General features: G+C 40.2%; 2 protein-coding genes and 1 long non-coding RNA gene across 8 annotated transcripts; all 3 read left to right on the top strand.

Moving 5' to 3' along the window:
* Positions 1-1502: 1502 nt before the first annotated feature.
* Positions 1503-2847, top strand: LOC134165495 (claudin-8-like). The gene has a single exon (XM_062622335.1). The coding sequence runs from the start codon at positions 1691-1693 to the stop codon at positions 2345-2347; it is 657 nt and encodes a 218-aa protein (XP_062478319.1). The 5' UTR covers positions 1503-1690; the 3' UTR covers positions 2348-2847.
* Positions 2848-9086: 6239 nt separating this feature from the next.
* On the top strand, positions 9087-10163 carry LOC134165494 (uncharacterized). Its single transcript, XR_009965563.1, has 3 exons — positions 9087-9300; positions 9455-9572; positions 9655-10163. It is a non-coding gene; the product is annotated as an uncharacterized LOC134165494 (long non-coding RNA).
* A 68645-nt stretch (positions 10164-78808) lies between these two features.
* On the top strand, positions 78809-247357 carry GRIK1 (glutamate ionotropic receptor kainate type subunit 1). 6 transcript variants are annotated; one of them, XM_062622169.1, is made up of 17 exons: positions 142165-142341; positions 168371-168538; positions 171465-171722; positions 178879-179060; positions 190736-190789; positions 192707-192880; positions 196150-196293; positions 211369-211476; positions 215264-215377; positions 216535-216738; positions 217328-217551; positions 222753-222871; positions 227015-227232; positions 232338-232563; positions 236885-237135; positions 239500-239665; positions 246866-246996. In XM_062622169.1, the coding sequence occupies exons 1-16, from the start codon at positions 142197-142199 to the stop codon at positions 239647-239649; spliced, it is 2739 nt and encodes a 912-aa protein (XP_062478153.1). In that variant the 5' UTR covers positions 142165-142196; the 3' UTR covers positions 239650-239665; positions 246866-246996. The 6 variants fall into 6 exon arrangements, 5 of the variants coding, with proteins under 5 accessions (XP_062478154.1, XP_062478153.1, XP_062478152.1 ...); XM_062622170.1 differs by lacking the exons at positions 142165-142341; positions 239500-239665 and adding an exon at positions 78809-79126 and having other exon boundaries at positions 246866-247357; XM_062622168.1 differs by lacking the exon at positions 239500-239665 and having other exon boundaries at positions 246866-247357.
* The last annotated feature ends 41001 nt before the right edge of the window (positions 247358-288358 follow it).

The raw sequence follows: 288358 nt of genomic DNA, 5'->3' as shown, positions 1-288358 counted from the left end.
TTATGTCTGCAGAAGAGTGATGCAATATTCATCTCCCTATGAGAACAAATCTGATAATGTATTTAGTTTCTAAAGGTTACATTTTACATCTTAGCTGAAGGCAGTTTCATTCTCCAGATTCCTGCTAGAAGACTTGAAGGCAAAAATGACTTGCCCAGATGCCTTGGGAGTGTTTTCCACATGGGCATTTAACATTATACCATATAACTTGCACTATCTGGCATGCCTTCCTTAGAGAAAGGAAGAAGGAGATTTTGTGGGCTGTGAGTGGTTTAGGTGGGCAATTCATTTTTTGTGGGCTTTAGCTTTTGCCTTGTAGTCACCTAAGGCTGTAATTAAATTAATGCCATCAAAGGCAATGTCTGATATTTCCAAACACACAAAGCCCACAACGCTACAACCCACAAGCAATTGAAGAATACGTCTTTCTTCAACAGCACTTCTACAGGTCTTTGTGGCCTTTGGGTGCCAAAGTCTTTTTATTATACTAACCTGCATCAGTTCAAAGAGCTGGAGTAACCAAAAACACATCCATTTCGACAACACCCAGGAGTTGTCATCATATAGTGATGTCTCAAAGTAGGGAGAAGGAAGTATAAAAGCCATAATGCAGCAGTTATTCCTAACTTGCCCAAGGCAAATCAGCCTTTTGCATGTATTTTTTGTCCAGGCTTGTAGCGATCTGTGCGGTCTGAGAGATATGCCTGTGGGAGGGATCATCTCTGACTTCTTTCAAGCTGCATTTTACACTGAAAGAAAAGCTCATCCTTTTCACATTAGACAATTGCCCTCAACCCTTCCTAGTGTTACCTGGCGAAGACTATTAGTATGAAACATAATGAGAACAGTATCCTTCTAATAGGGAGAGCCTCATAGAAGATTGTTTCCTAACAGAGACCTTACTTGTGGATTCAAAAGCAGAAACTGTGAAACTCTGCCAGCCATTTTCTTTGTCGTCCTTGTGAATTATGCAGCTAGTAAAGCTTTGATGTTGATTGGAATACTTGACTTTCCTGTACCTGTCTAATATCATGATTATACTTTTGTATTTGATCAAAATGAGGAATCTACATTAAAGAGGTACACCAACTACCTCCTAGCTTGATTAAAAAAAAAAATCAGATGTTTCTACAGGGCTGTAACACTTAGAAAGTAAGTCCCACTCCACGTTCAAGTTTAGCTTTTGTCATAAGAACAACTGTAATGGCCTATTTTACATAATATTGTAACAGATGGAAGTTCAGTCTTTCATCCTAAATTTCAACATAGCTCCAAACTTGCAGTTAAGAAATTACTGTCGCTACAATTAGGTACCTTTAATTGAATCTCTGACACTTACTTAATTATAGCAGCACTACAGACACACTATGAGAAGCAGTAAAATCAACTATGACACACCCCTCCTAGTTGCCCATTGGATGGAAACTTGCTAGGCTTGATGGGTAGGTACTGTAGTCAGAGGGGATTTAAAAGCAAATGAATATCAGGTCCTCCTAGCCAGTCAGAAATGGATTTCTACCTGTTTGAACCTCAGGATGGAGCAAGCTGCTTTTAAAGCACTCTAAGGACCTGCCTTATGAGGAAACTACTGGAGAAAATATTTCCTTTCATATTTCATATTTCTTCTATGAAAAAGTGATTTTGGAAGACCTCCTAGGCCACCTTGCTTGAGGTGTCTTTCAGAAGAAGCATGGCTTACTTTGTGTTACAAATTGCTGGTCTAATACTTGGAGGTATCGGCATGGTTGGGACTTTGGCAGCCACATTTATGCCACAGTGGAGAGTTTCTGCCCACATTAATGGAAATATTGTGGTGTTTGAGACCATCTGGGAAGGACTGTGGATGGCCTGCGCCAGTCAGCTGGGCATCAGGCTGCAGTGCAAATTCTATGACTCTATCCTGTCTCTTTCCCCACCCTTGGAGGCATTCAGAGCCCTCATGTGCACTGCAGTGGTCCTGTCAATCATTTCCTTTTTGTTGGCCATTGTTGGTGTGAAGTACACTCGCAGGAACAAGGGCATCAGTATCTTCATATTGGCAGCTGGACTTTCCTTCCTACTGACCGGTATCCTTGTTCTGATCTCTGTGTCCTGGAGTGCAGGTAGCATCATTCGCGACTTCTATGATCCAAATGTCCCTACGCCACTGAAACGAGAGCTAGGAGCTGCTCTATATGTGGGGTGGGTGAGCAGTGCACTTCTCATCATTGCGGGAGCAATGTACTCTATCTTCTGGTGCTGGGCTGATGCATCCTTAAAATCCAAGTATCCATCGCTTTCTTGTCACAGTTTTCGCAAACCTAACGTTTCAGGAGGGCCATCCCCAAGTGTGCATGCCTATGTGTAGTTGCTACATGTGATCTTTCTGCTTAGTATGTCAATATGTACTGGTTGACTTCAGTATCTAATTAAACTGTGAATCTGTAATGGAGGGGCAATTTAGTTCATTTGCTATTTACTATTGCCATACACATCTGCTCTCTGCCATGAATACAGGGCATATTATCACATGGGCATTACGTTAGAGCACAGTCAGAAGAAAAATCTAACCATTTTATGGGAATGAAGAACGGCATGGGAACAGCAGCAGCCAGAAGTCTCTCAGAGAAGACAAACAACATATGATTGGACTGGAAGGCAGGCAGCTGCTGTGCAGTAGCACCATTGCCCTCCCCTAAACCCATGATGTGTAAAGAGGGCAGTGCATTTTACTCTAGGGTAAAGTCTTCGTAAGGATTGCTTTAGGACAGTAGTGAGCAGAATGGAGTTGGCAGCATGGCTGAAGCAGCTGTTGAATGAATGGAGAAGCTGCCAGCGATCTAACTTCCAATATCGGCACACAAATGATCATGCTTTCCCATGAGAAGCCTCTGTGATTGACTATGGATTTCATTGATGCTTTTGGAGTTGTATCCTTGTTATTTCTTCTGCAGGGCACAGAATCTAGCTCATGAAATAATAAAATTTTTAAACACTTCGCCAGATTTTGCCATGAATGTGTTATTTTCCCGTTGCTTGTGCTGTCTCTTTTTTTTTTTATGGCTTCTCCTGTTCTATAGGTAGCATCTACTCTTCTATAAAATTCAGAATAAACCATCTGTCTTTATGCACTTTAAAGGACTGTGCTAATGTAAAGTATAATTAAACAAGCTAGGCAATGTGATTGTGTAATTCCCACTTGGCCATTGGAGGATCAAGTGTTCCTGCTTATATCTTCCATCACACCCACAAAAACCAAGCCCTGATATTGTTCTGGCTGCTTCATGTTCGCAAGACTTATTTGAACATGTAGACTGAGCAGCCTGATGCCTGTCTATTCACTGTGCAGAATTCAATAGCGTTTGCAGCCATGCATTTATTTTTCACAGCTGAAGACTTGGAACCTGCTTTTAACAGTGTGCATGTCACAACACTGATAAATGACCAAAGAAGAGCTAATTCAGAACACTTTTTTTTCTGGTTCTTTACACAGTAGTAATGGATAGTATAATTTCACTGATAGTTTCATGACATAGATACTCAGTTTGATCCTTTTTTGTGTCTGTGACTGGTATGTGTAAAAAAAGGGGTCTAATGACTTGTGGAGCAGAACCTCTTTATGTTCATTTGACTGTTAGCTTGGAAGCAGAACATGGAAAGGTGCATTTAGTTAAATAAACCTTTTATTAACTTGACTTCAGATGAACTTAAATGAAACAGTGCTGTTGAACACAGATATTCATTACATATATTAACTAATGTGCATTTCCATCTAAGACAACCAGCTTAGATCTTTTAATGGGAATTTTCTAGTCACCATAAAACAGGTTTAATGTATTCTGCTCATCACTTGAGCAGCCAAATCCGCACTTACTAATTCCAGGTAAACCTTTAAGAGAACATTTTTAGGTAGGATTTCTAGTAATAAACATGTATTTTTGAAGTCTGTCACAGCAGCTCTCCTTGGATCAGACAGCTCATTTCAGTGGAGTCCTTCTTTGACTTTGGCAATAATTTATACTTCTCTGAGGACCTCCTCCTACTATTTTATTATGTCTTATAATATATATTTTGTTTAATAAAGAACTATTTGATAAGTAAGTCAGAATTGCACTTTTTGGATTCATTTAGCTATGACACTTGTGATTAACAAAGCAGATGATGAAGATATTTGCAATGCAAATTTGATACACATTTATATGTAGGTAATGGATTTAAATGCTGACATATTCAGTGTAATGCAACTTTATGCAGATTTAAGTGCTTAAGAAGTAATTAAGTACAGTTTTCTATAAAAATAATTAAAGGATCTGGAATGCCTTTACTATCAATGGATTCATCTGGGAATCAAATTTGAACTGGGTGTGCCCTTTACACTAGTAACTTTATTTTCAAAGACTTGGAAGATAAAGCTGCTTTATTTGAACATTTAACATGAATTTCAAAGAAAACCTAAGCTTTTTATATCTAACATGAACACCTGATGGCTACGTATTGTTCCATTTCTCTTTTTAGCAGTTGATCAAAAGATGAGTTCAAACAAAATTTCTAAGACCATTCAACCTTGTGCTTGCATATGGGTTTGCAGTCTGTCTGTGATTCCAAGTGTAAAGAATCATAGAATCATAGAATGGTTTGGGTTGGAAGAGACCTTCAAAGGTTTAGTCTAACACCCCTGCAATGAGCAGGGACATCATCTAGACTAGGGTGCTCGCAACCACACCCAGCCTGGCCTTGAATGTCTCCAGCGATGGCACATCCACCACCTCTCTGGGCAACTTGTTCCAGTATTTTACCATGTTTATTGTAAAAGATTTCTTCCTCATGTCCAGCCTAAATCTCTGCTCTTTTACATTAAAACCATCACTGCTCATCCTATCATGACAAGCACTGGTGAAAAGTCTCTCCCCATCTTTCTGATACACCCTTTATAGTATTGAAATGCCTCAATAAGATCTCCCTGTATTCTTCTCTTCTCCAGGCTGAACAATCCCAATTCTCTCAGCCTTTCCTCATAGAAGAGGTATAGCTAGGCTGAGCTGCTCCTGGGATGTTTGGGATTTTATTGGCACAAACCTCAGTTTCTGGTGATGTGATTTACCACTTCAGACTCACCCGAATATGTTTGAGTCTGTGACACTAAAATTTGTGAATTAGATGCAGAAACAAATTTCTCATGAGAAAATAATCTGCAAGAGTGTGGTTAAACTTCTGCCTTTAAACAGAACAGAAGAATTATTTCTTTATTGTGGATTCTGGTGGAGAAAACCCCTTGAAGATGACTACTAGGTATTTTACCTGTGTATGTGAGGAATGCATTTGGCTAAGTAAACTGTATGGGTGCATTTGTGCCTGCTAAGGGAGACAGAGGCTTTTCTTCTTTTTCCCCTATTCAAAACCTGTGATGCTCAAAACTGACTTCTTGGTAGCTGCAGTTTGGAGATGTAAGTAAAAAAATGAAGTTTTAAGGGCTTTAATGAAAAACTGCAGTTGAACTTTGAAAATAAACTGCTGTTCATGAGGTTTTTTGTGGGTAACAGGAAGAGCTCATCTTGAGGGGAGTGATGGAGGAGCTTACACAGATATCTACTGCCCAAGGCTGCATCTTATACCCCCAGTATGCTGCTGCAGCAGTGTCCCTGTCCCATTTGGATTATATGCACATAGACCTGTCTCAGGTTACCCCAACTGTCTAAGGTGACTCTTGGAACTTATTTAGATGGTTTGACATGACCTTCCTGAGTGAGATGGGTGAGGAGAGGATGCTAACAAACATGTAATGCAGCAAAGACACTTGAGGAAAGGAAACCTCTACACACACTGTGTGATGGATGACCAAGAGGAAGCAAGGTGTACATAATTGCTACTGACTGTACTTTTCTCTCAGAAGAAAAGGCCTGATGTGGGTGTCACCTGATGTGGGTGGGCCAGGGATTACTAAAACACTGTGTTGGGTCTTCATGTGCTGAAGCTCTGTTTTTATTGGGGAGTGGAGGCTGTGAACTTGCTTTAGTGATGTTATGTTCACATTCCTTGAGGTACAACTGCCAGGAAATTCAGTCCTGCTGTGTTTGTTAACAACAACTGATTAAATATTGTGGTTAAATATCTAGTTTAATATCCTGATGCTATCATATATAAACTTAGCTAGAGGTATTAAAGATAACAGGAAGGGATTCTACAGGTACATAGCAAATAAAAAACAGACTAGGGAGAATGTAGGCCCCCTCAGAAAGCCCTCAGGAGAACTGGCTACACAGGATTTGGAGAAGGCTGAGGTTCTGAATGACTTCTCTGCTTCGGTCTTCACTGGCAAAGGCTCACCGCACCACCCAAGTCTTGGAAGGCAGATGCAGGGACTGTGAGAATGAAGATGCTAGGTCCACTGTAGGAGATGAACTGATTTGAGACCATCTTAAAAATCTGAACGTGCACAAGTCCATGGGTCCTGATGAAATCCATCTGTGGGTCCTGAAGGAGCTGGCGAATGAAGTTGCGAAGCCGCTGGCCACCATATTTGAGAAATCATGGCAGTCAGGTGAAGTTCCCGATGACTGGAAAAGGGGAAATATAACCCCCATTTTCAAGAAGGGGAAAATGGATGACCTGGGGAGTTACAGCCCAGTCAGTCTCACCTCTGCGCCTGGCAAAATCTTGGAGCAGATTCTCCTGGAAGGCATGCTAAGGCACATGAAAATCAACAAGGTGCTTGGTGACAGCCAGCATGGCTTCACTAAGGGGAAATCCTGCCTGACCAATTTGGTGGCCTTCTATGATGGGGCTACAGAACTGATGGACAGGGGTAGAGCAGCTGATGTCATCTACCTGGACTTGTGCAAAGAGTTCGACACTGTCCCACACGACATCCTTGTCTCTAAATTGGAGCAACATCAATTGATGGTTGGACCACTCGGTGGATAAAGAACTGGCTGGATGGCTGCACGCAAAGATTTGTGGTCAATGGCTCAGTGTCCAGCTGGAGACCAGTAACGAGTGGCGTCCCTCAGGGATTGGTGTTGGGACCGGTCTTGTTCAACATCTTCATCGCTGACATGGACAGTGGGATTGAGTGCACCCTCAGCAGGTTTGTCGATGACACCAAGCTGTGTGGTTCGGTTGATACGCTGGAGGGAAGGAATGCCATCCAGAGGGACCTTGACACGCTTGTGAGGTGGGCTGATGCCAACCTCATGAAGTTTAACCATGCCAAGTGCAAGGTCCTACACCTGGGTGGGAGCAATCCCAGGCACAGCTACAGGTTGGGCAGAGAAGAGATTCAGAGCAGCCCTGTGGAGAAGGACTTGGGGGTGTTGGTTGATGAGAAAATGAACATGAGCCGGCTTCAGTGTGCGCTTGCAGCCCAGAAAGCCAACCGTATCCTGGGCTGCATCAAAAGGAGCGTGACCAGCAGGTCGAAGGAGGTGATCCTGCCCCTCTACTCTGCTCTTGTGAGACATCACTTGGAGTATTGTGTGCAGTTCTGGTGTCCTCAACATAAAAAGGACATGGAACTGTTGGAACAAGTCCAGAGAAGGGCCACGAGGATGATCAGGGGACTGGAGCACCTCCTGTATGAAGACAGGCTGAGGAAGTTGGGGCTGTTCAGCCTGGAGAAGAGAAGGCTGCGTGGAGACCTCATAGCAGCCTTCCAGTATCTGAAGGGGGCCTATAGGGATGCTGGGGAGGGACTCTTCATTAGGGACTGTAGTGATAGGACAAGGGGTAATGGGTTAAAACTTAAACAGGGGAAGTTTAGGTTGGATATAAGAAGGAAATTCTTTCCTGTGAGGGTGGTGAGGCACTGGAATGGGTTGCCCAGGGAGGTTGTGAATGCTCCATCCCTGGCAGTGTTCAAGGCCAGGTTGGACGAGGCCTTGGGTAATATGACTTAGCGTTAGGTGCCCTGCCCAGGGGGGTTGGAACTAGATGATCTTAAGGTCCTTTCCAACCCTAACGATTCTATGATTCTATGATTCTATATACTTTAATATTTTGTGCTTGCAGGACAAAATGACTTTGGAAATAAGTGTGAATAGCTGAGAATTTGCTATGGATGTGAAATAAATGTTCAAACCCTTCAGTTTGTTTTGTTTTTTTTTTAATGATTGCATCACTGTTTCTTTTTCATATTAAAGTGAATGAATGCATTTCCCTATTGCCTGGGAAAACCAGCTTCAGTATTTTTATAATGTTCTTTTCTGATTCAGTCTTTGTTTTTACATTATGCTTTGGGCTTTGCTAGATAATAAACAAAGTAGGTCTGATTCCTTGGGAAATAAAATACACAAAACTGACTCAGTGCTGACTTCCAAGATTTGCGTATAAGAAGTTTCCTGAAGCAAATCAATATTTCAAAAGCTGTTCCCAAAATGTATATTCATCTCTGAGATGAAAAGATCCCATAGCAAATGATCCACCACTAAGATACAGCCATGGGAATATATTTATGGCAAAAATGATAGCTTAGCAAAACATTTCATTATAACAGAAAGAGGAATCAGACAGATTTTGAGCCAAAAAAAAATGCATTCGGTCATCAGTCTTGATATGCAGACACAAAGGTCTGTGTAAGGGACATTAAGGCTGAATGAATTTATGGTAAAAATGTTACAGGTTTTCTGCAAATCAATGTGAGGACTCATGAAGTCAGAAATGGGAGCTTGATTGTGTCCTTCTGACTGTAACCATCCTTTTGCAAAAGGCACAAGAGGTCTTTTCAGGGGAGTTCTACATTATCTTTGAAAACTGGGGCAGAGCCGACCCACCAAATAAACTATTCCTTTCCTTTGTGTGTGGTATGGAAATGCTCTCTGACTTACACGATTTGCTTTCCCAGTTGAGTCTCAGAGTCTGAGACTAACTTGACATTTTTTGATTACTTTAGGAAACAAAGAGCAAAAGAAAACAAGAAATGCCCTGATAAGGGTAGGGCATTTTCAGCTGAAAAGGCCTGTCAGTGCTCCTTACGTTCAGTTGCCACTCATAGAAAATGTTCCAGCTGTCAGTGAGGACAAACAAAAAATATTCAAAAGCACAAAGATTCCGTTTTTAGCAACAAGGAACAGAACTGGCTAGGGAAAGGGTTGTGATGGCAGTATTAACAGAGTCTGCAACAGAGTTTGTTCAATTCCAGAGATCAGAATGGACTGAAACCACTGTGTCCTCAGTGACAATATAGCCAAGTGCATTATTTTTAAAACATTTAAAGGAAAAAGAGAAAACACTACATGGAACTCCGCTGTCTGTTCCAGAAGAAAAGTGGAAAATAAAAAGTTACTTGAGATTCTCATCCCTGCATTTCCAGCCCTTTAAAATGACTGAGTTAATTTTACCATTAAGCTTTTTATCCTTTTATCTAGTCATTTGTTTGTGCCTCCGAAAAGGCTTTTTGCTTTAATGTGTCATCACCTCAGTAGTGTGAAATTCTGAGGCATTATAGAGCTTTACCGTGCTTTTACATTCTGTTACCAGCCAGTTCAAGTAGTGAGCCCAGCAGTGTGTGTGTGCTGGTGCAGAGACTCTGTATCAAAGTGATGCTGCTCTTCAAAGACCCTCCTTCATGTGAGCCCTGCATAGCAGGACAAATCTTGCTGGTAAGATGAATTTTAAGAAGAAGTGTAATTTTAATCAAGGGTTCTGTATCTGTGTGTTATCTAGGAATGCTCTCTGCTTGAGTTTTAGTGATTGCTGCAGTGACAAAAGAAGCAAAGCTAGAGAATCTGGATACAGCTCTCTGCTCTGAAGAGGGAACTGGCACAATTACCCCAAGATGTTTGAACTAGTTATTGTTCATCCTAATGCATGTACATTTCCCTTACCTCAGTAATTTCCAGGCAAATACTACCTGTGTATCAATCACTAGAGATGAATTTTGCACACAAGTCCCTTCAGCATTCCTTTTTTTAATTTATTTTATTTTAACAGCTCTTCATTTAAACACCACCAGAAAGAGCTCAAAGCAGTGTAACTGACAAACCCGACACCTTTGTGTAAAAAAGCACTGCAAAAATAGAAACCACAAACCCAACAAGTTCTGTTCCCTGCACCAGCGTCAGTCAAACTGAGTAATACATTAGGCTTGCTAAGTCTCTGCTGCCCATTTCTGCTATGGACCTTAATCTGTGGTCTTTGTCTCAGTTACCAAGAAGTAGTCCCTGATTGCCAAATAACAAAGATGATGAGTACATTAGTGTTTCAGCGTCGGTATGATGGATGGGTAACTGACAGAATGATAAGCAATGTCTATTCATTCAGAGTTTCCACTGTAATGCCAGATGGTGCTGGGAGATAGAAAATAATCTCTAGACCCCAACAAACATTGCCTTGAATACAGTCACATTCATTCTGAATTTAGCAAAAATTGGTGACATAATCTCCACATATTGAATAAAAATGTACTCTCAACTAAGTACTTTCGGCGAGGCCAAGTTTCACAGGTTAGCCTGAGACCTGGTCTCTGACTGGCCCATCGAGGACACCAAGTGCAAGCTCTTCTTACACCAACCTGCTGGCTTCTGCAGCCACTCAAGGGAAAATGTGGGGAAGACCAATGCTGGTGCTAGTGCTCCTGCCTGCAGCCTCAGAGCTGAGGACACACAATTGCAGGATGCCTTTGCCAGGTTCTGAAGGAGGAGCATGCTCCTTCCCTCATCTGAACATGTCCTCGAGGACTTGGTTGATCTTGGTTGCCTGACAGATGGCTCCCCCTCCTTATACTCTCCCTCCTCACACTCTCCCCATGCTCCAGCATGGTCTCTCCAGAGGCTGCAGGGGATCCGTACTGGGATGTCTAAAGCACCTTCTCTCCTTCTCTTCCCTTGCTGCTCCTCAGGCTCTTTCTCACACATTTCCCCTCATCTCTCACTGCCAGGTAGAATTTTGCCCTCACTTACAGTGATTTTCCCCAGGTGCCACAATCGTGTCTGTGAGGCTCAGCCATGCCCTGTGGTAGGTCTGTTGGGGACAAAGCTGCAGCTGGGTTATGTGGCAGCACCAAGTCAGATCCAGCCTTGGGCACCGGCAGCCAGACCCTATGGGGAGTGGAAGAGGTTGCAGAGCCTCTTAGTGCACTGCCCTGACATTTCCTGTCCATAACAGTCTAACCCAGGTGCCTTGTGTTTGGGCCTGAAGATCTCTTGGTGTCCTCCTGCACTCTGGCTCAGCCACAGCCGGCCACAATGGGACCATTGAGGGGTGCTGCAACTGGTGGAAGGCTCTGATGAGATGACCAGCTTACACTGTGTATGCACGCATCCACTTTTCACACTCTGTCCCCTCTGCCTGCTAGCAGAGGGACTGGGTGGGTTTCCAGACGTCTGTGCTGCTGTGCTGGGACATGCCTCCATTCCAACAGAGTTTTCCTCCACTTTCCAAGTCTGCTTTTGTCCAAGCTTCTTCAAGCAGGAAAATGCAGTGGTTATTAAAGTAATTATCAAGAAACGGGGTTTGTGAAGTAAGCAGCTCTATTTGTCAACGGATATATACCAGGCAATGAAGGTTAACACAGGCAATAAAAAAGCACTGACCTGTCTTGGAGCAGAGCAGCAGTGACTTCCTCTCCCTGGGCTCACCTCACCCATTACCTGGTTTGTGTGCCACCCAAAGAACTGTTTGACACCCTACAGTTTGGGAACAGTCCCCTGTCAAGAGCTAATTACATGCTAATCTTTCTTTGAGTGGGGCCTGTGACAAATTATCTTTCAAGAGAGATTGAGCATTCCTGTGTAACACACTGTTTGTAAACCCGTGGCTCACCAGGCCTTATGGCGCCAGCATATCATTTCATGCCAATACCATTTTACATGGAGAGCCAAAACACTCTTAAAACCTTTCAGGGTGAAGTAAATATATACGGATGCGAGACTTCAGAGCTAAATGTTCAAGCTGTTTTAGTAGACTCATGAGTTAGGAGTAAAGAGGGTAGTGTTCAAAGTTTGTTGAAACCAATGGAAAGCTTCCTGTTATGACCAATAAATCTTTTAACCATCAGACATGTCAGCATCAGTTATTCAGGATCAGCTGTCAGTGGTCCTGGAGATGCTTGTTCAGTTGCTCAGAGTTTCAAGTAGGGATGGGTAACACCCTGCAACTACCTGCTGAAATTCAGTGTGGGTTGCTCTTTCTCCTTTGGCATTTCTGGAACAACCCTCCCAACTCCTCATGCATGCACATGTGCTTGCGTAGAGTAGTAAAGCCAGGATGGCCATGTACACTGAAACTATTTCCCATAATTTAAAAAGTGCTTCCAGGTTACACAATCTGCTTTATCATTGGCAGGCAGAACAGTGCTAAACATGCAGATTTTCTGAAGATTAGATGGACATAATCAAGCACAGTTTACTCACTCTGTATCTACGGCCCTAATTAGCAGCTGAAAATCCACCCTCCCTTTAAGATACATTGGGGGATCTTTTTTTAAACTAAGTTGTCCTATCAGCAGGGGAGTTAATAAATCCAAGGTTCATCCAGGTTGGCTTACTGTTCCCCTTCTGGCACCTTGCACTGCGGGGCAGCTGGACATAGGCAGTTCAAGCTGCCAGACATCCTCTCCAGTGGGTAGGAGATACGGATGCAGGGCTGGGAACAGCCATCCCCCAGCAGAGATCTGCTGCACGTGCCTCTTCCTCCAGAGCAACTTTTTTCTTTTTTTTTTTTTTGACTGTTTTTAAGCATTTCCCCTGGAATCTGTAGTAAATGATTTATCTTTGAGGCTTTGACCCTGTGTCAAATGGGATGAAAATTGGCTGACAGGTACTGGAGTTACTGAGGGAGCTGGACAGACAGACAGAATAACTGCAGAAGATTAATTTTCATGAGAAGGAGAGATGAAAAGGTTTTCTAAATGAGGTTTGACACTACCATATTTTCCTATGTTATATTTATGTGGTAAAATACACAGCTCCTCGCACTTCTATAAGAATAGTCTTAGTTAATTTAAACCTCCAGACCAGAAAACAACAAAAAATAATGTTTTTCACAGGATCTAGATTAGTTATTGGTGTGTTTTTTTTCCTTTTTTAAATGATTTAACAAGAATAGATCCTTTTTTAATGCCAGAGTATTGTGGAAATCTTTCCCACAGCATGAGGTGAAACTCTCACATATAGAGTGAGATTTATCTTCCCATCACATTTTAAATAATATGTCAGTATATTTATTATTAAACTTTCATTTTACATTGTATGTCTGTGAGTGTATGCAGTGGGTTGCATAAAAAATCAGTTGGCAGCAGCAGAACAAAATAGTGGTAACCACATGCTGGAATGTTGGAATAATGTCATGGTTTTGATTATGCAGCTTGCTTTACCAGCAGAGCATTGCTGCTCCAGGAAATCAATAATAGCACTTTAAAATGTAATTACTAATATTCTATGTGAAGAGAAGCATATACAGAAATAGAAATGGACAGGCTGTTGTTTTATTTGGCATGATCTCTTCAGGAAAAGAAAGAATAAAAAATCATGCCTTTATGAAAGCCATGAGGCTGATGATTTATGTTAGACTTGATGACCTAGTACCATCAAAGAAGGAAGAAAATAGAAAGATCGAATTATTAGCTGTGTTAATAACTAAAAATTCAGTTGGGCTAAAGACTTTATTAAAGTGATTCTACAAGAGCTAAAATACTGGGTTGATGCTTCTCTAGAATGTTTACTTTTTTCCTCAATTCTGTACAAAATTATTAACAGATCTTTAATTAAAGAGGAAAGTTAGCTGACCTTGGGGAAGGGCAGAAAAGCCAATCTCTTTTAAATGTTCATAACATTCTACATAATAGTTTACCTATGAAAAGCTCTTTTATAACAGACAAATATTAAATTTTACTAAGACATAATTGGTTTATTTTTCCAGCTAATTACAAGAACGGGGAATCTGTGTGTAGTTGTATGTATTCAAATTTCTTTTTTTTTGTCCAGAAGCCTGCTTAGCATTAGCAGTAATGCAATAATGCAATTTCTAGCTACTAGAAGTTTATTGAGGTCTAAATCAATCAATCTTAACAATGACTGAAAACCAACTTTCAGCATTCAACTTGAGTTCTTGCTAAGAAAAGATTAGTTTCCTGATACTTTTCTAGCTAACAGCCCACACCATTTTTATTTAAACATTTAAATATTATTTTTTTATATTTACTATTTGCAATAAGGTTTAATACATCTTGTCTCCCTGTTGTCAAATCATAAATCTTAGTCCGGCAAATTCCCAGAGCAACTGTTTATTTAGGAAAACCAAGTATTCTTAGATTACTCTGCATTTTTATTTGTGACAGTCTGGGTGATCAGATTAGTTGCACAGAGCAATTTATTTCTGCACAGCATCCTCTAACAGAATATTGGAGGATGCTTTAGACTTTACTGAAATCCGTACATAAAAATAACAGAGTTTGAAGGCTGGATATGTGATACAGATAGAAGCAATCATTATGAGTGGGTAAGGACAGAGAAAGGCAAAAACCTATTCTGAAAGGATCAGAGGGAAGCTGGAAGGTTTTGAGAGCACAGAAAAACAATAGTGGTAGCATTGGAAATACTGTAATAAGAATTACAGTACTTGCACCTGAAATGTCAACACATACATGTTGTTTTCTAGCAACTAGCAGCCAGGTTCGGAAGCACTGCAAGAATCTCAACGAGAAGAGTCCGTGTTTGGAAACATGACCATCCAGTCCACATCAGAAGTAAGACTATTAGAAATTAGTGCTTAGTCATTGACTTGTGTCTTTCAGTCACTCTTAGCGTATTACGTAATTTCTGTGAGACAAAGAAGATACATGATTCCAGTTTTGTAGATGGAGGAATTTTAAGGCCCTGGTTACACAATGCATACAAGCACATGCTTGCCTTTGCTAACTTCTTGCATGCCTGACTAAACTGATGCCCTGGTGATTTTTTAGGTTTCAGCAGCTAGGAAGCATAGCAGTGTTAGCACTTCCAGGGCCAAATTTCTCACATGCACCCTATCAGGTCCATCAGACCAGTGAAGCCTGAACATTGTGTACCATGCAGAGGATGAAGCTAAGAAATATCTAATTCTCAGCTAGAATATCAGACCACTTGGCTGTGATCATAATAGCTAACTAGGAAGAATAAACAGTGTGAAAAGCAAAGGTGTGAGAAGACAACTGTTTTCAACAACGAGATAAGCTAATAGGATCCAAGAAAAGTTTTCTTGGTGGCTGGGAAGCTGCTAGGTAAAAGGAAATTGAGTGGCAGCAAAGTGGATTACAAAAGTAGGAATGATTTAAAATATGCATGTGTGCCGGGGATTTAAATACATATAGAGATCAGTGATGGTTTTAAGACTTTGTTCAAAACTCAGTGAAGCTAATGCACTCCAACAATATCTGTGGGTGCTGCACAGAGCTTTCATGTCTCTCGTGGGACTGTATGGGCTCTGTCAGTGTGGAAATGTCTTCATCAGCGTTTTGTTATTTCACATCTTGACCAGCTGCCAATTCCTGATGGAGCTACATGTGGGTATATGTGAGGGAGCAGCATAACTGCCTATGCCAGTAGCTTCCTGTCTGTGATTTTGAAAGGCAGAAACAAATCATAAATGATTGCCTTTCTTGTACATCTCTATTAGCTCAAAGAATTATAATAAACTGGGAAGGGCAGGTGTACTTTCACAGTCACATTGGTTTGTCTCTGGCAGAGGATATTCTTGTTAAATAATAAAGTGATAAATCAACACTTTAAGACTATAGATGGAGAGATAAACAGACCATTCAGGACTCTTAGCTTAATTACCTAGTCATTAAGTATATCTGATCATGCAGATATGCCAGCTGGCTTGCAATATTCTGGATGAAGGAACACAACTAATCTCCAGTGTTTGGGACTAGTAGCTCCTTTTAGTAACACATTAAGTATTTTTGTTAATATTCCTGCTCCTTCCTTCTTGCCACAGAGCACTTAGGTGAAATCTCTGCTCCTGATGACTTGTCGCAGTGTAAATGTTCACTTCTGCTTCATGTGTTTCCCAAAAGCTTTCTGGCTCTGGCAGAGTCTTAGCCATACTGCCAACCCGCAGTAGCTCTGAAGCAAGTATCTCCCCTATTTGCCCTTCAGTAAGTAATTTACCTTTTGGAAGGCTTTGGTTCTCCTTGAATCAGGGTATTTATTTGCCAGAACTGAGATCTTTTACACATTTTCAACTTCTGAGGTGGATGAAGAACTCGACATAGTGGGTTTGATGGCCTTCTGTGTATCCATTTTGTCTTGTATATCTGCTCAGGCAATGTCTCAAATGGGCGGCACATACTAAATGCCTACCAAGTTTCTCTTTCTGTAAAACGCTGTAACAGACACAAAACAATTCACTCTTCCTGTGCTATTATGCTATACACTGAAACTTGACTGACAGTAATATTCTTTCAGAATATTCAGAGCTTGCTTTGTATATTTCCTAGGATCCTTTTTCTTGCTGTAATTAATTCTCTGCATCTGGCCAAAGATTGCATTTGTTATCTTCCCGAGCATAAAAGGTCTATTAATATGTAAATTAGCAAGTTTTAGCTTTCTTGGAGCAGAACTTTTTTAACATTTTAAAGGTAAGTTCACTAAAATAGTCTTTTCCTATGCTTAAAAAGTATAAATTTTGCTTATACTTCACTACAGAATGACAAAGTAAAAATCAGATTTGGGGAAATTGGAGCAGAACTTTTTTAACATTTTAAAGGTAAGTTCACTAAAATAGTCTTTTCCTATGCTTAAAAAGTATAAATTTTGCTTATACTTCACTACAGAATGACAAAGTAAAAATCAGATTTGGGGAAATTAACATTGGACAGCCTAGTTCTCTGCCAGTGTCTGTGATGAGTTAGCAACAGAAGCAGGCATAAATGCATTGTTAATGAGTGAATTTAGGGTGTTAAACCCTGACCTCTATAAAAAAACAGCAACTTGTGTTGTAGAAGTCAGAATGATATAAGAAGACAGAGTCACCTGCCTTGGTTATATAATGTACAGAATTTGGCTTTACATATTCATTTTTATCAGTTGTGAGTATCTTGCACATGCCACCCCCTGCCCCAAATTACTGGCAGTAGGTATATAACCCACAGACTAAACCAGAAAAACACAGGCTCCATCCACACCAGGCACTTAGAAGGTGTCTAGTGTTAGCAGGGACAGAAGTCAATGTAGTTTTATGAAAGTTAGTGGAGTTTAGCATATACCAGCAAAATGTCTGGCTTTTGGAGGAAACACTTTCATGAGCTGTGAAAGGATACTTTATGGATAAAAGGAGGTCCTCTCTTTGACTTCTCCCAATATAATGGAAATTTTCAGGCTTATTCTATAAGAAAAAAAAAGCTGAAAATTCAAACAGACAGCAATGCTCAGCCTGGGGTACTCTTTCCTGGGAATCTTTATGATTTCTAAAAGCATGTATTTCACTCTACTGCATGGACATCCAAATATGTGTGTGGCTATGGGACACTGTCTTCTCTACTAGCACATGATGAATTAGGAAGTTAGGTTTCTACCCGAGTACACTTTGTGAGGTTTCTTCTCTGGTAATATTTCTATAACTATGTAAATCCCACACTAATGGCATATGGTTTGCCCTGATACCACTGTTTTAGTTATGAACTGACAACACACATAGAAGCTCTGCCCTATTAGCAGAAAGATTAAACTGGTACAAGGATGCATATGAAACACATCCATTAACTCATCAAAGGACCAAGGGCAAGGGGAGGGGCTGAAATGATGCTCCCATTACCGATGGCAATTAGAGAGGCTGTCAGTGAGACTACTTGCTAGCTAGCTCTGTTGCCACCTGTCTGGTGAGGGATGAACAAAGACTGAGAGAAATTTCTGTAAAGGCAAAGTAAGCCAATGTGATTATAATTGCAGAAGATGCATTTTTTAACCTAAATTTGATGCATGCCTGTTTAGGTAATCGTGCTACTTGCATTCTAGGAGAATCAAAGGGTAGGTGCTTTTGTGTGTAAAGCAGTTCTCAGAATCATTTTCTCATGTTTTAAAATTTAGACAAACTCATTCTCTGACTTCAGGGTCTTGTGAAGACAGAAGAATTTGGCCCACCAGGAAAGTTATAAGTTAGCAAGTTCAATCTAGGCCACAGACATACCCAGCTTTGTTCAATCTTCATCATTTACTTTGGAAGATGACTGGTGTAGACTAACATATATACTGCAGTTATTACAAACACTGTTGAGCAAAGACACAGATTGCAGTCATGGATTAATAAACATTTTTTCTGAGTATTGCAGTATGATTAAATACCCTTCTGTCTGTTTTGTACATTGCACGAAGATGTGTTCAGGACAATCTTTTCCTTAGGTTATTTTCTTCCTCAAAATAAATTTTTCTAATCATTAACAAATATTTTGTTCCACCTGTAATTGAAGCCCCACTGACACCATTGAGAATTAACTATTTCTCTGAGTCTTCCCTGCCCCTGCATGTTGAAGATTCCATGGTGGCAACACTGCTGGGAGAAATAAAATTGAACACCACAATTTGCAATTCTCCCTCATGTGGAACAGAAGTCTCTAGAAGCAGTATCTTGTCAACGAATGAAGCTTGTACTCAACAGGTCCTGTTATTCATTTTCTTCAACTTGAGATCTGCTACTAGCAGTGAATGTCATGACCCCAGGCAGACACACTAAACCAAATACTGAATAACCTTAGTAGTAAGAATGCATCCTACTATGATGAAGGAATTTCTAGGGCAAAGTTTGTGCCCTTTGGCTCTACACTAAATAGCTCTAGAAAGCAAAAGCACAAGGCTTGTGCTAGACATCTCTCATCCAAAGATTCAGAAAACCTGTGGTGTTCTGTACAATTTGATGACTGGAGTCTTGTTACTAGCATTTTCCCTAGACATCTTTCCCTCTATTTCCCTCTTGCAATCTGATTTCCTCTCCAGAATATCTCTGCTTTTAGCCCTTCCCCAAATTTTGTTGTCCCATGATCAGAGGTGGTGTGTCCCCCTACAGCTCCCCAGAGAATACTTGCTTTCTGTCTATTGTCACATAGTCTCTAAAGCCCCACCACTTAAGCATGCTCCTTTACGTCTGTGTTGCATGCCTGGCAGTTACCACTGGCTACTGAAAGATGATTCTGATTTTCCTGGACACTGTGATACCAGCTTGCTATTTGACCCCTGCAGCTCTAATAGGATGCATTCTGCTACACTTTGCATGCTCTGTAGTATACAGTGGGAAGCTATAGAAATTGATGAAGTGTCTTTTTGCCCTGTTTCCTGGGGTGAAATACATTTGGTTTTTTTTTTACTCAGTTGCCTTATAAAGAATCATAAGTCAAGTAGGGTAGAGGAAATGTAAACAAATTCATTTATGTATGACATACAGCAGACAACAGTTGCAAGTACTTGTAAAGACCAACAAAAGAAAAGACATGGTGTGTTGTGGTAACAGAAATAAATCAGTCATATGGCAAGGTGCTGTCAAAAGCTCTTGTGTGGCCCCCGGTGAGCCAGCTCAGGAAGGTGACTGAGCTGAAAGCTAATGCTGAAGTTAATCCAGAAAAAAACTCCAGAAGCGTCAGTTCAGCCAGATCAGCTGTTTAAAGTGGCTCACCCTATGGTTAAAATTAGTGAATGCTAGCACAAGAGAAGGGTGGAGGGTTGGGAGAGACTGAACAGCCCAGATTTCAACATCTGAAGCCACTGAGAACTGCACCTGTATGTGTCCATGTCACTGTGAAACACCTCTGTCATTTACACAAGTTTGTACAGGTAATGTAGTTAAATAAACATCATCATGGAGTAAAAATATGTCGTTCATCACTACATTTTTCACTAGGAGAAGATACAGAAGTCATCTATTCTGGGATGACTGCAGGTTTCAGGTGACCGAACCTCAAATTCTTTCTTTTGGGTTTTCATTATTAGGGAGGTGGAGAGCCGAATGTCAAGTAAGTGCCCCACTAAGAAAGTTCTGACATTAAATTGATTTAAAGAAACACAGATTTTGGTACCATTAGATATGGGAGTTTATGAAGTCTGTCAATCAAAGCCTGGGACCTGATACAAACTTGAGAACACCAGAATGTATAGAATTATTTACCACTGTCATGAAATTGTTGAAATTGTCATAAAATTATATTTTAAAACAAAATGTCTTAGATTTTTCTGTAGATCTTCTGGATCTCAAAACTCTTAGGTTCTTCTGCATGAACTCTGCTTTGAAATCACCAAAGGTGGAATTGTGTTTTAAGTCACGAAGAACTTCAAAAGTTGTGATTCTTCCATAACCCATTAACCCAAGGGCTTTTAAGAACATCAAACAAAACTAGACTTTCAACCAAATCCTAATAGCTGGCATAGTAAATTCATACATATATATATATATGCATATGTATTTTCCACATAAGCACATAGCTATAATAAAAAGACTTCTTCCCCTTCCTTAAAGGAATTTACAGTTCTATTCCCTGTAGGCCATGTATGTAATCTCCAGCATAAACAGTCCATGAATACTTGAAAAAAGGTCCTTTGATTATTTCTTGAATTTTTGTTTATTTTCCATTTGATTTAGTTGTTATTTTTTTTGTCTGACATTACTCCTGTCTAACCAAGAAAACAGGAACTTTAATATTGGTTAATTCTGAAGTGGCTCTGGAGCTGAACAAGACTTAATGGAAGAGGAGTTCCACAGCTGCTGTGGTGCCTGAAGAGAAATAAAATAGGAAAAGTTATTTCCCTTGTGTTTGCTTCATGGACCTGCTTAGGCCTGCCAGGAAAATTTTTCTTAATTGTTAATTCAGGTGAAATGCCATATCATTAGGCTTAACCCACCTCAGGAAAGCAGGAAAGAAACGGCTTTGTGTTGCCTGTCTAATGTGCAGCCACCTTTGTCCTTGATGAGTTTTGGGAACATAAATTCTTAGTGAAAGAGCTATTTTACTGTTATTTCTACCGGAACATAAAATTTTCAAGTTCTGACATCAAAATGCAAAATATTTGGAAAGGATTAAGCAGGTAGAAAGGCAGGTACTAAACCTCAGGAGAAATGGTAGCTGCACTTGATGTTTTTTCATGTTACAGTGCTTGTTAATAACAATAATTTTACAGATGAGGGGACAACCCGATTCTAAGGTTCTCACATTTCCTCAGCTTGCAAGTATCTTCCTGTATTCTGCGCGTGGATGGCAGAGTAGTCAGTTACTAGTTTCTAGCAGAGTTTAATTCTCCATGAAAGTGTTGGCTGAAACCTGTGGCTAGGGACATGTTAATGCAATGAAGATAAAAAACAGTTTTGCCTTCCTTAGTGACCTCCAAAAACTAGTTGCTTTCTGCAAAATAGAAGGCTCCGTTTTCTCTGTGAGCTCTTTCATATGCACAAAGAATGTGAATGGTGGTATGAAATAAATACATCTTCAATCAAATCAGATTACTTTTGCTTAGTTGGAAAGCAGAATGTCACCTATGGTTTGACGCTAAGCTTGCTTTATTAAAAAATGCTTTTCCTTTTCCGTGTGCTGACATAAAAATGCATCCTATTTGTTATGAAATAGTAATTTGTCAGTATAAGGTCTTGAGTGAAGCCTTCAGTCATATCAAAGTGACATGGGGACCTGGCCTCATTAACAAAAGTGATTTACGAAAGATTTTCAAAGGTACAAGTGACACTTGGGACCTAGGTGTCAGACAGATGAGACCTAGGACTGCCCAGGTTCTCTGCCCCTTTGGAGCCAAGTCTGCAGATGGGAATGTCTGTGCCTCTCTGGGCTACTTGAACTAATTTGGCACCTTTGCTGAAAACAGCAGAATGGAGCGACTGGGGCACTGAGGATCTCTTGTGTTATGGAGTGGTGATCTGCAGGAGAAAAGCAGCAGCGGCCATGTGTCAGGAGATAACATTTGCACTCTGCTATGAAGCCTGCTGAGGCAGTAATGAAGATCAGAGTCAGCCTCTCCCTGTATGTCAGTGGAAGGGAATTTTTCTTCTAAATGAGAATCTAAGAGTTTGAACCATCTCTGATCCTCAGCTTGTTGCTCCTAGGGCAGTGGTGATGTCAGACTGAACTAAACATCTGGCAAAGAAGCATCACTTGTAGTAGAGATGTTAAACCACAGCTAAGACTGATTTCTAGACCCAGATTGAGGCCCTGTGGGACTCAACATGCATTTGCTCCAGGAAAGATGAACTGTTGCGTTGCTTTGGTGCATCTGCTTGCATGAGTTCAGCTACCACCTTGCCCTGGCACCTAAACATTTCAATTTTGATATGATTAAATAGAAATATGATACCACCAAATGAATAATTGCTTCCCATTGTCGTCAGTCATTTCTGCAGGTAAATATAAAGGCTGAATTTAGCTAGACTGACAAAGTAATAAACAAGAAAATAAAGAAAAATCCTTATTCTAATTGACAGTTCTGCAACCAAATACAGCTGCTGGGAATGAATAGAGAAAAAGACTGCTTAGCCAGAGTTTCATTTTGAGGCTGGGTGTCAAGAGAGGGTAATTTGATACATTCTGCCAACCTGATCGTAATTTGTCAGACATGTTCCAGACCTGTACTACTGTCTTTGTTTAAGATGAGATGTCCTACATTCCTGATTAAAACAAACTCCTGGTTTGCAATGCTGAACTGAGATAACTGTTTCAGCAGCATTCCAAACTGGGCTGCAGTTCTGGAGTAGGCATGCATTAACAGTGGTAATTTAATTTGTGTGTCCATTTGTTACACAAGTAGAGTCTTTCAGGCATTGCTGTTAGTGATATTTTTGCCTCTAATACATATTGAAGGCCACATTCACAAGACACACTTTCATGAATAAAACATGAGACAACCAATTCCTCTGTCTACTGAAACAAACAAAACAAACATTGCCTTTGGGACACTGTAAGCAAACAGAGATGCATTCAGGATTGCACAGAACTGGCTTACCTAAGAAAGGGCACAGAGCTGCCAGACCAAGTATTTCATTTTTCTAGACCTGACAGAATTCTGACTGAAAGTGGTCTTGAACATCAGCTAATAAGTGCTAACCAGATCAGGAGTATATAATTAGCATCATAATGAAACCTGCAGACTAGCCTTCTACTTCCTCTTCCTCTGCTTCTTGTGCTCAAAGGAAAAAATGCCTCCAGTTATCAATGACATGTATTTTTTAAACAGGGATCTTCCAAGGTGCTGAAGGGGATTTCTTCACTTCCACAGAGAATTGCAACGATGGATGGGCATCTGTCTCCCAGAAACAAATGTAATGCCTTGTTTCCCACAGACCACAACTTCCAAAACTCTTGCTCACTTGCTTCTGAGTATTCTGGTTTAAGTCACACAGTATGCTGGAGATTGGAAGGGACCTCAAAAGATCATCTAGTCCAATCCCCCTGCCAGAGCAGGAACACCTAGATAACGTTACACAGGAATGTGTCCAGGCGGGCTTTGAATGTCTCCAGGGAAGGAGACTCCACAACCTCCCTGGGCAGCCTGTTCCAGTGTTCCGTCACCCTCACTGAGAAGAAGTTCCTTCTCAAGTTTAAGTGGAACCTCTTGTGTTCCAGTTTGCACCCATTACCCCTTGTCCTATCATTGTTTGCCACTGAGTAGAGCCTGGCTCCATCCTCGTGACACTCCCCCTTTATATATTTATAGACACTTATAAGGTCACCCCTCAGTCTCCTCTTCTCTAAACTATAAAGACCCAGCTCCCTCAGTCTTTCCTCATAAGGGAGATGCTCCACTCCCTTAATCATCTTGGTTGCCCTGCGCTGGACTCTCTCCAGCAGCTCCCTGTCCTTCTTGAACTGAGGGGCCCAGAACTGGACACAATATTCCAGATGGGGTCTCACCAGGGCAGAGTAGAGGGGAAGGAGGACCTCTCTCGACCTACTAACCACCGCCCTTCTAATACATCCCAGGATGCCATTGGCCTTCTTAGCCACAAGGGCACAGTGTTGGCTCATGGTCATCCTGTCGTCCACTAGGACCCCCAGGTCCCTCTCCCCTACACTGCTCTCTAACAGGTCGTTCCCCAACCTATACTGGAACCTGGGGTTGTTCCTGCCCAGATGCAGGACTCTACACTTTCCCTTGTTATATTTCATCCCGTTATTCCCTGCCCAACTCTCCAGCCTGTCCAGGTCTCTCTGGATGGCAGCACAGCCTTCTGGCATGTCAGCCACTCCTCCCAGCTTAGTGTCATCAGCAAACTTGCTGATAGTACACTCAATTCCCTCATCTAAATCATTGATGAATATATTAAATAATACCGGTCCCAGTACTGACCCTTGAGGCACTCCACTAGTTACAGGCCTCCAACTAGACTCAGCCCCATAGACTACAACTCTCTGGCTTCTCTCCTTCAGCCAGTTCGCAGTCCACCTCACTACCTGGTCATCCAGTCCACACTTCCTCAATTTAGCCGTGAGGATGCTGTGGGAGACTGTGTCAAAGGCTTTGCTGAAGTCAAGGTAGACCACATCCACCGCTCTGCCATCATCCATCCACCGTGTTATTTCCTCATAAAAGGCTAAGAGATTGGTCAAACATGATTTCCCCTTGGTGAAGCCATGTTGACTGCCCCTCATAACCCTCTTATCCTTGATATGCCTTAAGATGGCACCAAGGACAAGGTGTTCCATCACTTTCCCAGGGATGGAGGTGAGGCTGACCGGTCTATAGTTACCCGGGTCCTCCTTCTTGCCCTTTTTGAAGACTGGAGTGACATTTGCCTTCCTCCAGTCCTCAGGCACCTCTCCCGTTTCCCAGGACTTGGTAAAGATGATGGCGAGTGGTCTAGCAATGACTTCCGCCAGTTCCCTCAGCACCCGCGGGTGCATCCCATCTGGACCCATAGATTTATGGACGTCCAGATTGCTCAACTGATCTCTAACCCATTCCTCATCGACTAAGGCAAGTCGCTCCGTCGACCTGACTTCATCTAAGGTCTCAGGGGTATAGGGCTCTTCAGGACTGCCTGCAGCAGAGTAGACAGAGACAAAGAAGGCATTCAGTAACTCTGCCATCTCTGCATCTTCTGTCACCAGGGCACCCATCCCGTTCATCAGTGGGCCTACATTGCCTCTGGTGTTAGTTTTGTCTGCCATGTACTTGAAAAAGCTCTTTTTGCTGTCCTTGACCCTTCTTGCCAGGTTTAATTCTAAGGAAGCCTTAGTCCTCCTAGCTGCCTTCCTACATCCCCTAGCAGCAGCCTTATATTCCTCCCAAGTGGCCAGCCCCTCCTTCCATGACCTGTAAACTCTCCTCTTCCACTTGAGCATACCCAGCAATTCCCTATTTAGCCACACAGGTCTCTTGGCCCTCTTCCTTGACTTCCTACGTGTCGGGATGCTCCGATCTTGAGCATCCCGACTGGGATGTTTTATGGTTTCTAAGTTATACAGGGTTTTTTCACCCCAAAATGTATTCTGACATAGCTTTATGTGAAGTGCTCCACAGAGATTTTATAATTGCTTGTTTCAGTGGTCTCATTTCCTGCTCTTCAGCCAGCAGATGCCATCCCAAACAGGCTGTGAAATTGTCCCTCTGACCCATTGATATCAATCTGATATAATTCCCTTTAGTCTTTGCTATCTAGTTTGCTAAGGACCTAATTCAGTAGCTTCTGAATTCAGTGGCATTTTGCATAAGAGAAGATCTATCACTACATCTTCTACCTTCACTTGATTCTGATGAAGGCAACCCCTTTGGAGTCTAGGTTTTGGATGCAAACTTCAACTTAGAGGCAATAAAATAGCCAATGCGTTAATGACTGGCTAAGTTCCCCACTCAAGTGCCTGAAGCAATGAGTCATTAACCCAACCATGTAATTAACTTGGACAAGGGACACATTGCATTTAAACTGATTATGGAAAAAAAACCCAACCAACATATGCCAAGTAATAAAAAACTTTCAAGGATCTAGGCAAGGACACAATATGAAATAAAGCAGAATGCAGTACATTTTACCCTGAAGGATACCTAAGTGCTTTGCAAGTGATATACAGGCAGTACTGATGAAATAAATCCACCTTGAGGTGAGATGTGATATTCACCTGTTGAAGATCACATGCTCCACAATATGGGGAAAAGACAGAAATCATTATTTTAACTGTAGAATGCATGGAAAAATCTGCATTCTCAAAAGGATCTCCAGAGTAGATGAGGTCTCTGTTTTATATGTGTATTTCAGAACATTGCAACTGAAGTATACAATATCTCATATTAAGGGATAGGAGTAGTATTATTACAGTCAGTATGGTCAGTAAAGATGGCCATGCAGCAACACCAAATTAGAAATTAGTTGCTGCTGGTAGGACCAACACCAGCTGCCTGTGCTGCTTCTTGTCTTTGTGTCTAGCTCCACAGCTGGAATTAAGGAGACTTATAACAGTGAAGTATTTCCTCTAGTAGAATACATTTACCTTTGTCAAATTCATTCGGTTTCCAAGGAAAGTACAGGAGGCTGTCTCCCCTCAGATGGGAGGCTTAGTTATGCATTTGTGGTGAGTTTCAATCCATCATTCCCTGTCTGTCATAAAGAAACTGCCTTTCTTATTCTAATTGGCCTTTGTGGATATGTGGATGGACCTGAATTGATCATTTCCTACTTTTCTGTCATTTCTAATTTGAAGTCTCACACTGAAGAATAGCATGAACTTCAGAGGTGCATGCTGTCGGGAAGATTCTTCATTCCTCCTTGTTGGAGATGTCTGTGGATGACAGCCAGCTTAGACTCTGCAGGATGTCTTAGTCCACTCTTTGAAACAGTAGGGTAGTTCAACTAAGCTAGGCACATGTCACCCACCAAGCACAAAAATGCCTTTCTTCATGCCAGATGAGCCCACTGGCTGAGCATATGGGAACCTATGATAGCTCCTGGAGCTCTGTGGCCCACTGTGCTGCTACATGCATCTGATGGCAGCTCACCCTCTCCTGGTGCTCAGTCAGCTACCAGAGACCAGCTCTTTCCCTGTTTCCTCTGAGCACCCAGGAAAGGGATCTTCTTTCCTACCTGTGCATTATGCAAGTCTTTGAGTGAGCTATGGAGGAGAAGACAATGAATTCTGATGTGCAGAACATCTCTTTTTTTTTGGAATAGGTAGATAATGACAATTAGTACTGGATTAGACTATATAACCCTGCACTGTGCTTGAGTCATCAAAGAACAATTAAAGATACTCTGGTTTCTAAATCCTAAGAATTACAAATAGTTGCAGGCAATGATCCAATGATATCTTTACTGTGGTTGACCACTGTGTAAATTACACTTGCCTGATTGCCACAAGAGAAAAACAAAGACCGTTGCTTATGGTTATTGGCAAACTCTGATTTGGACATGCTAAGACACCAAAAAAAAACATATCTAGGAAATATTTCTTAATAAAACACCATGTCCTGGGTTCAGCAGTAGCAGTCATTTTTTTCTCCTTCTTAGTAGCTGGTGCAGTGCTATTTTTGACTTTTGGCCTGGGAACAGCGCTGATAACACCAATGTTTTTAGTTGCTGCTCTGTAATGTTTAGTCTGACCAAGGACTTTCTGAGTCTCATGCTCTGACAGGAAGGAGGGGAAGCCGGGAGGAAGCAGAGACAGGGCACCTGACCCAAATTAACCAAAGAGGTATTCCATACCACAGCATGTCATACCCACTATATAAAATGGGGGCAGTTACCCAGAAAAGTTAGATCACGGCTCGGTCTGGCTGGGTATTGATTGGTGGGCGGTGAGTGGTTGTATTCCCTTCTCTTGTTATTTCCCTTATCATTATTATTACTGGTGGTAGCAGCAGTGGTTTGTGTTATACCTTAGTTACTGGACTGTTCTTATCTCAACCCATGGGAGTTACATTCTTTTGATTCTCCTCCCCATCCCTCTTGGGGGGGGGGAGGTGGGGGGTGGGTGGAGAGAGTAAGGTGGGGGAGTGAGAGAGCAGCTGCGTGGTTCTGAGTTATGGCTGGGCTTAAACCATGACACACCATCACTTGTCTGATGCACTGATGATCCACACATCCGTCTGCAGCCTTACCTTGATTTCTCTGACTAAGATGAAATTTGCACACCCTCCTTTCATAAATATTAGGTTCATTTTCTGTGATCTGCATTGTACTGAAATTATGGTTCTAACAGAAGAGCCTTAAATAAAAGCTTAGTTTAAGGAAAGAGGAGTGCAATGGGAGAAGTATTTTATTTTCTCTCTAGAATCATCCTGAACAGAACATTCGAGCCAGAGTAGACACAGTCTCCGCAAAACTCACATAAATTCTTCAAATTGTTGAATAATATTGCCTTCCAATTTGTGACTGTGCTTTTCTCCATAGTACAGTGCTCTGGGCAGTGATATCTTAGAGTGAAATGGGATTTTTGGTGTGTTTCTTAACAGAAGGCGTGTAGCAGGATCACCTTTTGCTAGTGACTCAGTGCTACCCTCCTTCAGACCATTAGTGGGGATGCACTGATTTACAACACTTGTATATAAACCTGAGCTGTTGTGTAGCCTGAAGGTATGTCAGCTGGATCTGGAAACCGGTACCCTTCCTTTAAAAAAAATTGTACGTTTATCAAATATTGCTTAATGTGGTTTGCTCAGTACTTGTGTTTCTAGGACTAGACGAAAAGGCAGACAGTTTAATATGGAAACGCTAAAAATACTTTCTTCACTTCTCGCTTGCAAGAAAAATTCTGTTGCTTCTGCCAGGATAAGAGCCCCTTAATAATCCTGCAATTTTTCACCTCGTGGAGAGATTACTGTAGTTCATTGTATTTCAAAGATGAATGAGAAGACAATGCACATAGTTTGAGAATCTAGAGGTTAGCTGTCTCCTCCCTCCATGGTTTTGGCATGTTTTGCCCCTTGTCTGGCCTTTTGTTTGAGTGTGATACCAGTTTGCAGTCTTAATCTCCTAGTGTTGCTGGCATATATGTACCAGCAATTGAGATTCAATGCACAGTAGACTTGGCAGGAAGAAGGATTAGCACTGGTATGTGCCTCTGGAGGAAACATACAGCACTGCCCCATCTGTTTATGCCAAGGCAAGAACTAAGAATTTGCCTTTACAAGAATGGGTTCACCTTGGGATCTATTCATGCCTAGAGCTGGGAGTCACAGCTGGTAGACATCAAAACTTCTCAGCTTTGTAAGAACATACCTACCCCTATTCAGGTTTCATAAAAGCAATAATTACATTTAAAAACAAAAACAAAAAAACAACCAACCTACCAACCAAAAAAAAGTCATCTGGCAGTGGTAACGTTTTAAAGTGGTAGTGCTAAATTTGCTCCCTACAAAATGAGTGTGGATTAACAGACAAAGTGTGAGGTCCTTTAAAAAAATAGATTTTTAATACAGGACACGTGACATCGTCTGCAGATACTTGGGAAAATACAGGTCAGGAAGGCTAGGAGAAAAGTTATGGCAGATGAGATGGAGTGTTCTTACTCAACCTGATGGAAGTTCCTAAGAAAGAGAGGTTGACCATCTTTAAGCAATACTGTACATTCCTAATTCTCCAAATCTTCTAATTTTCTACTGTAGGTATAACAAACCAAGTATTATGCCCTTTTGCTCCAACAGGAAAATTACCACCAACCTAAATCAAGCACTCTTCAGAAACAAAGAACACTGAAAATTATTTGCTATATGAGAATGAAAATATGAAAAATTAACTGCCTCAGTTTAGCCAAAGTAAGCTTTCACCCCAAAGGTGAGAAATTAGAGACTTGGGCTCCCTACTTTATGACTAATTTCATTGCTACTGTTGATTTAATGTAGGGGGTGCTAGAATATAATAGTTTTGGGTGACAAAGTGGGACAAATGATGAAGGAAATGCTGTCAGTCTATATGTAAAAAAACATTAGTAGCAAATTACTGGTTATATTCAATTTGCATGAAGTACACTTGATAAAAATCTTTCCCAAATTATAGACATCTCAAATAAAACCAAAAAGAAAGAAAGATTTTAGAAATGAGAAACCCATAATCACATTGATGGATTTAAATTTTAGAATAAATTTATTTTTTTTGCCATATTCTCATCAGAAGAAAAATTCAAACTGCTATTCTGAAAGCATACATGGTAATTGAGAGCTTAACAAAGTCAATCTTGCAAGCAATAGCAGACATGTTAAAGACACTCTAAGAAGTGCAATATTTTTGAAAGGTTTGGATGCATAGCAAGCAATTATTGACTTCATTGAATGTACACTAAACAGAATACATTAGCAGTGAAAACTGGATGAATATATGCTAAGGCAAACACTATAACTTCTAAAACCAAATGTTCAATACTCAAAAGGTCATTGTAATCTACAGTGCAGGTACATATTATACTAGAATTGAGGCAAACAGTCCTAACACCTGTCATTGAAATCAATACATTTTCACTGATCCCTGTAAGAGCTGCAGTTCAGAGGCTGGTGGAAAATGTGGGATTCTGTGCAGAGCAGTAACTAGTGCTGTGTGAATTAGCTAAGCTGTTAATTCCAGCCAACGACTAGTGGCTGGGATTTGTGTGCTGGACTGCTGAAGCCTGGGAACAAATCCTGTTCTAGAATAGGCGCCCTTTAGGTGTGAAAGTTTAAGTCCTGAATTCTCCCAGACTGCATTCCTATGGCTTTCCAGAGGCACACAGCAAGACAAGAATAAATTAAATGCTCCTACAGCCTTTTTTCTAAAAAGAAAATCTTCTCTAAATTTTTGCTGAAAAACAAAAGCACTTGTTCATTTGAAATATCTGTCATTTTATCTCTACTGTTACGAGGAGAATAGAGGTGTGAAAGAAAAGGATGGACAAAACCAGCAGACTAGTTGATCAGAAGATGCTGGAAGCTGCATTATAAAGAGAATATATGAAGAATCAAATTCTCTATCTGGAGAAGCAGATGAGGTCTAGGCTGGCATAGAGGGAGACATCAGCTGTAACTAATGGTGTTAGGGCCAGCTTATGTGCTGTTATATTGCTATATTATAGCATATTATGATTTCTTAGTTGGAATGCTGAAAAAGTACTTGGTCTTTTATAGAACGATGAGCACATAATTAGAGAAACAAGGAACATTAGTAATTAGAAAAGCTTGTTTTAAAAAGATCTCAGCAGCACTTCTGTCAAACAGCTGACAACCTCTGGAAATCATTAAATAGTGCTTCTTTAGTGCTGCTCTCTAAAATCCTGCTTTGTTTCCTTCAGCCTTTTGCCTGACTGACAGTGTGGACTCAATTGACCCTGATTAGACCATAGGATAACATTAGTTTTTATCTTGGAAGGGGCTTTGAGCAACCTGGTGGTCTAGTGTCCCTGCCCATGGCAGGGGGGTTGGAAGTAGATGAGCATTAAGGTTCCTTCCAACCCAAACCAGTCTATGATTCTATGTAAAAAACCCCAACATTGTTACAGCTTTTTTTGTTTCCTAAAGTACCTCTTGAAATAACAATATATTTTCCAAGTACATTGTATGAATTTGTTTCAAAGGCCACCCGAACTGCTTAAAAAGGTACCAGTAGAAAGCAGTCATACCACAAAGCAAAAGGAAGACCAGTTTTCTTAAGCTAAAGCAAATTTTCTAGAGTAGAGCTTGGACCAAGCATTCCTCTTCTACTGTGAGCCCACACGCAACTTATGTTTGTTTAGTCATATTCTCTATCTGATCAGAGACAAAGGGACAGTTTTTAGGAAGCACATTTGCATATGCTGCATGTTCAAGCAACTTTAAGCAGCCAGAGGATGTTAAACAGGAGTGGAATTAAAAAAAAATTGAACTGAACAGAAACATGTTCTGAATTCTCTCTTGACTTTCTCTGACTGCTATTGCACAGCCAAAAACTGAAATAATATATTTATTTTTACCCCCACTGAACTCCAGAAAAGCCCTTATCAGCATTCTTTTTTGGGTAATGAAAAGCAGCACAGGTTTGTCACTTAGGAATTTACTCTCTTTGTTGCTCCATTTAACTTTTTAGAGAAGGAATATCCAGATTGTCAGTTTGTCTTTAATTCTGTCTACTTCATCTATCAGTTTACTGTATAATTGTCTTCAGCAAAGACATAGTAAATTTGACATAAAATCAGCCTCTCTGAGACCAGTTACACACTGGAAAATCCAGTGTGGTGCTATTAAGTACTTCAGCAGATGTCTTTTGCATACATAGTTAGAAAAAATAAATCTCAACAAGAGGAAGTTAGAATGACATCTCAGAAGTTGAAGAAGAAGTTGAAATGACATAGTTGTAGCCATCTTATAAATGATTTATGTCCCTGTTTTGCCACAGATTTCAGTTTTACTTACACAGAACTTATCAAACACAATGTACAAAACCAGCTTTAATGCTAGAATGATTCTCAGTGTGTTCTGGAAAGAATTTTCACAATTCCACAGAACTGATGAGCCTTCTGGTTTATTCTTTTGTGTTTTACAGCAATCTAAATGCCACTGCCCATCGCTCTGCGTATGCTGAAAATGTAACTAAGAGACAGTTTTAGCCCAAAATGTTTATAGAGTTTCAGATGAAGGACATTGAATACAACAGAAAGGGAGCACAAGGTAGCAGGAGGGGAGCAATTGAGGTAACAGAGATACTTATGTATGGTATCAAAGTCAAAGCTGTTGTGGCTCAAGGCACAACAGATGCCTAATCGTTATCTGTACCCTGTGACCTGAAGGAGAGGTTAAAGGATGGTGAATGAGGAGGAAAGGCTACTGAGATGCAATTATCTTTACACTAGTTTTAATTTGCATACTTTAATCTGCATAGGCTTTCTATCTAAGCAGTCCTGCACCACTACTTTGCAAGGCACATCAACTGCAGGCAGGCTCAGACTTACCGATTAGGTAACAACTGAATTAGAGAAAAGGACAGAGAGATTGTGCAGGAGCACAGCCAGTACCTTACCTCCACTAATTGTCTTCGAGGTATGATTTTTTGTTTTCCCTCTACTCTGGAAGTACCATGACAGGGAGCCTTTGGAGCCCCTGGGCATCTGCAAGTATGCACTTGTCTGCAAGGGCAGAGGAACATTAATAGAGGTCAGACACGAGTGAGTATTAGCCAGGGGGGTCATTGATGAGGTCAAAACCATTTCAAACAGGTCAGATGGCATGGCCACAACCAGGCACAGCCTTGTGGGTGTGAGCTAGGTCCTGCATGTGGGCTGCTCTGTAAGGCCAAGACACTTTGTCTGGGCTTGCTGGGTGCACAATGAAAATGTGACATGGAAAAAGATTTCTACCTGTTGAAAACCAATGTGCAGATACAGTTAACAGCTGCCATAGTTGCCACAGGACTCATCACTTCCTCTGTGTTCCCTCTTTGAAAGATTCTGTTTTCTGACTCCATTCTTAATAGAAATAAGAGCTATGCAGCTGTACTAAACATATAAACTTAACTCCTGAGTGTCCCTTAAAAAATACGGAATCTATTAGACAGTTTCAACCAAATCTGACACTGGATTTTTTTCTGAATTTTGTAAACCTCAGTGGTTGGGTAGGGAGAAAAGGTCTTATTAATAATTTTTCTTGGGGGAGAAAGGCAGCAGCATAAGATCAATTATATTATTACACAATGGAGAATCCATATTAAAAGAAGTGGCTTTATGAATATCCAATTGCAAGAAGCTTTTTGATGAGAGCTGGTACTTTAAGTCCTAGGAAATACAACCACTTCACAGCAGTTCATCTGGAAGCAGGCTTCATTAAGCTGGCTACTCACAGAACTACTTCCTTTCTTCACTGACCTACTGGTGCTCATAAAATGAGAAGCACTATGGTTTCAAATGTCCTAGGGCAGCAAAGAATGACTTCTGAGCTCTGGAAAGTCATGAGCTGGACATATTAGGCATTCTGCAAAATTAACATGAGCAGGACAGCTGTGGCATGTTGGATTGTGAACCTGTGACTTGATCAGAAAAATAGAAAGGGTCCTAAACTTTGTCAAGTCGCTTGTAATAATGCCATAAGGAAGGATAAAGGACATCTTGAAGGATAACTTTAAAAAAGCATAACATTGTTTTCAGACACAGAAGTGCAGGTTCAGCAAGGCCAGGGGCAGGGTCCCACACCTGGGTAAACCCCAGTACAAGTACAGGCTGGGGGATGGAAGGTATTGAGACTAGTTCTGTGGACAAGGATTTTGGGGGTATTGGTAGATGAAAAGCTGGACATGAACTGGCAGAGTGCGCTCGTGGTGTGGAAGGCCAACTGTATGCTGGGCTGCATCAAAAGAATCATGTCCAGCAGGTCGAGGGAGGTGATTCTGCCCCTCAGCTCTGCTCTCATGAGACCCCAACTGGAGCATTTTGTCTGGCTCGGGAGCCCTTAACACAGGCATGGCCCTGTTGGAGTGAGTGCAGAGGAAGGTCACAGAATTAACTAGAGGAATGGAACACCTCTCCTATGGAGGAAGACTAAGAGAGCTGGGGTTGTTCAGCCTGGAGAAGAGAAGGCTCCAGGAGACTTTATAGCCCTCCAGTACCTAAATGGGGCTTATAAGAAAACTGGGGAGAGACTTTGTGCCTAGGTCTGCAGTGACAGGATAAGGGGTAATAGCTTTAAATCGAAAGGTGGTAGATTTAGACTAGATATGAGGAAAAAGATTTTTACAATGAGAGTGGTGAAACACTGGAACATTGCTTGGAGAGGTGGAAACATTGAAGTTCAGGGTGGACAGGGCTCTCAGGAACCTGATCTATTTGAAGATGTCTCTGCTCATTGCAGAAGGGTTGGACTAGATGACCTTTAAAAATCCCTTCCAGCCCAAATTATTCTATGATTCTATGACATCTGCCAGAAGATGTGAAGACCTAATAGACAGCAAAGGCATAAAAGGAATGAATGCTTAAGTAAGATAAGGACAGAGCAGAGAAGTGAAATTATCTTTCTGCATCTGTTTATCATGGAGAAGCTGAAGGCATTTCCCACGCTGTGTGTCTTTATAGTGGATGTACTAGAGGCTCTGTCTCAAATAAGTGCATTGGACAACATCAGAAATGAAATGGATAAAAAAGAGTAGACACAAATCTCTTGGACCAGGTAGAGTTTCTATGGAACTCATGATGAAACTGTGATATGAAACTGCTTGCATGAGACCATCTCCATATCGCAGAACTACAGGGTGGTTAGCATGACCTGGTGTGAGAGAGCATAGTGATCAGAAAGCCTGACATCTCCAACAGGCAGCTTGGTCAAGCTAGACTAAGGCAAATCAGTCAAAGCTCAGCAGCACTTTGGCAAAGAGAAGCCAGGCCTTACAAATCTTTTGGATGGAGGCCTCAGAAGGAGATGGGGAGCATGTGCTGCTGAGGCTGGCACAGATTTACATCAGGAATAAGATTCCTTGCCATCAGCTCTTCAAAAAGCCAAGCAGCGGATGGGAGGAGAAGTTTGCATGTCTGGAGATCGCCTGAAAAGTATAGGAAACAAAAGGTAGGATAAGTGGCTGGTTTTACTCTCTCAGAAGGTCATCAACGGAGCTCTTCCTAAATAAGATGGGAAAGAAACTAACAGGCAGATGGAAAAAAATCAATGCCAATGTTAGTAGCTAGCTTCATCCTAATGATACACGTTTGTACCTCCTAGAAATCTGCTATGTCATATTCTCCCATAATTGCCAAGTTATAGTGGGCATCCTTAAATATCCCCAGAAACAGAAGTCAAAGCAAAGGCTTTTGAGTGCTTTGTCTTTTTTACCAAGGCACAGCACAGTCTCACTCAGAGGAGGATTATACAACAGGAGCTTTGGAAACATAATAAGTAAAGACCTAATGCTCCAGGGTCTAGGGCAGAAGAAATACTGATTTTTAGTATATGAAAATCCTTAAGGTTATAACATACTGTAAAGATGACTTTTAAATTACAGAATTCTAGGAAGCACAGGCTTGAAGAAACCTCCAGAAGCTACCTAATTCAGCTTCCTGCTCAACCCTGGATCAGGTCAGGTCGCTTTGTTTAACTGTATCTTGAAAGACGAATATTCTACAGCATCTCTGTTTCAGTACTGTGCCACTTCTGCCAGGGAGGAGGCATATATAAGTGTATAAATGAAAAGAAAGATACCTGTATCAAGTTATTTCTACTCACTTTTTGGATTGTGCTCCTTGAAAGATCTTATATTAAAGCATTTTTTGCAATGTTGAAGGCTAGAATCAGAATTCTTCTTCAGAAAGAAAACCCTTCAGCTGTTCCTACAGAGAGGTGACTTCAAACGCTGAGCCTCTGAGAAAAACACTCATGACCATGAAACTCATGAAAAGTCGCAAGACTTTGCAACCCCACTCCTATCAAACATTATTTTATTCATAGTTAACTGAAGCTACACAAGCCTGGTAGAAGCCTCTGCTGTTCTGAGACAGCTTGAGCTAGAATTTCACCTCTTCAGCTTTACCAGCCAGACAGATAACAAATGACTGACAGATATTTCATGTCACAAGTATCACAGTGTGGGCACTGTATTAAAATAGTCTTATGAATTTTAAAGAGCCTTTTCCAAGGATCAAGCGAGTGGTTTATAGCTTAAAATGTATCAATACAAATTAAATATTTGCATGACAAAGGTGACTTTAATTGAAAACCTTTGGTATAATTTAAATCACATCCATGAAAATAGTGATTGAAGAATGAAATGTCTTACAGCAATTGACTCTTCTAGTTCAACATGACTGGAAGAGAATGTCTGGGGCATCACTCACTGTGGTGATTTTATACTACCTCTGTAGAAAAGCCCAATTGCAAGATTATTTTAGTAAACAGTAAAATAGCTGAGCCAAAACTGAAATATAATTCTGAAAAATGATAAACTTATATTGTCTTAAAATTAAAATTATTTTGATATGGTACAGATGGATTTTCTGCATGTCAATTAAAAAGGCCTAAAAGTACAATAGAAGTTGCCACGTTCCCATGAGAGTTCAGGAACTCAGCTGGATGAAACTTTTGAATATGCACAAGTTCCATTCTCTTCAGTCACTCTCCCCAAGGAAAAGGAATTTAAACATCCCACATTTCCTGTCTCTTCCAGTGTTCTATTTTCTCTGCACTATTGCATTTATAGTTGATATGGTAACGCCTAGGCGTGTGCACGGACTTTTTCTTCTTAGAACTAAACAAGGTCTGTCGGACCTATTCAAGAACGTGGGCAGGGGCAATGATTCTCTATCACATTCAGAGGCTGACCTACAATTGTTTGCCATAATTCTGCCTTATGACTACCAAACATCCTCCTGGGAGATAATATATATTCTCCTTTAAATTTGGGGCCAAAGGTCTGCATTTTTAAAGCTGTTTTTCATCAATATAATCCCACACTGCCATCTGCAAAACCTCTGCAGTGAGTGTGCATGGAATTTAGTAACAGCCATGGAGCTAGTGTTGTTAAAATCATTATACGCACAATTGTAGAATGTATTAGAGGTCTGAAAAGTCCCTGCTCAAGCTCAGTGTCTTGAGAATAAATCTGATGACTATATATTCTTCAGCCAGTCATGAGGAGAATGTTACTTACCCTTTCCTCCTCTCTGACAAGGTACTGAATCCTCAGGGAGAAGTAGGCTGTGGAGACCTGGACCACGTACCACCGCTACAAAGCAGTGGTTTTTCTTGATCTTCCTTTCTCCCCTTTTGCCACAGCATTATCTCCTCATCTCTGGCCTCCAAAAGCTTTAGATTTGAGCTGTGCGTAATAGTTCAGAAGAACATACACCCTGTCACTGGTGATGACAACATAGGAAATACCGCAATACATGGAGTTAGAAAAGAAAGCAAAGCACGTTGCTGTACCCCAGGGAATAACCCAGACTGGTCAGGATGCAGATGAGGGAAGAAAAGGATGATACGTTACTGTCAGAACTCTTTCTGCAGAATATAGGACTGCCAGAGACTATAACTATTTAACATTTTGATTTCAACTTTCCTCAAGCAGTAAAGCCCTTGCTGTCTAACCAGCTGCTGTAGCTCCACAGCAGATTCACTACAACAAATTTAAATTCAGCAAAAGCTGAGAAGTCACATGGTTATCATAAATTTCATTTATCTGTTTGCAAGTCTCTGCATGAATTCAGAAATATGAGTGTATGGTTTATGTGCAGACAGTTAAAATACAAGCACATACATATCCCCATCTTCCAGTTCAGGCAGAGCACAGAGAATCTACATGCGATATTAAAAAGTGAGGAGCAGTCCTCCTTGAAATGTTGATTTCAAACACAGTCATTCAAGCCCTGGAGCACAGGTCTGTCTTGCATGGGGAACAGCAATCACTCTTTAGGACAGCTGCTTTGGACATGGGGGAAAGATTCAGAGCCCCTGACCTGCTGTTGACTCCTGGGTGATGTTAGACAGCATCCTGATGTTAGGATATAGCTGCAAAAAGGTTCAAGTCTCTAACTTCAAGACTTGAAGAGCAAGGGCAAGAAGAGAGCCTTGGTTTTGATTTTAGAAGTAGGGATGTTAATACCACGAGGGTAAAAGCACTGACAAATATGAGGTGATCAAGTGCTGGTGTCACAAGGATAGGATACTTGAAATTGTCTGCATGCTGATATTTAAAATAGTATTCAGTTATTAAGCCTAGTCTGCAAACCTCCTTGAGCAGCTGAAGGACACTGTGTCTGATACTAGATACAAATGAACACAAGCAGTCTTTTCATTTAATGAATAAAGGAAATAGCATCAGCTACCTGAAGCAATGATGCAAACAAGACAGCTTAGAAATGTTGAGAAAATCAATGACTCAGTCCTACCAGAACAACTCACAACTATACAATCCCAATTAAACACTCATTTAGGAAGTTGTTTTAGAAAGCCTTACAGCAAAAGCTGGTTGATATGACCTGTAATCTCTGCATTGGTCTACAGTACAACCCCTGGCTTTGGCTGAGCTCTCTTCAGATGCAGTAGCTGACGGGAGGGACTCACAGGATCACTAAAATCCTGTTTTCCAGAGCTGCAGGTCAAATAGCCTGTCTGCCTCCTTCAGACAGGGAAAAGTTATGTTTCCCATTTCTAAGAGAGACATCTAATCACTCAGCTGGGGCAATCCTGGAGCAGATCTCTGTCTTTCTTGGCTTAGATTTTACATTTTTTATAAATAACTGCAATTTTGATTAGGTCTAGAAGTGGGCCTTAGGTCTTCTGTCACAAATAGTTCTAGAGCCATGGTTGCATCTCTGAGAGTACATGACCTGCCAAACAGCACTTGTTGTAAGACAGTTTTTCTCAGTGGTTTTACCAGGCAAAATAATGTGACCGTGACTCTCTCTTGCCAGAGCTACTGTAACAGCTCTCGGCAGCTGAGGAGGACCCTGGCTGAACAGCATGTGTCATTACAGCTAACTCCCTTTAGCTTCTGCTAGGCAATGCAGTGGCCCTGCACTGGCAAAGAAGGTCTTCCTTCTGTTGTATCAGCAACTGCATCTAATAGTGTGTATCTGAGTCCTAAAAGGGAACCCCTGAGATCTTATAGGAGATGCCCCTAACCCTTGGACAGTCCTATGCCAACCCACATACTGCCATTCTCTTTGATCTCCTTCTCACTTGTGCTGCATCTTCCATACAATCCAAGGAAAATGGAAAAAAAAAACAAATCAGTGCCCAAAATGTGGTAGGTAATAGAAAGCTTCTTCCTAACTTGATCTTTTTTATTTCTTATTTTCCCTCCATATCTATATTTCTTATTTTCTTTTCCCTACAATTTAGCTGGGTAGGCTAGAAACAGTTAAAAAGCAGAAAAATAGTTGTACCTTTTGCACCCACAGTTAATAGCAGTATTAAAATGTCTGATGGACCAGTCTCCTGTTACTAAGCTAATCACCTGTCTCAGTACATGCATTCCTGTTGAATTATGAGCACAGTGTATTTCCAAACAGTATTTCCAGTTAGCCAATTGCTGCAGCTGCCTTTGTGCACTACCCAAGGAACAGCATTAGGCGAAGGCTGCGTGCAACAGCTTCAAGTCAACACTATTTACCACAGTGAGACAGGCTAAGGCTATAAACACAGGCAATTGCTGCATATCAGCTGATGGCTAGCAAGCAGGTAACTGCCACAACACCCGTGGGAGGTATTGCTGTACCTTTGCAATACACAGTGGATTTGGGACTGAAACCCTCCTTATAACACAATACTGGAAGTACAGGATTTTTGATGCTGCTTCAGTTCAGTTCACTAACTTGTGGGTCACCAGTGGCCCTTCTCACTGTTGCCTATGGAAACCAAGTGTTGTGAACTGTATGGTAACTGCAACTGTGTAGCAGGAGAAATATTTAATCAACCGCTGCCATGCTTTTGGCCAGTGTACCCCTTCTATGTGCTTGCACCAGAGAGTGATGTGCTTCTGAGCTGGATTTATACTGAAGGATGAGCTGTGATGCTGTTTGATGCAGTTACCTTTACACAGGCAGAAGGAAGATTTTATTTTTTCTTCAAGTACTGAATTTGTTTTTCATGGTTGATAAATGGTATGTATGTGTGATTGGGTTTTTTATTTAAATTTCTACAAGTTTCTCACATCTATTTTTAATAAAAAGGGAGGAAAACATAAAAAAAGGTATCGTCACTTCTGCATAGCTGTCAGCTCCCTTCCAGACCCCCCTACTACCCACCAACCTTCCCTTCCTGCTCTCTTGATGCTTTGACTGCCCTGATTCCTTCTGAGGAGGAATGGGTCGAAGCTGGTACACTTCACTTCAGGATGCGGCAAGGAGGAAACATAAAAGGAGCATGTACTAAAAGTATGTGCCAAAAGCACTGGCTTTGAAGATGCCAGGAAAACAAATGCTGCCAGATTTTCTTAAAAGTGAACAATGTGAATACATTTTTCAGTGAGCATTTCCTAACCCTTTTCATTAGAAGAATTTTCCTGTGATTGAAAGCAAAGGCTTATAGAATGGTTTTTACTGCTTTTTACCTTTACAGCACCAGCAGATGGGCAACCTGAGAACCATCTGGGGGCACTGAGTGTTATTGTAACAGAGTTGGTCATATCATCACCAAGGATTCTGTTGTCATGCACATAATGAAAGCATAACCAATTGAATGGTTTAAGTCCCAAAGGAAATTTTATATCCTCTAAACAGCACAAAAAGCTGAAAATCTGACTGGTACCACTTTACCATTTCTTTCCCTAAAATCAATAGTTTGTGGGTTTATAAGGTTATTGCTTTATTTCCCGTAAGTCTCCTTCCATCTCTAAATGGACACCCATAGGCACTCCTTTTCCTGGCTGCCCTTGTTGGCCTGAAGGAAGCTTCAGATGTGGCTACATTTCACGATTTGGTGATTTATTACTCATGTACCCCACACAAACCTCACAGGCTTGCTGAAGACCTGTTACTTTCAAAAGAAGGACATGTTTTTCATTTATGCTAGATATTGAGGATTGGACTTGACAAATATATCTTTTTGGAGGGAGTGGTTAGTCATTAGGAAAAATCACATTTCCTCTCAATGCTTAAAGAAAGACCAATATAAATTCATATGCAGATCATGCAGCAGTTCTGGCCAATGTTAGCTTCTGGATTTCCTGACCTTGCTGCCCACTTATTTTAAGTGACATCTAACAATTTTGCAATTTTTCCCACTTTCTTGTTATCTACTTAGATTTTTTGTGTTACATGTGATACAAGAAAAAGCACAATGCAGGAAATAAAAATGGTTTTGTTGCTTGATTAATTCTACTTTCTTCTGGCATATGTATAGAAGTGCTACAGTTCTGCAATCTTGTTTATGTGAAAAGGTAAATGCTTGCTTATTAATGGGAAAATCTTGCTAACTTTAGACTGAAAACTCTTGGTATCTCCAGGATAATCAATACCAAACTAGTCCTGCTTGTTAGAAAGAAACCATGAACATCACCATGAAGAACTGGGTGCTGTCTCGATCCAAAGACATGATGTGTGATGAGTCTACGGTGTTGGCATTCCCTGTCATTCAAATCCAAACAAATACACGCACACAAGCTGACAAATTGCTTTGCCTCCCAGGCTGAGCTTAGTGACAAACTACCTGAAACTAATGAACTGAAAGACCTGTAAGACCCAAGGGTTTCGCTGCCTGCTGGTGCGCTCGCCATTTCACCGGATTCGTGCAGCTCAACACTGACATCCGATGGCTGGTCTTAACAACCCCAGCTGCTGGTGCTCCACGGAGGCATAGTGATCTGCAGCTCCAAAATTACTAAACACCACACAGACAGCAAACATACGCATTAGTGACTTTTTCTGTATGGGTTACTATGGGGTGACTTTTCTCTTCTGGCTGCTATTTGAATAGGCCAGACTCGCTGCTGGGGCTGTAATTTCCCAAGAGTCTAAAGTTATGACATTAGAAATTCAGCCTGTTTAAACAAAGAGGACTTTTACCACTGAAGGACTGAGACCAAGAAGACATCCTCCTTTCCACATTTCCAGTGTGGTTCTGCCCAGAGGTCAACTGAGCTTGCAGCCATGCAGAAGCATGATAACAAGTTTTGCTCAGCATGGCCTAGATCTCTTGGATGACAGGTCTCAAACAGAGGTTTGGGGGTACACTTGCAGAACTGATACATTTGTGAATATTTTGACAGACATGCAGGTTGTTCCATGAAGATATTTGCTTTAAGTGCCACCTGTAGGAATCTAAACAACAGATAGAAAATTTTAAAGACAAAGTAAGGATAGAAAATTTTAAAGACAAAGTAAGCTAAGTAAAGAGTGATCAACATAAATCAGCTTTCAGAAAAAGCAATATCCTATCATGTTTTTCACCTCTGATCATAGCATATCAAAGGCTGAACTTGCTTTAAATGGAGTTGGGCACTGCCCAGATTTTTGCTTCTTCTTTATGCAATCAGTTTCTCCCCTTGCTTGGCTAAGGAATGCTGTGCAGATATAGAAGAGTAAAATGATAATGAGGTGATTTTAGAAAGATCACAGCACAGATGCAGCTGTGGAGAAAAAAAAAAAAAAAAGAATAGAATCATGGTCTAATTCAGATCTTTGGGGAAAAAAAAAGGCTCCTTTTTTTTTATTAGTATGTCACATTTGCAAAAGAATTAGGACAGCAAAAGGATCTGACAACAGACTGTACATCCGTATCAGCTATCAAGCCAGATTAACTCAGTTTTTCCAGTGGCTAACTGAATATCTACAATGTCAAGTGCTAGGACACAAATTTGACTCAAGAAATAAGGATGCAAGCTAAAGTAAACTCAATAAAATGGAGGTACAAGTTGGAAAAAAATCCATTCGCATCCTAAAGAAGTTGGAGACATTCAGATGTGGTATCTTGGGCTGATTTCAAGAAACAACTTTTCAGCATTTAACCTGATTTACTAAGGTCATATTTTAAATAGATTTATGCTAGACATGTTGAGGGCTGCTGAGCACTGAAATGTATGAGTCTTCAATTTTTATGCATATTGATAACAAGTTAAGGCAACCGTGGAGCTTCAAGCAACAAGGCAGTGCACACATTTTGGGGATTCTGGTGAGACGTAATGTAGGATATTACTTGATATCCACTAACGGAATAACTACAGTGGACCTAGATCTCTCTCAGAATTACACTCTGGTAATTGTACTATCCAAGCCAGACTGTAGCTGTCATTTTCTGTTTAAAAGTCTGAGATGCAGTTGCAAATATCATGCCTGACAAATCAGTGCAAATTTGTTATTTCAGAAAAGCAGTCATATGATTATGACTGAGCAAGCAGCCTTTTTCACCGCAATGGAGATTACTTATACACCATATCCTGAAAGCAAAAAGTATAGCTGGTCCCATTACTGGCAATCTTAGTGAACCTAGTGGGACAAACACAGAAATTTTGCATTTCCTTCTTTTCTGTATCTTTTCAGATAAGGAAAGCCAGCTATTCTGGGGCATGGAGATCCCAGAGCTGTGCTTAATTCTTTGGATTTTTTAATCTCTCAAAGTCACCTTCTGTCAAAAGACTGGGAATGCAAACCTGAAGTACCTTGTTCAGAGGTCATGTTTGATGACATGGGTCCCAAGAGGCAACATATTTTGATTACAGTACCTTTCATACTGCATTTCTTTTATGGATTAATGGAAGACTTTTGTCTTCAGGAACTTCTAGCTGACCAGTTTCAACAAGATATGGGTGTCCACTTCTCCCTTCCTTCATGAATTTCCACATTTTTGGTTTTTTATGTACATAACAGTATCTGCTATGTAACACTGGTATAGCAGATAGGATCGGGGAAAAATAAAGCATGCATCATGCAAAACAGAGCCCCAGAACTCTGATTTTTATTTTTTTTTCTTATAACAGCTGAAATAAAGGCTCTAAAAGCAACCAGAAAGGCAGTAGTTTTTTGTTTGTTTTTTTTTTTTTTTTGTTTTGTTTTGTTTTGTTTTGTTTTGTTTTTTATTTTACCTAAATAAAAAATGTGGAAAAATCTGGAGGAGATTTGCTATGCTCAGCGTAAGCGATGCTTGAAAAAACCTGAGCTGCCTAAATGACATTCAGGTCTGCCAAAAAGGAATCAATTGTGTTAACCATTTTGAACAAGTAAATTGATTCCTCTGCGGTTTTGCCTTGGACTGGTCAGGACCACAAAGGTTGCCTCCTGCAGCAAGCTCTTCCTATGGGACATGCTCAAGTAGAGCGAAGAGCAACAAATTTACCCATCTGAGCTATTTCCAGGGCTCATCCCTTGCTAACCTTGGCATTTGGACAGAGCCTCTGCATGTACCAGACCTCTCCTGGGTATAAACATTGGGAAACATGGTAAGCAGCAATGGCTCCCTTCTGAGAATGCTCAGGACTTTACAGATCAGGCTGCTCTTGCCCTTGATACGTTGATAGCTTACATGAGACCCTTGAATCTTATTACTAAGTACAAGACCAGTGAAATTAATCTTCTGGAGTGCCTTTTGTTGTTTTTTTTATTTTATTTTTTTTAGGTAATACAAACTTTTTAGGTCTATTTAGCACTGCATGCTTTATGTCAGGGAGAATTTTCTGTTCTACTTGAGTAAAAAGGAATTTAGATAGTTTAAAAGGAATGCTTAAATCAAAGTAAACACTGAATCATTAAAATGCTATAATGGTTTAAGAAATTATTTGCTTAAATATATTGAATTTTGTGGTTTACTAAATCAAAAGTTGTTGTAGTCTCCACGGAAAAACAATTTCAATTTGTTGACCTTTATGTGCAAAAGTATTAGAAAAGGACCAGAACATTCTCTGCCTGTAATTCAGACTTCTCTCATTTTAAACTTTTACAAATGAAATACATTATTTTGACACCTTTTGTGTTTATTGTCATAATGAGTCCTGCAAATTCCTTATGTGCTCATAAATTCAGGATACAATAGATAAGGGCAAATATATTTCAGACAACTAGTGCTTAGGCTCCTCAGACCTGAAACAAGCAAATATCTGTTCAAGAGAGACATGGTCAAAGATATTGTCATCAATTTACTTTGGGAGCTTCTGTTGAAGGAAGGCACATTTTTGGTGGATATTCTTAACAGACCTACCTAATGAAAGCACTGGCATCCCACAGGAACTGTAAGCATACTTTCCCTCAGGAACATGAGAGGTTTGGCAAGTTGCTCACACATGTGTGGAGGGACAACCCTGCTTTGCACTGCATAATCTGTCATATCAAAGCTGGTCTGGAGGGTCTGAGACTATTCCTTAAAAGTTTGAGTCTGAATTCTGAAATAATGTTGCCTGCATGTACATATCAGTCTGCTTACAGGTGTAGACTGTGTATTTAATGGCTTTATCCATCATAGCCCTAAAACAAGCAGTCTTCTAGACAGAAAGGCACTTAGTTCTGCTTTTCTTCCAATGTACTACACAGGGAAATATCATTTAAAAACAAAGTAAAAATGTGATCCAGATACTACTGTTTCAGGTTGTGATGTTTCTCTCTTGTTCCACAGCACTTGTTTGTTGATGGGGTTTTTTTCTTCTTCTGTTTGCTAAGAAGGCATATAGGATTCAACAGCAAGCATCAGTGGAAGAGTAACTTAAAATTGTATAATGTGCTTGCTGAGAAATTGAATGGTTGCAAAGCCAAGCATTTCTTCAATGCCAAAGCACATTTTCTTCTTATTGCTTTGCTTATGAAGGCATTTTTCTTCCTCAAAGAGGGAGATTTCTCTAACCAGTATTAGTGATTTGTTTCCTTTTAGGCTTCATAGTCAAAATAGGAAAGAGGGACAGGTGCTTATTTCCTGCTTTAAAAGTATTGAAAGATCCTTTTGTGCAGGTGATGATGGCACTGTGAGGTGCAGATAAGGCTAGCCACAGGTCAGTAGTGGAAATACAGAACTGAGAATGATTACAGTGATTTCATCTCTAACATAACACCTGCCTTTGCCTGCACATAGGTATTTGGTAACTAGCACAGAAGAGCTCTCTTTTTATAAATTATAGTGTGTATTGTATTTCTCAAATAATGTGAATTAGAAGAGAGAAAATTCTGGGTTCAAAGTTCATTAGTTTGCTTAATATTGTCAACCTAAAATGTTTCATGTTTAAATTCTGATTTAATGCAGGAGCTTTGGGGAGGGATATAGATATTCTAATTTTAAAATCAGGTGCTATAACTTCTGAAGCAGTAAAAGAAAGATGACAGTAGGAATGCTGCCTTAATTAAGTAAAGATTGTGTAGACTGCAGGTGAACAGAGAACTAGAGATTTGAAAGGCTTATAAAGTCACCTCAGCCCTTGAGATTTTCTTGGTTGTAATTCTTTTGGGCTGTTTTCAGCATCTTGTATGTTTAATGTCTCTTCCTGAAACAACCAACCAAAAAATCCCCCAAAATCCCTAATGCAAACCTCCAGACCTCCAAATACAGAATCTCTGAGAAAGCATATTGGAAGAGTTAGTCTATGGCTTTCAGAAGGCTGAAAGAAATAAAATCAGCCAGTCAGTTTAGAACTAGCTATGAGTGAAAAAAGCCATGGCAAAGCCAGAAGACTTCTTTCATGTCAATAAATAACAGTCGTTCAGCAATAATCCAAGTTAATTCAAAGTGTTGAATGCTCTATTTTCACTTTTGCCCACAACTTGCACTATAAAAATGACTAACAGCCATCATTAGGTTGTTTAGTTTGAGACTAAAATAGCACGTACTTGGGCTTGACAGAAGTTACAGGGTGGCACTCTGGGGAAAACATGTCGTTTGGCACTCTGTGACAGAAACATTAGTATTGTTTGTAGCATAATTGCAAACAAGGGCTGTACCTGGTAGAAATGGTCAGCTTACTAATAAGGAAGTTGAAAACTGTTTCAGAACACAGTCTTTGCTGCCTGATAGCCTTAAGGAATTTGGACATCATGCAAGAGAATACTTGAGTCAATGCACTGTTATTAATTGCAGCTTTTATATGGGCACTTAGAGAATGCATTAAAATAATTAATTTCAGAGAAGCAGCATTTAACATACTTCTCACTTTTGTTTTTGTGCTGGAAGAAGTCATGCAGCTCACCGACAGCAGGTAATCAGAGCTCTTCATAGCAGCATTTCCCTTAAAGCATGCAAAATAGTGGATGAAATTATTTTAAAAAGGGTAGTTAAAGGAGGAAACTGGGCCCATCTTCTGTGATTTGAGGCCCACTTCAGCAAACATTTAACCACATGCTTAACTTTAAGTACATGCTCGCATGCATTACTGAGCAGGCACAGATTGCTTTTTGAGTGTGAAATGAGCAGTTGGGCTCTCAGGTGGTGTAAATCAGTGCATCGCCACTGTCTGCAGTCAAGCTGAGAGCCCACAGCAAGGTAGTTGACAGTGCAAAACTCCACCAGTAAAACTCTGCCTGTAGCCATTTAAGAATATTATTCTCACCAGCTTCAGCAGGACAAGAGTGTTGTCTGATGGGTCTAACTCTTGAAAGTACCTTTTAGTCTCAGGGAGACCTCCTACTCAAAACAATAGTGTTTCCTAAATCAAGACTCATGGTAGTGAGATTTTCATGCTAATGAATGTATCATTAAACTATACACATGAGACCCAGACCTAGCTGCACACATGTGAAAGGAATAATTACATTTGTCATGAGGCATTCAAAGAAGTCACCAAATGACATCTGAATGGAAAAAAGAAAACAAACCAAAAAATATGTGCTCACACAAGGCTGCCAAGAAATTTGTCATCAGCTTCACCAACTGGGAATTTCAAATCTTGATTTAAAACTCCAGACTATGAAGAAACAAGCTTTAGGGTTCATATTTAATGAAACCCTAAATAGATGGTAGTTTAGTTCATTAAAAAAAAGTCAGCAGGAACAAAGCTCTGTCTGTTGCCATATGGGATCTCACAAGTGGTTTGTTTCTTCTTCCCAGGGTTATTGTTTTCAGGTTGCCTTTTTTCCTTTCTTGCACTAGGAATTAATATTGGAGTTAATTTAAGCTTCATTACCAGTGAGCGATGCAGAGCCCTAGTGCCTTTGCTGCTTTATTGACAAGAAACAAATTGTGCTGGCAGCTGCACTGCAGACTTTGGCTTGCAAATGGACACCCTGCCCATCAGAGACCACCATCTGGGCAAGGTGGGTGGAGTTAGAACACATGGCCTCTCCACAATGCCTCCCCAAAACAAGCTGCTGTCATATTTGCAGTTCTTCACTGCTCCTACTACGGTGGATTTATTAACTAACATGATTTTCAGCAACAAATGATTTAAGTCAATGGCTTTCCCTTAGGCAAAGTGAGCTCTAAGGATGTGCTTGGAGGTGCAACTGCTCACTGAAGATGTGGCATGGGCACAAGTGTAGCAGAAGAGTACTTCCCCAAAGTATTGTGGTGTGTTGACTCTGGCTGGATGCAGATGCCCACCAATGCCACTCTATCACTGCCCCTCATCAACAGGACAGCAGAAAGAAAATACAACAAATGTCTCATGGGTCAAAATAAGGACAGGGAGAGATCACTCACCAGTTACCATCATGGGCAAAACAGACTTGACATGGGGAAATAAGTTTAATTTATTACCAGTCAAATCAGAATAGGATAACGAGAAATAAATCCAAATCTTAAGATGTTCCCCCACCCATCTCTTCTTCCTAGGCTTCACTCCACTCCCAATTTCTCTACTTCCTCCCCTCCAGGGGTGCAGGAGACGGGGAATAAGGGCTGCAGTGAGTTCATCACACATTGCATCCCCCACTCCTTCCTTCTCAGCTTGAGGACTCCTCACACTCTTTGCCTGCTCCAGCGTGGGTCCCCTGTGAGGTCATCAGTCCTGCCAGCAAACCTGCTCCAGTGTGGGCTTCTCTCTCCATGGGGCATCAGGTCCTGCCAAGAGCCTGCTCCAGCATGGACTTCCCAAGGGGTCACAGCTTCTTTTGGGCATCCCACTGCTCTAGCATGGGGTTCCTTCATAGGCTACAGGTGGGTATCTGCTCCACCATGGACCTCTATGGACTGCAGGGCCACAGCTGTCTCACCATGGTCTGCACTACAGGCTGCAGGGGAATCTGCTCCAGTGCCTGGATCACCTCCTCTTCTCCTTCTGCACTGACCTTGGTGTGTGCAGAGCTGTTTCTCTCACATATCCTCACGCCTCTCTCTGGCTGCAATCACTCCTGTGCAGTAACTTCTTCTCTTCTTAACTATGTTATCTCAGAGGTGCTATGGCCATCACTGACAGGCTTGGCTTTGGCCAGCAGTGGGTCTGTATGGAGGTGGCTGGTGCTGGCTCCAATGGACACAGGGGAAGCTTCTGGCAGCTTCTCACAGAAGCGACCCCTGTAGCCCCCCTGCTACCAAAACCTTGCCACGCACACCCAACACAAATTTGCTTGTGACTAGGCCTATCTAATAGTAATAGATCCCAATAAGCACAATCTAGCATTTTATGACTAATTTAACAGGCTCTTCTAGTCTTATCCTGATGGTTCCTAATATCTCAGGTGAGGTTTCTGTCTCTCCAGCTGTGCACAGGCATTGTCTCTTCTGCTTGTGTACCTCCTTCATTTTTAACTATTACTCATTTTGTATCCCAGTTTGACTTCAGTAGTACCTTCCCGGGCAAACTAACAGCCCTAGTTGGCAACTAGGGTAATGGAAAAGCAGCGCAATGAATTTTTACAGCACAATTTTCTCATTTCCATACTGTGATACAGGTAACAGCTGAAAAACCAAAGCTGTATATATTTTTTTAAACACAGTGTAAGATTAAAGCTCATTTTCTTTCCTTTTCCATGTACAGAATGTTTAGATGGAATGTTTTATAAACTATAAAGAACCTAGCAGAGTTGATGAATGACAACCAGAAAAGCAGCATTAGTGCCAGCAATCTCACTGCAGCTGTGAATCTAAACAAGTTGCAAGAGCTTCTCAGCTCACAGGTGGCTAAAAATGTTTTACTAACCAGATTTAGTAGAAGGACTAAGGAGACTACAACTTTGTTTAGCACCTCAGGGTCTTGCATTAGAGAAGTGTTTGTGTGTCTGGATAAACTCACCTGAGTCTGTTAGTGAGGCACTTTTGAGTATCCATAGAAAACTGATGTCAGCAACATGGCTTAAGTCCCAGTTGTGTTGAATTCAAAGGGAATATTGACTCCTAAAAGGGGAAGGTCTGCTCAGTGTGTTCTTACTAGCTTGAGTACAGCTGTGATTTCTCAAAGAATTTGATTTCGGAAAAGAGCAAAATAAAGACATCTTTAACATTTCCCCTTTTCAAGGGTATCATGTTCACACCTCTTCAACTCACATTTCTCTAAAGATGGCTGTAAAGGTAGTCTTTGTTTAAGCTCTATTTTTTTTTTTCTTAATTTGTATGAAGTATTTCCTTTGGGTGTGTCATGTTCATTGTATTTCATAGACATTTTAAAGTATATTTTTAACTAGGTGCAGATACATAAAAAAATATGTTTTGAATAGATGGCAAGATAGCTCTTCATCCCTGAAATATTCAGGTGTGCTTGTTTTCTAAATGCTCACAAATGACAGAATTCTAGAATTACCAATGTGCTCTGGGGCATGCAGAAGAGGTGCTAAGGTGTGCTGTTCATACAAAGAAATAAGTAGCATCTAATATTAGCTGATGACATTTGCATTGCTGGGGAGACCTAGTAGCCTGCTCCAGCTCCAAATAGCTCCTCCACACTGATAACAACCAGAAGTTGTTGCTCTCACATTGTGCTCAACGCAAAGATAAGCACTGAGAAACCTACACCTGGGGAAAACTAGTATACTTCCTTGAGGCTGAGGGGGTTGTGCTGATTTACCAGCAAAGTATAGGTATTTTTTCTGATAGAAGCATTTATTTCTTCAACCAATGTCCAAAGACTTTGCCACCAGATATGACCACATAAAATGAAAACCTAGCAGCCACAGCTAATATGAGCAACTGTTAACAGAAGCACCCTCTGGTCAAAGCCTCCAAAATGAAGAGTTACTGTCATTGTCCTTTTGGACTCCCTACGCAGAGCAGAAAGGGAGATTGAAAGTGAAATGGTACCAACAAGTGAATGGGTACAGAGCCCAAAACACTCTTTTACTCCCAGGTGTAATTGTGAGGACAGTCACTAAAAGGAGATGTAGTGGCATGCCTAAAGAGTCTTTCATATGCCCACCACCTCCTGCTCTATGCCTATTCCTAACTGTATTTTAACTGTTTACATCACATCTTTGCTTTCATTTCTTCACTAATAGTAACTTAATATTGTAATAATAGAATCAAAGGACGGTGAGGGTTGGAAGGGACCTTAAAGATCTGAAAGCCTCTGCCTTTCTGTTCACAGCCTATGGTTTTGGTCTTAATTCCATTCTTCATGAAGCCACATGATGTTTCCATGCTGCCCCTCAATCTATGAACCCAAATCATTCTAGTGCATTTAAACCTTATTCTACTTCATCTTTGAGGATACCATGGATTACAGGATCACAGACTGGTTGAGGTTGGAAGGGGACTCTGGATGTCATCTTGTACAAACACACACTGCTGATGCTGGGAACCTAAGGCTGGCTGCCCAGACCATGTCCAGTCAGCTTTTGAACATCTCCAATGATGAAAAATTCATAGCCTCTCTGCACAACCTGTGCCAGTGCTCAGTCAGCCCCACAGTAAAAAAGTGCTTTCTGATGTTTGGATAAAGCTTTCTGTGTTTCAGTTTGTGTCCATTGCCTCTTGTCCTGGGCACTAGTGAAAAGGGCTGTCCTCTTTGCACCGTCCTTTCAGGTATTTATGTACACTGACAAGATCCTCCTGAGCCTTCTCCAGATGGAACAGTCCCAGCTCTCTCAGCCCTTCATCACAAAAGAGATGCTCCAGTCCCTTCATCATCTTTGTGGCTTTTCACTGGACTTTCGCCAGCATGTCCAGGTCTCTCTTGTGCTGGAGAGCCCAAGACTGGACGCAACAATCCAGGTGTGGTGGCCTCACCAGAACTGAGCAGAGGGGAAAGATCACATCCCTCCGCCTGCTGGCAACGTGTTGTCTAATGAAACCCAGGATACTGGTAGCCTTCTTAGTCAGAAAGGCATATAGCTGGCTCATGTTTGATTTTGTGGCCATCAGGACCGCCTAGGTCCTTTTCTGAAAGGCTGAAATGCTCCTGAGCTATTGAACTTCAGAATCCCCTTTCTGTATTGTCAAACTACAATGCATCCTAATTCTTCCCTGTTAAACCTAGGAATCCCTTGCTCTACTTTTGAAATATATAAGATTCTGTAATATATTTTCAGTGTGCAAGATAACTGGTCCTTTGCATGTGGCTTCTCAGAATTCTCTCCACATTCACATGTACAATAGAAATATAGGCTGTTTGCGTGACTGCAACAAGAAATTAATCATGAATATATAAACTCAATTTCAGGTCAATGCTGAACCATTCCAGGAATACACTTTTGCTCTGTTATTACAAACAACTCCACAAAATACTGTACAGTCATTCATGCATCTTGTTATGACTTTTTTGTTATTTACAGTTAGAAGTGGGTAGAACACATCATGTTCCTCTTTGTCTCAATTGCAGGTCTGATGATAAATACATTTGGTAGTTGATTGCAAGTACGGTATAATCTTAAATCACTCAGTTCAATCATATAAAATTATGTCTGTGGCAGTGGCATTGATAAGGAAAATATTTACACAGGATACTTCTACATAGAGTATTAGGTCATTTCGAGACGGAAAATACTTTTTTTTTCATAAAAGCTATAATCCATACAAAGAGTTAGAAGCTTGTTTACTACTTGTGTTTTCATAGAATAATACTGTAGTGTATAGAAAGCAGTAAAACAGTATAACCCTAGTGAGTGCATTTGGACAGCAGTGTAATGGAGAGATGCCAGGAGCTGAATCCTCATTTTCAACATTCACTATTCTTAATAGCTTTACAATATTTCTGACTAGAAATCCTACTGTAAGATCTTGCTTTAAAATATTTCTGAATAGAAATCCTACTGTAGGACCTTATAGAACTAACTGGTTCGCATCAGATCAAGAATCTCCCTGCTCCTCCTACTTCTTCTGATGTGACCAGAAGTACACACTTAAGGAAAGAATATCATAGCAAGTGTAAATAATACATCCTGCAGTTTGACCTTCCAATTTTCCATAATTTTCATTTCAGGGATATTTTTTTAGCCAGAGGTTGTAACTGGAGCCTCATGTTTGCTCCTCAGGGAGGATCTGCTGCCTCCTCTGTGCATTTGCCTAGTCACAACCTGTGAATGAGCTCCACAGTTCAGTGTTTTGTGGAAAGTGCTTCTTTTTGTTTGTCTTAATATGCCACCTAATGATTTCCTTTCCAAGTGCTAGTTTTTGTATTTGCAGAAGTAGGAAATGATTATCCCTTATTTACCTTCTCCCTGCTGTTGGTGGTTTCTGATCTCTTTTCTATTGTCTCTTTTCCAAACTGTCTCCCTCCATTCAGCCTCTCCTTCCTCAGAAGTCCTTCCCAGCTCCACCTCATTTCTCTTCATCTGAAATTGTCTAGCCTTGTTACATACTCCTGAGGAGATGGGGTTGACAGGACTGGCACACGATATTGGAGGCATCAGGTGAGCTCCTTGTTTTCTCAATGACATAATGATGTCATGTATTTTCTTTCCTCCACTTCTCTCACTTTTTACAATAGTTCCTAAAGAACCTGAGCAGTAGATTGACTTTTTCAGTACATTTAATGCAGGGATTCCAAGAGGATTTCCTAGTGCCTTCAGAAGTGATAACTCTGCGTACTTTTTTGTGCAGCCACATAGGCATAGGAAAACAGATGTAAAAGAAAGATGTCTGTTAAAGTTGCTTTTACCTTGCATTTTCCTTGTTACTGTCATATACCTTTTCAGTATTTGGTCAATAACATGAAGGGTTGCAATTATCTGATATATAAATATCTAGTCTTGTGATTGCCATAATGGCATTTAGGTGAAAAGAAGACTTGCTCTGGCCTATCAAGTGTAAAAGTGGCAGACCACATGAAGCACATAAATAATCTCTACAAAAATGAGGAGGATGAACGTCAACAACGTTGTGATGCATGCTGTGGAGATGAATTCTGTGCGTAGGCAGAAGAGAGGCTCAGGCTTACCAGACCTCCACATGGCAGCAGATGGAGAGGCAGGGACTCTATTTCACTGCAAATACAGTTCAGGGAAGGGCAGTTGAGATTTATTACTGTCTGAGGAAGACAGGGTCTGTATTATACAAATTTGAACCTGGCAGCTGACGAATAAAATTAAAAAGTTATTGGAGACTTTTTAAGCTAAGACTGGAAGAAAGTCAAAACATGTGAATGAGCGCTTACTACTGGATAGTACATTCCATAGGGATAAAGAACAAACCCACTATATCCTCAAATAAAAGATAGGGTGTAAGCATAAAATATAGCAAAGCAACAGCAAAGCACAACTAAACAAGTAAATCCTTATTTCAGCACATACATAAAAAGTTGCAGGCAGAGTAAGACCTATTTGTACTAGTGCTAGAAACCTGAACCATGCTAAGGACAGAGAAAATGGAATGTCTGGCTTAAAATTGAGATAAGGAGTAAGTTAATATCTCAGAAATGTGGTAGAAGGAACATAACAGACCAGTTAAATTTTCAGGAAGTAAATTAATAATTTAAGGAGCAGCTGGAATCAAATAAAGTAAATATTCTGTGTGTACTGGTCTTGGTTGGGATACAGTTAATTTTCGTCATAGTATCTGGTATGGGGCCATGCTTTGGATTTGTGCTGGAAACAGTGTTGATGACACAAGGATGTTTTAGTTACTGAGCAGTGCTTACACAGCGCCAAGGACTTTTCTGCCTTTTACAGCACCCACCAGTGAGAAGGCTGGGGCTGCACTAGGAGCTGGGAGGGGACACAGCCCAGACAGCTGACCCCAGCTGACCCAAGGGATATTCCATACCATATGGCACCATGCTCAGCATATAAAGCTGGAGAAGAAGAAAGGAGTGGGGAGACATGTTTGGGGTGTCGGTGTTTGTCTTACCAAGTATCTGTTACATGTGGTGGAGCCCTGCTTTTCTGGAGGTGACTGAGCACCTGCCTGCCACAGGTAACAAAGGTAACCACAATAGTAATAGGAGACTTCATGTCTTCCAGGTAGACTCAATACCTGCCATGACCAGGCATGTTGCAGACAGTACTATTTTAAACATTGTAAGGGGTTGTTTTTTCAATTAATTGGTCAGAAAATCCACAAAGTAAAAGCCATTCTTGATTTAGTGTCAAGCAGAGCATGTGACCTGTTTCAAGACGCAGCCATTGAAGTACTGCTTGGTAAAAGAGGTCATAAAGTATTAAAATTTTACCCTTTTGTAGGATGAAAAGCCAAAACAAAAATCCACAGTAAGAACATTAAATTTAAGAACTAGAACTATAATAAAGTCAAGAATTTAATTTAATTTAATTTAATTTAATTTAATTAATAGAAACCACTACAAGGTGAAATATTTTCAGGTAACTGAAAGGCTACTTCAGGATATTAACATATTCCAGGCTGAGAATAAAATTTTAAAATGGTTTTCAGGGGGAAAGAGAAAAAAAACAAAAGCCCAACAAACAAACAAACCGAATATCCCAAGCAAGAATAATTAACAATTCAGTGAAAGACAAAAAAAAATGTTTTCAGAAGTGGCAGTTGTATCAAGATTTGGGAAATAGACCAATTCATTCTTGGCATCCAGCTTTACATATTCTGAAGAAGCTTTCAGAGTTTTGTAACTTTCCCATGAGGGCCACTGTGTGAGCATTCTGAGGCACTAAAAGGCTTCAGGTATGAGAAAAAGATGCTAAAGGGATTCAAATATGCGGCTGCTAATCTGCTAGCTGTGCTGGTAACCTGTTCCTTAAAGTAACCTTGAGGATAGTGGAAGAGGCAGTGACACATGTAAAGAAAATTGTTTAAAAAAAATCATGGACAGGAGAAATTCAGGAATTACAAAATGGTAACTCCAATTTCTGCATGGGTAAATTAGTCACAACAACCGTAAAATCCAAGTTAGCATGCGCATAACTAGATAATGGGTATGTATCCCCATGACTTCTGTGGAGAGAAGAAACAGCTTGTGAATGTTAGATTCTTTTCAAATGAGAAATGACACTAATACCCAATCATAAAAGATGATTTTTTGTCTTTTTTTTTTTAATTAGCTTTCAGAGAAGCTGAATATCTGTCTATCTCTGATTTAATTTGGAACTCTCTCTAAAACAGCTCAGCATTTTAGAACTGCCCCAGAGTACATCAAGTTGGCAACAAAAACCTGACACATCACAAGCGAACATATGTCTTCTCTGAAAAACTGCATCTGAATGTCTAGATACAGCCTACATCTCCTAAAGTGCAGCACTGAAGTGATGCTAATGTCTATTGGGAAACACAAAGAACAAAAAATACACTTCAGTACTTTCAATTTTTGAAGATATTTTAGTAATAAACTTAGAATTCATCACCAATTTTAACTTCTTTGTTTCTTGGATATTTTTTCATCAGCTACACTTGCACTGTTTTCTATTGTAGACTTTGATTTTATTTTCTTTTTATGCCTGAAGCTATCTTCTGGCCTTTGTTTAGACCAAGACTTGGAAAAATCCCCATCGTTGAACTTTCCTGATTATTTTTTATTTCCCCAAGAAGACTACAGATTGTTACTCATTGTTTTAATTTGCAGTTCCTGTAGTTTCAAATCAAACCTAACTAGGCTATTTCATCAAGGAAAAACAAGAACATTACTCAAAAAGTAAAAAGAATAATGGCAAAACCATCAAATTGTTTCATAAGGGGCTTTAAATGTTTATTCCAATGTATGCTGATTGTGCCTAAGGGCAGCGAAATGTAAATTAAATTAGTACTCAATCTTATCATTAGGAAGCAAGCTTTTTTTAAAACAAAATAAGAAAGTCTCACAAATTAAGCCCAATGTGGGTTAGGCCCACCCGTTACATAAACCACTAATCCACACTGAAACCCTTTTAGTAACATATGGGCTATAATAATTTCCGGTGCTCTTTACTTCTTAAGTATAACAAGCTGATAACTGAGAGGGATTTACATTTGCATTGGTAGTTACTAAAGAGATCAAAACTGGAATTTTCCCATGAGGATCATTAGAGCCCATTAAAAAGTCTGAGATTCATGGTTAATGATATTATTTAGGAAAGACTAGTATTAGGCACCAGAAAAGCAATCAAAATCATCCTCCCTGATGGAAATGCAATGGCAGAGGTACAGTTTCTGCACAGGATGTTCTGGGAGCTCTTGAAAAGTACATACAGGTTGTCTGCATTAACATCTTCCTAAGAAGTGCAGTGGTGTACTTTCTTCTTTTTGTTTTTAAATGGAGACCACATTACTTAAGAGTATTTTTGTAGCATCTAGGAGCAAGTTTAGATTTATTTTCTTTAGAATACAACCTTAGAATACAATTACAAACAATGCCTGATGATAGAGTATCCAATTAATTGCTAGCTTTGTATGCATGCAGCATATAATGAAGTTACATGAGTGTAGAAAAACAAAGTGATATTCATCCTCTGTAATCCCACTAATTATGGATGCATGCTTCAGTTTTCACCTGTTCCATTATTCAGAGCACCCATTTCCCTTCCATTCATTCTTTTGCATCTCTCAAACCTTCTTCCACGGCTATGCTAACCCCATACAAAAAGCCTGTCATTAAGACATAACTAACCTTGCAAGTCAGATGAATGAAGTAACCACTATTCTTCATGAATGCTTAGAATGTACTTTAAATTGTGAGATATTTGCAAGTACAGTTTGAACAAGTCACTTTTTTTCTCAAGCTGTTCAGGAAACTACAGGGACATCACTGAAACATACATCTCTGCAAGAAAGATGTACGTGTACAGTACGTCTTTGCTCTGCAATGTATAATACTGGTCTGGAAATACAGAATTGGAGCTTTAAACTTAAATGGTAAGCCCTGCAGAGAAGAAGATGGTCTTTTTATTTGGCTACAAAGGGCCATGCCTACCTATAAGGCTGCAGAAACCAGAATGATAGTCATGATTTAAAATCATCATAGAAGGCATTAACTAAACTCTAGTAGCTGCTGCATTGACTGCAATCCAGACAAAAGAGATGAAAACTTATTACCCTAGCGATAAAGGGGAGAGGACTTTCAAGTACAAAGCTGATTTTTTTTTGCCCTTTATTGGTATTTAGCTCATTTAAGGGTAAGCTGAAAATTCAAAAGTCATTTTTTAAAACTGAAAATTATTCCCCCCCCCCCCCCCATGTTCTACTCTTGTTCACTATACTGAAGAACATGGTGACAAATCAGGAGGATCTATGTGGCAAATACTTTCCTGATTGGAAAGGAAATGTCAAACAGGATTGCTCTGTGCAAGTACGCCACAGAGAGGTGGTGGATCAGCCTCTCTGCCCTCCCCATCAGGAGGAGCAAAAAACTCCCAGGTGATAGCCTTGGCCACATTTTCCCTGGGCCTGCTGGGTTCCTTTAGCATCACCTTGATCAGGGAGCTTGTCTTTTTCCTTTTCAGAGTATAAACAAGCCCCAGCTTCAGCTGATTTATAATTCTGGCTACAGGGTCTTCTTTATTTATCAGATAGAAATTGCACACAGAAAAAGGTCCTTTTTTGCTTTATATTTCACCTCTAATTTGGAGCACCTAGTATCTGTCCTAGCCTCCTTCGTCACCTCAGCACTCCCCTGTGAGAACCACAGCAGTGTCTAAATAAAAAACAACACAGTACAGTGTGGAAGTTCAGAAAGAAAAAGAGGTTATGTGCAGTCAGAAAGCACACCCATTTTAAAACTCTGAAACTTTAGTTCAGCCAGGTGTTGTCAGTAACATTTATTTCCTAGGAATTCCTTCATGGCTCCTGTCCTTTCTTCCAAGGCAGCACTCATTCTTAAGGAAAACAAATCAAGCATTAAAGACTCTTCTTGGTGTCATTTCTCAGAACAGGCAGCATCCTTCTCCAGTCAGAAAGTGTGAAGATTAATGCCTGGACTGAACTAGTTCCTGTGGTGCTGATGAGTAGGATCTCCACAGTCCTTTAACTGATTCTGTCACTGGCATGAGCCAATGCATATTTTATGCAAAAGATGAAGTGTGTGATGGATGGAGAAAAAAAAAGCTTGGTCTGCAGAAACTAAATCAATAGTGGTGAAACTCAATGTTTTAGTGTACAGGACATTGCCCAGTAACTAAACTACAGTTTCACAGAATGAGCTCTCTACATTAGGAATATGATCTTTCCTTTCCAGGAGTAAAATCACTTAAATGCAACAATACACTAAAACTGAGCAGAACGAACACTTTGCTGACAGAAAATGAGCCGGTGTCTGCTGATGAAAGGGCAGGGAATTGGTACAAGGTTACTGAAGCTGTTATTTTGAAAATTAGGAAGGGCATTCTCCAGTTTTTACACAAAACTAAGAGAAGCTTGCCTTATAGAGACAGATCTAACAGAGGTGCTGCCAATCTTACTGTGATTTTCTAGGCCTCAGGGGCCACTGAGCAGTTGCATACTCTGTCAAATGCCTATTTTGCTTTTCCCTCCACCTCTGCTGGTCTCTGAAAGAAACTGAGAAAACTAAACAGAAGGGAAAGTTTTGCTTCCACATGGCCAAGTGATGAGCAGATGCTACAGAAATACGATATCTGAATACAAGGATAAATAGTCATATACAGTCTTAGGCATGAAAAGTCTTTGATGGGGATAAAAGAAGTGTTATCTTTGCTCTGAAGTGTTTTGTGAGAGCTGCCTTTAGACCAGTAAGCTATGAAACAAATGCCTAGGAAATACTTAATTCTGAAGAAAACTAACAAAATTCAAGCTCTCTGACAAATGTATTCTCCCAGGAGAAGGCCATCCCAAGCAGCCAGTTATTCTCCATTTTTGAAGCTATTTATTGAGCACATGTTAAGTCTTCCCCTCATGTATGTTCTCTTGACATATGAAGAAAAGAAACCAGATAAAGCAAAGCAAATATTCTCTGTTCCCTGAATACACACAGTCAGGGAATCAAGATTCCTAGCCTTGTGTACTTTACTGGTCAGCTCAGGACTGTAGAAGTGCGTAAGGCTTTTGGGCCTGAAAGATTCACAGGAAGATATGAATGAGTCAAGAACTGTGTTCTTATTTCAATTATAGAATATTTTACAGTCTTGGTCCAAACAGATGCTTTATCACCATTTGGGGAATAATGCTGCTTTCTGCAATGTGTCTTAACAAATTAACACTTGCCAAGTTCTTTGAAAAGAGCTCTCCCCCAAGGACTGCCTTGTTTCTTGCTGCTAACACACACCTTATGTTCAATCTCAGGCAAAAAAATTGGGGAGGAGCATTGTCACATTGCCCTTGTGACTTTTGTTCTTAGCTCTGCGGCACCATTTTTGCCATCCAGGAGCGCTGCAGGACAAAAGGTTGGATGGCACAGGTCCAGCTCTTTCAGGAGCTCTCTGCCAGTGGCAGTGGTACTGTGATGGTCAGATGGTTAACCTTCTCTCTCTGCAATGTACATTTCCAAACCACTTGGCCTCAGCTACCAACATATTATCTTGGCCTATATACCCTCTTTTCAAATGCCTTTGGAGTGAATGAATGAAACAATAGTCTGTAAGTGCCCATGGTCTACTGGGAGCCAGACATACAGATAAGGGCTTTTTCTCTTTTATGTGCTTAAACTGCTGCATACATTGGCTTATGATCCTGCCCTAAAAATATCTATAACTATTAAACCAAACTGACTTCATTTGCTATAGACTTCTACATAATTCAAAGAATGACTGGCCTATTAAGAAAAAGGTTTTAATTTCTTCCAGCTAGCTAAAGATTATATATTGATACTATCTAGGTATATTGATGATATCTTCTTCATTTGGAAGGGTGACTGCATCAGCAAACAGTTAACACAACTTAATCACTCATCCTAAAATTATTCAGTCAGAGGGTACACAGTCATGTATCCCAGCAGATATATATAATGGAGCACCATCCAGCCCTACAAAAAGTCAACAAGACCGGTTTCATTACAAGCTCGTTTGGGTTTCAAAGTCAGAAGCCTAATATTGCACAGGGCACAGCTGCCATTTTAATAGATCAGAAGAACATAATTGAAATGAAAGCAAGTAATTATGACACACAGATAAAATGTATTTTAATGAATGCAAATCTACTGAAGTTCAATTTCAATGTATGCCATTGACTGAAACAAATTCCTAATACCTATCTTTAACACTATTCCATTCTGCCCTTTCTCCTGTCTACCACTCCCTCCTTCCCTTGTACACTTCAAACAGAGATAACTGTAATGAGTAAAATGCACCAAATCAGTATGGTAACATGGGTCAGCAGGAATAGGATATTTCATTGATTTTTCTGCTTGTACTGTAAGAACCACTGTGTTCAAGAATTCAGAGGAGCAGAAAACCTAAGGACATATAAAGGAAAATTCCATGTGCTTCAGATACTTAGTTAATTTTCATCTTCATAATAAATTTAAAAGTCCCCTTTTACCCCACTTTCATTTCTCAGAACAGCATTTAACATTTTTCGTCATTTTAAAAATGTCTGGTTTCTTTCTTAACAGTAAAGATGTCAAAGTTGCAATAGTGATGCTGTTCATCACCTTATAGCTGGAAAGCTTTAAATGTTTTTGAAATTTGTTTTAAGGATGGACTTTGAAAAGGCAATTAATGTAAATCATATTTTGAGAATAGAGACATATGGTATGACAATAAAGAGTGCTGAGGCCAAGGATATTTGCCTCCCCACATTAAAAAAGACTATGCAGTGTTTAAAAAGTGTCATTGACCTGATGCCAGCTAGTCAGGCATAAGAGAAAGAGCTAAATCACCAATATGAACTCACAAAATTTTTGGTTTGGATTTTGGCTTTGCTGTTGGTCTTTCAATTTGATGCTGGGCATATATACTTAATCCGTGTATGCTTTATATCCTGCTATATAAAACTAAAATAATATCACTTTCTGCCATGATAGGTCTTTCTTATCCTGCTTTGTAAGTTTTTTTGGACAGGTAAAGTCTCTTACTATATATCTGTATGGTGCCTAAATGTGGGGGTCTGAATGGGACTGATACATCTTAATAATAATAAAATAACGCTTTCTATCAATGCTTCTATGTAGAGGGTGCTCCTGGAAATGAGATCTGAGGATTTAGTCCAGTCATCCTAATTTATGTAATTCTCTGAGGTATTAGCATAACAATATGCAGTGGATGGCTTTAAACAAACATGTTCAGAGGTATTACAATGCATGTACATCTTCTCGAACACTGACTCCCGCAAGGACAGAAGAACATCATGTACGCACGCTGAAGAGGAATAGGTAAGTTTAATTTGCAACTCTGACTTATTAATGTAAAACACAGCTTAAGGCTGACGAAGATCTACTGGATCAAGAGTGTGTGGCTGTGCCTTGAGCAGCTGTTGTTTCCTCTGAACGTCATTTTGATGATGAACTGAAGTAAAATTAAAAGCTTAGCTTAAATTGGTGGGCATGCTTGTGACTGCTTGTGACTAACTTTAGGTGCCTAATTACTTGGCTTATTTCTAGGCTCCTTCTATAGTCAATGCAGAAATAATTTATTGTGAAAGCCTGCCTCAAAAGCATAGTGTTGCTTTTTGTTGTTGTTGTTCTGCTGTGTATCAGTGCAGAAATTCATTCTCAGACAAAAATCTTCATAATGGTAAATCAAATTCTCATTAATTTCAGTATGAAATATGGTGATATTTATTAAAAGACTTAAATACCAGGAAGCTTAATTAGGGTAACTTTTATTTTTTAATTAAATTTATAAAAATAAAATTTTATTTTAAAATTAAATTAAAGATGTCACACAATTAAGGTGTGTCATCAGCCTTTCTGGTGTGCTACAGCTATTCTGTGCCAAACACATGATGTTAAATTGCAGGTATTCCCTGCACAGCCAGCTGGTTGTATCAGGAAAGTGGCACAGAGCACAGCTGGCATCCTGAAGCACATGTTGGTGACCTGCAGCCATCCCTGTCCTCCCTTTTGCCATGGCCCTTCAGCCACAGTCAATGTTGACAGGTATCACTTATGAGACTTGAGTTCTTAAGTTTTCATAAATATGTAGTTTCTGATGTGACTGCTGCTCTCTCATTACTTTTGCTTTCTTGGTAGGACTGTTTTGATACCATCATTCTGTAGAGTACTACCTACAGCCAGGGTGGTTATTCTGGCTTTCAGCAAGGCTGTTTTTGTGAGTAACCTGTTCTATGGCACAGGCAAGACTGTTGACATGTGCACCTCTTTGTCTAACAGTCTTATTATATTTTATATTTTTCAAGATTATTATTAATTTCACTAAATGTCAATATAGATCCAGTTTCATTTTGGAAGCACTGTTAGAAGGGCCTAATGCTATTTGAACATAATTCATTATTACAAATGGCCAAGGTCTTCCAATTAAAAAAGTGCAGAATAAATTGCAGAATACAACATTTTACTGAGGTTATATAGTAAATGGCAAAGTTTCTTCATTATCTTCATTTCTTGCAATGCCAGCTGTCACTGACCTCTACATAGCCTAAAATAAATACTTTAACATAGTACTTTGAACTTTTGCTCCCTACAATGGGAATTTCACTTGGCTGACAATGCATGAATTAATCCTTGTCTCTAGTACTTCTATGATGTATAGATAGTGAGCACTTTTGAGAAAGAAAAAAATTCTTTTGACATTTGGTTTAAGCCCAGCTGGTAACTCAGCACCACACAGCTGCTCACTTATCCCTTCCTTCCCCTCACCCTCCCCCTCCAGGCAGGATGGGGAGGAGAATCAAAAGGATGTAAACCCCATACGCTCAGATAAGAACAGTTCAATAACTAAAGTACAATATACTGCTAGTACTACTACTGATAAGGGAAATAACAATGGGAGTGAATATAAAACTAAAAAGGGAAAGGGAAGAAATAATAAACACAAGCAATGCACAATAAAATTGCTTGGCACCCACTGACCAATAATACCCAGCTTATCCAGAGCAGTGATTAGTCTCTTTAGGGTGACTCCCCCCCATTTATATACTGGACATGATGTGCTGTGGTGTGGAATACTCCTTTGGCTAGTTTGGGTCAGGTGTCCTGTCTCTGCTCTCTCCCGGTTTTTTGTGACACTCCTCACTGGCAGAGCATGGGACACTGATGGGTCCTTTGTCAGGGTAAGCACCACTTAGCAATAACTAAAACATCAGTGTGTTATCAGTGTTGTCCTCAGACTCAAGCCAAAACACAGCACTGCATCAGCTACTAGGAAGGAGAAATGTTACAGCAGAAACCAGGACAACATTTTAGGTTAAAGTAATGCAGTCTGTTTTGTTCTACAGGTATTTCGCATAAGCGCAAAATACCTTTATATTCACAAAGACAGAGTTCAATGGGTGTTCAAAAGTACCTTTTATATCTGAGAAGACAACTACTTTATTGGAATAGCATCCAGATTCAAAGAGAACAGTCTTACTGCCATAAGCAAGACTTAGTTTATTTTTCAGTCAGCAGAAAGCTTTACTTTCTTACATGGCTTGGGATTAAAATAGGCTTATTTATTTAAACAAGTCACAAGCTATTTTTGTTGTCAGGTTATTCAGGTAAAACCACTAAGTACCCTGTAGTATTTTCATTGGAAAAGGGAAAGGGCTAGTTTTTGAGACAAGACAACAGTTACCACTCTAAATTTCCCTTAAGATGGACCAAGAAAGTGACAAATGGGGTTTACAGATGTTTGAAGGAGGACCTTCTAACTCTGGTGCCAATAAAAGTAGCTCTCAGGGTGCTATGCATGAATATAATCAGCTTGACACAAGCTAAACTAAAACTCCAGGCATGCTTAGATTCCTTTCATTAAAAAGTCAGGCTGCAAATACTGTTTGACTAGTCATAATGCCATGTCAAAACCAGTATCCGCCTTGGGGACAAATATGGAGACATTGTGTGGGTGATGCTTCAGAAAACTGATGGCAAAAAAATATGAATTCTACTGTTCAGTTCTACAGAACTGTCACCAAGCTGTGAAACTGAGCAGATTAGGATATCAGAACAGTCACAATTTAAGAAAGGAGATTAAACAGTAATGCTTTCTGTTAAGAAAACAACACACCCTCAGTAGGCAGATGTAAATATTCCTAGCAACCAGCTCTAGAAAAGACAGAATAATCACATATCCTGCAACAGCATAGCTAAAAATAGGAATCGGGGTGGTCTCACAGTATGATGGACAGGGAATGGCAGAGCCTATTAATACATTTACTTGAACTTTGCATTCAGCCAGGCTGCCATGTAAGTAGGCACTGATGCGTAGCTATATAACTCTACAACAATAAATGTTTAAAAAGGTACTATTGAATAGCTGCTGTCTGTGAGCAACAAATCATAAAACAGGGGAAATTGTTAAACTTAGAAAACTGGCTTATTAGTTAAGTAAACAGAAGGTACTTAATGAACTGGTTTCCCACATACTTCTGTGTCAAACACCATGTGCAGAGCAAGTGAGGCAGAAAAAGAGAGAACTTCATACTTTCTTCAAGGACTGTGGATGACAAGACTGACCTGGAAAACTAGGGATAGGATTTAAAATAGAGTAGCAGTAAATTTAATTATCTTTTGGATGTGGCGTTCTTTGTCATATAGCTGCATATGGCATAGAAAAAAGCTCCTGGACAACTGTGATAGGAACCCTGACCCTTAGATAGCTACAAGAGTCAGAGAAAACTACAACATCTTCAGCCAGTGGAGGGAGGTCTGATATGTGATAACTAAAATATAAAAGACTACAGCAATGACATCTCACTTAAAATTTTATCTTTTCTCTTATCAGAGGAAAAGCACAAATATTTAAATCAGTGGTCCATATATGTAAGACAAGCACATCACTTCTCATACGAAAAAGAGATTCCAACTGCCTAGCAGTTTTGGAGGTCCATTTCTCTTCTGCTGCTCACCTTAGAGTGGCCCAATGTATTTTTTAATTTTATTTGATTTCTCAAATATTTTTTTTCCCACCAAAAAATTCTTCCAGTTACCTGCAACTTGTTGGTGAAACAGTGACCATTCGTATTCTTAAAGTTTGACCACAGGTATTTCATCATGAGGTCATGGACAGGACATGTAAAATTAGTGCCTTCCCTCCTTCTCCAGAAAGGTAGTATACGTAGACAGATGAGACTAAGTTTTATTCTCAGTGCTACAGGATTTGTGCTCTGAAACATGAATGAGCTCTTCAAAGAAATATTTGTGAGTTTTGTTTGTTGTTTTAAAACCTTGAGAAAATCCACATTTTTTTTTTCTCCTGGAAATGGCAAGACTGTTTCTTTCTAACTTTTTAAGAAAGGTGAAGAAAAAAAAGCAACTTTGGTCAGCAACTTTAGTCAAGTCTTAAGAATTTAATGTTAAAGTTTTGCCAGTATCACTGCTACACCATCATTAGTGACAAAATAAATCTTCAGTGTTCCTGTTAAATTTATGGAAATCTATTTGAAAATATGCATAAGTACTACATAATAAATTATATATTTGAAAAAGGATATGTAAAGACAGGAATCTAAGCAATAAATTTTTATATTTTCCTTAATTTGATGTAAAGAATCATCACATTACAATGACTTTTATACCTCTTTTTATCTATAATTATTATAATTAGAAAAGATTGGAGGATACAAATATTTTTCCCTTATTTTGTGCATTCTGTGCTATTGTACACAGTGAAGTTCTTTGTTACATGTGTTAACTGATTGTTTTTTTACCTCATTCTTTGTCAGCCAGTCTGCTTCTCCTTTTCATGTGTTTATAAGGAGGGGAAGCAAGCCTTATGCACCATGAAAAGTACTCTCCACTCTCAGATTGTTCCACTGAGATCAGCTGTCTCCACCACCTACAGCAAATTAAGAGATTCTGAGACTTGTTATAAATACACTGCAGTTGTTTTTTATCACTGCTGTTTTTTTCTGAAACTGGAGTATTAAAATTACTTTCTAAAGCTATGTACAACATTCTGACAGTCTACTCCCCCAAGGCAGAAAGATGTTTTTCATACCTATGATTTTTTCTAGAAAATGTCATAACCCTTCAAAGCCTCCTTGACCTGTTTCTGTAGCTGCAGAACATTCTGTGGAATGTGCAACATATCTGTGTGTAGCACATATATATTACTTACGTCAGAGAGCCAGCTTCACATTGGATTAAATCATCCCAACCCCACTGAACTTGGCACTGATGCTTTGAGAAGTCCCTGGGCCACACATGGGAAGAGCTGAGATGGGGGGTAGGAGAATGGACCAGACAACATCCTCCTCTTTTGCAGCTCATCTCACACTTGTCCCCTACAGTCCTGCTGTTGGTCTTGCTGGAGACAGGATACAGTGTTCATGAACCTTTAGTCCAACCTCTGGTAGATGTTCCCATAATTGTTTCCCTAGTGTGACTTCAAAAGTATGTCAAACTCTCTTGTGTCCACATGTGAAGTCTCTGAATTTGTCTCAGAATACAGCTGGGACAGAGAATTACTGTTCCTTGTAGTTCTTTGTAGTAACAGCTAGAGGAATAAAGATTCCTAAAAGTCAAATTTTACACAGGACACTTGTTCGGTAAAGATGGGAATAGACATCATTCCAGTGTTGGTCTTTTAATAGAAATGCTTTCCACAGCGTTGTGTGGTTTGTTTGTTTTTTTTCTCCATCCAACCAAGAGCAATAACATTTCAATATCAATTAATGTTGACAATAATGTTAAGAGAATCATAGAGAATTAACCATTTATGAGTCGCAAGCAAGGTTTTGAGTTCAACAAAGAAGAATGTGTATGTAGTTCATCTCCTGTATGGCTCACACTTTTCCTGCTGAATGAAGTAAGAAGCAACATTTTTTTTACTTTATTTTGCTGTTACACAGAGAAAAACTGAAAAATGCATTTTTATATAAAATTTTTATTTTTATATATATTTTTAATTTATTTTATATAAAATATAAAATATTTTACATTTTATAAATATAAAATAGATTTTGTAGAAGAAATTATTTTCCCCTTTATTAATCCACCTTCAAAGGACTTGGGATATGACTTCTAAACATAAGAAAATACTTTTTTACTATAACAGTCATTAAATACTGGCATGGGTTGCCCAGAAGAGTGTCTATCAAAACCAGACTGGACAGGACCCTGAGTAACCGAGTTTGGGTGGCCCTGCTTGAGCAGGGGCATTGAACCAGATGACTTCAAGAGATGCCTTCCAGCCTCAGCCATTCTGTGATTCAAGCAGAGATACTGGTTTTGAATATGGAGCTTACATCCTAGAATTTATTGCAAACTTTTATTAATTATACAATTAGGAATAAATGCTTCTGAAAGTCAGATGGAAACACAAACATGGAAACACAGAAGTAAGATGATATGTTCTTTAAGTATTTTATTTTCAATTGATTATATTCACTATATTTGTGAATATAATAATTTCTCTGAAGAAAAGTGAAAACATTTTTCTGAAGAAAATTTTTTTATTAAAAGCTCTAAAAACTCCACATGTGGAAAAGATTGATGATGGTATGTGGTAAAGGGTACCCAGGACGCACACAGTCTTAATGATGAAGATAATAGAATCATGGAATAGTTAGAGTTGGAAAGGACTTTCAGATCACCTAGTTCCAACCCCCCTGCCATGAGCAGGGGCATCTCACACTAGACCACATTGCCCAAGGCTCTGTCCAACCTGGCCTTGAACACTGCCAGGGATGGAGCATTTATATTCTGGGGACACTGGAGAACTTGCAAGTGCTTTCTTGGGGAGGAAATGTCTTGGGGACTGAAGGGTCTCCAACAGTTTCATGTCCTGCACTTTGGTTCCTAAGATGGCGATAAGCAGAGGGGTTAGCCTTGATCTATCGCCCTGACCCAGATTTCCCAAAACAGCTGCTTCTTCTCCAAGAAACTCCAGGTGATTTTTAGAAGTGGATGCTTGGAGGACATGACAGAATATCTTAAAAATGCCATTCCTTTAATTTGTTTTTCTTGATGTTTTCAATCAGTAATTTTCCATAAAGTATTTACACATGAAGATGGTCAAGCAAGGTTACCAGAAAATTAGTAAAGCTAATAAAAGGCCTTGTGCTGGTGCTAATGCAACCATAAGCAATATCAGGGGGTGTGTGCACATTAATCAGCAACTCTCAGAATAAAACCAGCTTCACTGAAGTTGAAATCTGCTTTAGTGAACAGCAACTGAGGACCCTGAAAATAAAAATATCAGAAGAATAAGTGAAGATTTTTTTTCCTTCTCATGCTTTCCGTAGTATACCTAATCTGAGATGAAAATGAGATTTTTGGAGTCCCGTGTCAGCAATTTAATCCCAAAGCCACAAGACAAATACTTCATTGATCTTGGTGTAGGATGTTTTTACTCAGGCTACTTTATTGTTCCATGGATATCCCAGCTAAACCTTAGTATTGCATTAAGGAGCTTGAAAATACCTTTCACTGCAACAAGGTGTAACACTAGCTCAGTATTTCTAATGACACTCTTCCAGTAAAAGAGGTTGGATTTTTGGGTCCCTGGACTATACTGCATTTCAGGATAAGAATCTGACTGATTTCACACCATTATGTCTGGATTTCAAGGTGTTTTTGTAAGTAGCACTGCAGTCTTAAATCACATGGGAAAACTCCATCAATTTGGAAGATTTAATATTGCCTTGCTGTTATTAAAACAGCTCTAGGTACACTCAATTTTAAAATGTAGTAGGGTTGTAGCCCAAAAGGATCTGTGCCTTAAGTAGTACAAAATGGCATAGATCCATGAAAGACAAATGGAGCTATACTGAATTACCTTGCTTTAAGATCTATGTGCAATTTTAATACTGTCAGTATGAATAATCAGGAAGATTTGCATGTGTATCCACTTATGGGTATAGAATAATTAAGCTTTCTCTGGTGTGGGTTTGTTTCTTTTTTTATATTTTGTTTATAGTGGTGAAATACCTTTCTATTCTTTCCTCCTGGGTTAAACACTTCAAGGCAGAAGTAAGTGAAAAAAAATGTATTTATCATGGTGAGAAAATCAGCATTGTATAGATTACATAAGTAGGAAAGAATCAGCAATTAGTGTTGTGCAGGAAGGCTAAAGTAATCCAAGGGAGTAAAAATAAATATTCTGATTAACTTCTCAGCTTTTGAAAGCATTTTTATTCTTTCCTAAAAGACACTGCCCTAAGGATCATCGTCACAGCTATAGAAGCTGCCCTACATAAGCTGGATTGTTTCAATTAACCTGCACTTCAAGATAATTAAGAACTACAACAAGTCAAAAGGTATCTAGGAAGGCCGGCGGGGAGTTTCTCCATTACAACATCATTCTTTCAGATACAATCATCTCCTCCTGATCCTGTCTTTGATTTAAATAGCGAGTTATTTTGTCATGCTAGAGAGAAAAATAGACATGCTTAGAGCCAGTTTGAGTCTTGTCATATATAATGCTTTCTCCAAAGGGGCATTTTAGCAAATGGTGATGCCAACCCTAATTTTTTGACACAACACAGAAAAATGAGGGATTTTGACTGAGACATATTATACTCTTCTGTTGACTACAGTAAAGGCAGAAAAATGCTTCTATTGGGTCAAATAATGGGATAGTCATCAGCTAGTTGCAGAAAGCATTCATGCAGCAACACAATAGAGTGGACAGAATGTGAATTAGTCAGGACAAAGCAAAAACCCAGGCAGAAATGGAGAATATGGGGAATATGCTTTCAACTCACAACGTAATGCTAATATCAAGGTCTTCAGCATCATTACCTATATGAGAGGCAGGAGGAAAACATGCAATATGTTGGTTTACAGATGCAGTAGAGCAGCTGAAGTTTGAACACTGCAGAGGAGAGTCACTTCAAATATATATATACAAGTTGCTTACAGAAATGCATTTTTTGTAGGCTTTGGGTTATTAAAAAGACTGTAAAAGAACATCATATTAAGGCATACGCTTTAGGACAACACAGTTTGTTTGTACAAAGGAACTCTAGCCTGACTCTGAAAGAACATTTCTCCTTGACTGCATTTAATATATATATATTATATATATTCTCATATCATTCCTTTTGTAATTATAGGAAATATATTTGATGACAACTTGCTTCAGGCATCAGAATATTGAAGAACTTGATCCAAGCCCCGAAGTCAATGGAATGGGCAGCCCCCTCAAGGAGCTGAACACAGCTGGAAATGAAATGTTCAATCTCAATCCCAGCAAGACCAACATGATGTTAACTGCAAGGGGAGGACCATCTCAGAGCAAGCTTCAGACGCTGCCTGTTCAACCTGTTGTTGAAGTTAGGGTAAATATCTGCACTGCACAATCTACCAACATCTGGATACATGGCATGAGCCAGAGCTCATGCACCTCATTATCAGGCATGTGAACAGAAGGTACTGGACATACTTTGCTGTACAAGCTTTTATGTACTACTAAGAAATACAGTAAATTATCCTGAGCAGAGAACTGTGTTAGTGATGCTAGACAGTAGAATGGCACAGAGGTGTCTTTACATGGGATGGCCTTGGCAACAAAGGAGCCACATCAGCATGTTACCCTGCTTTATCCATTCATCTTGCCTGCATATGTATCCTCCTTATTTGGCTCTGCAAAACCAGCACCCTCTCGGGCAGATCGTATAGTGTTGAGGGTTGCAAGGCAAGAGCTGCGTTCACCAGCCCTACCAAGGGCCAGCTTGTATGAATCCAAGGCAGTCCAAGGTAGCTGGATGATGGTGATCTTTGTACTTCTTTGTATATATAAAATTAAATGTACACAAGTACATACTGATGACCCTTGTCTGAAAATGAAGGAGCTCAAAGAAAGAAAGCTTCTTCAAGTCCACCCAGTGATATTGCAGCCAGTGTTGAGATCTGGCCTTTTTGAAAACCCAGCAATGAGCACGGGTTATTTATCAGTACCAATAAAGCTGTCAAGAGCTGTAGCACAGGGGGAGGTTCAGGTGGGTCCTTACATTTCACAAGTAGCATGGTGGAGGGTACAAATGGGACGAAAGATCCCTCTTCAACTCCCAAGGAATAAACTCCTTTTCCTTCCTCTCTGACACATGCCAGCCTCTCAGCACCTAATCAGGCACTATTTGATTCTTTTCATATCTTAGTATTTGTGGATATATAAAATAGATCATGCAAGTGCCAAGTAAAAGACAAGACATTGACAAAGCAAACACGGTTTCTGTGATCCTTCAAATGCAGAGTTTTAAAACCAAAAACTACAGTTCTCTGTGAATTTAATTTAGCCAGGTACTGCATAAATGGTAATGTGATCTATCAAGATGTAAATCATTAATGCTTAAAAAGAAGCATTCATTGTTATGATAAATTTATAGCCTTTACTAAGCAATGTAGAATTTTTTCCAAAATCCTGATTTGCATCTGTGGATGAGTGGAGAAAGGTCCACAGATGCCAAAACCACTCTTGGCACTCCTTACTACAATTCTAGCTGCCTTGCGAGGAGGGTCATTTTAGTCTGGGGTGGACTGAGCTGCACAACACAGGATGAGCTGTAACAAGAAGCAGGGCAGTTCTGAGGGACCTCCAAAGTTTGCACTTACTCCTAGGATCTGCTGCAGCAGGGAGGTACCACCACAGAGCTGCTCCAGCTGGTACTAAGAGGTGAGGGCAAGCAGAAGGTCTCCCCACTCTTTGTGCACTGCTGACTGCATCAGAGTTGGAAAAGATGCATTTTTGGAGAATCAAGGGAATTAATTCCTTTGATCTCATCAATCCAAGAAGAGCAGGGCAGAAAATAGCAGGTTCATAACATCCTTTCTACCTCAGGTCCCACTCAATTTCATCAGTACTGGAGTACTACAATAATAAAGTGAAATACTCTCTTTTTGACATTTAAGTCACTTTTTTGAAATAGGTGTGGAAGGAGAAAAATGAGTTAGGACACATTTAAATAATACTGGTTAGAGATTTGGAACAGCCATTAATTCACCCCACCAGCTTACTCATAATTAGTAGTAACTCAATGGCAGAAAAGAGAAATATACACTGGGGAAACAGTGCAGTTTAATAAAAAGCTGGTATTAATGCTTCTCCCCTCTGCATTATCTGCTAAAAGGTTTTGGTTGATTTTTTTTCTTCCTTTTTTTTTTTTTTTTTGGCTGTAAAAAGGAAATATGATGAGCTTCTCAGGGCAGAAGCATTGCTCTTGGTCAAATGTTTGGAAGCTCACACTGACTTCACTCATGTTAGTGGAAATTTCTAGACTTCTATTACTGTGACTAAGCAGAAATAGATACAAGTCATCTCTTTAATGGAAGATGTGCTGGGTATTCTATGTATATACAGTAAGTTTTCTTTTTCAGAAAGTCTCTAGTGTATCATACTGGAGAAAAAATATAATGGCTCTTTGCCTGGGAGAGGTTTTCAGTGGGCTGCATTTGAGTTGCAGTTTATTTATGTCTTTTAGCCAAATAGTATGGTGGATAAAAGTATCTACTGCTCAGGGAAAAGCAGTTTTGCAGATTAATGTTAGACCAGTTCAATGGAGTGGATCGATGTTAGATTGTTAAGAGATTCATTGTAGCATTTTTAGTGAAAAGAGTTTGGAAAGGGGAGAACTGCATTTATGGCTTTGGGAACATAAATAAAGAGAGCACTTGAACCAAAAAGAGCTTTTTCAAATGTGATGTTTAAACTTGCTGTAATCATGATGCTATTTTCATTGGCAAAAAAAAATTATATTTACTTTCCTGTGTATTGCAACGCTTCAGTAAAAAAACTTGTGTCTTAACATTTTAAACTTTAAAAAACAATTTAATCTCCTCCCATGAAATTCGGTGGTGGTTTGGAAACACGTTGCTAAAGAAAGAAGGAAAAAATTATAAAAATAATTTTTGACTTCAACTGAAGCAAAATTGAAGGCATGTAAGGGAAATCTAGAGTAATTCCACTGAAAGAGCTATCTCCTCTCCCCTGCCAATGCCAGCACGGTGCTCCATCACTCACATCCACCAGCTCTGCTCTACAAACCAGATTCCTTGTCTCATCATGTCGCCTTCCATAGACCTCGGTAGCTGCTCTCCCAGGGTAGCTGTTCTTCATGGGCAACAGCACCCTCAGAGGCATAAAGGTTATTTGTGTTCCTGTTGACTGCAGGGATGCTTGGGGCTTGCTCCTTGTGTGTTCCCAGTCAGTGAAGTGGATCGGAAGAGAGCCCGTCTCCAGCACTGGCAGAATTTTTCAGGCACATAGTACAGATTCCCGGTGATGACAGTGCTGGGCGAGACAAGGTCTGTTGGAGGGGCAGCACTATGGTCAGGCCCAGGAGAAGGGTTGAGGAGAAGACACAGTGGAAGGCCAAATGATGATAGAGCAGCCAAACCCAAGCCCGAAACCAAAGGAACCACTGCAGGTGCCAGGGCACAGGAGATGAAGAACTCGACAAATCATTTGGGCTTTCAGTTCCTATCTCCTTTGGAGTGATATTGATTTTGCAAATGATCTTGAAAGAAAGTGTTTGAGCAAGTGGAAAGAGAAGAGGACAAAAAAGGGATGTTTTTGTCTCTTCTACTACTCTTCAGCTTTTTACAAAGGTACATTCGGAGTGAAAGATTTTTTTGAAGATTTGTTTCAAGAGCAGAATGCCGATTTGATGAGGTTATTTTTAGACAATGTGGAAAACACAGCCTTCCCAAACTAATGCTAACTGCAGCCTGTGGTCACAACTCAGTAAGAAAGTAGCTTAGACTGTGTACATATTTTAGCTGTGTTGTGTTGCCCTCAGGACTTTGAGATGTTACACAGCTAAAATTTCTCAGAACTTGATCAAGAATTTGAGAAAATGTTCAGATTTTTCTGGAAACTTTCAGATTTTCCTACACATTTGCATATACTTGTCTTTCTCATATTTTGACCACATCCAAACTCAAAATCAGAATCCTGAAATGGATGCAAAATAGCAAGGAGGTGGTTTACATCCCCAGACTCCATCATGAGGCCCTGATAGCAGACAAGGTTTTAGCTATTAGCTTAATGGTATTACTTAAACTGCAAATTGCATGGTAGCTATCCATTATATCTAACTGGAATCTGATTTTGTGAAACAAGAATAAAGACTTTAAACTCCTGTGTAAAGGACCCCGTGTTACAATTTGTAACATTAATATGCTGTGTGGCAAGAACAGACTTTGATTACACACACTACCTTTCATTCTCAAGGTATTCCAACACATCTTACTAATAAATTCATCCAAATATTGGCAATGCAATGAATGAGTAAGCAAACATGACAGCTAGTATGAGCTGAACAGCTCACACGTTAAGGCTCTGGGCATTCAAACCCACTTAACTGAGAGAAAAAAGATTGGGAAGAGACCTTGGCTTTTTTCCTGCTCTTTCTGAATGAAGTCCAAGAGGAGATTAAGATTTGACTGTATTGATAACTGGAGACTGGTAAGGTGAGCTGTACTGAGACTTCTCATGTTAAAATATCAGCCAGAAATAAAACAAGACTTCCTGTAAAGCATGCCATGATTTTGTGGGATACAGCTTACTCGTGATTTACTATGTTTCAGGCAACAAAAGACCTGTATGGATTAGAGCTTACTGTAAAATTAGAAACCTGAAGGATACTTCCAGGGAAATTTCAGTCAATTTAAATTTTCTTGTGTTCCTTTAAGTTTCAAAATTTGTAATTTTAAAATATTTTTTTTCAGAATTACTTTTAGAAGAGGATTTTTTTTAAATTTCAAGGTAGGTGGTTCAAGATTCTCCCCCTATCTGTCAGTTTTCCTGTGAAAAAACATAAGACCACAACCTTCCACTTATGTGTCTGCTCTGACCAGTACAGGACAGAGGGGTCATATACACAAATAAAACCAGAACTGAGAAAAAGAGATCTTCCACAATAGCCAAAGGACTATTTGTCACTTTATAGTTTGGCTAGTCTTTGCAGCATTACAGACAGTTTGGGGTTTTCCATAACCGCTGGTAGTTTTTCAAAAGCCATTGCTCCTTATGAAGCCATGGAATGCAATTTAGGTAATTCTTAGCCGCACCCTGAAGCAGAAGCTAGAACCTCTTTCAAGCTTCCTAAGAGTCACTCCTGCCACAAGGGGTTAGCAGACTTCGAGCTGTTCAGGTTTCCACTGTTGGTAGCAAATGGTCGCAAACCTCTATCACCCTCTCACAGTTATTACTAAGCTCTCGTTTTTTCCCATTCTTTTCAGTCCCTGTTCTTTAGGGCTTCAAAGAAGCAGAAGGCTAAAACCAATGGTATTTTCAAAAGTATAAAGCTCTGGTCAACTTCTTATCTCACTGAAACGAATGTTGTGGTGTCTTTGACTTCTGCAGGAACCCATTTATGTTGAGGACAAGTGGTTCTGAAAACATCAGTAGGTGTATTTTCCTGATGAAATATTTTCCTTTTTTTCTTTCAAAATAGTACCATTTCTCAGTCAAGTGGAACAAATACGACTTCCCTTTGGAAAACAGTATTTGCTGTTGTATCACTGTTATTTGTCGTGCCAGCATGACTGTGAAAATGAAGCGTACCAGTCCAGTCAGAGCTACCGCTACTGCATGGTTTGTACAGTAGATAAATGTGTACCTGAATGGTGGCCGTTATTAGCCATTGCTCAGTGGCTGAGATTTTCTGGAGTTAAGAGATGCACACCTTCTCTCATTCGATTTGTGATTCGAAAGGCAATGACAGATTATAAAACTGTGCAAAAGTTACTGAGCCATTCAGTCCAGTCTAGGGGGGGCTGACAGATTCCTTTTCTGCTTCCTAAGTGAAAGTGTATATGTAGTTATTAACCACACCACTGATTTAATATAATTATAACTTTTAGCTGGTGTGACATGCATGAGACAAGTGAAGGTGCACAGTAAGCCTGTCTCTTACCCTCGCTTAGGGCATGTCCTGCAGAGCAAGGGATGGGGGCTGTTCGTCACACAGAGATGTGAAAAGGGGGTGTGGGGCTGGAGCAGGGATGCCAACATAGCAGCTGACACATGAAGCTGTGGAGTGCTGGTGACCCCAGAGGAGGCACAGGCCAAGCTATGTGCTGACACCGTGGTAGGGAGCAGGAGACAAGGCATGAAAGCTAACGGGAAAAGTATTTGTGTTACCCTGGGGGCTGGCAGGGAGCTTGTGTCTGACAGTGAATTGAGCTCTGATCCTTAGGGAAGGGTGCCTCTTAGATATACAAACAAAAAAATAAACATCATGGGCAAGAATCCTCCAAGGTGCAAGTCAAACGTGCTGTTAAGACATGTAAAGTAGGGCACTAACTACCACCCTGGCTGGGAATCTCAGTAATGAGAACTCCTGAATAGCCTAAATTGCTCTGTAAACAGCATAGGCAGGCTTTTTAGGAAACATTTGAGACTGACTGGGAGATATAATGTAGGTGCTTACATTTCCATTGCACTTCAGCATGTGCTGAGACTGCTCCGAGGAGTTAATTTCTGGAACAATAGTTAGACTGGAAGAGAATACAAAATAAACAGGTTTGGATTATTTCAAATTTGGATCTCAGATATGTAATTTTAGTTCTGTTGCTAGGTGGGAGTCATTTTCCTATTATGTTTTCTTCTTTTTCCACCTCAGCTCAGGATCCATATGTTTACTTTATAGCAAAAGCATTTTGAGTTTCACTGAACCTTTTAAACTGAGATTTTTAAAATAACTTTAGAATGTTAAGTCACCGGGGAAAAAACGATAGCGGTCCGCTGGTCAAGCCAAGGACAGGGAGCAGTCTGATCCCTGTGCTCAGTAGTTCCAAATCGGTCTTGAGATCTCACCACTCAAACTTTGCGAACTACTGACCCCAGGTGAGCATCCCTTGCTGAGCCTCCTGACATATATGGGGAGATGCACTGTAGGGACATACCTCCTGTCCCCCCCCGGCTGTAGAGGTCCAGACACACTGCAGAAACACTGCCTCTCCCCCAGCTTATCTACATGGGTGTCCCTCAGCCGCCAGGTATTGTTCACCACAGCCTGATCTCGTGCCTCGTCCCCAGAAGGGAGCTGCACACATACAGGGGCTCCCTGCATCAGCTTCGCCTCTTGTCTGTATTTCAAAGCCCTATACAACCAGGCGGTAAACAAACAGGAGTTGTGGGGCTCATGGCATAGGGGAGGAAAAGCTTCCCCCAGGCCAAGGGGCTCCAACCTTGCGGGCAGAGTCCAAAGCAGGGCGCTCGGCTGGAGGGACCGGGGGCATCGCTGCAGCTCTGCCACTGCCCCCGTCCCTGTCTCTGCCCTGCACAGGGCGGATCTGGCCGTGATGCGGAGCAGTTGGGCGGTATCGTGCGTGAGTGAGTCCGTGTGTGTCCCTCCGCGTGCGCGATGCCCCGCCACACCGCCCTTCTCGGTCAGCACCCGGAGCCGCCTCGCCCCGCCCGGGGCCGCCCCGCGGGAGGAGCAGCCCCCTCCCGTCCCTCCCTCCGCTCCTGGCGGCGGCGAGGTTCGAGGGCAGCGGCGCAGCGCAGCGCGGCAGCGGCGGGCGCGGAGCCCCCGCGCCATGGGCGGACGGCGCGGAGCGGCGGCGCGCAGACGGCCCCTCCGGGGGTAGCCGCCCGCGCCCCGCACTCGCGGAGCCCGGCATGAACTGAGGCGGGCGCGGAGGATGGCGAGTGCCCGCAGCCCGCGGTGGCCCCTGCGCCCGGCCCTGGGCGGCAGCGGCGGGGGGCTCTTCTTCGTGCTGCTCTGCGCCTCGGCCGGCCTGCCCCGGAGCGGCCAGCAAGTGCTGCGGATCGGTGAGTGCCGCCCGCGGGCCCTGCGCACTCCGCTCCGCGGACACCACCGGCTCGCGCTGCCGGGACCAGGAACGCCGCAGGGGACTTGCCGCCTCTGGGCTCTTCCTCTCTCTCCTGCCCCGGGCGCTGCGCCGGTGCTGTCTAGTGGCAGCGGGACCCGCGTACCTCCCGCGGGATGCGCGGCGAAGCGCAGCCCGCGGGGACCCGCAGCGCCGGGTCTCGGGCTGCGGGCGACGCCGGCCAGGCTGTCCCCAGCCCGTGGCTTTCCTCGGCGGGGCGTTTGTTCGGGGAGACGGGCGCAGCCCCCCCCCGCTTCGCCCCGCTGCCGGGCTCCTCGGGTGCGGCTCCCGAAAGTTTGCCTTGGTGCGCGGTGGCGGGACGCGGGAAGTTGGATGCGGGGATCCCAGCGGAGCGGGCTCGCGGAAGGGTCTAGGGCGAGCATCCCGGGAGCAGCTCCGAAGCTGGTGGGCGAGGAGGGTGTCACCGCACAGGCGCTCCGCGGCCGTGGGTGTAAAGTGCGGCCAAACCCGGTCAGACGTGGCTCCCCGCGTCGCGGGGCCGCAGGAATGGGTCAGTGACCTTAAAATGCGTGCCGAAAAGCGCTGAGGTTCCCGGCGCCGCAGGGGAGAGCGAGCGGCTGCAGCCTGAGCAGGGCAGCCTTTTGGGATGGGAGACGTGTTGATCTCCTTTGCCCTCGGCCCCCAGTCCTGAGTGGGGGCAGCTTCGCCAGTGCTGTACGTACGTGTAGCCCCAGAAAACAGGAATTTATTTTTAAGTAGAAAACTCCGCACCATGGAAACGGGGCTCAGTGCACAGGAAGCCTCTCTCCCTACAGTGGGTTTCTTGTGTCAGTCAAGTGAGACGGTGAATACAAAGTATCGAAAGAGTTAGGGGTTAGGAAAAACTGGGAAAGATGTAGGCTGAATCTGTCACACTTGTTTTCTCTGCCTATCCCTCTTTCGCTTGACGAACACTGAACATGAAGCAGAAACAGAAGTTCCTGAGCAAAGTAAAAGATTGATGCCTTTTGATCTGGCAAGTGTTAACCCTGCTCAGCTTTCCTCACGAGTCTTCCTTTAAACATCATGTGGAAAGCTCCTCACAGGGTTAGAGAGCAAGGGACCCGATGGCTGAAACATTTAAATAAATGGGGTGCAGTCCCTCAAAGTGCTGAGCAAAGGCAAAGGGAGAGAGGGAGGGAGGGAGGGAGTGGGGAAGAAAAACTGAAGGCGCTGAGCACCTTATGGCCGAAAATCTGTAAGTTCATAACTGTTCATAATCAGTGTATACTCTTTTCTCATGGATGAAGTTTGCTGTTTCTTTGCTCACCCCTACAGTGTAACTGTGCCACATTTGAAGCTGAGAGGAATATCTGTGCACGAGCATGGAGCACATAGAACACAGAGCTCTTACAGATGGGTAAATTCAGGGCCAACAAAACTTGTGGAAGAAAGTAAACTGTTCAGATAACTTAGCCACATGGTACAGCAGGATGCTTTCGAAATACACAAGCACTTCATGGCTGCTAGGCAGCCTTAACTTGCTTAGCTTCAATGGGAATAGTCTCTGAAGGAAAAATGAGCATGCCAGGGTGTAAAGGGAAACAAATTTGCTTGAACATAGTCTAAATGCTTAGGTCTGTGCAGGATGAAACCTTGGCTTCACCGCTGGCATCAGCGATGCAGGGACTCAGGCAGAGCTTTAGGGTGTGCACTCCTGATTCTGTCAGTTTCCCTGTTTAAGCAAAACGTAACTTGCTTTGCAGCTTCTGTTTGGTCTAGCAAGACTCCCAGGCAGTTGCCCACGTTGCTTTTCCCTAAAATTGTTCTGCGTGGTTTGTAGACTCTCTGCTTCAAGATCTGTGTGTATCTCTATTTTGGATGCACTCCATCAGTGCATGCAGCAATGATACCTTAGTACTGATTCAGCTCTGTTACTTCCACCACAATATAAAAAATGGTAAGTATGACAAACTGCCCAGCTTTCAATCACAGCAACCAAATACACATCCAGAGCAATGCTGCAGGAGAATAAATGCTCCTTGTCTGTTACATGGCTGTGAATGCATAAAATATTAAATGTATTCTTATTACCATAGTTATCCTTCCTAAAAGGTAATGATGTTATAAGATATTAATCTTTCACATCTGCTAAAGAGCAGCAAGTTTCTCTGTGGAATCTGTCACTCACAGAGGTGACAAACAGAAGTGATGACAGTAACTCTTCCAACACTTATTGATAACATAAAAAATCATGCCAAAGCATTTCTGACAGTGAGGAAAGTGCTATTAAGCCATCAGATTTTCTTCTTCACATTTTGGTTAATTAAAGAAAGAAAAGCACTGCTGTACAATGGTGCAGCAGTTTGCACCTGAGTAGCTTAATTGCATTTTCCACTGTTAGTGATCTGGATTTCTTTTTTTTCTTTTTCTTAATTATTATTTTTCTGGCTTATAATGCAAATAAGTGGATTATCTTGTTGATATTTAATTAGTTGAGAAAGGACACACAAGCAATAGGAATTCTAGCTATTTCTCAGCATCTAGCTAATGACTACCTTACTAGCCATCTAAACAAGAAAATGAGGGATTTAAAGATGACCAGTAATTTAACTCATTAAAATAAAAACCATGGATTTTGAAATAAGATATAGTTTTCCATTTCAGGTAGTACAATACTTAAATATTATTGTCTTACTGAGTATTTGTTTCATGCTCATGTTAAAAAGCTGTTCCTTGATATATGAACTAATACCATCTTTATCTATGCATAAACCAGGTAGGCTATATTATATAAGGGCATATTTAAAGTTCATGAACCTAGTATTTTTGATTTAATACCAATGAATTCCTAGTTTTTACACCGTGTCAACCTAAACTTCTTATCTATCCTGCTTGTACCACTTGTATAAAATAAATTAACTCAAAGAATAGAAGGAAAAATAGAAATAAAGACAAACAGGTGCTGAGTTGCAGAAACAGCTTCCAAAGCACTGAAATCTTAGCAGCAACAAAATCTATTTGTTAATACTGCAGAGCTTTCTCATATCTTACTGTATGTCCTTAAGGCCATTTAAACTTCTTAGTGGGTTATAAGATTATACTTCGTCAATATTACATGGAAATTTATAAATGTTAGTCATTCAAGCTACACTCTGGATTAGAACTAACCAATAGTTGAGAAACTACGCAAGTTATTAACATATCACTGGAGTTAATGAAAAAGAGAACGTGCCAGTTTTCAACAAATACCTGTAGGAAGTTATACTTGGATGAATCTTGGAATTAATCTCTAAAATTAACAGCTCCTGCAAATGAACAAATGAACAAATGAATAATTTTTAGGTTTCATAGAAATTGCTTTAGGTGATGAAATAGATACCCTTGAGTTCATACCAGAAGTAATTTTCAGTAATTTGTGTATTTCTGTAGTTAAATGGAATATTTAAGCACGGGCTCATGCTCTGCACTAATTTATTCCTTACTTAAGCAAAAGTCCCGATGGTGTAGTGAACTGCATTTTCAAAGATGCAGGATTAGCCCCATAATATTTCTCTCCAACTGAGAAATACAGGGTTCAAACAGACACACGTAAGTCAACCTAACTTACAAATTATTATTTTGTAATGAGTTGAAATCTTCAATATATATTTCAAAATACATGTCTGTATTTCCCAAGCAGGGCTAGAGCTGTAAGATTTCTTCCTGTGTGACATTGCCATTCCCATACTGTGAGAATGACAAAAAAGACAAAAACCTAATTAATTTCCCAGCAAATTTGCTACTTTTTGTCAACTCTGAGATTTTGTTTGTGAAGCGAATGATATTAATACATATTTGGGCTTCATCAGCGTGACATGGCAAAAACTGTGTTTGGAAAGTGTTTATGAAGGCATATGGCCTGTCTTCACTTAACATCTTTCATTCAGGCCACAAGTACAACCTCAATACTGCTTTTTCATTACAGTCTTTTTGTATATCCTGGTCAGTAATAAAGATTAAATCCTGCTTCCTCCCAGTATTTTAAACAACTGTCTCTAATCTTCTTTTCTCAGAAGGGCTTGATTTGACCAACAAGACTATAGATTGTACTGCAGTAAAAAAAAATCCTACCCAAGAACTGATTAGTTTTACTCCACAGCTTTGGATCTGCAACCTGCAAGCCCAGTATGTCCTAGTTTTTGGTTGACTTCAGATTTTAGTTTGCAGTAATGAATTTATGGTTTGGGGAAAGCTTTACAGTGGGAATGTTATTACCCTTCCCTCTCTTTTTCTTTCTTTTTCTGCTGAAGGTACTATAGTATTACCTAGAAAATAATTAGCTTTCAAATGGTGAATTTGCTTTCACTGAGCAAAATCAAAATTCGAAATTAAAACTGCTTCATTACTCCAAATAATCATCTTTTTCATTTCAGGTAGAGGAATGAGTATTTGATAGGGCTGCTGAAGTTTCTTTCTTTTTTTTTCATATTCCTCTAATAATGCAGAAGGTTCCTTATGTTATCTTTACAGCTTCACCTGTATCAAGACACAGACTAGCAGAAGGATGGCACAGGCACTGGGGAATGTGAATCAGTTATATGATCCAGTTAGAAGTGGTCTCTAAGAATCAGTTTTGAGCTTATTTTCTTGAGTCCATCAGGCTCTTTACAGTTACATGTTCTAGTGTTTTTTCCCTTTGGGCTTTCAGACTGCGCCATCAGAAGTTTAAAAGAGGACAATTATAAATTCTGTTAGCATTGAAATTGTTCCCATGTTCTGCCATTGGATCTGCACGTGCAAACTTGGTCTATTTCAAGGAAAATTATGTTTACAGCACATTGATTCTGGCTGGGGTTCAAGACCAGCCGTCCTTCCATATTGCTAAGTGGCATGGAGGTCCTGGTGCAATGCTGAGTAGGTGGAAGTGACAGTCAGAGTGCAGAAGTACCTACAGAAATACAGAGCAGGACTTGTTTTGCGTGAGCAAGTATGTGAAACTCCTTGTTCTACCCACATATAAAGGAGTGGCAAAACTTTTCACAGCCATTACGTCCAAGCAACACTTCTGCTAAAAGCATTATCACAGATCCTGAGGCATTGCTTTGGCTCTCAGGTGGAGAAGGGACAGAGTTTGCCCTGAATCCTGTGGTACCTCACTGAGACCTTAAAATCATTGGGATAAAAAAATCAAACAAACCAAAACCCACAAAAAAACAATGCTTTTCTTTTTTCTTTTGTCTCTCTTTTAAAGATCAAGTATGCTAAAATATAGTAAGAGCCATTCACTACACTGTAGGTAATACAGGATTTTCAGTTCTATATGTTTTGGGCACAATAAGCAGGAAAAGACACTTGTGTATGCAGTGGATCGAAGGTTTGGGGAAAAAGAAATTGCTGTTTTAAAGGAACAACTTTAGGTAGCTATAAGAAAAGAAGAAAAAAGTTTGGAAATAAGAATTTATTGTCGCCCTTGGATGAACAATGGAGAAGAGTCTTGCCGGAATGTTTATATGGTGCTTGCTGCCACTCACTTCTAGTAAAGATCACCTCCGCTTCCCCTCACAGGGAGATGTGTCATTAATGTCCTCAGCATGCAAGCCAGATCCCCAGGTGAGTAATTAGGCTTGCCTAATCTGCCACTGCTGTTTCTGCAGTTAATGGCAGTCTGTATGTCAGCCCAACGTATCCTAAGTATTACTTAGTTGCTTACATCTTTAATGTTAAGTGTCTTCTCCTACCCTAGAGCTTTGGCCTTCTTGGTTCATGACAGTGCACATGAAAGCTGGTAGGTTTCTAACTCTCTGCTTTCCTTCAATGAATAGCAAGTGGCCCATGCATCTGGGCTTACAGCTATGTCTCTAAACAGGTAAATCAAATGATGCTCCTTCTATTTACAAGTCTTGCCTTGTTATACCTTTACCTAGCTATAGTAACACTACTTCTGTATTTTGTAATGCAGCAGAACGATTTGGCAATTAACAGCTACTATGAATTGTGCTGTCTTTAGTGGAAGCTGGATTCTATAGATTGGTTTTATCATGATTCTGCAAGACAGACTGAGAAGAAAAGCTGTTATGTATTCATACATACAGCTGATATTCATACACATAGTTTATATTCTTGGATCATGTAATTAGAAGGCAAATCCATGGAAATTGGTGCTTTGGGGGTCTACCATGTGATGGAAGGTTATACCGAACTAGTTTCCTTACTGCTTTGTTTCATGTAGCATGAACTTTCATATTTCAACAAGAATTGTAATTAATACTAACAACACTGATATTCTGAAGCAGTAGAGCTCAGAGTACTTCACAAAGCACATCCAGTTAGTTTTATTTTATGACTGGGGAAGCCAAGGCCAGATAACTGAAGTGTTTTGCTGGCAAACTTGTGGCAAAGCTGGGAGTGACTCCAGGTCTCTTGAGTGCCATCACCCCCGATCTCTGCCCACTGCATCACAACTTTGACATTTCCTTATGGTTTGCAAATTAGGTGAAGATTTGTATTGATCTTTTGGAAATTAGTAGTTTGAAATGCTAAGTGTTGCTGCTACAGAGGCATAGGTGTGTGTAACTAAGCAACTTTTATGTAGGTGTTTTATGTCCTGAATGGCTTGCACATGCTTGGAGCGCAGCCCTGGATGTGCAGTGCAAAGCAGGTAACGCTGGAGATGTTCCCTGATATTAGAGGATTCTTTGAAGACGCAGAGCACGTGCCTTCCTCTCCTGATCTGGGTAGTGGCCAGATTTTAGGTGCGATATCTGACCTTAGCCAGAAGCCCTTCGGAGCCAACCAATGTGCATGGCCCTTGAAAGTGCCTTTTCACTGCTCAGATTTCTCTGAGCATCTTTTCAGCATGGTTTGCCATGTCCTCTCCAATCTTTGCATCTGCTCAGCAGGGTGCTGTTCTGCTAAAGATCAAGCATGGTAAGCCTTAGCAAGGGTAATACAGAAGAATTTCAATTTTTCTCCCCCCTTTTGGCACTCCTACAGACTACTCCGCTATGACACTTATGCCCCTGTAATTATACGTATTTTGAATACAGAAACATTTTGTTATTTGTACCAGTTCTAGAAGGATGTGCACTGTCAAGGTGGTTATATGTTTTCACTAGGCTGTAGCTTCCGGGCAAATGCAGCAACCCCTGTGAATTGGCCTGACTTGTTCTCTTGCATCATGTCTGTTCCAGCATGATGTTTCCCTCTTCCCCAAGGAAGAGTCTAAGCAGTTCAAAAGAGGCTTTCAGATGATATTAGCTATGAGCAGGGATGTAGACTGTACCATCAAAACAGTTGAAGTCTTTATCAAATATTCAGGTGTCCTTACAAAATTCTACAGCCATGCTAGCTAGGAATTAACTCTGGCTTCACAAACTACACGTCTCAGGGCTCAGAGTCCCTTGCTTTCACTGTGTCAGTCTCAAGCCTGATGAAGGTATGGAGAAATGAAAATTAGATGCACCGAGATGTGAATATCCAGAGGGGAAAAGAAACCCCAACACAATAAATACAACTTTTGCTTTCACAAAAATCACCTTTTCTCTGCTTACTTTCAAGAAAAGATACAAGAGAATCCAAAATCATTTTGATGTTCCTTCCTGCTGTGCAAACGGCTTTCTCCTAAATGTCTTGGGGGCCCTGTGCCAACCCAGTCATTTCTATAAAGGCTATGAATAGGAAGTTTGGGCCTGATGGAATGTGAAAAGTATTTTATGTGAAATAGTTACTTCATTTTTGAGGAATTGCAAATTAATCATGATTTCTCTGGAATGGTCCCAAGAGATTAATCTCAAGACATCAAGTCCATATCAAGCTTAAAGGCTCCCTATCAGTAGTCAGAGAGGAGGCCAGGTAGCTGCAGCAACAGAGTGACATATGTAAAACACTGTTTGATTATGTCAGTATCACAGAGAAAGCTGTTTAAAAGTTACGTCAGGTTTTTTAGCTGTATTACACTTTTTCAGAGACTGTTAGTCACTGTCAGATTGGCCAGTGAGTCAAAATGCATGATGAATAACTTCAGCAATCTTATGTGGTATAGTAAGAAGCTGTTGAGAACTATTGAAAGAACTAATAGTGAGCCACTTAAGAATTCTTCCCTACAGTTTGGAACAAAATAAAATTTAAATTTCTGATTAAAATATATTCATGCTTTGGTTTTGAATTATTTTATTCATCTTTGGATTCAGAAGGAGTATAGGAAGTTATTTAAAAATCAAACATCATCTTTGTTAGCCTGTTTGAATGAGAGATGAATGAGTAAATATCTTGCACAGGGTGCAGGAAGGACATGGAGTCACTGCTGTACTGTTTTCCCTTATGGCTGCTCAGATGCATTTTGTACGATAGACTGTGCTCATGCTAAACAAAATGGCTTTGTTAATACAATGCTGTATCCCAGATTTATTTGCCTATACTTTAAAATATTAAAAGCAAAAGACTATATCAAAAGAGTGCAGTAGATGAGGCAGAAATCCTGAAGAATAATGTATGCACTTGGGTAAGAAAAGATGGGATTTTTAAGTTGCTCAGTCAGCACCAGTTTCATATTTCCCATCTTCTGGGGTTTCACTTTTTAAATCTTATGTTTATATAAAAAGCTTTTGGTATAATTCTATATCATTGTGTAAAAACCAATCAGAAATGCAGGAATGTTCCTCTCCTGCCATACAGACATGGCAAGGATCACTAGTGCAATGCAAGATGGAGACCTGTGCCACCCATCAGCAGTAGATGTGGCTGTTCTTCCGGTGCACCTGGCCCTAGAGAAGAATGAGACACTTCTGTTGGTCTTTTTCCAGAGGTATTTGGTGATGGAAAGCTGTCTGGCAGCGCAGCAAAGGGGCAGTGCATGCTCCTGGCTTGTACAGATGCAGGAACAAATCCAGGCAAGGGGCAAGCTTGTTTCTGCAGCTCTGGGCAACACATGCATCGTGCAAAGGGGTATGGCAGGTACTTCTCTGGCTATTCATATGAAGCTGTCAGTGACTGCATTCATAGCACCAGACCATCAAATTTTAATACTCTTTGCCTACCCTAATGACACAAAGTAGAAATACACAGGTTCCTGCTTCTCCATTTGGAAATCGTTTGGCAAAGGTCCCCCTGAGGACGCACAGCCCTCTTGTCTGTAACACAGGTTCCCTAAGCCCAGTGTCAGGGATCTGGGCAGAGAGGGAGCTCGCTGCAGAGAATGGCTTAGTATCCCTTGCATGGGTTTACTTTGAAAAGAGACCGCTTGGATTTTGACTGTGCTAACATTCAGTGGGGGTGACTTGCTGGTCTGTTACGTGCCGCTAAGCTGTTGCAGTGGTGGTGTCGGGATGACTTCAGCACTCACCTGCAGATTGCTGCTGCACACAAAGCCTCACGGAGCTGAGTGGATGCCATCAAATGTAAAGTTCTATGTGCACTTGGCTGTAGATTTCATCTATGGTTATAAGCCAAATGTTGATGCAGCTCAATGCATTGAGTGGATTTCTTCTCTGCACGGGAACCTTTAAGGTTCCCAGTCTTGCCTCCTCTGTTTCTGCTTCCCTTTTCTCTGAGAATGGAGGTGCTCAGCTCATCCAGCCACATGCTGTGGCACGCGATTCAGTCCTCCCACCAAGGCCACTTTCAGAATTTTGAAGTAAAAATGATGTCTCTCTTCTTGCTATCTCTGATCCAACAACTTATACACAAAAAGCTTTTTATTCTTCCGAAGCTGTTTCCTTTCAGCTATGCCAAACCACCCCAGAAATGTATCAGTGGGGCACTCCAGCCAAAGTCTAATGTGAGATGACGTTTTCCAGCTGTAACTATCTTGAAAATTTTCATTTCACGTCCAAATTGTTTACTTATCTGCTAGAAACATATGTTAAGAGAAGTTAAGGCTCTGTTGCCCAAGGTGCATTTTAATACAGGGGAAGAACTGCTTCAGATATTTCACATTACATCTTCTAGCTCTATCTGGTGCTGTAAATTATAAAGCTGCTCCACTGAACTGGATGAAGATTAAATTTTTGAACACTGTTTTCTGAAGAATGCAGATTTTTCTCTTTGAAATGAAGAATCTGTCGTGCATCAGTGTGGCTCACTGCATACCTTGCTGCCCGAGCCTTTTTTTTTTCTGTTAGGGTACCAGGCTGTTCCCTGGGGACCATGTCCTGTCATTGATCCATGTACTGACATTAAAAAGCATCTGCAGCTGGACTGAGTGTGGGATGTGCCCTGAACAGCAAGTGGTGGGGGAAACCGTAATTCTGCTGTCATCTTGAAATCAGAACTGTCCAATGAAGAAAAGCTACCAAGAAACATTTATCTTATTATCTAAAGGGTAGATTTACATTAAATACACACTCACTGTGAGGGTGGTGAGACACTGTCACAGGTTGTCCAGAGAAGCTGGGGCTCCCCCATCCCTGGCAGTGTTCAAGGCCATATTGGACAGGGCTTGGAGCAACCTGCTGTAGTGGAAGGTGTCCCTGCCCATAACAGGGGGGCTGGAAGTAAATGATCTTTAAGGTCCTTTCCAACCCAAACCATTCTATGATTCTATGATCTGTGTAGACCTTCTCTTGTGGGTGCCCAGTGTATGTATGATACACAGATGTGTTTAAAAAAAAACCTGATTGTTTGCAGCATCCAAGTGAAATACTTATGCATTGCTGTTTTACTCAGATCCATGCTACTATCAGGCTGAATTCCTGGCTTCCAGCCTTCTTCTCTTCGCTCTCTCAGTGTGTGGAGATCTCATCTGTGTTTGTTTCCTTCTGTGCCTAACACAGGCCCCTGGGAGGAAGCTGTGTGGGTGCTTCTTTAAAGCAACATAGTACCGAGAGGACTGAGTTTTGCAAACAGTTCTGTGCCTCTCTATAAAAGGATGAATTTAGTCCTGTTTCCTCTTATGAATTGTATTCATGTATGTACATAAAAGCCAGACACTACAGCTGCCCTGAATGCTGCTTGCTCAAAATTGCAACACAACTCTCTGGTGCAGACAATGCATGGGGCCAGAGGATGTTAACCAGTGTGGGAAGAGCACCAGTATCAAGGTTCTCCATGGCATCCTCTCTGTGTCATCCTCATCAGCTTCACAGGGGAGAACAAACGGGGAGACTTGGTATCATGGCACCTCATTTCCTTCCCATGTGGCAGCAATGCTCCCTGTCTTCTGAGAGCAGCACATGGAGGAGCAGCAGCAGGTCCTTCACGTTGGAGTGGTGGCAAACATGCCTGAGACTCCTGCAGACAACATTTTTCTGGGTGAGTAGATCAAGTTCACATCTGCTTTGTCAAATTCTCCATCAGCAGAGACAGTTGAGGTGCACAGCGTACATCTCAACCTTTTAGTTGGTTAGCACAGAATCAGAGGAGAAAGAAAGTATTTTTTGCTAATTAGATGGCTATATGCTTTATGCCCTCTGGTTCTTTGCTTTTAAATGGGAATGCTTCTGTGTGTAAGCAGATTACTTCTGTGTTAATCAGAGTGTTTCATAGCCTATTGTATATAGGCAGAAGTTAGTCCTGTTTTCCATGATGTATTGGAATGCTTTGCACTGCAAGATAATGAGAAAGGCTGATGAGGGAAAAGAGAATGGCCCTTTATAAATTCAGAATAATTAATATGACAACTACTGTTTTAAGATGGCTTATGTACTAAGTTATTTCTACAAGTCCATAAGTGAAAAAGTGATGAGATCACACCTTTTCTTCCTTTTCACAAAGGTAGTTTCAGGAAGCCATTGTATGAAACTTTGTCCTGAGTATTTCTCTGAGTGCTAAGTTATTCTCATGCATTGTCAATAAAAAAGTGAATCTTGTTTCCAAGCAGCTGTAATTATCCTTAGTAATTTCCCTCTGTCCTGTGAGAAGCTTCATCAGAGTCAGACCTGATCTGTTTTCTGTATATTTTTTTAGAAGTATCATGTGCAAGAAAACAAAAACTGCAGCAATAATGCTTATGACTTTCTGAAACTGCACCAAGAAACAAACACAAAACACTGCCCATCAGTGAAGGGAAGGGTGTCCGAAACAGTCTTGGGAGCACCGGAGGTGAGGAGGAGGTGCTCCAGGTGCCTAAGCAGGGATCCTCTGCAGCCTCTGGAGAGACCATGGTGGAGCAGACATCCACAGTGCAGCTGTGAAGGACCACAGGCCAGGGCAAGTGGAAATGCCCTGAAGAAACTGTGGCCCAAGGAGAGCCTGTACTAGAGAAGGTTTATACTTGCAGTCCATGGGGAGGAGCCATGCTGGAGAAGGGCAAAAGTGTGAGGAGGAAGGAGTGGCAGAGAGGAGCTGCTATGGACTGACCACAACTCCCCTTGTAATGCTTAGGGTTGTAGGAGGTAAAGAAGTTGGAATGAAGGTGTGAAGTTGAGCCGAGGGTAAGGGGGAAAGGTGGTGTTTTAATTTGTTTCTCACTATCCCGATCTACTTTCATTGGCAATAAATTAAACTAATTTTCCCCAAGTTGAGCCTGTTTTTCCCATGACAGTAATTGTTATGTGATCTCACTGTCTTGTCTTTACCTTGACCCAGGAGCTTTTCAATCTTAGTTTTTTACCTCTGTCCTGTGAAGAGGGGGAGTGAGAGAGCATCTGGGTGGGTGTCTGGCAGCCAGTCAAGGTCAACTCACCAACTAGGAAGTTGAAAAATTAAAAAAGGATTATGTCCAGGGCTCATCTTTAACACCTTCTGGTAAGAATAGTGTGAAGCTGCTTCTTTCCAATGGCTTTTAACCGCTGTTGTAAAGGCTGGCATTTCTTAGGTGGGAGACTGAGCACTTCAGTGATACCAGCTGACTATGCATTTGCACAGTAAGAAACTGGATTTTAAAATACTTTAATTAACTAAGCTTAGAAGGTGCAGAACAAAATTTGATGGGGAGCTTTAATTAATGCTAGAATTCCTGGCTTTTGTATTTGCAACTCAGCTGTTTGCAATACCAAGAACACATTTTATTACAATTCTTAGAATAGTATAATGATTCATGGTATAAGAAGTAATATGTAACAGTGAATGTAAATTTATGTTAGTAAGCTCTCTTCATTGATTATTTGATCCGTAATTCTAAACGCACAGGAGAAATCTGAATGAAATGTAGTTACTGCTCGTGCCAAATTGTCAGGTTTTATATCTTGTCATCGCAGCTGAATTAAGTCATATTGGAGAATTAACAAGAATCAAAGAAGTTTTTAAAAGGAATATTCAACGTATTTAGTTTCACATTTTAGAATTTTAATACACACAATTTGTTCCTTCATTACTCCTCTAAGTTAAAACAGAGACAGGTTGGGTAGAAAGAGATGATGGTCAGCCAGACTTCTGATTTAACCTCTTGAAAGCAAGTCTTGTAATTAAAATGTTGATTCCTAGTAAGTAAAGTAGGTATTAATAAGCTCCTTGGGCATGTATTATATTTAAAATCACTTCCTACTTTTGGCAGGGATGAAGGAAGCAGGCGCAGACTTTTTCAAAGATTAAACACTCAGTCCTTCTTCCATAGTAGTCAGTTTGTTATGAACCTATGGACAACCGTTTGATTGACATGAGCTTCAAACTGCTCATATTTAGCAGATTTAAGTGGAAAACGTCTTTGAAAACCAAGTCTTTACTCTTATCTGTAAGTTCTTATAGAAAATCTGTGATAAAATGGGTACAAAATAGTATCTTCTGATTCTCTGACCTTTGTTTTAAGTGGCAGACCATTTTTTCTCAGAAAAAAAGACCCAAAGGCTACTTTAGCTCTGCCTCTCCCAGAGTCAATGGAACTACGGCAGTTTATAGTAATGAGGTTCTGGCAAGTGTATTATTCTGACAGAAGAGAACAGTTGGGCAATTTACTGCAGCTCATCCAAACTGCAAATGAAGGTTCTGGATTCCATTACATTGAGGAAATCAACAGTAATAAGCCTCGTCCTACTTCCTTTTTCTCCAGCTGCTGATTTTTCAAGGTCTCCCACTTTTGCAAAGGTTTTCTTCTCTGCCCTGCTTGTTCTCACCAAGCAGAGGCATGGAAAGAATGCCAGAATTCACTAGGTTTTAGTAAGAACAGATGCTATCAGGTGTAAGTTGTTCCAGCTACTGATGGTGCTGTAAACAGGCTTGAAACAGAGAGCTGGAACGTCTTCTAGCCAGTTTCTAGAAATAGTGTTATTATGCACATACAATCACATGGCTGGAACTAGCGCAGCAAACATTAAAAGGACAAACCCCTGTTTATATAGAAGAATGCCTTGTTAGAAAAGAATCTTCTCTTCCCTTATGCAGCTTAGCACAGAGCTTCTGATTCAGTGCACGAATATATCAAATAAGGTCAAGTATGATACAATTTTGATGTCATGCTGAATTCATGGTACAGCTAATGTTGTTACAGTCCTGTTGTGACTGACATAAACCTATCACATTTTCAATAGGGTGATTTGTGAAATATGTAGAAGAATCAGTGGAGATAAAAATAGGTAATGCAATAACAGCATCCATCTGGTCATAATTTTGCTTGTATTATACTGAGTAACCTGATTAAAAGGGTCATATTTAAATGTAATCTGGCAAAAATGCTTATAAAAATATGAGTGAGAGAGAAGGAACCCAAACTGTTGAGCTTTGCAGGCAAGTGAGGAGGTAATACATCCATCCACATGGGGCACAGCCCCCGTCACCAGCAGTGAGCTCCCGGTATGGAGGGGGACAGCAGGCAGCTCCCACCCTTTGTGAAACCCCTTCTCAGTGGGAGAACGGTAGGCAGCCTGTTGCATTTCTATTTGATGAGAGCCAAAGTAAAGTAAAAAGACCCTGAATGATATGCTACGAGGTAGAAAATCTCCTTTGTATTCACAGTTAGGATGGTACAGGGGTCTCAGGGTCCCCATGGCCTGTGATTCTGTCTGAATATTTTGAGGTCATTCAGTCACACCTGTAGCTAGTAGAAATGGTGCATTTTGGGTTGGATTAGCTTCTGCCATTCTTCATTATGTGCTCAGTGGACACAGGAGTATGTCACTCAAAGAAAAGAAAGGCAGCTGCGAACATGTAAAACACAGTATCACAATTTGTTAATTTGAATTTTCCCCTCACGTTACCAGTCTCTAAATACACAGGAATATTTTGGGTGAGGTCTGATCTAAATCTGAGGAGCTCCCTGACCTCCAAAGAGCCAGATGAACTTAAATCATCCAAGAACAGGATCTCTTCAGTTTTTTTGTACTGCATCCTAAAAAAAAAACCCATTGCTGCTAGATCTCTTTTGCTGGATAATGATGCTGCATTTATTGTGAGACACAGGAATGCTTATATTGCAAGTGAATGAAGGAAAAAAGGAAGGAAATAAATAAATAAATAGATATATAAAGGTCCAAGAAACAAACTATTTGCTGAAGACCTGGCCCACTGAAGCCCAGGCTTGTCTTCTGCCTCTTCTCGTCCTACAGTTACGGCAACCTCAGCTGCCTTTCTAGCTCCCTGTTGACCTCCTCCCCACAGAATCACCTGTGATTCTCCCCTTTCTTCAAAGTCCTCCTGCATATCCCCAAATAACAAGCAGCAAGAGGCAGAACTGTTGTTCCCAAGACACACACAGCCAGCAGACCAAACCTGCAGGTAATGAGCTTTTCCCTCGGTGAAGCCGTTTACTGCATTCCCCAAATAGGTTTTCACAAAATTTGTAGGAATTGCATGACTTTGAGATCTCTTACCATTTGTCAAACTTGGCTAAAGGTGGCCAGTGTTATTGGTGTTATTGGTGTTAACAGGACTGAGATGATCAGATAGCATGATTTTGCAAGCTTTGTTTCTTTAGAAAATCCAGATGGAAAAGGGACTTAAGTTTTTGGCTTAAGAAATCAGATGCATCTGTTATATACAAACTAGATTATATCTGGTGTAGCAAAATACAGTTTTCCCCCATTCTACACTCTCTGAAGATGTATATTCAAAACAAATTAGATGTGGTGCGATTTGTGTTTCTTGTGAGGCAAGAGCAGCTTAAGATGTGATGCTACTTTCCTTCAAGCCATACAGGCTTGATACTAACAATATCTTTCCTTCCCCTCCACCCTGGGAGACAGTGCAATCAGGATGTAGACAGACATAAAAGGAAAGATCTTTGATAACAGTTTCTAGAATACCAGGCTCATCAGTGTAGCTCAGCTTTCTCTTCATTACAGGGAAACATGTTTCAAGAATTCAAGGAGCATAAGATGTTCAGAACTTCGCTAATGTTTGTTATTCAAAAAGTGTGATCTACATCCTTCACGCGTCTCAAAATTGACACTGCTCTGTTGTGGAAGATTAGTAAAGCACAAATTCAAAGAGAGAATTTTTCATCTTAATGTGAAAGCCCTTTCCAACACAGAATATTCATCATAAACATCTATGTATGAATTAGAAGGGAGAAAAAATCCTTGCAAAGAGAGCATACAGTGATCAAGGGATATGATGTCCTCTCCTATGTAAAGTGGTGGAAGAGGAGCTGGGATTTGGAGAGTCGTTTTCTCAATGACTCAGACTGCTGCAATATGAGGAAGGGACATAGGTCCATTAGGAAAGCAAATGATACATTTCTACAGTGATATCTGCATATGGTGGTATAGCTTACACATATGGATCGCATATGGTAACAGGAACAGCAGTCCTGAAGCAGTACAGTGCTGTTTGGCTGTAGTCATTTGCTAGCATACTAAGGTAGGTTATAGTCCTTCAAATTCCTGTCACCATTTTTCAATCTGTGCTCCTTTCTCCTGCCCTCTCAGCCCTAAAAATGTGAGCTGGAGGTTGCTTCTGAAGCCTGCAAGCTTGCCTTATAAAGGTGATAATTTTTATGAGATTCAGTGATTGGAGTTCTGCTACAATAGCTCTTTACTGCAGTCTTGCTATCTCCTGTCATCATGAGCTCAAGCACCAGTACGCAAGGAAGGTAAAGAAAAGGAAATGGAGTGAAAAAACCTTAGATAAGAGCAAATTGGCAGTTTGATGATTATCTTAAGTATGTGGAACTGTGTTTATGCACACTTTCTAGTAAAACTCAAGTGCTTTCCAGCATGCAGCATGCAACATGCTTAAGAGATAATGGAGTGCAGGATTTATTGCAAAAACTCTTACAAAATTCTCAAATATGCTTCTCTTATCCGGACATACTGTGTTGTCCCCAGACTTGAAAGAGCACTACAGTGTTCACGTGGGCATCTAGCAAGTTACATATGTGTGCCTATAAAACTACCAAGACAGTGTAAGAATGTATTTGCAGCTAATGGGGAATAAAGGATTTATTTATTTTCTTTTCAGTAGGGATATCTTTGAACTCGGTTAAGACTTAAAGATGTTCTGTATTTCTGCCAGGATAAGAAAAAAAATAGCAAGTTTCCTGGCTTTGTAAGTCTTCAAAATTCAAATAACTGGCAGTGACGAAACAATGACAACTCTGATTGCTACTGACGGTCTGTTGCTTTTACAGTCACCTTCCAGGGCTTTATTGCTTATCCTCAGATAGAACAGTTGGCCCCGATGGAAAAGACAGGTTGCTACAGATGACAGGATCTTTACAACAGGCAATCATGATGGCATTAGTGTTTATCCACTGCAGTAAGTATATAAATCACAGGAAATGGGCTTTCCCTTTGAGTTGGAATCTGTTGTGTTGCTTTTGCCCAGACACAAATATTTATCCACCAAAGGGTGAAATTGCCAGACGCAGTTCATGCTTAGTCCAGTGAGCAGTTAGAGAATATTGTCCACAGAGCACAAACATGTTTTTAGGATGCTACTTGGAGACACAGATGTTAAATTACAAGTTGTTTGTGTATTTATTAGAGAGTTCTCCCTGCACTCTGTGTGCTAGAGGTATTGTGTAATCTGTAAGTGTAAATGAATAGAAGGTTCAAATGGGTGCTCTTCCTCTTGTGAAGTCTTTGGTGGGAGAGTGAGGTAACATATTGTGGGCATACTGTCACCAGTTCATGTATAAAACTCAGCAGCTTAGAAAAGAAGGTTAATTTTACCTAGGTAAATACTGATACGCAATTTTAGCTCAATAGTTGGGCAGTTCATTTTTATAGAACAGGCACTTCCCAGAAAATTGTTACATAAATCAGGGGAATTTACAATATAAGCATCCTCTGGAGCTTTTTCATTCCGGTTTTCAATGTCAGACAGCATTCAGTGTTAGAGGTTTGAAAGAAAGAAATTAGAAACTGTAATGGAGTATTATGGAAAAATATCCCTCAAGGAAGCTCTTTCCCAGCTTCTTATCCTTTGGTGTTTTGCCTATTACTAACATGCATGAATTCTGCATTTAATCTTATCTGATATAATCATTGCTGTTCTCATTGTTCCTGTGTCTCATCTTTTCTTGGATCCCATTGAACCCTCAGTTCTCAGTATCACCTTGTAGCAATACATTACCCAAGTTAATTATTCTTTGTATCAAACAGCATTTTCTTTTATCCGTTTCAAATTTGGTGCTTTCCTATTTCACTATCTTCATGTAGCCATACAAATGAAAAGGATAAACTGGAGAGGATAATCTTCTGCCTGTATCCTTCTTGCTATTTTCTATATCTGCATCACATTTTCTTTGCTCAGCTCCATCTGTTGGCCCCTCCGTCCCTAAAGTCAGAGCCTGAGCTGTGAGCTAGCCTTCACTCCCTTTAGTATTAACAGTCAAATACAAATAGTAGTTGTGATTAAACAAGGTGCTGTTTTCTTGAAATCAAAAGAAAGAAACAGCTAAGAGAACAAAAGGCGATTACTTCTCCCTCTGGAAGCTTCCTCATGGGAAATTTGGTCCTGAGAGGAAAATTCCAAGGTTAAAGAACAGTAGCAGAAATTTCACAGCTTGGAGCGTGCACCTGTGCTTTCAATTCTGCTCTTTTTCACCTTTGTCAGAAAAGGATGCCCTGAGAGCAGCAACATCTTCTGATCTCCCAAAAAAGCCATTCTATTTGCCTAACTGCCCTGCAGAAGTGAGTTCTGTCCCATAAACCCCTGCTGTGGCTTTGTAGTTTTTTGACATGACACTCCAAGGTCACCCAAATGTGCTTTTTATAGCACTCCTCCCTCTCCCTCTTGAGGGAACTTTCTTGTACACAGCAAAGTTTCACCTCTTTCTTACACAAAGCTTATGATGTTAGCCTCTAGAGATACAGGTATAAATAGGTATTGACTCCTGTGTAGGCACTGATGTAAAGGAAGTGGTAATTTTCCGTATGTAAATTATAACATCAGGCCTTCCATTCAACATAAAGTTAACTTTTCTGAAAGTGGGTTGTGTCACCCTCTAGACAAGGTTTCCTTTGAAAACCACCTCCCACCTTGTATTCAACACCCTATATTTCTGGAGCTATATCAATTGCCCTGTTCTGTAGGGTTTTGGTCACTATCTTGCTAACTGTATTTGTCCACAGGTAATGCACTAATTAATATGTGTTGTATGCAACAGTGGGATCAGCACCCACATAAGAAAGACACATTAACACGCTCTTTGATCTTGTCTGGAAAGGCTAGGGTGCTTCCCCAGGCCTGAGTTCAGCTCTGGAAGTAAAAGATGTGATGATGTAAGCGATCCTGTGGGGCTTTTGTAGAGACTTGGCTTACTGCGCAAAGAATAAAAGTGGAGGGTTTCCTTAAGTTCACAATTGGATGTGTGTACAAGTCAGAGGCAGGCATGATCAGCCAGCAAAGTCAGTTGTCTTATTGAAAAAGACAAAAGCTAGCTATAAAATCAAGAAAGCAAAGGGTGTACGTTGACATCTTGTGCTTGTCATCTAATTTTAGTTCTACAAAAATCAGGGGTCTAGTTCCGTGTGTCAACATTGCTATCACCCTCTTCTGTTCCCGTTTGTGCTATGTATCTCATTCCTATGAAATGGGCTTCTGCTTGCAGCAGCGACTGTTTTCAGCTTTTTCTTTAAAACAGATGTTACTCTTTATTATAAACCAGGGAGGCATATTGTAACCAAATCCTTGTATTTTCAGTATGGTATTTACAAAAGTGCTGTAATTTGGCTTGCTTGCACTGAATGTTCTTGATGATAAAACCTCAGGCTTCATTGAAGCAGGGTTAGGCCAATATCAAGCACTTACAGACATTGCCGTCTGCTAAATTTCTTTGTTACATCAATAGATGCCAGCCAAGACTGTAGTGGTAAAGTGAGTTTTTCCAGGTATGTGTTACTGTGGAGGAATCAGATATTTATAATGATTCAACTATAGTGACACATATCCAACTATAATGAAGCATATCCAACGAGGCACTTGGAAATGTGCCAAAAGTTTTTCGTGGTTGCCAGCCTTAACAGTGTATACTGCAATATTAATATTTAGTAGTTTAGTAATCCTGTTGCTTACTTCTCATGCAGGAATTCTGGCAACTGTAGAATTTCTGAGAATCCGTTTTTGGTAAAAAAAGAAGAGCAATTCTTTTACTACCTAAATCTGCTGAAAGCCATGCCAGGAAGAGCTGCTTGGATTTGGTGGTTTGGTTTTTTGTTTTGTTTTTGATTTTTTTTTGTGTGAGGGGGGTAATAACAGGAACTTACACTGAAGGACTCCTAAGATCATGACAATAGGTTATATGCCTACTACCAGAGGAGAACCACCCCTGCAGCAATGGAGTGTCTTTTAAAAATGTACTTAACAGCCACAGCGAGCCTGCCAGTTCTCATTCTTTCTTAAGAGGAAAAGGAAAAAGAAGAGAACTGGTCATAGTCAGGTGCCAGGAGCTGAGTAAGTGGTATTTCCTTTTTTCCCATGGTAAGCATTGCACATTTCACCAAGCAGCCCTGAGGAATAGAAACATACTGGAGAAATTCACTGTTGTATGTCATAGAATCGTAGAATCATTTAGGTTGGAAAGACCTTTAAGATCATCAAGTTCATCTGTAAACTGCCAAATCCACCACTAAACCTTGTGTGATTGCTTGAATAAAATCACCTTCGCTGTCCCTGCTTTTAACTTTACTGAAAATCTGAAGTGTACAATATTCACTTGTGCACATCCCAAGAGGTTTGTAGGGGCAACCTTGCTTGGATGTATACAAGCAGACACAGCCAGGTAAGTCCAAAAGAGGTATCAGTGAATCATTGCAGAATGCACCCCAGGCTAGCATGCTGTGTCAAGGGAGCACTAGCATGGTTCCACAGTTTCGACTTTAGTCATTGCTTTTATTCACCCACCTTGGAATGCCGATAAAGATGCTTATTATCTGTGTAGACATGCCCTAACAAGATATCTGCTGCACAGGGTGCTACACAAGCATTCATTTTCCAAAGAAGCAAATGTGAAATGTAATTTGAAATAGGAGTGAAATTTTACATCAAGCTTATATCCACATAATAGCCTAAAAATTGTGAATCAATAGAAACAGAGAGGCTCCCTATCATTAAGTGGCCTTGACCCATGCTATCACAGAGTAATTTGTAATAGAGGGAACACTGAGGTTGCTTAATTTATACTTTTAGTAAATAGAAATAATGTTTTACCATCTAGGTCAAAAAATCCATTTTGTATGGAAAAAGCCCCGCATCCTCATACTGTTTCTGTGATGAGCATCTCATCCTCGTAAGCAGATGAAAATAATACAGGCCTGAGAACATACACATTTTAGTGCTGGGAGTCTACTCCCTCTTTAGTTACGGTGTCTTCAGACATGTTTGGACATGAGGCTCTCCTTGTACTAGCAGAAGGTTCTGTAGACCCATCCACCAAAACAGGTGACAGCCCCACTTGAGAAATTGCAGTCATTTGTGGTGGCTGAGCTCTGCTGTGCTCTCACCAGATACCCACTGGTGATAGGCTTGCATTAAGTTACATTTCCAGAGTGCATCTTCCCATTTAGCTTCATCCAGATGAGCAATAGCTTGTGTGCCCCAAGACTGCTCCAGAACACAAGCAGAAATGTGATAACGGGGTGATCAGCAGATGAACTTCAAAAACACGCTTTGAGCTTTGGCTGAGCTAAAGTGCTGCGTGTACCTACTCCATAAGGAGTTTTTCACTCACCTAACAGCAACAGCCATGCCATTGCTACTGAGCAAAGGATGTATACGCACTGTGTGCCCTATATCTTAAAAAGGATATGCTGTATGTTTGAGTGCTCCAAATTTTCACTCTGTACTGGATCTGTCACTCACAGATTTATATGCCAAATATTTTATTTGGCAGCTGTTCTTCTTTGGTAATCCAACAAACTCTGGTTGTGCTAGTAACAGAACAAACCCAAACCGCTGTCAATTGTGACATTTCAAACTACAGCTTTTAATGAAAGCATGGACAAATCTTTATTGGAGTGCAAACATTATCAGCATCATCCTAGCAGCCAGTCCTGCTGAGGAGGATGTGTGACTGTAAACTGGGGACACTGACAAAAGTGACGGTAAGAGCAGTCAAAGGAAGTGTGAGGAAGTGCACACTGGCTGTGATAAAGTTAGAAAAGGAAACCAGCAAGTGAAGAAGCAAATAAACTATCAGGAGCATCATGTTGTACACAGTGAAAAACGATAGTTGCCACAAAGCAAGCATGAGCTGGAACCCAAGAAGTGAATCCCCATGGGACTGAAGGCTGATTTAGTAGGTAGGATTTAAATCTAGTTCAGCACTGTTTGTTATAATGGGAACCCATAATAATAAACTGTAATTTCGTAGAAGTTTCTGTCTAGTTTGGGAGGAGGTACATGAAGGCTGAAAGAAAAAAAGCCACATTTCATATTTTTATTTTAGATTCCTTGAGTCAATTATGACACCATGTAGCAAAAGAATAGTGAGCCAGGGACCAGGCTCCGAATCCAACAGAGCTTTCCTTGCTTTAAAATAAAGAGGTTTATCATAAATAAGGTGAAAGATACAAATGTTTAACTTAGCTTCAGAACAAAACTGGTTTACAATGATTGCTGTATCACCAGACTCTGAATATAATAAGCTCTATCAGTAACAACAATGTGTTTGGCTGTGGACAGGAAACAAAGAAAAAAGGAATTCCAGGGCAGAGGCATTCCTAAAGATGACACTGAAAACGCTGGATTTGCTCTCTAAGCTGACTTGTTAAAGCAAATGCAACATCAGATTGCCCCAGGGCGGGCAGAGTTGTCGTGCTCAGCCCTGTGAAATGGGAAATTTCTTGGAAATTTTCAGCCAAACAGGAGGAACCTGGAACCCAGCATGCCCTAAGGTTCAGCTGCTGTTTGGTAGTTAGCCATATGTCAGGGCAATTGAAGCAGAGATTGTATTAGAGCATCCATGCTGCCATACAGCTTCACATTCATTTTTCCTCCAACCTGCTTCTACAGGGAGCACTCAGTGGAAGGGAGACTACAAACCAGTCTGTTTGCACTGATTCACACCGCTGGCCTGAGGGGCTTTCCATGGGTTTTCAAGTTTAAGGAATTATAAAAAATCCTATTTTGGAGGGGTTTTTGGTGTTTTTTTTTGTTTTGGTTTGGTTTTTCTTACCACACAGTGTAAGAGGCTGGTTTGGAAACTTTGTGCTTCCTTACTCCATATATTTCCTAAAATAAGTTCAGAAACAGCTGGCAGCTCTCACATATTGAGAATCAAGTGAAATGTTAATACCAGGGCAGTTTTTCCCTGGGTGATGTGATCTTAGTTGTCCCAGGAAGCTTACTTTAAGTGCCATCTGCTGACATGCCATTTGCTGCTCCCTGTCTGTTTGCTTTGGTTTAGCCATACACAAGCTAGGGAAATTATCTAGTTGGAAGTTTTGTTCATGCCTAGAAGATTAAACCACTATATATATTTCAATCCTGTGAGCTATAAGGCTCTTTTTAGTTTGTTTTTTTTTCTTTTCAACAGCTTTGTTTTTATTCTGTTTTGTGGTGGCAACTGCAAAGGTTTTTACAAGGTGTCAGTCATTCAGATTTGGGAAGATGTGCAGGAGTTACTTGGTATACAAACAAAACAATTGTGGGAAAAATATGAGATGAGAAACTTCACACAGAAGCACACTATCAGTGCTTTTGCAGTGTGCAAACCTACCTAACCTGTCTATATATAGAAGAACAAGATAAAAAGTAAAGAAGTGAATGGAAAACCAGACAAATAAAATATTTAGTGAGCCTATAGAGGATGTCCTTCTCATGAGCCCAGCACTGCATGGCTCAGCACCATCTGGCCTGACATATTTTTAAGTACTGGAATGTTCCTTTTTAAAAGTTTAAAAATTTTTCAAAGAAAAGATCTGTGGAGCAAAAAGAAGAATGAGCTCACACGAGCGCTGTGTGCCAGTGAGGTAATTTGGTGACTATGGGGACTAATGGGACTGGGGTATGGAAGAAGTAGATCCCAAAACGAAATCAGCCTGTGTTGCCCTCTTAGCTGTCTATTTTTAAAAAGTTCCTTTGGAGCCATGGATGACTGTATGTGCCTGGTTTACAAGAGAGAGCAGTGGGACATCGTGATTTCCTGAAGGATGGCAACAAAGGTGGGTTGAAAACTGTGATGTTATTAACTGCCTCAGTGCTAAAAATCTGCATGGTTACAATAATTCACCCTAGCTGCTTTTTTTTCCTGTTCATGTCTGTGCTTAGAGATGAGCATAAGTCTACTGTTATCACAGTAAAACATTTTTTTTTTTCATAAATACAAATACCTGCCGTGGGGCATTCACCTGCTGAAAGCAGGGGTTTATTAACATGGGAATAAATAGTATGTTTTATAGTTGGCTTCCATTTGATCTAATACCTCATATTTTTGATTCATGAATCAAAGGACATTGAAGGAAACTACTGTTTTACCTGATGCAGATAACTGTGAGTCGATGAGGCATTTTCCTAGAGTCTGAATCTGCCTCAAGCTAAACTGATCACAAAGGAAATTTATAGGAAAAAAAGCAAATTTGACAGGATTCATTTATCAAGATCAATGATCTGCAACCCTGATGAAAAAATAGTACCTGTATATTGTCCATGTGGAATTGTAGTAATTTTTTTTACTGCTCTCCTAAGAAATATGAAGAGTGCCACCAGTACCTATCCAGGCTGAGTTATTTTAAGTGCCAAATAAAACTGAATTCTCTGAAGAGGTTTTTGTTCTAAGTATGTGTTTGACTAAATATCTCAAACATTGGAAAATTACTTCAAATTGCATTTTGTGCTAATATTCCAGTCTAGTTTTTTCTAGATGTAGCGTTCAAGCAAATATTAAGCTGTTTAGTCTTTGCTGTGTTTATTTTTTGTTGTTGCTTTTTAGATACATACACTGTTAGACAGAACTGGCATTTAAAATGGATGCAACTTCTTTTCAGATACACAGCAATTTAGACACTTCACTCCAAGCAAATCTTGGTGTAGAATCTTAGGGTGAACAAAATCAGCCTCTGGCACAAGAATCTTTTTGCTTCCTTTTTGGGTGAGCAGAATGTCATAGGAAAGGGGGCTTGGTAACATTGCTGGTTTCCAGATTTTTTCACATTTGGAAGAGCCAGATCTCATCTGAAATAATCTCAGTTGGCCATAATGGGTCGTCCAACGTCCTGAGCCCGTTCAGGGATGTTGGTTATTCCCAGAGTCTCCTCCAGCAGCTGCACTTGCACTGTCTCTGGAGAGGACATATCTGACATATGGGAAGAGTGAGTCCCTTGGAAGTGTTGTCTAAGCAAAAGCAGTGGAGTAATATTGTGGGTTACTGCAACAGCATTTTTGAGACCCTTCATATGTATAATAAATAGCTGTTGAGTGTTTGTGGCATGCTCACAAACAGGGCAATGTAGGAAGAAGGAATGGATTTATGTATGTATTTCTTAATCAGGAATAATACATTCTGTGGCTGCATTTGGAGCTGCCAAACATGCTGCCATGGGAAAGGAAATTTTCTGTCTAGTTTGGGATTTAAATGGCCTTGACATCATGATGGGATTTCTGAGGGGTGCATTGTTTTTTCTTGGGGTTACAGAGTTACAGTCTGCTTCTGCTTGCAGTTCTTCTGCTGATCCATAGAGAGATTCTCCCTCATAATTTTATTTCCTTTGTATGACTTTCGTATTTCAGATTATGAAAGCTTCAGGCTTCCTTTCGTAGGCAGCAAACCCAAGTAGGATATTCTGCAAGATTGTGTCTATGTATAAATAGCACACAAGAGAAGTTATCAACACTGTATGAAAGTATTTGTTTTCTTCAGTAAGATTGCTGCTCTGCGGGACTGTTCAAGGAGCCCAGACTGTTAAGGGGATTCAGTAGCAGTGAGTTGGATCACTTCCTACCTACATCAAAGCCACCTCAGTAGCATGTTCCCCTTTTTCCTTGCCTCAGCACTCCTAGGCACTACAGTATTTTATATCTGCAATGTTATTCAATATATTCTTATCCTCAATTTATATACCATTTTGGTTTTGTCTCAGAGAACTGTAGAATAAGTTTGGATATATTTTCCTAATCTCTTCTTTTCCTTGGGCAGTCTGTAAAACTGCCAACTTACTTAACTATCAGTTGGGGTAATGGCATCATTGACATAACCTGTGATGTTTGTCCAATTTTTTCCAAAGGTGCAATCTATTTTAAAGAATTAATTTTCCTTTGGAATAGTCAGTAGACTTTTAGTGTTCTTTAATTACATCCACTTGCTTTTTAGGCAATGTTCTGTGATCTCTGTTGCACTGTCCTTTGTATAAGAATTAGATGTGCTGCTTAGAGAGAGAATTTAATATCCTTTTCCTAACTTCACTTCTGTATCTTCCTCTTACTTGCTTTTGTTTCTTCTATCATGCCTATCATGATGCTTTCATTATACTGGCTCTTCTTTGCTGTTGTATCCATTTGATCGTTTTCTGATTTTTGCTGAATTTTACTTCCTCCAGCACAATTGCACAACAGATCCTTTTCTTCCTGTTCAGTTTGTTGGCTCGCAAGTGCCATTTAATAAAGTCCTGACCACTGTGCTAAGTGCTTGAGATAATAAATTTCCTTTACCTGCCACAACAGTCCCTGCAGAGCAGTAGAGATGAATAAGACTCACTAAGCCTTACAACTGCAGGCCTCCTGCCCTGCAACACCAGCTCTGCAGAACTCAGATCTGGACTGCCCTTCCTGTAAATGACTCCTCAGGTACAACATGGAGGAGGACGGAGCTGTGAGAGTGGTTGCACCACCCCCATCCTTTGCCAGTGCATAAAGGCAAGACTTAGCAGGCTGACATCCCTCACAAAGCATTTTTCCAAAGATATTTTCTATCATTTAATAGTTATCAGCATGGAGCTGGTGAACAACTTGAAGAACTTGGGAAAAAGCTTGGATCCAGAGTATAATTATATAGATGAATATCTAACATAAAAAAGGAGCCGCTCTGAGAAATCAGACTTTTCTTCAGTACCAGTGTGCATGCTTGCAGAAACGTGAAAATTACTGTATTAAAGTACCTGGACACACATAAAACAACTCTTATTTTTCTTCCCAGAGATGTAATATTATTAACTCAGGAAAAACTGGAGTAATAGCAAAGCTAAGAAATAATTATGTAGTGATAAGATCCCTGCTTATTCTGTCTACATTGCTCAAACTTCTTTCAAAATGGGCTCTTCTACCTGTTCCTGAATGTCTTCTGAGTCCAAATATGGGGAAGTGTGGTTAATCCTATAAAACAACCCTCCTCAAGGGTGACCCCATGCACTTCTGCACCAGGTTGCTTTGAGCCTTTTGCCCTGGCAGGAACAGAGGTACAGGAAATAAATAGCACTCAGGGCTTCCTCTCAATCGGGCCATAGTTTTGTCATTAGTGGCAAGGCAAGGTGACTATATCTGCTTGCCTGCCAAATGCATTTGCAGGGACATTCTGACAGCGCATCCATGGAAGACGCCTTCCAAAATGTGGATGGACAGACCGTGAACTGCCTGCAGGCTCAGGCTTAGGCTCAGTAAAGCAAAAACACATGTAGGGTCTCTCTGGGATATCTGAGGGCTATGGTGTACACATCCAACATGCCTTTTTTGGACTCAACTCACCATCCTCCTGTGATAAGTTGGGATTTGATTACACTGTTATGTCTCACTGGAAAAATATTCTGTGGAACACTTTTGACTAGCTCTGCCTGCAACGTAGAATTGAAAATTGTAATCCTTTTGGGAGGTGTCATTCATTTATCCAGTAACACCGCTGCCTCTGTTTTAAGCAATGACTGCTGCAGAAAACTTTGATAAAATTAAATATTATTATAACTGTTCCTTAAAATATTATCGTATAGTATTTTGCTATGATTGCTGCTTAGAGAGCTGGAATATTCACACTAGTTAACTTTGTGCACCTAACTTTGGTGACTAGATTAGGAACCAAAGGGACTCATTGGCAATGGAGACACTTCTCCATAAGGCACCTCCAATTAGGTACTTACTTCTTTTCCATCGACTTTATTACACTGCTAATTTAAACACCTTAAGTGGATATCTAGAATGCAGTAGTGTGAATTCTCCACTTGCTTGATGTGATTCTGTTTCTGCATCTACCAATTCAGCCAATGCTACCATTCTGATCGGGTTTAGTAGAGTCTATAGGCAGAAATTTAACATCACAAGGAGCCTGCTTCGTACGTTTTTGAAGGAAAATGAAAATAGTGACTAAAAGATTATTTTTCTTGCACAGTCTTCTTATCTGATTTTATTCCTTTCTCTAAGGAACAGAAAAAATGAATAAGCCACAAATTCGATCTCTTCCTTATGTTCTTATCACAGACATCTTCATGTGGTGCTTTTCCTCACCTTGTGTTTACTATAAAACTGGAAAACTGAAAAGAACAAATATCAGATTTGCCTGTCCTCAAAAATTCTTTTGGCCCCAAAAATACAAATTTAACCTAAAAAATTGATTATTTTCTGTTGTGGCAAGGTAAGGATTTTCCTGTGTATGCATTAATAAATCCATAAATTTGCGTTATAGTTAATAAAAAGACAAAATAAAAAAGTTCCCAAATTAGCAAAATTAATTAAAATGTAATTATGTGTGAACTACCCTAAACTGATGTTCCTGATGAGCTGAGCTAATCCTGTGCCACTTTCAACCTGAGTGGAATTGAAAAGTAGAAGTCAGAACTTTAAGATGCTGAACATTTGGAGAATTTTGAGTAGAAGTAAACACTGAAATGCTGAAACATTTCCAGGAGTGATGTAGGCCTAACCAAAAGGCCACAGAAATCTTTGTGCCTCATAATTCCAATGTAGTTTTTGAACGTTTAAAAATGTACATAATTTTGGTTCTGAAACTAAGTGTGACTTTGTTTGGCAGCATACTTCAGAAGGACTTGGGTATGGATCTAAGGTCTTGCTGTGGAATCGTCACTGAGCTCCCATGGACAGTTCTCCAAGGGACAGGAACTGGCAATTGCTCTTTGCATCTTTTCCTGGTGCCTGTGAAAGTCTTAGTGGACATACACAGAATGTATATGTATGAGTATATACAGAGTATAAATTCTGTTTCCAGAATCAGTTTGTTTTTTCCTCACAATCCTGGAAGGAGTAGAAGAGCTAAAGGTCAGAGTTCTGGCCAAGCTAATTAATGCTATCCTTAAACAATGCTGGATTGATAGCCTAATGCAGCGGATGCTTTTTTATCCCCCCTTCTGCATAGGAAGTCCCCTTAAATCTTTGTGTTTCTTTATCGTGATTGTCAGACAGCTCCACTTTTAGGGGTATTGATAGAAGAAAATTGATCGTTAATCCTGGTTTAACATCTCATTCAGGTGTTTTTGCCAGCATGCCTGATATGTGTTTTGGATCCTTTCTTGAGTGTGGAGGGGAAGCCAAGCTGAGAGATGTAACATCCTGTGGCACAAAAAAAAAAAAAAAAAAAGAAGAGGCAAATTATTTTTCAGTGCCTGTTCTTTTCTGAAAAACAATGCCCTGTGTTACAGGCACATAATGACACTGCCGATATGCAACGTTTCTGTTCTGATTAATTTACTGCATGGATGAGATCATTCTGCACTGCAAGATGTCTTCAGTGATGGTTTTGAATGTTTGGCAGGGCTGTTATAGAACATTGTTCTGGAAAGCAGTATATTCAAAATTCACAACATGGGGTTTTTTTCACTCTTGCTAGACCATATGCAAGTAGACAGTTTGCATCAGGCCCCCGGTGCCTACTTCTGAATTACTGCCTAAATAGGGAATATTTTGATGAAAGAAAAAAAGCTTTCTGATGGCATTTCATGCCCCATTAGAAACTCGAGGACCAATCACTAATAAGGTTATACCAAATGTGTACTTATTCATGTTCTTTTTTTCTCACTCTGCAAATATTTCCAGGCTTCACCTATTATGAAGTGTATGATGTGTGAATCAATCCTATCTGTGCAGACACAGCAGAATGAAAGGTATAATGATGTGGGAGTGAAGTGTCAATGCATAATTCATATCTGACTCTATGGAGTGCTATCCAGCAGCCTTCCATGGCAGACAGGTCCTCACGCGCCTGGGAAATTCATCTGCATCAGCTCATTGTGTTTCTGCATGGGTGGCAAGCTCATCATTTAGGATGAGTGAAGTGCCATTCAGAGGCACTGCTGTAGTGGAGAATAAGGACAACATAGTTCTGCACTACCCTGTTGAGATCTTTTAGCCCCAAAAACTTGTCTGGTGGAGAGTTTCTCCTCTAGTTCAAAACCCCTCCACCTCCAGCAAAAATTTAAACCCCTCTAACACAGTAATTAAGTGTTACCAAGTTACAGAGTAGAATAGAATATTTCAGTTGAAGAGACCTACAACGATCACCTAATCCAACTGCCTGATCACTGCATGACTGACCAATTAAGGACATTTTCCAAATGCCTCTTAATAGTGACAGGTTTTGAGCATTGACCACCTTTCTAGAAAGCCTGTTCCAGGGTTTGACCACCCTTCCAGTAAAGAAATGCTTCTTAATGTCAAGTCCAAAAACTCATTAGTAATACCCTTGCAGCTCCATCCTGCAAGTGCTAGCACCCTGAGCTAACCAGAGTCTGGGGGCTATCACGGTGAGGATGAGCAGTTGGCACTGTAGGTGGTTCCTGCCTGCAGTCAGCAGCAAAGCAGCAAGCTCATGAGCTGAAGTTCTTTCCCCAGTTCACCTGAGCATGTTTATATATTATAAAACTTAGGGCCGCCAGATTGCCAGTGCATTTAAATCAACACCATGCACCAAAGCTAGTGAAGCTGTGCCAATTTACACCTCAGCAGTAATCTCCAGCACAGTCATTACGTGTTGGCATAAGATAAGGACCCAGAGCTTGGTCTCACACTAGGAGGCAGTGGGAACAGATCCTGATTTTGACCCCGAAGATTCAGTTGCAGCTGAGTGCACTTTGTGAGTCTTTTTGAGTTTGGAGTTTCATTTTATCTGTAGGTTTTTTTTTAAAGTTCACTTTTCTGAATGAGTGCTTCTGTGTACCATGCTTAGTGATTCCTCAGTATTCCAGGATCATAATAACAAGGTTTATTATACTCTAACCCAGTGTGCTGTGACAATATTGCAAAATTATTGTTTTCTTTCTCCTAAACTCAAGATTTTTTTGTCACAGTAATAATAATAAAAGACATACAGGCCTATGAATTATCTACCACATCAGATGGCAGCTCAATGTTATCTGAAATAGCTGTGAGACTAAAACTGAAAAATATCCCAATTTACAAGTGAAACACTAACACACACTAAACTGTTGCTGCAGTATTCTTCAGCTGATTTTTAGTTTTGTCTGTGCAAGCAGACAAGACTCACACTTCTCAGGTGATAAATTTTAAGCGGATTACGGGGATATTCAACGCAGGCTTTCTCTGGAACACATAAATTGTGTTCTTTGTGCAGGTTCAGGCTCAGAGAAAAGCAGTACTTCTCAGTCTGGTAAGAAATGTATTTCAAATGAATAAATTATCACTATTGGTGCACAGTTAGATAATAGCTAACTTCTTGTATAATATATCAGGTGGAATAATTTGAAATGGAATTTCTGCTTCTGACTATGTGCAGTCAATGTTTTTCAGTATATAATTCTTGCAACTTCAGCCACGGGAGTTGAGGGAGCTATAATTTGTTTCAGTTTACACCCGTGGGTAGCTGGATCATCTGAAGGCATAGCAAGAAATATACACTAGTGTCTGTTTTACACCAAAGTTAAAGCTTGACTCCTCCTGAGATTTTAGGAAGGAGGAACAGTGGTATGACAGAAAGAGAGGTGCAGTGTTTCAGACCTGGACCTGCTCTAGTTTGATGGATTTGAATGCTGCCACATCTATTCTACTGTGACCTCTGTTGAGTGAAATTACCCAACAGGGATCCCAATATTTCTTGGGCAGGAACCCCAGCTGTTCTGGGACTTTTGTAAGTGGAAACTGTCAGCTGTGCAGTTTTGAGGGATGTCTAATCTCAAACCCTTGGTATCCTTCCTGCTAGTGAGAGGATTTAAATCTGAGTCTCCATCTCATCCCCTGTGGTATAGCATATTATCCGCCTTCCCCCTCTGAAATAAAATTCTCATGACATGAGGGGAGCATGGGTAAGTAATAGTTATTTGAAGAAATTCCTTGGTTAAGGTAGTGATATCCATTTTCTGTCACTGTAGCAAATATTTATATCTTACAAAAGGTTTTATCTATTCTGGGAGATAGGGCATGCTATTTAATATCTGTTAAGCTTGCTGAACCACTTTGTGCTAAACTTCAACATACCATTTAAATTTCACCAGTTCTAGGTCATGTTAAAGGTACAATGCCTTATTTGCCCTAAATTTGGAGGCAGTTGGCATACTCATGCATCCTGTGCTATTTGAAATCATGTTCATAACAAAACATGAAGCCTCAAAATAGGACCCTCATGGGATTTTAGATTTGTGTGTGTCCTTCACTGGCCCTCTCTGTGGAGACGAACTGCAAGCAAAGCCCAGGTTGGGTGGCCACTTACCTCTCAGTTCCTCACAAACCAGTGTGTCAGCAAAGTGGGCTTTTAATACTAGGCTCTGATTTCCATTTCAGGAAGCAAACATACGGGAAATAGCATTTAGTACACTCTAAGTGAAAAAGAAATTGAGGGATTGTTCTGCTTTTTGCAGAGAAAGTGTTGCACTCCTGAAGGTTTGAGATGTTCTGTAAAGGCTGGTCATTTAGCTTTGTTACTCACTTTTGTCTAGTCAGGCTGCAAGTCTGGGGGCAGAAATCATTTCCCTGCATGTGCTCGTACAACATAAAGGAAATGCTGATTTTTCCTGTACCTCTGACTGACCTTCAAAAGTGCCCAAACTACTTGATTGGTTGAAGTGAAAAAAATCTTTTCATGTGAGATGAGTAAAAAGAGAGACTGATCGAGGGTAAGTGTGCTTTGGATGTCGGACTATGGTGCAGGACCTTTGAGCTAGAGAGGTAGTTTTTGAGGAGCTGGAGCTAAATTATGATCAAAGCTCTTTGTAGCTCAAACTGTCTCCTAAAGAACAGTGCAGATCTCCAGATTGTGCCACCTATGTACACGGGAAAATGAAAAAGGACAGGGCTGGGGGAGCAGTGTGGCATAGCAGCGAGAGCAGGTTTCACAGGAGAAACCCCATAAAAGTGTGTCATGGTTTAACCCCAGCTGGCAACTAAGCCCCGTACAGCCACTCGCTCACTCCCCCCTGGTGGGTTGGGGAGAGAATTGGAAGAGTAAAGGTGGGAAAGCTTGTAGGTTAAGTTAAAGATAGTTTAATAAGTAAAGCAAAAGCTGGCATGCAAACAGAGCAAAACAACAAATCCATTCAGCGCTTCTCATTGGCAGGCAGGTGCTCAGTCAGCTCCAGGAAAGCAGGGCTCCATCATGCATAATGGTTACTTGGGAAGACAAACATAGTAACTGATCATCCTCTCCTTCCTTCTTTTCCCTCAGCTTTATATGGTGAGCATGGTGCCATACGGTGTGGAATATCCCTTTGCTCAGTTGGGGTCAGCTGTCCTGGCTGTGTCCCCTCTCAGTTCCTCATGTACTTCCAGCCTTCTTGCTGGTGGGGGTAGGTGATAGGCAGAAAAGGCCTTGGCTCTGCGTAAGCACTGCTCAGCTGTAAATAAAACATCCCTGTGTTATCAACACTGTTTCCAGCACAGATCCAAAGCATGGCCCCATACCAGATACTATGAAGAACATTAACTCTACTCCAGAGAAATTTAGCCCAGTGATTTCTAGACACCTCAGTGGGAGTCAGCGCCTAGATGGCAAGCACTATTAATATGGTGCCCATAAAATGCTAAATACTCATTTCAAAGGAGTTAAAATTTTCACTGTTGCACATAGCCCTCACCTAGTATGCTTTCTGAGGAGTGAGCATCTCAGCTCTACTAGCCTTTCTGGGGCCTTCATTTTCGGGGGAGGTGGCTGCCACTAGTTTGCATCAGGCAAAATAAATGCAGAAAGAGCAACATTAAACAGGAAAGGAAAATGACAGCAGAGTTGGTAAAGGGACATTTAAAGAAGCAGCCCCACACCCCAGCCCATAAATAAGTAACTTATGCAAATCTGTTTTCCTTACTATTTATCTGCCATATGCTCTGTATCCTCATTGGATTCTTTTCATGCAGAATTAACATGAATCCTCACTTTGTTCTTCAAAATTGTGAGGATAATTTATCTTTGATTAATTCGAGTTGCAAGTGAATGCAAAACTTGCATGAGGGACAGTTACTCTTTAATCTCTGTTAAATCCCAAAGGTCCTAATATGGAAATATTAAACATTATCTTCCCAGTTGCATATGATAAAATGCAGCACTCACTGATTAGGGGGGAAATAATTTTATCAGTTGCAGTTGGGAAAATAATGCTTAATGTCTGAGGATGTCTACAATGAAAAGATACGTTTCTGTGCAACACCATTGAGGAATATAAGACAAAAACGGCAGGAAAACCTGCAGGATTTTTCTTCCATTCATCCTCTCCTCTTTCCACCTTACTTGGTGTCACAGAAGGTGGTGTAGAGGTGGTATCTTTGATTACCTGATACTCGTTGGAAAGAAAGTTCAAGCTCTTAAACGCATAGTCACCTCCACATGATGTCATAGCGTGAACATCTCTGCTGCGCCTCCACACACATCCTTCTGACTTTCAGAAATAAGGTACCCTGCCAGCTGGTTTCTTTCTTTAATAAAGATTATTTCCTTAATAAAGATTATGAATTAAAATATTATTAATTTCCTGATAATGTAAGTAAATTTGAAATGAAGTTTTGCCCAGGAAGGTGTGATGTAGAATCATCACAGGGATCCATACTTATTGTGACCCCCTGATTCTGTATCAGATTTACACAGAATAAAACAGCATTTTCCTGTCCTAACCTCCTAGTTCTCCATGGATTCTAAGGCTCAAGGGGGTTTCTTCCCTCTTGCTCATCATCATTATAAGCAGCCAAATTATGCCCGCAGGTCACTTTGTGCAGCCCTGTTACCTTCAAGTGAATCCAGTGATGTATAGCCTCATAAGATTTGAGGGAGTTTGCATAGGTTTCTCCAAAGGCAAAGTCTGAAAGTAATGGAGTTATAGAATATTACATTAGCTGCGGAATATCTTTCTGCTGGTGCTGGGAAGGACTCATATCTACTAGCAAAGATTTGGTTAAACTTTCAAGGAGGGAGAAGATATTTAGAAGCAAAATACAATACGAAGTAAGTGGGACACAGTAATTACATGTTTGTGGTCCATTTTCACAGCCCATTTAAAGCTGATTCACATTTAGTTATCAACATTTCTATTAAGCTAAGGTTTCAGTAAAATAAGGATTTGAGTTACTAAAGCTTCTGGTGATTTACATTTGCATGGTGCATCTTTTATATGTCTTTGCTAAAGAAGGCATTTTCGAAGTACAGAATCCCAAATTATTCAGGCGTCAAGTTAAAGAGCTATTCAGAACCGCTGAGCAAAAGTAAACATCAGAAATCACATGTCACAGTCAGAGGAAAATGAAGGATATATTAGAGGCAGCTTACTTTTTAATGAGAGTTCTAATTACTTTTTCTTACGTTGTGTCAACATTTCCATAGGAAATTGAACGCCTCATCACCTGCGCCCTTTTAAAAAATGCACCTTTTGGTTTGTCTTTTCGAACATTTTCTGGGAGGTAAATGCTCTGTAAAAGTTCTTCAGGCTGGCAGTGCTGCCATACTGGTTGTTCTCCATGATGCCATCACACTACATGACATCATTTTGAGCACTGGTTTTGAGGACCTCCAGTTATGACTTTGTGGCCATGAGGTCCAGTGGAACCAGGCACTAGTCACTGCCTCAGGAGAGCAGCATACTTACAAAGCTGACTGTAACACCATTTGATTTCAGTAATGTCTTTGATCTTCAGGTTTTCATTCTATGTCATTCTTCTATTTTTCGTCAGATTAGATGTTAAATTCTTTGATTCCTCTCACATAGATTGTGCAGTACCTGGTGCAGGGAGCTTCCAGGCTTAACTAAAGCAGTAAGGTAAGAGTGCTCTTCATTTCAAAGACAAACACTGGCAGAGTTTAGACTTGACCATGGTTTTACAGACTTAAAATTTTAGTAAACTTTTAAACAGCTTTAATTTTAGCAAACACTCGTGTTTGTTCTGCTTCATCTAATTTCTAAGTAGAATTTAAATATGCATATCAGTTTGGTTTTGTCCTGGTTTTAACTGGGAGATGCAAAATATGGTATGAACATAGTAATAGCCCCATAGCTGTGTCTCAGCTTCAGTTTAAAAAGAGCTACAAAGAATCATTTTTCTCTTCTGTGAGAATGGAGTAAATACAGATCAAGTTCAGTAAAAATTGCCTCTGATCAGACTGAAATAATTTCTCCAAATGGCTCTATAAATTAAAATATTTGCTCTGTGTTGAGGACCAGGGGGAGACAGACTGTAGCACATTCACCATAAAAGGTCAGCAGACTCAAATGAAAAGGCAGAAACATCAATTGTTTCCATTCACTAATCATATATAATTGGTCTGGCTCACCTGAACTAGAACACATTTGTTATTATAATGCATAATTAAAGTTCTTTTCATTTTGCTGCTTTCCAGTTGCAATTATCTTTCTTTTAACAAATGTATGAGAAGAAAACTTCTTGTAAGAATGAAGACACATTTGACAAATTAGTATAATTAAGAAAATGTCCCTGAAACAAAAAAAAATTGGAAGTATGAAAGTTTTCAGTTGCAAATTACTTACTGACTGTCCTCTGTGAATTCCATGAGACAGAAGAAATTCTGATTTTGTCTCCTACGGATGCGTTCAGTTTTCTATTTAATTTTAGCATGCAGTCAGGCATATTGGGGGATCAACATCATGAATGAAATCATTAAAGACAGGGCTAATTCTGATTTTGACTGAGAAGTTTAGTATTACAATGACACATAAAACCAGCAATAAACAGTATAAAGACATAATTCCCTTGAGTAACTTGAGGAGCTACCATAAAGCAGCTGAGCAACAAAGGTTTTTGCACTCAACTGCATTAAGGAGGTCTATTAAATAATGTGCCATGAATGGGACAAATTTTTGTTGTCCATTGCTGTGTGACATCTTTCTGAAGCTACGTGTCTTCTCACAGGAGGAAGAAGACAGGTTTTTGTTTGTTTGTTTGTTTTTTCCCCGGCAGATGATTGTGAGAATTAAAACTTTTCTGTGGTTCCACTTGCATAGCAGAGTGACAAAATTGCATATGAGCAATGAAATTGTACAAATCAGACTGGCTGAAACGTGTCATCTTTATTTTGCTTTTAAATCTTCTTATGTGTTGGTTTTTGATCTTTGAAAAATAGATTTCTCCCCTTCTTCACTCGTCTTGAACCAAAATGCCCCTCAAACACACAGCATCCTCTTCCTCTCCTGAATTTTCCCAGTTCCACCTCCTCCTTTCCAGTCCCCTGACTGAGCCATATGTGCAGTGCCTGGGGCTATCTTCTCATATATCATACTTAGACAAAATGGATTAAAGTAAAACATCAGGTAATGCACTTTGGGAAACCAGAAGAAAAAGGAATCCTCACATATTGAACCTCTAAAGTGACATAGTAGCCAGTGAGTGATACTGAATTTTACCCTTGGAGACACAACTCTTAAGAACAATCCAAACCCACCACAATATTGCATGCTCCCCAGCATGTCTCCCAGCTGCCTTGCACTTTAGGATTAATAAGATCAGGGCAGGCAGTCTTACAGCTTGGACTGCAGCTTTCAAAGGCAGGTGAGACTGGTTAGTGTCACCTGTTAGTAACAGCTTTTAAGCCTGCTCAGGGTGGGTTGGGCTTCAACTACCGAACTGGAGGCTTTTGGTTTGAATCAAACACCTCAAGGTATTTAGCTCTTCTGCAGAAGTAGCCTTCTGGAGCCTTGTATACAACAGATTTAATAATCTATCATGTATAAATCTAAGGCTGAGTGCAGATAAGCTAGAACAAGCCACTGATCCTTTATTGCTGCAGTGTTCCTATAGTGAGATCTGAAGTGAAACTCTGAAAATGAGATCTTCTTCCAAAACGCAGTTGTTTCTTAAAGGTGGAAGGAAGCTCAGCTGTGTCCCTGTGAAAGTAAGCCGTAAGGGGAATGGCAATATGGACACCTTTTTCCAAAACCTGACTGTGGAGACCAAAGGTGATGATCTCTGATTTACTCAGGCCTTGCAAGTCTCGGTCTGTGAGAAACAACTAAGAACTGGTACTTCCATACACATTGTCCTGCACTCCTTGTGCCACTTCAGCCCTACCCTTTCTGTGCATGAGCAAAGAAAGCCCACCCTCAAAATGTTGGACATGTGCCAATTGCAAGCTCTGCCACTTGAACAGTTTCTGCCTGAAATCTTATTCCACCTGCTTTATTACCATGGCACACTTATTTCAAGGCGACGTTTTGTGTGAATATGAAATGATGACATGGCCCCTAACTGCTACCTGAGTCTGCCAAGCCCATCTCCAGAGAAGAATAAGGTAAATTTGAACAAAGCAGGCTCCCTTAAGCTAAATCAAAGAAAGAAACCACTGCAGCTGGTCCTAGTTAACCATGAATGCAAAATAGGCAGGCTATTACCACAAAAGTTTAAGCGAAAACTTGCATTCTGAATTATCTGTATTTAGTCTTTTTCTGGTGTATAGCTACTTCCTGTAACTTAAAGCTAAATTTAAAATTTTAGAAGTGAATATAATTTTAAATAATGATGTTAAAGTCAGTGATGGGTTAGAGAATTATTAGTATCTTCAGGGATCTAAGATTAAAGATTATAATATTAAGAAAATGTATGCAGTCATTAATGTAATTTTGAAATGGAAAGCCTGTCTAATCTAATTTACTATATAGCAGCATGATATATAATTTTAAGTAATTAAATGTCTCTAATCTTTTTACAATATTAAGCTTCAAATAACCAATATTTACTTTATTAGAATAAGATTAAATACCTCAGTTTCCCCAGACAAATCTTTAAAAAGCCTAGCATCCCAATTTCAACTGAAGCAATGTAGTTCAGGGATACCAAGACCCATTTTAGAGAAAGAAAATTCATTCAATAATTGAGTACAACATTTACATAAGAAGGACTATTAAACTGGTAAAATGAATTTAATAGAATGTTTTAAGTGCAATACTCTGGCAGCATTGTTATCCAGAATTTAGGATGTAGAAAAAGAATATTACTTTATTCTTGTCTGTTTGTGCAGCACACAATGTAAGGCAGGTCTGAGCTCATAAGCAAGATGCTTTAAGTTTCACCTTCTGTAGGTTCTCACTGCAAAACAGAATGTGTAATAACTATTTCTGTTTGCAGAAGAGGAGACACTGCAGAAAGAAAATGCAGCATGACTGGAGGGCAATCTATTAAAATTCTCAATACTGTTAACTGCAGAATGAAAGTTGCATTTACAGAGCGTAGAATGCATCAAGCAAGACAAGATATAATAATGATAAGCAAACTAGAAAGCAGAAAACTTCTTAGCAGAAACAAGCAGGGGCATCACAGCACAGCACTGTTTAAAAATGCATCTGCTATCAGATATTTCATACAGCACAGCAGCAATTCATATTTAAGACTTGTCAAATATACCTGTTCTCTGTATAATAAAATACCCCCAAACCAACACAAACAGTTTTTAAACAGTCACCAAAAGGAGAGGTAAGAGCCTGGAAATCATTGCCTGTCATTTACAGCTGAATGATGAGACCATATAAATGCAGCTTCTCTTCCCCTAAAGAGTGGCCAGGAATCCTGAGTACTCTCTCCTTTCTGTTCTCTTTCTCCCTTATCCCTGTCTTAACCAGCACCATTTTATTTTTTTTAGGAAAGGGAAGAGGCAGGGGGTAAGAAAGGGTTGTTTTTTTTCTGCTCATTCTGCTCTAAGAACTTATCTTTTAATCTGTGAGCAAGAGAGAGCCTGTTGGGATGGGAGGCTGCTCCAGAACCTTGTTTTCATTACTGTCTTTGATTTATTTGTGACTACTTCATATCCACATCTCCGTGTGCCAGGTGCGATTTTCAGGCTTTCCCTCCTTATATATCAGAACCCTCTATGCCATCAAAAATTGCTTTCAGAAGGAGAAACCTGGTTCTCTTGCAGCCTTTACTTTGCTCTGTGACCAAGCCTTTCTCATCAATTCGCCACTCAGAAGACGGATTTTCCACCTGCTGAGCATCCTGGCAGGTCACCTCTGCAGACCTTTTTGGAATGCACAGGTGATGAGGACTGTGTGCTGTCCTCCTGGTGAGCTTTCCCCAGTACCTAGTGCAGTCACACCAGTATTTTATTCTCTCTAGGGGACAGAGCTTAATAGAGGCATCCAAATATTTAATTTTCCTTGGTCATGGAAGCACAGTCAAATGAGAAAATAAATTTCTGTGTTAACACCAGTCTACTGCAATTCTGCCACTTCACTGTGAGCCCCAGAAACTGCTCTTCTTTCAAAATGGAGCATTCCCTTTCAGAAGCAGCTGTGGAAGTTCAGTATCACTCCGAGGTAAATCAGGCTGCTTCTTGTCCAGTCACCATCTGGCTACTGACTGCATAAAACAGAATCGGAGATTCATTTTGTGATAGCTACAGACAAAAGACAAGCTTGTCAGGAGGAACAGAAGGGAGGATGACTCACTTGCTCATTGGAAAACAAGATTTCAGAAAAATCCAAATTTGTGAGTATTTCAGGTCAGTGGTTTTGAGGAGTGTTCATCTTACTATTTTCAAATTTGGGGTAGATTCATGAACTATGACACTGCTGACAGCAGAGGAAGGCAAGTGCTCTCCCCAGGCTCTCTGCAGCTTGCATGTAGGGTAGGGTGCCGGGCCAGGTCCCAGCTCTACCCTCACAGGAAGGGTCTAAGCTTCCCTGTCCAGCCCCAGCATCTCCAACAGAACCGCTCAGGAGCAATCCCTGAACAGTTGCACTTGATTCTCATACACCTCCTGTTAAAAAGCAAATAAACACTTCTGGTGTATCAGTCAAATCCTGGGTTTCCAAAGATACTTTGCTTTTATTTAAAAAGTGCTTGAAAATGCTCCAGAGTATTTTTTTGTTTTGGTTTGTTTTGTCTTCAGAGATGTTTGGTTTCAAATCTGCCCTGCCAGTATTTGTTTTCTTTTGGTGTTCTTTGCAGGCAGTCCTAGCCCCAAAAGACATACAGTGAGAAACATTTAAATACAACCTATACCACCTATATAACCCCTTTTGAAGCCTATTATGGAATAACACTTTACTCTTTTCTGAAGCTTACTAATATTATGTATTCCTTACAATACTGAATTACAAACCAAAGCCAGGCCATGAAGCACAGAACAAACAAAACATAAGGAGTATATTTTGCCTCAAAAATAGTGTGGTTTAAAAGCATTTTCTTAACACTTTGCGGAGTAAAATATGCCATTTTGTGTGTGTTTACAATAATTGCTTTTGTTTGGATGCCTGATTTAGTAAGGTGTAGCGAATGGTAACATGCAGTAGTAGACTACCTGCTTTGATCACTGCAGCGGCACATGAATGATCAAATTAAATGGATATGATTCCACTAAATATTACTGTGATAGAAATAAAAGCTAGAGCAATTACTGTAAACTGAAATGAAACCAGGAATAGAATAATTTCTTTAGCCCAATTATAAAAAAGATTTCCATGAAGTAACTCAGATCTTACACAGTACTTGTGCATCACTTGCAATGGTTGTACCTTACTTTATGTTTTTTCACTCCAAAGCATTTTGTAAGAATAAAATTCTTTGTTTATTACTGGATTAAAAGCAACTTAATGTATAATGTATAACAGTGGCTTGGGCTGGGGAGAGATAAAAGGTGCTGGATCTAATAGAAATGACACAGGAAGATGTAGGTGGAGACAAAACTTCTCCCATGAATTGGAGCTGGCCATGGCTTTGCATATAATACTCTTTGACAGAAAAAAGTGACAAAGAGCTTGTATTTTTCTTGATCAGACAAAAATAGTGTTATTTTCTGTTTTATCCAAGAACTAGCACAACAGAAAATTGATTCAGTGCTGAGCGAGAACAAAGTCAGGTCCTGAGTCATCACCACCTTCTGGGTCTATCTGGGAAATCTGCCAGTCAAGAGGTGGCCAGAACTGACCTCTCTCACCCTGTAGGAAAGTGAGAAAGGTATCAGTCCTTTAAAGTAATCTTTGGAGATTGCATAGACCAAAAGTTTCCTGTGGGAAGAAATCTTACAGGAAATATACTGTCACTGAGAAAGCATTTGGGGAAATTTTCACCACCTGACACCAATGCATGAAGAAATAGGTTCGTGTTATCATAATGCTAGGTATATTTATAAATACATTGAAAAAGCAGGAGGAGAAATAGCAGGCAATTTTACTTCCAGAACGTGTCAAGTGTGTATTATTACGCCTAAATAGACCTGCTTAATCAAATGTCATACTGGCACTTCTAATAATGATTTTACATCACAAATTCCATTACCTAGCCTTACCAGCCACGAGAAAAGTTACAGAAGATCAATTAAACAAACAGGAAATTAACAAACCTTTTTTCTTTATTGTCCATAACTTCCAGCACTTACAGTGGTGCCAAGGTCCCTGAAAATTAAACAGCCATTTGCATAACATTAATAACTCATTTTCTTCCTACCCAAGTCACTAGCTTATTTAGGACCGCAGTTATCTAATGTCAACTAGAGAGGCTGGAGATGATAAGAGCAAATTAAAAATGGTTTAATATGTCAGAAAGGATCACAGCATTTTAGGATGGGGCTCTTACATTAATAAATGCACCTGCAGCATCCCAGAGATTAATGAGTAAGATCTCAGCAGAATTAATTTAAATAGGACACTGCCTGCATGTGTTCTCCAGTACATTTTTCTGCCCTGAAGCAGGTCCTGTTAATGTGTGGGAATGACCACTTTAGAAGCAGACACCACACCTGTAAGTATGATCACTGGGTCACATCTAGTTTTAAGAGGAACCTGAGACTTGCTGGTTTTAGGACAACATACCCTGTACCACCAGCAGGGATCCTCTGTTCAAAGCCCAAACAGCTAAATTAACAAATTAACTGATACATCTTAAAGTACGACTCATTTTCCTTACTATCTTATGAGTGAGTTTTAAAGGATGCTGCTGGAAGGATTTCGTCTCCCTGCTAGAGGAAAGTGAGGGGTATTGTATGCCTTCCCCCCTCAAGGTGCTGAGGGCAGGCTGGAGTTTCTTGCCACCAGCCACTTGGCACAGGAAGTGGTACTGGGGCTATAGCTGTGATGTACTGGGGGTACAGCTCAGATGTACATCTGAGCCTGCACAGCTCTGAGTTTGGACCAGGCTGGGTGGGGAGCAGTTTTTAGGAGCCCACATCTGCTTGCTTCACCACTGCATCTGTCCGATGACTGGCTCTATTCATCTGCACAGCTTACAGACCCTTTGAGAATAAGCAGAAGTGGTGTCAAGTGCCACAAAACTGATGCTGTTGCAGGCATGAACACTAACTAATAATAATTGCTACAGGGGAAAGAAAAGGAAAAGAAAATTGATTGGTTTGACAATTGCAGAGGAGGGAAATAAACATTTCTTGTCACTTATTTGACAGCCCCGGCTGCACGTCCACACCCCAGATGGGGCCAGGGGATCTTGCAGGATCCAGGTTCGCACAGACTGAATAAATGATGTGGTTGTTACTACTTGAGCTGCTTAGCAACGGTTTGGGGGAAGAGAGTACTTCCTCCTCCTTTCAGCGGCTGGCTCCTAACAGGATGTTTAGCCAGATGGTGTACATAAGATTACTGGAAAATGATTTTCAGATAAACCATGAGCCTGAACAAACTAATGTAGTTCCAGGTGCACTATCTGGTAATCCATAGCAGAAGATCATTTCAGAGGAAAGCGCTGCTGAATCTGTTCTTGAAAAACCTGTAAGTTTCTTTGTGTATATCTATCTGTATATAGAGCCCCAGCAGCATTCTTATTTCTTTAAAGAGGGGGCAAAAGTTTCCTTTAGTGGCAGTGCTTTGAAAAGAAGCACAGAATGTTGGCAGATAGGCTACATGGGGAAGAGGGGATGAGAGCAGCAATCCTCTTTATCCAATCTGAATGAGAATTAAGTTTCAGTTAGGGTGAAGAATTGTGGACAGCTTCATCAAAAAAAAAAGAAAAAAACAAAACCCTATCATTCTTCGTTTCAGTACATGAAATGAATATACTTTAAAATAAAAAACAAACAACAAAAACCAAAACAGGATTTGGCAGTTAATTCCTCCATGATTAAAGGATGCAGAAACATATGAGGAAAAAAACAGCTTTTGAGGGTGATTAAATGCTGAAATGAATCCAAAGACACTTGATAACTGCAGAAGCAATTTACTGAGAATGTTCCTTCTATTTTTGACAGTAGCCATAGTCTTCATTGAAGGAAAATAGGTTCAAGAAAGCACAAAGCGCAGACTATGTATATGTGTATATATACGTTTATATGTATATAGTACTTATAAAAATAGGAGCTTAAAATCTTGTATCACTATTGGGGTTTGTTTTAGGTTTGTTTATATTCTGTGTGTTTGCCATACTGAGATCGGGCTCAGCTGACTGTTTATTTGACTGGAGCCCACCAATTGGGTAACCCTTGAGAGCAGGATTAGAAAGCCAAATAACATTCAAAAAGCAATGTTGGAAATGTGCAAGCAACTGTATTGGCAAGCTGCATTTACAAAGGTCATTTGATCCCAGCATGTGCAGAATGTATGCACATACTAATTGAGAGGCATATCTGAAAATCTGACAGCCTGTTATTTGTGAGAGCATCGCTGGTATTTTCAGGAATAGGGGAGGTTCAGACGTGGGCAATAAAAATAGCATGAAACATGACAGGAAAGTTTATAGAGCTGGCATGCAAAGATGGTAAGGCTGAGACAGTGGGCTGTGAAATCACCAAGGCAGTGGAGAGAATGAATCAGGAATGAGCTTTCCTCACCTTTCTGAATACAGGGAGTAAGGGACATTAAATGAATCTAGCAAAGGCCACATTTGCAACAGTGACGTAAAGTGGTTCCTCGCAAAACTTGTGGTTGAACTGTGAAACTCTGTGCCACAGGGCACTGAGGAAGCTAGTGACCTTCACGGGTTTGAGAAGACGTTAGAAAATTCCTGATAAAATTATCCAGTGAAGCCTCCTAAATGCTTAGAAGTCACCTCTGGCTCTGGAGCTGACATACCCATGCAAACAGAGACCGAGTATCCTGGGCTGCATCGAAAGCAGTGTGACCAGCAGGTTGAAGTAGGTGATCCTGCCCCCCTACTCCACTCTTGTGAGATCCCACTTGGAGTATTGTGTGATGTTCTGGTGTCCTCAACATAAGGAGGACATGGAACTTTTGGAGCAAGTCCAGAGGAGGGCCATGTAGGATGATCAAGGGACTGAAGCTCCTCCTGTATGAAGACAGGCTGAGGAAGTTGGGGCTGTTCAGCCTGGAGAAGAGAAGGCTGCGTGGAGACCTCATAGCAGCCTTCCAGTATCTGAAGGGGGCCTACAAGGGTGCCAGAGAGGCACTCTTCATCAGGGACTGTACTGATAGGACAAGGGGTAATGGGTTCAAACTTAAGGGAGATTTAGGTTAGATGTAAGGAAGAAATTCTTTACTGTGAGGGTGCTGAGGCACAGTGAAGCTGTGGCTGCCCCATCCCTGGCAGTGTTCAAGGCCAGGTTGGACAGGGCTTTGAGCAATCTGGTCTACTGTGAGGCATCCCGGCCCACAGCAGGGTGATTGGAACTGGATGTTCTTAAGTTCCTTTCCAACCCAAACCATTTACTCAGGGAAAAAAAACTAATGCACGCTTGCGTAACACTCATACTGTTTCCTAAACATCCGTGGTTTGCTGGAGACAGAATAGGGAAACCTGCCCTTTGGTCTGAGCTAGCCCAGCTGCCCTGTGTTTGTCCTTTCTAGATTGCTCTCATTAGCAATTGACTAACCACCATGAGAGTGTTGGGAGGTATAATGGATGGGAGCCTAGCTGAGAATTTATTCCCTCTCATGACTGAGAGAACAAGATATGGGTTTTTGTGTCAAAGCATATTTAATAAAGTATATATGTTTATGTTCATTGTGACTATCTGTTGGAAGAAGGCAGGAAAGCATTGGTGCACATCTGTCTTTTGACTTTCATACATGGGCGCACCAGGGCTCCTGGCCAGCGCTCTCAGTGTGGACAACAGAGAGATCATGAGAAACTGCACAGCCCCATAAGTAAACAGCTACAGATCTGACATAAAGCCAGTTGTTTTTCTAAGGGTATAAAAGCAGGACACTCTTGTGGCCAAGTCCAAAGCCTCACCTATGAGTGGAAGCACAGCATAGGAATATTCCCAATTGCCTGAGACTCCTGGCATTGGCTGCAGTGAGGCTTCCCAGCTTGTAGTGTGGGCCTGGATAATGATTCAATGGTAATTGGTGATGTGTTTCTTCTTGATCTCTGTTCTCTCGCATTGCTAATTTTCCTCTGTGCTATACATATATATATATCTTTCATTTGCTTTATTGTGCTTGTTTGCTATATATAGAGATATATATCTGATTTGCTTACATGTGTTTGTTTGCTTTAGTGTGCTTATTCGCTTTAGTGTGCTTGTTTAATAAATTGTGCATATTATACAGATAGTGTGTGGTCATTTTGTGGCATACCCTGCATGTCAGCAGAACAGGAGGGTATCTTCATAACTGACTGCAACAAAACCAGATCTCACCTCTGAGTTGGACAGGTCCCTTTCATGTGCCCTAGTCAAAGTTGAGAGCTGAGGGCCCTTGCATGGGCTGCTGTCAGCCTCCGTAAAGGCCAAGCAGCACGGACATGGGAAAAGGAGAGGCAGGCTAGGAAGGTGAAAGGTGAAATCAGAAGCATCTCTCCTTGGAAGGGAGCAATAGTGTCATCATTAGAAATAAGACTGTCCTTTTGCTGAAGCTGGGGGTACACTTAGTAGAGGTAGGGTTGCCTATACCCTCTGGGAAAGAGTTACTCCCCGTTGGATGATGAACTGAGCATCAGGTGAAGGAGACCTAAAGATACTTAAAGCAATTTAGTAGTGAAGAGAGATCAGGCAGGGAAAGTGTATAAAATAATTAATGGGAAGAAGGCCAGTCCAGAGTCCCTGTTCATTCTGTTGCATAAAATTCCTTTGAATTTCTCATGCTATTGATCAGAACCTAGTGTTAAGTCACAAAACATTGACGGAGGAGGGTCAGAAACATGCTGTATTTCACTAGTAGCTTTCTTAGAGCTAGATTCTCTCCTTGCATTAGTTGTTCTATGATTTGCTGGCTATACTGTAGGATATGTCGGGTAATAGAACACTGTACCCTTGTACAGAAACCATGTTTTTCCTAGTCAATTGCATTTTAAGTCTCCCCTACTTTCCTCTGAACCATTTGACATTAGTTAATGTTTGCAAAGGATTTCAGTGCAGGCTAACTGCTCATCGTTTTCGAAACAGGCCTTCTCTCTCCAAAATTAAACTTAATTTAGGCTTCTATTCTACACAGAGCATGCACACTTGAACAGAAACCATTTAGGTTACCACTGATTTCATAAAAGAAAATTTTAAATGCATGGTGTCCTGGTTTTGGCTGGGATAGATTTAATTCTTTTTCTTAGTAGCTGTCTTTTGGCTTTAGTCTGAGAATAATGCTGATAACACACTGATGTTTTAGTTGTTGCTAAGCAGCGCTTACTCTTAATCAAGGACTTTTCAGTTTCCCATGTTTCACATGCCAGTGAGGAGGGGCACAAGAAGCTGGGAGGGAGCACAGCCAGGACAGCTTATCCAAACTAGCCAAAGAGATATTCCATACAGCATCATTCTCAGTATATAAACCATGGGGAGCTGGTTGAGAGCCACCAACCACTGCTCGGGGACAAGCTGGACATTGGTCAGCAAGTGGTAAATGATTGTGTTATGCATTGTGTGTTTCTTGGGTTTTATTCCCCTCTCTCTTTTTCTCCCTGTTATTAGTATCATAATATTTTATTTTGTTTCAGCTATTAAACTGTTCTCCTCTTAACATGCATTTTACCTTTTTCTGGTTCTCCTCCCCATCACATTGGGTGGCAGAGTGAACAGCTGCATGGTACTTAGTTGCCAGCCAGGGTTAAACCATGACACATGGATTTGACTTTATAAAACCTGACTGCAGCAGCAGAACAGTTTAGTTCACCATTATTACTCAGGGAGCCCTTGATGCTTCTGCTCATGTTGGCAAAAGAAAGTTTCAGCTGCAGTGGTTCTGTAGTACAGAGGCTATCTATGACCCACCAGCACACTTTTTGTAAACCTGTGAAAAGCTGCTGATGGCAGAGCCTCTAATAAGTGATCTGAATTTCAGTAGTTTCTTGATCAAACATTGGAATGACTTTACTGGGCCTTTCCCAATGTATTTATTTTCCTCCTCGATGTCTGGGTGAATAAGAGGTATTTCACCATGCAGGCTGTGAATGTATTTATATTTTTGGGTTGTTATTTTGCTTGGAAAAACTTAATGTTATTTTTGAGTGATACAAAAATCAACAAACAAAAAAAACCCAAAGACATTTATAAAAACATACACATTTGATTTAGTGTTTCATTAAAAAGCCTTATTGAAATACAGTTACTTTGAATAATATCTGCTAATGAGATATCCAAGTACTGCTAGAACAGAACAGATTCTTCATATATATATATGTATATATATATATTAGGCACAGTGTGCAAATACTCTGCACACTCTCAAAGCAATTCAGGAGCATATTGACTACCCACTGGCAAATTAACTAATAAAATAACAATATGAACATAGGTACTCAAGGGCTTAAGGGAAAGTCTTGGTTTGATTGTTCATAGAAGAAGAATTCATTCTATAAAAAATTTTTTAGAAAATGAGGTTATTCTGGGATATTTTGTTGAAGGCTAAATCCACTTGGAAATGAAAGAAACCAGGTTCCAGTTACCTATGTGTGCCTTACAGCTATAAATCACTGCAGACTTTATAAAGTGGCACCTTCTGTTTAGATAGGAAGCAGATAGGAACCATAGCTCATAATAATTTCCTTCTTTGATAGATGGAAAAGGAAAGGAAAGGAAAAAAAAACAAGAAACCCCATCCCCCAACATCAAAACCCTAAACCTGAACTCAGCAAGACTGAAAATTTTCCTTTGAGCTAGTTTTGATGAGTAACCTAAATGCTTGGGTTCTACATAAGCTTCTCTCCTTCAGCTCACTCTGCAGCAGTTACTGAGAGCATATAGATTACATTGTGAGCACTCACCAATGCAAACTGCACAGAGTTGTGATCTGATGTAGATCTCATGTATCAGTACTAGTAACATACAAAACCAAGTATTACGGAACATATAAGAGCCTTTCCTATAGATGTACCCCTAACATATATGTTGGTAACATGTAAGAACAACTTTACAGGGGTTCAGACTGCCATTGGTATTAAGCATTTGAATCATACTATATTCAGAATTGAAAATGCATTCCAAATGAATCTAAGTGTTCACATTTGGAAATATTCAAGTAAGTCATTCTAGTTAACATCTAGTCTCTCTTTAAATTAATGATATGTATGCACAACTTTTATGCCATTTTAATATACTTTTGTCCTAGCATCTTCTTGATTTTATTAAAATCTTAATAACTTTTTAAGCAAGGGAATTATGTCTGATATTGATGAAGTTATTGCTAAATTAGAAGCTAGCAATCTACATCAATAGCTGGAATTATGCCCCCTTGAAATCTGACAGCTTGTTTAATTCACAGTTCCAGACTAGAATGTCATAGACTGTCTTTGCTCTCCTTAAAGGTTATAAATCTATTTATAGACTAGAATATATATCTGTAATTTATTTAAAAAATACTATCAAATTTAGAATGTCATCTGATTCCAATTGTGATTTTCAAGATCTAACACAGGCCCCTAGAAATGGGATCTAAAGCTACTGACATATTTGCAAGTGTAGGATGGAAATAGTGGTGCTGCATCAATTTTAAAGTTATTATTAATAATCTTTTTTAAATCCCCCACAGTGTATTGGCGATAGCAAAGAAACCTGTATTATCTTTGAAATCTCTCAGTGCTATCAGTTTTGACACAGTATTCCTTTCATATAATCTTTATATCTTCATGTGAAAACCTGAGTCAATTAAGCATGAAAAACAGTGGCTGAGGGTAGCTTTAGAGATGTAGTCATTCAGCTTCTGATCAGGTCATACGAAACTATGTTAATCCAGTATCTAATGGAATACTGTAATGGAAGCAGATAGTTAGCTGCAGTGCTCTCCATGCTGCAATTCCCAGGTGCCGTCTAGTTGACCTAAGAGATTTCTTTATCAGGCAGCAGTCACTTAGTTTTAATCTGAGACCAAATCAATGCATTTGCTTCGTTTTCACCAAGAAAAATCAAACAAGCTTCTCTGTAAGTGAGAGACAATTACTGATGGATGTAAGGAACAAAGTGACTTGATTACTGCAGTTTTGTTTTCCGTGCTGGGCTGCGGTTTCACACATGCTAGTAGGTTTTGCTGAAACTAGTCTGAACTACAGAGCACCCTCTTTACTCACTAGCACTACTCCTGCCCTTAGGCTAGCCCGTCATTGCTCCAGCACAGTTGTTTGTGTGGCTCCATGCCAAACCAGGTGAGGAACTGATTTTTCCAAAAGCATCTCAGTTTGAAGAAATATTTTTTTCCAGCTGGATCTGTTTGCTTCCCTGAGTTTTCATATGGCTACACACCTGGCTGTGCTGGGCACAAGACAGTTGTGCAAATGAGCAGAAAGGGACAGAGCTTGGTTTGGCACTGAAAATTGCATGGTGAGGCAGGTGGGCACAGTTACTGTCTTGGACAATAACTTCCCTGTTTTGAATCAGGGTTTCCCAGAAATTCCAGGATTTCCACAGATACTTGTTTACCTTAATTTGAAGCAGTAAATTTTCAGCTGTCTGTACAGAGGCCATTTAGGGAAGGAGTTGTAAAAGATAGAGGAGAAAAGACCTGAAAGATGAGATAAATGCTAATAAAGATCATGTTTCTTATCTCTGTACTATCTTCCAGTCTTGAGCATCTATTGCTTTGGATACTGTGAGGTGGCTTTCTTTACCCAAGTCACAACCAAGCTTACCAGGAAAGGAGCCAGTACAGAAGACCAAATTAATGGGTTCTCATGAAAAAGAGGGGGAGGGAGGTGGAACTGTGACAGGGACTAAGTTAGAAAATACAGGAATGGTTGCATGGCTGAGTAATACAAACTTAAGGGAAAAGTAGTTTGTGGAGAAAAGCGAAGGGCAGGAGGTGAAAGTGAAAAAAAAAGCAGGAGGGGAAGGATGATATGAGTTAGAAACCAAGATGAGGAACAAAGTAGCTGAAAAAGGGTTTGAGAGGAAAGATTATGGCTGTTATTACCTCTTTTGGGGAAAATGGGCTTTTTAGTAGAGAAAACCCAGTTTTATGCAAGAATAAAAACCAAAATGTAAGACTCAAAGTGCTGATTAGTATTGGTTGTGATGGGCTGAAGAAGGGAATAAAGTCATTTAGGAATTAAGATATTGGCAAGGAAAACAAATACTGGCACAATGTAAAAGAACAGAAGTGACAATATTCCTCATGGAGAATGAATAAAAGTAGGGATGAGAAACAAACTGTTGCATAGAAGAAATCAAAATGTTTTGTCCTGGAAACAGGGACCGTGACACTGGCAGAAAGGAATGACAGCACAAAAGGAAAGGAAACAAACCTAATGACAATAGATTCAGATAGTATTTTGTTAGATACTGAAAAAAGTGATGGTATGAAAGGAAAACCAAAGCAGGGCGAGCAGCAGACCAGAGAAGGAGAGCTCTGAGAGGAACCTACATTCAGCTTCCCCAGTCATGGTGGTGTTAAGGACAGGGGAGAGGTGCCTGTGATGTTGCTTACAAAGAGCTATTAAATTCTTGCAAGCACTTGGCTTCCTCCTTTCTCCTGCCTCCTTACTGAGGAGGACTTCATTCTGAAGATGCTTAACTGGGAAGAGAAGGGCTATGCAAAGAGACCCAGAGAAAGAAAACAGATATCTCAAGGAATACACAGTGTGGGAAAAGAACCTTGTCACTGCTTAAACATACCCAAGAGACAGCCTGAGGTCCATAAAAACTCACTACCTAATGAAAAGTAATATGTCGTGATGTATCGTGTAAAAGCTGCAGCCTGGACTGAACTGATTTTATGGTTGCCAAACTCCCAGTAGGTGGAAACCATTTGCAGCTCTTGCAAGGTGGGGCAGGATTACACTCACGATTTCTGAGGAAAGGTTCAATAGCTCATTACCTACATGAGTTCTTATATTGTACCTTTGGGAATACGGTTGCTTTTCCAGAAAGATAAGGCTTTTAAATCAGCTTCTGACCTCCTTGAAGCTTACACAGACAAGATTATCTACTGCCTGGAAGCAGACATGCAGGGAAAATCCTGATCTGCCACATCTCGTAGAAGAGACAACTCCCATTGAATGCAAGTGGCCTTGTATTTAATGTAGCAAATTCTGGCCCATGCACAAGTTCACACAATTTTTTTTCCAGGTTTAGCATCTGCAAACTCTTTCAAGATTCTATCACTGAACTTTTGTCTTTCTATTCATAATGCTGTAAGTCATACATGAAACTCTAACATGTGAATCTATCTCAGACTGATGAAGACAACTGTCTTCCACATGGGTAAACTGAAGGAAGTGTGCCCTCTTTTTACAAGAGTGTGTAGTGATGTGACAAGGGGGAATGGTTTTACACTGACAGAGGGTAGGTACAGATTAGACATTAGGAAGAAATTCTTTACTGTGAGGGTGCTGAGGCACTGGAACAGGTTTCCCAGAGGAGTTGTGGCTGCCCTATCCCTGAAAGCGTTCAAGGCCAGGTTGGACAGGGCTTTGAGCAATCTGGTCTAGTGGAAGGTGTCCCTGCCCGTGGCAGGGGTTTTGGAACAAGGTGGCCTTTAAGATCTTTCACAACCCAAACCATTCTGTGATTCTATGATCCATTACAAGCGCTACCCAGTAAAGATAGATGAAGCACATTTATTCCAACATTTGTCCATAGGCTACAGGACACAGCTTTCTTAGTTTCTCCTTCTGTCTATGAAAGCAGAACATGCAGTCAAATGTACTAACACTAATTTGATCCCTCCCTTTATAAAAACAATAGTCTCTGTCACCTATGCTCAGTGTGAGGAGATGTTAGTGTGACCAGCTATACTGTGTGGCAGAGTCTGCGGGGTGACAAGGAGTTTCATTCAGTTCAGGTATCTTAAACAAACTTGTAAATGTTGATCTTAGATACTGTAAGAGCAGGTGAGACTTCACCCTCTTATATTTCAGTTGTCCTCCCAGATCTGCCTGAAAAGATCTTTCCACAATTTTAGGACATGTTCACATTCAGGTGTGGGAACCCCTCCACGCAAAGCCGTGCACCCTGTTGTACATTGTGCTTGTCACTGCAGATAGATTTCAGTAAATACTAGTCAAGGGTTAAACTGATTTAGGGGAGATTTTATTTATAATTTTGTCATTTATACCAGTACTTTACTGGCAGTCCATTGACACCAGTGGTGTATGTGGTATTTACTGGATTGCTGCCTCCTTGGGACAGGGATGTCTGTGTGTTTGGAGAATATCTGGAAAATGGAAGAGGGTATCAAACTAAAAAATCTAACTAGGACACTGTTAGTTTTCTTGGCTTTAGCATAGGAACTTCTCTGTGATAAAGGGGACTAAGAGACATATTTATGAGAAAATAGCCAGCATAGCCAGTTATAGAAAATGCTCAGCAGAATGTTATTATTATAGTGCGTTCAGACATTAATGTAAAACTGTATTACTCGATATCACTCTAATTATACAACACAGAGTCCATAACTAGAACAAACCAAAAAAAACACTTCAATTTCCTTCAATTTTTCTTACTAGAATTTTACTGGTTTTTAATATTCCACAGTTTTCTTGGTGTACTTTTCCCGTAACTACAGCAGCTGCTCTGTCGGGAGTGAAAAGCAGGCAATGATTATGTGACAACTTTAGGGTATTTTCAAAAATAAAATATTTTATAGCTTCTTTTATGACCTTTGCGGGGAAAGGCTCAACTCACAAGAATAAAACCTGCTGTTAAAAGCCTTACCCCTTCCCTGCTTCACAGCAGAAAGCTAGCACCTCCACGCAGCATGCTAAAGCTGTGCAGAAAATAGAGCAGTGGCCTCACTGCATGAAGATGTATGCCTGCCACAATGATATTATGTCTATAGGCACAATCTGATGGAATAAAGATGTGTAAGCCTTCACCTAGAAACCCAAAGGATCTCATTCCCTCAGTACTGCCAACGAGCTGTTTTGCCTTGTATCAACTCCATCAGGGACACTGGGGGTAGAGTGGAATTCCTACTTTTTTCACACATTTTTAATTGATTACAGAACTATTTCCCACAAGTTTCTTCTGTCTTCAGTTCTCTAGAAGTACCAAATGGAGGACGTGGTGAAAAATGTTAACAAAGTCCTACTCCAAATAGTTAGAATCCATATGCTAACTCCTGCTCTGTGATAACCTGTCCTAGAAAATGCATAGTATATTTATGGCATGTGCCTTCTAGAAAATGCATGGTATATTTATGGCATGTGCCATTATGCAAGCTTGTATGTATGTATATTACAGTGTCTTTATCAATACCATGATGTTTGCATTAAATTTCATGGTAGCTACAACCACCTCTGGAAAACTAAAAAGTCATCCCAATTTGAAAGCAAAGACAGGGCCAAGTTTCAGAATGGAAGGTCAATAAGAAATAAAATTCTTATTTAGTCCATAAAGCTGGGGCCTGGTCGTTATGAGTAGTTTGTAGGTGTAAGGAAAGGGGATCTGTCAGAAAATACAAGGTGATTTTGACCAGAGTACCTTTTCCTACAGCTGAATGAATGCTGTGTCACTTAGTGTAGCGAGTATCTTCACTCTCAAGTATTTCTTAGGTAACATCCTCTTGCTACCTTAGTAACTCACTGTTTGCATATTTATTCATCTGGATGATTAAAAATGTAATAATTTACATTTTTAAAAATCACCCTTTATTTTTCTCCAAGAGAATTAACAGCCCTGACAAGTTTTTCCATTTACATGGTAGTTCCATAGTGCTTAAAAAAAAAAATCCCCATATTTCAGTTTCCTAACTCCTTTGCTTGTTAAATACTGCTGCTTTGAAGGTGTAGGCTGTCTCTCCTCCTGTACAGAAAGAAGACATGAGTGTTTCTATGTAAGCAATGCAGTGACAGCTGCAGGCACTAAACCTGGTTGCCCCATAAGATAGGGTGGGAGGTGTGGTTGCTATAACCACTTACCTGCCACCATCTAATGTTACAAATGTCTTTTACCTACTGCCAAAACCAACAAAACACAAAAGGCACAGCAACGAGTAGAAGAATTGGGAATAGCTCTGGTCTAGTGAGTCATGAAATCTGAACCTTGTCATTTTTTGAATTGCGAGCTGGTCATAATCTGGGGGGCACTGGTAAGTGTTCTGTGTCAGACGTTCCTGACAAAACCTTTCCTTATGAAACTTTATGACTAAACTGGCATCAGCAGAAGCATTTACAAGGGGAGTGGTGAAGATCCAGGCTGGAAGCCCTGCTCTGTTTGTCTAAGACACTAGAGCCTCAGCCTCCTGGTAAATGAGTCTCTGGGCTACTGGACCCCCTAAGTGTGTTTCTACCCCAGACTTTTCACAGTGCTATCATCCATTAAAATCTTTGCAAGCTCATGGATTTTTTCATTGGCAGAGAGGAATATTTTTCACTAAGACTGGCTTTAGGTTGCATGTCAGAAGAATATACCAGGTTCACATGCTTTGTGCTGCCTAGGCAGGTGCATGGGTAGAATTAGGTAGTCTCTTGCAGCAGATATTTAACTTCCAATTCTAGATGGAAAAAATTCCTCACCAAAATCATTAGAAACTGAACCAGAACTCACAATTGCAGCCATAGGCTTCTGGAACAAAGATCATGAAACCACATGCTTTTTCTAAGCAGCAGAAGGGAGAGATAGCACTAAAATAGTAATAGATAGTAAAAACTATTTTCAGATCTTTATATATAAACTCTTAGCTTTATTGGTTCATCAACTGTTCCACAACATACCAAAGTCTGACCGCAACATCTCAGTTCAGCAGCTCAACCCACATACCCACTGCTTCCGGAGGGCACACTGTTTTAGCAACGGCTCAGTCTAAGCAGAAATTTGGAATTAATCTAAATAACCTCCTCACCCTAATACAATATTTAGATGTAAGCTGTCTCAAGCTCATGGAGAAGAGTGGAAATTAAGCCTTATAAAGCCGCTGGTGCTTTACCTCCTCTAACATAATTTCTTTTCTTACTGATAGACCTATTTACTTTTTGTAAGTCTACTACTTTAAAAAAAAAAATGTATCCTACATTTACACTATGCTTCATAAATTCAAATGCTGGAACATGAAAATAATTTTTATAACAACATTAAGGAAGATCTGTCTTTGTTATGTGTACTGAAGGCATCACACTGACATTTTTAGGTGATAGACCGTAAGTTTGCCAGTGCAGCAGACCCCAGGAAAATGATGATAGCAATAAAGCATATGTTTAATGAAAGATTTTTAAAGCTGTGTTGCACAAAGAAACACAGTAACTGTGTAATTATTTTTTAATCCTGGGGCTTTTGAGAGGACTTCAAGTCAGGCTCCAATTTCATGGAAGCAATTTGCCAGAGACAGATTACTCTGGGAACATTTTAGAGCACATTGCTGTCTTTTTGTGGGATGATCAGGTAGGCAGATGTCTAAATATTGAAAAAAAAGGCCTTGTATCTATTTGCTATAAATTGTACTTGTAATTAGTAGCAGGCACAGAATTGGAGGCTAATTCTGAAAATTGGGGCCTTAATATCTTGAGTAATTTATAGCAAATGGGTTTGGGTAATTTGCAAGTTGTAAAGCATCATAAAATCTAAGGCATTTCCTATGATGTCCATCTGGCATATTGCTTAATATGGGCCAACTTATTCAGGATGTAAAAGCAATTTCAACCCTTAAGAGACAAAGGGCCTTTTTCGTATTTATATCAAACCCACACCAAGTCCCCTAAGTTTGCTTTTCTCTGGAAAGGGATATCCATAGCATTTAAGTATTGTAATAATGGATGACATGCATAAACATTATTGAAGGTTAGTTCCTGCTCTGTGCCTAAAACAATTCTCTTGAGAGCCTGTATATAGCATCCTCTGTATGTGGCCATACCAGCCAGTGTGGTCCAATCCACCAAGCAGTCCATCCATCAGAGTTATGTCTGTTGAGTTTAGAAACAAGGATGTCATGCAGGACAATGTTGAAAGCTTTGCACAGGTCCAGGTAGACAACATCAACTGCTTTGCCCCTACCCATCAGCTCTGTAGCCCCATCATAGAAGGCCACCAAATTGGTCAGGCAAATTTCAGTCATCAATATTTCCATGCTACTGTAGGCCCTCCAGTGGACACAAACTGGTGTGTATTGGCAGTGGTTCAAATACATAATAGGGAATTACCCATGAATGAACTAGCTGTGAATAGTTTTATGTAGAAGAGGAGAATAAGGCCTTGAAAGGCTTCTGAAACACATGAGTCTGACCTGGAGCAGCTTGTCTGCAGTATACAGATGCATCATCAGAGCGGATCCAGGACAGTTTGTTGCTATAAAAGCTTAGTTTAGCAACAGCATAATTTTCTTTTTTTAAATCTCACCATTGTATGGCACAGCAAGGCAAACCTGCCTTATGCATGCAGTTGCATGCACAGTTGATCTGGCTCTCAGCAGCATGATCCTCATCGTTATAGAACCAAAACCCTGTGACTTTAATTCCACACATAGAGCTGCTTGCTTTCTCTCCTCCAAGTCAGAGCAGTGCCTGCAACTCACTTCAGATACTTGTAAGCTTTTCATTTGCTGTCTGATTTAGCAGGCTGCTTGCCCCACTCCAAGGAAGCTAATGTCTCTCTGCCATCCTCCGCATAGCTGGGGAGGAGGGCAGGGAGGCATCAGTGTACTGATCCCCAAACCAGCATCAAAGCACATACTACTTCAGCACACCCAGGCAAGGCTTCCTATGACACCTGATCATCTGTCATGAGCTGAAAAGAAGCATTTGGTCAAATAGTGAGAACCTCCATGCCTAGACCATGAATTATTTGCAGTTAAGTACTCACAGTGTGGTGTTTAAAGGGCCTGGCACTACAAGGCAGCACTGTCCATCTTGGTTCACTACATTTTTGTTGTTGTCTGTCCTGAAACAGAAGCAACTGTTAAGTCTTGCATGTTATGCTATTTGACACAATTTTCTGCAACCTGTACGATTGTGCTGAGCAAATATGCCAGGGACAAATATCAGATACTTTTCCAGGAGATGTTATAGTGAATTACCTGCCAGGTACTTCTCTCCTCTGTGGTTACTTGCCATAGGAAGGAGCTAGAAAATCCAAAGGGTTTTTTTTTGTTTTTTTTTTTTTTTATTCCTTATGACATGAAGTAGCAGCATCCACTTAGATGTAGAGTTCATAACTTTTCTCCAAGAATGCAATGCAAGTGCCTGGAACAGACAAATATGGAGGTCAGTATTTGAATCTGTAAAGGCAAATGACTCACTGCACTGCTGCCCACTTTCATACATCCTTCCTGATATTATAAATGGGAATATCAGCCTTTGTGAAAATCAAAAACTAGCCACAATGCAAAAGAAAAAGATGGAATAAATAAAATGTGTAAAATCCGTATTCCCTTTTCAGAACTGATCTGCAAAGAATACATTTGCAAGTGATATGCAGAAACTATTCTGCTTTTTCTTTTTAGTCCTTGCTACCACTTATGGGAAGGAGGTGCTGGATGCTGTAGCGAATTGTAGAGCCAGATTCACGGTACAGACCAGCAAAAGTTTGGTATAAATGTTCTCATATTAAAAGACCAATCAAACCAGCACTGTATTTGCTCTGAACCACCAAAGCAGCACAGAAGGATATTTATGAATGCAAAAAATGGGAGTAAAGCCGATATAATACACTAGAAGGGAACATCACCTTTATTATTTCACCTAACAGCCACCTTTCTGAACTGTGCTGGCTAGCTTCTGTCCAGCTGTTCACAGATGTATTGTGTTTGTGTGGCAAGGTTCAGCTGGTGGTGGGGTCCTAAGGAGTGGCTTCTGTGAGAAACTGCCGGAAGCTTCCCCTGTATCTGGGCCCATCAGCAGTGGTGGTAGCGCCTCTGGGATAACAGATTTAAAAAGGGAGAGTTGGGGAAACTGCATAACAGCAACTGCAGCAGAGAGAGGAGTGAAAATGTGTGAGAGAAGCAGCTCTGCAGAGACCAGGGTCAGTGAGGAAGGAAGGGGAGGAGGTGCTCCAGGCACCAGAGCAGAGATTCCCCTGCAGCCCATGGTGAAGACCATAGTGAGGTCCTCCAGATACAAGCTGGGTCTTCATCCACCTGACCCACACCTCGTGGAACCTCATCCCTCCAACACATGGGCTGAGGAGCTGGTGCAGGGTCCCAGCAGTGCTGTGGCAGGACTCACCGTCTTTTTGCATGAGTCTTATTCAGGTCAGATCCTACCATCCCAGGTAGAAAGAATGCAAAGCCTTAACTGACTGATTTCCTCTTTGTTTCAGGTCATTCTCTCAGACATGCTTCAAACATGCTGCTAGATGTTGAGTAAGCAACTAGCAAATTCTGGAACACTTAAGAATAGATTGATCTATATTTATAGCAGAGTCCAAAATGTAGGTCTTGAGACCGATTTTTCTATCTCTTTCTGCCAAGTTTGCTATGGAAGAATGCAAAAGCAAACTTCTGAGAATTTCTGAATACTGCTTTGCAATACATTTTAACTTCAATATAATCATTCCTACGGATTTTCATGAAAATGGTTCTATTTTCGTGAAACTGTTCTATTATCTGCTGTAAACGTCCTCCCATAGAGCAGAACTTCTCTCTCTGTATGTCCCCATACTTACTGGAGCTCAAGAGTGACTTTTAATGTTTAAAAATAAGAAGAAAATGAAAGTATCAGACTTAGTGTTGACCTTAGCAAAGCCTGTTGAAAGCTTGCCATATTCCCACATGTTTTTAACTTCTCCTGCAATATTTAATACAGTATTATCTGGGGCATTTTTCTGTGAATTCTTGAAAAAGTCCCCCCACCTCACATCTATAAACTTTGAATTATTTTGGTCCTTTTGTCGAATAAATACCCTAAGGTAGTTACCGTTGGACAGTGGTGGCAATCAGCCACTACTACCTATTAAAATCTGCTAAACACAAAAGGCTTCCTTCATGCCACCCATACATCCTTGCAGGAAGGAGCAAGGGAACCTTGGTGTGTGGTGCACAGTGTCTCTAAGTCATTTCAGTACAGGAGAAACCTTGCACAAGGTGCACGATTCTGGATGTTTTGCAATTAATTATCACCAGGTCTGAATAATGCAAAGCAATCACTTTCATAACAAAAATCCCCAGATTTCTTAAAAAAAAAAGTATCTTTAATCAAGAAAACCCAGTTGCTTCTAGCAGCTGACTTAGACACAAAAAACGCCTCCAACACATGCATGATTCAAATGCTCTTTTCAAAGAAAGTCTTTTGATGAAATAAGGGAATTAAACATCAAAACCAACATCTACCAATTGCAAAAGACAGACCTTGGTGTGACAGCTGGTCAGCTGAAGAGCAGAGAGCTGGCCACTCTATTACCTAGTTCATTACCCAAATGTTTCAGAAAGTGGGGTAATTTTATTAAACAGTGATGACAAAGAGTTATTAAGAAAACCAGCAGAAAATGGTACTTAAAAGAGAATAAGAAAACACAAAAAACATGTTTACCAGTTTGGATGGAGCTTTGCCTCCAGCACACAGGAGCAAAAAGCATCGCCCAGATGCAGTGGTGAACTACTAAGTACTTTTCATAGATGTCCTCTCAGGCACTGTAAGCAGAACCCATGCTATCTGAGGTTCCTGTGGGTTTCTGAAACTCAGTTATCTAATGAAACCTGGTTATCTGCAGGCATGAAGGAGATTTCTCTCAAAGCCCTCCTTTCCCTCACTCTCCACTGCAATATCCTCTGCTCAGCAGGGCTTCCCCAGAGAGAGATGGGCAGCTGTCCTCAGCCAGGGCAGGCAGCAGCTCTGCTTTCCCACTTTCCTGGTGCTCAGGTCTGCCTGCCCTGCCTGCTTTGCCTGTCCCTGCCTGCCATGGGGCTGCTACTCTTCCCTCCCTGCTGGCTGCTCCTGGCAAAATTCACAGGATTGAGAAAGCAGCTGTTTATTTGTGAGAATGGATGGAAATGACTGACATCTGGACAGAGGGCTTGTTCAAGTCTTCTTGCACTCAGAGAGAAGTCAAGAAGTCTGGATTTCATGTGGCATGTGCAAAGAATATAACTGCAAATGGTATGTTGGTGGAACTGGCATAGTGCATATTGTTCATGCCTATTTACTGTACCCTGTTACAGCATGTATTACATTAGGTACTGGGCAGGTGATGTTAAAGAGGTAGCAGCAGAGCTCTCTTTATGTAAGAGCCGAGAAGATTGAACTTCTACATCCTTCAACCAGTGCGGTATTCTGTGTTCTGCACATTTCTGAAGGCTTTCATGTGACAATAGCAGCAGCAAAACCAGATGAAGGGTATACAGCGTGATCTGTCAGCAAGATGGTTGAGGTGTGGTGGTTGGTCCCAGAGACAGGTTTCTCCTTTTTTTATATATGTGAGCAACCTGTACCCCATCACCAAAAGATTAGGTTGGTTTGTTTTAAATTGTGGTAAATTGCATGGTGCTGTAACTCGATTTGTAAAAGTTTTTGCATATCCTTTTAAACCCCACTATGCTATGCACTCCCCTGCCCTCCAGTCACCTGGGAAGGAGGTTGAAAGGTTGAAGAGCCCCCAGAATGTGTAGTGGCCATTGGCCCTGTGGTGAGATGGCAGAGCCTTCCTATGTTTTGCTCGCTCCTGCCACGGAGTAGTTAGAGGGGAAGCTTACAGGGGATTTTCCAACTGAGGTGACCTGTGTAGCTCTTAAGACTGAGGAGTCAGAAATCACTCACAGAGGAAGGCTGCTGCCAGAAATGACATTAATTTACTTTTCCAGACCATTGACTGACCTTCTTTTGCTATTTGGGTTGGAAGCCTGAACATGAGCATGCTCTGCTTAAGAAGAGCACACTCTGTGGGATGCACCAGCTGCCCTCTCAGTCAAGCAGATGTGCATGCACTGGGAGAGGAAGCACAAGGGGTGAGACATTCAGGGTGGGAAAGTCATGTAATTAAAAACTCAAAACAAGGCTCAGGGAAATCTGCCTGCATGACTTCGGGTCATCACATAAAGACATATTGGTGCCCCATGGTGCAGTTCAGTTCAGCAGTAATAATACCACAAAGCCGGGCTCTGGGTCCAGGTGCAGCAGAGCTGTGTGTGTGTGAGAGCCAGAGCTGGCATGCTGCCTAGCTCCTGGCCACCTCTGCAGAGCGGCAAACAGAGCAAAAATCTAACAGAGCTATGGAGCAGGCCTTTACTGTGTTTCTGTGTCATACCTGTATAAAATGGTCTTCATCCAGACCTATCTGCAATTTCTGTCTTTGTTTTGTTGTGGTTATGTTGTGAGTTTTATTTTTTTTTCCCCAGTGCTTATAATATCATTTCATGTGCTATGGAGGGAAAACAGTCTCAATAATAGGACATCAAAGCAAACCCAGGCTATGCTGTGTTGTAAATAAAAAGAAAAACCAGTGGTTTCTCCATGTAATTTTCCTCTTTGCTGGGAGTCTGCATCTGCAATATTCAAAAGGTGGGAAATCTGGAAAACTCTTTTTTGGCAAATAATGCTGCTATTAATATTAAACGATGTATATGAAAAAATAGGAGAACCTCAAGAAGACTGAGCCCCTGCCTGCGTTCCTAGCAGTGTTACACTACGGTCACAGCAAGAAATGCAACGAATCCATGGAAAGGTGCCATACCCCTTAAAAGCTGTGCGTGGTGTGTTGATCCTGGCTGGAATCCAGGTGCCCACCTCTATTGCTCTATCCCCATGCTCTGTCGCTCGCCTCCTCAGCTGGACAAGAGAGAGAAAATACAACAAAAGGCTTGTGGGTCAAGATGAGGACAGGCAGAGATCACTCACCAATTACCATCACAGGCAAAATAAACTTAATTGGGGAAAACTGGTGTAATTTATTACCAAACAAAAGAGTAGGATAATGAGAAACAAAAGCAGATCTTAAATGCACTTTCCCCTCACCTCTCCCTTCTTCTTGAGCTTAACTTTATTCCTGATTTTCTGTACCTGCTTCCCCCCAGTGGTGTAGGGAGATGGGAAATAGAGGTTGTGGACAGTTCATCACACATTGTCTCTGACACTTCTTACTTCTCAGGGGGAAGGTTCCTCTCACTCTCCCCTGCTCCACTGTCAGCTCCTCTTTCACAGCTCTACATTTCCTTCCAGGAGTCTACTCCAGCGTGGGCTTCCCATGGGGTCACAGCTTCCTTCAGGCAACCTCCTGCTCCAGTGTGGGGTACTGCATGTGCTGCCAGTAGATATCTGCTCCACTGTGGACCTCCATGGCACAACCTGCCCCATCATGGGCTGCAGGTGAATCTCTGCTCCAGAACCTGGGACACCTCCTCCCCTCCTTCTGCACTGACCTTGGTGTCTGAAGGGATGTTTCTCTTGCATTCTCGCTCCTCTCTCTGACCACAGTGAGCAGTAACTTTTCCCCTTTCTTTAATCTGTTATCCCAGAGGTAATACCACCGCTGCTGATGGCCTCAGCCTTGTCCAGCTGTGGGTCTGTCTTGGAGCTGTCTGGCATTGGCAGGGGAGGCTTCTGCCAGCTTCTCATAGAAACCACCCTGTAGCCCCACTGCTACCAAAATCTTGTCATGCAAAACCAATACAACCTCAGTGTAAACCTATTTCCTTACTGCTTTACTTGTCCTGGGTTCAGCAGTAGCAGTCATTTTTTCTCCTTAGTAGCTGGTGCAGTGCTGTGGTTTTGACTTTCAGGCTGGGAACAGCGCTGATAACACCAATGTTTTTAGGTACTGCTCAAATGTTTAGTCTGCCCAAGGACTTTGTGAGCCTCATGCTCTGCCAGGGAGGAGGGAAAGCTGGGAGGAAGCAGAGACAGGACACCTGACCCAAACTGACCAAAGAAGTATTCCGTACCACAGAACGTCATGCCCGGGATGTAACTGGGAGTTACCCAGAAGGGCTGGTGGACTGCTGGGGGCTGGGTATTATCGGCCAGCGGGTGGTGAGGTGTTGTGTTCTCTTCCCTTGTTATTTCCTTTATCATTATTATTATTGGTGGTAGCAGTAGTGATTTGTGTTATACCTTAGTTATTAAACTGTTCTTATCTCAACCTGTGGGAGTTACATGCTTTCAATTCTCCTTTCCATTCCTCTGGGAGTGGGGGGAAGAAAGGGGAAAGGGCTTGGGGAGGAGTAGGCTGCATGGTTCTGATTTATGGACTGGACTTAAACCACGACACTTGTGTGTTCTTCTTAAAGATCTTTATGGTGGCTGTAAATTTCTGTTGAAGCAGCTGCCTTCTTTAGTGAAATGAGTTCCTATTTTGTAGAAGGGCCCTTTGATCACTAATGCATCAAGAGAACATGCACAATCAAAAAAAAATATTTTGCTTGTGATACTAAAAGCTTTGCTATAATTTAAACATGAAGAAAAAAAAAAAAGAAGGCAACCAGGCAAATGTGCAGCCTCTGTGCATTTTCTTACAGACAGCAGTGACCCAAAGCTGAGACTCTGGACAAAGTGCAGGGAATAAACTGAAATTCACATACAAGTCAAAGAGGACTGTCTCCAGTCAAACCTATCACTGCGTTTTCAGATATATTTGCAACCTTTATAACTTACTTATCATCTTTATTTGAGAAGCCTATAGTATAGGAACTCCAAACCTCTTCTTGTCTCTTTTTGGTTCTCTTTTTCTATTTAAAATGAAGTGGTTTATTTATCAATCTTCTTCCTAGTCTACAGTAAGTGCTCTGCAAGGTGTCATCTCCTGCAGTGAGACTGTAGTTAGGTCTCGCTTTCTGAGAGCTCAGTTTGTAAGGTAGCTTGTTATTTCCATTGAACTGGGGGCTTCATCAGGCTTGTCTAATAGCCCTTTATAAAAATTTTCTCAGGCACAGACCTGAAAAAATGAGAAAACTGTCCTTCTCTCTGGAAAAAAAGTGTCTGATTTTACACACACATATAATTTCCGAGGCTTGGAGACCCATGCTGTGCATCCGTCTGCATAAAATCTGTTCTACCAAGATGAGAATATTTTAACTCTGTAACACCTACCATGCAAAGAAGTGTGCACTGGCCCCATTTTACTTAAGTCCCATTGAGCCCAGTAGGAGCAGTCATGTGCGTAAGTTTAGATATATGAGTCTTAGCATAATGAGAGACAAAGAAAACATTTCTTCAGAAACCACACATGAAATTTTTATGCATTTGGATGTCAATAACAAAACCTCCATGAGCCAGGACTTCAACCATGACTGCTGCGTGATTCAGGCTTATTCTGCAAGGGATTTATAAATATGTCATCCATATTGTCTTATTAAGAGTTAAATCCAATAATATGAAAAGTATCCCAACATTTTTCAGATAGTTCTCACATCTCTCCATTATCAGTGAAAAAGAAAAAAAAAAAAGAAAAAAGAAAAAAAAAGAATTAACTTTTATTTGTGTTACTTTTGTGCAAAAGCCTGACTTCTAATTTTTAATTTGATGAATGTCATAGAGAAATTTCAGTGAAATTCATGTCACTGTTTCCTAAATTCATTTGGCATTATGTAAAGCATATGGCAAGATTCCTTCCAAGACAAAAACACGATGGAATTAATTTTTACATGTTTTTGTAAAAATTTGCAACCTCCACACTTACACATTTACAAACATTACGTGAAGCTTCAGAGAAAGAGATTACTTTCTGTTTTTCCTAAATTGCCAGAAAATGTCTTAACAAGGAACCTGTTCATTATAACATGGAAGAATTACAAGAGATCGCTGCTGAAGTATAGCATTTGACGTATTAGGCAAGGAGAAATAGGTTTTCTCACATCCTGATGAGATGGACATGATTAAACATGTGGACTCCACATAAAGCTTCCAAAAGGAGGGATTTGCAGTAATAAGAGCTCTCAGGCAGCACAAGTGTGATCCATTTACACCCCAAAATAGGAAAGAGGGATCATGCAGCTTTCCTCCTCGGGAATCTTCTCCTGAGGACAGCTGACATGCTGTCTCTTTGTTCATTTGCTCTAGAGTGAAACCCATCCAAGTGTCTCAGCTGGGAGCCCAGCTGGTCTATAGCTAATGCAGAGAGTTGAAGTGCTGCTCCTTTTCTCTTTCCTTTTCCCTTTTTTTCTTTTAAAATTTTATTTTCCTTTTCTCTTTTTCCCTTTTCCTTTTCTATTCCCTTTTCTTTTTCCTTTTTATTTTCCTAGAACCATAGATTCATAGCATGGTTTGGGTTGAAAGGGGTCTTTAATAGTCATCTAGTCCAACCCCCTGCCATGGGCAGGGACACCTTCAACTAGATCAGGTTGATCAAAGTCCCATCCAGCCTGGACTTGAATTTTTCCAGGAATAATTTTCAGGGCATCTACCCCCTCTCTGGGGAACCTGTTCCAGTGTTTCACAACCCTCATCATAAGCCCTTTCACCAACCTTTTCCCCTTTTCTTTTCTCTCTTACTAATTTTCTTCCTTTGTTTTCTCTTATACCTTTTGCACTGCCTTTGGTGAATGGCATGGTGATAGGACGTGTGGCTGCAGCACCTCTGCAGCTGGCAGAAAACTTGCTCCTGGCTTTCACCAGATGGCAGGAATTACCACAGCCCCCTAAGGCTCACATATGATACAGAGCTGGAGCTGGTGTCACACTAGTGCAGCCACATGTGCTTTCCTAGTTTCCCTCACCTACATCTTTCTCTAGCAGCAGGGATATGGAGCAGAATAAAAGAAACTGCTAATATAGTAAGACCCCTATTTTCAAAGACAAGCAAGGGTTTGTTATCTATTTCCAGGTCTGTCTGACAAACATGTCTCCTTATTTCTCCAAATAAGGAGAAACTTTCATTTGGGGGTGTTGGTGAATGAAAAGGTGGACATGACCTGGCAATGTGAGTTCGCAGCCCAGAAGCCAACCACATCCTGGGCTGCATCAAAAACAATGTGGCAAGGAGGTCAAGCGAGATGATTCTTCCCCTCTACTCTGCTCTCTTGAGGCCTCACCTGCAGTACTATGTTCAGCTCTGGGGCCCCCAACATAAGACAGACATGGACCTGCTTGACTGGATCCAGAAGAGGGCCGCAAAGATGGTCAGAGGGCTGGAGCACCTTCAGTATGAGGACAGGCTGTGAGAGCTGGGGTTGTTCAACCTGTAGAGGAGAAGGATCTGGGAAGACCATGTAGCAGCATTACAGTACCTAAAGGGCTCCTATAAGAAATTTGGAGAGGGACTTCTTACAATGGTCTGTAGTAGTAGGACAAAGTGTACTGGTTTAAAACTGAGAGTGTAGGTTTAGATTAGATGTTAGGAAGAAATTCTTTGCTGTAAGGGTGTTGAGGCACTGGAAAAGGTTGTCCATAGAAGCTTGAACACTGCTCCATCCCTGACAGTGTTCAAGGCTAGGTTGGATGGGGCTTTGAGCAACCTTCTCTAATGGAAGGTGTCCCTGCCCATGGCAGGGGGGTTGGAACTAGATGATCCTTAAGGTCCCTTCAATCCAAACCATTCTGTGAGTCCATGATTCCATAATTTCTTGCTGCTAAGAGCAGGGCTCAAGGCATGGCAGCTGAGCATACAGTACACCTCCAACCCTGGCAAGGCGCATGCACTGGCATGCACAGTGACACCAGGCACTTTGTGTGTCTTTTGCATATAGACAACAGGAAAGCAGTTAGGGTGGAGTTAGTGTCTTGAAACTTGGGACTGCAAAATGCCCTGCTAAGGCAAGTGAGTGTCCCTGCTAAAGAGCAGAAGTGCTGCTGCTCTCGTTCTGGATCTGCCCCAGGCAGCTTGAGCAGGTGTCTTCTGCATAACCTCACAACATCCTTGTACTCCCCCTGACTTACTTGCCTCTTCTTCCAAAGGTCATAAACTCCCTTTTTTTACCATGAGTTCATAAAATTATTTAAATTATTTAAGAAATCGTTTCTTGGCACACTAAACCACTAAAACACTGAAATCCTGTCAGGATCAACTGGTATTATTTTTGGCACGATTAACCATATGAAGGCAGAGATTAAAAAGTAGGATATTCCATGATTACAAACATTGCATATGCTACCTAAGAAAACAAGTAATGCGACTGAATTCCTGATATGGCAATTTTATGCGTTGTGTCCTTCATATAGCAAACAATCTGAAGAGGAGGAATAATTAAAAAAATACATTGTGGGGTGATTTTTTTGTTGTTGTTGATTTTTTTTTTTTTGTGAAAGAAGAATTACAACCATGGCTTTATACCTTCTTTTCAGTCCACATCTGTGCTCAGATCTTAATTTATATCTTCTAGGCAAGTCAAACTCAGAACTCCAGCATAAATGGGAATAGTAAGTTTCAGATTTTCATACTCATATCCCACCCCAAACCTCTTGTCTGTAGTTTGGTCTTGGTCAATTTTAAGGAGTTAGATTTTGGATCCGACATTTCTGATTTGCATATATTTTAAATAATATTCTGGAGGCTATATGATTATGGTTTATGTAGTCAGCAAAATGATCTAAGAAATTTATCTTTTTATTTTAATGGGATAATTTGTTATACCCTAGCTATTTACATGCAGTTGATACTTCAGTTATACCAATTCTCAATATTATTTCCTAGTACCCCATTTTCTTGATGCACGTTGAAAGTCAGTGGCTATCCCCGGAATTGCAAGTTATTTTTACAGGGCCAGGACTAATCAGAGCATCACCTAAAGAAGTGCCTCCAAACTCCCCAAAAGGAGCGCTTCTACCAGTGACTGTCCAGGAGATGCCACGGTCTTTTAATTGATGGTTAATACCATAAAACTATAGGCTGTAGTTTAACTGTCTGAAACATTTTAATATTTAAAAGATTTGCTACAGTGACTGTAAAGCCAAAGGTGTGTCCCAGAAAATACTCCATGTTTTGTGAAAGGGAGCAAAGAAAAATCAAAAGGAAGGTTTGCAAGATATACACACACTGAAGTGTGAAATTTCACATGCAATGTGTGCAAACTTTTCCTGTTTCCTTAAAAATGCTTAGTATTTGCTCTCTTCTTGAATTCGTTTAGCTAATTTCTATTTAATAGTCTTAAATCACAGGTGGCTTTCTTTCAGGATTTCACTGAGCATTAAACCTGTGTTTTACATCTGCTTTAGCTGAACATACCTTCACTGCCTGCAAGAAATGTAATATACCCAGAAGACAATGTATAATTAGCTTAAAGTCAGCAGAGGAGACATCCTAGTTCTGACTCAGAGCATTTATTGGTACATGGGCTGAGACTGCAGTGATGGCTCTAGCAATGGGAATTGCAGTTCTGTGCAATGAGCTGTCGCCAGTCCTGCATACTATCTGTAGATGGTTTCTGTGATGCACAGAGCTTAAGTAAGCTTGCTTCCCCTGAGGAAAGAGCATTTTCAGGATGTTTCTACGCTAGTAAGGGGTGCAAGTCTTCTTTGTAGGGGCTGGGTTTTAAAAGGAAAAGGGCACAATCTGATTTAGATGCAAAGTTAGTTCTACAAGCTTCATGGTCTTTATTTGGTCAAGACTACGTAGCGCAGAAGTTGGAGTTTCTATGTTGCATTCTCCTCCAGTGTCATCACCCTCCCACAACAGGTTCTTTGAATGCAAGCAGCCAACAATTGGATGGTTTTTCCCACATTCATTAAGGGACTAATTAACATGCAGAGGTGCCCATACTCCCCTTTGGGCATTTGGAGAGCCTGCACTTACAGAGTCCTGGAAGAACAACCTGCTCCTTCAGAGAGCTCCTAGAAACCAGAACAGAATAGCCAGCTACCTGGCAAATCTGAAGAGCACCATCAGCCATCCAGTGTTCAAACAATAGTGAAATAACCATTGCTTCAGCTGCCCTCAGTCTTTTCCAAGCCAGCTGGCATTGTGCTTCTGGGAAATTACACATTCATTCTGATTATTTACGCTTATCTGCACTCTGTATTCCCCACCCTCCTCCTGGATTTAACAATCATTACTGTTAATAAGGGCCAGACTAGTGAGTGCTGAGGGGCCAATCCAAAGGCCAAAAAAGTTAATGGAATATCTTTACATACTGGATCCAAATCACACTTTTGCACTCAAACAACCTCACTGAAAGCTGTGTACTCAGTTCCCATGTCAGCCCAGCCAGAGGTGTGCATGTGTGCATCTGCAGATGTTTTATAGAGCATGTGTGGTTGCCAAAACACTACTTGGTAGGGTTTATCAACATAGCAAGAGAGTAACACAGGGAAGGTTACTGGTAGTTGTATTCCTCAGATTGAGTTTAAGTTGCCACCAAATTTGATGGTGGCACTTCTGAATCCACAGTTTCTTACAATCAGCATTTTATTGATAATCAATGATGAAGATATGCAGAATAGTGGAGAGTTTAAAAGCTTCTTAAGGGGCTGGATGATCAGTTCTTGCTAATTTCAATGGGAGCTAGATATCCAGAACCTGTTGCCAAGGTAAATAGGTGAAAAGGCCTTAAAAACTGAAGACCTAACAAATAAATAAAAAATCAAATATGAGAATACAGCAATTTTGTTCTCTCTGATTGTGCTGGAAACTGATTAAACAGTACGTACGGAGAGAGAAAACTGTGGCAAAAGCCCACAGTTTAGATCCTGCAAGAGATAAATGAAATGTACTCAGAGGATGATCCTTAGCTGAACACAAGCTGCAGGGTAGAACATAAGCTTCAATCAACTCTTGCAAATAATTTGATCCCAATGCCGTGTCTTAAATCCCTCTCAACAGGAGCCAATCTGAATCATTAAACATATGTCACATAGAGAGCTATAATCACTAGAAGTGTCGTCTAAACAGCATTTAATTTGCATATAAAATGTATTGAGGTTGTTAGTTTGACCATTTTTCAATGTTCAGTGTCTCACAGAAAACATACATAGTTAGAAGCAATGCTTGTTTTGTCACCAATCGAAAACCACATATGCACATAATTCTGTTTCTCAGTTTGTTGTGACATCTATAACTGTGAAAGAAAGCTTTCCTGACACATAGGAGCATCCCCCCTCTTGTTTGAGATCTCTGGTATGATTTATTACTGCCTTTAGAATTTCATCATATTTCAGACCAGACAGGATCATTAGACGATCCGCACTTATGTTCCATCATAAACAAGCAGCAGAATTTCATCCTCTTACCTCAAAAACTGAGACCAATAACTGCTGCATGACTGTGGCATGTCTTTCAGAAAGGCACTCAGGGTTGATTTGAATAGATGACAACCTGTCAAGGAGTGGTGTACTGGCTTATGGTCTTGAAACCTGTCTCTGTTTTTTAAAATCATACAGCACTCTGTCAAGTGTCACATCCTTGGGGAAAAAAAATCCCTCCTTCTGTCTGTGTGACTCATGCCTTAAGAATCTTTCTCCAGTCAGTGTGCATCCAGGTCTTTGGAGGCTTGTCCATCCCCAGCTGACATGCCCATTGGCGATCTTCCAGGTCTGCATGTTAGGGAAAATAATAACTAGAGACATCTCTGTGTTTGCTTCACTTCCTGTGCCAAGTGTATCTTTTAATACACAAACGTGGTTCCCTTGGTATCTTTAGTGTATGTTACAAGTAAGTCGTCTGCAACAGTGAATAGCTGTAGCCTGAGAAACTTCAGTGATATTGAGATCAGAGTCATGATCCGCAGGCACCAGCATTTTGATTTTGTAGGCACAAAATAACTAGGCAAAACATGAAGGAAGGGAAGAATGTGCTAACACAGTAAATCTGAGGAGCCACTTTGCCACATCTGCGCCACTCAGCAAGTGTTTAAATAGCAGGGTTTCACTGTAATGTTGTATTTCTTGACTTACTGAAACCAGTACGATAATACTATAGACTGTGTATACAGGGTTAAATACTAATTTTGGTGAATAAGAAGAGAAAAGTTGCATTCCCGTCAGCGGGACAAGAATCATATACTTGGAGAGAAAGAATCTATTTCTTTCTACATGTGCCTGCCTGAATCTGAACAGTTTATATGATAATCTAAACGACAAAGGTACCCTACTCCAGAAGAACTTTTAGTCACCCACTCCTTTATGTCTTGCTTTCCTCAAGCTCTGCCGTATTCCCCTTAGAAAGCATTCTTAAGTGACCATGGACATCTGAAAACCTTAGTTGAATATCTCTCCCAGAGCTGCATTTCGTGCTTGACATGAACTGGTGAAGTCATTCAGGTAGTTGTAGTTCTAGTTCTGTTTCTCCACTTTTCCAAGGCCACAAAACCCAACAGCTTCAGAAATCTGAAACAAATCCTATCATCTTGTTATGGCAATTCATCCTGAGGTTTTCAAATGTGTAGACATGAGGAGCTCAATTCAAGCTCTGTTTGATTTTCAGGGGAAGGATAGTCTTGGGGTCACTTTGAAGCAGACTTAATACAGAGTTTCCAAAAAATGTGAGACTGTTCAAATGTAGAAAGTGTTAAGAAAATTCAAAGTAACACAATGTATTATATGTAAAATGTGGATTTTACCCACAGAAAAGAAAAGTGAGTCACTGAGCAAGGAAAAAACATCTAGTGTGCCCTGAACTGAATTTTAAATTTTATTTTGAAATTCAAGTTTTTTCTCTTCTGGTTGATGGTGACACATTGAAATTATAGTTGTTATGGCCATAATTTATTCCATAAACTGTGGAATTATTTAATTGAATATAAGCCATACTTTATGCACTGTACTGATTATAAGTAATTACAGTTTCGTCTTCATGGCAAGGTTATTTTATGGACTTTTGATTGAAATTTCTGACAATGAAGCTATAAGGCTAAAAAACCCACATAATAACTATACCTAGTAGCATCAACTTTTATACTTTAAAAATCCGAGGAGTGATTTAGTAACTCAGATATTCACCTCCTGGAGCCAAGAGATGTATCCAGATTTTTAGAGAATCGTCTTTTTCTTTCATTATTATTTTCTTAATAATTTAATATTAAGACACAGTTTGTAAAATTAACCCATTTGTAAAATTTTCCACAATCAGAAGTTCCATTTTTTTTTCAAAAGGAGTAGATATTGAACTTTCATCAATAACTATGATAATTACAACTAAGTATAACTATAATATGATAAAGTGGAAGAACTATAATAACTAACATCTCTAGCTAGCGGCAATAATTCCTGATAAAGCTGCTCCCACTTAAGCTGAGTGTTTAGCCATGAGGAGATGCAGTATCTCATGCCATACCACATCCTGTAAGAATTTTTCTTGCAAAATTTGAGATTGATCCATGGCTTTGAGAAGTCTGGAGGGGGCTAACATAATGTGCATAATAGGCAAATCTTTTCAAGAATGTAAAATTTGCATGCATATGACATCTTTGTACCAGAAATGGATAATGGCCAGTGTACTTTGCCCATCTTCATATTGCTTCAGCCAAATCACTGCTACTGAATTTTTTTCAAATGCAAGAGCAGACTCCCTAGACTTCACAATAAAAACCCAAGAGTCACTGTGTACAGTCATGATACCATAATTTCAGTTGCAGCCAAATATAAGATAGGATACATTTTGAATTTTCACTTCACACTTGCTGATTAGCAGGGATGTGTATACATTTGAGGGATTTTGTTGGTTTTTAAGAATGTGATGAGTCTTTCACAGACCCATTAATAGAAATCATATCTGTTGCATGTAGCTCTTGGAGCACACTGAAAAGCGCTATCTGTAAAAAACACTCTGGAGAAGAAGGAAAGAAGGAAAGAAGATGTGGCTACTGTAGGTTTTTCTACTCAGTTTTGTACTGATTTCATCTTTGCGAATTGGGTAGTAAGTCCCAGCACTGGAATAATTCAGTCTGAGTATGATTGCTAGTGAAAGGAATGTATATGTATGCACAGGGTATGAATGTTAAACATTTCATGTTTGGGTTTTATCTGGTTATAATATTGCTAGCTCAGTTATCCTGAGATTTACCTACATAGCATGAAGATGGCTTACCTAAACTCTACCTCTTTTACAGATTTTGTGAGTCACTTGAGTAGGAGCCTCTCAAGTCCCCAGATTTGTGAATGAAAAGTTTGATTCCAAAGAACATCTAGGGATATTCAGCATCAAGAAATGTGATGATACCACCCAGAAAGTTCCTCCAAAGCAAGAGTTTCTGGAGTTAAAGCTCTTACATTCCTTTTTATTTAGACCTCATTATGTATAGGAACCATATGGTTCTCCATCAGAGGGTTTAACACTTCTGAGAGGTCTTGTTTTCCCCTGCATGTTCTAAACATTTTCAAATCAGCCTTGCTAGACCATGGGTTTTTGAAAAATATACATGGGGGGGGGGTGATGGGGGGACAGAAAAAAAAACAAAACCAAAAAAATCCCAAACAAAAAAACAGTGTTCCTATGGTTGTTTGGGTTCCTATCCCAAATTTCTGTTCAAGTTGTATAATTTAACACTTCATGTAAAGTTGTGATTAGGTGCAGATGCATTCTGTTTACACTTGTTACTTTAACATTTGCAAATGTAGATGCGAATAAGATATTTTTCAGACACAAAAGGCCCTCAGAGCATTGAGGAATAGGAATGTTCCAGATTGATAATTACCAAGAAAGCTTTAAATTGCGGGCACCTCAGCTTAATGTCTTTTCAAGAGCCAAGCATCATTATTATGAAGAAATATGGCAACTCAAAGTGCAGGTGCTGATTAAACATTACTTGTAAGAGTAATCTGCAATCCCCACCCTTAAAAGCATAATCTTAGATGAGTCTACTTAGGAATTATTCTTTCCAAGACTGGAAATGTATCCTATTTTTCTTGAAGGCACCTGCTATGCTGAGACTGCAATATAAATAATACCTTGTTTAGAAAAATGTCAGCTCATTTTCTGTACATTCCTTTTTGATACTTGAAGATTTGAGGATGAAACTATGTTATTACTAGTAAAAGAGGGAAAGAATAATCCAGCAGGATGGGAAAAAATATTTCTATAAAACTTAAAGTATAATAAGTTCATTATTGTTTAAAATCCTGAGCAAAACCTACCAATTTCCTTGCATCTTACAAAATGTGGAGGACTCTCAGTGAAGCACCTCACCCCAGTGGTGTGCTTGGAGTTTCAGGAGAATCAAAACAAGTGATCCAGTGCGAAACCTGCTAACATCTGGGGGTATGTCCTTTCTCTATACCACTAAAAGAAAAGAGGGAGAAGGGGTATTTATTTGAATGAAAATCAATTAAATCCCATCTTCTTTCAGTTTCTGTTTTTAAACTTCAGATTTATGCTTCCTTAATTAAATACCTGACATGATCCAAGTGGCTTCTGACACTCTTACCTGTACTTTGTAACTTTCTAGAAGTCTGCAAGTGGTTGTCATGTTGCAACAGGCTCAGCTGTGCTCAAGAGCAGTAAAAGAGTCTTCGGAAAATCTTCCACTAGGTTAGCTGCAGCATGAACGTACTCAAAGGGGCTATACAGGACACCAGTCTTTTTGGCTTGGTTTTTGTTTTTCTTTTGGTTTTGGGTTGTTTTGGGTGTTGTTTCTTTTTTTTTTGTCAGAGGAGCTTAAGGCTTCTTCCATAGAATAATCTTTTCCTAATAGACATGTTACATAGTTCCCCTGTAAACCAGACAAGCTTAGCAAGCAGTATGTCAAACTGCCTATGTTTTATTAATGCATGTGTTCTGGCTTCTGAGCATCCATCTTTATCTAATAGCTATAAAACATAGCTAGTGTTACCCTTTGCTGGAATGTTACAAGAAATGCCATCATTTCAGTCTGATGAGAACGGAAGCGCACTTGGCTCAATGGTCTATTTCAGTAACAGCCATATTTAAATGGTTGTTGGGCCAAACACAGTTTACATCTAAATGAAACTGAGCAGACTTGCAGGAAGAAAGGCAGCAAGGATGGGGCTGCACATTGAGAAGATGCAAATGAAAGATGATGCTGAGGGAGGAGGAGTGAGGAACAGCAGCTTCCCTGTGCTGATTCCCTTCTTCTGTGCTCTGCTGGGGGTCTGCATCTGCCAGGATTGTAGATGTGGACAGCAGAGGAAGGCTCCAAGAAGTTCCCAAGTGTTGTCTTTGGTGTACTTTTGAAGCTGAATCCAGAAGACTTCTGATTCAGTGGCTCGGTGTTAAGAGTACAGGACATGGTGCCTCATGCAGGAAAGAAGCATTGGAAGGCCGCACATGTCTTGGGCTCAAATTTGTCACAAAAATTTTTATTATGTTTTTCACAGAAACAGACCCATGCAGCCACTGTGGGAGAAGGAAGAGTAGTGACAGTCATGAGTAAAGTCCTCTCCATTTTAGCTGAATGATTCTAAGTCTTTCCTCCAGAGTAAGAGGACCAACTTCAGGCTCAAACAAATCTACCATGAAAACATTGTTGCATATTAGGAGGAAAGCAAAGTTAAAATTCACTATTATTTTATGCACAGAGTGTCACAGCAAAAGCAAATGTAATCTTTGTATCCTTAATGTTTAAACTCCTGATTAGGATACTAGTTTTTACATGCTTAAAAATGCAAAGTGTCCATAGTAATTTATAAATGAAGATCTTTGCTGTAGCTTGCTAGCTGGGGGCTTCTTGGCATCCACCACGTCAATCATTCCTGGATTGATAGGCAGCATTGCCTTTAGGGGAATTGTAGCAGCTGGATTTCAGAAGCAAAACAGCAATTGACTTAGAGTTTAAAGTGTCCCCCCTACTAACTTAAACTTCCCTTCACCACCACCTCCTTTCTGCAAAGGATGTACTTTTGAATAGTCTGTGATCTGAGTTTATCCATGCTTTTTCAGGATAAGCTCAGATTTCTTCAGCTTTAATATAGACTTTATGTTCCTAAGCATCTTAGAGATAATAGTGCTTAATGCGTACTCATGAAAAGAAAGAGTATGTAATTTTTAAAAATATAACCCTGATGTTTATGCATTAAAATGCTGTTTACTGAGTAATGCACATTTCAAAGTATAGTCTAGGATTTTGAAATTTCTAACAGCTTGAGAAAAATGGTTAATCATAAAGTAGTTTCATTGCATATGCAGGCTCACAATTGCTTTATAGTAAGGTTATATTCTCACACCTAGTGATAGCTCTCCTGTGTAACCTTTTCAGGACTTCAGTAGAATGAATCTATACATCTTTCTATGGGTCATCTGGTGCCAAAGTGCAGAAAAAAAAGGTAAAATGGCTGCACATACTGTATTGATTGCTGCTTTCTGGAAAGTGTAATATATTGCAACCACTGCAGGGAAGGTGGTAAAGCACGTTTTTTGCACATACATACCTCCTGTTGTAATGAGGTACCTACCAGGTGGCAAAACCCCTCCAAATGCAATATTCTTGCTATTCGGTTTGATAGGGTCTCTATTGCTCTGTTTGGCTCAAGGTTTCCTCAATTGTAAGGTACAAATGCTTTATATCTGCAACAAACCTTACTATATTTTTAAGCAATCTAATACTTTTGGAGATGAAAGCAGATAAAATCAGTAAATAAAACTTCCATGAAGTTCTGCAGCTTGATGCCATTAGTCTTCAATCAACAGCTTTCTTTTCATTCTCCTTGCCTGCTTTTTATTTCTGTGAAATTATTTTTCCCTTCCTTTATTCCTTAACATAAATGTTGGGGCTTTATTTCTGTGATTGATCCTTCCTCTCTACTTTCGTGTTGCCTTTCCATCCCTTTCTATTTTCAGAAGCAACTTGCAGTCCAGCAGATGATCAGCAATTAATATGTCAAGATGTCTGGATGTCTCAGAGATAAGCCTTCTGAGTCAGACAGGCATGCAGGAAAACCATACCTGTGAGGTATTGCTCTCAAAGATTTTAAAGACACCAGGAAGTAAGTTTCTCTTCCAGTGGGACTATTTAAATTGTTACAGCAGGGTGGGAGAAATGCTTAGCCATGAGAGAATTTGATCAAAACCTATTTAAATGAATAGAAAGTTTTAGCCTTATTTCTGCTGAACAAAATGATGGGGAGGGAAGTTTGAAAGCCTTAAAACAAGGGAATGTAATCAGTGTTCTGCAGAGTCCTGGAGCGTTTTTGACCCACAAGGGACAGAGCAGGAAGATTACAGCAGGAAGATTACACCAAAAGGCACAGGGCTATCCAGCCCTGGGTGGATCGAGCCACATAGCTGCTGCCAATGTGCAGTTAACAAACACATTCACCAAGATAATTTCATTAACTAAGAGAATGGCTTTATTACTTTATACTCTAACTATCCTTATGAGCATTTTAGCCATGCTCGCACTGAGCCAAAACATACACCTGACACACTTAGCAGAGGATCTGCATTGGGCGGGGGCTTCTTTGTGCTGCAGCAAGTGCATGCCCCAGCAGCACTGCCTTGTTTCATGGGGTTACCGGGGAGCTCTGAAGAGAACAGCTCTGTTCATGCCACACATCCTGATTAAAACGTGGTTCTGTTGAAGGCTTGTTCTGCCATGTAATTTTGCAAAGAACAGCATACAAGCCATACTCTGTCAAGTGGGCCTGATCATACATATGGGCAGAGGGGAGGTGGGGTGCTGAAATTCTCTCTGTGCCGCTTTAGCCAGTACCCTCCTTCTGGAGAAAACATCTCACATAAAATCTAACCCTTGTCTCTGCAAGGCTCATCTCTTTATTTCTCGCTCCAAGAAGCAAATGGAAACAATTCTTATTCTCTTCTTGCTGCATGGATGGAAATAGCATCTGATGTGGCCAAACGTTGCATATGTAACTGGATAATTAGAACCAATTTTTTCCCTCTCAAAACCAGGTTTTTGTCTCATTTGAAATTGATGCTGCAATGCATTGATAGCTAGTTTGGCCAAGTGGAGTTATCTGTGGGAAAGAACAACAAACATATAGATATATAAATAATATATGTATTATCTTACATTTTCTGTACCTCCTGACTAGCCTCTGCATCAAGTAAAAGCAATACAATAAAGGCAGCAAGACAATAGTTTTTTAAAATTTCTATCAAATAGAGAGTTTGCACCTCTGAAATGAGTCTTTGTTTTCCAGAGAGTACTGCCCCTGTATTGCAGGAGATACCTAAATCAGGCCAACCATTTTTTTCCCTGTTAAAAAAAGAAAGTTCATTACTTAGAAATTCTATAATATGAATCATGCCAACTGAACCTTTGGGAAATATCTCCAAAATCAAAAGATGAACTGAAATAAATCCCATTGGAAAAGGCAGACCTTTGTATCTTAATGAGATTAAATTTTCGTATATGTATATACACACATACATATTTTTATCCCTGCTTTCCAAATGATAAAAGCATCGCTAGATGCACCTTGCTAGAGCACAAATAGTTATAAAAACCTGTCCTTGGCTCTCATAAAGAATGTTTTGGACAGAGAAATGCTTTACCATTTTCTATTGAAGACCTTTTCCCTCATTTGGGCTCTTCATCTTAATCTTTAACTAGGTCTTGTTTGCTGTGAATTATATATTCAGACCACATATAAGGGGTTGTAGCTCTTTGGCAGTCACAGACCTTACACCTGTCTGCATGAGATCTGAAACTGAAATGTGATTTCTACCAGTTTCATCGCTGTGTAATTAAGCACTAATCACACTGCATGAAAGTAACAGAAAGGCTGAGTCCCTGTGATTAGAATTAGACTGCAAAGCATGATAAACAATACCTCACCTCTTGTTAAAGCTGAGCGCAAAATCTTCACAAAAGTGACTGGAATACAGACACGTCCTAAATACGTGCTCAGTGTTGTATTTCTGATGTGCAGTTTTGAGTAATGAGATACTCAATTTGTCAAATAGTCAGTGACTTTTCTATAAACAAACCTAATCTTAAGAAAACAATCCTCACTTTTGCTGTGTTTCATGCCTGGGTTGCACCCCCTTTCGTCTTTCTTGGTCAAGTTTCAGGTCATGAACCTGTCCCAGGTTTCAGCTCCCAGTCCTACCTTGCAGACCTGGAAAGGAAATGTAACCATGACCCTCAAGGCCAGCCCTGCTCCAAATTATTCTGTTTGGTTGCAGATTTTTTGTAGCCTGGAGGAGCTTGTAATGTACAGAAACAGCAGAACAAATAAATGCAAAGATGGGGACAAAGGAGGCAGAAAATCCAGGTGAGCACCAGAGTGAGATATTTGCCTTTCTGTGCCCACCGTCTCTTTTTTTAGATTTAGATGGCTGAAAACAAGGAAGGTAGAGTTTTGAGTTTTGTGAAAGCCCACAGGTGGATGATGGGTTACGGAGGAAAAGTTATCCACATCCAGGATCTGGCACAGGCGATGAAAAGGCAGTGACATTTGGCAGGGTTTAGCAATAAGGAATAAAAGTGAAGGCACACTGGACAGGAACTAGGCTGGGTGAATGCAAAGATGATGAATGCCAAGGTAAGGACGGGGGCTTGAAAAAGGGAGGGAATAGTCTGAAACAGAGCACAATGTATGGAAGGTTTCCAAAACAGCTTTTGAACAGATTGAAGACAGAGTGATTGTAGGAAAGTGGCGCAAGCTCCCAGTTTCACTGTCTGTAAAATGAGAAAGATAATAACTGCCTAACTCAGAGGTCCCTGTTACAAGGGTAAACTCACCTGTGCAAAGACTGCTAATGATTTCAGTTTGCATTCTGTGAGTCAAATGCCAACGCCATGCATGTAATTCCATGAGAACCTAGGGGAGTAAACCCACTTCAGCCTGGATTTGCAGATGTAAAATGCAGTTACTGTTTGCTGTAGGATTGTGATTGGTAATGATTCTTCCTAAGAAACTTTTTTTCTTTTACTATACATACACACATGTAACAGCCTGATTTATAGGTCATGTATAATTCAGAGGTAATGGCCAGTTTCTGGACTAATCTTACACATTGAGCTAACTTTGAAAAAAAGATGCTGTTAAACTGTCTGCTGAAGGTAAGCCTTTAAGTAATAAGTCATTTGATTATTCTTTTCTGGTAAGACGAATGCACAGACTTAACTCTGTAATGAATGCACTTGCACTGACTCTTAGTCAGACATCGTGTGGCATAGGACAGTATGTTCTCTGGTAAGAGGCAAGGATGATAAAAAATGCTTGGAGAGGGTTTCCAGTAGCAAGTGCTTTCATTCCAGGTAGCAAGATCTTTAACTCTGTAAGTGGACATTATCTGGAGAAAAAAACCTTCATAAGCACCATTTCATTGTGTCTTGGTCCTTTTTGAGCCAACAGGTATACCCTTGCTGCTCTACCAGCCCCACTGAGCTAAAGAAGCGCATGTGAGTCCATAGCCATCCTGGCATCAGAGTGATGTGAGTCCATATCTATATTGACAGAGAGCAAGGGCAAACTGCATGCTAATTTGGCTTTATAAATCTCCTACTTGGCATCAGCAACAGCCTCTCTTTTGGGAAGACAGTGACACGTCTTCACGGTCATTAGGATTTTAACTCTCATTTCTCTTTGGTGACTGACAGTGGGTTTTAATTAAGCCTCATGGACCTCCTGTTTTCAGATGGTGCTCTGGAAAGGAGGGGAGGCTTCTCAGAGCATAAATCCCTCCAGGAGACAGATGTTCAGATGTTTCTGGAAATCCTGCTAGCATATCACCTGTGTGTCATGACACTGGATTTCTTTCGGAAGCTGCTGGTGGCTCAAAGCTACAGGGATGGAGCAGCGACAACCAGCAGGCCCTGTGGTTACACATCGCTTATTCAGTGTGTCATCCTGTGCACCAAACACCTCCCCAGGCAGATGAGAAGGTGCACATCTTATGCTCAGACTATGAAACTAGGACATCCTCAGACAAGAAAAGGACACCTGGACATCAGTGATACAGAAATGAGGAGTTTATCCTTAACTGGAAAGAGTTATAAATCATAGAAAGTCCCTTTTTTCTCTATTCAATGGAAAAATACCTGTGTCTTTATGAGGAAAACCTTAATTGTTAATCTTAGCTCAATTTTTTTCCTCTACTATCCTTGTGTATGTTTTAATATTTCAAACAGCTTTTACTGCATGGTCAGCAAGTTTGTTTTCAGACAGCGTTCTTTCGAAGTGTAGAACCTGAATATGAACATAAACAACATACGGCTTTCAGCTTTATTGACACCTCCTGTTTCTCACTTTCATTTCTGTCAGAATGTCAAAATACTTGGTGTTACTACTAATATGGCTACTCCTGGAGTCACATGCATATATAGGTAGCTGATTTATTGTTTATAATTGTTGATTTATTTAAGTTGCTTGACTGCTGGCTGAAGGAAAGAGATGGCATGCTAGGAGACAAAAATTCATCAGGAAATAAAAATCCCAGAAATGTATCTTTTAAATCTCATTATATCTGATGGATAGACTTATGGTCCTTGAATATGAAAAAATGAACATGGGCCGGCAGTGTACACTCGCAGCCCAGAAAGCCAACTGTATCCTGGGCTGCATCCAAAGGAGCGTGACCTGCAGGTCGAAGGAGGTGATCCTGACCCTGTACTCCGCTCTTGTGAGACCTCACCTGGAGTATTGTGTGCAGTTCTGGTGTCCTCAACATAAAAAGGACATGGAACTGTTGGAACAAGTCCAGAGGAGGGCCACGAGGATGATCAGGGGACTGGAGCACCTCCCGTATGAAGAGAGGCTGAGGAAGTTGGGGCTGTTCAGCCTGGAGAAGAGAAGGCTGCGTGGAGACCTCATAGCAGCCTTCCAGTATCTGAAGGGGGCTGAGGAGGAACTCTTCATTAGAGACTGCAGTGACAGGACAAGGGGTAATGGGTTCAAACTTAAGCAGGGGTAAGTTTAGATTGGATATAAGGAAAAATTCTTTCCTGTGAGGGTGGTGAGGCACTGGAATGGGTTGCCCAGGGAAGCTGTGAATGCTCCATCCCTGGTGGTGTTCAAGGCCAGGCTGTACAGAGCCTTGGGCTACATGGTTTAGTGTGAGGCGTCCCTGCCCATGGCAGGGGGGTTGGAACTTGATGATCTTAAGGTCCTTTCCAACCCTAACTATTCTATGATTCTATGATTCTAATACTGTATCTAGTATTCAGCAGCACTTTAACTCTACAAGCAACTGACTTCCCTAAACTGCCAGTATTTTCAACTGGTTAAAAAGTAGAGATTATTAATAATAATGAATATTATAAAAAATGTCTGGAGCTCAGTTCAGTAGCTGATACACAGTTGAATCCTGGCAGGAGAAGAAGGTTGACCGCTGTTCCAGTGTGTAAGCGTGGACGCAGACTTGCATGGAGCTGCCTCACAGCCATCCGTGTACTGGAAAGACTTCTAACAATTTAACTAGGAGACACGATATTTATCCATCAAGATAATGAACATGAAAATGTCAAAGAGTAAGATCTACCTTTGAAAAACAAACTCTTTTTTGGCACGTATGTCTGTGGTGACCACTGGGTTTGGGCTGGCTTAAGAGCAGAACACATTTTTTCTCTTTCTGTCTCCTTTATGTGTCAGAAATAGAGACCACCCTAGAAAAGCATGGCATTTTCACAACTCTGTTTTGCAGGCTATCGGTACTGCCTTTCTCTGCAAGCCTGCCTCCATTTCATGTGTCTTTCTACAGTATCTCAATAGAGAGTAACAAATAACAAAAAAACCCAACTAAAGCAGTAAGATGCTGTTCTTATGTTTGCTGTGGAGTAGGTAAGGAAAATCTCCCTGCAAGAGGGATATAGATTTTTAAGTATTTTGAAAAGTTAGCACTTTACTTTGAAAGCATCAAAGTGATACCACTGACTGAAATCACAAAGTCCTTCAAGGCTACTCAGGTAGTTCTACATATATGCAGCTAAAAAACACAACATGTCTGCTGTATTGGGACTGAAATATTGGTGGTGAGATATTTTGCTTCGAGAAAACCTGACCAAAGAGGCTTAGGGAGATAGGCTGATAACTGCCATCAGAAAAGTCAACAATTTTTAGCTGTTGGTGTTTATGACTGTTTTTAAAACAGGGATAAATAATTTTCCCAATAGCAAGGTTTTGCATTCTGCCTTGTCTTGAAGTGAAATGTTGAGACCCATTGAGAGGTATGGAATTTGATTCAGCCATAACCTTTTCTAAAACACTCTCCGTCCATGATGACCCCTTTAAGTGGAAATATTTGCTTGCTCAGGACGCGTGAAACTCCTTTTTCAGGTGTGCCTACTGAGATGTGCCTTTATATTTTTGACATTTTACTTGCTGTAGATTTTTTTTTTCCTTCAGAGGGTGAATGGGGCTGATGCTTTGTCATATTTGTCAGTTTGACTCGCATCCCGTGATCCTCTCTGAAGAGCAGTCATTCATGTGGCTCAGCCCTCATTTCATGTCAAAGCAACATTAACCAAGTAGTCATTTTCCTCTTACTTTCCACAGCTAAATTCAAAGTAGGGGCATATACAGCTTTTTTCCTTCAACCTCTCAGACATCACTTTATAAAGTAAATGCTGACAGTGAAAGGCTTCCTCACACATGTGTGCTGAAGCAGGATTACCGGTTAAGTTAATCTAATGCAAATGTTGGGTTCTGCTACTGATGTTCTCACATGTGGCTGGCATAGTTACTCCCTGCACTTGGCAGGATCAGGTAACCTACATCTGGAATTGCTTATCAGCTGTACCAGAGGGGAGGTGTTGACTTCCATGTGAAGCAGAGCAACCCCTATAGCTCTGTCACTTATCTGGTTTCTTGTAGGCAGCCTCCTGATGACTCAGATGGCTGATACCACTCATCATGGGGGGCAGACGTAGCACCTATGCAGAAGAAAGGCCAGGTCTGCCACTGACCAGGATTAAGCAGCCTTTGGTCGGCTGAAGCTCCTGCACCGGATTCACTACCTGATCGAATAACTGGGGAGGAGGTGAAAGGGAGGGCTCAAAAATTTAAGCTTTGTCCCATATGTGTGCTACTAGCAGCCTATTTTGAAAACCAGTGCTTGGTTTTGTGCTTAGCAATAATAGCCTCGTATATCTTGAGTTAATATAAAGTTTTTTCTTTCCTTGTAGAATCCTGTGGTTAATTTGTTTTTAAAATGTTGTACAGTAATTACTTTTTTTTAAAGGAATCCTCTGACAAACTGGTTCATCAAACTTGTCATTTACTCTGCTGTTTCTCTTTTAACCTGGACCTTACAATAAATTCTAAGCTTGACTGTCAGTCATCAGCAGAACATGAGAAAAGTGAAACTTTACTAAATTATTAAATTTCATTAAGGATACATGCATGAAACACTTCTACATAGGACAGACATTTTATCTGCTGGCTTGTTTGTGATGCAGATTTATGGACTTATCAACTCTTCTACGCATATATGTGCCAACAGAAAAATCAAGCTCAAATAGGTAGCAATTCAAACTTTTCACAATGCATCTATTCCAGACTTCACTCACAGTAAGCAACTATTTCCTCCATAAACTATCTCACGGACTTTGTTCATGGGCAGCAAGGCAGTACTTGGTACTTATTTTAGGGTTTAATCAGGAGAACGTTCAGTCAAGTAAATATTTGTTGACTTGGAAGAATGACTTTTGTAGTCTCAGGACTTCCCCATCCAGTATCTGAAGGAGGCCTATAGGGATGCTGGAGAGGGACTCTTCATTAGAAACTGTAGTGACAGGACAAGGGGTAACGGGTTAAAACTTAAACAGGGGAAGTTTAGACTGGATATAAGGAGGAAATTCTTTCCTGTTAGGGTGGTGAGGCACTGGAACAGGTTGCCCAGGGAGGCTGTGAATGCTCCATCCCTGGCAGTGTTCAAGGCCAGGTTGGATGAGGCCTTGGGTGATACTATTTAGCGTAAGGTGTCCCTGCCCATGGCAGGGGGGTTGGAACTAGGTGATCTTAAGGTCCTTACCAACCCTAATGATTCTATGATTCTACTGGGGAGGGAATAGCACTAGCTTTCTGAGACTCTAAATGGCACCCTATTCAGCATCTCCATCAGCTGAACAAAATTTCCTGTGTAAAATTATGAACTTCTTGACTATCTGTCCCATTTGCTCAGACCTATCCTGAGCACCTTACCATCAAATTAAAGTGTGCAGCCAAAGTTCTAAGTGCTTTACTGATATGTTAACATGTACAAAAGGAACCTTGAAAATATGTTGAAGGGGTACCAACATATTGATTATCCCGCTGACTTCCAAAGAGACCTCTCTGAAGATCTGAAATGTATGTGATAGTGCATATATAGTTTTGATTAGTTTGCTTAGGAAACACATCCATGCAAAACTTTGACTCTTTCCGTCATTCCTTTCCTTCCACTCATTCCTCTGCCCAGTAAGCTTCTACTCTTTTTTAAAGGGGATCAAGCAAAAATTTGCAAAATTCTGCCAATGAAGTACAAATAGTTCATAGATATACACTGATTAAAATTAATCTCTATTAAATAGGAAACTGATTAGAGGTCTGGAAAAAGTTCTGATCCTAGAATGAGAAAGTGCTTGTGTATGTATAGGTATGAAAGTTACCTCAAGGTGGTTAAATCATAGAATCATAGAACAGTTAGGGTTGGAAAGGACCTTAAGATCATCTAGTTCCAACACCCCTGAAATGAAGTTGTTTTAATTTTAAAATAAAATAAAATACAGGCCTAGCATAATAATGATTTCCAAGATGATAGAGAATATTTTTTTTGCCACAATCAAATGCTAAGAGACTCATCTTATTGAAAGTTAGGAGAGATGGCGTTTGCCCTGTCTTATTAAATAATTGTCTCAGGCTGTCCATTATACTCAGTGACATCAACCTTGCCTTATGAAGCAACGTTCTGCTAATTCTTGTAGGGGTCCAAGCAAAGCACAGCAGTTGTATCTTGATGGCCTAAGACGAAGCTGGCATTATAGCTCACTGAAAATACTTGTCTTTCTCAGGTGAAAGGGAGGAAAGCAAATTTTGTTTAACTAGAAAATTAAAAAAGTGGTTAATATCATTACTGAAATGAGGAATTATAGGATCTGAAAGAACAGGCTTTAGATTCTTTTTTTCCTTCTGGTGATCCTATAGTTTGCAAATCTCAAAAATCCTGCTGCATCTTTGCATTCCACATGAGGTTTTACATTTGGTTCCAAAAGCAACACTTCAATTTTTTCCATTTATTTCTGTGTGTCACAGTCTCCTGTAATCACCTTGTATGTTTTACGAGAAAGGAAAAAATGAGAAAGTCTTTAAGGTTCTAATAAATGTGTATTGTAAATGAGAAAGAGATATAGTGAGCAAGAAAATTGCTTAAGTTGGCAAATTGCTTAGGTCATGTTAAGGTGTTGTTATATATGGGCTTGAGAGATAATATAATATAATGCTGCATATTCAAAAGTACCTAGAGATTACATTGCCAACTTAGGTTTCATAGCCTCCAGTGTTTTCATTGCTAAGTTAAAATTCGAAACAGGTTTTAATTCCACTGTGTTCCATTTCCTGATTGTCAGCTAATGACTGCCCTATTCCTACGCTGGTGGCATCAAAATTGCAAGAGATTGCAGCACATTAGCTGAATACATTCTGATGCTCAGAAAATATAAAGCAATATCTAGGGCTCAGATTTCACATGGGGAAGTATAAAAATATGTAACTGAGAAATACAAAGTATTCTCTAGTGACTTGCACTAAATGAGTAAATTATACTTGCAAAATCAAGTACTGAAGCTGAAGATTGGTGTTTAAAAGAGCTATTTTTTTTCAAATTAACTGTGTTTATTATGCATTCATCAAATCCCAATGCTCCCAGACAGTCTGAATATGTTGTTGGTATAATAAAGTCTCTAGAGGCTAGAGGGAGTAGACATTCCAGTATAAGTGGGACAGCCTGTTGACTTGAAACACAGCCACCTTCCCCATCTCAGAATATATGCCAAAGAAGTCCATTATGCTTCCAAAACTCAGATTGGATATTTACAGTCAAATTCAGATTGGTTATTTACAGGTTCTGTTCTAGAGGAATTATAGGAAGTTGGGGCAGTTGTGCTGTATCCAGCACTGTCCTTGTGAGGAGACATTTAAACCAGTGCCATGATGGTGCTGGTAGATACTATACCACTGGAGACATCATTCAGTACTTCAGCGCAGAGGTGAAATCTTCTATCTGAACAAGTTCAGTTCATTCAGCAATGAGCTTTGAAAAAGTAAAAATATTCACCTGCCCCTGAGCAAACTGAGAAATAACCAACAGTGTTGCCTGAGGTTTATAAAAAAACAAAGCCCTACTAAGACACAGATCTCAAGTGGAAACTTGAAGTCCATTTCTACTCAAGCTCCTAACACACTTCTGAATATGGATCTTGTACTGCCAGGATTTGCAGAAACACTTCAAAAAATATTTCCAACACATCCAAGTTTCATCTCCTAACATAGGTTAGATTGGAGCAGGAGGAACAAGACCTATGAATATCACTACTTTAGTTAGTTAAGAACTTGACAGAAGTTTACACAAGCATTTACAAATTTTCCTTTGAAAGATCTGAATAATACACGTGTCATCTTTCATAGATGTTAGTCTAAGCAACATTCATAATATTGTGTTAATCTACGATGATGTTCTAGATAATAACTAATGGTTCAATATGTTTTTGCTGTACTGCTTTGAACAGCAATTTTATGGACACTCAGATTATTATTGTTCATAATTTATTTTTCTCTTTTTATGTACAGCAATGAAGAGGTGAATAATACTTATTATTTGTCTCTGTTTCAACAGGAGGGATATTTGAAACTGTGGAAAATGAACCTGTTAATACTGAAGAACTGGCTTTCAAGTTTGCAGTCACCAACATTAATAGAAACAGAACACTGATGCCTAATACCACATTAACCTATGACATCCAGAGAATTAACCTTTTTGATAGTTTTGAAGCCTCGAGAAGAGGTAGTTATCTCAATTACTGTTCTCTACTACCTTTCCCCAGCCTTGTCTCCTTTTTTTTTGTTCCAGTTGTAATATGTGTATATGAATGGTAACATCAAATTCATCTCTCAAAGTTATTTGAACTAAGAATCAAGCTTGACTTGGACCTGTCATCTAGTTTCTGATAAAACACCTACATCCTCCCTGCATGCTAAGAGCCCCAGATGGAAGGTGACAAGTCCAACCCATTTTTCTTTCCAAAAAATAGATTTGCCACCTGGAATTCTGCAGAAAATGATCACAGACCAACAGGGAGCACAGTGGGATGTCACAACCCATAATTAGAACACATACACAGATATCCATCATACTTAAAAAATTATTTCTATTGTACTTTAAAGAACAGAGGCCAGTTGTCTCCCTGTCCTGAAATAGTAACACTTCAGTGGTTTAGGGATAGAAGTAAATTTCTCTGTCATAAACAACTAGAAGAACTGGAGTTGACAAATTTGGATTTTTTTTCTTTTTCTATTCTTTTAGTCTCAAAAGGAAGATTATGGCTTAATTTGCTTTCATCTAAATTGCTTGCAGACCAAAATAGAAAGGTAAAAAAGTTACAACTTTCCTTGAGCACCATGTATTCCTTTGCCTCTAGGAGGCAAGCTTGAAGTTTGATAGAATTTTATAGAGAGCAATCTAGTTCCTGGAATTCAGTGGTGTGCGCACAACCTCATGCAAACAAGTCTGACAAAAGACCCATAAGTCACTAAGACTTTACAGATGTGATTTGCAGTTGACTGTGATATCTGTCACTGTATGTGGTACAAGATATTCTTGCTATAAGGCAAAAGATACGTCTGCTATGAAGGCAAATGAAGGCTGCAAAATAAACATGCTTCACATCATGGATCATTCAGGTCCAAGGAGGTGATCCTGCCCCTCTGCTCTGCTCTTGAGACCTCACCTGGAGTATTGTGTGCAGTTCTGGTGTCCTCAACATAAAAAGGACATGGAACTGTTGGAACAAGTCCAGAGGAGGGCCACAAGGATGATCAGGGGACTGGAGCACCTCCTGTATGAGGATAGGTTGAGAAAGTTGGGGCTGTTCAGCCTGGAGAAGAGAAGGCTGCGTGGAGACCTCAGCAGCTTCCAGTATCTGAAGGGGGCTGGGTAGGGACTCTTCGTTAGGGACTGTAGTGACAGGACAAGGGGTAATGGGTTAAAACTTAAACAGGGGAAGTTTAGATTGGATATAAGGAAGAAGTTCTTTATACTGTAAGGGTGGTGAGGCACTGGAATGGATTGCCCAAGGAAGTTGTGAATGCTGCATCCCTGGTGGTGTTCAAGGCCAGGCTGGACAGTGTGAGGTGTCCCTGCCCATGGCAGGGGGGTTGGAACTAGATGATCTTAAGGTCCTTTCCAACCCTAACTGTTCTATGATTCTATGATTCTAGAATGTTGATGATCCATCACCTTTCAAACATCTAAGTTACTTAATTCTTTTTATGGTACTTCAATTTCTTACTAAAGATTGGAAAAATGTAGAAGGCTTTCAAAAAAAACATCAAAAATAGCTTTAAATTGTGTTTATTGCATTTTTTTTTTTCAAGTATATACTGGAACAATACATGATCAAAAATAAGTATGTTGGATTTACAATCCATATAATTGAGACTGAGACAGGACTCTAGATTCCCTGTAGAGCGAGAATCTCTTCTGTGACTATTGGGGAAGTATGTTCACCATTTAATCTGTAGGAAGGAGTTAATTTCAAATATTTTTGTAAATTTATGTGCAAGGAATCCATGCTGACAGTAGTAATTTCTTCACATCAGGAATTACTGATATTATTTAAATTAAAACCTGTGATCCTTTAGGAAGGCTTCTGAATTAAACCTTGAAATCACGTGATTTTATACTGTTTGTAAAACACTCAATTATAGAGGGAAAAGAGAAAATAATTGATTTTCTGTCATATTGTATTATTATCAGAGAGATAAATACTAATTTAAAAAATCTCATTGTTTTCTGGATGTTGTTATACTTAATATTTCACCCAATTAGACTAATTTCTAAATTTCCCACGAAGAACTACCTTACAAGGAGTACAGCACTGCAACTAAGCACAGGGCTTGTCCCCAACCCATAAACCTTATTAGAAACATTTGCAATGAATTTTTCTAATGTTGAAAAATAATATTACTTCGTCTTCTGTCTGTTAGCCTAAAAACACAGAGGAGGGAAAGAAAAGTGAAAAGACACCTACAAGAGGGGTTCTTTTGTCTGAGATACAGGCACCAGGAGAAAGAATTTTTTGTTGATACTAGCATATCACTAATTTGGAAGAGTATTAAAATGTTAGTGTGTGTTGGCTCTTTATTTCCTTTGTCATTACTGAGGGCTTTAGGCTTCATTGCCTATTTTGTAAACACAGATTATGGAGCACCATTAATCGTAGTGCTCTTTAATGTTTATGTTCCTCCAGTAGCCTGAAATTAAAGAAACTCACATTGGTAGAAGCTTGCCAGTCATGGAGGGAATCCATATAGTGCTTTTCGTGGTTCCATAAAAGTATTTCCAGACACACTGCCATGAAACTTAATTCATGTGACATCTTTTTGGCAAGCCCATTGAAAGAAAACTCCTGGTTTCTCCAGAATAATGCCATTCTGAGAAAAACCGTTTAGGAATCACTGTGATCTGAAGGTAATGAGCAGGGAAGTTGGGGTCTTTGTATGGAGCAGGTTCTGGGATATAATGCTGATCAGTAAAGCTGTTTTCAGGAACCATTTACAAATCTCTTGATAATCTGGGGAGAAACATGGTTACCCATTCTCACTTTGAAATGATGGGGATGGATGGAAAATAATTATCTCAATAAACATCACACAGTTTCCTTTCTTTTGCCAACTAGCATCTTTTTCCTCTCCCTTCCTCTCCCCTTCAGCATGTGACCAGCTTGCTCTTGGTGTAGCTGCTCTGTTTGGACCTTCTCACAGCTCCTCTGTCAGTGCAGTGCAGTCCATTTGCAATGCACTTGAAGTCCCACATATTCAAACCAGATGGAAGCACCCTACGGTGGACAACAAAGATGCATTTTACATCAACCTCTACCCAGACTATGCAGCCATCAGCAGGGCAGTTTTGGATCTTGTACTATACTACAACTGGAAAATAGTAACAGTAGTATATGAAGACAGCACGGGTAGGTAGTACTGGTGCACTGCGGGTCACGTACTTCTGTTAACACATGTATATGAATAAATTCTGTGAGAGAGAGAGCCTGTGATAGTTTGGCGTATTTACAGCAGTTTTCCTCAGAGTATAGAAGAAAAACATCTGGTAAGTTGTAGCTATTCTTCTGCTGTGGCTTTGGAAAGCTGTTCACTTCATCAGACCTTAAAAAGCCATATTTTGCTTCCTATTTGTGGAACCAGTGAGGGTTTGATCTAAGAGGAACACATCTACAATGCAAAAGTTCAAGCTGCAACATTTTTAATGGAGTGACTACCTTGTTCCTTGAAACTAGAGTCAATCCAACTTGTCAGATGGATACTGAAGCCTGAATCTGAGTTACAGCGTGTAAATGTTCCCAGTCTGGAACTCTTAACTTAGAGAAAATCATTCATTGTTTTGTGACAACAACCTCCCTCTGGGGTACGCAGTAGTCAGAGCTGTCCAGTGGTGTATCATGGACAATCAATACCTACAACACATCCCTTTTTGTTCACAAAACAACAACAAAAAAAATATAATTATAAACTTGTTCCTCGGAACAATGATTTAAAGGCTTATCAGAGACTAGGACTTCTTTTTTTTTTTTTTTTTTTTTTAATACACAGAGACTGTGGAAGAGTGTCAATGTATAAGGAACTCCAAGCTGCAGTTGCACGTCTTTACATACCTAGGCTTTTACGTACCTACCTCTGTAGCTTGATAGCGTATATTGTGCCAACAGCCACAATATTTCAGGCAGTGTCATTTCCCTCACTGGAGTGGGAAGATATTGTTTCTGTGAAATGTATTAGCTGCTCTAGTCATTGAGATTACTGCACACCTAAACTGCCCTCAGGAGTCCTGTCCGGCAGGATTACACACCAGAATTTATTCCAAGCATGACTGCAGAGAGCATAATCTCTCCTACAGTTTAGACTTGGTCATGGATTAAGGGTCCATAAATTTGGCTTCCCAAGAAAAGGTTTGTATGTAAACAAACCATTAAAAGCTCAGAGAGGTCTATAGATCTCCTGTCAAAACAAAAAAAAACCCCACTAAGTATAGCCTTCTTGGGCACAAAATTACAAATGAGAGAATATTCTAAATTGCAGAAAAGATTTTCTTGGAGACACTGTGTCTTTAAAGATGAAGAAAATAAAGCCAACAAAATAAGACTACACTGACAGTTATCTCACTGTGAACTCTCATCAGCATCCTTCAATGCTGTATATAGTAAACAAACAAAAAAAAAAAAGTTGCAGCTGAACCATTTGGATTTCTGCAAAATCCTGTTGTGCATTAGCAGTTATTGGTGCAAATTAAGCATTTCACTATCAAACCCACTCTGAGGTTTGCATTCCCTTTTCTTTTTCCATTGCCCACAGAAGTACTACACTTCCTAGAGCTCCTCAGATGTGCAAGTAACATTTAAATAGGTTCTTTGATGGTGTAAAACAAACCTGGATGAAACATAAGCTCAGGCATCTGCCTAAGCTTTAAAGGGAGTATGAAAAAATATAAATCAAACCTTTTAAAATCATGTTGTAAAAACATGTCTGAAAGATCAAATTATGCTTAAAAAATATAAATAAAAAAAAAAAGAGCCAAACCTCATTTATAAGGCCAAAAGTTCTTTGTACACTGTTGACAGCCCAAAAGAAGCATATTTCCTCCTGGGTCCAGGAGGTGGGTCTCAGTGACAATGTTCTGCTTTCATTGGACTCAGAGAGTACACCAGAAGGCTGGAGGTAGAAGAGAAAGAGCAAGAAAGGCTGGAGGTAGAAGAGAAAGAGCAAGACAGGCTGGGCTTACTGCAACGGTCTTCTTGCATTTCCATTAGAATGATCTAGCTCAGCAGGATTTCTGCTGCGCTCTAAAAATATACTAAATATACTCATAGGTAAAAAAGTAGAGGTCCTTTCCAGCCTGCCCTATTATCATTATCAAATTAGGATTCTAGAACACTAAGCGCTGTGTACGTGTTCAGTTACAGAAATGACTAATATTAAAGAGATTTCATTTGCAGAGATATTTACAACTTTGAGTCAGGAAAGTAAACAGGTCAACTTTGATCGATATAAATACTTTTGGATTTTGGGTTAGAGTGATGCCATTTAGCTCAGCCTCTTTTTACTTATCTCTTATGTCTGGCACTGTTGCACCGCAAGAAGAAAAACCATATTAACCTATTTTTATCTTAGAGACAAATTGTACATGAAGAACAGCTTCATTCCTAAACAATGAACTCATAGCTCTAACAGTGAGCTTCCAATAATTCATACCCAGATTATTCAGGTTGAGATTAGCCCTGCTCAAGGTTAAGAGTCTATTTTGAGGTTTAAGTGTGGAAAATCCTGTTTTCATCCTTCACATTACAGCATTGCTCCAAGCCCACAGCCAGCTCCAGCACAGAGGCCACATACTGTGACAATTTGCCAAGCCATAGTTGCCCACCTCCTGTAGATAGTTTTCACTGATGATGGACACATCCATCAACAGAAATGCAGTTACAAGTCTGGACTGAGCAATGTTAAAAAAAAAACAGTTCATCTGAGTGAGCGCATGTTTCCAAACGATCCAAATTGCTTGTGCCTACCCTTCTTATCTCAAACACTATTTACCATGATTCCAGTTTTTATCATTCAAATGTTTTTCAGCAATAACCTTTTTCCAGTCAATGATTTTCGGGTTTACAGATATAAGAGCACTACAAATGTCTGAACAGCTTAGCTCCAGCCTTTACAGACCTCTGCTGTTTAACAAAGCTTTCTCAGTAACATATGTTTTTTGAGATTTGGCAAATGGTTATATAGTCCCACATTGTTCATGAGCAGGTTGTATGACATATGAAGACAGACATGTCCCAGGGAAAAGTGCTTTCCATCTAGGAAGCTACCTGTGTCAACAGCACTTGTTACACCAAAGAAAAGCAGAGCTGTCTTCATTTGACAGCTTTTAACTGTAGTCCCAAATTTTCATTCTTCAGCATTTTACCACCATATCAGCTTTGCTCTTTGCTTGCCCGCTGCCAACACTGGGGTTAAGCCATTCTATGCTATCTCACATGCCTTCTCTGATGTCAATGAAACATCAGCACTTTTTCCAGTCTTCTAGAATTCATTCAGGGTTCCAATATTTATCACATCATTTGCTGAGTTTAGTAATCTACTGAGTGGACTGTATAGGATTGTCAATGATAAGTAAATTTTATGTAAGCAGGTCTAGAGAACTGGCAACCAATAGTGTTAAAAAATTACACTTGGAATGGGAAGTGCTCATCCTGTTTCTTATAAAATATCATTTTAGTGATACCAAATGCACCATGTTAAACAACTTTACTGTCTCCTCCAAAGGGACCTACAGCAGTTATAAAATGCTCATTTTGCTGCTAAAATACATTTACAAAAATTCCTTATGTTTCCTGAGTTGATCTGATCAGATTTTTACCCTCTTGTCTCTTAGATTTCAGTATAAATATGAATAACAAGCAGGCTACAGCTGATTTTTATTTCTAATTGCTGTCCTCATAGTAGTGCCATTGAAAGATGAACTTCCAGTCAAAGTCATCTTTCTTGATAGCAAATTAATGGCTTCTGGTTATAGAATAAATATTTATTTAAACATCTCATAGTTTGCCTGAAACTCCCATCCTGCTCCCTAATGCCTGTAGATCTCCTGTCCTAGGAAAAAATGAGACTCATAAGCAAGCATATTTATTTTTCAAGTTGACATGGTGCTCCTTTTTTCCATATTAAACGTAATCTATTATGTTCAGAGTCCCCAGACCATAATCAGCCTTTTTCTGATTATTAACTTGTCTTTATTTTTCATCAAGGTGTTAAAAAAGAGTATGTTTATATCAAGTCTGATGCCTTTGTGTAAGGCAAAAAATTGCCTCCTGAAGTTTAAAGATGATCTGACTAAGCCTTGCAAGAGACTGCATGATACATCGAGCATACATTTCCCAAACTTAGGTACCATAAATTATGGTTTATCTTTCCACATGCTAGAACTGAGTAGACATGCTGTTCCCTGATTGAATTTAGTCATTTGTAATAGAACCCTTGCAATATCCCATTTCTGCACTTTTTTATTTGGTACACTGATCTGTAATAGACACATGAGAGTCTGTTATCAACAACTCCATCACAAGGAATAACACTGCCTTCAGCACAGGTTTGACTCTGCTTTTGATTTATCTTCCCTGAATTCAATAATTTTAACATACTGGGAGCTGAGAAGTGCAACTACATCAAATTCCTCACCTCCTGTAAGAATCCTTGACTATCCCCACTTGTTAGACTGCTCTCCCGGCATTTGTTTAAGGCTCAGAGAAATGAAATTTTTTCATCGTATCAGTTCTATCAGTTTGCACAAAGCAGAATTTGAGTTCTTACTGAATTTGCTTTCTTTGAACTTGCTGTTACAAGAGACATTTAACTTGCTAGCCCTAAAACAGTTTTCTAATAAAAGGGAGTTCTTTCTCGCAAAGCTTTTTTTGCAATTTTAAGTCTGGATGAATTACATATACCTTTTTTTAATTAAAAAAAAAAAAATAAAAAAAAAGGCAATACAGAAAATTCCCAACCCTGTTTCTGAAGGAAAAGGGGAGAGTGTTTAGATGTCCAGGTACAAGGCAGCAGAATATAGACAGAAGGTCAAGACAGTCCATGAAACAAGTCTGGTTTCTGTCCTTATATGTTTTGTTTGAAAGCCATAAATTGAACATTTCTTCTCAACAATACTGGCTAACACTGTCTCCAGGCCCTCCACAGTTCATGCTCATCCACCACATCTTCTACTCAGCTGGACTCTATATCTTTCCTACCCACTTTCCTGCTCCATCACAGTCCTGAGTCACTGCTCACATCACCCACTTTGCAGAGAAGATGCTGATGCCCATGATATGTCATTTCTGTGCTGCTACTTCCTTCCCAACATCATTGGTAGTCTGTGCTGTGTCCTCTCTGTTGCAGGCTGAGCTCCAGATGGTCTCGCCAAGTGTGAGAAAAGGGGCTGCCCTAAGCACTGCACTTCCCCACTCCCCCAAGGAGTCAAGCTAAACACTTCATGCTTAAGATTTGTTCCATATCAAGACTTGGTGGCACCATGTTCAGGAGTTTGGGTTTATTGAGCAAGAGGAAGGAGAGCACTGATGGTTATTAACCCTGTGCTGTTAATGAGTTAGTTGATTCAGGCGTTTGCCTGGTCCTCTATATTAATAACTGCAGTTCTTTTCACTGCTTCTCTGTTCTTTTCACTGCTGCTTTGTTTTCTTCAGTACACTATATCTAGGCTTTACCTTCAGTTCATGTGGCAATAGAAAATGATAGGAAGAGTAAGGTCTAAGTGTCATGTAACTGAAGTTGACGTATTACGGGACACAGCATTTTCCTTCCCCCCAAAAGGAAATGGAGGCAGGCAGGCAAATTCTTTCTCTTTGCTTTTCACCGCACTTGCACTTAAGTACTTTCTGTTGCTGGAAAGAGTAAAACAGTACTCAGCCTGAGGCTCTATAAGATGCAGATTTCCTGAGTGCTGGACCCCTCCTCCAAATCTCAACATTCCTTTTCCGTAGGCTCACCATTCATTATAGTGACCAAAACATTGCAGTCAAGGGCTGAACACTTGAGTGCATGGTACAGCCAAGCTACAGCTTTACAGCCAGATTACATAAACTCCCCTTCTTATTAGTAAGTGTTGGAATATGTGCCCCATTCTCATAATAATAAGCTCAAATTTTTCATATTTACACAGGCTGGCTTCCAGCCAGTCTCCGATCTAACAGCCTGTGCAACAATTTACATTTGAATACTCATAGTGCTTAATATTTTGTATTGATTGTTGATACTTGAAAACCTGCAAAGAGCAGACCAAGCGTTGCAGGCGGAGGGGAAAGATTAGTTTTTTTCAAAACACATTGCCAACACTTGAGTGAAAGCCAAAAGTCCTCAACATAGCAATCACTCGCTAATTTCAGAAGAAATAGGGATGCTTCATCTTGCCTTATATATACCATTGGACCAAGGTCATTTACACACAAGACAAATATACACCCACTCCCAGCAGGAGAGTGATGAGTTTTTTAATATTAATAATTTGTTTGATTTTGTTCAAGAAGTGCTTCTTGCCTGTATCCTCTCTCTGTTCATATATATAAGGCATCATTTTGCTTTAACTCAGTGGAAGATCACAGTTTTTTTGAAGGTAAATTGCATTCATGGATAATGAGAAAGAGGCTGTAAACACACACCTCAAAAAATTCTTAACTATCTATCTTACTTATCTTTTGGAGGCAGTACAAATGACACAGGAGTGCTGAATTAGCTAGTAGAATTGCACTGTGTTTAAACACTTGGACAAATCTTCAAGTGTTGAGGTCCACTGACTTCAAATAAGCTGTATAAATCTGTAGAGCCGAAGACATGGTCTTAGAAATCTCGTTCTTCTGCTTATAGATGAAAAGCTGGATCTTAAAGTATTTCAGTTCTTTATAAGATCTCATTCTGGCTGATTGACCTTATGCAAGTCATTATGCTTCCTTGCTTCTTGTCCCTAAACTGATGATAATAAAAATTTAAGGCTTCTCCTCTGGAGTATTGTAGTGTATGCTGAAATGAGGACATTGAGAGTCATATGGATGGCTATTAAGAATGAATCTTGGTAAGTGCCACTCAGGCTAACCACTGGCTTCTAAGTGAGCCACAATAGAAGTGCTGGATATGGAACATTTTTCTCTCTCTACCTCCCCTCACCTGCTCATGCTTGACATTAGGCAGGAAAGTTAGTAAGGAGGTTTCTTCACTTGTATGTTCTTGTTGTTTAATATCAAAATAATAATTAACTGCAAAGTGAGAAGCATCATATTCTTTTTGCAATAAACTATCAATATAGCATTCATTCAAGCATATATTTTAGTCAACCATTTAAAAATATATTTCAGAATATTTAGGTGCTGAAGCCAAGTGTAACCATGAAAAGGAAAATCTGTAATGATATCATTTAGGAGGCTGGCAAATATGAAGCTAACAACTATCCTCTGGACATTTGAAATATGTTGGGACTGATAAGAGACCCTGTTTAAGTGACAGTAAATACTCGTTGCAGAGAATAGTTAGTTATATAATTGCACATCATTTTTTCAGGTCTAATTCGCTTGCAAGAGCTCATCAAAGCCCCTTCTAGATACAACATTAAAATCAAAATCCGCCAACTGCCCTCTGGGAATAAAGACGCCAGGCCTCTACTCAAGGAGATGAAGAAGGGCAAGGAGTTCTACGTGATATTTGATTGCTCACATGAAACGGCAGCAGAAATCCTTAAGCAGGTAAGGAGGAAGGGGTAAAAAAGCATGACATTCATTTTGTATCCTGAAAGTTGTCACTGTCTCCGGTTTTCATTTCTGGGAAACACTAAAACTGAAAACGTTTACCAGTTAGGCCAAAGGCTTGTTAATGCCAGGTACAGAAGTTGTTACGGAATGTGCAGCATCATCTCAGCGCTCCACAAGACTACATGGCTTCAAAGAGCCATAAGGACCAGCAGCAGAAGAGAAACCCATAGATATCCTGCAGAAGGAAATATGCATTTCCTTTTAATCCTTCAGTTTCTACTTGACTAGGAAAGTTGTTGCGTTTATTTTAGCTTGTTGTGGTTTAATCAATAGAGCTTTTATGTCTTCCCCATAAAAAAATGAAAGAACGCATTTTGGAGTGCTTAGGGAGCAGCTCACATTGAGTTATTGCCTCAGAGGCTGCACATCAAGCTGAGTGCTGGCTATAGTAACAGCAGGGCACTGATCCATCACATACAAGAGCATAAGTCTGCATTCACTTTTCTGTAACAAAGCAAGATTTGGTCTGCTGGCACTACCTCACTGAATTTTGAACTCTGGTACAGCAAAAGGGTGGAACGGAGACAGTATAGGAAGGAAAATATATGTACTTTAAAACAGGAAGAAAGGTTATTGCACAAGGGTCGACATAGCCCTGACCTAAGCATGAGAGTTGGACAGCCACAGAAGGCAAGGACGAACACCACAAAGCCTGATGTTAATGGGCTGGGACGTTACCAGGGGCACACACAGAATGGTGTAAATTAGAATTTACTCTTGTCACTTGTAATATATTTCTAGACAATCAAAGTGTAAAGCACTGGCTCCTGCAATTCATAGAAAGAAAGACCGTAATTCTGAGCAGGTAGTGTAATGTGAATGTCATTTCCCTTTTTACTACAACTTTAAGTATGAGGGGTCGTTGTTTTTACTATAACATTTGCCTGATGGGGAACACTGATCCCTGAAGACCACCAGAGAGGTTCCACAGATTTAAATGCACTGATATGGGCTGTCCCATAAAAGTTAAAACCTATGCTGTCATCCCAGAATGTTTTGCTGAAATATTAAAGTTACACAGAGTAGTGGTCTGTGATAACTAAGTAACTAAGATAACTTCCTGGTCCCATTAGTCTGCAGAGTCTGAAACCATCCTCTCCAGAATGGAGAATCTTGATCCTGTGAATACAGACTTTGCGGGGTGGTGTCCTAAATCAGATGCACTACAGCTGAGAGCAGCACACAAGCTCCCATGGGCTAGTAGGGTTAGATTTACTCCTGTCAGGATAGTTGGTCTGTACTAAATTGTAGTATTTTCTTGGTGCAAGTGGTGTATTTAAGCTACAGCAGAGCCAGATGCAAGCATGATGTTGGGAATATGAAGGAAGAGCAAGGGGAGAGTACACAAACACACCTTTGTGATGGGGAACGCCCTGTAGCAAGCAGCATTAGCTGGACATGGGGTGGACAGGAGAGCTGCTATCCTCTCACATTGCACCCCTATAGGGCTGTCCAAAAGCCCTAAAACATGACAGCAGGAATGAGCTGCTTCAAAATGAAATTTGTGGGGAAAGAGCTAAGCTGACAACACAAATTTGGAAGGATGTGCAAGAAGGAAGTACAGATGTCTGGCACACTGCAGGAGGCACAAAGCTTCAGATATACAAGGCTGAGTATGAAAAAATAGATAAACAAAATAACCTTAGTGTCAAAGAAAGAAGAAGAAGTGCTAAAAGATGCCCTGCTAAGACAAGGCAAGGTAGCAGAACAGTTTGTGTGGAAAATGGATCAGGGAGACAGCTGACAGGCTGCAGATATATGCTCTCCAGTGCCTTAAGAACTCAGAGAACGATGGTGAATGGCAGTGTGGGAGAAAACAGGAAAATTAAGAGAGGCATACAGAGCTGTGGAAAAGGAAGCAACATAAGTATAGGCTAGAAAGAAAGGGAAAATGGCTTTCATAAGAGATAGTTCTGTGGCTAAATCTAGATGCTGGCAGCAGTAACTCAGGTGTTGAAGTTCCTCACTGACAAAGGCAGCTGTGAAATGTGGAGGCATAGAGGGCTCTGAATTCATGTGGGACTCATCTGATTGTAGGTTAGCTACATGAAGTACCATGGTTCACATTCTCATTACTGCACACACAAACCCCTATATAATTTTAAACTGAATGAAAACAAGGTATTAAAAAGACTACTATGGAAATTGTTGTAAGAAAACTACAATATTTGTAGAGAATATTTTTGACATTGTAAATGATCCAATAGATATTTCAGGAAAAATACATATCATTGTTAAGTTATTTAAGATTTCTAATAGGAGTGGGAATCAGAGCCAGTCACCTGTTCCCAAAGCAACAATTCCTTGTCTGCCTACTGTATTTATAATAATCTAGTAGATGCTTAGTAACCTACACAGAAGAAGGTAAAGGAACTGGCAATTTGTAGTGGGTTGGGTTCAGTGGGTATTTTACACATTAAAAATGCAGCACAGTCACACAGGGACATACCCACAGTTGCTTATGCTCAGTTCTTGTGTCCTGTTCATCCTCCAAGCCTGCCCTTCTTCCAGCAGTTCCTGTGCCACTGGGGCTGGCAGCAGCAGCAATGACTCTGCAAGCAGGATCCACTTGCGCCAGTGCTTAGGGGACACTGGCTGTGGCATGGCTTGTTTCCCAGTGTCGTGGTTTAAACCCAGTCAGGTAACTCGTTCGCTCACTTCCCCCCCTTTTCTTGCCCTCCCCCTGCTCTCGGAGGGACGGAGAGGAGAATCGAAAAGAATGCAACTCCCACGGGTTGAGATAAGAACAGTTTAGTAACTAAGGTATAACACAAATCACTACTGCTACCACCAATGATAATAATGATAAAGGAAATAACAAGGGAAGAGAATACATCATCTCACCACCAGCCGACCGATAACTCGCCCCCCCCAGCCCGACCAAGCTCTGACCGATACCTCCTCCAACCCTGCAGTCCCCGGCCCTTCCGGCTAACTCCCAGTTGCATCCTGGGCATGACGTGCTGTGGTATGGAATACTTCTTTGGTCAGTTTGGGTCAGGTGTCCTGTCTCTGCTTCCTCCCGGCTTCCCCTCCTCCCTGGCAGAGCATGAGGCTCACAAAGTCCTTGGCCAAACCAAAACATCGCTTGTTATCAGCTCTGTTCCCAAGCTGAAAGTCAAAACACTGCACTGCACCAGCTACCAAGAAGGGGAAAAATGACTGCTACTGCTGAACCCAGGACACCCAGGAAGGGAGGGCAAGGGATGCCCAAAGTCTCTTTCTTGGAGCAAAAAGATTAGCCCATGCAGAATTATGTCCTGAAAGAGTTGGCATATGGAACTGTAATTGGCAGTATGGAGCTACCTGACCCAGCCACGTTACAAGGCTGTGGAACCAGAGGAGGTGACCTCTTCACTTGCCTCCTTCAGCCTTTTGTTTATAAATTCACACAAAAGATTTCTTCTCTTAAATGGGACTGTCTTGCTTATTTGTAGCTTCAACTAAAGCACCACTGAGCCACACTTCTTCATTGTGCACAAGAAAAAGCAAATCAATAACCTAATTTAAACAAAATACAAAGTCTTCAGCATCTTCACAAAGCTGAATAATCTATTCCCTAAATTCACACATTTCCCCTTCTCTGTGACATGCTGCACAGGCTTTCACCGTCCCCAACCAATTTAACGAGGCCTGGCCCTTTCATCACCCAGATCTGGAAGAAACGAAAGGAAATTGTGCTTATTAATTGCTGTCTTTTCCGACAGTCGCTTTGAATTTTCTCTCCATATTCCCTTATGAGGGTTGGTAACCTCATGTGACTGGTGCATGGCAGCTAAGGGAGTTTTTCAGCTTCTGTTGCCTGTACCAGGTAACCGTATAAACCAGCAGCTCTTGTGCCCGAAGTGACCCACTTCAAAGGGATCAAGATATCCCAGAATTACTTGACCTGGAAGGTTATGCAAGCTGGGTTTTCAAACAAGATGTGCCCACCAGCAGAGCTGAGGGAAAAAGTTACAGCTGCTCTGCATCTCCCATAACCTACTTGAAAATCTTAGCTGCTGGAGCTTTAAAGCTCATGAAGTCTAAACAAATCATCTGACAAGGAGCAAGATCTTGTAGAGCATTATCCAAACACAGGAGCTAAGTTCAGCTGTGGCTTCTTTAGGTAAAATTGTGATGTCCAAAGTTCTGCTGAGTTTAAACCCTGTAGGAACCTACCTCTTTGACTTCAGCATTGCCTGTCCTGCTTTGCTCTGAGGATGCCTAGCATCTCTTTCCTTTCCAAGACTAGAAATACACATCCCTTGTACACAAGCCCCAGCTTGCCTAAGACCAGCATTACTCAGTTCCTTACACAAGGAAGTGGAGAACACTTTCTTAAGGAAAAAGCTGATGGTTACAACATTTACCTGAAATATTTTGTGGACAGAGATATGGTGCTCTGTCGAGACCAGTGAAGTAATCCCACAAGTCACTTAAATCTAGCTGTTGCAAATTACCATCTGTTTTATGCACGAATCTTCCAATATATCCTGCACATACTGTATTTAGTTTGATACTGCCTTTTTGCATGAGGAACTTAGTTCAAGAGGTTAGGTTGTTCCAGTTAACCTTCAATTTTTTCTTTTAACACTCCAAGAACTGATTTTACTGGGAGGCAAATTCTTTAAAAAACTTTATGAAATGCACTGTATGTTTAAGCAGGTTTAGGATATTCACGGAGCACTTTATAGACTTCTATGTTCGCTTTCCCTATGCGACAAATGAAGAGCAAAATAATTCAGTTCCTACGGAAGTATGAAAACTAAAAGTGTCACCATAATACACTTTTGAGCTACAGTAATGAATGTGAGACAATAAAACTTCAGTTCCTGAGTATGTTTCTTCTAGTAACTTGACAGATAGGCGGAAGCCCACTCTCTGCTAAGAAAAGGCAGGATTAGCTCTGTTCTCGCCGCCTCTGGAGAAATACCAGTGGCAGATGCTCCAAGCCTCAGGGTGAGAAACAGAGACATACTCACCTGTTTCTCCTCTCTTACTTATTTTAAAAAGGGGTTGTTGATAAGGGAACATCCTCTTCTGACTATCTGGTTACTGCTGAATGGCATCAGATGGTGAGAGCATTGGTCCCTAAGGCATGCATGTGTCCACAGAACTAAATGTGACCATTGCCTTGGAAGCTTTATTCAGATATTAGAAGATACAGCAGCATGGGCTATAAATGGAAGTACAGTCTTTTGGTATCCTTGCTGTTTAACTTCATAGTTGCACTATGCCAAGACCTCTGCTTCTCTGTTCTTGTTAGCTGTGCTGTCTACGTGAAAATGAAACTAGTTACATAAACTCAGTGCAGTGACATCCATGCTACATCTTGCGCATGTAGTTGTTCTTTGCTTCCTTGGAAGATTCACTGTATGGTGCAAATGCAAGTAGACTGTCTAACTGAAAGAGTGCTTTCAGTGTTGGTGCTGTGCTATGACATCCATGATGGAGTTTGAAAGGCAATGCTTCTGCCCTAACCCCCTGGGATCTCTTCAGGAAGCAGGAGGAGCCAGCCAAAGCACTTGCCCAATACATTAGTCCTGCCCTATTGCCATGGCACTTTCTTCCAGCTGGACTCCAATACTAGCAAGTTATTTACAGAATGCATCTGGTTTCTTGACATGGCTCATGTCCATGTTGGAGAAACTATATACGATTGCAGCTGCACTGCTGCTGTGACTGAGATGCAGATTTCCAGTGTGTTAAGCCATGTTCAAGTAAAGCTGTCTAAACAGAATCCAGGGAAGACCCATAAGCACAATATAAATCTTTTATAGAATCATAGAATAGTTAGGGTTTGAAAGGACCTTAAGATTATCTAGTTCCAACCCCCCTGCCATGGGCAGGCTCTCCTCACACTAGACCATGTCGCCCAAGGCTCTGTCCAACCTGGCCTTGAACACCACCAAGGATGGAGCATTCACAACCTCCCTGGGCAACCTATTCCAGTGCCTCACCACCCTACAGTAAAGAACTTCCTCCTTACATCCAATCTAAACTTCCCCTGTTTAATTTTGAATGCATTCCTCCTTGTCCTATCACTACAGTCCCTAATGAAGAGTCCCTCCCCAGCGTCCTTATAGCCCCCTTCAGATACTAGAAGCTGCTGAGGTCTCCACACAGCTTTCTCTTCTCCAGGCTGAACAGCCCCAACTTTCTCAGCCTGTCTTCATACAGGAGGTGCTTCAGCCCCCTGATCATCCTTGTGGCCCTCCTTTTTATGTTGAGGACCCCAGAACTGCACATAATACTCCAAGTGAGGTCTCACGAGAGCAGAGTAGAGGGGCAGGATCACCTCCTTCGACCTGCTGGTCACACTCCTTTTGGTGCAGCCCAGGATATGATTGGCTTTCTGGGCTGCAAGCGCACACTGAAGCCGGCTCATGTTCATTTTCTCATCAACCAACACCCCCAAGTCCTTCTCCACAGGGCTGCTCTGAATCTCTTCTCTGCCCAACCTGTAGCTGTGCCTGGGATTGCTCCGACCCAGGTGCAGGACCTTGCAGTTGGCATGGTTAAACTTCATGAGGTTGGCATCAGCCCACCTCACAAGTGTGTCGAGGTCCCTCTGGATGGCATTCCTTCCCTCCAGGGTATCAACTGAACCACACAGCTTGGTGTCATCGGCAAACTTAACTTGCTGAGGGCGCACTCAATCCCACTGTCCATGTCACTGACAAAGATGTTAAACAAGACCGGTCCCAACACCGATCCCTGAGGGACACCACTCGTTACTGGTCTCCAGCTGGACATTGAGCCATTGACCACAACTCCTTGAGTGCGGCCGTCTAGCCAGTTCTTTATCCACCGAGTGGTCCATCCATCAAATTGATGTTGCTCCAATTTAGAGACAAGGATGTCATGTGGGACAGTGTCGAACGCTTTACACAAGTCCAGGTAGATGACATCAACTGCTCTACCCCTGTCCATCAGTTCTGTAGCCCCATCACAGAAGGCCACCAGATTGGTCAGGCAGGATTTCCCCTTAGTGAAGCCATGCTGGCTGTCACCAAGCACCTTGTTGATTTTCATGTGCCTTAGCATGCCTTCCAGGAGAATCTGCTCCAAGATTTTGCCAGGCACAGAGGTGAGACTGACTGCTCTGTAGTTTCCTGGGTCATCCATTTTCCCCTTCTTGAAAATGGGGGTTATATTTCCCCTTTTCCAGTCATCGGGAACTTCCCCTGACTGCCAGGATTTCTCAAATATGATGGCCAGCGGCTTCGCAACTTCATTTGCCAGCTCCTTCAGGACCCGAGGATGGATCTCATCAGGACCCATGGACTTGTGCACGTTCAGATTTTTAATATGTCTCGAACCAGATCCCCTCCTACAGTGGGCCCAAGGTCTTCATTCTCACAGTCCCTGCGTCTGCCTTCCAAGACTTCATATTGAACACTTGAGAGGCAAAGAGGTAGAGGGGCATTTATACATTATGGTATATCTTGTTGATCTTAAAAAACAGTTGTAGTGCAAATTAATTGGGTAATGAAATGCATTCATTTAATGGTCATGAAATTAAATGATAGCATGTGTGAGGAAAATGAAAAGTTAAAGCAAGTAGAGTATTTGATGCATTTCCTGCTAATATGCTTTGCCATCGTTCAGGTTTCAGTCTGCCTTGAAGGAAGACTGACACTAGCTCTAAATGAGGCAGTGATTTTTTTACAAGATGAAAAGTGCAGGCTGAAGCTGGTTTATGATGCAATCCAGGACCAGGGCACCCAAAGAGATTTACATACATAAGAGAGAATATTTTTATCCAGTTTCTGTCATCTTAACATATATAATTTGACCACTGATACTTTTTCAGATTCACATTGCAGTTCATGACCCCCAGCTAAATGTGCACATCAGCAAAAGATAAGGCCCAGGCTTCTGCTCTAAAATGCATAATTAGAGGTGGAAGTCTCTTTATCTTATTTGCCAAGATAATCTATAATCCAACCATATCTGAGTGTGGCTGAAGAACAGATTTTATACAGGATAGGATGGGTAGATCTGCAAGGAGGATGGAGAATATTTTAGCTTGGTTTCACTAGTTTACATTCATCTAAGTTCCATAATAAGTAAAAGCTATTATTAAATAGGACGTTTATCTCAGATGTATAATTATTTGAATAATTACATGCAGAGTTGTTTAAATAGGAATGGATAATGAAATCTCATTCTAATTTCTTATAGGTAGCTATATATTCATAAACCAGTCTTCCCTTCCCTTCCCTTCCCCCTGTTATGGGCTGCTGTGCTCATTTTCTGTTGTGGGGAGGACTTTTGCTCTGTTGGAAGAGCCTGTACAGCTGCTTTGCAAGGTACATCACGGGCATCCCAGACTGAAAGGAATCTTTGCTCTTAACATGCTTTATCATTTTCCCACTCCTGGTAGTTGCTAGAAGCTGCTTTCCCTGTACCTGCTGTGTTGCAAACATACAGAAGAGAAATCCTTACAGCTCTCTTACTTACACTAATAGGATCATCCAAGTTATTAAGGGTTGGGAATCATTAATGCTTTGGGGTCTCCAGCATAATACTCAGCATTCCTCCTGCTTTTGCCTTAACTTGTCTTCATCTCCTGTTTTCCTAATACTATCCATTAGGGTGGGCATTTGGTACTATCAATCATGAAATCATCATTCATTGGTAAGTTTACTTAGTGACCGTATTGCCCTAAAACATAAGTTATTATTAAAAAGCCTTTACAGTCCATGAATAAAAAGTAGCCATTTAGATCAGTCTGCAGATATAACTCACTGTGATGTCACAGTGATGTCTAAGTGCTGTATAACTGTATAACTGTTAACTAATTGTCAGGCGTAATTACTGTTAAAAGGGAGGACAGCCAGTTAAGGCTGTGCTTGTGACCAGTGCTAAGGGAGAAGGCAGAGCTCAGTGGCAGATCAGGGCCCAGCCTGGGACACATACGACATCAGCTTTTATTCCTTAACCAGACAAGGACATTATTAACATGTGTGTGCACTTACAAGCTCCCTTCCAGCTGTCTGTATCATATTTTAATTGAGTCATTGTTAATATAGAAAATACAAAAGTGATGTGTTAATTAAGTTTTCCTGGGCTGCTGCAATACTTCTTTGGAAAAATTTCAGCAAACATCTTTCATGGAGCCCATACGTGCCAACTGCCATCATGAACCTGTGTCTTGGTTATGGCAGATAACATTGCTGACTGAACCTTGCTTTTTACATGCAATTGCCTTTGGTTTTCAAGGGTTTGGTTTGCTAAGGTTTTCCCGGGTTCTTGGGGGCAGATTGTTTTTGTTTGTGTCTTTTTTGTTATCGGTTTGTTAGGTTTTTTTCCCCAAAGACAATCCTGTAACATGACTTCTGAAATCACTATTATTCACAGGTTTGTGTGTGTTCTGTTTATAACACATTTGTTTATAACATACTTGGAATACAAGTATGTTTATAACATGCTTGAAAATTAATACTCACATAAAAAGTTTTAATCAAAAATGTGTCCAGGAGGCAAATACTCCTCTCAGGTTACTACCCTTGGATTTGTGAGGAAATCAATAACTGGATTACCTTGGATTAACTATCTGGGCTGGCTACCCAGTGTAGATGCAGCAGCGCAAGCTGGGTAACACTTCTCAAACATACAGGCTACACGCTTTATAATTATTCTAGTTAGTGTGTCTGTCTGATTATTGCCTAATTAATGTAAAGTTGTATTTTAAGGCATTATATGGCTTAACATTTTCCTGGCTTTCTGTCGTCTTACTATTTCTATGCAGGGAGATTGCAGTTTATATCTTCTGATAACAGAAGCACAATGACTTGACGTTAGCTCTTCTATCTCAAGCTAGAATCAAAACTGCAATGAATCAATAATGTAAAGCTGGGTAGTTGTATCCTCCTATTTACACTTCTTAGTATGAATTTGCTTTTATAATAGAGTAACACCATGGACAAAGTGCAAACTTCCTGTAGAGGACCAAATAAATTTAGGTATACAGAGGGTTATCTGAGTTCAAACCACACTTACAGCTGGTCTGTGCCCCATATGAAGCAAATGTTTTTTTTCAATACAGTATAAGCTCAAAAGAGACCTGCATAGTAAAAATCCTGGCTGGCACCTCCTTCCTACAACAGGTACCTTAGACACAGAAATCCAGCTCCAGGGAGCAGAATTGAGTCCAGCCAGGTCAGTTGGGAAACACAGCATGCAAAAGTTTCCATTGATGTTACCATACATCATTTTCTGTGTGTAAGTAGGGAAGGAGTATCAGTCTCCAGGACTTCTAGATTGCTTATTTCTACAGGTAATAAAACAACTCTAAGAAATTGAATAGAAGAGGATTAATAAAATAAGAAATTAAAAAAGCAATTTTGACATGTATAGTCACTGGAGCATTTCAATAAAATAGTTGCCTTCTGTCTTGTTTTTTAGTGGCTGGAAATGGATTGGTTGTTTGTGATTAACACTAAGCTATTTTTATTGTCTATTGCATCTTAGAAACTTCAAGTTGTTTCTTTTTTGTTGTTGGTTTTTTTATGTGAGGAATTGCCATACACAATTACACAACTGATTTTCAGAGGCTTTTGCCATGAAAGAGAATTTTGGCAAGCAAATCACACTATATTCACCTTTCTTTCAAACAGCTATTCATGTACTGCTAAGTATCCTAAAATACTACTAATAGCAGCTGCTTACGTTACTGTAATCAAAACTGAATAACATTTAACCTTTGTCTGTTTTACTGTCATGGTGATGAATTCTTCTGTAGTTTCCTAGCTCATAATTCCTCCTCCTCTTCACAAGATCCCAGAGAGGGCAAGATAAAAATGCTTGCATCATGGTAATAAAGTGTGTGGACACAGCAACAAGCGCAGGTGATGCTGGGCTGAAACTGCAGAGCATCATGTTATACACCATCAGGGGTGTTTTATGTAAGCATTCCCAATGATTTTTGGAGAGGGGCTGAGGGAAAAAAAGCATCCCTCTAGAAGTTTCCTGCAATGTTAGGAATGGGAAGAAAAAATTCATCCTCTTCTGCCCAGAGTGGCCAGTCAATATGCATTTAAATGCCATCTGTACTTTGCAGACCTTCATATCGTCTGGAAAATTAATCCAGACCAGAAATCCTTTCATTGTTGTTTTGACAACCTCCTGCAGACCTGCATTTCCCAGGTAGAACAAGAGGTATTTATAGAAGCTTTCTTCTTTTTGCTTTTTTTGTTTCTTGCTTACTTCAGTGAGCACTCACCGATCTTGCTCTCACATGGTAATGCAGCCTGAAACAAGCTGCACCTAAGCACTTTTCCTTACAAATTCTGGTTCCTGCTAGTAAATTCCTTTTTAACATTTCTAAACTGCAGACTAAAGGATTTCACTTTTCAAAAATCAGCTTTTTGTTATTGCTAGTAATTCTTCTTGTCCTAGAACTTTTTCACTTTTTAACCTCTTTCCAGAGGTGATAAAAACATAATCTAAATACAACAACATTTTTTTTGCGCCTGAAGAAAAATGTACATTTTACTGTGATCAAGTTTTCATGACCTGTAGCATATTGTTCCAGATTAACCCATGGTTTTCTAAAGACTGTGTGGTACGCTGGAAGCATCCAGACTGAAGTACATTCACCTTTCAATCTCTTTCAACAGGTTCTCTCCATGGGAATGATGACTGAATACTACCACTACTTTTTTACAACTCTGGTAAGGAACACGAAAGATTTGGAGTGATTTAGGCATTGTTGTTGCAGAAAAGACAGCTTAAAATTTACATTTTTTCTAGATCTTTCTTGCCATTATTCAAGGAAAACCCTGGACAATGGGTAGTAACACTCATTAGTAATACCAGGACTCACAATTGTGTAAGGAAACTGGTTTGCAGTATCTGTGGGGCTGGCTAACACTTTAATACAATGAAAATGAATTGGAGTACTGTGCTTAAGGAGGACCCATTGGTACAGGTGGATCAGAGTGAAATAAAATAATGAGTCAGTGACTTTGCAATGGATCCAAGATCAAGCACCACAGGTGGTGTTGCTCATCTCTAAAATCACAGATTCATAGAATGGTTTCGGTTGGAAGGGACCTTAAGGATCATCTGATTCCAACGCCCCTGCCATGCGCTGGGACACTTTTCAGTAGACCAGGTTGCTCCAAGCCTTATCCAGCCTGGCCTTGGACACTGCCAGGGATGGGGCAGCCACAGCTTCTCTGGCAACCTGTTCCAGTGTTCACTCTTTGTTCTGATTAACACACTTCTATAAGAACACAAAATTACATAGGTATAAAATCACCTGAGAAGTTTTATACTAAAAGAAAAACCCTACATTTCTTTTGTGGTACACATCTATATATGGTACAAATACTCTATAAATACTTGTTTCAGCACATTTTTCCTATATTTTAACTGATATGTTACATATAAATATAACTCAATCCATGCTTGAAGTCCATTTGCATTGTAGACTAGAAAGACAGCAAAGACCCAATATTGCTAGAACTGGATTATATCATGTGCATCTGCCTATTCTTTATTTTCTTTCCATATAAAATTTTATGTGGGAGTGAAAAATTTTGAATCCAATAGTCAATTCATTAGTTAGAAAAGACTCTCCAGTTGTTTGGAACTTAAAGTAATAGCTTGAAATAGTTCTCTTTGAGGCCATTTTAACATCAAGAAAAATGTGAAAATTATTGTGGAACTTACAGTTTTATACAATAACCAATACAATAAACATTCTTACATAAAATGGTAACCACCACCACCACCAAGATGCATGAGATAGAACAGAGCAGATATTAGAACAAGGAATAAGCAGTGCTGGTGTTACCTTTGCATTGTGGTATTGTAAATGTTGACATTTTGATGGTTACTGTGATAGTAAACCATGACCAACACATTTGTCATTTTACTGGCCCACTGGAATCTGCAGAAAGTTGTTTTGAAAAGCAGCCTTCAGGCTTTGAGAAGCAGTTATCGTATTTCCACTGCCTGATAAATACAGCTGTGGAATGTGCCACACAATTATATCACTTAGAATACCCATTATTTTCCTGCCCTGTAAATGCTGACACTGAAGTGCATGGGCTTACTGTGCACTAGCCTGACACATCCATTAGACATACTGGCAGCAAGTCACCTGAAGGAGGCAAGGCAGGAGAAAAATGGGATTCATAAGTAGCAAAAGTTTATTTTTCTTGATACCTATTGGAATTTTCTTTTGCCAAGCTGAGAAATAAGCTTGACACTGGCCAGCTAGTTCCTCGTGTTGGTTTGTCAGAGCTCTAGCACTGTTAAAGAACTGCTATAAATTAAAATTAGATACTGCTGTGAGGTTTTTTGCAAAATAGCGGTGTCCTGGAGAAATTATTCTTTATGTTCCATGGTTTATGGCATGGTTTGTCATAAATTTCACATAGCTTTAGTTTATACAGATTTATAACCTAAGTGGTCATGACTAGATTTTGAAGGCAAATAGAGCGTTCACGGGAAAAAAAACACATCAGCACTTGAGCTTTGGGTTGAAAATCAAATGCAATTTTGGCCTAATTTTGCCTTCTGAACATTTTGCTTTAAAAATACTACATCTGTTTTTGTTTGTTTTCTTAATGGTGATTTAGGATCTATTTGCATTAGACCTCGAACCCTACAGATATAGTGGAGTAAATATGACAGGGTTTCGCCTGCTCAACATCGAAAACCCCCACGTTTCATCGGTCATTGAGAAATGGTCAATGGAGCGTCTGCAGGCACCACCGAAACCAGAGACTGGCCTCCTCGATGGCATGATGACAGTAAGTAAATAGCCACAATAATGCGGGGGGGGGGGGGCATCTACCACACATTTCATAATGCTGGTCTATCATATGTGAACTGATCCTATTACTGCTTCATTTTACAATGCAAATGCTGAAGTAGCATCCCCAAAATAGACTTCCTTTTACCTGCTTCTACACAGAAGTGCATTGGCCTCATGAACCAGTGTTATACTCATCTGTGTGACAAACCACTCCCAGAATGTTCTAGAGATGAGTGGCAATACTCCATCACAGTGTCTTCCAGCTAACGTCATACATCTTATTGTTGTCAAATGTATATACTGCTGCCTCATTTTTCTAATAATGTCCAACATGGAGTGAAGAACATAAAAATGTTCATAGCAGGTGTACAATGTATAACCTGCAGGGAAAGGTATTGTACATGTGGACAGGTAATAGCATTTTTAAATTGGAAAAGTGCCCTTTCTCTTCATTTCCATCATCTACAGTAACTCTGTCTTTTAAGGTATAATTCACAGATAAATGAAAGCTATCACCAAGCCAGGAAATTAGGATTTCCTCCCTACAGCTACCCCAAGAAGTAAAGGAAAGAATAGGAACAATTACTTGGGCAATTTGACTCCATTTGGTGTTGCAGGGTGAAGGGTTGCCATCTTTTTGCAATATAAGATAATGTATCTTATGTACTGAGTGCAGTTTGAAGTGTTATGAAATAGACTTTATTGCAGATGATTGATGGGAAAATTTTGAAACATTCTAGCATCCTGAAGAGAAGTGCATTATGTGTGTTATCTCTAGCATTTCAAAAAAAGTGTTCCTTGTTTGGGCAGTGCCATTGTGCTCACTCATATACAAAGCAGGGAAGAAAGCTGTCCCTGGGAACATCTGATGTGAATGCACAAGACCTGCAAGGGTAGCTATTCACACATAGCTATTCACCTGCATTCACTCAACCGTCAAACTGAGAAAAACAAAGTTCTTACTAGACTCTTAAGCTCTCATTTGTATCTGACTCTTATCCTCTTCTATTCATCTCTATAGTATTTTATTGTCCTTGATGCCCTGAAACAGCATGAGTGCCAGGGAAAGCATCTTCCTAGTTGGCTGTGATCATTTAAATATTCATAGCAAGTTCTGTTTATTCAGTTTGATGGAGAACTGCAGTACTGCTGTATTTCATTAGGCAATAAGGTTATGACAACCTGTGTAGTATAAGGAGATCAGGATTACATGCCCTGTTGTCAGCTCAGGATTTCTCTCTTCTGTTTCATGCTGTATTGTTTGTTCTGATGTCAGCTTGTGGGAAGTCAGCAGGGCATGACCAAGACAGTATTGAGCTCGCGTCCCACTTGCCCAAATTGCATACGAAGGCATAGTTGTTCTAATGAGATCTTTTGGTTTCTTTGCAATGATTTAAATAGAACACAGTAATCAGAAAAACAAGTTCCAGGACTAAATCTTAGACCCTTTCTTCTTATGGCATAAGTATAAGGCATTTTGCTTCAGAAAATGAGGTGGGGTGACCTTTGCTTTCTCCATGTAACCCCAAGCCCTAAAACAGAACAGTGTGTGGAGAAATAAAGGCTGAGGGAGGTAATATAGCCTCCTGTCTTCTGGATGAAAAGATGGATGAGTAACAAGTTACACAAACATGAGACTCAAACAGCTGAATCTGAAAGAACATGTCCCCAGTCTAATGTAAAATCTGATGCCCATTGTCATTGATGGGAATCTTTCCATATTTTTTTGGATCAGGCCTTTAGTCTCTGGGTCCATTTGGAACAACTCTCTGTTTTCAGACACTTGACAATGAGAGCTGTTATTGTCTCCTCCTTCTTGACTCACCATTTATAATGTTTTCAATTTACTCTGATTGTGGGAGCACTGTTTTGGGCAAACCCCGATGAGTATGTCAAGAGCAATTCCTCATCTGCCATATATTAAGATGAGTTGATAAATTCAGATCACATTTGATTGCCAGCAAAAACCTCCAATGCTGATAAGACTGATGCTGCTGTAATTTACTTAGGTAAATGAAACAGACAAAGAATGAAATATATTGATTTCCCAAAGGAATCACATGGGAAACGAATAAAAAATGGATTAGCTTTGCAGTTCATATAAATGAGTCCAGTTTCTCATCTGCTGAGGGTTTTTTTTTTAAGGCCCCTGTTTAATTATTTAGTAGCTTTACAAGAAAGGTAAGCACTTCATCTTCAGAGCATCCCTGTGCATTAAGCAAAACATGATTATTTCCACCTCGCACAAGAGCACTGAAACACAGCGCAGGTGAAGGTGAGATTTTTCTAAAACTTCTCAGTGATAAAGGTTGACAGTGCATGCAATCTCAGATTGAGGCATGCTTTTAAACCAAGAAACCCATCCTCAAAACCCAGAGATGCACAAACAGCATCCAGTAATTTCAGTACTGTTTAAGTATCTAAGAGCTGAATTCACCTGCCCTTAGACAGCTACAGGTTAGATGGATAAGTCCAACTTAATCACCAAAAAAGACACCTGAAAGACACAATTCACCTCTCTTTAAGACAGCATGGGAGGTGTGGCAAAGGAACAGCCATAGCAAGATCTCTGTGGGGCCATTTCATATGTTTGTGCCAAAAGCCAGTATCCCTGAGGGTAGTAGACACTTAGAGTAGACAACTGCCTGGTGGGATACCTACCAGGTGTTCAATGGGACTGATTTCCCTGGAAAGCAGGGCCTGCCTACCCTGTGGGTAAGAAAATCCTACAAATGCCATGAGAAGAGCAGCAATGGAGAGCTAGCATGGGCCCCACACAGGCAGCTGTCCTACATGCCCCCATGCCCTGCCAACCCACAAGCTGGGCAGACAGGCTTCAGAACCTGAATGGTTCTTTCACCATGGTGCTTTCAACATAATTCATGGAATTGCACACCTGGAGGTGCTGAGAGTCTTTGGCAAATCCCATGAGGAAACTATAGAAGACTGATTACTGCTAAGTGCTTGACCCCAAGATACGTCTGGAGTGTGGGACCTGCGCTCCTGTATCACCTGAGGCTTCTTCCTGCAGCTATCCAATGTAGCTTACTTCCCAACGCTCACCTGAAAATACTCTGAAACTAATATAAGCTTCCAAAAAAAAAAAAAAAAGTAGTTTTTGTTGCACCTTAGATTTTCATGGAGAGCATGAAAAGTGGCATTTCCCGTAACAGCAGCAGCAGCACAGGAAACTGTTCTCAGTAGAGAAAAGCAGGGTGTCAAGATGTACGTTAAAGAAAGCCTTTCTGTTTTTTTTTCATGCAGACTGAAGCAGCTCTGATGTACGATGCTGTTTACATGGTAGCAGTGGCCTCCCAGCGTGCCTCCCAAATGACTGTCAGCTCCCTGCAGTGCCACAGACACAAGCCGTGGCGTTTTGGACCCAGATTTATGAATCTGATAAAAGAGGCAAGTGTAGACCATCTGCTTATGGTCAGCATAATCCTTCTTTTCTTCTTTACTGCATTGGCTTGTGTTGTTGCTCCATGCTCTTTGTCATGTGCTATGTTTCGGTTTCTGGCACTCAGATATCCATTTCTTCCTTATCTTTCTAGCTGAGAAACATCAATCTAGGCTGTGGCTTGCATTCTTGCATTCTATTGGAGACTTTATCTGGTCTTTCAAAAAAAGAGACTGCTAAACCCTAGGTGTGATAAAATCTCAGCCTAACACACCAAAGGCTTCCAGGATTTTTTCTCAGTTAATGTCTGTTCTGTATGTTTATAATTTCCAAAAATATGAAATAACTAAAACCAGCCATTTTAGAAAATGAAAGAAAAGTAAGTCTATAGTTTTGTCCCTGTTTTGCCATTTATTTCCAATTGTTTTGCTGATTGCTTGATCAGTAATCAATATCCAGGAAATATTGCAGCTAGTATTTCTAAAGAAGTAAATAGTTTCATGAAGTAACGCACTATGTTCTAAGAATACATCACTGAGCTAGCTTGATCCACAGATGTTCTAAGAAATACACATTTTAGCTGAAATACCTTCACACTTCCAAAACTTCAGTTTTTGTTATAAATTTGAAATGGAAACTTTTCCTTTAGGGAAGAGTATAGAAATGAAAATTGGAAAATTCTGTAGAATATATATATGTTTTTTGTCTTTTCCATCAGCTCTTGTCCATGACATGGTGACTCCTATCAAAGCCACATTCATTCACTTTTGTGTAGGTGGAACAGGATCTGTAGGCTGAGGTAGAAGGTAAGAGGTGGCAGCATGTCAGGGCATACACCTGAATCCAGACATATGGTAGGAGCAAACTGAAAGACATGGTATGTGGTGGTTACGGAACAAGTAGAAGAGCTATCATCACCTTCTCCAAACCTTTCCAAGTAAAGTTTTTAGAATTGCCATAGGCAATGCATGGTGATTCACCTACACAGAAAGCATTAAAAGTTTCCAAAACATTGCTTTCCACACAGGGTGTTTTATGAATTTTGTTTCCTTGTAAGCTTCTCTCGTTGAAAGTATAAAGAAAATAGTACTCCAGTACTCAAGGTCCTCACTTTAAGAATTAAGGAAGCTTTGAGGTACTTTTCTTACAGCAACACAATCATGGGAATACCCAAAGGAGTCAGAAAAGAAGGACTGGTAAAGATTATTTCTCTCACACTGACATCATCAGCCATGCTGCATCCAGCTTCCCTACTGGGCAGGAGGTGGGAAGATTGTAGCAGGAACAGTAAAAGACAGGAGAAAATTGTCTAAGAAGTGTCTGTAATAAAGATGAACTTGTCCCTCCCTCCTTCCCTCCCTTCTGAAGTGATCTAAGTGGGAATCTTTGCTGTTCTGTTTCTCAACATCAAACTAAATGAAGTGCCATTGCTACTCAGCCAACTTCTGGTGCATTTTAAGAATAATTATAATGAGGTTGAAAGTTAGTTAGTTAGTGTGTATCAGTCAACACACATGCAGTGGTGACCCACGTATTTTAGGTGATGCTAAGTATATAGCATAAGGGTCCTGAATCCTGAGCCAGGAGTACTTTTACCAAGATTACCAGATCTCAGCAGATCCAGTTCAAAGCTTAAAACAGTTAGTGCATTCACATTTATCATGTACAGTTAGTTTGTCTTGTATGGAGTGAGATATGCGGGCTAATTACTGATCATTTTGCAGATAGTGTCTTTCATGATCAGTAAAACACTGATTTAAATGCTCAGAGAGTCTTATCTTTTTGTTGAGGCCAAAAAAGATGTCTGTTAAAAGTAGAAGATAAGGTTTAATAAAACAACATTACATTTCCCATAAAGGCTATAACAGGTGTTGGAACCTAAATTGCAAATAAATTTGGACCTCCTTAGTTCATGTTAGTATCTGGTTTACTCATGAAGGACAGATGAACTTTATAAATTAGAAATCAAACGAGTAGGTACGGACAAAAAAAAGTCAAACAAGAAGAATGCTAATTTGGGCCCACAAAAATACAATTTAATTTTACTATACTGTGGTAGGGTACTAACAGTCTGTAAAGGGCTATTACAGTCTGGTCTGAAGACAAATATTCTATACTGCAGTCTAAATAAACAACTTTTAGACAAAGAAGTTGCCTGCAATGAGTCCTGCAGATGCTAGAGCTTAGCAAGTACTTCAATGGATCAGTGGTGGGCTTTTGCATTTAATTTCAGTGGTGATAAGAACTGCCGTCATCTCATTTGGTTTGTGGGCCAGTGCTATAAAATGCCAGCTGATGGTAATAGAAAGGACCTCAGAACCTCCCTGCACATGAGCAGAGGTTAAGGTGGAAAGCTTTGTATAGCAAGTCATAGGCTGCTTCTCTCTTCATCAGCAGATGACAAATTTCAGCCTGTCACTGTCCTGCTGGAAAGTCAGTGTTCAGGTCATATCTAGTCCTCAGATAAACATGAGTTAGGTTCGTCCTGAAAGCAACTGAATACCCTACATCCTCGGGCAAAATATTACCATCTGATTCAAGCTGATACGAATGTATGCACATTGGAGTTGATTTCTGAATTTTCAGAGTAAATGAAAATGAAAAATGCCTAGTTTAATGTGAGAATAATTCTCTCTCAACCTTAAGGCTTCAAGTAGGTGCAACAGGTAACAGCAATAGCAGATTCACTGCCTATTTTTCTTAATGACTAAGATGAGGTGCTTCTAGCAAGACTGTAGGAGAAAAGTAAAAATGTCTGAGGCTGCAGAATAATCAATTACTGCAACAAAAATGCTCTAAAGATTTCAGGAGTTAATGCTGATTGTAGGAAACATTTGAAAATTTGCAGAGAAAAGCAAGCCTGACCAATGCCCCCCAGTCCTGAGGATAGCTTTGAGGTCAGAGAGGTCATCAGCTAGTCCTGAAAAGGAGAATATTATATAAAATAGACTGTTTGGGATCAAAAATCTTCTACATTAAGATCTTTTTAATGAAAAGTAATTCCTTGCCAGAAGCTTTTGTCTCTCAGTGACCTAATGTCATTCATATAAAAGTGATATTTTAATCTTTTAGCCCTTTTGGAAGCATTTTGCCCATGCCCAGAAAGAAAAAGGATGTCATTGCCTCTCTTCAGAGAGGGAATAGGCAGAGAAAGGATGATTCCACCTTTCCTAAAAGGAAAATGTATGTAAGCATGAAACAGGTGTTTATAACTGAATGATCAAATTTCCTGGTTGTGTTCACTTTAAAGCATGAGATAAGCCCCAAAATAATGATTGTCTGTCATTCTATTATCATCTAAACCCATGTGAGCTGTCCTCACTCAAATCCAATAACAATTAAAAGGACGACTGCATAGAGAAGTATTTCAGAAAATAGAGATGCAGACTTCATCTTGAGTGATTTTATTAAATCTCCTCAAACAGGATCACAAGCACAAATCTCAAAGATTAAAAAAATCTAAAGCAGTTTCATCTGCATTTCAGTTTATGCTGTGTTTTTGACAAGATACATTTCAAGCATGTCTAGTCTGTAGAGACCAGGAGTGAGAGCAATCCACCAAGGATCTGCTTTGCATGATTCAATACAGCCTTCCTCTCGTAGTGACATTAGAAGCTCTCATGAACCTTCTGAACTAAACCAATTCTTTGTGTAAGCTAATGCAATGACCACAGGAAGCAACAAGATAAATGGGCTGATCATTCAAGCACTACCATGCCTGTAAAACTTTAAAGTCTCTGTCTCAACTTATCTGTAATAATTCTTCTGAGTGAAGATGTTCCAATTAGACTGGAAAGCCAACGTCATTCAAATGCCATCAAGCTCAAGAAACTCTTTCCTTAGAATTTATAAAGGGTTTTCTAGCTCTCTGCTAACTGATTGTCATTTCCACAAGTAGTAAGTGGTTGCCTCATAGAATGTCTCCAGTCTGTAACAAAGACAAGGATTAGAAAAATCAAGCCACTGAAGAAGCCTGTTTAAAATCTCACATCATTTTTCATTGTTAAAGATTTTAAATGAGACCTTAATCTAGCTTATTTATATACAAGGAAGAATGCTGTGAATGTTGAACCGATTCTACAGTTTTTAAAGCATCCAGCACTGTGTGACTCTGGTCTGTGGATGACACTGCTTCAAAAGTAAAATTAAAAAAAAAGACATATCCAGTCTGTCCCTGTACAAGAGGACAGTGATTGACTCAGCATCAGGAAATGAAATTATACAACAAAGACACCCCCATTATCTTAGGTTGTTATTTTGCCTGCTTTTTGAAACCGTTATGATAATTCAGAGTGTGGTATTCTGTATTCTGGTTACATTGGTTATAAAAATTTTATATCATGTTTCTTCTCTATAAAAAGGAAAGATTAAAAAAAACACACCAACACCTTGTCCTCTATACAAAACATAATTCCTGGAATCTTTTCTTCCAAACTCAAGGCATTTAAACAAATAATATCTTTGCTCTGTAGAGAAAGAGGCCTCTTCATCAGTGTAGTTAGGAAGACAGGAAAAACAGGGAGGTGTTGTAATTTCCAGTCACTACAAAATGAGCTGGGAAGATCTACACCACAGGAAAAGTCTTGACAATTCTCTGAGCTGAACCGCTTCTTCACGTAGACTAATAACCATAGAAAACAACAAGATGCGTGGACTTGGCCATACAGGGACTACTATGCTGCATATCTTTCAAGCATCTAGCTGAACTTATTTGTAATAATTCTTCTGTGTGAAGGTGATTCAGTGTGTTAGTCACTTGCTAGCCCATACTTGCCTCCAAAACCAGCAATACTTATATCTGACCTCTGCTGAGAGTGTACACGATTTAGAAACTCCTGTCTTTTCTCAGGTATCTGCTATATACAAACTTATTCAAGACCTAGTTGATCTACAGTAAGAAAGTAGCAGATTTCACTGTTTTCTCACATTTTTTGTGCTGTTTTGCAGCTCTCAGATATAAATAGGGTTTTTTTTCAGCACATAAGTCTTTGAAGATTTATATGCTTTAAATCTCTGAACTGTTTGAATATACGTAGCACTTTAGATGGGTGGCAAGTTCCTACACTCTAATTCTGATCTACCAGTACAGGCCAGCTTGTTTTGTTCTTGGCACAGAGGAAGCAAGCAACCATCCTTACGACTGCTAGATTTCCTGGGAAGCTCTGGTGCAGGGAACAGAAGACAGAGCTAATGAGTTGACAATAGCATGACCACATCCGGTTTGATTTTGTCCAAATTTGACTGACATTTTGCTAAAGGTACGGGAATGCATAAAGTCTTAATTAGCTGGTGTCAAATCACAGGATGTAATTTTCAGGGGATTCTTGATAATAACTAAATCTAAAACAAACATAGAACATCATTGGAAGAAGAAGGAACTTAAGATTTTTCATTACAGGAAAAGTACAAGTTTGAATTAAGACAGAAGGGAAAGCAATCCATCTGGGGTGATATTCATCAAGGAGCTTTTTTTGTTAAAATTGGCAGCATCTCCAAACAAAGGAGAACAAAACATCATGTAAGAGAACAGAACATTTCTTTTGTTTCATGGGCTTTTATTACTGCCAAAGTCAACATGTAAAAGTATTCTCCTTGGACTAAAAGTATACAGAGTAGAATGAAAAAAAAAAGAAGTGAGTGGTACAGGATTGTATGTCAGAAGACCCCAAGAACTCACCATCTCCTCTGCTGTCTGAGGAAGGATCTGTGTGTCAGTCAACTGCTCTTTCTGCGAAAATCTCTATGGATGTGACTGGGGAAATATGACAATATTTCACCTCCAAAACATAAAATAGTATCGATTCTGCTCAATCTTTGTCAATGTGTTTTAGTGTTAATTACAGCATTTATAAATACTCAATCCAATTTTCTCTGGGCTGGCTCTGAGGCTGCAATATTTACTTAAAAAGAAACACAGTTATTTACTTTGGTAGCAATTTTGTCACCAGATAATTTGATATTAGGATTTGATCCACTCTCATTAACCAAACATTTTTCTTTGTTTTACTTTTTAAAAACTTATTTCTTGGCCATGAAGTAATGGATTCATTTCTGCTATTAGCTTATTACTCTCTGTTACTTTGAACTGAAAACTCTTAATTCTAACAGCAAAAGAAACAAGTGCTGGACTTGCATCCCATTATGATTTATTAGGAATAAATGTCAGCTTTCCAAGAAGATAATGTATGGCTGAGTTTAATGTCAGTAGGGATTCCTATTCTGAAATCAAATTTCAAGTGGAAAAATCACTTAATTTATGGAATGCTCTATACACAGATTGCAAAATAATGATTGTAGGACTTGCATGCTAATAATAAATACATAATGAATTGATAAAAATTATTTACAAGGTTCTGATACTGTGATATCTAAAATCAAACCAAGAAATCTGGCAAGAAAATGATATAATTTTTTTCCATTCTGTTTTTACTTTCTTAAGTATTACCCGAAAAGTAGATCTATTTATAAAAAATGAGCAAGAATTACTATAAAGTGATTTTATCTGAATATATGGAGGCTATTTTGATATTTGCTACACAAAACTTTTTCAGAAAATATTTTATATGTCCTGGCTTACTAAAAATGTTCATCATTTACTCCACATTAATATTTCGATTTAAGTGTTAGTGGATGGCCTAAACTGAATGATGCTTATTTGTACTGGAAAAGCTCCAGGAATCGGAGTCATATTACCATTGAGCCACTGTGTGCAGTCTTTGCTGCTGAGAGTTTACAAGATAACTGTTATATGCAAATCATTTAGTTTTTGGAGCAGTTGTACTCTCACAAACAATCTGTTCCTCAACCACGCAACCTCCTACTCACTTGTTCACAGGTTTGCCAGTGCTTAGGTCCCATTATCTCAGGTGGATATGACACAGTGCTTTGCACTACATGAAGCCCCCACAAGCTTCTTGTAATCCTTGTTGTGCAATGGGTTGGTGTCACTGTAGCAAGACAGCCTCCCCAACAGCTCAGTTGAGGAGGATGCTTCCCATCCAAGATGATGGCCCAGAATTTGCCAGGGCTTTGGCTCCTGGCTCTGCCACAGATTCTGTGAAACCATGAGAAATCATTTCAGGTCAGCTCCAAAACCTGTGTCATTGTCAACTGAAAAGGCCAAACCTGTTATTGCTTGGTACGCACTTCCACCATGCTCCCATGATCAGACTGTTCACTATCCATGCTTGTAGATACAATATCACTCTAAACCAAAAGCAATGGACCTCAAATCTAGATGAAGGATTCTTGTAGCTGGAATTGCTCCGGTGTAAAAGACGAATGGCAGCTTTTGCCTAGTTTGTGTATTTAATCTGTTAGCTATGTGGAACAGGATTTCTTACTGTCTCACATATGCAACCAGTATCTGTTACAACTGGGATCCCTATTTCCATTAACACAGTAGTGTAATGTTATGTTTTCAAAGTTCATAGTCAACTCTAATCCCATCCACGCATTTCAGGGACAGTCATGTTTGTGCATGGTAAGATAGACTCTATTGTTACTGGGAAGAATAACTGACAAGGTTTGACCTTCCCTTCCAGTTCTTCATACCCACTTAGTCATCTGTGATATTGATATAAAGCAATCTGGTAGGTGTAAGCTTTAAAGTAATTTAAAGGCTTTTCAAACATATGCTATGCAATTAATCCACCTAGGCCGTCATCCTCAAATATTTGAAATTTATTTGTCAAATTTGTTGCATCAAAACCCTTTCATATGACTACTCCTGAATGTCATTAAACTCAACCAGTGCTGTGTAAATGAGTGCTCTTGACTGACTCTATAAACAGCCTGTGACTTTCCTAAGGAATCACGCTTCTCTATTTATCCATTTCCCTCTCCTGTTTCAAGGCAGAGGTGGGCTCAGTCTAATAACTGCACAAACCCCTTCCTAAGAACAAGCCTTCCCCATACCTCATCTTTTCCATTCCAGGACTGATTTGTGAAAGCCCAGGACTTTTCCCGTCCTGGACCTCTTCTGAATAAAGAGGTGATGAAGCATCATGATTTTAAGTGGGGAAGATTAAACCCTGTAATGGTGAATGCTAAAATTCTTTTTATTACATCTGTTATGCTAGATTTGGACCAGGATAATGGAAAAGTCATACACTAACTTACTATATTCCATAATCCTCAAGGAACTCTTTTAATAAGAGGATTAACTGTAAGAGCTGATAAGTTGATGTGTGGCTCATACTACATTATATTTTTCACTGTAACTAGAAGCTTAAATCTATCAAATGTCTCTGCAATTCTAGTAAAGCAGGAGCTTGCTCTTTCAAAATGAAAGAAAACCAAAGGAAAATTAAACTTCCTTGACCATTGACATTTTGGTTAGTATATACTGGGGTTGTTATTTATGGTGTTGGAAGATTTTGGTGTGGAAAAGCGATCTGTTATATTCTGAGCATATGGCCAGAGCAGCTTTACATATGCCTATGCTTTATAATTTTTTCAGATATCTGATTTTCTAATCAAGAAGCTAAAGTTTGGAGGGGAGAAAAAAAAATAAAAATGAGAAAAAGAGCTCATTCACGATCTTGTCCCTTGCCATCAAGCAAAGCAATTGAGCTCCTCTGTGTATGTATGTTAATCATTGTCAATAATTCTGTAACCATTGGAGTTCTGTTCTAAGTCTAAGATGCAATGGAGGAGACATCATCGCCCACCTTTGCATTTGGATGTCAGCTAGCACCACAGCCCTCGTTAGAAATTTTTTTGGATTACCAGTACAAAACTAAAGTAGATATTCACCTTTATTATAAGCAGGTAATGATGACTAGACATAACAGGTCTGCACTCTGATACACTACTCTGATATGCCATTTGAGACCCCCATATATATATACATCTGCCACCTTTTCTTAGAAGCTAAGGAACGCTTTACTTGAAGTGGTATGGAGACAGTAGCACATGCAGAAGTCACTTTGCTGTATTTACTCTGGTTTGCTACTGTTTAGCTGAAGTAAAATGCTCTAGTGAGATGCTGGCTTAAAGAAATTATGATGTAAAGTATCTCTTCAGGACAAGACTGGTTTTCTTTCAAATTGCTCTTTTTGGTAGACCATCACAGAAGCAGAATCATTTTCCTAATCTCAGTCCAAACATATAATGCATTCTTTTTAGAGGATATATAGGTCCAAAAAGACTATGATATTAGCATGTCTCTGTCACTGTGCAATGGTGAGTGAGCAAACATAATTTGGGGACTTGAATACTAATGCTTTCTGAATTCCAGGTCAAATGATTAACAATCATTCTTTTCTATTGTTTCATTCATAATCACAAAAAAAAAAAAAGGAAAGAAAAAGAACAGCATGGTGGTGGTATAAATTAATACCTTTTGCTTCACAACGTTGGATAATTAGAAATGTATTTTAAATCAATAACTAATGTTCAATTTTGCCTAGTAGCTTCTGATAAAATGAACAGATTATAATACCAAGAATTGAAAATACAAATACACTTTTCTTATATATCCATCATAAAAAAGAGAAAACAAAAAAAAATCTGTCCAGTTACTAGCCTTTGGAAGTTACCTTTAACATGCTTGGGAAAGCAGCCTACCATAGGTCAACATAACCCTATTGACAAACCAAGTAGACAGGAGAATATTCTTATCTTCAATTAGCTTTCACTCTAGCTTATGAAAGTACTCCTCTTGTACTGAAGAATCCAGCTGTTTTCCGTTCCAGGCTCCCATTAAAGCTGTAGAAAAACTCTGCTGACTGCATGCCTTTAGGATAAAGTTTGAAAGTGTTCATGTCACACATAAACAGCAAGGGAAAGAAAAAAAAAAACAAAAAGAGAGAGAAATAAAAAATATAGTGACTGCTTTACAAAATAATTATCTAAATATGGCCCATTGTCTAATTTGGGAATTTCTCAAGTCAATCACAGTAGGGTGTTTTTGTGTGCCCAGATGCATTTGTAAGGCTTTTTTAGCATTACACTTATATCCAAGAATACTCTTCACATAAGATGTTCTTTATCATCAATTTATGATACTTCCATATTAAACAAGCATTCAAGCTTCAGTAGCAGATGCAAAGTGTCTGAATATTCTGCACAAAGTCATTCTTGAATGTGGTTTTGTGCAGGGTTTTGGAACTGAACCACAGAACAGTTCATTTTCTGTCACAATACTGTGCTAAAATTACAGCTTGGCTTTTCAATGAGAAGTTTTATATCAGCTCTATACACTTTAAAAATTTGTTAAGAGTTAGGACAGTTTCTCATTACACCACTTAAAGCAGATTCAATATGTACACATATTTTGTAAGTGATATAGTCACAGTTTTATTTGCATTTGCTGGTACATATTTGTTTTCTTCTAATATTAAGTCTGGATATACATTTAAAGTGTGGGGGGGGTGTCTTAATTTTTGAACAGTGAGAACAAGAAAAGGTTAAAACTTGAATTTGAAACTCTAAAGAGATCACTTGATATACGTGATACAAGTAGAGGACTAAAGAACAGGTTCAGAAAAACTTATTTCACAGTTTATTGAAATAAGTGGAATATGAATAGAGGAGTGGAAACGTCTATATATTATGAAACATTATTAAACGTAATAGTTTAAGAAGTTAAAATAAGATTATGGTTTTGCATTCTTGTCTTGCCAGGGCACTTTGAACATTTTAAAAAAGACCTTGAAAAATTTAAAGCTTTCTAATCTCAAACACAACTATGCAGTATCTATCACTGCAACATGATGCAGAGGGAGAAAACATGCCATAGGCAAAGAAATGGTGAACTAGAATATATGGATATACTTATATTGAGTAAGAAAAAATAAATACATGGTAAAACCCAAATCAATTTGTCTGGGAAAGATTGACACTTTTGTGTGCAATAGTGCAATACAGTATCTACAAAATTGGCTCTATCTCATTAAGGCTGTATCGTAAAGCTGAATACTTATTCAATGCATTAAATACACTGGCATTATGACTTCTTGATCTAGTTGTATGTTGCTAATACAAATCTGGAAATGTAAGTGAGGTCCAGTAGAAACAAAAGAAACAGAATATTAAATGTACCTGTAGTTTTACCTTGGTGAGTCTGGTAGCAGCTGAACTAATTAATTCTGTGATTGAACGGTTGATTGGCTTTGGCTGAAATTAAGGCTGCCATAGTAATTGATTCAAGATGGGGAAGTGGAAATTGATATAAAGACCATATGATGGTGACGTGAATTGATAGCAAGCTTCTGGAGTGTTTGCCTTTGGAAGCTGAGTTAGCTTTGTTTTCCAGTTGTTATAATTGTCCATTGATATAGAAATCAATATTGTAATTTGAACACTTAACACCAGATTTCAGATTGCAGTTTATACAGAATCTTCATTTTTTATTTTTTTAATTTATTTTTTTAATTAAAAAATTTTAATTAAAAATTTTTAATTTAAATTTTAATTAAAAAAAAATAAAAATGTCAAATTAATTTAGCTTTAAAAATGTCACAGTTTTAATTAGATTGATTTGGATTTTTTTTTCATTTTTTGCCATATCAGGTACCTGATAGCCTTCAGAGATGACTGAAGACTTATCTGGAATCTGTTCAATCTTAGTAAGAAAGAGCATGAATACCTACTGCTCCTGTATGGTTTGCTTCTCAACTACCAGTTGAAACCAACATATCGGGTTAATTCTCCATCTTGTTTAATAAACAGGAGAAAGTCCTCAAACGTTTACATCTGATACAATACAGTATTGAAGAATGTGAGGCCTTATTTTGAAACTCAAACACTGCGTTGCCATATTGCTGCTAATCAGAATCCCAAAGAACAGCATTTTGTCTCAGTTCTGTTGTCAGAGGCAGCCTGAAACCTTCCATAAATAAGATCTAAGGCATTACAAACAGAAGCCACTGAAATTCACATTTTTTAATTAAGCTGCAAGCTCTACTCGAAATTATACAAACAAAATTGAAAATACTTTATCTCCCTAAGACCTTCAAATTGTGCTTTTAGTTCCTCTAATCTTAAAGCAGGGCAGAGTGCAAAAAAGCTATTTCTTTTGATGAATTACATTGTTAGGTTCTGATTCAACTTTTATTATATCCTGTAACATTTAACATGAGTGTCACTAGAAACATTAAAATTGCTATAAATTTTATGTATGAAAGCATGAAATCTCATTGCTATGTTAAACAGTTGTGTGGTTTCTGACTGTTCAGAAAGTTCTGCTTCATTTCTGTTTATTAATTGCATTTGAGAACTGTGCAACTGCTGCCTATTCTGTTTGCCTGAGCACGGTGCCTAATAGGCACTCACATCCTTTATTTACCTGACAAGCATCTAGAAGTGGTGCTATGTGGCTATGATTTTGCAGCGATGATACATTTCACTGACTGCATGCAGCAGGTAGTTTTGCTTTAGAACTCAAATTAAAAGCTTGGAAGTTTACCATAGACTTCAGGAGGTCTGGGATGAATGGAAGGTTGCTAGCCCATTGCTCTGTTTGTTTTTAAGGAAAACTTTTGTTTCTGATCAGGAGAGAAACATCATCTGTCTGTTCGAATGTGCTGTACACGGAGGCACCACAATTGTCTTGAGGTCAGAAACAAAATAATGTTCCCTGGACTCAAGCCCAAATGTTTTATTTTTATTTAGAATGGATTTAAAAAAATAAAATCAGAAATTAAATTTAGAATCCAAATGGTGTTTGAAGCGTGTACCTCACAATTGGGGTCTGAAAAATCCCATCAACACTTACCTCTTCTGAGGTACACTGCCTGACTCCTGCTTATAATTTAAGTCACATTTGGATCACTATTTAATGGTCTAAATGAGACTTGAGTTAAACAAAGGCTATATGCACTTCTCTGCTACCTTGAAATTTAAGCGTACACCTATGGAGCTTGTAACATCTTTTCCTTCCCTTTTTTTTTAGCATGGGGGTAGAAGCACCAATACCTATTTTCAAAAGTGAGCTGGCACTTCACCACGTGCATCTTGTACATGTACATTCACATATACATATGTACATGTACAAGCTGTATATGTACATGTACATGTGTACAAGAATGGAGATGAAGTCTCCTGATATAATATCAAAAATAACATATTGGTTCCTTTATTCAAGATCGTATCATGTTAGCAAAGAAACTGAGCATCTGATATGAAATCAATAAATGTGAGCATTTCACAGAAGCAAATTACTCTCTGAGGAGAAATTGATCTCTAAAGATCATATTTTAAAAAATGTTGCATCTTTATGAATAAGAGATGGGGGTCATGTCAGATTAATAAAGAGACAGACTAGGAAATAGATATTCTATAATGAAATGCATTTTTATGTCTGTGTGTGTCCCGCTATCTTAATTATATCAGCATACAAACTCACAAGTGTTTCACTGTTTACAGCTGAGATTTACGTATGTCCCTGCATTGTTAAGATGGAAAGTCTCATACTAAGTTTGATGTATTTGTGCTTTTCCATTCCTATTTTATTTAAGCATGCTTCAAGGTCCTGCTGTATTTCCACAAAATTCTAGATGCAGCAGATTTTTCTGAGACACAAAGTGGTAACACCCCAGCACCTACGAGTTAATCCTGCAGATTCAGAGTTTAGAATTTAGATTTAACAGGAAACACCATTCTGTAAATCTGCTGATTTTTAATGCAGCTTTCCTTATGTCATCTATCTACAGCAAATTAAATGAAGCAAATAACAATGCACAGTAGAAAAGCTTGTAATTAGAGAATTATATGCTTATGCAAATGAAAAGAAAATACGCCATTATTTATCATCAACTTTTCTTGTATTTTGTCTGCAGTTTGAAATCCATCAAATACTTTACATAGATAAGCTTCAGTCTGAGGGACAAAATGGGGTGTATATGAGAGCGATCTCATTTAAAAGAAAGTGAATATGCTGGGAGAAAGTTATGGACATTGATCCTGCTGCACTGAAGAAGCTTTCCCCAACACAGGGAATCATCATTGCTATACAGACTGATGTACAAAGTCCACCACTTTAACTTACTCCTTATGCTAATGAATAAATCCAGGAAAATGTGATTTCACTTAGTGATGATAGAACAATGAAATGCTGCCTGGACCAAAACTGATCATATGCAACTCATATGCTGTACTTACTTACATATATGTAAGATTTATGTGTACCTTACACTACAAAGTTGTTATTTAGGTCTCTGTGATTGCATGATTTTTTTCCTGAAAGCCTGCTTTATAGCTGTCATCATCCTGCCATCAACTCCTGTGAGCACAGGCAGTCGTAGTGCTCTTGTTAGGAATGATACACCTCGTTGGCTTATGTGTGTCTTCTTCCTTGGGGATGAAAACTGAATAGGGTTTAATGAAACAGTTCAGCAAAGTTGAGGACGTTAGGAGTCCAATGCTGGTGGGGGATGTTCAACCACAACCTGTCCAAGAAATTAAGCCAGAATGACAAAAGCCCTTCTTCCCTTATCTCTTCCTGGAAAAATCTGGATTTCTGGACGCTGAGTAGCAGGGGCAGTATCTATCACATGAGACTAAGAAATGCACAACCAAAGCTTTGTGGAAGTTTTGGTAATTTGGAATGGTTAGATACCTTCCTTCATTAAGGATCTTCTGGGGACTCCCATTCATCACTGATTGCCATCTGTTACCCATTCATCATGAAGAACTTAAAAGGTCTTGGCCTGGGTAAAAAGGGTCACTCCAGCCAAGCTGGTGAATTTAGACTGTTGTACTCCAAGGATCAGACCCAAAGCTTGGACAAAGCAGACTTATTTTTTAATTTCTTAGTGAATTTTTATGAAGTGCAAAACTGTCCTGTCTTTGGGTGTGTATAGGACACACTTTATTCCGTCTTTCTCCCTTTTCAGTATATCTTTTTTATACAGTACTAGACATATGTAAGTCAATGTATATAAAATGTCACAAAGTTGTGTCTGATTGTAAAATGCAAAGCATACTGAGGAGAAACTAAAACAAAAGAAGTTGAGGAAAGTGTTTAAAAAAATATTTGGAAGTGATCCCATAATACAGTTAATTTAAAATGCAGTTTTGTCATGGCTTCATTGTTCCTACTAATTGTTACAGGGAAGAGTGGTTTTGTGTTCACACAGGCACGGTGGGATGGCCTGACAGGGCGCATAACCTTCAACAAAACGGATGGCTTACGGAAGGATTTTGATTTGGACATTATTAGCCTCAAGGAGGAAGGAACAGAAAAGGTAACTAGATCTTTTGTAAAACAATGACAAAAAGCTAATTTGACAGGGGCATAGGAAAATTCATTCTCCTCAGCTTAAGACTCCTGTGCTTGGGGTAAAAGCCACATTTTCCAAGATTATTTAAGTCAAAGTGAAAACAGAGCCACTAAGATTGATTTATTATTTTACAATGTGTACCTTACACTTTGAGGTGTGGGACAGGAATTTGGGACTGGCAATAATTATATGAATGAAAATAATTATTTTAAGCGGACATTACCTTCAGTTCTCACCACTGCAACTTGGTGTGGTAAACTCGTATAGAGAGGTAAACCCTAGTCTTATCTATGATTCTATGATCTTACATGTACTGCTTTTATTAAATGTGACATGAGGGAGAGAGGAAAGAAGGTGCTTGAATAGATAACCTCAACAAGAATTGAGATGTTAAAAGTCCGTCATATTTTTCAGATTAGATTAGTTCTATTTCCCTTGCCCCGGCTCTCACTCAGCCAGCAAACATGGGCTCTCAATGGGCAGCACCAAGCCCCTTCCACCGCCACCTAGGAGGTGGCTGCTCTGAGTGTCTAAAAAGTCCCTAACACAGGTATTGCCACCAGCTCGTGTCAGCTGGAGACAGCATTGTCCCTTGCTCTGTGTACACTGTCTTGACTCTGAACGATAATTGCTGATGGGTTAATTGAGGCTTTAAATGTAATTACTCCCACACAGCTCTCCAGACTGATTCTCTTTTCATTTTTAATGAAGCACTCTGTTTATTTTTCTCTGTACAAAGGCTGCTGGCGAGGTTTCTAATCATTTATATAAAGTGTGGAAGAAGGTTTGTACACAGACAGGTGATGCAAAAAACCTTTGGGCTGGGTCTTAAGACTCATCCTTTGGGTTTTGAAAGTGACTTATATTGCAGTTTAGAGACAACCATCTACCAGAGAGTATGCATTTTTTCTGGTAGAATAAGTTTCACCCCAACTTGAGACACTGTAATTCCAAATAGTAAGACTTTGACAGCATTCAGCTTTTTTCACCAAAATATTTTTGTAATTATTATTTTATTTTTTGGGAGCTGTGATTTTCCTCTCTGACTGGAGCCACCTGGTTACAGCAAAAGCAGCTCTTTTCTCAGCTGTTACCCTTCCCAGTTCACCTAAAATTTACCATGAATGGTAAATTTACACAATTTTGAATGTGGATTAGCATCAGCAGCAAGGACTGTTCTAATATGCAGGATTGGGAGGTTTTTTGCCTCCCACAAAATATGCACTATGCAGGCAATGTTCAAGCATTGTTGACTCAAAATTTTGACAAGTGTGTTATTAGCTTCTTACAGAAAATAATACAGATGATTAAGTGGGTGCTGTCATTCACTAACATATGGAAATTGGAACTAAGCCTGTTTATAAAGGATCTAAATTACCCCAGGAATCTCATCCCTTTTTTAATGTGAGGTTCCTCTGCCTTGTGGAAAAGGCACCAAAGTGGGAGTCAGAGACAAGCTCCATGTGCTGCTCCCCGCTGGAGGTACAACCCACAATTGCCATTCTGTAAGAAGATAACAACCACATTAATCATGCTTAAAGTGTTCTGCAGTCACAAGATAAAAATTTCTTATAATCCTTAGAATTATATTTTGTACGTATTTCACACAGATCTCATGATTTCCCACCCCTCCTATATACACAGTTAAAAAAGATTTTGGTTTGGTGTTGTTTTGGAAGGGATTTTAATGCTACAGAGTAGACCAGTGTAAAACAACCTATAGTACTCTTTGTGTGTTCTTATAAAGCACATACTTAATAACCTTGTTTTAATCTTCAGTGAATAAGGCTAAGGCTGCCATTTCCCTCATTACTGGTGAATAGATCATCCTACCTGACATGCAGAACGCTGTTGGACCAATCTCACTTTTGACTCTTGGCATTTTGTGTTACGCTGAATTGATTTAAACCAAATTACAATTGGTTCAAAGCACAGGCCTGCTGAGAAGGGCGTATGACACCTCTCAAAGTTGTCACTAAACTGCAATAACTCCCCTGGATTCACCATAGCAATGTACTACCTTGACCTCATTCTTCCAGTGACCCTCCAACCTCCTCCATCACTCTAATCAAGGTTGACCTGTGGTATTATTCTTTTACCCAGACCTAGAGTGGTATCCTGGTGTATTTTGTATGCACTGTGACTGTGTTGCTCCATGCTCTTTACGGTTGTTCTCCTCTTCCCTGCTGCCAGCCAATAAAAGCATATCAAGTCAGTAACAACGAGCAGAACGGCTTCTGATTAACTCAGCCAACCTGGTGCAAATTCAAGGACACTGGTTATTTACTACATTCTTGGCACTCACTATCATAATGCCCAGCATCCAGTGTACTTTCTAGATCAGTTTCCCAACATGATCTAGTTTTGGAAACAAAGAGAATGACTGATAAATGCTTGAAAAAATAATTTTTAGAAATGGCACGACAAAAAAAAATCTGCAAGAAGAAAGCAATGGCATCCAGGGACACAAACCCAAAATTTGTTTGAAATGATACTGTTATTACTCCACATCCACAGTCAGCATGCACATACTAATCTGCTGGGTTTGGTACAAAGGCAGTGCCATCTCTGCCTCAGCTAACAACCAAAGAAAGAGTCCAGCCTGTGCCTGAAATGACTGAGCATCTGACAGCAGATAGAGACCTCCAGTATAGAGAATAAGTGGGTTTTGTCTCAGACTTACTTGGCAGCTTTGGTGGCAATCCCAGCAGGGAGGATCTGAAAGCAGATCACTCCTGGGTAGAGCTGAAACGTGCTGGCAGAGCTGTGTGGTGAAGTCCTCTGTGGATAGGCAATGTCAATCCCCCAAGCCATCCTTCTGGTGCCCTCCACAAATGTCCAATACCAGCCAAATTTCCTGAGCCAGCTCCTTGCCTGGAGTTCTCTCATGTCAGCCCTCAGCCATGCTGTATATGTAAATCCAAATGTACCAAATGCAAAAAAACCCTGAATATGCTTTCAGACTGTGCTTATGTTAAGTAAATATTTACCTGAACAAATGAACATGGTTATAATTTCTGCCCTTATGAAGTGTATATCCAAATCCACTGAAATCGTGAAGATCTTTCCCTTGAGGCTTCAGATTGAGCATTAAATAATGGAATTCTTCACTACCTCCAAGTCTAGAAAGGAATTTGCCTTTGGCCTTTTATATTTACTGAACAAATATTGGTCAGTGTGTGCAATGGTATCACCTTTGTAGCTCTGTCATATATAGTAGAAAGAAATGACAGAATAATCTTTGCTAAACCTGCTGAAGGCACAATGAAAGCAAAAGGCCAGTGCATCCATCAGTCTGCTTTGACATACTTATTCAAGCTTTTAATCTGTTGTGTTGGAAGGGAGAGGTCTTGCCATATGTTTCAACTCTACCATTTGCAAAATTTAAACAAAAAAATACCATAGAAATAGACATTTGACATTTTTTAGGAGGAAACAAAGCCAATATGTTCCACTTTTGTAGCAAATTGGCTAATACACCACTGTACTGGCATGCCTTATATTCTTACAGCTCATTCATTCCCACCTGCTTTTGAAAGGGTGGTACGTTCCCTGTGTTTTCTAAATCAGTCATTTGATGTTGCTGCCTTACTTGGACCTACAGCTGTTTCCCTTCTCTAGCATTTCGTACTGCTGGTGTCTCTTTCTGTGGTGGCTAGAGCCAGTGCATTCTTCCTAGGTGGTGAGCATTTAGGGAAATGTTTTGGCTCGCCATAACCAGGCAGCCACTTACGTTCTCTCTGGTGTGCAGATTGGGGTTTGGAACTCATACAGTGGCCTTAACATGACAGACAGCAACAAGGACCGATCGACCAACATCACGGATTCCTTGGCTAACCGGACACTTATTGTCACCACCATTTTGGTAAGTCTCACTGTGTAGCGGTGCCATTGTCACCTACAGCCATGCCATAGGATGCAGGTATTGCTGATGATTGCAGGGCTCTCCGTGGTTGCCTTTGCCACCTCCGCCCTGCACTCCATGGCTGTTTTCCTCTGCACTAAGCAATGTTTTGTTAAGCTATCTGTTTTCAAGCAATTGTTTTGATTTAGACTCACAATCGACATACACATTCATCTAACCACAAGATTGATTCAAAAATATCCCACTGCCAATGAAAGACTCTTGGGAATCTCTGCTTCCAAAATTGTATAGCTTATTTCAATGTTTCAGAGATGAACCCTGCATACTTTTCTTCCCAGAAGCATTAACACGCAGTTTTGTTTTCAGTGCTTATATACCCTTCCTTTTTACTGAAAATGAAATGATGAGGACTTACAGAAAACAGCAAACAGCAGATAAACAGATTATGTCCTTACTATGACAGATGGAAAATATGCAATGGGGTATTCACGAGTTGTTCTGCCTTGTGCTTTCTGCCTGGCCAGTAATGCCATTTTTTAAATTATTCTGCCTAATTCCTCAGGAGGAGGGGAAGAGCTCAAAGGCTCCCATTACACTCCTTTTCTATTGCCAGAGGCCTTTTGCTACATTAAACTGCAGAAACCTCCTTGCCCACGTCTTCTACCCAAAATGCTTTAAAAATAAAAGCAACAAGGTACTTTGCAATCTACCTATGCCATTCTCCATTCACTCTGAATACATGCTCAACTCATTTTTTTCCAATAAAGATCTATTTCTCACAAAGTATAAAATTTTAGGTTCCTCTTATGGTTATTTTTCTGTTATTTAGGCTTCTCTCTCCTTCAATATCCCTTCCTGTTCCTTAGGGTGAGACAATGTACAGATCTCAGGTCTGATTTTGGAGCTGCTAAGCACTACTTTAATTAAAGCTCCTGGGAGCTATGAATGATCTGTTCTGCTGAAAATTAGGGGCCTTATGCTTATCATTAACTGATTCAGTCAATTTGTTAACACACCTAAAACAGCTTTTAATGGACACAGTAAATTACTGGTTTGCATCTAATTTATTATGAAATATTAGGATAATTTAGAGAAACCGGTATAATCTGAAACAAACCTAATTTCTATTGCTACATGTCTACTCTCTTTTTCTATAGGAAGATCCCTATGTTATGTATAAGAAGTCTGACAAGCCCTTGTATGGAAATGACAGATTTGAGGGTTATTGCCTGGACTTACTAAAAGAGCTGTCAAATATTTTAGGCTTCATCTATGAGGTCAAACTAGTTTCTGATGGTAAATATGGAGCTCAGAATGACAAAGGAGAGTGGAATGGGATGGTCAAAGAACTCATAGATCATGTAAGATTGAATCCTTCTCTCTTTATTCTTCTTTTAAAATACCTGTTGTGTTTTATATAAGCCCAGCCCAAACATGTTTGCTTTAGTTTTAGAGCCATTACTCTTTCTTTATGGCCACCTGTCAGAGTAGGAAGTCACATTAGTACATCTGTACCAACAGTTTGCAGGTGTGTGGGAGAACATCTCCAGTGGGGCAGTGGGCACTAGCATGGGTCTTGCCACCCTTCAGCTACAAATTCGAGCTGCAAAGACTGAGCTTCCAGATCCCCTCTGCCCAGTGGCTGCCTCTGATCTGTGGATATAGTCCCTACCCAGATGCTCTGGCAGTCCTTGATCACAGTCTTCCCTGTTGCACAGGACCAAGCTTCATGTCCCTGGTCATACCTGTCTTAGTGACATGAAAGTCACAAATGTCCCTCTGCCTGCAAAAAGAGGAAACAGAATATCATGTACCAAATAATACCCTAGCAATGTTAAATTTATAGTAAAATTTAGTTTAGTTTTTAATACTTGGGGGGGGAAAAGTAGGGTTATTATTGCATTTGCTGAACATGAAAAAGAATGAGTATTTTCCCATTTGTGATTTCAGAAAGCTGATCTGGCCGTTGCTCCTCTCACTATTACCTATGTAAGAGAGAAAGTAATTGATTTTTCCAAGCCCTTCATGACACTGGGAATCAGTATCTTGTACCGGAAGCCCAATGGGACAAACCCTGGAGTTTTCTCCTTTTTAAACCCTCTTTCTCCTGATATTTGGATGTATGTTCTCCTAGCCTGCCTTGGAGTCAGCTGTGTCCTCTTTGTCATTGCAAGGTAAGCCAAAGACTTAGTTTTAGGTGTATCCACATTAAGTACCTCTCCTCCCATAGGTGATGCATGGGCTCTGCAGAACAGATATAGCATAATAGTATCCTAAGGGATTTATCCCATCCTAAACCATAACATTCTAGAAGTCCCTTGGTATTCTTTCTGCTATCACCTTTATATATTGCAATGTGATGAGATTTTACTTTCCTTAAGGGCTGAATGGAGAGAAATATCCGATGAAATGTGTCAGCTTCTCTTTGTCAGTACGCAACACCTCAGCAGACTTCATGTTGAAAAGCATTTTGTATTATGTACATATAAGCACTTCTCTTTTCCACTAACAGTGCACACAGTTAAAAGGTAAGAAAGAGGATGTGAATATATTTTTGCTGAAGGATGCCAATTAGCTCAGCTAATTTCCCCTTGAAAATATGAGATAATGTGACAGGGAACCTGAGGGGACAATCTGTAAGGTGAAGTATACCTGAAACTCTCTCCCAGCATTGTCCTGAGGTGCACCCTGTCTGTCAATGGCAGGCCTCCAGTGATGTCCTTATTCAAAACCAGAAGGAAATAAGCCCATACACACCACTTTTCCAAATGAATATAAAGCTTATAAAGTCCTCAAAGGCAGGTATGCCACAAAGTTTCTGAACAAGTGGACAACACTCACAGCTCCAGAGGGCCAGCAGTGTACTCTATGTACTCAGGGTACTTTTAAGCCTTATCATTAGCTTAAAAACTCTAGACAGCTGATATGGTTTCGAAAACTGGATATAAGCTACTTATGGCCTTAGAGACCATGGACCACAATCAGTCATTTGCTCTAGAGCTTTGAACAAGAGCAAACCAGGTGTGAAAGAAAATGAACTTAGAAACTTGTCAGAGGAAACTGGTCATTTGAGGCATACATTTTTCTATAGTCCTGAATAAACCTGGACTCCAAACTGGCATATTTATTGTCCTTTTCTTCAGCTAGTGGCCTTGGAATTTCATTTCCAACTCTATTTAATCTCATTCTATCCTTCATTTTTCCATTTTTATGATTTAAAACATATTTTTATTAGTGCCTCATAGAGATTCATGTTTTGCTTTGTTTTACTGAGGATCCCTAATTAACCCTATCCCCACTTCTATTATGTGTTGTTTTGTATGTACAAGAATATATTCTATATTAATAAACTATATGGAAAATAGCCTGAGAAAACATTTATATTATGAAATAGAAGAACCAAAGTGAGGTGTCATTGGAAGCCCACACATTCACATCACTGTAATAGCAACAGGAATGCTGCAGTTTTTATTGCAACTGATGGCATTCATCTTTAAGAAGTCTTCATTAATGTATATATTCCAATGTATATATACATATACCTAATTCAAAGGTCATAAAATAATTGTAATCTGAATCATCGATTCTGATAACATGTTGTTCCTGACTTTCACTTCTGTGTGAACCAGGTCAAATTAAGCTCTTACTGCTTTTCCTCCAGTTCACTTGTTTTATTTTAGTCAAAAGACACAGTCCTGCAAACACTTGAGTCACACAGGCAGTTCTGCTGAGAGTGACCAGCCTCAGCCATGCATTTCTCTGTGGTCCATTGAACAACACTTGTTCCAGGTGGACGATCTGTGTGAATCCTTTGGTTGTTTGATTGTTTCTATACTGGTACCAAAGCATAGAAATTTGTGGAATTTGCTTTTTGCTTTAAATTGATGGAAATGTGAAGAAGAAGGAGAGAATTAGAGGAGGAGAGGTCATGGGTTAAGTTATTAGTGTTGGCCCTAGGTGAAAGAAAGAGTTCATCCATCCCTGGCAGCTGTGGAACGGTATACAATTAGTCATGACTTCCCACAAGCTCTTGCAGTGGCTCACTGTACCATAAATAATAACTCTTACTGTAAGCAAATCATGATCTCATTCATGACTAATATTAAATCTGCTCGACTGTAACAGACTGACTTTTCTGCAGTTGTGTGCCAAGACTAAAAACATCCCTTCGTCCCCTCCACCTCAGGACAGGCAGAAGGGAAAACAAAGCATGAGTTACCCTCAGTGCTTCTATTTTTTAAAATAACAGCAGCAACTTTGAAGGAATAATATGCATCAGGGTGCTCTGCCTGCTCCAGAGCTGCCTACGCATAGACACATGGCCAGGAGCAAACCAAAGGGAAACGCACAGTGCTTACAAGTCATCAGCTGTGAAACCTGTTTGCTTTTCTTTCTTGGCTGTTAAATATTGCTATAAATCCCAGTGAAGCCTTTGGGTAAATCTATAGGTTTGCCCTGTGTAACTGTGTTTTGTTTTGTTTCTGAAATCTTTCTAAAAAGCAGTGATTCCAGGACCAGTGTAACTAATGAAGCCAGATTTCCCTACAGATTTGTGTCTCATGGCGGACTGTGATAGCCAATTGAAGTTTGTCTGTCTGTTTGCTTTCTGTGCAGCTGAAGGATTTATAGGTGATTTTTCCCATGTGGATTAACTCATAACAAGTTCTGAGCTCATCCTGCAGCTTCTCTCCTAGTGGGGCTACTACTGGAATGTTTCACAACACTTGCAGGAGCATAATAACCTCTAATGCCTTTACCTATTTAACAAATGTGGCTAAAATTAGCTAAAAAACTTATATGTCATTCAAGGTTTAGAACCACACACATTCATAACATGCAGCACAAAATGTGACTTGTAACAACTTCAGTATATCAAGTTTGCGTATCATTCTCATAATCCACCTATTTTAGGAAAAGAGGAAAAGAATGTACTAGTTCAGCAAAACAGTTAACATAATTTTATGAATGTTCTGTTATTTTCTGACACATGCTTTTTTTGAACTGATGCCTAAAAGCAGTATCTAATTAGATTGCAACTACATAAGCTGAAGTACACAAAATTGTGTCCACATGTCATCCTAATTTACTTTACACTTTATAAATTTTGATTTATTCTAAGAAGCTAAGCTATTCTTATAGTCCGCGTCTAGACCTGCTCTAGATATATCAAGATTACTGTAACATTTGCCAAGTATTTCAGCAAATATTGTTATAAAGGCATTGAGAACCTCAAGAAGCGTCCACTTTCTGACACTGCCACAGTAACTTAAAGAGTTAACAGCATTTTGACATCAGTTCATGGAAGACAAATACTCAGGAATAATTTTCATAGACTGGGATAATCTTCCTATTATTTCTTCAGACTTTTCAGCAGCTGAATAATTTCTTATTCGTCTTTGAGCCTTATGTAGCACTGTCATTGTTATAATAATTTTTAAACTCAAGCACTGAAGTTTTTATCACTGTGAAGGATTACAGACTGACAAAGCTCTGTTTACTAAATACACTGGGAGTGAATGAACAAAGTATTTTCTGCCAAAACTTCCCTTTACTGCTAATGCCGTATCAACTATGCTGTTGATGTCAATGATGCTAGAGCTAGGTTGCTGAGGTAACCACCAGTGGTGAATAATGTCACACAGAGCCTATATAAAAAGGTGCTTAGGTGACTGAGCATCTCAGCTCTATCAGGAGCCTCAGCACAGCTGCTGCTGAAGGCTGAAAAGAGGAGAAATGGCCAGGAAAACAGAAGGCCTGAGCAGTGAAATAGAGATGAATTGTAAGCCAGGATCTTCTCAGAGCTCAGCAAATCAATGGAAACACAGGAAGAAAACTGGCTTTCGTTTCAAAGAGAAAAATAAATATATACCTTAGTAGCACATTAAAATACATACCCAGAGCTATAAAAATCTTTCCAGTCTGGCAGAAATAGTTTTTCTGCCAAAATTTCACTGCCAATTTCTAGCAATGGATGTTTTGCTCTTTTGGTGATGGAGATGTGTGCATCCAACCTGCTGAATGTGGTGGCTGTCTCAAACAATGCAAGATCCCAGCCTTAGACTTTCCAGTTATGTCAGGCAGAGTTATTTGTACATCTTCTTACTGTCCTGTGTTAACACTCTGGGATCCTGTGAGTGAATGCTCATCATGGGACCTCTTCACTTTTATGGCAGTTGGCAGCTCAGGCAACCTACAGGTCTTAATTTTGGGTCTCTTGTTAAGGATGTGTTTCCCTGTGTGTGCATGAACTGAGTTGGGAACAATTTTGTTACTACACAGCAGTTGCTTGCATTATTCGAGCACAAATTTAAACCATATAACTTGGTGATTGCACGCAGAACTGTTGTATCTTGCACCTGAAAACTGTCCTTTTTTATGATTTGAATACTGTTGTACTAGAAATGGTAATATTGTGCAGCTAATGACATCCTTAGCTACATACTGTTTCAATTAGTGGGTTCATTATAATCGGAGTTCATTACTTCGGCTAAGCAAGGCACTCTGCTTGCAACCGTGCGTAAATTCAATGCTTAATTATATTGTTGAAGCAGTAATTAAAATATATTGGCCTGGCATTGCCAATTAAAGCTATATTCATAAACTTCATGAGGAAGAATGCAAGCCACACAACAGTGGGAAGCAACAGCAGGCAAGGCACCTTGGGGAGAAATGGTCCTTAATGTAGCTCTGCCAAGTGTTGTGTGGAGCAGAAGGGGCACAGTTTGCAGTTGCAGGATGGTATGTGGGGAATAGAGCAGAACTCTTCCATTAAGGCAATCCTCCACATAATTTTCTCTCAGAAACACTGACAACATGGCCCTATGGCTTTCAGGCACTGCAGTTGCTCCCAAACACCTTTGAACGACTGGCAATCTTTTCTTTCGCTGCCATAACAGCCTTGTGCAGGGAGAGCACATTCAGCATCAAGCATGTCAGTTGCAGACAGCAAATGATGGTTGCTTTTAGAGGGCTTTTACTCCTCCATTATTTTCTGAATTCTATTCCAAAGAGCAGCTACATGACTTCGAGTTTTTCCCTGCTCCTGTGAATGTCTGTCTGTCAGCAGTGCAGGCAGGGAAGCTGTGGGGTGTTGCAGCAGCCTCACCCTTGAGGACTCTAAAGCCAAGAGTGGGAGGAGTAAGGGAGTAACCTTTTGCTAGATCTGGGACTGTAAAAACAGCTCTTGGCATTGCAATGCTGCTCCACGGCTTGCACAAGGCAGCTGCAGGACATTGGGCAGACAGCCTTTCAGCTGAGGTTTTTTTTTCCTTGCTTCCTTCATTAGCCTCCTCACTTTGTGTGTTGTTCAGCAGGTTTGCTGCCACTGTATGTACTCTATTTGATGTTTACGGATTGTTTCTGTTAACTGCCACAGGTTTACACCATATGAATGGTATAACCCCCACCCGTGCAACCCAGACTCAGATGTGGTGGAAAACAATTTTACTTTACTAAATAGTTTCTGGTTTGGAGTTGGAGCTCTCATGCAGCAAGGTACACCGGTTACACTTCGTTATCGCACACATCCCACAGTCTGCTCAAGGGCTTCTGTGCTGGTAAACTCCACCCTCTGTAAATACAGCTCATACTGTAAAACCTGATCTCAGAAACTAACAGAACAAAGGAAGAAAACGACGTGCCACTGCAACCGGGAGCAGGCAGAGGAAGGGAACCTATGAAACCCAGAGTAGGGCTGAAGCAGAAGGAAGGAGGGGAAGCATCCGAGAGAAAGAGAAGCAGACAGGGTCACATGGGAGTTTCTGGGGCCAAAACGTAAAATAATCGCAAGAGAGCTATGAAGTGCTTCATGCTGAAGTTGGGTTTATTGGTATAAGAGGTTTGGAAATAGGAAGGTGTTGGGCTCCATCCCAATGGAAACGGTAACAGCCTTAGCTACCCTAGAAAAACAGTTATAATTGCTGAACAACAACAACAAAAAAACATGCTCTTTCTTCAGAAGGGTTGTTAAGTTTGTTGACACTTGTCAAACACTTTGTTTAAAAACAAAACCAAACCTTTTTTTTTATGGCTTTTCTGCAGGTATGGGTCCCATCCTTCTGTAAATGCATCCAACCTTAGAAGCATTAACTTTACCCAGTCACAAGTTCCACCAGTTGATGATGATTTTGGAAACAGCTGACACTTAACTCAGTTGACAAGGAAGGGCAGTGAAGCTTACTCCATATGGGAAGTCAAACAGATATGTGTACTAAATGCATTTGGTTATGGCATATATGTTCTAAGATTTCCAATTAAATCACTATTCACAAAAACTGAGGTCCACTGAAAAGAATGCAGATATTTTCTGTCAAACATTTCAAGTTGAATCAAAGCTGACCAAAAACCTCCCACCCTGCAACAACAAGCAAAAAGGCAATTCAGAGGATAGCCCAGCAGTACCTTGGTATTAAATCCCTAAACGTTTAAGTAAGGAATATAAAACCATCTCTGCATTCATCCAGGTACAGTTTATTCTTCCCTCTTTAACAGACCTGAGTAGCAGTGAAAAAAACAAGAGGAGGATTTTTTCATAAGCATGGTAGAGAATAAAGTTTGTATTTTATCTAAGATGCACTTGCTTTTATTGGTGCACTAATGTATTGACAGGAGCTTTATCATAGAAATTACTTTGAAGAGGTTGGATGCTTTATTCTTTTATTTTCTTTCCAACTTATGAGTAAAACACAGGCTGAGGTTTTACAGTATCAGGCAGGTGTGTGTATATAACTGTGATTGCCCTGTGTGTGAAAGTGCCCCAGGATTTTGTGTTTTGGTGTACTGCCTTTTTTGGAGTTTACCATCATCCACAGCAAACTGTGGGATGCAGTGTCTGCTCGTTACCACTACCTTGGGTACATGACAGTCAGCCCCAACCAGACTCTGCTTGTCTTTCAAGAAGATTAAAAACAAAGCAAAAGAAAGAAACAAAGAAAGAAAGAAAGAAAGAAAAACAAAGAAAGAAAGAAAAAAACATTTGTAAGGCAACACAAATGTTTCCATGTACAAACTTGTGGTGCGTGTGATTGTAAGTGCATCATCGTTAATGTGAAGAGTTTGAACATGATGTGAATGGTTGTGACTCTGCATCTAGCGTTATGTTCTTTCTTGTTGGCAGCAGCTGCTTGTTGTGCTTGATTGGAAGCCACTTGTTATTAAATTTTAAAATGTGATGATCAGACTTTCTCTTTTCTACAGAGCGTGAGCAAAGTCTGGATCAGGATTGGCTGTCATGTCTGCCATTAAAAGGCACTAGAGAGACTTCAGCAAGTATTGTCTCTGACCCCGAGTCTTGCTAGCAACGTTTTTATTTAGATGTTACTTCCCCTGTTTTTCCCCTGCAAGTCTCAGATGTGTTATGCATACTCTGAAAGCATCCAAACAGGGCACATTTCATCCAATTCATTCAGACAAACTATCACTTTCAGAAAGGAAAGCTATCCGTCAGAGCCCCAGTTCAGCCAGGCAGTGGGTCAGACTAGGAGTATCTGGTTGAGGAGAGTGCATAGGGTGAAGTTGGTGAGCATGGAGCATATATTAACGCTTTTTTGTTGGAATCAATGCCCTCAGAAATGCAAACACTGAAGTAAGTGTTGGAGTGATCAAAAGAGATGCTGGGCATGCTTGGTTCAGCTGGGAGCAAAGTGTGCTCAGCACCTCACTAAAGAAAAACGGTAGCTCACTGCATAATTAATAGGCCGTGGCATTTTGAGCTTAATTGTACTGAATGTATTCTGCTGATTTTTCACACACAACTTTTTGCTAGAGGAAATCACAGGAGATTTGGCATCTCACCCAAAAAAATTCAGCACATAGGGCTTCTTGCCTACTCTCTTCTGCTGCCAGAAGGCTGCACTGGCAGATTTCATGATTGCTTGTTGAGGTATCTGCAAGGTATCTGGCTATTATTCATTATTGGGATCTATATGTCAGAGCTAGGTATTGCATCAGGGTCCAAGTGTAGAAATTATATTTATATAGCTGTCTAAGCTTGACAGAAATAATACCTTCAGGATGACTTGAATCAGCACTCATAGAAGCCAGCTTTTGCAGGTCAACCTCAGCTTAGAAATAAATGCTCTTCTCCTGAGATCAACAATACAATAAAGATTTCATTGTACTTAAAAAAATATAACCTGAAAAGCAAGAAAGTACAAGAGACCACAAACATAAACCCATATAGAGCTACAGCTCTTGAAACAAATATATTTGGACTCAAAAAATTTCAAGTGAATTTTGCTTTTAGACTGCTGCTTAATTTGAAATCTGTCCAGCACCAGGGCTGCAGAGGGCTGCACAGGCAGAGCATCTGCTCTCATAATTTGGCAATTCTGTCAACCTACTCAAACCCTTGGGCTATGCTTAGCTTTGACCTTTAAGAGACATGCCTATAAGTGTACAAAGCTAAGTTAAATCTGTTTGTAATTGTTCAGAAAGTTTTAACTCTTTTGGTCTTTGCCCCAAAAGTCACATTCAGAATTTTTCAAAGTCCGAAAATATTCTCAGTAACATGTTTAAATTTCTTACAGAAATCATTAAATAGCTGGGAAGAGATAATATGTCAACATGTTTTTCCAGTAATAGAAATATGTTTGTCACAGCAAAGGATTTACATGCTGAGATCTCTATTCACAGGCACTTAAGTTCTTTCTTAAGTCCATCCTTCATTAACAAAATAATTATGCAAAGGCTTACTTTTTAAATCAAAAGTATTCAAGTGACTGTGTAAGTGCCTTACTGAACCAGATCCTTGAATCCCAATGAGCTAAGTTCAGCAGTGATGCCTGTAAAAAGAAAAACAACATAAAACTTGCATCAGAATGCTTAGAAATAAAAGTACCTGTGTGGCTTAAATACAGTTTACCTGAGCTGTTTAGAAGCCAATTCAGTGTAATTAACTTCCACGGGTACTTTTCTGTAGGGTTCTATGACAATAGCAGAGTATTTTCGCTTTTGTTGGTGAGTGCAAGATCTGCTAAAACCCTTTCAGCAATAATGAGTGTTAAATACACTGGATGAAACTTTGCATTGCCCTGTAAATCCAAAGGACACATCCATTCACCCTCTGAATTTTCAGATGTAAACCACACATTTATAATAAGATGTGTTATGGGATTTTCTCTCAGGTTCGTACAGGCCAGTAAGTTCAGTGGAACTGTGTTGACTGCCCTGGTTCTGCTTAGGCATGTCAATAGGGTGCCCAGGGCAGGTTTCTCTTATAAGGTAGTTCTGCCAGGTAATTTGTAACTAGAACAAGCATTGAAAAGAACAGCATTCTACTAAAGATCTCTGGTCAAAAAACTGATCACAGTATACTGGCAAAGATTCAGAAAATGGACAAAAATACTAGTATAGCTTGCTGGGGATGTAAGAGGTTAATATCACAATGAGCATTAGCTCAGAAATGGAATGGGGCTTAGACCCGAGGATAATTCCATTTGTCATATATCATGGCATACATCCTCTTCACAGTGTGTTACCATTATAAATGTGAGCTGTGCATCTGTGAGATTACTGTTTAAATCATTTTATCATACTACAACTCATAACAGCATTCTGTGCCTAAAACCAGTCTGTGGTATCAGGAAAGGCATCTTTCAGCATCATTTTAATACGATTGTTTTGATGATATTGTAACAGGATCAGAGCTGATGCCCAAAGCTCTTTCTACCAGAATAGTTGGAGGAATATGGTGGTTTTTCACCTTAATCATAATCTCATCCTATACTGCCAACCTGGCTGCCTTCCTGACTGTGGAGAGGATGGAATCCCCCATTGATTCAGCAGATGATTTGGCAAAGCAAACCAAGATAGAGTACGGGGCCGTCAGAGATGGATCCACCATGACCTTCTTCAAGGTAAGATGGCATCAGCCAGCTCTGTATGGTTGGACTGACTCATGGCCCTCCAGCAATAAAATGGTGAGGTGGAATCACAACATTTGAAAGAATTAGCATCATAGGTAAATACATCATTTGCCCAAATCCATAGAGGATCCTTCGGCAATATTTATGTAAAAGATGGGAGATTTTCCCCCAAGACATATGGAGAAACAATCCAGTGCTGTACTGTTGTGAGGGGTGAACCCATGTCTTTGTTGGGAGGACCTGAAGGGAATGGAGGCAAAGACCTGGAGACATTCTGCTCCAGGTTGTTTCTCAGGGTGGGATCTCAGGTTCTTGCAGCCACTTGGCCAAGATCACTTCTGAAGGTCACATTTGCACCTCAGGCAGTATTATTGCATGGCAATAATACAATAAAATGCAGTAAAATGCAAGTTTGTCCCTTTTTAAAAATGGTCCATGGTCAATACCACACAGATTATTAATATACAGGCTACATGCACATGAACACATCTGTAAGTAGAATATCATTTTCTGTGGCTAATTGCTTTGTAGATAACTGCATTTTTTTTCCATATTAGTATTAATTACATACAAAATGGATTAATCTCCTAAAATGTCAGTGTGAAAGCAAACAAGCTATAAATACAGGATACACGTGCAAAAATCCTGTTACAAGTAGAATTAATTAGCAGCTTCATCAGTAGTCTCAGCAGGGAAGTTAAACACTGAATGAACTGGATATCAACCTTTTCACCATAGTATCTAAGAACAGTGTTTATAGATAGTCAAATATGAGGTGCCTTTGAAGAGGATGAAACACAGTGGGGAAGCAGCATGTGGGGCAAAACAATACCTGTGCCGTACATGACCCCTCTCCTCTGCTGCTCCAGCCCAAGCCCCCTGCCGCACTTTAACCATAAGCCCATACGCTTCTACATGAGGCAAAATGCTTACACATAGGAAGGATCTTGGCTAGGATATTTGGGTCACGTCTCAAAACCAATAATGCTCATCAAGGACGTCCCAGTAATGTTATAGATCTGATGGTAGGCTGTCCCTGCTGGAGCTGTCAGGGATGAACTGCCCTTATAATGGCTCTCCTGTGGCTGAATAGAAACGTTTCCATGCTGAAAGAAGCACACAAACTACAGTATCTTTCAGGGTCTCATTATAGTCAGTTCTTCAAATGATGAGCTGAAATTTCCATTAAGATATGCTGGGAAACCCATCTGAAGATATTCCTGGAAACTGCAGGGGAAAGCAGCCGTGCCACCTTTTGAAGGACTCTGGGAAGCTCCCTTGGTCTAAGAGATCTTCACTGCCCAAAGACGGTCACTGCCGTTGCTATTCTGAAATCAAATTCAGCATCAGAAAGAAATCTTCAGAGCTTGTTGCTTCCATGTATGTTTAGAGGAAATAGCTCCTGAATTTCATGAGAAATTCAGAACAATTTCCTAGAGTTGCTTCCAGCTTTACACTGATTTTTATTTTTTTTGCACCATTAATCCCTGCGGTTAAAATTTGTAGGCTTAAAAGAATGCGAAACTTTATTAAAAAAAAAAAAAAGGACAAGGTGATTAAATACTTGTATGCTATAGATGCTATAGATGCTAGCTTACTTGTACCTGAAATAGGTGTGTACACAAAAGCAAGTGAAATTACACTAGTTTTTTTACAGACTGGAGATGGATTCTCTGAAACAGTGAAGGTGAAATAGTGAAAGATATATGAAAATCACAATTTATCACACTTGTAAACCACTGACACATACATAGTGTTATAGAAAAGGTGGTGTTATTTTTATTACAGAAGCCCTTCAAGAGTTTCCCAAGGTTAAGACTTCTTTATGCTGTCCAAAACTTAAAAAAATAAATAAAAACCACTGAGTAGGCCTCTGTACAATAAATACCATAGGTACTTATGTATGCAAAAGGAATACTGCGTGCTCTGTGAGGGCATATACTTCTTGACATAAGAGCATCCCCTCACATACACACCAGTAAGAGACCTGGGAATGAGGAGAAGGCAAGGATAAGGGTTTCTGGGCAGCAGTTTCTCCTGTGCCCGTGTTGCATGTGCATTATGGTATAGTTTAAGAAAAAACACCTTTGCCGTACCAGTTCTAGAGAAGATACTTGAAATAACTCTGCCTTTTTCTGGGGAGCTGTGAAGTCCTAATGTGACCTGGACAGTTTCTCCTGAGCTGTTCCATGCTGTGATGGCCCCTAGGAGCACCCTAGTGCCCAGAAGTAGCCCCTGACAGCCGTACCCCTGCGATTCGAGGGCTAGAAGAGCTGAGCTGGGGTGAAAGTTGCTTTTCAGGTTGGGCAGCCTGTGCTGTAGAGATGGTCCTGCCACCTGAGAGTGCTGATGTGATGGGAACAGGGAAAGTAGGAATCAGCACAAGCAGGTGCAACAGCAGTAAAAATGTCCTGCAGGAGTGTGGTGCAGGGCTGGGTTGCAGTTAAGGAAGGGTCATTATTTCAGGTGCTTCCTGTGTTGCAAGATTTGATTTAGCTAAGGGCTAAGCCAAGAAATGCCAAGAGAAATAGAAGACTCTTTCAGATCAACATTTTTTTAAAGCAGAACTGTGACACTTCCAGGATTTTCTTGCTATGAAGGAAAGAAGAGCAAGAAAGTCCCTTCCATGCAGGGCATAAAAGACCAGAAAGACCGGATGGGTCTGATTTTCAGGACTATAAGAGACACACTTGGCAAAAGTGTGTTTCTGAAGACATCAAGGGCAGAGAAAGATTTTGGCATGAAGCAAATTCTGAAGAGCTTTGGTTTAAGATGTTGTGCTTAAATAACAGCAGGAAGCCCCTGAAAGATATTACCCAATGCACCTGCTGGATGGGATATAGGTTGGGAAACATAAAAGGAAAGCAAGGTACTTCCACTGTTTTTCTGAAAGTTTGTTCTGCATTTGTTCAAACTTAAATCACTTTTTATTAGTCTTGTTTAGAATGCGTATGCTGACAGTTGTGGTTTTCCACTAATTTTGAATGTCCTACATTAGTATCCCTATTGTAATAGTGTCTTCAGAAAAAATATTGTTAAAGAGGCAATATTTTCTAGAAAGCTTCTGCAGTGACTATACCTTCTACCCAGGTATTGCAGGCAATGAAAACAAAAGCAACTGAAATTATTTGGGAGTAAGAAATGTAGTTCTGACCTTGAAGAAACCTCAGTCTCCTCCCTGTACACAGATCCCAGATGAAAATACCCAGAAAACAGGGCCTGGACAATTAAGGAGTGATCCAGCAAGGGGATAGGATTTTAGGCAGGTGAGCCAACAGGATCCCAGGCAGCATTCACCATCTGCGTGAATGCCCAAATTTAGGAAAAGTCCAACAGAAGGCAAGATGTTTCACATCCACAAATCATGACGCACACGGACTGCTGTCCTGCTCTGTTTCCAACATGTCTATAAATCTTCCATTGCTTTCTTGCCCCTCTGTGATAATAGATCTTAATCTCATGTTGCAGCTCTTGCCAGCCCCTACCTTCTGACATGCAGACATGTTTCCACTGAAATCAATGAGAATTCAATAGCCAGAAATATGATCTATCCTGAAAAAACGGGAGTTGGCAAACTGAGAAGCTAAGATCTTTCTTGCAAACTCATCTGAATAAGGAATGCATCCTTCCAGTAAATTCAATATCAGATTCAATCTACTACATAAACTTATCATCAATTTCAAAACAATATTCCCAACTGAGCAGCAAAAATGGTTTCTAATAGTAAAGAGCCACTTAACCATCTTCAAAGTTTAGTGGTATCCCGTGGCTTACCAAACTTAGGTGGAATTTAGGTGGCATTCACAGGTGTTGAATTTACAGGTAAAGCACATTAACATTTCAAGCTAAAAGAACCAGAAAATCAACTTGTCATGGGAATCCCCAATCCACTGGTGTGGACCACATATGGTCTCCACACAGCGAGTCTAAAATCAGCTATGGTGGCTACAAACCAAAGATAGGACCCATGAAGGAAGCGAGGATCTACTGGCCCAGAACTGGGGAAATGTAAGTGTGTGAGGGACCTTCAGCTCATACTTACATTAAAGAATTGGTTTGTGTGTGTGTGGCTTGTGCTAGGCTGCAGCACAGAGCAGTTCAGCAATGCTTGGTTTTGCTGTCTTGTGACAAAATAATTTCTGTTGACAGTTTCTAATGGTCCAAGTGACATTGTGTGCTCCATGGTGTTTGAGAGTGTACAAGGAGACAGGTTTGATTGTTAGCACTGTGAGAGCACTTAAAGGTTTTTGGTTTGCAGGTAGCGCATCTTGAGAGTTGCAGGCACAGGGCTCCCGCCTGTCCCTAAGCAGGTTCAGTTTTTCTTTTCATATCCTCCAACAAAGGCAGAAGTCCACACAAGGGTGCACTGGCACTGCCATTGCCATACCCTGCAGGGTGCCTTGTGAGCTCCCATACAGGGAAAGGAGCAGGAAGGAAGGGATATTCAACATTGTATGCAGGCAGCTGGGGCTTCTGGCATCCCACTTCCTCGTGCAGCTGGGCACTGACACGGGGCATGTACACACTCTTGGCAAATTCCCCCTCAGCTTCAGTGGGAAGAGGATGAAGTCCTTAAGTCTGACTGCAATGGAAAGCAAAAAGCAGAAGTTTGCTTAGAAGTTGTTTTAAGTTTGTTTCTCAAGCTATATTCTTGATGCACATGACTTTTAGGCAAGTGGTATCAATACAACAGAACCAGTACTTCATCATCAGGCTTTTGGAGTAGTGAATTTGCCCTGGCAATTGCTGTTGCACTCAGAAGCAGTGGCTTCTGCTTGCTGCTTCTGAGTGCAACAGTATCCAGACGCACTAATTTAGCTGGGTTGGGTGCTGCAATCCATGTAACAGCATTAGCCCAAAAAACTTCAAAGCACTTCACAGCCGTGCTAGTAATGAAGTTCCTGGCACTGCAAAGGAAGTGAAAAATGAGATTCCTCAGCATAAAGCACAGCAAGAGAGAAAAGCTGTAGGAGAAAAGCCCTGCTACCAATTCTCCAATGTGCTATAGGCATCGGTCACAACAAAAGGCTGACAAATATTTTACAAGTGTAATTTGGGTGCCGGTGTGATTCTGTGCCCTCATTTTCCCTCCTTAGAAATCCAAAATATCAACATATGAGAAGATGTGGGCATTCATGAGCAGCAGGCAGCAGACAGCGCTAGTGAAGAACAATGATGAAGGAATCCAGCGTGTGCTCACAACGGACTATGCACTGCTAATGGAGTCAACCAGCATAGAATATGTGACTCAGAGAAACTGCAATCTCACCCAGATCGGGGGGCTCATTGATTCAAAAGGCTACGGTGTGGGAACCCCTATTGGTAAGATGCTTTCCAGAACAGGTGTTGTGGAGCAAAACCAGCAATGTCCCCTTCAGAAGTTTAGATGGCCATTTGAATCATGCCCTAGTCCTTTAGAAACCTTTCACATCAAAAGAAACCCTAGGAGCCTCCCTTCAGGCAAAACATCTACTCTTGCCCTGCTCATCTGCAGAATGAGGTCAAGTGACCTGCTTGCCTTCTGGAGCATCCCATTTATAGCAAACTGGGTATCCTCTGTGATGCTCAAGGTGTAAGTTGCTCTACTGAAATTCAGTTTAGTTTGAGAAATCAGGTAGTGTCTCTGGGAAAATGGAAGTGGGCTGGATAAAAGTTATGTACAGTGTATACACCCTCAAGAAAACTGCATGAAAAGAGATGAAATTCTGATTCGTTTGATGACCTCTGAGTAACACGTAAGAACAGCAAGAAGCAATTGTAAAGTTCTGCATCTGCATCAGTGATTTCAACATTTTAAGTTGAGTCTTCTTAAGACTTCCAATCTCGGTGAAATCTTTCCAGTAGACCTTTTTTAGCATATCTGGTGTCCTTTTCAAGATCTTCTAAGTGTAGAGAATTAGGAAGTGTGTCAGGTTTTTTGTGGTCTGTTCTTGTGAATAATTGGCACGAGGCAGCCAGATCTTTTTCCTGCATAATATTCTTCTCCACACTGCTCACATTTGCGTTTACCATGCCACACTCAGTTAATGGCTATGAAATTTTATTTTCTTCAGGGAAATTATTCAAAGCACTATCAGTTTACATGAATATAGCAGGTGAAGTATTTTGTCCACTGGTTTCTTAGTAGACAAGATATGAACAAGGGAGAAACACCACTGCACTGTGAGCTGTGATTCTTTATGCTATTGAGTACCTCAGATTGTCATGCGGCTAAAATTTTAAGTCTATTTTTCCACTGGATGTGTTAGAACAGCCTTCTCACCCTGAGGAAAATGATACCAAAGCTAAAATCCCAAATAAAGACAAATGTACGGCAAAAGTTTAATTGCAGTTATAAAGCTGCCACAATTTAAACCAAGAACAATGAAGGAATAATTGGAACAGATGGTAATCCTCAGAGAGAGCACATCCATTGGCAGTACAGCTGTGAAATGTATTTATAAGATGTTTCTTGTATAATAAATGTGCTTTAATTTTTTTCTTAAGGAAAACCAGCAAAATTCATGGGAATAGATATCTCCAAGCCTTGTGGAATAATTCAGTGCCATTAGGCACGTTAAATTCTTAAATGATTGATTTCATAAACAAGAGAAGCTGTGGAGATCCTTCAGATGGGCCCCAGAGGCTGTTGTTTTTCTCACAGCATTCAAGACTATTGATTTCAGAAGCTGTATTAAAAAAAAAAAACAAAAAACAAACAAAAAGCAAAACAAACAAACAAACCAGCAAAACAAAAAAAAAAGCCAAACCTTGTCCATGACCTGTAACACCAAAGTTTCAGCATGTCTTAACTGGTGTCTGCATCTTTTCGTTCAGCAGAATGCACAAACTCATGGCTAGGGTTTTCAGCAGCAAACATATGCCTCACACTCCCGGATTTCCAGTGAATGAGCTGAATATCAGTACTGTTCAGCTCCCAGAGAAACAAGAAGGATAATTTTTGAAAGTTCTACAAATCTAGGAAATGTACTGTTTTGTCAGAGCATCTCCTGCAAGTAAAACACCTGCAAATACAGGCTGTCTTCCTACTTCTTTGTGCTGAGTTAGGAAAAGGGGAATTAGTTATATCAACAAGCATCTCCGTTTATGTTCATTACAGAGCCAATGGGTCAGAGAGAGGAGGGCTTTCATCAGATTCTTGGCAAAGACTATTACTAATGAAAAATCTGCAGCAACGCTTGGTGGTGAACTTAATGCACTCTGGAAGTACTGCTGTAGCAAAGGCACCTCTAAGCAAGCCCTATGCAAAATGTCACCCTGGGGGGAATCCAGTTTAAGAAAGCAGCATTATTATAGACACCAGGACAGGTACTAATTCCAGTATCCCTGCCAGTGCTGATGCTAGTAATTCTAACACTGAAGCTATTATTAGTTACTTGGGAGACTGCTAAGAAAGTAGATGGATGTGTTTCTTGGCCTGAGAGGTAAGTTGTTAATAGCTCAAAGGCCGTAAATGATAGGCTGAATATTCAAAGAGGTGTTGAGATGGATTTGTGTGCAGTTTTAGTGCTCACCAATAAAACATCACCAATCCAGCACTCCAGGCACACTTGACAAACTTTAAAAGCACACACAGAAATATACCTGTTACCCTCAAGATGAATTGTGATAATCCTGCAGGCAACATAAACATCACAAAAAAGAATGAATATCTCCACAAATCCTGCACTGTGAGCGAGGCTGCTTCACTCTACCTAACAGCTATGTCCTTTCAGGCAAGGGAAAATAGATGAGTCCTACGATCTAACAGTCTTTAGCTATCAGGGCGACAAACATCTCCTAAGGTAGAAACTGTTCTGTTCTTTCTTCTGAGAGAAACTGATGTTTTCAGTGGAAATAATTCACTTCTCTGTTTTTGAAGGCACTTCTGTTTTATTTTCTGTTGGGCTTATTTTTGGTTCTTTAATAGCGTGCATAGAAATCATCTATACTTACAGCAGGCATATTTTCCTTTCAAAGCTGGCTACCTCAGGCAGTGGCTGCTGATTGCTGGCTTCCCAGATGGAATTTGTATAATCTGACACGTCTCCTGGCATCTGTGGTCACAGCATGTCCTAGTGCTGGCAGTAAGAGACACTGAAAAATAGCTGAGTGTTGGCAAAACAAAACAAAGAACTGCAATGTTTTTCAAGCTGATTCTCCTCAGACAATGTTGTGGGCTAAAGGAAATGGAAAGCAGAGAAAGGGATTTGTATTCATGGTACAATTATTTTTAATAATGTCCTGCATGGCAATCTGAGAAAGAAAACTGAAGCTGTGAGGCCAGGTTTCAAAGGCTATTTAGCATAAAGACACAAAAGTGGTGACTAGTGAGATTTTCCTTAAGTCTATATGTACCGTGCTATCACTCAAATTCTGGCATATGTTCTGCCTTAAAAGTTTATTTACCTTGATTAGATTGAGGGTTGCCACTGCTTTAATTTGCCGAAAAATATTACTTTTGGTAAAATTACTGTTTAAGAAAACAGTCTTATTAATGTGCTAAAGGAGAGAAAAGGGTGGATGGTAGTTAGCTACAGGACAAATGGCTGGTGACACTATTTCAGTCCAGAGTCTAAATGCTTCCAACTGTAGGAATCCCAGCATGTTAGGATCTGGAGGTACATACATGTCTTTAGAGTCAAACAGCCTTTCTTGTAACCCTCTCCTGCTTGCTATCATAAAATGCTTGCCACGTAAAGACAAGTCTCTCTCACAGTGCCAAAACCAACTTCCACCTGTCTATTCTAATTATTATCAGGATTGCTGCTGTTATTGTTCATAACTTCAGTTTCTGGCAATATAAGATAATCAGTAGCAATTTCCTTTAACTATGTGCTGCTCCTAAAGCCAGGTGAGAGGCAAACCTCTGCTTTGTCCCCTTTTAGGAGCGACAGACTTGTGCTCCTGAAGCAGCACAAGTTGGCTGAAGGGACTTACAGATGGCAGAGATTTTGGAAGATGGAGAGCCAGAGCAGAGTGTGTGAGAGGCAAACCTGAACAGATTGAACCACCCAATGTGACCCAGCTACTTTCCAGATACAGTACAGGCCCATCAACACTGTTGGCCTGGAAAAGAAAAAGGATAAAATACTTTCTATTTTCAGCTGGCAATGCCAACATTGTTGCAAGTGATGGAAAAGGAGACTTGGCCACCCATTGTTCTTATAAGCTGTTAGGTAGCTGGAATTGTGGGCTAATGCAGATATAAATGAGAAAAGAATGTATCTGACTGTGGGTTTTTCTTAGACAGCTACTCATTTTACAAGCAGTAGGAAAAATAAGCAGATGTTGAAGTAAATAGAAGAGATGCAAAGTGGAAAGTCTCAAAGGGTGCTCAAAGCAGTATTCAAACATGATATGGAGGAATTACTTCGCAAGAAAACCTACAGCCAAGGCTTAAATAAACCTCAGAAGGGGAGCCTAGAAATTATAATAAATTCTCAAATAACCGCACCAAAGGAGCCTTCTGCTTTCCAGTCCCTAGGGCAGACACCAACAGATAATCTTCTTCCCCCTTCCAGCTGAAGAAAACCTGACTTTCAGCTGGAATAATCAACCTTGTGATAAGGAAGCACTTTTGCTTCATATAGCAGCAGCTTGCTCCTTCCCTGACTTCACTTTGCTGCAGCAAGCACTGACAAATCTTGCTCTCACCTTGCAGGGTCTCCTTACAGAGACAAGATCACCATCGCCATCCTCCAGCTCCAGGAGGAGGGAAAGCTGCACATGATGAAGGAAAAGTGGTGGCGAGGCAACGGCTGCCCCGAGGAGGACAGCAAAGAAGCCAGTGCTCTCGGGGTGGAGAATATTGGAGGCATCTTCATAGTGCTCGCTGCAGGGCTTGTTCTTTCAGTGTTTGTAGCCATTGGTGAATTTATATATAAATCAAGGAAAAACAGCGATATTGAGCAGGTGAGTCATCCATTCCCAGCTTGCTTAAGTTTCTGGGAGACTGAGCTTTGTGGATGTGGAGGTTACTGCATTATAAATCTCTGCTGGAGCGCAGATTTTGTATTGCTGAACTCTCACCATGGTTTCTCACACTAAGGATAAATAATTGATGAATAAAAACAGGGACATACCTCACCCACAGTCCAATTAGTGCTGCTTAGTATGGCAGTGCAGAACAAGAGCAATTAATTTCTCAAACATTTTCTGCTTGATCTTTAAGACTTAAAGTATAAATTACATTGGAAGGGAATAAAAAACAACTGGATTTTCTTCTTCATATGGCATTAGCATCAGCCCTTTGAGTAACAACAAGAGTGTACTTCTAAACCCCCAAGTGTAGTTTTTCTCTTGCTCTAGAAAGCATTTTTTTCATAGCCAGGAATTTACACACTATGCTGAACCATGCATTTCAATGCAGGGAAACCTACTAAAAGTTGATGGATACCACAGAAAAGTAAGATCTTGGAGCCAAAGGAATTCTGATTATAGATCCACTGAAGTATAAGGAGCAATTTAAAAGGGCAGAGGGAAAACAGAGGAAATGCTGTGTATAAATCATGCCTTGGGTGTTACAGCTGTTTGTGAGATATAATCAATCATTAAAATAGACTGTAAACATCCATTTACTGAACCACCAGCCACTGTAAAAGAAACAAGACATGAGTCTGTTCTTGAAGTTGTCTGCCAGCCCTCTTACTCTGGCTGCCTTCCCTGGTTCTGGTTTGTTTCTGGCCATGTCCTGGACCCTGATGTGGCCCTGTTTGGCTCAACTGCTATCACTGCCCTGATCCTCTTCACTTCAACAGGACTTACTGTAGGGATGAGGGTCATGTTGCACTGCAAGTGCAGCCACCCAGAGGTAGGTTCGTAAAACCTAACTTCAGGCTTCAAGACATCTACTTCAAAGTGACATTTTTAAGCTCACCTGGCGCTTTAAGATCGTAAAGGCAGGAAGTTTTCCTTGGGGAATTCATCCTCTTCATCCAAGGTATAATCCTGCAAGGCTGATGACTAAAATGCCAGAAATTACTGCTGAAGTAAATAACCTTAACAAAGGCAGCAGGGATGAGTGGAAGACAAAGGGGAACATTCTGAACTCGGTCTCAGGGGTGCAGCTTACACTGCACATAGCAATGGTCCGGGGATGTGAGAGGGATTGCCACTTGAGCAAAAGCAAGCAGCCAGGGCTGAGGGCCTTGAGAGGATAGTATCTGATTTTGGGTAGGATAAATCACCTGTATCTCCTTGCTTCCAGTAACGGATCACTGTAAGCTAAGACTGCATGCCTGCTGTTCAGACAGTTGAAGGGAAGTGAGACAAATCCTACCATGCATCTTCATTTTCCAGACATCTCTTGCTGTTATTTTGGGTCTATGACGTCTAATGCCAATGTCAGTGAACTTGGTCCTCACAGTGGCTCCTGACCGTGAAAACATCTCCAAGTGTGCCTGAGCAAGCCCTTGTTACACAAAATGGCACTGTCTACAAACAACAAACGCAGCTCATGCGGAGCAATTTTGCAGGCCATATTAATCACAGTGTCCCTGTTTTGGAATAAGTCAAAGATAAAGGATGACTCTATTTTACACATTTTGCAGGTTTCTGATTAGTGTTTTAACCCTATAGGAGAGTTTTAGCACAAAATGCATAAAGAATATATCTGTATCTTTGTTTCATTCATGTCTCAGGAGATCTTTCTTTCAAGCATGTTTTGGAGAGCAGTTGCAGCTAATTAAAATGTTTAGTATAAATGCTAAGAGGTGCAGGATATCCTGAAAACTCTTCAGGAGTCTGGGAAAGTCCTGAAGTTGTAATTACTGTAGACCTAAAGCTTTATATCATGAGGGAGCGTTAATTTGCTTAGCAAAATGTTGGATAAGTAACATTGTACTCAGGGATACATACGTACATACACCATATCTGAAACCAGTATTGTTTCACAGCAATGAATTGCTTATTGTATATAGGCAGCCTCTTAATAATTAAAATCTTTAAGTGAGCTAATGTAACAACATTGTACTTCTTTTCCAAAAGTAATTTTACAGAAAGTAGAAAACCAGAGATTCCAGTGTTACTTTCTGATTTCTCTCAGTTCATTTTGTTTTTATTTTGGTGAAATAAGAAGCTTAGATGGGAAATGCTATATGGTGTATGTTATCACTAAGCTGATCCAAAGCAGGAGCCAAGTGCAATCTATGACTTTGCTGTTTCCACAGATAGAATCCCTTTTGATTTAAATAGACTCTGAATCTCATTCTCATGTTTATTTTTAATTTTACTTCTTTCATTTATTTATTTCTCCATTTTTCTTTTCTTGCATGCAAGGCCTTTTGTTTCTTTTATGGACTACAGTGTAAGCAAACCCATCCGTCCAACTCCACCTCTGGCACCACCTTATCTACGGAGTTAGACTGTGGCAAGTTAATCCGAGAGGAGCGAGGGATTCGAACACAGCCCTCAATTCACACTGTATAGTCAGGAAAGCAAAAAGGTGTGTCTGATGGAAAACATTAAACAGTTCACATAATGGCAAAGGTTGTACTCACCAACACATAGTTAATGACTTCAAAGTGCCTCTTGCTTCAGCAGGAGATAAGCTTACCTAACACAAATTGTCAAAGTCCTGGAAATTTGGGCAGTTTAAATGCATATCACAGAAAATAATTACACCTACAGCAAAGAATGAGTGCAATAGAGTGTAGTAGATTATAAGAATTATCACAGTCTCTATGTACAATTATCATCGTGTCATTTCATGGAGTAATTCACCTTTTCCAGGTAAGAAAAATTATTTACCTCCCTTTCATCTCCTACCAAACCGAAGTAAACCAATGGCAGTCACATTACTAAAAACATGGAGAAATGTTTTGCTCACTTTCTGCCATGGCATTCAGCAAGTGAGCCAGGCAGTTCTTTATAAACCTCAGAAAACAACCTGCAGGGCTCCATTAACTTTCTGAACCCCTGTTATAAGCAGCCAGAGATTTTTAGCTGGCATATTGTATTCCCAGTGTCAATATTTAATGAAGTTTAATTTATCCATTTAAAATTCATTAGCCAATGCTTCCAAGTAACTATCATAGCACAAAATCATATCCATCAGTTAAATTTTATACCATGTAACCATTAACATTTAAGAACATATTCAACAAAAGCACCCTCAGGCACCCCCAGTATATACCTTTCACAGGATTACTCCGTTGATTTGGCTTGAGCAATTCGTGATGTTCACTATTGTAAGGATTTGCAACTTAGAAATCTCCTTTATGGCAAAACTAGGATATTGATTTATATCAAATAGAAAAGCCTTGGCATTGCTCTGCATATTGAAACACACAAGGAAACTTTTGTGTAGGAAGTTGGTACTGGATGCTTTTTATACCCTTGAAAGATAACAGTTTGATTTCCTCTGATCCTCAGCTAGCCTAGAGAGACTGCCAAGGCAGGCGACAATATGTTTTTGCCACTAAAAACCACAAAACAATCTGAGATACACAAAATGTATATAAATGCCAACTCATAGGGTGTCATGAACCATGGCAAACAGCCATGTTTTCAAAACCTTATTGCCTTTTATCTGTATCACTCATTATATCCCAGTTTACCACCAGTTTCACTAATTCATTTCCCACTCCTCACAGCTACTTTATGGGTTTTTTTGCCCAGTGCAGTTCCTCCTCATCAAACAAGTTAATGATCTGTTTTATTGAGGGGCTATTTCTGCACTCTACTGCAATTAGAAAACTTGTTCAAGTGGATGCCTTCACGCTCAATCGCTGTGGCGATTGAGTGTTGTGGCGAAGCTCTGCTCCCCTCTTGAATTGTTTCTTTCATACCTTGCTCCTAAAAAAAGCCAGAGCATACAGTGACATGTGTTTTTCTTCTATCCATGTCACGATTTCCGTCAGCATTATTTATGCTGGCAGCAGGCTTAAGTATTTTTTGTGTCAAAGATGTGTTGCTCAGAACTAGGCTATACCACTTCTTTTCTTCCAGTGCTCATTTGTGTACATGAGTGTTTATGCTCCACTCCAGACACTGCAGGAAATTGTCTTGCTCAAAATGGCATTTTAACTTGTTTGAATAGGGCCTTGAAAGCATTGGTTCTTCATAAAATGAGCCTTCTTACCAGCAAATACCTGAATTACATCTTCTTGTATATCTGATTTAAGAAAGCACTTTTGTTTGCAGTTTCCCAGTAGAAGACTTAAAACTAATTAAATTCAGCTTCTCTCAAGTCCCAGAAGGGAAAGAAAATTCCTAATGTGTTTACCTCCATCATTGCTCTACGCAAGAAATCCTCCGGGTTGTAGCTTCAACAAGTTTTCTAACTGCTTTTTAGATGAATGCAGAATCCAGAATTTTTCTGTCACTTTTTGGGTAAACATTTTCTTATCTGTCAAGAAAACAGTCACATTGTTAGTAACAGTCTTTGCTTTCCCGTGTCTAGCTTTCCCTACCGACAACCTCACAGACTTGTCTTGCCTGTGGGAATTACAAAGCAGCTCTTCTTTTCCCTATCAGAGCCTCATATCTAGCTACAAAGAGTTATTAAAAAGCCTTACTTGCTCTATAGCAGCTATGCTAGCAGGTGAGCCAGGATGACACCAGAGCGCTAACAAGTCTATCCTTGTAAAGCCATTTCTTGCAAGATTTGCTGTGGTTCCAGGAAAAGGAACCTTCAGGTTAACAGCAAGGCTTGAGGAAAGCATAGCCCATAGCATCTCCCATGAAGTGCGTGGCACCTGAGAGGACTGCTGCATAGACATAACAAGCTTCAGGAAGAAGTGTTAAAGCAGTCAAAGGTTTTCTGCTTGTTGACACTGTAAGCTTCTATGACCACTATACTTTGAAATTTGGCCACAAAAAAATACTCTGTTTACAAATACAGATGGTCACCATTGCGTCTTCCTAACTTGCAGCCTTGCAATTGAATCCAGGACCCAGTAATAAATCCAGATCCTTTCTCAGGTGTGTGTCAACATGAGGACCTTGTTGCAACACAAGAGCCAGCAGCTCTGCCTGTGATGGATGAGCCACAACAGACTCCATCAGCCCTACTGCTGCAGTGCCAGTAAAGCATAGCCAGAACTATCTGGGGGAGAAATGTGGCTATACTCATACCCTTATGTCACTTTTTATTATTTTTTGTTTTGCTGTTGCTGCATTTTAGTCAGAACTCCCAAAATAATCAAATTAATAAGTGTATGCAAAAACTGGCATATGATGTGACACACAGAAGCCACCTACCTTTGAAAGCAAAGGGGCTGTGAATAAGCTAGTCCCAAGCCATTGACAGGTTTGTTTGGCTGGGATCAATGTGCCTACCTTTATTTACGGCAGTTCTTGCCCTCATTAAACAGTCTGCAAACCAATTAGGCAAAGGTGCCAGGGGAATGAGGGAGAAAGGATGAAACAAGAGAAGAATGAGAGGAACAAAGGCACTATGATCACCATTTCAGAGACCCAGGAGGGGTGTGTTTTAACAACACACCTGCACCACAAAACTAGACCAAGCACAGCAATAATGCCTCCCGAAACTAGATTGATATTTTCACAAAGTACTGCCACAGTGCTTGTGCCCTCTCTCTCAGATCAAAGCCTTGAAGCTTCATCTCTTTAGCTCTTTGGAAACAAAGGAGAAGGAAAAATGGGAGAAGGAAGAAATCCTGTTTCACTGAGGTTCTTGCGAAACAGAATTTCTTGTGAAGTCTGCAAATTCCCCCTGTTCCACGAACATCAGCTGGAGCCCCTGAGCCCTTTCACTTTCAGGCCATAATCCCACCTCCAAACATGACTGTGGCTATCTGTGCCTTCACTTAACATTCCCATTTGGTTTCAGATGGCTTGGGAGACGAGCAAGTAGCTTTACTGTTGGTTTGGTTTTTGGTTGTTTTTTTTTCTGGTAAAAAGGAAACTGACAAACAGTTTATATAACTAAGGAAGAGTTAAAATAATCCATGGATTATTGTCATACTGTTTTGACAATCACTGTTCAATAGGCTCTGACAGTTCAAAAGACTTAATTTAGTGATCTCCTCATGCGATTAACCACCAGTGATGGAATACTCAGATTCTTAATGTGCTGCAACAGCACTTTGCTCACCAGGAGAAACTATTTTGTATATTTTTCCTTCGGTGCACTAGACACAAACAAATCACTTTTCTTTCAGCAGAAGACATATGTCAGTGTCCCTCACAGCTATGGGTCCTTCTAAGGCCAAAGAGAAATCCTGACTTCTGTACCTCCTCCTCTGTGCCTGGGCCGGTCACATGTTCCTTGACAATAAAATCTGGCCCATGTCCTTTGGTTTTCATAGTTCTCAGTTCCCCAGCACAGCACACTGGGTTTGGTTTTGTTTTGGTGATTTCTTTGTTTGTTTTGGTGTTGTGGTTTGGTTTTGGGTTTTGGGGTGTTTTTTTTCCTTTTTGTCTGGGTTTTGTTGGGATTTTGTGTTTGTTTTAGGTTTGTTTTGTTGGGTTGGTTTTTTGTTTGTAATTTACTTGGTTTTGAGGGGTGTTAATAAAACACAATTGAAAATTCTTCATTGCAGTGATAGCCCAACAGCAAAAGCAGCAGATTGGTAAAGCCTAACTACAGATTCTTTTCTCCGTCTTGTTTGTATCTTATTTTTTAAATTTTGAGTTTATAATTATCATAATGTTTAACACAGTCTTCCGTATGGGAATGTAAGGATTTGGGAGCTTCATGACCAAGCTTTTGTAGCTTTTTGTAGCCTGCTGAAGAGACATAAGGGCAAAGGTAAAGAGTCTAACATCACAAGGAGAGCTAAATCTATTCTGTTTTTAAAGGATGACATTTCTTTTTAGCCTCACTTTCCATTTCCTGCAGCATTTTGACACACACTGCTAGAATAAGAAAGTTAAGCTGACTAAAAGCAAAATGTTAAACTTATTACTCTGTTGTTAAATATATTGCTCTATGCTTGCTCTGTTCTCATTCTGCATGAGACCTCAAAAGTGGACTTAACCACTTAACCCCAGCTTTTTAAAGAAACTCAGTCTGGCTGAGTATGAGACTAAAAGGACAGTATATTACCCTTCTAAACAGCATTTTAATGTCACCATTCCCTTTTTAAAGGCTACTGTAATTATGCTGCAGACATGGAGCTGTTCAGACGGTGTCTGGGAGTCAATACTGAATGTCTTCTTTGTGATTTTCCTGTAAATCCTACAGCATTCTGACTGAGTTATATTCACTCTCTACCACAGTTTTCTACTGTTTGAAAATTTCAGGGCAATTCCAGTTTTTAAACATCTGTTCAACAGTTTCCTAATTGCACACACAAGCTTGGAGATAAATAGGATTTTGAGCTGTGCTTCTGGTGCTCGAAAGAAAGTTCACCTTTATCTGTCCTTCTGAATGATTAAACCTGAAAGCTTGAAATATCATCTCAGATTGCTTTTTGACCTTTTAAAGCTCTGTGTGAAGGCAGAGGGGCAGAGAAATCCCTGTGCCTTCCAGATTTTTAAATGCTTTTTACCACCTCCAACTGCTTTTCTCGAAGGTGGTAGGATCTCAGACACAGGAATATGCGCAAAATTGATCAGAGTTGTAGTTATGGCTACAACCATTGGAAGATCTTTGAAGGATCAGTTCAGGGTCTTAAATCTACATTTAATTCATTGCTTCATGTTGACCAAACTCATGCCAAAGGTGTTTTAAGTACCTTGAAACTAGAAGATTTTGAAAGCTCAATAGAAACTAAGATAGTAGAGAGAAATTATCCATGCTAAGTCAGCCACTTAGAGCATATAGTTTTATTAGTTTGTAAATAAGTGGTGCTACTCTAAAAAAACCTGAAGTTATATGGAAATAGTGCCTGTTTTAGAATGATACCTGCTTCACCTGCTGCTTCCAGAGGGCATGGGCCTGCAGGAGACACCTTTGACTCTAACTCCAGTAGTGCTGGAATTCCTTTATTGCATTGTCAAAAGGGATATTTAAATGATAAATGCACCAGAAAATTCCTGGCTATTACCAGAGAGTAACCTGAATTAAAAAAAAAACAAAAAACAAAACCCAACAATAAAAAAAACAAACAAAAAAAAAACCAACCAAACAAAAAAACAAACAAAAAAAAACATCAAAACCAAAAACAACACACCTCCCAAAAAAACACGAAAGAAAAACCCCAGTACACTACCCTGGCCTATGTCTATTACATTTTGGGGATGTCATGATTTATTAATTGTTTAATTATGTATACTTAAGAATTTTAGATGAACAAAAAATTGAGCATTGCAGAGAAAGAGCATATTAAACTACAGGTTTAACATACTATGTGGTCTTAGTCTGTGTGCAGCCACTCCCACAAGCAGACATGATGACATATGCAAGATCATGCACATTTAAAATACACACACACACCGATGCAGCGATGCCCTGAGCTCATTTGCAGAACTAGGGTTACACATGTTATAGGGAACATTTATACTGGAGAGGAAGAAGTATGTGTGATTCACTCCTCTGGGATTCCTTTGCTACCTTAAACAAATGGTTGATCCATGTTACCCTTATATTCTTTTGCATTTGAAAATATTCCTCTAGAATACCTGGCTACTAGAAAAGCTTGTTTCTTTTTTTCCCTTTTTGAATCATATATCTGGTTTTACTTTTTTTTAGCCCCGTGTAACTGAGGTCATTATGGGATTATTACTGGTTGAGAACGGAATATTACTTACCTTGCACTGGTATCACTCTAGAAGGAAATTCGCTTTTGACACATAGAACCATACCATTGTGCTGTTGCTGTCATTTTACAAGAACTGTAGTTTTAACCAGTTGTTTTAAAGCTGATCAGCTCTGCACTTCTAGAAAGGGTTTGGTAGGAAGGATTTATTCAACTTGATGAAAGAAAGTTTTGTTTCACACTGGTAGCATAACTTCATTTTATATATAAATAATCTATTTAGATATATTTGCATGGAACATGTTTTACATTGCTAGATACTTCCACTTAAAACCTCTTTGTGGGTTTTTTGTTTTTTTTTTTTGTGTTACATGTAAATTATTCCAGCTGTAGATTTTAAAGGATGTCTTTGTTAATCTGCTTTCTTTCTAAATTATTCAGCTACCTTATTCTTGTGGTAATTTTCTCCTTTCTTCAACACACAATATTTTAAAAAGATTCTTTCTGAAGAAAGAAGAGGATTGAGGACTTTGCTATATTTTAGAATGTCTGATAATTTCATGAAGGGAAAATAACTAAACCACAAAGAAATCTTCAAATTTTTTGTTCTTTCTTCTCTCTAGTATACCCATTTTTGGGGGGCTAAGGTACATGTAATTTAAAAAAGCTAATTTTTCTTTTAAGGTCAGGAGAAAATTTACCTACTGAAAAGGGTAAGTTTTATGATATGAAACCTCCAAAACATTGCAAATGCGTTTCTGTAGAATTTCAGAAACATTCGCAATCGGCTTTAGTCAAGCCAAAGTTAAATTAAATTCTGTGGAAGTCAAGTTAGGCAAAAAACATGACTTTGATACAGATTCACCTATTATACTTTATGGGCTTATTCAAAGCTGGCAGGACCCAGCTAAGAAGCTTTCTGAGCCTGCCAGTAAGAGCTCAGGCCCTTGCTTCTAAAAGCCAGCATTTGTGCAAAGGTCATGGTCAAACTCTGCCTTCAATGAGAAGTGTTTAATGCTGTTTATGTCTTCCACCAGTGTCTTTCTTTCAATGCGATAATGGAGGAGCTTGGAATTTCACTCAAGCATCAAAAGAAGTTAAAGAAAAGGTCAAGAACTAAGGGGAAATCTTCATTCACGAGTATCCTTACCTGTCATCAGAGGCGGACACTGAGGAAAGAAACCGTAGCATGAGAAAGAGAGACCCCCTTTGAGGAAATATCAGGAACAAAAATCAAAACAAAAACATTGCTGCCTACAGGTTGATTGTGGTGAGATTTCTGAAATATAGACATTTACCTTGTTCTTCAGAAATTCTCTGTGGTTTCTTTTTTTAATCTAGAGGTACAACAGTTTAAATGCTCACATAGACTGATGTACTACTAATCATCTGGGAAGTGTCTCACTATTTCTTTTGAGATGGATTTGTATGCTCACTTATTTTGCATCTCTCTTCCCCTCCCCATGCATTGCTGTATGTGCTTTCTAAATAAATAAATAAACACGAGACAGGGTTCTTTTTTCCAATAATCTGAGAGTTGAATTCTTTTTTTTTTCTTCCTTTTGAAGAAAAGATTGCCATTTTACTGGGCAAAGTTGTTTAGAAACCAGGACCAAGACAACCAAAGTAAAAATTCATACAGTTAAATCATAATGACTACAAAAATGTACTAAATGCAAAGGTACCCAAAAGGTACCCAACAATGAGTTACTCTTATTTTCTCTGGTACTGTCAGGAAAACTCTTCAGGTTTTTTTCTGTGAGAAAATTGGTTTTCCTTATCTTTCCTCTTTGATTTCTTTTAAACATGATTATTAGATAATGCCATGGCTCCAGGTTCTAGATGTTCAAAAAAGAAAAACCACATAAGTGAACAGGGGAAGCCAACACTGACATCATCAAGTGCTGTATCCTCCAGCTCCTGGTACTAGTAAAACAATTCTTGACTTCAAAATGAAAATCCCTTAGAATTTAGAGCCAAATATATTCAATTTATAACAAATCTTGACCAGAAAGATAAGAACAACTGACAGGAATACAGAAAATGCTTGGGAATTGAAACCTTTTCTTGCAGCTGCTGGGAGCACCAACAAAGTATTTTAACAGTAAAGGAGAAATTAAGTCCTTTTTGTAAAGAAACCTTCATCTGAAGAACAGTGATGCATTACAGCAGCAGATTCCCCCTCCCCACGCCTCCTCCAAAAAACTGTACCTTTGTATGTCAGCAAGGTGAAGCACATTTGTATTTATTGCGATGTTGTCTCTGTGATTAATTCTGTTGTTCCTGGAGCTTTTATTGGTGCCAGCTGTTTAGCTCTGAGGATGCCTGTGAAAGAAATCAGGTGAAATGCAGGCACATCCATACCTCAAGGGACAAGGGTGAGTGTAGGAGATGGGTTCCCCTTTCACCCAGTGGTTGGGAGATGTATCCCTGCCTTCTTACATGCCAGGTTAAGCACACATATGTGTGTGTGTGTATATATATATATATATACATATAGGCAGGCCTGGTCTGTCCAGAGCTATCTCACCACTATGACCACCTCTAATCCTAAGGCAGGTCTGGAAAAAAGGAACCAGAGGACTGGAGCCACTGATACTTTTCTGCACAGCATGTGGAGCTGGGAGAGCCCGAGTCATATCAACAGTATTTGCTTCAGTTTGTGGCAGTGTTCCTTACCCAGTGGCTTCAACGAGGTGTTAAGTTTTATTGTCCTTCTTATATTCCCCCAGGGAACTTAGTGTTTACCATTGATTACCTTTCCCTTGTATCCATGGCCATTTCCTCTACAAAAAGAGAAAGTAATGTGAAAACCTTTGAGTGGAGAAATCTCTTTTCCACCTTCACCTTAGCCATAGCTCCCTGCAGCCCCCTCTGAGCCTTTACGCTACAGTGCATAGCAAGGTCAATCTGCAATGAATGGTATTGCTTATAAAAGTCCTGCTTCCAAAGTGATACATTTCAGTATTACTGTAGTCTAGAAGACACCTCTGTTCATTTAACCTTTCCATGGAGGTCAAGTTTTCTAAACCTCTCGCCATTACCACCTCTTTCCCCAAGGCTCTCTCTAATTACTCCATAACCTTCTCGAAACACAATGCCCAAAACTAGTTCTCCTTTCCCACCCATGGTAAATTGAGCAGTAAATCATCTTCTTGTGTCTCAAAGGCCATACTGCTGCTCACACACCTTGTGAGGAGATCTGCTTGCCTGAATTGGGTAGAGTGGGTTACCTTCTTGTTACAGGCAATGACGATTCTAGTGTGAGTTGAGGGTCATCTCCATATGGAATTGCACATTTTTGTGGCTTTTTTTTTTTTTACCAAAGTTTTTCTTCAGTTTTGTCAAGATCAGGTTGTTGCCAGCCACGCTGGCTGCCTGAACAAGCTTGGTGGTACATGCAAATTTAACACACTTACTCAGTAAAAACCATCCGTAAAGGAGACCCAGGTGGTGGACAGATCCCTGCAGATCCCCCAGGTTTTAAAGTGAAGATTTAAGAGTTGGTGGGAGAGCTAGTAGAATTTTTGACTACTGTACAGTATATTTCATGTGGCCTGTTGCCCTACTTGTTTATGATAACGTCCTAAAGATGGGATCAAAGGCTTATTAAGAACCCCTTCCCTCACCCAGAGGCCCATTAAGATGTTAAAGAAGGTAATTAATCAGATTAACAAGACCTGGTTTTGACAGATTCACATTAACTCGTGCTCATTTCCCACCAATTACTTACAAAATAGTTATTTCCTGCAAGTGATTGCCAGGTAACTGCAGTTAAACTGGCAAGTCCAGAACTCACTGGATTTTTCTTTTCCTTCCTTTGAAGACAGGAATTATTATTGCTGTTTCCCAGCATTTCTTCTGGACTGTGTCTATCTCCAGGAGTTTCTCTCAAGAGGTTTGAAGCAGTCTCCTTCTGCGGAATGAAGGAAGAAGAAGGGTCTCTTTCAAAGTGACTGCAGTAGGAAGCTCTAACATCAATGCTTGCTTTTGGTCTGCTTATGTGCTGCAGTGATATGCTGGGCTGATAAACAGCAATTAAGAAAGCCAGCCCCTAGGCATGAAAGCTCATAGAGATGCTTTCATACTTCCAGAGGTAGATTTATTTATCACCAGGTTACAAATAGGCTATTTAGACCCCTAGCACCATTCTAATACCATGATTGAAAAGCAGGTTATTATTTTTCAGTCTGTGTAACCCTATTGCTCTGCCATCCACAGCCTTCAGCTAAGATAGTTTTAAATTAGGAAGTTCAAAGTAATAAAAGATTTATGATCAAACTTTTTTTTTTTTGAATACTCTTCTGTGGTTTAGACCTTGAGGTTAAAGAATTCCAAGTTCAATTTTCTAAAAATCTATTAATGTTTTCCTGAAACTAAGAGATATTACTTTGTCTAGTAACTTTACATTTCAACTTTCCCATCACTATTAGTGGTCTACCACTTATACAAAGGTGCTGGGAAACAAATGAAGCTCTCTTTTTGCCGTCTGGGAAAGAATACGTGACATGAGAAAACAATAAGTAAAGCATATTTGGTTCTTCTTTGTTTGCTTTTTTCTTTTTTACTAGCTTGAAAGAGTCACGACATGTCAGGAAGTTTCTGTGTTGAACTCCTCCTGCAGCTTGATGAACTCTACTTGCTGCAAAGGAGCTAACTAACCTGCTATGATTTCATGTAGCGGCATATCAGCACATCGTGATGTGTGGCTTTGCCCTCCCTCCCAGCTCTAATAATTCAGCTTTGTAAATAACTGTAAAATCTGGGTGGATTTGAGGTGTGAAGTACCCCACGAAAAGTGGGTTCCCTAAAACCTAAAAGCAGCCACAGACCCCTAACCTAAGCGATTGCTCTGCTTTTTCCCTTTATGTTTTAGGGATTCAGAAATCCTAGCAGTCTGACCTTTCCCCACCAGGCAAGGTTTTCTTTGTTAGCGACAATGTGTGTGCGTATGGATAATATCAGCAGTACAGCACCACTTTGGAAGCCTGTGGCTCTCATGCTAATTGGCCTTCCTTTAAGAAACTATAGAAAGGATTAAGATGGGACTATGAAGGAGTTCAAAAGGCCCTTTTTCCCCATGCTTGCTCCTGCCTCATGACAGTGGTGACCCGCTGCCTGATGGGGACCATTTTCCAGGCTCCTTGGGTGTCCCCATGCCCCCCTGACCTTGGCCAAGCACAGCTTGGAGCACTTACAGACCTGCAGGAAGCTTAAGGCCACCGTGTCTCTTACCTTGATTCAACAGAATATTACATATTTCAGCTAGCTAAAATCGTAGCTAAGGAAAACACTTAGGCATGCATCTAAATCCCGCTGGTATTTAAGGATTCAGCCAAGTGCTGTCCTGATTCAGAGCAATGACTTTTTCTACCCTTCTCCAAATGTGTTTAGCTCACCAGCTAGACTGCTCGTACACCACTCGAATAGGTCCCAGCTCCACACATCTGTGCACATACAGTCCACTGTCTGCTGTATTCACAGCCATGCTTGTCATATTTCTGTATGTAGATGTGTTTAAAGCAAAACCGAATCCTTCCCTCCTGCAAAGCAAGCTGTGTCACTAGAAACGTCTTCCTCAGCTTCAGATGCTACATGTAAATTTACTCCATGACTGAGAAAGCTACTTTGTCTTCAGGGAGGAAGGACAAGCATAGGGCAATCTTACATACTGATGGAGAAGCAGATATGATTACTGTGAACTTTTCACTGTATCCCAATAAATATTATTTTCCTGCCTTTTTTCCTGTGTGGCAGCATGCAGCAACAGAAAACCCTGATTAGAGATTACCCATAAGGAAAGCCAATGTCCTCATTATATCTCTATCTTGGTAACAGCAGGCATGCATCCTCATTGTTTATAAAAGAGAAATATAATATTGATGGATGTTGTTGAATAGCTTTAATGTGTTTCATCCCAGAAATGGCCTTCTTTTACTGTCAGGTGATCTTTCACATACAGTCCAGCCACCACCAGCCTGCAGGCTTAGTAAGGATTATTTAACATCCCTTAGCTTTCTTGAGAAAGTGAGAAGATGGGGTCAATGGAAAAGAAGGAATATATATATGTGACTGTTTAAGCTGTATGCTCAGGGTCCTGCCCAACAGCATGATTGAAAAGCTACTGCAGAACAAACAAGGATCATCTTGCTACCTTTCTGGGTCTTTCTCAGGGGACTATATCTCATGGGTCTTCTGTGAACCTGTAATACCATGGGGTATTTATTGACTGCTGATCTTGTTCTTTAACTAATCTCTGTCAAGCTTGCAGGAGTCAGGATTTCTCAGTGTCCTGGGTTCAGCAGTAACAGTCATTTTTCTCCTTCTTAGTAGCTGGTGCAGTGCTGTGGTTTTGACTTTCGGCCTGGGAACAGTGCTGATAACACCGATGCTGCTTAGTAATGTTTAGTCTGACCAAGGACTTTCTGAGTCTCATGTTCTGCCAGGGATAAAGGGAAGCTGGGAGGAAGCAGAGACAGGACACCTGACCCAAACTAGCTAAAGACGTATTCCGTACCACAGCATGTCATGCCCAGGATGTAAAACTGGGGGAGTTACCTGGAAGGGCTAGTTCAGTGCTTGGTTGGGTGGTGTATTGGTCGGCAGGTGGTGAGCTCTTGTATTTCTCCCCTTGTTATTTCCCTTATCATTATTATTATTGGTGGTAGCAGCAGTGGTTTGTGTTATACCTTAGTTACTGGACTGTTCTTATCCCCCGCCTGTGGGAGTTATATTCTTTTGATTCTCCTCCCCATCCCTCTGAGAGCGGGGGTGGAAGGGGGGAGTGAGAGAGAGACTGCATGGTTCTGATTTATGGCTGGGCTTAAACCACGACACTCAGTGATCAGAACAGCCTCTATTCAGATATACCACATACAGCTGTCAAATGACCACAATTTTATTTTAGCCCCATTGATCGATAAAGATGCATATGTTTTTGCCTGCTGATGAATTCCAACTCAAGCCACTCTCCTGTTTGCCTTTCATAACCTCCCCCCAAATTCAAATTCTGTTATCATTAGTGCAAATAGTGTTAAGACATGAAGCTCTCCCTTTTTAAAAGCAGTCACACCACTCTAGAGATGAGACCCACACTTGAGAAACCCACTTATGGTTTGTATGAGTAGCCCAGACCCACATGCAGGTTCAGAGCTGGTGGCATGGCACAGCCTCCCACTAGCTGGCATCTTGATGGAGGCCAGGTTTCCAGCCTGACTGAATAAGATGGAAACCACAGATCCTCAGTAAAGACTAAATATCCTTAGTCATCTCCTTGCCTCTTGGTGGAGGAGAAACATTTCCCTGCATAAGAGAGGGTCTGTCAGCACAGCCTATGGCTGTGTGGGCCCACGTGTCAGCCATGCACTGCCAGGAGCACGTGGGCAATCCTGCTCAGCGGGCAATGGATAAAACTCATTATACTGACCATGCCCCTGGGTCATTTAAAGGCTGCTTGCAACAGCACCTTCATTGCTGCAAATGCCAACAAATACATGATAAAGAGATTACAAAAGGAGGAAAAAATCTGGAACCAGCCAGTACAGCCATATGTTTCCTATATGCACTGAGAGCACTGACACACCAGCTCAGCAGGAGCACACGGGTGCGAGCCACCCAGCGTGGTGGTTTTCCTAATGAATCACGATTACAGAAACACCTGAACCAGATAACTCTGTGCTCATCTGCTCTGAAGTGCATAAAAGTGTCCAGCAGCCAATAACACTTTTCAACTCCCCCCTGGCTTCTAATACAGTTCTGTTTGGAAGCTGCTAGGTTGTTTTTACTGGGTTTTTTTTCACTTCAGACAGACCTGTCTGTAAATGATGTGGTACACATCCTCAACCAAGGCTTTCAAAAGCAAAGGCAGCTTGGATACATTTTCCAGGAGCTGGACTCCCACAAAGCCTGGAGCTTTCCCTCCCTTAGTGCAGCTCAGGACAGAGGTCCTCAAAGAGGATGGCATCCAGAAACCTTACCCATGCTGGGGAAATGCAGTCAGCAAACCAGCCTTATACAAACTGCAGCTGGAAAGAAAGTGACTGCTGGTGTCTTTTCTGGTTCCCACGGCTTGAGCCCACTGAGGAGGGAGCACTTTCACTCCCAGGGAATCATGGCTGGCTGCCAAGCTGCTTCCTCCACCCCCGGATTGCTGTGCTACCGGGATCTGGGGAAAGCCATATGTCTGCAATCCACTTTTCCTTCCTCTGGCAATTCCCCAACTCCTTCCTTCTTAGGAATGTGCTGGTCTTGCCCACAAGCACTTCCCCAGTCTACAGCTGTCCTGCTTCACACAGTGTCTTCAGCCTCCTGCTCCCCAAAAGTCAGATCTTGCAGGGCTCTGCATTGCTAGGAGGTGCCTGTTGTACCCCCTTGGGTGTCCTGCTGGTCAGATCATCAAGAAGTAGGTGTTACCCTTGGGAAAGGTCTGTTCACGGTTCCAGGGGTGCTCTCGGGGACACTGGGGAAGGGCTGAGCCAATGGGCATGGGGGAATCACCATTAAGAATTGCTGGGGAGATTTTATTCCTTGTTTAACAATCTGGACTGATGGACAGGGGTGGGGGGAATTCAGAGAGGGACAAGGGTAGGTCTTACTGTGGTAGTTTCCCCTATTTTAGAGCTGTAAACTGCAGGCACGCAAAACCTGGGCAGCCAAACGTGTTGGGGAAGACTGCTGTGACAGTCCTGCATCTGTAACACCTCCGCCCACAAGTGCACTTGAGCATCTGTTACAGAAATTGGGATTTTGTTAATAACACCCCAGAACACTTACAGCAGGCAGGACTCTTCACCTTGAAAACTGCAAGGAGAATCACAGGGATGGGTAAAGTGCTAATAGCTGCAATGCTACTGAGTTTTGCAGAGGGATAGAGTAAGAAATACGTACAAGGTTACTAGCTTTGCACTATCCCCAAATTCCAAATGAGCTCCAGCCCGATGAGTCATCATTCAGAGTAGTAATTGGTTCAAATAATCCAATTACTCATCAGCTGACCCATTTTATCTCCTTCGGGTTCTGGCCACAACTGACATCAGACTCCACTAGTTTTGAAATGTACAGTAAAGGAGACATTTTAAGAGACCTAGATTTATTTTTTTCCCCTCCCCCACCTTTGGGTTTTCTACAAAGCAACAGCTTGCAAAGCTGCCACATCTGGGTTTTCTGGTGGTTTTGGGGCTTTGTTTTCTGCTGAAAAGGACTTTCATTCCTGCAGCAAAAGTATTCCACAGTTTCTGAAAATTGTGATGTAAAAACAAGCCTGCTGTTTCCCAGTTTCAGCTGGAATGGTTAATTTTCTTCCTAGTAGCTGACACAGTGATGTAGTTTTGGATTTAGTATGAGAAAAATGCTGATAATACACCAATATTTTAGCTGTTGCTGGGTAGTGCTTACCCTGATCAAGGACGTTTCTGTCTCTCATGCTCTGCCAGTGAAGAGGAGCACAAGAAGCTGGGAGGGAACAAAGACAGGACCCAAACTAGGCAAAGGGGTATCCCATACCATAGTACATCATGCTCAGTATAGAAACTGGGGGGACTTGGCTAGGGAGTACTAGTTGCTGCTCAGGGAAGGGCTGAGCATCTGTCGGTGGATGGTGAGCAATTGTACTGTACATCACATGTGTTTCTTGAGATTTATTCCTCCCTCTTTTTGTTGTCTCCCTTTTCATTACTATTATATTATTATTTTATTTCCATTATTACACTTATTATTAATACATTTCTTAATTATTTAGATTACTTATTTGCAGTATTTCAACCTACTAATTAGGTTTTGGTAATACCAAATTAGGTAATTTGCAGTATTTCAACCTACTAGTTCAAGAAGGACAGGGAGCTGCTGGAGAGAGTCCAGCGCAGGGCAACAAAGATGATTAAGGGAGTGGAGCATCTCCCTTATGAGGAAAGACTGAGGGAGCTGGGTCTCTATAGTTTGGAGAAGAGGAGGCTGAGGGGTGACCTTATTAGTGTCTATAAATATATAAAGGGGGAGTGTCATGAGGATGGAGCCAGGCTTTACTCAGCGGCAAACAATGATAGGACAAGGGGTAATGGGTGCAAACTGGAACACAAGAGGTTCCACTTAAACTTGAGAAGAAACTTCTTCTCAGTGAGGGTGACGGAACACTGGAACAGGCTGCCCAGGGAGGTTGTGGAGTCTCCTTCCCTGGAGACATTCAAAACCTGCCTGGACACACTCCTGTGTAACATTATCTAGGTGTTCCTGCTCCGGCAGGGGGATTGGACTAGATGATCTTTGAGGTCCCTTCCAATCTCTAGCATACTGTGATACTGTGAAATGTTTTTTTTCCTGATTCTCCTCCTCATCCCACCAGTGTGTGCTTGTTTTATGGGGATGAGTGAGCAGCTGCATGGTACTGAGTTGCCTTTTGGGGCTAAACCATGACAACTACAGCAGTGTTAAGATGTTTTCAAGTGGTTTCTAATGATCCTAAGTGATTTCTAGTGATCCTAAGAACAAATACAGACTTCCATCCTAGAATTGCCTACCATCGCTTCCTGGTAAAGACAACACTAAGGAAATATTCTGATCTCAAAGCACAGTGAGGCAGGGCCAGATGAGAACACTGGGGATGATGCTGTAACCATGTGAAGGTGTGTAGCAAAACTAACATGACTAGAGGGAGAAAATCCATGTACAGGGAGACTTGTTCCTGTTTGTTACAGGATAGCAGTACAGATGATAAAGGCTCATAAAGGTTTGCTCTGGTGAGCTGGTTGTGAGCTCCTTAGTTCCCAGGCAGAGACAGTGGAACATTTTTAATGAATTATCCACAGATGGAATTGAAACTTCTCCCCACAGACTTTTACTCATGCACACAGCACCATGCTGCTGAAAATACTGACTGGAGAAACCACTCTGAGTCATGTCCAGAGCGCTTTAGTCACACCACATGAGCCCTTAACTCTTCCTGTCTGTGGAAGAGAGAAGATGTCTTGGTTTCAGTGGGAGCGAGCCACAGAAGCCTATCTAGTGAAAGTCTCTGTTAAATCAAGTATGAGCTGTGATGTTTAAAGAATTTAGAAACCCAAAGACACAGTTAGGCCCTATCAGAATATTCAAAAGCAGTTGCTTAAATCAAGCCTGTGGGTTTTACCTCCAAATGATACCTCTGAGTGTGACTTGACTTAATTCTATTTACTTACTTATCTTGTCTCTGGAAAGTGAAAAACATGAGAGATCATATTTAATATTGTCTGCTAAATGTATCTCTAATACATCCTCTATGAAGGTTTTTTTCCTGTTCTGCATTCCCTGTTTTTATTTTTTTTAATTATCTTTATTCTGTAGAAAAAGGAAACTTAATACAAACACGGGTATCCCCAAAAGTTTTCAGTTCAGGTTTCTACAAAATATTAATATTTTCATTTCATTCAGCAGGTACCACATTCTCAGGTTTTATGCACATGGCTTAGAGCAGTAGCGTGCTGAACTCTCACCTGGCATTTAGAAAGAGATGCAGAAGTGTTTGCAAAAATAGTATGTTTATAGTGTCTTTTGTAAAGCTCCTGCTTGCCATCTTGAAGCAAAACCCAAATATCACGTCTTTACTGAATTTAACAGTGCCTATTAAAGCATGTATCATATTTTAACAATTATTTTTTAAATTACAGCTTTTGCAAGTGCCACTAGAGGAGACTACTCTAACCTTTAACATCCAGTGGCAGTCTTCCAGCAGGCAGCTCAGAAAGTAATGGAGAACTCTGATCTTTACAGCCATATCCTTTAAAAGCTCTTGTCCCATACCTAACGAAATTATAAAGCCAAAGAGAGGGACTTTTGCTCCTTGTTGTAGCCAGCACCAAATCCCTTTTTCTTCAAAGAAAACACCATCTTTTGAGAAGGTAAAGCCTTAAATTTCTAGAGAAAGAAAAATTAGTTGCCTAACAAACAAAGAAGCAAAGATCTTTATAAGGTTTTCAGGGAGACCTTATAGCAGCCTTCCAATACCTAAACGGGGCCTACAGGAAAGCTGGAGAGGGACTTTTTACAAGGGACTGTGGTCACAGGGCAAGGGGGAATGGCTTTAAATTGTAAGAGGGGAGATTTAGATTAGATATTAGGAAAAAAATCTTCACTATGAGAGTGGTGAGGCCCTGGCACAGGTTGCCCCGAGAAGCTGTGGCTGCCCTACCCCTGGCAGTGTTCAAGGCCAGGCTGGATGGGGCTTGGAACAACCTCATCTAGAGGAAGGTATCCCTGCCGATGGCAAGAGGGCTGGAATTAGATGATCCTTAAGGTCCCTTCAAACCCAAACCATTCTATGCTAAGAAATACTGCTAACAAAGTTATCTTAAGCTTCAATCACCCTTCTGCAGGTCAGCACATTTATGGTTTCCTAATTGCTAGTGCAGTAGTTTTTCACAGGCTACCAGCTCTAAATGAAACTGGAGGCTTTACATCTGAAAGAGCGATGTCTTTAGCAGTTAAGCTCTCTAATCACAAGGTTTCCTACTGCTAATCTACCATTTTGTTATCCAACAGGGATTTACCCTTTTCCATTCAATCAGATTGCATGTCAGATTAATGGCCTGCTCAGAAGGCAGAGGCTGGGTTTCAGTCTCCTACAGATCAGGGCAGAGGGATGGGGAGAACATCCACATCCTGCAATCCTTCCAGAGGATTTCACACTCTGAGGTGTTGAGCAGGCTGCCATATATTTTTAACAGGCATTGTGAACATCCATGAATCTGCATCTCCTCCAGAACAACAAAATTAAGTGGTTCTACTCCTTTTGAGAGGAAGGAGAAAGCACAGGGATCAAGTTTCACATGCATTTGGCAGTTGCTTCTCCTGTCAAAACAGTCACCACATTAAGCCCTCAGAAACGACAGCTTTCTTTACAGGCACACTTGTTTTCTGAGCCCCCAGCTTCCCTTTCAAAATACATAGAAAATTATTCATCTTAAGAAAAATTAAAGCCCCAGTTTATGATAGATAAAGTAATCTTTCTGTGACGATTAAATCAGCCTGAGTATCTCCAGGGGATGCTCAGAGGCTTGAGGACATACTGTCACTGTCCCTACTTTTGCCAAATTATTATCTATGTATGTTTCTTCATACAGAAATGTTACCCAGTCAGAGACTGAACCCTACAAGGTTGTCTTTGCTATCCATTAAATTTCTATGTTATCTACTCATTTCAGTGCATATCTGGAGCTGCATATCATTTCAAAGGCCGTCAATGCAGTGATACATAGTCAGAGACAAAGCTTTATCTGATTGTTCAATTAAAGACAGCAAACTTGTCCAACTATTGATGGCTAAATTATCTTTCCCAGTTTCTGTTCTTAACATGCAAAGTGCCCACATCTCCATAAACCTGCACACTGTACAGCCCAGAGCTCGCACACTGGTATTTTAAGGGTTGAGACCTGATGACCTATAAAGAAAAGAGAACTGAAAGACAATCTCTGACAGCATCACTTAGTGACAGCTGGCATTACCACAATCGAATTGTGTTAAATTAATTCTTAACTAGAATGACCTATTTGACACTCAATTATCGAAGGGCTAAATTTAGTAAATGTAAAATGTCGGGGGTGGGGGGTTGGAGGGGGGGTGGGGGGTGTCTGTATTACTTCTATTGATTTTAATGAGACCTAATGCCAAGTAAGAGACATTCAACAGGAGGAATATCTTAATCATTTATACTGCTTTAAGCTTTATCTCTGCAGGTAATTACCAGTGTATCACCAATATATCTACCTCACACACACAACATCTGAAAAAAATTAAAAGCTGAAGAAACATGTCCACAGTGGTCTAACTCTGTAGCAAATGCTGTAGTGTAAGGAAATATTCATAACAGCAGTCTAGTGTACTTCTCTACCACCAAGTTGAAGGTAGTGAGGTTGGAGGGCTCTCGAGCTTTCCTGTGGAAGTAAGGATCCACTAAGGCAAGCTTACAGTGTTCAGGAGGACTGGAAAGGATGTCCATGGAGAACATACTAGCACCACAAGTGGAGGCAATTCCTGATCTAACATATCTAAAATGAGCTGTATTATGCAAAGATACCAGCTTAATTTGTTTGTTTCTGAGTTTGACTCTATTTTGCAGGATAGACACATGCCCAGTACCAATTTCTATCGAGGCTTAAGCAGTTTTAGTCATTTGAAATTCATCCATAGGATTTTAAAGTAGTAGATCTTAAGCAGGGGGATGGTTAAGTATGAAAAGTGAAATAAAATTGTTTCTACACCTTGCAAACTGGCTGGATGGGTCTTCTATGAAAAAGTTTGAAGATGAAATAGTTGATAGCAGATGCAAAATTTTGCATAATGACAAGCAGTGACAGTAAGGAAGATGGTAAACTTACATCAAAAAATTAATTTTTAGGTTCTTCAGCACTATCCTGGCTTCATGACAGGTGTTACTGAACCACTATTTAAGGACACAATGGCACAGTAGGCAACAAGCTTATAGACAAGTTATTTTTAGTTACTGAAGAAGCAACTCAGTCATACACCTAAGAGTTCATATGTCTAATACAAGACTGTTTGCGTCACCTTTACAAACCCAAGGAACTAGTTCATTGGGAATGGACCACACTGAACAAAACGGCAAAATAGATGTTCAGTACTGTACTATCAATTTACCATTTCCGTAATTACTTTGAATGGTGGGAGAAACCACACTTATTTACAGTGTATCCCAACATTAAAGTGTCCTCAAACGCTCTGGAGGGCAGTGATTTGGAGGGCAAAGTGATCTTGCCAGAACAATAAACTCCTCTGACACAGGTAGGATGCAATTCAGGAAGGGCAAATGTAAAGTGCCACCATGGTGCATGGATAATCAGCTGCCTATGTCCAAGACAGAGAACAAATGAGTGTGCAACAGTCCTTCCGAAGAGGATCAAGAGATTATAAATGACTATTCATACTGCTGTGTGAGAAAGCAAACGAGCCAGTGTGCAAGGAACACACTGACACCTCTCTAACTTGTGTTCTTTAACTGGCAAGAGTCCATCTGGTCTGGGTGCTATACTTTGATATTAAAGGGCGTAGAAGTTAGAGGAGAATAGCAACAACAGTCAGAGGTCCAAAAGTATCCCCTGTATAGGCAGGTGAAAGAACTGAGCTTGTTTAGTCCAGCAATGGCTGAGAGGAAACATGATGATTTTCAAATATATGAAGGTTCCTCCAGAGATGAAACACTATTCCCTGACTGCAGCACAGGAACAAGAAGGAGCAGATTCAGACTTTAGCGAGAAGGAGGTCATGAATGACAGAGAAGCACTGGAGCAGGTTGCCTGGAGAGGATATGAAAGTCCTGAAGCTGAACAGGGCAGACCACTTAGAATTGCCTTGGTCAAGGTGAACTTGCCTTGGGGAAGGCTCTAAACACACTATTCTCATGACACAGGTTTTCTGAGTTGGCAGCACTGCCTAGTATAGAGCTAAGACAAACTTTCTGTCCATCTCATGGTGGCCTGGAATGGATGCTGGATGCTGGAGCATTGCCACACACAGCAACCTCTTGGGCTTCTATTTTTGCTAATGTTTGCCAATCCAAATTACCATTATAGAGGTGAAGTTATCCCCTCTGTGCACCTCAGTCACAGTCACCTGACTATCTCTAGCTGGGCACTGTGCCTCCCAGCATCCAGAGTGCCTGAGGGTCCTCCAGCCCTGGCCCCACAGCATGTCGCTTCCTAGAGCTCTATAGAGGGGGCTTGATCCAAGGGCAGGGTGAACCAGGGAGAGGGAAGCGGCACATAACACAACCAGCCAGAGCTGAACCAGAATATACTTGATTTATTTAGATGTATGCAGTAGTGCAATGGTTGTAGTATGCTGTAAATTCCCATAATTGACAGGAAGAGACGATTTTAAGTGCTTGAAAGCATGTATAGTATATGTCAGCAAATATTTTGATCCCACCTACTTATATCACAGAGTAATGGGCTAAAATAAAAGTGGTTTCTGCTGATGACTAACTGATGACCATAAGTTAGAGGTAAGAAGTAGCAAGTCTAAAGCACAGCAGAGTTTCAGAGTGCCTGCAGAAGGGTGGCAGGAAAAATGAACTGGAAAGACACTATGACTCCAACACCTTCTGGAGGGCAAGGGAGTTTTCCTCAACATGATCAGAAATAAGCTTGCCATTGAGAAGTGGAGATGCAAAGTGCTGAACAGAGCTGCAAAGCGAAGGAAGACATGAGGAGAGTGAGTATGGCTGAGCAGAAAATGCAAGACAAGAGAGGACAAGTGTGTCTGGGAGAGGACATGCTGCATTCCCATCACATCAGAAAGTGATGTGTGTTCCCAAGTGAACTATGAGCATAATCCAAAGTTAGTTTTTTCCCTCAGAAAAATCCAGTAATGGCAAAACAGATGGGATGAGGTACTTGGATAAAGATGGCTTAACACTGTTCTTCTCACCCAACTCTCCCCTGTGGTGGCCAGTGGCCATGTTTCCTTTTTCGTTTCTCCCCAGTCCCTGGGCTGAACCCACTGTCTCTTATTCCTGGGGTTGGTTGCTGCTTTGGCTCTCTGTGAGAGCATCTTGAAGCAGGAGCTCCAGAGCCCTCCATGAAGCCCCCACCAGCAGGGCTGTTTCTGGAGCCAGGCAACAGTGCCATGCCAGTGGAAGAGCCATGGAGCAGTGACCTAGGCTGCCTAAAAGATGCTGGGAAAGAGGGAAATTGCCTAAGAAGAAACTGCAGTCCTGAATAAGGATCTGTAGGAAAAGGCAAAGACACTTAAAGGGAAGGTGAGTGAGATGCAACTTCAACAGGAGAAACAGTAGAGGAGAAAAAAAAGGCGGGAAGGGGCTAGGTGGGAAGGGAAAGTACTGTGTGTGCAGGTGAGAGGAATAGGCTGTGAAGAAAATTGACTGAAAAAAAGGAGGCAGACTAGACAAAGCTGATAAGGTGGGAAAATGAAGGAGAAGGGAGCTGACATGCCAGAATGAGAAACAGAAGGGAAAGGGAGCAGTTCACAAAACCTCTAATCTCAATGCAAATGAAAGGAGAGCTGGTATTGCTAAGAGCTCATTTTGACAGAACCAGAGAACCCACACAGTTCCGCACATGCCATTCTCCATCCTAAAAAAAAAAAACAAAAAAACCCTAGGAAAATTCCAGGGTTATGGTGATTACACAAATATTTTATTTTTCAAGGTTTGACCCAAGATGTTCTCTAATGTAGTGATGTGGATCTGCAAAGAGGCTGATTTTATGCAGTACAGAACTATGAAGCTAGAGCTATTAAGAGTACAGTTATGCGAATAAAATCAAATATGACTTTTCAGTGTAATCCACCTTTCTGAAACTATTTGTATAAGAGCTTTGCCCAATCTAAATCAGCCAAGGCAAGTGTATGAAGTGACTTTCCATGAAAACCATTACCTACATTTATCTGAGGTTAAGAATTTCCCCAAAGTTTACATGAGAATCTGCATGCCATTTACAATTGATTAACTATTATTTGGCAGACTATTTGTGCAATGAATTGCTAACATTTTGAAAAAAGCTATTTGATGATTTAACATAGACTTAAAATGTGACCTTTGATTTATACTAAATGCATATAAAGTGGATAAAATGAGGTGCTGAACTTACTGAATATGTCTTGTCTGATAGCTACGTATCCTTTCTGCTTCTGCTTTCCTCACCTCTGAAGTTCTCTGCAGGAAGATTTTGGTGGAGTTTTCAGGTACTGATTTAAGCATCATGCATTCCTCACTGCTATTTCAAAACTTTAATAAATGATGATGCTGATCCAGAACCAAAGCAGCAGCAAGATGTGTCATTCTTAGTATTAATACGTGATCAATGCTTATTCAGTTTAGTCAGAGTTTGTGTGGTGGGGTTGTTGGTTTTATTTTGTTTTTTTTTTAATAAATAACTGAACTTCTTAAGAAATCCATCACCTCTGTAGGTAACACCTTGCCATGACACTTAATGTCAAATATTGTTTTTCATTTGAAACTAGAAAAAAAGACAGGAGGGTTTCTGAGGTTAGCTTTAGCCCCTGAGATGAAAAAGCAGATGGGGACAATTTATTCTGAAGCACTTGGCAGACTGACTCCCAGCTATAATGTCTGAAGAAATATAGCACTGGTGGAAAGGAGAGAAACACTTGCTTTACTTGCATACAAGAATCTGTATACTTTTTTTCTTCAAGTTTGGTTTTGTGCCTATTGACCCAAGCCTGTTATCCCTCATTCAGTAGTTCCATGTGTTCCAAGTGATCCCAAGCTGAAGTACACATTCCCTATGTAAGAAGCATTTCTGCACAGTAAGATTCTGTTTTCCTCTCTGCTGTGCAAGAATCCAGAATTATGCTCTTGGTGAAACATCTGTCTAAGTTTCCTCACACAACTGCTATACACCTGCTTTTATTCTGCTGCTTTTTGCTTTGTTATAATCTTTTAAAAAATATAGAAGATTAATGTATCAGCATGGTAGTTGAAGGTTGCATGGGGATTTTTCCTTCAAATCTGACCTTCTAGTGTTTTTGAAAAGATCACAATAATAGGATATATATACGTATGCATGCAGGTTTGTTGTTTTTTTTTTCTGCTCTTTCTAGAGATATTGCAATGTTATGTACAGGAAACCAGAAAACTGAACTAGAAGGTGTCTTGGGAGGTAACTTATTTCTCCTGCACCAAAACAGAACTGCAGCTGTGTATGCATTCCTGACAGATATTGGTCTTTAAATTCTCCAGTCAAAGACAATCCTAAGTGTCTCAGGGTGAACCTGTTCTGGGGGAGAAGTAAGAATAGTTGTGGTTTCCTGAGGGATTTCCTTAGGATATAAAACCAAGAAAGAAATTGTGAGTTTTTTGTTGCTGTTGATTAGATCAACAGCAGATGAAGGGGAAGAAATAAGGTGCTTGGGTCAGAAATCTAATCCCGTAAACTAAGGAAGATCCATGGAAACAGGGGAAGATAACAGCAACCTCAATCTGCTTATGAAAAACAATATATGGAGGCAACTATCTTCACTTTACTAAAGATGGCATTTCAGCCTTAATTTTGATAGCAAAATATATTTCAGCTTCAAGACCAAATGGCTTTTGAACTTTTACAAGCCAAGAATTTTTCACCTTTACTCAAACCCTGCCCATCCCATCCTTTGCTCCACATACCAAATTGATTTTTGAGATCTTTGCTATAGAGCAATGGAGGAAATAAAACTTTGCAATTCTACCATGCAGAAACAAAAGTGATGCTTTCAAAGTTGTTTTTTTTCACTCACAGAAACAGGTGAAACAAAATTTATTTTGAAACTCAAAAAATTACCCAAGAAGGACCCTAAAATAATAGCCAATGGACACAGTGGATTTCTAGTTACATAAAAGTCCCAGAGGTAATAATTACTGATAGGCATGCAGTTTCCCATAAACTCAGAGTCTGAAAAACTGATCTAAAAATTCATAGAAGCGAGATTCCTTCTGAGATTTTCTATCTTATTGTGACTAGATCAGAAAAACTGTGATTGATAACAGCCTACTAAAAATTTGGCACTTTGACCCTGCAGACTGCTTCAGCTTAGGTAGAAGCATGAATTTACCACTTTTCATTAGATAGGTATGCATTTAAAAAAAAAACCTTTCTCAAAGAGAATTAAAATGCAGTTGTCACTCATATCAGGCTTTGAAGCACTCATCATTTACTAAATCATTACTACTGAACTGCCCAGTCCCCAGTCTTAATAATACTATAAGACTACCAAAGACTTCAGCTGAAGTCACATTATGAGGTCACATTATGCTAAGCATTGTTCATGAGTAGAATAAAGAACCAAAATAAGCAGATGACACTTCCCATCCAGTTAAAATAAAAACTGCGAGTGAAAGCAGAGAGTAATCTATTACCACTGATTCACACAGAGTAACCCATTTCCAAGGTGTTAAGCAATTTGATCAAGGTCACACAAGACATCTGCAGCAGAGCCAAGAACCAAAGTTCAGAATAGAAAAGTCTCACAGGATTTTCCGAACTCACTTATCTTCTCATTTAAATTCTTAAATAATAAGCACAAAAGCATAACTAACATGCCCAAAGATAATAGATACTTGCCTGTCTGTATCGTATAGGCTTTATATCATACAGACAGGCATGGTTACACTGTATCCATCAATCTTCTAATTTAGATGGATGCTTCTATAAATAATTAGATGAGCAGCATGAGTCTGAAAAAAAGTATATTGTCACTCTTATTGACACTAAGCAGTACTCTCTTCTTCAAGAGTGATGGAGTACATGAATCCTTCCTAAAGAGCACCGTATCAGTTAGCAGACCTACTTGTTTAAAATTGTACAGTACTCATTCAACAAGACAGACTCTATACATAAAAACAGAGTGAGGATGCTTGCAGTGATGCATCTGATACACGAATCCACTTCCCCTGCCAAGAAGGTAGATGAGCGATGGCAGCATGCATGAGTACATACAGATTCTATGATTCAATGTATATGAGTGTGCACATGGAGTGAAGACATGTCCCCCCTGGCACTGCCATCATGCCACCACGGGGCTTTGCTCTGTGGCATGGGCAGCCTGAGGCTCCTGCCTGCCAGAACCAGCTCTGCAGCAGTGAGGGACTAGGGGAGACTACTGACATTTGAATAGACTAGCTAGTTTGAGGGATAAATTCCACGTGCACTTTATGCAATATAATTGTTATTTCACCAACTAATAAAAGAACAACACCCAGAGGAAGGTGAATTAAGATACTACCTGCAAATGTGCATGATCTATGCTGGATTATGGCAATGAGTCAGCTGTGGCATGCATGGTCATTATGCATATACATGGCTCTAAACATTCTCTTTCACTCCCTACTCCTATGCTGCTACTATTGTAACAGCATTAACTTAGCTCTCAAAACCAGCTTTTTAAATTAAACATTTTTCCAGCTGTTAAAAAAAGAACAATTTTCAAAGAAATTTCATTTAAAATGTTCTTTCTTTCTTCCAAACTTATTCTTTGTGCCAAAACCTGGTTTGAGGATTGAGAATTTTTTGAGGTGCCAGTAAGAATGCAACAGGAGGGGAAGAGAACTTTCCTGAAAACTGGGGAGTGTGTAGGCATCATTCATGTGGCTGTAGTTGAAAGGTATGACACAGGAGAAGGGAAAGGTGAAGGAAGACAGAAAATAGAAGAAAAAGAAATCCAAGCCCATTTTAAAAAATAAACTAAATAATCATGAAACTCAGTAGTTTCTTGCAAGACAGAAGACTAGTTTCTTTAGAGGCAGTTCTTCCCTGTGACTTCAGAAAATATTACAGCTCAGCACAGTCAATCCATGCTCTAAAAGTGATAACTTCTACCTCTTCCTTATTCTCTTTCCTTAGCCACCTTTCCTGGACTAAAATGCTCCCTTAGTCCTTACTTACCTTCTCTGTCAAGCAACCTGACCATCAACACTGAGTTAAACTCAGAGCAATTGTCCCCAGCTTGCATTATTTCACTTTGAAACTGGCTGTTTTCATTTCAGCAAAGGACAGAGTGGGTGCCAGAAAACATTTTTACTCTTCTCAGCTGTAATAGTTTGTCTTAGTAAAAGACATTATCTCTGTTCTCAAGCCCCACCTGGCTAATATTCTTAGCATATGATAGCCATAACAAAACCAACTCTCCTCTCCTCCACCCAGAATATTAATAGGGAGTCCTTTAAGTTAAAATTGAGCAGCACTTAAGAGAACACTTCAGCATTTGGGAGATATCTCCTGTTTATGGGTACAAAGATTCTGGGAAAAGACCGACTGGATCATGTTACTTACTTGAAACTCTCCTTCAGATATTAGAAGCTGGTGTCTCTATTTAAGACCCATCTGCCAACATTATTATAGGATCACAGAATCATAGAATTGTTAGGGTTGGAAAGGACCTTAAGATCAGCAAGTTCCAACCCCCCTCCCATGGGCAGGGACACCTCACACTAAACCATGTATCCCAAGGCCTCATCCAACCTGGTCTTGAACACTGCCAGGGATGGAGCATTCACAACCTCCCTGGGCAGCCCATTCCAGTGCCTCACCACCCTAACAGGAAAGAATTTCCTCCTTATATCCAATCTAAACTTCCCCTGTTTAAGTTTTAACCCGTTACCCCTTGTCCTCTCACTACAGTCTCTAATGAAGAGTCCCTCCCCAGCATCCCTATAGGCCCCCTTCAGATACTGGAAGGCTGCTATGAGGTCTCCACGCAGCCTTCTCTTCTCCAGGCTGAACAGCCCCAACTTTCTCAGCCTGACTTCATATGGGAGGTGCTGCAGTCCCCTGATCATCCTCACGGCCCTTCTCTGGACTTGTTCATATGATAGTCCTCACCCTGCCATCTGAATCCCTTTAATGGATCACTCCCTTCTTTCCTGGGTAGAGCCTAGTCATCGAAAGTGCATTTTGGGTTCAAATAAGTTTTTCTCTAACTTTGGTAAAGATAAGGAAGGGAACTGCAAAATAAAGACATTTAGACAATTTCCAAATCGCTTTTTGCTCTGTTTTTGAAGTGAATTAAAAATGTCGCATTGACCTTTGTAAAGGGGCACAAAAGATTTTTGCTTAGTACATATGAAAAAGCAAAGATCATGTAAAATTTTACATTTTACCTTCTCTTCCTCATCGTCCTTGCAGCTTTGTGTCTGTGAACAGTGACATGGATGGGAGCAGCATTTCATCTCATAAAATGTGGAGAGTTCTTTTTAAGAGAAAATTGTGCATACGGTATATGACACAGTCTAAAGTTTCATTGGCCCTGCTCTGCCAATAACTGCCGAAAGAATAATCTTCCTAAAAGTAACAAAACTTGTAGGGAGCTTAGGATTTGGCCTTGGGAAAAGACATTCTAAAATCCTGGGGAAAAATAAATTCTGAATGCTTGCTAAGTTTTGGTATCTGACCACAAATCTTAAGAAGTTGTGTCTTAAAGGAAGTAAAATGCATCAAAAACCACAGTGAAAACAAGTAGGAGAGTTTGTGAAAGTCACGTACAGAGCTGCCAAATTAAATGTCATACCAATATATGTCACTTGGGGAAATTACTATGCATTGTCCTACTATTCTGTCATTGATAAAAGCCCCCTGAGGTGATGCTGCTGACAAAGCTTCCAGAAATGCCTGCACCTCCTGGACCCCAGAGCAGCAGCAGCAGCAGAACTCCTCTTGAAGCAGCACTGGGCAGGTGCTTACACACCTCTCATCTACCACCCTCACTCCTAAGTGGGTGCAGAGGTACCCCCAGGACACCCCCAGAGATGTACATCAGGATTTCCCGATCCTGAAACACGTGAGGACGTTCAGGGTGATGTGCATATCACCAAGTCAATGTGCCTGGGAAGGGCCAGCATTGCCATGCTGCTGCACAGCTAGCTTGTGCCCCATATTGTTCAGTGGGGCCTGCATATATGTTGATGAAAAAACACAGCCTGTCTCTAGAGCGGGAGTTCTTGAATGAAGATGCATCATGCACACATGTACACTGATCATGCACATGCGTATGTGTATGCATACTCATGGTACAAAGATCTTGATGACTAGAGCTTATACTTTGTTTCTCTCAAAAGAGCTTTTGCATGTAATAATGGTGGTGCAGGAAAAAAACTCTACCTGAACTGAGATAGTTTGCTTCAATAGAAATAAGCTGTAGAAAATATAGCTTATCTCCCAATAGGAATCCTTGTGTATTGTATGCCAATGTATCTATATGCCTTGTCCTCCTGCCTTTCACACAGTTTAGGTCCATGACTTTTCTCAGCAACTATTGTAAACGGGAAGATAATGTAAAACAAATCAAACATTTCACAACCAATAGAAATACATGTGTGTACAGGCTCTGCACTGTTACAAGACAAATTGCAAATACACTCTTCCTTTCCAGCTTCAAAATGTGCAGATTGACACAATGTTAGCAAACTAAATAAATAAACAAAAAAAGAGCATATTGTGAAAAGCACATGATAGGTTTGGCTTCAACAGCGAGCTCTACCACATGCTTTCCAAGTGACACTGGGCAAGTCATCACTTCCTCCTGTGACATCTGATTGCAACGATCTTCTGGTTTTGACATTCTCTATGCTTTCCCCCCATTTAAATTTCATGTTTTTAGCAAGAGGAATTTCTCCCCTGCGCTGAGTGTCTATGGCTTCTGGTGATAAGATTGGGACTGGGATCCTTCAAGCCAAAAAACACGTACATATCCAGTCTCAGCATAGGGTCCCAACTAAGACAATGCAGGCAACACATCTTCCAGATTTGGTCTACCGCTAGCAGAAGAGTGGTATGTTTAAGTAAAATACAAAATATCCACAAAATTTATCAGTCATTTAGGAATACAGAAGCTGTGTTAGACTGTAACTTAGTACAGAACAGGAAGGTTCCTGTGCTAATTCCCAAGCAGCCTGGTCCCATAGCACTGTGACAGCTACAGGTTGCTGCACCGTGGCCATTCAGCAAGGTAGAAATGCCCTTTCATGACATAGGATGTCTGGATAAGCATTACAGCACAATTAGGAATGTCTTATTCAGACAAATTTATTTTGGTGCCCATATTCCTCAGTTCTTCAGCCCTGCCAAGTCAAATAGAAAAAAAAACAACACTGAAAACAGACTGCAAGCTTATAAGCAGACACAGCTATAGCCTTCATTCCTAAGAGGAACAAACCCACCTTTGAAAATCCAGGGCTTTAAGAAGTTAGCAAAAAAGCAGCATGTCAAAGCCCTATACTTGGAGATGCTTCATCCTTGACTTGTCCTAACTACTAACCCCAGCAATATACCACAAGATCTGAGATGTTTCCAACTCCATCTCTGTCCCGGCAATGCTCTGGGAAGCACACCCAAGGTGGAGGGCAGCCCCACTGCCAGGCTTGGGCAGAGACCTCCCAGCCAGCACCTCTGAAGAGCCATGTCCTTGTCAGAGCCAGCTCCTATCCGCTGGTGCTCACAGCAGCATCCCAACTGTCTGGCGGGGCAGAAAGGCGCTGCCGTTATTGTGCGTAAGTTGATGTAGCTTTGGATTTACACTTTCAAACACACTGTGTCTGGAAGTGTTTTCAGGCTAGGACTGTACTCTCAGCCTGGCCATAAGCAGTTATTGGAGCCCACAGGAGGCAGGATTAAGCATGTGTGATCCGACAAGACTGCCAGCAGCAGTTTAGGCAGCCTGAAAGGGAAAGTCTATTGATTTACTGTTGGGGAAAACATAGTGCAGTGTCCTAGACTGTTATAATCCTATGCCATCTTTGCTGAGGTTTTCAAGTTTCCTCACTGACTCTCACTCTTTCTTTATTCTTTTTTTTTCTTTTTCCTTTCCTTATTTCTTTCTGTACATCCCCCCCCCTTTAAGCAGGAGTATCTTTATTCTAGGCACTGGACTGAGCTGTACCCCTAGGATTTGTGTCCCAGCTCTGTACAATTTAGGGAGGGGAGGAAATTGCAAACCTGTTCATTGTACTTCTCCTGACCAAGAAAGGGAAGATATTAGGCTATCTTGTACCCCAACTATATGTTAACTATCCATTCCATACATGCAAATCAAAATCAGGTATTTCTTATGAGGAACTGTATTAAAATCAAGATGATCTTGGGCAAATTACTGCAAAACATTTAGAGACCAGCTTTAAATGCACTCCAGTGGCACGTTTGTCCAGTTAAGTCTTTGTTATTCAGGATATTACACATACCTTGAAGGAACTGAGCACAGGCATTGGAAATCAAAGTGATAACTCTGCATCTGTGTTACTTGTATTTTGCTGGTCATGAACTTACTTTGCGCATGTTTCCTCAGAAGCTTAAGAAGAAAGGAAAAGACAGAAAACAAAAAGCTGAAAAATGCAGGTGTGATCTGAATTTTTAGGGAACTAAACCTCTTGATAAAATACCATGAGAAATTCACATAATCTTCTTTTTCCCACTATGTATGGTTTCAGTTTGGGACTAAAGTTTCACTTCCAATTTGAGCTGCATATTCTCTTAAAATAATAATTAAAAATTTAAGAAATTAACAAATTTCACATTAACAAATAAGTTTTTAAGGCAGCTTTTCTTATTTACAAATGTAGCAGTAGTGAGAACCTGACTAATCCCAGCTAAAGGACTTGACACTGCAGCATGTTACTGACATTTATGTAGCTACAAACAAACACCCACTGAAGAGCAGCACATTATCGTTAATTAACAACAACAGTCGGGTGGGGGAGGGAAGAGGAGGAGGAAATAATAGTCATTTACTTTGACTATAAAAACATGAAGAGACTTGTAATGGGGCTACAAATTCAGCGAGCCAAAAGTACAAACCTCTGAAGTTAGTGTTCTAAGTACTGCGAGTAAATAGCAAACAAGGTCAGCACCCCAGGGTACAGCCTCAGCTAATTGATCAGTAATCAGTCATACCAGAGAGAGATTTGTAGCATCTATAATTTTAAGAGAAGGTAAAATGGATGTATCTATTGGCCTTTCCACCGAATTTCTCCCATTTCTGTCTCTTCCAAACACTGCAGGGTGGGCTTTCTTGTCCAGTATGCCATTTCTACCTGAAAAGGGAGATGCAGTGCTCAGCATCGCCCAGGAATGTGAAATTTAAATTCACATTCAAACCCATTCCGATGTACTGACAGGGGGCTGCTGCCTGGGACTCCTGCTCAACTTCCAGCTCTCCGGGCGTGCAGACAGCAAGGTCTCTTTTCTGGGGGGCTCAGCATCTATCTGTGGATGAGTCACAGTCTGGAGCCCCTGCACTGATAGGGTATATGGGTAGCATAAACCTGTAGTCTAATGGATTCAGCCTTCGGCACTGACCTTCCTATAGGGGTCCCTTCCCAGCAGGATTTGAGATGGCACCATGAGAGATCCAAGCCCCAGGCTTGGGGAATGCTGAGCCAGGTAGCTCTCTTTTTTCAGCTTCATCCAGGTCTGATACAGGAGCATAAAAGCATCCAGAAACACAGATAATTCTGGGATGGAAAAAACATTCATAGTCTGCATTTATTCTGAGCTCATCTCTGCCCTTCTTTTTAAATAACATGTTAAAGATACATGATATAGCAATTTCATAATAACTCGTTCCTAAAGTAAGCAAGTATAATTTATCAGCCTTTTATAGACCAATAAATAGGAACAGATGGTAAATGTAGCCCAGTGCTGAAATACCAGTTCAGGTTGCCCTGCACTGGACTATGCCTATCCATTGTAGGACAACTGAGACAAGAAACCTTAGCAGGCACCTCATCTGTTTGTTTTTCTTTCTTTTTTGGCTTTGCTTCCAAATCAGGCAGAGAGGAGAGTAGCAGAAGGGAAAGCAGAGACTGACATCTTGTGCCCATGGCACCCAGGCAGCTCTGCACCCTTAGCTGGCAGGCAGAGTGATGGCCTTTGTTGCCAGCCTTGGAGCTCAGCAAAGCTCTTGGGGCATCACAGATGATTTGGAGAGCAAGAAAAATCTGGGAGGACCCTGGTCCTACTTCCCAACCAAAGCAAAGCCAGTTCTGGATCACACGAGGCTGCTCAGGGCTTTTGCTCACTTGGGTCTTGGAATCTTCTGCAAGGATGAAGGTATCAGTCTTGATTTGGGGTGGGATACTGCTGGGCACCAGACTCAGAGAGGTTTTCAGCGCAGATGCACAGTGAATCAGTCCAAGCTTTAAAGCTGAAAAATATTAGTTGGGAACCAGAGATGGTAACTCTGTGTGACAAGGGACCTAGATCATAATTCTATCTTTGCCAAATGCTCCCTGCATGGAAGCAAGGGTTGTGAGTTTTGGGTGCCTCACACACTCCCTCCAGAAAAGATGATAGTCACTCTGAAGCGACCATTTAAACTTCGCTGCTTCAGCCATTAATATTTGTAAGAAGTTTTTAGATTTCAAAATGAAAGATGCCACAGATAAGATGCAAGATATTTTTCCTGTGCTAATTAAAGAAAAATATTGCATCTGAGCATTTTTACCTTCAGAATCCCCTGTTAGACTGTAGCCAGCATGAATTTCATTTGCGGGTTTATGGGAAAGATATATTTCAGCACTTTTTCCAAAACTCATTAGCTCAATCAATTTTAATCCACTTTCTATCTTCCTCTAGGGTGAGCAGAGAAGGAAAACATAGATAAAGGGAAGAAATGTAAGCAGTATCTGCACATGACATCTTCCAGCAATAGCACTTCTAGCATCTGATAACCTCCTACTGACAGTCTTTCTGCAGTAAAGGCTGTAACAAACTGTTGCTGGGCAGAACGAAAATGTCAAGCGCCTCATAAAATTCGTAGTATATACCTCAAAATGCTCAAGGATTTATTGCAAGTGTGTATTTCTTGTTTGTACTGCTGTATTTTGAACTCCCTAGATCTCTCATAAACAAAGACTAAATGGAGTCACATTTATAAGACAAAATATATAAAATATATGCTTTTATGTATAACTTCTTCAATTAATAGTTATGTACTCAATTACCTAAAAGTGTCTGTCCAGGCTCAAATGCTCAGCACTCTGCTTACAGTTAAGGAAGACTCCTCTTCCCAAAGACACAATAAATATCAAAAAACTGCTTCATCCTGTATTTTTTTTTTTTCTAAGAAAAATAAAAGGTTTTTATGCTTTGGTCCTCCTAGTGAAGCTGTGCCACTGCTTGTACAGGAAAGAAAAATATTCAATAACTAGGACTTTTAATTCATGCCTGTATCTTGTGGTCCATAGTACATGATGTACCGCTCAAAGTAGTGAGCAAGTGCAACATGGTGGGTGCTGTATTCAGAATACAGATTAACTGGTAGTCTTTTGAAAAGGAGTTAATAAGAGACCTCTAGTGCCCAACAAGATTGAGGGCTCTAATGCATTTGAAAGAACTAGCACAATGTTACAGATGAATTGTATGTATTGTGCAATTATTAGAATAATTTAATATAACAAAAAGCTTAATTCTAGTATGTTTTTCTAACATAAAAAATATACTAATAAGAGCTATGCCTGTAAGATGCTCTTAGAAAAAAAAGAATTCAAAAGTCTTTTGTTTCGTCATTCAGCTGGCCCACTGTGACTGACCCCACAGTGGAGGAGAGCTCAGAGGATAAGGGAAAAGAAAACCAAAACAAACAAAAAAACCCACCTCAAAATATAACAGTTAGCTGAGGGAATAATGCACCATGAAGAAGGCTACATTTACCTCAACACCAGGGATACAGGAGGACAACACTGGTTTTAGATAAGACAACGGCACCAGTGAGTCATTAGACTCCCTGAGACAACGCAGGCACTCTTAACAAAGAGCAGTGACTTCCTCAACCAGCCAGTCCAGTGTGTGACAGAGTGCATACATGGCTCAGCCCAACATAAAGCATAAAACCTGAACAAGTAATAAAGCAAATTTTAAAGAGACTAATGATTTGACTTCAACCCATATATTTCTTGCTGGTATCTGGGACACCCAGTGTGGTGACAGTGAGCATACAGAGACTGATAATGGGGATCAGGTTTGTATTGTGATTCAACTGTATATTGCAATTATATTATTCTTCTGTTGTGATTTCAGTAAATGCCTGTATCACTTTTTTAAACTAAAACCCCATACATTGGTGTTTCTTGGTCTTCACTTAATGAATGTCTTGGTCTTCCTTAATGCTATGTGTAGGTGCTAAAATGTCGCACAAGCTGAAAGAGAGCATGGACAATATAATGAGCAATTTGATAGTAAATTTGTTAATAAATAAAATTTGATAATAAGTTTTTTGGTATAAAACTCTCTTTGTATGGAATAATTAAAAGAACCTGGGCAGACAGCATTTGACTCTGACATCCATTGGCCAATTTTATTCTGAAAAAATGTTAGCTGTAATTTTTGCGTCTTCATAGTCCATATTGTAGATGAAGTTTTGTGACAACCCAGTGTAGCACATAATGCTCACACATATGGATTTCAAAACAACATGCCAAGTACTATCAGAAGCATCAAGATGTATGAATAAGGAGAGCTATACAAATTATAGTAAATCTCTGAATAGACATGTTAATTATGAACCTACTTTTAAAAATAATTAATTTAATGTATTCCTAAATTCAAACAGACAGAAGCCCATAGACCACAGTGCAGCACTTTTTGTCCTTAGGAATACTGAGGATGAAACTGAGTCTTCAGCTATTCCTCAGAGCTGAGCATCAAAACCACCTTAAGACTCCACTCAGGGTTATGTCTTTGCCTTAACCTTAACAACATTTGAAACAAACAAACAAAACAGCATTGTTACCTATGAGAAAGTGATATCATGATAAAGTTCCTACACACATATCTACATCAGAAACAGTAAGAACATAAAAGCAGCTACACAAGGTCAGACCAAGAGTTCATATAATACACTGTCTCCAACAGCGACCATAACCAGATACCAGGGAAGAAGAGTGCACAAATATACGTGGCTCTTCTCCTGATACTCTTTTAATAAATTTCCTCCCCCTACTTGGACCTAGGCAACTTCGTAATCTAGATGGGGTTGTACACTGGAATTCCATAGAGTTACTTCTTGAAGTACTTATCCATGCTCTCTTTCAACCTGTATAACATTTTAGCACCTATACATATAATTTGAGCAAGACCAAGCCATCCGTTAAGTGAAGACCCACCTCTTGTTTGTTTGGATCTTGGCCCCTGCGAGCTTCATTTGATGGCCCATAGAAAAGATGTTGAACAGTCTCTGACTTCTTCATGCAAGTCATGTTCCTGTAGGACCTCTGCAACATCACCACAGGATCTCTTTGCCCATTGCTCATGCCAGAGCCATTCCCACTTTTGATCCTCACAAAAGAGGCTCAGAGATAACCAATTGGTGCTATTCTTTCTCATTTAGCTTTTAATTGTATCTTATTTTCTCTGGGCCCCCCAATGATTTATTTTAATTATCAAATGATAAATTGATTGCCCTTGTCACAGTGGTGCTGAAAGGACATTTGTGGCGTGGGCCACAGGCGGGGTCTTAGTCCTAGCCTGAGCCAGAAAGTAGGGTTAAGGTTAGGGCTGCAGTTAGGGTTAGAATTAGGATTAGGGTGAGTCAAAGAGATCCAAGAAGTTGGGTTGGAGTGGAGCTGGAACCGGGCAGGCCAAGTCACAGCAGTGACATTGATTGTTCAAGGACAACCAGTACAGGTAAGCAGATACATCTAGTGACTCTGCTTTCTGAAGAAACTGCAGGGTTCTTCAGTCTCTATTCATCTATACTGTAAAGATTTTATGCCAGAAATACAGGATCATCTCAGAAGGTCTTGCTTGTTCTGAACTGTGATTCTTCATCTGAGAAAGGATGGATAGCGAGGTACAGACAGATCACTTTCCATAGATTATTCCACTTCCTGTTATCATTACTAATCACTGAGTTTTACATGCATACAAAAGAAGAAAAAGCGCAAAGAAATAGCCAGTGTCCCACACCCTTTTCAGAAACCACAGTGAATTCCGATATTATTACAGCCTCTCAGTAAAACTGTGGGAATGCTGGTTTCATTGATGCCATGGCATAAATCCTGTAACTTTCTCAGTGCCTTCCAGCAACCACCTGAAGCATAAACAGAAAATGATGGCCAAAAAACTACCCCAGTCTGTGAATACCCTTTTTAGATAGCAATGTTCCTTTCAGCAGACCAATGTGCTAGGAGTCCAGCTGTTGTTCTGTGAGCAAGGCATACAAGTATTTTCTTCAGCACTCAGCATGGCAGCACGAACACATGTTGCTGGTGACAGGCAGAACTTAATCCAAATAGCAGTGTGGTCCAGATCTTGCCAGAAGTAGTTTAAGCAGCTAGGAAGTTAAAGCCAGAGCAAAATGCTAGACCAAGCCTTTACATCTATTTTTACCACAGGGAAGAGTGGAGTTGCCTGCTTCAGCTTCTAGCCATAGAAGTTTTGCTAAATAGAGGAGCCAGTAGAAGAGCTGTAGGATAAATAGGTAAAACAAATAGTAAAAATTCACGATGAAAGACTGGGTTTGATCAGATCTGAAGGATCTCAACTATTAATTCTTGAAGTAATTAAGTGTGGTGAGTTTCCTACCACGTGAGCATCAGAGAAAAGGAAAGTGATGACAACCTCTGAAAAGAGCTATGGAAAGATGTAGGGAGCTGCAGTTTAGTAATTCTGCTGCCTGTAGAGATCAGATTGGTTGCGATTATAACAATGGAAGAACTAGAAGATGATGAGAAGGGGCAATATGACCAGAGAAGGGAAGTTTAAAAACCTGTCAGAGTTCCTCAAATGGGTAGTCAAGCATGGGGCTGTGAGTGAACCTTATCTGGTTTTCCAAAATGGGCTTGTGTGACACTACCTGAACAAAGGTCTTTGTAAGAAAGAGGTCCTCTTATGGATTAATATCAGGTTAAGAGATAGGAATAAAAGGCAAGAATAACTTATTAGCCTTCATCATAAAGGAAGTTACCACATGGGTCCCTTTAAAGACGAGAGAGGAGCCACTTCTGTGATCAACAGGTTCATAAATAATCTGGAAAAGAAAGTGAACTACATGATAAGGATTGCTGATGATAACAATTCAGCACAGTAAAAAGATGAAATAGACTATAAAGAGTTGCAGAAGGAAAGTGAGCAGCTGGATTATAAAATAGATTAAATTCAATGTTGTTAGAGCACCGTGACGCATATGGGGAAAAACAACCTTAATTAACCATACACAATAATGAGCTCTAAAAAAAATCCAGACCGATATTGAACAGGTTTTTGGAAACAGACCTGTGCTCAGTGGTGGTCAAACAATAAGCACAAGGTTAGAAAAGATCAGGAGCAGAGAATAAACCAGAAAGCATTCTTTATCAATATATAAATACACATCTTAAACAAAGCATGCACTTCTGATCCCAATATCTGAAAATTGATAGACAGGAGAATTTAGGAGGTGAACAGAGACAAAAAATATGAACACAAAATGAAGGAGTCAGCTGCATCCCGGCTTTACCAACACGTAAATAAATTTACCCAAACTCTGCCCAATCGTTATATGCTTACTCCTGAGATGAATTTGCCAATATTGTTTTCAGGAGATGGAGTTGTAAATACCTTACCTGCCATGATTGCTGTGGGCTGGAAATCACATCCTCCCATTTCCATGTCTGTCTGCAACTTGAATACTAGTAAGTGAAACCATGAACAATGGAATTTTAGATATAAAACAACTTAAAGTCTTTTGCAGCAGGATGCCGATAAATGTGCAAACAGCAATTGTTTTTCCCCCTTCATGATTCCTCTCCTTGTGCTTCTGCATTCGTTTTCCCCTGTCTTTACACAAAAGGCATATATTAAGTTCTTTCAGAAAACCTAGCTAATTTGAATTTTATTTACTTAATGAAAGCATTTGAAAGCTGTACGCAGTGTGCTCGAAACAAATGAGATCAGTAGGCAGTTTCCAAAAAGATGGTGGAAAATTATCACAAATAAAAAAAATGTAACTGTTTCCAAAGCCCAGAAATTTATCCCTTTTCTTCCACCATCCTGAAAACTATTTCTGAAACAGTATAGTATATTCACATAACACATATATCAGCACTTTTCTATGTCCCTTAATAAAGGCAACAGCCTCAGAAAAGATCACAAAATACAGACCAGTCAGGAAAGAGTTTTATTAATATACAAATGAAGATATTATGTTTTAATAAAGAATGTAAATTTTATTTACTTTTTTTTTTAAAGGATGTAATCTATCATGTTTTGGATATTTCTCACAGTATATATATAGGAAAGTTAAAATATGAGTTCAAAAAGCTGCATTGTTGTTCTTAGATCTTACAAAATATTGCAAGTCTTAAGGTGAAAATTTTGAAATAGATCACTTGGCAAACTATCTTACAAGGGAGAATACTTCAAATTAAAGCTATAATTAGTACAGCATTTAGTGACGTTATTAAGTTAACTTTTGTGGCTATAATCCTGGAAATCATAATCATAATGTAGCTGAGACATCCCAAATTCTATAAATAAAAAATGGAAAGACCCAATTTATTACACTAAAGACCAGGGGAAGATTTATTTTAATGCTTTACACATGAGCTTTAAATAATATTTAGTTAGTTAGTAAAATTTATTACCCAAGTAGTTATTTACATTAGCAGATTCCTGGATATAATCACTCTCCAGATTTCCACCCTCCCTTTTCCAGGTTTTTACTATTTTCAGCTGAAATGATTCACGGTTCCAAAAAGATGTGAACATCAATTATTGACTTTTAAAACTCATTTTCAGATACATGATGGTGACAACCACATTAGCCTCATCTCATTGTAATTATGCATTTTCCTTCTTCCTGAATCTTTGGACTCAATCGGCTAAAATGTACAAAAGAAGTGGGACATATTTATTTTTTTGGACTCATAGGAATAGTCTATAATTATCCAAGTGACTATGACCTTTTTTCTAAACCAGCCACGTTTACTAAGCTTTAATGCATTTCGTGACAGTGCATAATGTAGAGCAGTATGTTACTGCTGGAGTATAAACTGTGGGTCACATAAAGATGTAGAGCTTCTAGATTAACTGGGGCATGGGTATAAAAAAAAAGAAAAAGTCAAAGAAGGATCTAGGTGAGATGAGCTCTAAATACAAGACAATAGCTGGTTTTAGGCTGAGAGCACAAAACTGCTGGGGGAATAACATTGTTGACTGAAGGACATCAAATCAGGGTTCAGGGAAGCTTTGCACTAATCCTGTGTTGTAAAGACAGCTTAAAAATTTGGTACTTTGATGAGTTCTGAGATTTGACTTAAACCTCTTTAACTTGGCTTGCTGGTATTTAATCTTTTAACTGTGCATTCTTAATCAAAACTCAAAGCAGATCTTTAATCTTGTATGTATAAGATGGATGATTAGAGGACCCTGACCTGCCTCTGGTAGACAGCTGTTTGCTTCCCCTTTTCCTTCTCACAGTAATGGCTAGTGAGAGTCATTTCAAACCTAGAGGAAGGCCTGAGGGGAAAGGGAAAGTACATAAATATTCTCTGACAGAGAAGAATTGGAACCTTTCTTTCTCTTCAGTGAAGAACTAAAATCCATCAGAGCCTCTGTGTGTTATTATTTTAAAAAATGTGAACATAATGGGAAAATAATTCTATTTTGGCCAGATTCCTCATTGAGGAGGGAGAGCTATATTCACGTTTCCTTTGCACCTAGAACAACTGAGACTTCTACAGACTTCAGTGGCTGCTCGGGTTTAATAATACACAATATGCAAGAGAAGGGGGAGTCAACAAAATGGTTTGTACCAAGCTATGAACTGTCTTTACTGAAAAAAATAAAGCTTTCAGGATAATTTTACCAAACATGTCTGGGATTACTGCACATTCTCTGTGGTAGGGACAGCTTTTTTTAAATGAGAAAAGCATACAACAACCATTTAAGATGGTTAGATGTTCTTATGTACCAAGAAACTTCTTTTTAGTATTTGGTAGCATTAAGTCAGGGCACTTCAGATGGCCTTGTCTGCAGGGATCTCATGGTGGGGACTTATGGGAGCTAACAGAGGACTTTGAACCAGCACTTTAGCAGACATGCAGGGCATCACATGATCCAGTAACATCGCCTTTCCTCTTCCCGGATGTTTCTAGCCATCTGGATCACCCATGCAACCTCCAATGTCAAAGTGTTTGAAGAGGGAGAGTAAAGACCTTAGACTCAGCTCCTTGGAGCACTGGATTGTGGGCTTCCCAGGCTACTTAGGCTGCTCTTCTCTGTGACCAATCTAGTAATTAATCTCACTTTGACACAGGAAGATAGCCCTTCTCCAGGGTTTTGTGTCAGACTTGGCACAAGGAGAAGGATCATTATGGTACGGGTGCTTTAATTAGTCCAAAAGCAAATGTATACCAGGCATTGTTAATTGCAAGAGAGATCAGGAATAAAAGCAAAAGTCACCTCTCTTATTTTGTTAACTTCATCTATTCCCCCTATGTTGAGTTCCCTGTCTTGTATAGAAATCTCCGTGTCTGAATTGCCTGACAAAAAAAGTTGTTGATTTTCAGTGCACGTAGCTGAGCTGATGTCAATTAATGTCACAAAAATCTTAATCAGCTGCATTAGGAGAAGAACAATCTTGATTTCACAACTCATTTTCAATTCCTTGCACAGTCCAGCGTAGTCCTGGAAACACTTAATTTTACATCATTGTTAGTGATGATTATCCTGGTTTATCTGTTCCAAAATTATTCAAATTACTTAAATAGAGTCAAAGTTTATGGAAAAGTAATTTCCTGAAGTTCAGTAAGAGTTCTGAACTATTTTCAACTTAATTTGATGCCAGTGAGCTAGAATTACACTTTTCTTATTCTGGATTGATTCCTTAAGGAGCACATATGGCTAGATAGAATAGCAAAAATTATCTGGGGTTTTATTTCGAAGAGACAGGAAAGGTCAAAAGAAAAAGACATTTTCTATATAGACCAGCAAATTAATACAGGAAAAAATTAGCGAATAAAAAGTACATTTCCAGTATGGCTTCGACATCATGATTTTTATGCAGGGCATTTGTAAGTATAAATGTAATTCACAGAGAACAAGGTAGTAAGATGAGATCTTCTTCCCTCCCTTGAGGAAGGTAGCTCAGGATTAAGAAACTTCTTAGAAACAGCCGTGACCAACACATGTAGGATCTTTCTCCACCACCTTCCCTAGCAAAAGCATATACAGCTTCACTTAATAATCTCCACATATAGCGAGAGGCTTATTAATGTCACCAAAATTGTAAGGTTTTTGTTTCTGGTTTTGGTTGTTGGGGTTTTTTGGTTTTGTTTTTGTTTTGGTTTGGTTTTTTTTCAGTGGCTTCTGTCATCTCTCACAGCTCTTGTTCTTTGAAAAGAACAAGAAAAACTGGTATGAATAACAAGGAAGATCTTTAAACCTCATGTTTAATGTTGGAATGGAAAAAGAATTCAGCAAAGCAGAAGTTGGTCGTTAAGCTTTTTGGAAGTTTCAATTGCTATTTGACTGTGTGAGAAATGAAGAAGTTGAAGTGTTCTGTAAATACTCAGAAGTGTTCCCACATACTTCTTATGATTTCTGGAAGCATTATCAGTGAACTCAGTAATTCATCATGTGACCAGGCAGTCCCAAATAGGACCAAACAACAGATGGTATTAAAAATTTTATATTTATTAGCTGTTTGGATGCCATTATTGTTCTTCTGCTTTTTTTTTCTTAATTCAGATAAAAATTACAGCTTGTCATGCCAAATTTTTAGTAACTTTTCTCAGCATCATTATTTTCACACAAAACTCAATATTTAAAAAAACACCAAAACAGTGGCTGCACATACACAAACAGATGCAAACACATGCAGTTTCTGCGGCATGCTCAAGCAAAACAGACCAGTCATCTGCAACTTGATAGAGACAAGAAGGTGCCAGTTTTCCAAGAAACCAGCCTAACACCAGTCATTCCCTTCTTGTCTCCTCAGTCAGAGGATTTGGCAGGGGTCTTTCACCTTCAGCTTCCGAAACAAGACATTTTCTTGAATTTAAGTTCTACTATTACAAACATGTTCAATAGTGCGTGGTTCTTCGTGGCTGTGGCTGTCATCTACATATTCGTATTACCACTGTCTCTGTTGGGAATCTTACTTTATTAAGTGGGTTTCTTCACAAAGAAGAGGAAGGAAAGAGTGAGAAAACATATATATGTTCTATTCCCTTTTAACTTCAAACTAAATCATTCTTTGAATTAGGCTTTCAGCGATATTTACAGTTAGATTGAAGGATTGGACTCATATAATTCAAATGACTGTGTGAACTTTCCTTCTCTATATCTGTTTCTTATCTGAAAGCCTACATTTAAATAGTTCAACCTATAGGACTATTTTCTTTATAGTTTTGTTTCTTCCTCTAGACATGATGCTGTGCACAGCCAAGAGAGAGGTGGAGGACAAAATCAAGAACTGAGTAGCAGGATTGCTTCCTGTGGTCTTGCTATGCTCAAATTCAGGCAAGTATCTTGCAGATAGGGGTAGTGAGGGTCAAGTTTCAACACAGCTTCTATGCCCAGCTGACAACTTTTAAGCTATACTGGATACACGAACAGTGTTGGCACACAAGGGCAGCCTCAAGTGCTGAATTAGCCAGTTTATAGGCTTAGTTTGCAACTACATAAAATTGGGCTAATATTTACTGGTTCTGCAACACTTGTTAAAATCCAGTTGCTAACATTTGAAATGTATACAACTAGTAACATTATCCTGCTATCCAGAATCTCTAACTGGAACAAGACTACTTTTTAAGTGCTCAATTCAATGTAAATTTGTTTGAAGAATACCAAATATAAGAGATATCAATATCAAATATCAAAATATGAGAAATATGAAAACAGGAGACTTAATCTGCTGTTCACATCAGGTTTTATTCCACTGTCTAACACCCTCATAGTATTTGATGCCCACAGTCACTATAATGAATAAAGCTTTAACTAAACAAAATATCTGATTTTTCAAATTTTCTTTTGGTCTCTCTAACTGTGTCAAGAAGGCTCTTGAACAAACTCAAGGTGACTGGAAGCTCAGCAGGCTCCTGATCCACTTATCCAGCTAACACAGATGTCTATGGGCTGACTGGATGTGCCCATCAATTCCACTCACCCTGATGCAAATAGGGTGTACTAACTTGTCTGACCTGTAGATGTACCTTTTGATTAAAGCACTGCAGAAGGCACCACCCAGTAGCTACTGAGACCTGCTTCCAAGCTCTCTATCTGAACAGGCAAGAAGTTTGGTTTCAAAGCTGGCCTAAAAATAGCTTTAAAAATGCAACACTAAAACTGTCCATGTCAAATTATACAGCACAAGAAGAACCACTTCCTTTTAGCAGTTTGTAGGTTCCCCTAATTTCAACGTTATTTTCTGATTCATTTTTTCTGAATTAAGAATTCCGGTTTCCCCTCACAAACTTGTTTTGATTCTTATGATTTATTTACTGACAACAATATGGTTTCCTGTATATTTTTTGAAACAGTATGATAATTCCCAAAACTGCTTGGTTATCCTGTGGCTTTATTTTAATACATAAAGGGTGCTTTGTTGTCCAGAGCTTTAAAATGTCTTCTTTTAATCTGAAGTTCTCATTTCACAAATTATTCTGATTCCTGGAATGAAAAGTCTTCTGAGAAAAACCACCAGAGAGCCCTTAAACTGTACTACTTACATCCCCTTTCAAACTTCTCTGAGGGAAGCTGGAGAACTACCAAAGTTTTCCATACCATCATTTAAAGTTACCTTTCCCAATTTTGCTAGATTGACTGGTGGTTTTCCATTGCAATGTCTAAAGAGTGCTTCGGTGTCCAGTGCTATAACAACTCTTCTTTTAATCAAGTATATTATACTTCAAGTGTAATAGTAAGTGCCATCAAGTTTATAAGACATGACATGAGCCTAACAGATATGAAATACAGGAGAATCACATCCATGAAATGGTACTGAACACCTATCTTTAGGTCACCAAATTCTTCTGCCAAAATCACTGATGGCAATAGCAAATTAATCACAATCATATGTACTTTACCTTGGAGTTTACTAGGCATCTAGTCAGATAGGCATATTTTCTATGCAGCAAACAAAGTACTTATTGCAATTACTGTTCCTGCAGTGAGCCCCATTCTTCTAAGTTTCTTCAGCCCTGGAAGAACACAGAATTTGAAAGCATACCCACTGAGTTTTTCAAGCTTGTCTTTGTTCATTCAGCGTATGTCAACAACAGGATCCTAGCCACTTAGCTTCAATTTGTCTTAATATTAATTTTGCAATTTTGTTACAAAGCCTTCTTATAACCTAGATTTCTGTGCCCCCCTGCCAGATCCACTAACATTAAAGTCATGTTACACTACTTTGCCATGAGACAGTGTAAGCCTCAGAGCAGAACTGAAGAAACTGACTTGATGATTTCCATGATTTTCATCCTTCTCCAGAAGAGAACTGAATCAACTCATCACATGCAGATGAGAGGCGACAAGAACTCCATGCAATTACAGAGCAGATGTGGCCTTAACATGCAGAGGGATTTCAAAGTAGTCCATGAATTTTGGCCACAGTGACGACTGCGGGCTTCCCTGCTTCATATTATCTGCGATGGAGACAATGGCTGGGGGTGCCGAAGCTGTAGCTCTTAAGCTGCACATGCAATTTTCCCTGCCACAGTAGTTTATCCATTTAGATCCCTCACTGCTCAGTGCTAAGACTGAAGGCAGCAGGAATAACAGAACATAAGACAAAAGAGCATTTACTTTGATGACCACCATTTAGTAAAAAATAAGGATGCACCGTACTTAGTTTAATATACAGTTTAGGGTTACAGTTATAAAAGCCTAAAATTATTAAACCACAATTTTAAAACCTGTGTGGGAGAAGTCATGTCTAATATTATATCACTTTTCATGTGTTTTACTTCATATCTGAATAGCACAACATAGGTTTTAAAGGGGATAAGAACAGCAGAAATGTAAGGGCAAAAGCACAAGACTTACGCCTTATGCAATATTTTTTTGATTTATAAAAAAATAAATCATAAATCACATTCCAGTGAACAGTGAGGAGAGTACAGTCCTGGATCCTACTAATTCATAGGCTTGACTGATGGTGCCACAGGCTGATAGTCTTTCAGCACACCATCTTCTTTATGACTAGTGGCAAATCGGGAAGAAGAGAAAGGCAAAAAGGACATTACAAAACCAGGAAGCTTGTGTTTCCTTATTTTTTTGTTTGTTTGTTCCTTCCCTCATTAGTTAGCTAACAATATTGAAGGAGGTCTGTGATCTCGCTGCCTTCTGTCAATATCACATCAGGATGTTGCAGTGCAGAGAAACATCAATCTTATTCATCAGCTTTGCTCAGTCTAACTTGAGATCTAAAGGGAAAATTAAAGCCACGATTACTTATGAATAATTTGACTTTTAAAGTAGTTTTGCAAGCATTCGTAAGTGCATCAGCTGGAGCCACTAGCTCTCCAGCTGCTGCAACTTCTCTCTAAATTAGAGAGACATCAATTTGACAGGTGAATCACTGGGTGGATAATGATCTGTCTGGATGGCCGCACCCAAAGTGTTCTGGTCAATGGCTCAGTGTCCAGCTGGAGACCAGTAACGAGTGGTGTCCCTCAGGGATCGGTGTTGGGACCGGTCTTGTTTAACATCTTTGTCGCTGACATGGACAGTGGGATTGAGTGCGCCCTCAGCAAGTTTGCCGATGACACCAAGCTGTGCGGTTCAGTTGATACGCTGGAGGGAAGGAATGCCATCCAGAGGGACCTTGACACGCTTGTGAGGTGGGCTGATGCCAATCTTATGAAGTTTAACCATGCCAAGTGCAAGGTCCTGCACCTGGGTCGGAGCAATCCCAAGCACAGCTACAGGTTGGGCAGAGAAGAGATTCAGAGCAGCCCTGTGGAGAAGGACTTGGGGGTGTTGGTCAATGAGAAAATGAACATGGGCCGGCAGCGTGAGCTTGCAGCCCAGAAAGCCAACCGTATCCTGGGCTGCATCAAAAGGAGCGTGACCAGCAGGTCAAAGGAGGTGATCCTGCCCCTCTACTCTGCTCTTGTGAGACCTCACCTGGAGTATTGTGTGCAGTTCTGGTGTCCTCAACATAAAAAGGACATGGAACTGTTGGAACAAGTCCAGAGAAGGGCCACGAGGATGATCAGGGGACTGGAGCACCTCCCGTATGAAGACAGGCTGAGAAAGTTGGGGCTGTTCAGCCTGGAGAAGAGAAGGCTGCGTGGAGACCTCATAGCAGCCTTCCAGTATCTGAAGGGGGCCTATAGGGATGCTGGGGAGGAACTCTCCATTATGGACTGTAGTGATAGGACAAGGGGTAATGGGTTAAAACTTAAACTGGGAAAGTTTAGATTGGATGTAAGGAGGAAGTTCTTTACTGTAAGGGTGGTGAGGCACTAGAATAAGTTGTCCAGGGAAGTTGTGAATGCTCCATCCCTGGCAGTGCTCAAGGCCAAGTTGGACGAAGCCTTGGGTGAGATGATTTAGTGTGAGGTGTCCCTGCCCATGGCAGAGGGGTTGGAACTAGATGATCATGAGGTCCTTTTGAATCCTAACTATTCTATGATTCTATAAAGTGTGTCTCTGTTGTCTCATCTCAGGGGGTCACATAATGATTGCCCAATGTCCCCCATGGAGCTGCAGCCTCCTCAGGGCTCGGCCCCATCCCCTGCTCGCAGCAGTTCTGGAATTCTGGGGTGACGTCACAGCCTGCGTTACAGCGGCAACTGCCCGTGCCCAGGCAACAGCACAGACCTTCACCACACTTTTCCCCTGCTCCCACCTGTGTACGCCAGTCCCTTCTGCCCTGCTCCTGTTCTGCCATCTGCCCTTTCTACTCCCATCCCTTTCCACTTGTTCCCAGTCCTATTTCCTTGTTCCCTGCCCATCGGATACCACCTTGGTACCTGAAATGCAGCCCCAAAAGAGGTCCACCTTCGTCCTGCTGGTGTCCGAGCTCAGCCCTTGCGGAGGCGAGGACGCAAAGGGCTGCCTTCACAGAGTAAGGAACCGGTGGAGGCAGGCACAGGGCCGGGTCTGCAGGCAGGAGCACGG

The sequence above is a fragment of the Pezoporus occidentalis genome, unplaced genomic scaffold (assembly GCF_034315485.1).
Source record: "Pezoporus occidentalis ecotype Australia unplaced genomic scaffold, CSIRO_AGI_Poc_V1 ctg24, whole genome shotgun sequence".
NCBI lineage: Eukaryota > Metazoa > Chordata > Aves > Psittaciformes > Psittacidae > Pezoporus > Pezoporus occidentalis.
Note: the sequence above shows the minus strand (reverse complement) of the source record. Positions and strands in the feature narration are given on the sequence as shown.

Excerpts from the sequence above, each read along its gene's own strand:
- LOC134165495 (XM_062622335.1), top strand. The coding sequence starts at position 1,691 with ATGGCTTACTTTGTGTTACAAATTGCTGGTCTAATACTTGGAGGTATC.
- GRIK1 (XM_062622168.1), top strand. The coding sequence starts at position 142,197 with ATGTGCTATGGAGGGAAAACAGTCTCAATAATAGGACATCAAAGCAAA. Across the intron at positions 171,723-178,878 it reads AGTATATGAAGACAGCACGG|GTCTAATTCGCTTGCAAGAG; the intron begins GTAGGTAGTACT and ends TCATTTTTTCAG. Across the intron at positions 216,739-217,327 it reads TCAAAGAACTCATAGATCAT|AAAGCTGATCTGGCCGTTGC; the intron begins GTAAGATTGAAT and ends TTGTGATTTCAG.